Source organism: Botryllus schlosseri, chromosome 2 (assembly GCF_051294905.1).
Source record: "Botryllus schlosseri isolate E-star chromosome 2, Bs_hap1, whole genome shotgun sequence".
Classification (NCBI taxonomy): Eukaryota; Metazoa; Chordata; class Ascidiacea; order Stolidobranchia; family Styelidae; genus Botryllus; species Botryllus schlosseri.
The window spans coordinates 8,228,405-8,448,705 of NC_137237.1; the positions used below are offsets into that span (position 1 = coordinate 8,228,405).

The 220,301-nt window shown below is 40.4% G+C and overlaps 10 protein-coding genes and 2 pseudogenes across 21 annotated transcripts; 9 read left to right on the top strand and 3 right to left on the bottom strand.

Moving 5' to 3' along the window:
* Positions 1-3,394: 3,394 nt before the first annotated feature.
* LOC145433284 (uncharacterized) lies at positions 3,395-19,742 on the top strand. Its single transcript, XM_080310333.1, has 6 exons — positions 3,395-4,678; positions 7,191-7,425; positions 16,269-16,393; positions 17,119-17,434; positions 17,970-18,274; positions 19,426-19,742. The coding sequence occupies exons 1-6, from the start codon at positions 4,609-4,611 to the stop codon at positions 19,722-19,724; spliced, it is 1,350 nt and encodes a 449-aa protein (XP_080166459.1). The 5' UTR covers positions 3,395-4,608; the 3' UTR covers positions 19,725-19,742.
* On the bottom strand, positions 7,644-9,516 carry LOC145459705 (uncharacterized; annotated as a pseudogene).
* Positions 19,743-22,842: 3,100 nt separating the features above from the next.
* Positions 22,843-39,321, top strand: LOC145433283 (uncharacterized). The gene is made up of 7 exons (XM_080310332.1): positions 22,843-23,320; positions 26,378-26,612; positions 26,827-26,951; positions 28,185-28,503; positions 29,055-29,356; positions 37,376-37,651; positions 38,864-39,321. The coding sequence occupies exons 1-7, from the start codon at positions 23,266-23,268 to the stop codon at positions 39,160-39,162; spliced, it is 1,611 nt and encodes a 536-aa protein (XP_080166458.1). The 5' UTR covers positions 22,843-23,265; the 3' UTR covers positions 39,163-39,321.
* A 9,691-nt stretch (positions 39,322-49,012) lies between these two features.
* LOC145433286 (uncharacterized) lies at positions 49,013-74,792 on the top strand. 5 transcript variants are annotated; one of them, XM_080310335.1, is made up of 31 exons: positions 49,014-49,214; positions 52,099-52,381; positions 52,546-52,679; positions 52,760-52,970; positions 53,043-53,227; positions 54,535-54,648; positions 54,720-54,836; positions 56,378-56,491; positions 56,562-56,684; positions 56,758-56,874; positions 57,512-57,631; positions 58,869-58,973; positions 59,056-59,175; positions 61,339-61,437; positions 61,531-61,650; positions 63,096-63,194; positions 63,283-63,402; positions 63,898-63,996; positions 64,071-64,190; positions 65,986-66,084; positions 66,149-66,259; positions 67,257-67,379; positions 68,133-68,231; positions 69,335-69,454; positions 70,936-71,082; positions 72,461-72,562; positions 72,633-72,827; positions 72,889-73,038; positions 73,570-73,758; positions 73,823-73,933; positions 74,598-74,792. In XM_080310335.1, the coding sequence occupies exons 1-31, from the start codon at positions 49,160-49,162 to the stop codon at positions 74,705-74,707; spliced, it is 4,011 nt and encodes a 1,336-aa protein (XP_080166461.1). In that variant the 5' UTR covers positions 49,014-49,159; the 3' UTR covers positions 74,708-74,792. The 5 variants fall into 5 exon arrangements, with proteins under 5 accessions (XP_080166463.1, XP_080166461.1, XP_080166462.1 ...); XM_080310336.1 differs by having other exon boundaries at positions 49,015-49,214; positions 58,875-58,973; XM_080310337.1 differs by lacking the exons at positions 61,531-61,650; positions 63,096-63,194 and having other exon boundaries at positions 49,013-49,214.
* Positions 74,793-76,151: 1,359 nt separating this feature from the next.
* LOC145433291 (annexin A4-like) lies at positions 76,152-88,093 on the top strand. Of its 3 annotated transcripts, none has more exons than XM_080310350.1 (7): positions 76,152-76,628; positions 78,714-78,814; positions 78,881-79,015; positions 82,246-82,395; positions 84,466-84,552; positions 87,511-87,702; positions 87,774-88,093. In XM_080310350.1, exons 1-7 carry the CDS (start codon positions 76,541-76,543, stop codon positions 87,894-87,896), a joined length of 876 nt encoding a protein of 291 aa, XP_080166476.1. In that variant the 5' UTR covers positions 76,152-76,540; the 3' UTR covers positions 87,897-88,093. The 3 variants fall into 3 exon arrangements, with proteins under 3 accessions (XP_080166476.1, XP_080166477.1, XP_080166475.1); XM_080310349.1 differs by having other exon boundaries at positions 76,186-76,628; positions 84,466-84,627; XM_080310351.1 differs by lacking the exon at positions 84,466-84,552 and having other exon boundaries at positions 76,155-76,628.
* Positions 88,094-90,651: 2,558 nt separating this feature from the next.
* On the bottom strand, positions 90,652-110,443 carry LOC145433290 (uncharacterized). The gene is made up of 7 exons (XM_080310348.1): positions 110,242-110,443; positions 104,253-104,416; positions 93,905-94,090; positions 93,274-93,516; positions 93,073-93,211; positions 92,012-92,181; positions 90,652-90,964 (listed from the first exon to the last, which is right to left on the bottom strand). The coding sequence occupies exons 1-7, from the start codon at positions 110,370-110,372 to the stop codon at positions 90,852-90,854; spliced, it is 1,146 nt and encodes a 381-aa protein (XP_080166474.1). The 5' UTR covers positions 110,373-110,443; the 3' UTR covers positions 90,652-90,851.
* A 250-nt stretch (positions 110,444-110,693) lies between these two features.
* Positions 110,694-177,435, top strand: LOC145433289 (uncharacterized). 4 transcript variants are annotated; one of them, XM_080310345.1, is made up of 8 exons: positions 110,694-110,814; positions 144,972-145,161; positions 149,090-149,343; positions 149,426-149,512; positions 151,756-151,794; positions 151,866-152,128; positions 174,628-174,697; positions 174,845-177,435. In XM_080310345.1, exons 2-8 carry the CDS (start codon positions 145,013-145,015, stop codon positions 175,144-175,146), a joined length of 1,164 nt encoding a protein of 387 aa, XP_080166471.1. In that variant the 5' UTR covers positions 110,694-110,814; positions 144,972-145,012; the 3' UTR covers positions 175,147-177,435. The 4 variants fall into 4 exon arrangements, with proteins under 4 accessions (XP_080166471.1, XP_080166470.1, XP_080166472.1 ...); XM_080310344.1 differs by lacking the exon at positions 110,694-110,814 and adding an exon at positions 143,757-144,260; XM_080310346.1 differs by lacking the exon at positions 110,694-110,814 and adding an exon at positions 144,581-144,836.
* LOC145433287 (uncharacterized) lies at positions 111,876-142,209 on the bottom strand. Of its 2 annotated transcripts, none has more exons than XM_080310341.1 (40): positions 141,976-142,209; positions 141,732-141,917; positions 141,533-141,663; positions 141,255-141,427; positions 140,202-140,293; positions 139,958-140,129; positions 135,952-136,026; positions 135,612-135,769; positions 133,854-133,978; positions 133,421-133,574; positions 133,232-133,357; positions 133,079-133,172; positions 132,096-132,324; positions 131,258-131,489; positions 131,051-131,197; positions 130,238-130,327; positions 130,062-130,179; positions 128,852-129,058; positions 128,615-128,784; positions 124,589-124,708; positions 123,518-123,736; positions 123,339-123,455; positions 123,158-123,280; positions 122,421-122,476; positions 122,160-122,357; positions 121,141-121,267; positions 120,458-120,591; positions 120,212-120,383; positions 120,021-120,146; positions 119,084-119,265; positions 118,879-119,004; positions 117,319-117,455; positions 117,098-117,259; positions 116,764-117,035; positions 116,092-116,282; positions 114,889-115,006; positions 113,616-113,845; positions 112,950-113,050; positions 112,737-112,864; positions 111,876-112,672 (listed from the first exon to the last, which is right to left on the bottom strand). In XM_080310341.1, the coding sequence occupies exons 1-40, from the start codon at positions 142,031-142,033 to the stop codon at positions 112,647-112,649; spliced, it is 5,802 nt and encodes a 1,933-aa protein (XP_080166467.1). In that variant the 5' UTR covers positions 142,034-142,209; the 3' UTR covers positions 111,876-112,646. The 2 variants fall into 2 exon arrangements, with proteins under 2 accessions (XP_080166467.1, XP_080166466.1); XM_080310340.1 differs by having other exon boundaries at positions 112,737-112,885.
* Positions 152,135-160,880, top strand: LOC145433288 (uncharacterized). The gene has a single exon (XM_080310342.1). It carries the CDS (start codon positions 154,923-154,925, stop codon positions 158,562-158,564), a length of 3,642 nt encoding a protein of 1,213 aa, XP_080166468.1. The 5' UTR covers positions 152,135-154,922; the 3' UTR covers positions 158,565-160,880.
* Positions 177,436-197,705: 20,270 nt separating the features above from the next.
* On the top strand, positions 197,706-203,270 carry LOC145433294 (uncharacterized). Its single transcript, XM_080310356.1, has one exon. It carries the CDS (start codon positions 198,899-198,901, stop codon positions 202,562-202,564), a length of 3,666 nt encoding a protein of 1,221 aa, XP_080166482.1. The 5' UTR covers positions 197,706-198,898; the 3' UTR covers positions 202,565-203,270.
* A 3,483-nt stretch (positions 203,271-206,753) lies between these two features.
* Positions 206,754-210,140, top strand: LOC145433295 (methylcrotonoyl-CoA carboxylase beta chain, mitochondrial pseudogene; annotated as a pseudogene). The gene is made up of 2 exons (XR_013913075.1): positions 206,754-206,801; positions 206,953-210,140. The product of XR_013913075.1 is annotated as a methylcrotonoyl-CoA carboxylase beta chain, mitochondrial pseudogene (transcript).
* Positions 210,141-211,699: 1,559 nt separating this feature from the next.
* On the top strand, positions 211,700-219,265 carry LOC145433303 (neutral amino acid transporter 9-like). The gene is made up of 11 exons (XM_080310367.1): positions 211,700-211,977; positions 212,050-212,296; positions 213,238-213,323; positions 213,872-214,029; positions 214,095-214,256; positions 214,313-214,543; positions 215,162-215,315; positions 216,267-216,417; positions 216,498-216,646; positions 218,608-218,697; positions 218,860-219,265. Exons 1-11 carry the CDS (start codon positions 211,850-211,852, stop codon positions 219,035-219,037), a joined length of 1,734 nt encoding a protein of 577 aa, XP_080166493.1. The 5' UTR covers positions 211,700-211,849; the 3' UTR covers positions 219,038-219,265.
* The last annotated feature ends 1,036 nt before the right edge of the window (positions 219,266-220,301 follow it).

Consider the following 220,301-nt stretch of genomic DNA (forward strand, 5'->3'; position numbering starts at 1 on the left):
TTACAACACACAGCCACATACTCCTGAACCGGATCGTAACCACCTCTAGTCGATAGACAAAGCTTTGCTGGTGTGACGTCATATTGATCGAAATGTGATCATAACTCATTTATAATCCGCTAGTGGGCGCTAAAGAGCGTTCGGAAGTTGGGTCACAAAAATATGGTAACCCTAGTATAGGTGGACCCAAGCATGGTCACTACAGCAGTACAAACCCACCGCAGGTTGTGAATTGTGATACGTCAGTAACGTGAGGTTAGGGGACGTAAGCGAGGCAGTGTCTTAGATATCGTCAGGTATGAGTGAAGGAAAATTGTGAAGCCTTCAATGATTATTACTGTCATTTTCCATCAATGTTCGTGAATGACAAAATTTTGAGCATTTTATTCCCCAAATCACGGAATTTTCATGTTTATTGTTCGAAAATACAGAGCGAAAGGAGAGGTAAGGCACAGATGAGGCACAGACGGGCCAAGCCTCACCTCTGATGGCGCAAATATAGCTTAGCTTAGAATTTATCATCACTGATATTAATCAAATGTAATTGTCGCGCTGATTCCGAAAATTGATCGATTTCTAAAGTATTCGGCGTAACTTAACGTTGCGCTACACACCTACATTTTACGGCGATGCTAATAGAAAGCTACTTACCAATCAAGAACATGGATAGCTTTTCCGTTGTTTTTAATTTGAATTTGTAATTGTCAATGTCACTTCCAAGGCAGTTTTAGTTCTCGGCGTGGATCAGGAAGACAATGTGTATCTGAAAACTGTGTTGTCCTATAAGCGTCGCCATGTCTGCTATTCTCTGTGATCTATCAAGGTATCGTGCAATCCAAGATTTCGAGGCGCGCGATGGTGGGTAGATCGAATTCGCGAGTGGTGTTACGTGTTAGTCGCCGGCGCGGCAGCATCTTAAATTTGGTGATTTTGAAAAGAGAGCGGTACGAGCCCCTAACCCTGGATACCCCACTTTCTTGACATCTCAAAGAATGTTTATGCAGCCGCGAGAATCGTTGTTCTGGCCGTCATATAAATATACTAATAAGTTGTTGCAATATTGATAAATTATAAGTACAAAATTAAAAATTTCTTATGCCCAAAAGAGCAATATATGGCTCGCGGGTCATAGGTTGCCCACCCCTAATACAAGTGTACAGTGTACGTAGACACATGAAATACGTACAGGCGAATTTGGTGTTACATTGCATTGCACTGATACATTGTTAAAGCACTCTCTGCTAAACGTGAGCGTACCAATCATAACATAGGCCTACCTAGCGGTTGGCACATTTTAACCACAATATTCCGCAATTGAGATCGGAATATTCACGCGTTGCGTTAATAGTAATAATTGAGGCATAATTAGTTAATTATAATCAAGAATTCAAGTCCCGTGTCGGGTACAAAGGCGTCATTAAGTTCCTAGTAAATCCCTGTATCCATCAGTATATCTAACTTATTATCTCCAAGGAATGTATGAGAAATTTTTTGTCAACGTCGTGCGTTTCCCAATCGCGGTTTCAACATCTATTTCACGACGAGGCGTCTTCGTTGGTAAACAAACATTCGAGGCATTAACGATGTAGAACTGGATAAATTTGCAGTTGAATGATCACATTTCAATTTGCAACCCAAACAATCGGTTGACCAATAACGGAGTTCCCGCTCACATTCTACTAAGTAACGTCATGTTTTGACGACGGCTTGTCGATAAAGTAAAACACGAAAATTGAAGGATATATACAATTTGAAAATATCACACCCGCATTTACATGGGTGTACCTACACCTTTACACAATTCGAGACATTCTTGTGAAGGCTCTCGATGGGATATCTCAGGACATCGTATCTTATATCAATGATCTCTTACCACAACGGGTAACGACAGACATAATCAGCCTACAGGGCTCTCTTACACTATTGATGAATAGTATAGTTTCAATATGGCATGCATCGAATAATATTATTCTCAGCAAGTGGCGCAGACAGTTCTTGGTCTAGATATTCTTTGATATCACGCTCGTTTGAACTAGGCCAGGGTGTCAAACTCAAATTGCGTGGCGGGCCGGATTCAAACCTTCAAATCGCTCGCGGGCCCACCAGTCAACTGATTCCAAAATCATGCCCTATCTTTTCACTTGAGTACTTTATTATCAAGCATGTACAGATAACAGTATATTGCATTGTACCATGGATCATAGGGGTGTTATTCTAGCAAGTAGCAACGCCTTTATTCGCGAACAATGGCTATTCTGGTTGGTCTGGAGGCCGGACACCTTTTGAGTAAGAAGTGACACAGCAGTGCAACCACGGATATTTGCATTGTATTTTTCTATAACCAGTAACCACTATATTCGACATGTAAACTGCTTATAACGGTTTCGCATGTGCGTTTTTGCTTTTATGAATAACTGCGTTTTTTGTTTCATTTTTCCGTAAAACTCTAAAGTTAGCGTGGACCCCATGCCTTCTCGAAATTGGGTGATAAAGTCAATTTTTTCCCTTTGGTATCTAGAAAGAAACCGCAACGCAACAGACGAGTGGTAATACATTTGCTGTCTTGGGGCATTATTTAATGGAAGGAATTCCAACAAAAAATCTCAACATTTGTTTTCAAATGTGATGGATAATATAAATATATATCAGTCAACTCAGAATTGGTCCGCGGGCCGGATGAAATGGCTTGGCGGGCCGTATGTTTGACACCCCTGAACTGGGCTATACGTAGAGATGACATGCTCAAGTGACAGTGATGGGGGTCGATTGATGATTAGCAAGTTCGGTACGGTATAGCTAAGCTATATAGTCTTACCCTTTCCACTGTGATGGGTTGCGGGTTTCACTGCGACCATGTGTCACTTAAGAGTCCCTACCCAAGCACTCGAGCTTTATTCTATATCAATTTATTATTCTCCTCAGGGTGGAATGCGACTGAGTCTCATTATAGATAACTAACCTACGGATAGATACGCAACCCCCGTCGTCACGCTTGCTTGCCCGGAGGAAATTACTGCTCAGCAATCTGAACGCAACATAATTGCTAATCCCATAGCTGACGACCCGCGAGCTTAAATTCAATAAAGTTGATCTTATTTGAAAGCTACTGCCGCAATCGCACAATCGCAGCGATGCAGCACAATGACCGTAACAATGACCCTTGCGTGGTTGCGATTGTTTAGAACAATGCCGATTTTCAAACTTCGTGGTGTATTTCAAAGGGTTTCCATTGCCCTGATTATATTTTAATGTATATTTTCGGAATCAGTGCGATAGCAGCTTTCAAATAAGATCAAATTTATTGAAATTAAGCACGCGGGTCGTCAGCTATGGGATTAGCAATTATGTTGCGTTCAGATTGCTCAGCAGTAATTTCCTCCGGGTAAGCAAGCGTGACGACGGGGGTTGCGTATCTATCAGTAGGTTAGGTATCTATAGTCTCATATAATAGACATAGCAAACACCATGCAAATGAAACAGACAACCACGATTATTCAAATACGCCTTCTAGCGGATACGTATTTTCCGGGTCCTTCCATTCTGCAAGACCGGAAGTCAGGACAGCACATCGGAGATGAGTATGGATTTAGATTTGGATCTGGAAAAAATGATTCGATGATATTTGCCGGATTTGGATCGGATATGGACTTATCACTATTTGGAATGTCTGATTCGGACTTGGCATGGACTTGGAATCCGTCTATTTCTGCAGAACACGTGGTAATTTCATAGGGTTCGCAATCAAACACTCGACGCCGTGCGCGGCGAATGAGAAGATCTCAGGATAAAGGGTAATCAAAATCAGCCAACAATTAGAGGGAAATACGACGATGTTGGAAACGAGATCCCATCTAGTGTTAACACAGGCGAGCATTTATTTATTCAGTAGCAGCTGCTTGACTTATGTTTAGAATTAGCACAGCAAGAGGCTCTCCGCTATTTGGACATGACTTTAAACATGATAATCACACATCGAATCTTCTGTCACCGCAAAACCGTTATTAATCCGATTGAACCTAGGAAACATCATGACATGTAACGCAAACCCGTGACTAATAATTATTTAACCCCTCAGCAGTGTACTGGGATGAACTCGCCTACGGCCGTAGATGCCGTTCATTTTAACTTGCGCGTTTGCAAAGACTGCCTCCGCGTGAACTCCGCCGTCACATTTTAGGCAAACGGACAAAGTTTTTCCTAGCATTTAATTTGATACTTGCAAAGTTTGCTACTTGCATACTTTAACTGCGTTAACCTACCGTGACGTTCGGTATGCATGTCGCCACAAGATAATGAATGAGTATGACAAGATGATTTTAATAATGTTGAACAGCTTAATTTACCCTGTACCATACTTACACTGTCCGCCTTCAGAACGCCCTTGTCACGTGATGACTAGCACGTACTAATTTTGCCGACCTGTAAATCTGCGCTGGACACAATATAATGACATCGATCACGATTACAAAATTTGCCCTTGTTGTCCATCTTTGGCCTAAATATATCCACATCATCCTCATTTACACCGCTATAGTACATAATTGCTACATGCTCATTCATTCACTTGAGACCGCACAAGTCGGTAGCTGGGAAACGAGTTGACGCAGAATGGGGATATCATGCAATATTTTGTGCTACACGGCAGCTGCGCTGGTACTGTATGTCTCCGTTAGTAACGGTGAGCTTAGACAATGAGTACCAGAAAATATTACCTCATATAATCATAAGAGCGTGTTCAAAATAACTTAAATGAGGGTTTATCGCGCTAATTTCTATTTGGTAGAGAGACGTGGTGAGGCTATCCATGATTCACTGGTATAAACTCAAATGAAAGTTGCAACATTCTACATCTACGCGTTATTTCGATTCGATTTCCCCATCATGTACATTAGAGTTGCTCAAAATTAACTTTTTTCAATTTTTTTCGGCTATTAGCTAGAATTGTTAGTTTGACTAAAAACACGTTGCACACCAAATTTGGCTCTATTTCTACAAGTATCAGTGAAGCTATTAAAGTTGGAAAATTTTGAATTTATTATAAAAAATTGGAAAATTTTCGAACTCTAATCGCTTAATTCGACCATTTTTGGTCCGCTTACTTTTGACTGAATTCAGCGAAGAAACATCTTTATCCGAATTAAACGGAGAATGAATTGTTGGTTTCGTGGTCATTGGTCAATGGTGATGCATAAAGGCATGCACGCAATCCGGTAGAAATACTTTACTGTTGCGTAATAAATGAATTGCAGCTGCGTTATACTGCAGTAATCGGTACTGATCGCATGAAACGTACTAGAGTTATACCTTCAGGATAGTTGTATGTACAATATTTTTATATATAGGAATTCAACAGATACTGTATTACTGTGTAATTAACTCATTTAGGATTATAATATTCCAGTTATTCTTCGAATGTGGTAGTAGCCATGCAGAAACGGCCTAAACGGTATTCTCACTTGAAAAATCCACACCACGAAACAGTGGGAATAAAAATCAAAAAGCTATTAGCGGGGCACAATATTATTATTGGAAATGCTATCAACGCTAATTGAATGCTAAATCCACCAAACCAACGGTCCCGTACGCTTACGTTGCGGCTGCGTCTTGAATTTGGCGTCAAGTGAATTTGAATAACTGCATGATGATGCCACATCCTGTTCTACAAGATGGACGCAATTGTGTCCTTGCATGAGCTCATTGTCGATTGTTACTTCATGGATCGCCTTTGTCTCGCACTAATCACTCATCTTGTATTAAAACGAACGAAGTAGGCCTACTACGTATTTCGTCATAACCAAAGGATAGAAATAGCGAGAATGAGTTCGAATTATCCAAAGTTTTTTACGTGCAATTTTAACTTTTGTTTCGTACCCGAGCATTTTGGTAGAATAAGACGGTTGTGCGGGTTATCCGGTGTTCGAATTAAAGGAGCACTGCACTCTAAAAATGATGTGTTCTCAAATTTAAGGGCAAAATGAAAAAAAAAATTTGGCCACAGCCATTTTCTTTAGAACGCCACCGTAATGGAGCTGCAATTTATTGAAATTTCCATATAGAACCTTCAAGCTCCAGCTGCCACGGCAGCGCGTCATCGTCTCTTGACCCGTTGATAAAATTTATGGCGCGACATCTTCACCGTCGCACTTGCTCGACGCGATTAGGCAATCACTTAGAGAACAAACTTTAGATAGCTGTCAGCCGATATTATGAAGGAATTTTGTCTTACACACCAGGGTGGTTTAGTTACGTTAAGTATAGGCGTAATGTACCGGCGCTCAACGTATGATGTTAAGTAGGGTTACCATACGTGTTCTTTTAAGAGGATTTGTCCTCTTTTTTGACTTTTTTGAAAGTGTCCTCGGAGGACGCCCTTTTGTCCTCTTTTTTGAGATATTGTCCTCTTTTCTGAGAATTTTGGTCATATTTATAGCCCAATTCGACTGAGATGCCGTAAATCAGCACCGAAGTGACGCTCCGGCGGGTATTTCGGGAGCTGAGCGGAAAGTTGACCTTTTTATTTTTTTACTCAACCGACCACAAAGTGGGACAAATTTACCATTTTGTCAGAATTCTCCTCCGGTTTTGCAAGTCTGAAAATTCTGAAAAAGTGTCCTGAGGATTTGTGTCATGACTTTATAATATTTGCCAGTTGCCTGATACTGAGATGCCATTACAGTTGTATATTTATGCAAAGCTATCTATAGAGCTGTAATTTTCAAGCTGTAATTTCAGTCCACAACCTTTAGAGTAGGACATGATCTATTTTTGTCCTAAAGAAATAGAATACACTAGGTCCGATTTAGACATAAATCTCCTGACTGAACTGAACATCGTCCGTTGAACGCCGTATCTAAACCACCTTCGCGTGTAAGACATATTTCCTTCATAACATCGGCTGTAAACTGAGTGACTGCCTAATCGCGTCGAGCAAGTGCGATGGTGAAGACATTCTGTCATGTAACGAGTTAAGAAATGACGCGCAGCCGCGACAGCTGGAGTGTGAAGGTCCTGTGTAAATTTCAATAAATTGCAGCTCCATTACGGTGGCGTTCTGAAGAAAATGGCTGGGGTCAATTTTTTTTCGTTTTGCCCTTCAATTTGAGACCACATCATTTTTAGAGTGTAGTGCCCCTTTAAGCGGAGTTGAATGTATATAATTTCGGATAACTTCAGTAACCCTCAACATGCAGCTTGCCACATCGCGGCGCACACGAAGCCAACCGCCCCGCTGGATTTTAGTGGCAGGAAGAAAAGAAGTGCGGATTGCGCTAACTGTGCGGAGGATGTCGACGAAGAGTTATCCGCATTCTTTACCGAGTGCATGGAGAGGAAACGTCCGCAACAATTCAAATCGTGGCGGGGGGTGGTGAACTTCGTCTTGCGAGACAGTCTGTGGTACACCGCGACTGACAGATCATACTGCAGGTAAGACAATTTGCGATGGTGGCAAATGTATTTCGACGTAGTGCCTGTCAGAGTTGAATCAATTACATTAAATCAGTTTAATTACGATTACAATTACTCCCTTGCATGTTTTAATTACATTACAATAACAATTACTCCATGCCAAAAATATCAAATTACAATTACAATTACAATTACAAGAAAATGTAACCAATTGCATTCAGCTCAATTACAAATTACTAACGTATTGCTTCTTTTTCAACGTCATCTTCAATCCAGCTGTTTTTAAATAGTGGATCAAGAAGAAATGCAAGTCAGTTGTCAGGAGAATTGGTATATGGCAACTATCTTTTAAAAACAGCGTCTTTAAGATTAGCTGTCAGTTTCTGGCAGGAGATTAGAGTTTTTTAGTTGTTCAATTGCTTTCAGTAAGCCAAGCACTACCGAACAAATACAAGAGGATATTACACGGTATTTTCTCCTTCAACTTGGGGCATTGTTTCCTTGAAAGGCAGTAGCACACTCACGAGCTCACTCAATGCCAAATAATCTTGATTTGTTATTTTTTCCCGTGACTGGATCAAGGTGAGAGCCGCGTTGACTTCTTCGTGATCCTTTAAAACACTTTTGTAACATAACAAGCTGCGAATTACATCTTGTCACATTATGTGCTCTTAAAGTTATTTTCTTATGTTGCAAATAAAAGGTAGCATTCACCGATTTTCGTACTGAATTTACAATTTTGGCCATCTTTCCCAGCTGCTTCCCAACGTAAGACCTAGAAAACTCTTCTTCCATTTGCTGAATAACCCTTGGTATAATAAAAGTTGTAAATGTTAAGAGGTTTGGTATTACATATCTTGGTTAAGCAGTCAACAACAGAATTCTGAATGTTTGACTAGCTACAATACTTAATGGTAACTGATCACAAGCTTTTGATTTGAGTAGAGCTTTTGGTTTGCTTTTTGAGTGGCATGATATGAAGCAAATATGCTGGGAAGAAGTTTGAAAAAATGACTCGACAGGTGGTTGACTCTGGTCTATCTTTGTCTTCTTCGTGTATTCCTGGTGTTTTCTTTTGGGGCTTATATATTCAAGATGAAGATCATAAGAATATCTCTTCAAATGCGTGATCAAGTTTGATGAAGCTTTGGTTGAAAAATTGAATTATTTTGGCAATTGTTGCAGCAAGCCTCAATACTGGTCAAAGACTTGAAAAAACTCTGACGGTGGTGTAGTAAATGGTTTAGCACAGGTTTCAGAAGAGTTCATTATTTGCTGTTCATCCATTTTTGAAATATTAAGATTTGGACCAGGGGTCGGGAACCTTTTTCAAAGAAAAGAGCCATATTGACTCTAAATTTTTAATTGTAGTTCCCAAAGAACCACACATCGATGTCAACTATGACGTCAAAATCGAATATGCGTGACGTTACAGAGGCCCTAAATTAAAAGTAACTAGTTGGGATTCGTCGTGTTCGCCATATCTTCTACGTAAATAGGCTACTGATTTGTTATTACAACGCCTCCACTACAGAATGTAAACATGGAACGGCAACGACCGATTTTGCAGCTTCGTTTCGCTTCGCTGAGGCTGTTTTTCACAATAGTTTTGCGTAAGCGACTGTAGGATTTCTGGCAATCCAAAAGTTATCTTCCAGAGCGCAGAATTTACTGAATTTGTTTTTGATCGAAAGCTACGGTTGCACTGATTCCAAAAATATAAATTAGAGTATGGTCAGGCTCCAGACTTAGAAGAAAAATCACCCTGAGCATCTGAAATGTGCATTGTTCAGAACAATCAGATAATCGTAAAACAATGACCATAACAATGACCCGTTGCGGCTCTCCAATTGTTCGGACAATGCCGATATTTCAGACTTGGGGGCGGATTCTAAGTGGATCAGTGCCTGATCATATTTAAATTTATATTTTCGAAATCGGAGCGACAGTAGCTTTCAATCAAGATCAGATTCAGTAAATTTTGCGCTCTGGAAGATAACTTTTGGATTGCCAGAAATCCTACGGTCGCTTACGCAAAACAGTTCTCAATCTCAAATACAGCCTCAGCGAAGCGGAACGAAGCTGCAAAGTCGGTCGTTGCCATTCCATGTTTACATTCTATACCTCCACTAATCATGACGGTTGCGTAACATTTGAGCATTCGACACAGTGCAAAATGACAGTTGAATATGTGACACCATGTGTATTTTGAAGCAAAACCAACATTCGTGGACAACAGTAAACGTGCGATTCAATTGCATATTCTTCGGTAACACGGCTTTACAATAAATCCGAGCAGCACGCGCGAGGGTAGCCAACTAGCCATGCCTCAATTGCTCTTTCTGACAGTGCGATGCTCAATCAGTTGCTCCAAGCCGTTAACCGATATGATTTAGTAAACTTGAATATTATGCACTCAATCCTCAAATGGTTCGGAGTTAACACAAGGATGCGCTACTAGCATGCGTTTTAACGGGCGTTGCGAGCAAGCTACCTAACAATCGGGATTTCGGATGACTATATCTGTAAGTTGAATTTGTAATTGAGAATGTCACTTCCGAGGAAGTCCATTTCTCGGCGATGATTAGAAAGAGAAAGTGGGTTTGAAAACTGCATTGCCATAAAGGCGTCGCCAAGTGAGTAGGGGTTCAACCCGCTCAGAGGCCGAACGCCAGACGCCAAACGCCGAGCGGCGGCCAAATGTCTATACGGCGTTCAGCGTCTGGTTTTCTGAGACGCCAAGCAGCTATACGGCGTTTGGCGTCTGATATGGTGAGACGCCGAGTAGCTAGCTATACGGCGTTTGGCGTCTGGTATGTTGAGACGCCGAGTAGCTATACGGCGTTTGGCGTCTGATATAAACTGAGCAGAGGCTAAATCATTTCATGGCGCGACTATTAAGTTCTCGCAACTATATGATACCTAAGATTGCATATATTGTTACATTTTTGTCATAATAAGCGGTGGCAGAATCCCAAATGATTGAATGTTCAGCTGTTTCAAATTATTGTGTCACCGCCCAGAGTTGCAATGTATCGAGTCATGACTCGACTCACAATTTTTTTGCTGACTTGAGTCATTTTCTTAAAAATAGATTTACTCATTCTATGATTTATTCAAGAATGGTATATCAGGACTTATAAATGAAAAATAGGCCCTAAATCTGCCTTTTATCGGTTACAATGAACATATTAATCATCCGAGGCCTTCGATATCACCCCCGAGAGTTCCACAGAAGTGACCTGAAGCTGAACTAGATGGGAGAACAGTAAACACCATGACTTGGACTCGACCCATTGCTCTCGGACTTGACACGGTGGTGAATTGAAAATGACTCGAGTCAAATGACTCGGCACCTGTTGACTTGGTTACATCCCTGTCACCCCCCATATTTGTACACTCGCAATGAATTTCAGGCCCCAGTCTGCAGATACAGTATGTAATGAAAACACAATAAAAAAACAAGCAACGAAGCCACAGTAAAAGTCATTAAGAAACAAGCAACGAAACCACAGAAAAAGTCTCAAAGAAATAAGCAGTGGAACCACAGTGAAAGTGACTGAGAAATAAGCAATGGAACCACACTAAAAATCATTATGAAACAAGCAACGAAACCACAGTAAAAGCCAATAATAAATAAGCAACGAAACCACAGTAAAATGTCCCCAATAAATATATAAACAAAAGAATTTACATCTTGGTACATAGCATGCAATAAAAATCATCATCAGGATCAGGTATCGGCTGTCGTGGGCGACAGTCCTCGTGCGTCCATCGACCACAGCCGTCACACGCAACCTGGAAACAAGTTAGAATCAATATTCCGGTACCTGACAAATGTAATCTCGTAATTGCGTACCCATTTCATGTCTTTTTTTTTTGGGGGGGGGGGGGGGGGGAGGTTGGACCAGTGTTGGGATTGACTCGAATCACCTTCGTATGACTTGACTTGACTCGAGTCACTTAGCTAAAATGACTTGACTTGGCGTATCAGAAATGTGGATTGACTCGCGACTCGGAGCAAACGAGACAATTTCAAGTCATCAAGTAATCGGTGTCGATAAAAATCACTGTATCTTGCATATATTCGGATTGTTCGTGAACCGCTAGTGCAGGGCTGGTCAACCTTTTCAGCCAAAGGGCCGCATTGGATTGACGAACTGTTGCGCGGGCCACTAGCCGCGCCAAGCGCGAAAATTTTTTGAAGATCACAGGTCAATAATATTGTCACCTGACTATATTGCGGGCCTGCTGTATATCGCTGGGCTCAGTTTGCAAGGACTAGGTAATCGGCGTCTGGACATATCGATATCGAAAGTTTCGACCGACATGCGTCAATCATTTTGTGCCTAGGTTTCATAGTCGACGGTCTTTCTGCGAGTGCAATTGCAGCAAAGTCGCATATGTTGAACGACACTCTGTCTCGTAATCGCGAATATAGTTAGATTCAATCTGATACATAGGCGCTCTTTCATTTTCACAGGGGCAACAATATTAAAATCAAGAAATCGAGTGACAACATGTTGCGCGAAGCGTGTAGAAAATTTTTACTTTTGATAAATCCATCGCAAATCATTCTGCTTTATTGTAGTGTACGAAGATTTACCAATATGTGACGGAACTTTACCAATACGTCGGAACTGATATCTTAGTCATCACCTCAAGTATTGCGGCCAGACTAATCAAAGTTTTGGTTGGCCTCACAAGTTTACAATCTGTGCAATCCATTTTTGATAACATTCCAAATTTCGGAAATTACCTCGCGGGCCACTCAAAACCTTCTCGCGGGCCACGGGTTGGCCGGCCCTGCGCTATAGTGTAACCCATGAGAGCGACCAATTATTCAATGATCGTGCGTTTTACTGAGTCTCCATTGTTCTCTCACAAATAAATTGACCACAAACGAGGCGATCGAAGCTTACAGCTTACGTTATCGTAAACTAGTAGTAAAGTAATTTAATATCAAAATATCTATTTCTGTTCGCTGTTCTTACCTTAACCAAACCTCTTGTTTTATTGAAATTGAAATCGAAAATAGTTTATAATATACTCCTCAACCATTGGCGCAGACTCGAATTGTATCATATCAATATGTATAAATGATACTGCATCTTATCAATTCGTTTCTCCATTCTCTATGCTCTATTTGGATGGTAACTATAAACTGAGGCTATGCAATTACTTACGCAACTGTGCTACGCATATGTGAGCGATACAGCGCCTTCTTGCGTCTATGTATATTTAACTCTATATTCGTTCATCGGTTCAGAATCAATGACCACTCAATCTGTATTTCAGACAGCTAGCAAAATGCAATGACGTAATCGTGCCACATACTTCGAAAAGGCAGCTTGAATTGAATTGTGACTTGACTCGAGTCACCTTTGAAAATCGATTGACTTGACCCGAGTCAAAATGTGCAATGACTCGAAATGACTCGTGACTCGAAGGTAGTGACTTGATCCCAACACTGGTTTGGACTAGGTACTGTATTGAATGCAATAATCTCCCAATTCTTTCTTATCTGCGTGAAAAACATGCTAAGTATTTAAAAATGGTCTTAATCTGACATGGACTAACATACCCGTCGCATCCAGCAAGATTTGACCAAACTGCTGGCGGAAGCTTTCGCAAGCTCGTCGAGAATGATCACAATCCAGGTTTGCATCAGGGATTGATGATCCAGTGGTCAAGTAGAGTTCGGCGGTCTATTACGTGAAAGTAGATTGCAAATCGGATCCCGAGACCCCGACCCGTGATTTAGACTATATTGTAATTTACCAAGTTTTCTGTTGCTACTGAAGTATGGTAAACAGTTTAGCATGGCTGAATTATCTAGTTAACGAGGCACGCATAGCACACCTATATAAATATACTTAATTATTTTATGTAGTGCTTGTCAGGTCTCAGTAACAACGTATTGTAATTCAAATCGTAATTAGGCAAAAATTTCATCAAATTACAATTACAATTACAATTACAATTACATGAAAAAATCTGATAATTACATTCAGGTCAATTACAAATTACAATTGATCATCCTCTGGTACCTGTGTATTGTGTAACTGTAGATAACAATGACACCATGTAACAAAAATTTAGTTGAGCCGATTTTTTGATATTTCCTATACCATATTCCTTGATAAAACATGTTCCGGCATTTTCTTGCCACAAGTGTCGTTTAAAAATGTCATTTTAAGGTTTTTAAACTTCCTGCACCGTGTATTTCAAGCTCTCTTATTGAATTTTCTATTAACTATGACGTCACATTGATCCATCATTCAATTCATAATAGTTGGTTGTTAGTTAGTAACGATCATCTTCTCAGTCTCAGTTAGTCAGTATTGGCCACAGAAAGCAATCTCAAATTCCTTTTCGTTTTGTTCTGTTAATGCGCTGATTGTGGACCTAATTAGTATAATCTCATTATAAATGTCAACATCACAAATGAAATCTACCAGCTTGCTGTTTTTGCCATATCTGTGGCCTGCATATCAGTTTGACAAGTTAAGTACAAAATATAGTTAGAACTATAAGTTTTTTTTTTATGCTTAACTGTACTTTGGCATGAAAATTGGAGACAAAGATAAAAACTGGGCATTCCATGTAATCTGTGAAACATGCCGATGAAATGTGGATGGATGGCTAGGGGAAGATCGACATTCAATGTCATTTGCTATTGAAGAATCTGAAGGGAATTTCGAAACCTTATATGTGACTACAATTTCTGCATGCACTCCAAGATTCAGAATAACTAAACAATGACTTGACATTGCATATCCTTCTATGCCATCTCCTCTTAAGCACCTGCTCCGTATTGCAGTAAGTTTTCACTGCCCAAACTATGAGGCAAAAAAGCTCCAGAAGAGTCGACAGGGCTTAAAGATACAGAAAACGACTCCAAAGACGACTTCAACATATCTCATATAGCTATTAATCCAGAACCACGCGAAATTGATGATTTAGTTGGGATTCAAAAATCTAATGCGGAAATTCGGACTCCAAGGTTGAACTAGGGAACTTGTTGCGTTCATCGTGTCGATGTCCTTCGTCGAGAAAAGTGCATGAACGATTTTCAGGGTATTTTTCTGTGGCAGGTTCTCCTTGCCTATGCGGCAATGTGGGCAATCTTTTGTAAAGCACTTGACAATAAAATGACTGCGGGAAAAGCAGGAGCATTCAAGGCATTTCGAGATGTAATTGTGCATATTCTTTCTTTTTGTTAGTGCATTCATATTACAGGGCAATTTTTGAGTAAAACGCGAAATCAGAAAAAGTGACATTTCTCAAAGTCTAGGGACAGTTCAGAAGAAAATTTTGTATTTTAGTGATTGGTTTGGAATAGCAAAACACAATACATAAAAATTTTTACTCAACTGAAATTTTGCAAAATTTTATTACATGGTGTTATTTGTGGTCCATAGGGAGAGAAGATTTCTCATTTCACAGAAGCAAGTCACGCAAACAAAACTACTTCTGACAATTTTTAAAGTGTTGCATTGTTACATGATGCATGAGTAAGCTATATTTGTTCATATTATCCTTTTCATTAACGTTTTCTTTCGTCCAATAAAGAATTATTGTGATCAATATCGAGCAATTATGAGTAAAATCAAAAATTAGAGAAATTGACATTTCTTCAAAATTTGGGACACTTCAGAAAAAATTATGGTATTTTGGTAATTAGTTTGGAATACTAAAACACAATACATCAATAATTTTGCAAAATTTTGTTACATGGTGTGATCTATTCATTACGACGAGCAAATTACATTGGGTGTGTGTGGCGAGATAGCGTAGTGGTTTAATCCACAGCTGCAACACAAATGCGCTGCGGGTTCGAGTTCAACCGAGGTCGACTCCAGCATTCCTTCGTACGTGTTGGAGGTTTATCTATAGGCTCCTCCTCGCCATATCATCCAGGAAAGCGGTGTCTTGAAAAAGTCTAGAAGTGGGCCGTGCGACAAGTCGGCAGCTACGGAATAAAAATGAAGAAAATTGGCTTGCTGAAAAGGACCATAGTAGTCGACAAACACCGTGAATACCAAAAACAAAACATTGGTTGTTTGTGTTATAAAATAATAAACAGAGCTTTGGCAGGAATTGAATCGGCGTCTCGGGTCTATTAAGATGCTTGGAATCACTGCACTGGATTCTAATCTCTGAACGGAAGTGTATTCAGTCCATTTCTATCGTAGTGTGCAAATCAGGTCAATAACACTTTCTGGTACGAAATCTTGCTCCCACACCTGTTCCAGATGGAGAAAATGAGACAAATACACCAATTCATATAGGGGTATGGAAATTCTAGAGTAGGTTCTGTTTGCGTGTACCACGTTTTAGGATAGTATAATGCAAGCTTTAGTCGTTAAGGGTGTCACTGTATATAAATAACCGGGCAGTGATAAGTTGTATTACATAAATAATATTTAATTATGATATTTATTATTTACTCGCTATAGCGACCCCTAATGATTCATCCGAATTTGGCGAACATTGCAAGCGATGTTATACCTGCATGTTATGGACAACTTTCGGCAGGCTTATTTCCAAATCCCGCAGTTCACAGACAAAGAGTTTCTATGAGTTTAGTAAGTAGGCTATAGATATCACAATTGAATGTTCGGTTTCCAATTTCGATGCTATTACAAGACATTATCTAAAGAATTATCGACTGGTTCTCGATAAGCAAAGAGGAAGTCATCGGTTTTCGAATCGAGAGACAGAATCGCATGCCGGGTTCGGGGGATCAAGACTGTTAAAATCAATCAAACCGGATCGGATCCAAAAAATACTGCAATCCTCAACACATTCAACTCTTTGTACTCCTGCGCGCACAAATTCTCTCTCTTTCGCAACAGTGGCAGGAAGGACAGTGCTAAATGCTGGCAAAGACGGGTGATGTATTTGCTGCGATATGACTCGATGATTGTGGAGCCGACGAAATCGTGCATCAGCGAATACGACAGATCAATAAAAGATCTATGTAAGCGCTCATGGCACTTGTATTAGGTAGCCTATAGAAGGAACGGTTTATTTATGGTTGGTTCTCAACTGTGATGCGTAAAGGAAATAGTATTTTCTACTGGAACCTTCCGCTCAAAATGCGTAAACTGAATTGCGTTTCATCCAGACATGGATGCGACCTCTGTTCTCAGTATCTCGAAAAGAAAACATTATCGTTTAATTATTGGGGGTAAACAGAATCGGTTCACAGTTGATTCGAATGACAAACCAATATTCATGCCAGTATCGAATCACTCTCTTAAAATTATGTTCAATAACTGGAATAAAATGCCAATAATACTTCCAAAATACCGGTGTCTTGAATGAGCGAGTGTCTAGCAAGCACCCAATTCTCCACGTTTTAAGGGGACGTTGACCGCGCAATTGATTCGAGCAAGTCAGTGGTGAGATAGGGTTGCTACTCAAGCAGAAGTATAGAAGAATCTATTTCCAAGACATGTCAAAACTACAACAAGTAGAAGTAGAAATGAAGATGTGAAAGTACTCAACTGAGTAGTTTCGAAAACTAGATTTGGCCAAGGGATCGCATACTTTTCGCAATTAATCGGAGGTGGTTACATATATACTTTCAAAATTGCAAGATTTATCTTGACGACTAACCCGACTACATAACAATACAAATATAGGTTCAAGCGCCTGTCGCCCCATTGGACACTCCACTGACTCATACCTGAAAATTTGCAGACGGCACCGAATTTGAAGAATTCTACGTTAACAATTTCGACTCGTACGACTCATCTTCATCCATGGGAGAATTTCACCAGCTGATGAAGACCGCACAGCATACCATAGACTCGGCCATGGACCTTATCCGTGAGAAAGGGGCCACTATAAAAAAGCGGCTTTGTCCTTCCAAGTTCAACAAAGGATTCTACCAGAAATGCGCCGCGTCTTCTTTCAATTCCAAGACGCACTCTATCTCTGATCAGTTTTCGCCATCGCAGCTCTTCGACCGCACGTCCGTCTTTGACTTCCTCAATACCGACTTTACAAGCTGCAGGTGAGAAGTTGATGCTGGTCGTTCCCGATTTGTTTCGGAAATTTCTGATATCGGTGTATACATTTTGTTTCATCGCTGGCGAACGATAGATTCTCATACACGCAGAAAGTCTGGTGTAGAAGTTGAAAAGATATACTACGAGAAACCGAGCCATATCAAATCCAAATAGTGTTGATGGAACTGCAATGAGCGCCTCCAATATTTACAATACGGATAGGGATACTATATTCATTTTGTTTTTCTAATCAAGTACAAATACAAGTCCACGGACTCGAAATCGCGATCATTTACATGGAAATTTATGGTCATCACATCTCATGTCAATAATTGGAAGTTCATGCCCATGTAGACTATGCGACATAATATCCCATTATGACTATATAATAATCAACTACCTCAAGGCTGTAGAACGTAATTTGGCGTATAGTTTCCAACATAAATGCATTTAACATATCTTCTCGAGAAATCGTGACTCAAGTCATTGAAATACGTAACGATTATGTTTTAAGACATACCCTTGCTACATTGTTCACAGGATATCTACTAAAGATCAAAACGGGACAACTCTATACCAAGAGGATTGCCCCCTATCAGAAACAGCTACTGAAAGCACTTCGCTCGTCCATTCTGATATAGCGATTGTAACGCCTTGTCTTGTTTACGATTATCGATCTATCGTGAGGTCCAATTCGCCGGGATATTCTTTAATTACGAGTTGCTATGAAAATGAAGGGTCCACTCTCACTCAATCTGAGACAGCGACTAGCCCCGAAGCGCCGTTAACGGTACCGACGCCGATTTTGGAAAACTCCATACTACACAAAAATTTCAAGAATAAAAGTACGTACATTCGCAATTACATTGTATATATACAGCAACGACGTGTTATAATCGGATCAGATTCAATATGCGGTGTCATGTGATGTTAACACAAAACAATATGCGAAATATTAAAGCAAAGGGAATGGAGTCGAGACCGCAGAGGTGCCATTGGATGGAAAGTAGATCCCAACGAAAACTCAGCAAATATACGAATAATCCACATACTCGACTGGGACTAACGCTTAGCTCACGTATGCTCAGCAGTGTTGGGATCAAGTTACTACCTTTGAGTTATAAGTAATCTCGAGTCATTGCAAATTTTGACTCGAGGCAAGTCAAGTCATTCTATTATCGCAATCAGGGCATGTCACACAGGGCATGTCAGCGAGTACCTTGTACAGGTACAGCGACTTCGTTGACACCGATTACTTGATCAATTGAAATTGACTTGAAAATTTTGCTTCGAGTCACGGGCCAATCCATATTTTTGAAACGCCGAGTTAAGTTCAACTCAATACATTTTTGCCAAGTGACTCGAGTCAAGTGAAGTCATCTAAAAAGTTTACTCGAGTCGTTCCAACACTGATCCGCAGTGGAGATAAGAATTAGTTGATGACCAATGCTCTGAACTTTCAGTGACTTGACTTTGAATATCCCCGTTGGCAATGTCTTAGTATATTTTTAAAATGTTATATTCTATTCTATTTATCATTATATCAGTCAATGGATGGCGTTTATCGGCCCTTGTCTGCTTCACAAACTACGAGTGATTAATAGACTATATGACAAGCTAATCAGATTTTTTACTGGTAACAACGAATTCGGCCATGATGATAAATTAACTAGGAGCATGGTCATTGGTCAAAAATCAGTTGTACCGGCAGATGTCTTCAGTGATCGGCTGAAAAATTCTTTCACCGCGGCCGTTCGTCACGATTATAGATAGCCTATACGAGCAACTTATAAGGGCAAGGAATCGCAGGTATTACAAGCTATTTAAACGCGTGCGAATATTCTCATCAGTCGTTTATTGTGCAATAAGAGCGATCACTCAGCACCATATTCTTGCAATTGAAAAGTATCAGATCCAAGCCAACAACTGTAGATCGGCATTTCAATCGTTGAAAACAGTGAAATGACCGTAAGCACCACCGTTTTCATTTTATCAGAAAGGATCGGCTCATGCGGTATGCTTAGCAAATGGACAAGTTATCACAACCTGGGCCCCCCAGACGAAATTGGAGACACGGAAACGCTGGAGGGACTGTTGAAATTCTATCCGGGCGCCGCATGCGAAAATCCAACGGCCGTGGAGGCGCGCACAGTCACAGATAACTCGAGCGGCGATGACGTATTTCTGTCGCTCACTGATGGCTTACGATGTCTACACGTGATGCAGAAAGGAAGATCATGCTCGGATTATAAAATACGATTTTGTTGCCGAATAATAAACTTTTGGGCAAAGTAAAGCTATATATCACACGGACGAGAGGATTTGATGTGTCCGTGTCGTCAGGGCCCAGACTGCTATAGCAGGGTTACTTAAAGTATGGGTCGCGAGAGTATGAATTAGGGTCCCGACCAGCCTAGAGAAATTGCTAAATTTCTAACCACAATAACAATTTTTCGCGCTTTGCGCGATCTCATGCGCATGGTTTATTCCAGTGGTGGCTCTTGACAATATCGAGTGATCTGGCAGGAGGTGCACGCGATGTATGTTGTCTAAATGACGTCATAATAGTGTATTCCGACGTGAAAATGTGACTTCATGGTGGTCACACACAGTTTCTACGGGGTATAGACATTAGGTATGGTTACCTAGGCTTACGTATTTCAAATTATTCTGAAGAAAATATGAAGTACAGTAGTCCATACCTGCATATTTTAATGTTTGTACCAGCAGGCCTATTGTGCGCGGCGTGATTTCATTGTTGCAAAATGTTCAATGACGATTTCATTGAAATCTGGAATACCCAGAATGACAGCGTTGAAAATCGAGAGAACGCAGCTAAAGCATCGAGCCTCTCTTTGCACATCCCGATCCTAAGAAAGGACCAAGTCTCTTTCTATACTTCTAATTTTTGCTCGAAAGCAGGGGTTCCCTACCTTTTTCGACTCAGCACCGCCTTATCAATTTTGACTTGAATTTTCACCCCCTCTCCGATCCGAAAAAGAGGACATGTAATCGGGAAATTTATTCACTTAACTCTGTTCGCTGGTGAATTTACGAAAAAGGTCTTTTCCGAGGTGATGAGCTCGGAAAACCAATTTCCGCGTCTACTTTCTGTTGAGTTGATCTTTTTTTGCATCATATACAGAATAAGCCGCTTTCACTTGCATATTTTGGCCGTGTTAATTAAATATACCGCACTGGACGCTCTAACATTTTCGCCCCAAATCCCCCCCCCCCCAGTCGCCCACTTTGGTGTTTTCGCTCCCTCTTAATCAAAATAGCCCACTGTTGGGCGATATCGCTCATGTTGGGAACCCATGCTTCAAAGAAAACTGTATAAACGGCGTACGGAGCGCAAAGATTCAACACGATTCATGTTCGCACTTGACCTGACTAACAATCTGCAGATATGACTCTGACTTGACTTATTGTGTATTCCTTACAGGAATGGTCATCGAGTTCAGACAGATACGCCATTGTTATCTCATAGATTGGCCCTGTCATATTCAATTCAACGCATCATTTTGAATGGTCTTTGAAGAACGATAGCGATAGATAACGATCGATATCGGGAATGAAATTAGGTCTGGGGACAACATAGGAGATTTAGATTTTGGCCTTGAACTGGAGACTGTGATACAACATATACGGCTTACTGACGATACTGCTGCGAAACCGACATAGGGAAATATATTACCGACTAATTACGTGAATAAAAACCGTAAACTTGTACAATATTATACATGACATCATCGATAAGTAGCATATACGCAATCTCATGACCCATTTCGGTATGGTGCACTGTCAAAATCAATACAGACAGACCAACGTCGAGCATATTGAGGAATGGGCTTATCGAGTGCTCATCTGTTAGCCGACATCGAAAACGATATAATTAGCGCACATTCGCACTTGACAGGGGATTGTAAGCAAATGGCTTGAAGGTCACAATTTCACGGTGGAATGGACATTAGAGAACATAAAATTAAGTAAATATTTGAATGCAAACCGAGAATCTTGGTAAACTGATTCATGAGATCATCGATATGATACCATGTGAAATCTCGTTACCTATCTCAGTGTGGAACTCAGTTAAAATTAGCACAGACCAACACCGGCTTTTGCGTAAAATCCGCAATACAGTGGTAAATGCCAGATCAGCGAACACCTCTACCACACTCGAACTCGATAACGAAATTACTGCCCTTACCATTGAGACTTGGCAACCTTGAGACTTGGCACAGCGTTCTAAACTAAAGTCAAGACATATACCGTGTCAAATCTCATGACCGATATTGGCATTGAACATCGTTAAAATCACTAGAGACTAATACCGGCTTTTGAGTGAAATCTATTTGCGATACATTACGGATCAGCACACACTCGACTTTGGAAACGAAAATACTACCCTAAACCAAGCGAAGCGACTCTGAAAGTTGGAACAGTGTTAGATATCACCATCAAAACATACCATACCAAATTTCAAGACTTATCATGATACGGAACACCGTGCAAATCGACATGGTGCAGCAGCGGCCGATTCAACGCACAAGTAGCGGAGTTCAGATACTGACACATTGCTACATCACACATGCAGGGCAAATCGGGGCAAAGTTCTAACTTGCACTTGTGATACCATGGCAGTAGGGCTGTTCAAAAATAACTTTTTTTCCCGGATTCCAGCCATTCACTGATTAAATTGTCAAGTTACCCTAAAAAACGCTGCGCACCAAATTTGGTTCAATTATAACAAGTAGAGGACTCCGCAGATCCAATTAAAATTTTTAATTTATTAGGTGAAATTGAAAAAAAAAATTCAAATTTTCTGCCAACTCCATGAAATTGTTGAGCTGTCTTTAAAGACGATGCAAAACAAATTTGACTCAATTCCAACCAGTAGAAACGGAGTTATTTCAGTTTTTCTTTGATAATCCTCGGATTATCCTTGATCATTCGTCTTCCATACTTTCGCAGCGTCGTGGAAAGCCCGATTCGCTATACGTTATTCTCGGTATCATATCCATTGCGCAACACCCGACGGCTATATGTATTCAAAGCTTCTGCAGAGATTAATGAATAATATGCGCAGGCATGCAGCGCTTTCACGAGATCTATCCATATTGCCCATTAATTATTATTTGCCAGTCTTTCTTTCCAGTGGTGGCAAAGGAATTGAATTTATATTTCTACGATGTTTTTAATCTTTTAATGTTCAACATTTGCTGTAATTAACGAGTGGCGCGGATCGTAAGATACCAACGCTACGGCGCCAATGGGATTTTAGGTGCGAGCCTTAGTTATTCTACTTGTCGAGGTTTCTCTGCGGGTTCCACATCAGCGACATTACTGCAATTGGAGTCTCGAATTGCCTTGAGAAGGCCATAAATGAAAGTTAGATGAGCTACAAGTCGGCAGCAACGATCCGCTTAATGAAGCATGGTTCAGAGGTAGAAAGCATCATAGAATAGGGAGAGAGAGAGAGAGAGAGAGAGAGAGAGCAAGAATAGGACGTCCGAGAATGTATTGAACATTCATTACTGATGTCATTGTCATGTTATAAAAAGCGTAAAATACCAATTCTTTATCATTACAAGTTTTATCACTATCCTATATTCCACCGAACGCCTGAAGGCAGCTGAAGACAATATCGTGCAAGACAGGTTACTAAGGTTTCAAGAAGTTAGCATAACGGAATTCAAGTTGATTTAGGTTTACGAAAGAACTGTCGTATCGATATAAGTGACGAGGCTTATCAGGTGCAAGCGGGCTGTAGCGTGTAGCCGAGCTAGGATCGTGATCTGGATTACCACAGCAAGTCTGCCAGCAGCATCTCCCGATGTACCTGGTTGCTCCGTTTTGCCTTCTTGTCGTTTTCAGCTTCGACGTTGAAGGTAAATATTGTAAACTTTAGGATTTACTACACGGAAATTCGGTTTCAGAGTAAAAGTACCCTATAAGTCCACGAGTTTTTGAAGAAAACATTGTCGTAAACACAAGCAGGCACTCAAATCACGGTGTGTTGGGCTGAATTGTCTCAACAAAGCGGGTCCCTTCAAACTGGACCACGGGTGCGGACTGGGCAAACTGGTGTACATGGGTGATTCGATTCTCAATCGAGTATTAGGCTTCGAGTCGAGTCCAGTATTCGAGTATTAGTCATTATGACTCCGTGACAGTGTGAATGAAGAAAATCTTTTCAAAAGTTTGGCGTTGTGACGCGACAATGTCGTCTGGAAAAACAATGCCACAGCTCAGGAGCAAGTGAGCATCGCCGCAAACCACAACACACAATTCGAGGCTGAATTTTTTGTGTCTGTTTTCTAGGGCCACGGGCAGAGTAGAATTTACATTTTCGTAATCAGTACTGATGAAGCTTTCGATTGATATCTGTTTTATCGAATTTCGCGCCCGGCCAGTCTAAATATTGCTGTAAATGCCCATGATAGTCAAATGCAGAAAATGACGCAGTGAGGACGAATTGCCAAAAAGGAGGACATTTAGGCGTCATCGGAGGACATTTTCAATTTCCTGAAAAAGGAGGACAAATCCTCCTAGAGGTGGACGTATGGTAACCAATGTCTCCTCCAATTTTTGACGCGTCTGCGCACACCAGTGTTGGGATCAAGTCACTACCTTCGAGTCACGAGTCATTTCGAGTCATTGCACATTTTGACTCGAGTCAAGTCAAGTCAATCGATTTTCTAAAGTGACTCGAGTCAAGTCAAGTCACCCAATTCTCGGAGGTGACTCGAGTCAAGTCGAGTCAAGTCAAGTCAAGTCAAGTCAAGTCAAGTCAAGTCAAGTCCAGTCACGAGTCAAGTCATAATTCAAGTCAAGTTGCCTTTTTGAAGTATGAGACATGATTACGTCATTGCATTTTGCTAGCTGGCTGAAATATAGATTGAGTGGTCATTGATTCTGAACCGATGGACGAATACAGAGATAAACATACACGCAAGAAGGCCCTGTATCGCTCACATATAGCCTACGTGGCATAGCCCCGTTTTATAGGTACTAGCCAAAATAGAGAATAGATAATAGAAAATCGAATTGATATAGATGCAATACATTACCCATTTACAAATTGATATGATACAATTCGAGCCTGCGCCAATGGTTGAGGAATAGATAAACTATATTCGAATTCAATTTCAATAAAACAGGAGGTTTCGTTAGGGTAAGTACAGAGAACAGAAATAGACATCTTGCTATTAAATTATTTTACTATAATTTATGGCAGCATAAGCTGTAAGCTTCGATCACTTCGTTTGCGGAAAATTTATTTGTGAGAGAGCAATGGAGGCTCAGTAAAACGCAGGATCATTGAATGATTGGTCGCTCTCACGGCGTTTCACACCAGCGTTTCGCGAACAATCCGACCATATGCTAGATACAGTGATTTTTACCGACACCGATTACTTCATGACTTGAAATTGACTCGTGAATTTTGCTCCGAGTCACGAGTCAATCCACATTTCTGATACGCCGAGTCAAGTCAAGTCAAGTCATTCTAGCAAGGTGACTCGAGTCAAGTCAAGTCATTCGAAAAAAGTGAATCGAGTCTGACTCGAGTCAAGTCATGACTCGAGTCATCCCAACACTGGTGCACACTCACCAACTCACTGCGCAGACCCTTGGACAACAGTGCGTAACGACTAAATTAAAGGTCCTCATTTCGGATTTTTTATGCAGAACTTAGATTTTCTGTGCGCAGAAACCGTCTGAGCACTGCGCATTTGCGCACGTGCGCATCTTAGAGGGGGCATTGATGGTAACCCTACTATTAAAGGACATTATGAAGTGCCTGATTTGAGGACGTCTAATGCTTTGGTCTGGCTTGAACCGGTTGTTGTACTGTTGTGCTCTGCAGTCGTTGCAATGGATCCGTCGTGTGTGTTAAGTTTGATCCAGTGGAACCTATGGCGAGTGTAGCCATCCACTAACAGTTAGACGGGTCAACGACCGAATGGCTACACATGTAATATCTCTGTATTGACGATGGATGGTAGCAGAGACTTGGTGTCACGTATATATCCGGGCATTTTTTCACAAATGAAGGTTCTACAATTTAGATCAGGCGTGTCAAACTCAATAAGGGTCGCGGACAAGATTGAAACCTTATGATCTCCCGCGGGCTGCACAGTCAAATGAAGCCAAATGGTACCGGTTATCCCCCAAATCCAGACCTTTGTGCTTCACTGGATTTATTCATTATGAAGCCTATGCATAATATATATTATTACGGATGATTTGGGGCTCTAGCCTCTGTATTCTGGCAACATATGTATTCGGAAACAACGGAATTGGCGACAATTACGATTTGAAACCGATTGCATATACAATACATCTATAAACCGCTAAAATAGTGGCTTTAACCTGCTAGTCACAACAATATAAATTGATATCTTTCTATGCACCCGTTGTTTTAGTCGCGTCGCGCGAATTGGCCGAGCGTGTATTTTGTGAGGAAGACCAGAGTTTAACTGTAAACGCGGTCACCAAAATTTGCCGCGAGATGGTTACAACGTGGCATACGAACAATGAACACGTTAAACATTTCCTGTCTTGAGGAATTATTTACATGAAAGTTGATATTATTAAGAATCTCAACTTTTCTTATAAATGTGATAGAATTGAATAGTATGAAAACATATTGAAATGAGCCCGAAAATTTTCGACTGACACTCGTCAGGGTAATCGTCAGCAATTAGTAGAGAATTGGGTTCATTTCAATATGAATATACTATTCAATTGCATATTGAAGTTCTGCACCTGCAAGAAGCTCTTCAAAAATGATAGATAATACAAGTATTTTTCCATTTATTCAGAACTGGATAAAATCGTCTGTTGGGCAGTATACGTTTGACACCCCCGATTTAGATGATTAAATTGAAGTCAATTTTGATTGAAATGTTTCGTAGAACCTAAATGCTGTTGAAATTCCACAGGCTGTCACAATGCTCAACACACACAGCCGACTGCGGCTTTAACGTTCTCCGGACGAAAGCGAAGAGAGGTAAGTTGTCCCGACTGCGCAGAAGATGTGGACGAGGACTTGTCTTCATTTTTCACTGATTGCATGATGTCAAAACGTCCGGGAGAGTTTACATCGTGGAGAAGCGTAGTCGATTTCGTTATCAGAGATTCAAAGTGGTTTCAAGCAACTGATGAAGAGTTTTGCAGGTGAGGCTCGAGGATATGTGGGTATCTGGTTTAAGTCCATTCTAAACCGACGGGTATAAATTTGAAAATACGTAATGTCAAAACACGAAGATGCTATAGCGGGACTAACCAAATTTAATGACTGATTCAGCTTCGATAACGGAATTATTAGGGCTACTTTCTTCACTGGAAATGGAAGCACATTATTTTAACCTGACACGTGCATTTGTTTTAGCGGGCGTAAAGACAGCGCCAAATGCTGGCAAAGGCGCACAGAGTACATGTTGAATTTCCAATCTTCTCTGATATCCCCCACAAAGGATTGTATTGCGGAGTACGACAGACACGTGAAGGACTCATGTGAGGATTTTGCTATCTCTATATGAACAGACGACATAGATGCACGGAAACAAAAGCGCTTATGTAATTCTAATAATAATCCAACTCAGTGGTTCTTAAACTGGGGTCCATGTGTCCGGTGTTGACCGTTTATAGTCATCAGGTCGCTGATCTAACTAAACCTAAACAGGGAATAGAGCAATTGCGGATCGGAACCAGGCACGTGAATTTCGATAATACATGATGAATATCCTAAAAATTATTCGAATAATAAGTCTTACAATCTTTCGCAGCCTTGTAGAAAGCCCGATTCACTATATGTTTATCTCGGTAATATATGCATTCGACATTGTTTATCTATGATCTTCGACAAAATTGATTGCAACATATCCCTGCCTTAACACGTTAGTAATAATCAATAATTATTATAGCAATAATATACTTGGGGAATGTTTGCAGTTGCAAAAAAAAACATTTTTTTTATTCAAGAAACAATAATGACGCGTCAAGCGAGTCGAATATCAAGAGAATACATTGCCTCGAGCTACGGGTAATTATAAAGTCTAATAGATAAATACATAGTACACACCTTTCGAAGACCAATACCCATACAACAATCTCAAGGACTCACGGGAATACTGTATTATTCGGTATATTATTCGGTACTATTATATACTTGGCGAAAAAGAAGTTTCGCTACGATTAATTGAAACCAGAGGTTGCAATTATGCGTTCCTTGTCAATATTTAATTATTTCAAGTTCAGGCACGAGTAGGCCTAATGGAAAATAACAAGACTATACCTTATATATATGCGAACAAAATTCATGGAAGGCGGTGGCAACGAAAATTCAAGCCAAATCGTAAGTCCACATGACTACCGAAATTTTTCAAGGAATCATATGGAAATCCTTGAATATGCCCGAACTGCTCTTTCTATAATTTACCATTAATTAGACATTAAGCTTATTACACAACTTTTGGGTTAGTTCGGAAATTTATGAGTATTTTCAATTTTCTTTTCGTCCGGTTACTATGACAATATTATTCGATAAAGAGATAATACAACACTACTTTTTACTTGAAAAAATAAAAAGTGCATAAACGAAGCACTTTCGCTTCAGAACACGCTAAATATAGAAGCTGATCACATCACCATACTTGAGCAATGAGCACGCAGTGCAAGTATAGGCAAAGTATACTGTACTTGCGTGTTCTGATAAAGCATGGGCGTATACATCTGGTATTTCGACAGATGGTGCCGAATTCGAGCAGTATTACATCAAGAACTTCGACATGTACGACTACGAAATTTCTATTGGAGAATTTATGCGACCGAAACGCAACCTAACGGATTCCGACGACGGAGTGAATAAATTTGCTGGCGCAGTTGTGGATGTAGCGAACCAAATCGCACAGAATTGCCACTTATACGACGTACTTCTGTACGGCGAATGCCTAGTGTCTAAATTTGAAGATATATTGGATGCATTTCTCATCACTCACCCATCCCTTACATATTACAACCAGACTGTGAACGACAAGTTCGTGAAAGAACACTACTCAAGTTGCAGGTAACTTTTCGATTTATAACAGAGAAAAAAATGACATTAGCGTCTACGGAATGCGAGATGGAGACAAATGAGAGATAAACGATTTCATTTCGACGATATCACATTACAAATATATGCCACATAAGTACGCTATCCTGGACAATAAAATGACCGCAATAATGGTTATCTCCGAGAAGACAATTTTGACGGAATCTTTTGATTTGTAAACGTTGTAAAAATGAACTGTATGCATAGTTATCGTATAGGTACATTTTCTATCTATTTGAAAAATGGATCTCAAAATTTGATAAAATAGTCATAATAAGCTACTTTGGTTCCAACACGACGATTTCCGCCGCCCATTTCCGTATACCGAACTCCGACAAAACCAAAAAGCAGCCATATACCAAACTGCACATTTGCGACCCGAAAACTATCAGAATCCAAATATACTTTCCCATTTTGACACCTTGCAAATAACTAGTGACATTTACATGGGATACGCACGTCCAAGCAACAAATTGTGCTTACCAAGAAATTATTCAGGTCAATGCGTTCTTATGGTTTTACAGGATATCTGTAGCAGAAGTGAATGGGAAGACGATATACACGGAGCACTGCCCGCTTATCGCCACAGCGGAAGAGAATCCTACCAATTCATTCCGCCATGCGGATGTGGCACCCAGAAACTCCTGCCTCATATCTGATTACCTGCAGATTGTTAAACCAACTTCGCCCGTCTATTCGATGTACTCAAGTTGCGCTTCCGAGTCCAGAGAACGGTTGGGCTTTACTACCCAGGAACCAGCTATAACTCGCGCCATCGTAACGGAAAAGCCTGAACCTTTAGAGATCAGGAAGTTCGGGAAGAAACGTAAGTATTAACCAGGGCTTTGGAGCAGCGGTAAATTTGAAACTGCCCCAGCTCCAGCTTCGGCGCTCTCTATTATCATAAATTATCTGCGGCTCCGCATTCGAGATCTATCTAATGCAGGGGCGGGCAACATACGGCCAGCGGGCCGGATCCGGCCCGCGAAGGGATTTTGTCCGGCCCGCGGACAGTTTTCCGTCTTACATGATAATGTGGCCCGCAGCCCCAGTCTGCCAAGATTCCCATTACTTGCTTACTACGTCAAATTTTAGTGACTCTATGTTAGTATATGCGTGTATCCAAAGCGTGCGAGAGTATGGAGCTTACGCGTAAGTTCGTCGAAGCGAGAAGCAGACTTGCATTATCGGCATTTACGATGTACTCAGCCCTAATGTCGTTTGTGGTAATCATGGTGTTTGTCGACTATAATGATCATTTACACCAGGCTGATATATCTTATTTTTAATCCGTAACCGCCGACTTGTAGCACGGCACACTTCTAGGCTTTCGTAAGACACCGCTTATACCAGGCGTCGCCAACTCAAGACGGGTCGCGGGCCACTTTTCAAATTTCGTGGAGTACGCGTGCCGCAAGAATTCAACATCGATATTAATTACGCCACACAGTTGAACAACGACGCTATCTCGTCACCTGATATCCTGGTAAATTTGAGGTACCTGGCTCATCGAACGCCTTGAAATCTTAATTAAGAATTGCACCGTGTGTTCATTGATAAGCTGGAAGCACCATTGACGGCGCCTGTGTGACGATGCTATTCTCAAATCCACATTGTCTTCGTCATTATCGGCGAGAAATGGCTTTGAAGTGACATTGCTGTCGTTGAAGTTCATTCATTAAATAAGATTTATTCCTTGTATACGTGGCGTGGATAAATGGGCGAATAATGTATCGATTCAGCAATCCGACCCGCCAAGTACTTAAAATTCCTATATCCGGCCCGCTAACTGGAGAAGTTGCCAGCCCCTGATCTAATGGTTCAGTCAGTAATCGGTAACAACGGTTGCAGCCGTCCCAGAGAACCGTCAATTTGTGTGGTTATTCGAAGTCATGTGACGTGATAATTACTGTGTGTCGTCTGCTGATGAAATTACCGCCGCACGAGAATGCACTTAAAGGGGCACTGCGCTCTAAAAATGATGTGGTCTCAAATTGAAGGGCAGCAAAACGAGAATTTTTTTCTGGCCGCAGCCATTTCCTTCAGAACGCCACCGTAATGGAGCTGCAATTTATTGAAATTTCCACAGGACCTTCACGCTCCAGGTGTCGCGGCTGCGCGTCATTCCTTAACCCGTTACATGCACGATGTCTTCACCGTCGCACTTGCTCGACGCGATTAGGCAGTCACGCAGAGAACGAACTTTAGATAGTTGTTGACATATTTCCTTCATAACATCGGCTGATGTCCGTCCGTCGATCAAGTTTACTGGAATGTAGAAGGTTCCCCTTCACACGAATCGATTGATCTATGAATTAGCGCCACTGAGAATCTGGTGTTGCATCAAAATTTGACAACCTAATTCAACGCCGTGCACTGTACTGTACACGTACACAATGCAACGTGTTAGGAACGAAGTAAACTACATGCGCGACAATATTAAAAAAATACGAGTGTATGAAGCAGATAAGAATGAATACAGAAAACTTTGGATTACTAACCGGAAATTGCGCACCGAATCTCTAATTGCAATCTTATATCCAACACCAGGGGGTTCGGATATTGCACTGACTAGCTTACTTCGCGAGAATCGTGACAATTATATTCGGACTATAGAATGCCATTCTGGGCTGCTTTGATGCATTTCCCTATTTACGTTCGCAAATATTTACTGGAGTAAACGATCATGCGCTGGCATGAATCTCCATTCGTGGACAACTAGGCATACACAATAACACACTGTCCAATTTTGAGCTATCACAAAACTATTACCAAAGTACACGTGTATTTGCTGGTATATGTTTCTCGGTGTGCGACGTACGCGCCCCCAAATCGACATGTGAAGCATCATGTCATGTTTTTATTCTCTTGCGTCGCTTGTATAAATTATTCGTCTGATTACTAATTAGTTGAATTACTCAGCTAACATTATCATCAGCACATGTAACCGTTACAATGGAATCAATCACTGCATTATCTATGAGTAGAGTGATCGTCAGCTCATAATCGGGCTGCTATGTGTCGAAGATTCGTTTCATGCTTCTAATCAAGCAGCTTTTAAACAAAATTACTCCGCAAAACCTGAGCCCACTGCCTGTATTTCAACTTGCATTACAATATTACTTCTCAGGACTTGTTGTTCACAACTTTAGTTTATCCATTTGGAAGCAACGAATCAAGCAAGCAATCTTTTTGCAGAAAAAAACAGCTCATCGATATACGAAACGCGTTTTTTAATACGCTGTATTCACAAAAATGGATGAGTTATGGCTGTCACATTTCAAATCCTATGTTATGACTGGTGCAAAAGCATTCATAGTTTTATTGCCATTTGTATCTTAATGACTATGACCTATGTCAACATAGCTTCTTTGTTTTGACCAAAATTAAAAGATGTTCTCGAGAGAGACTGCTTGGAATTGACGACGAAATGCGGGTATGCTGATACAATGCAAAATAACCTCGATTCGTATTACCACATTAATCATTTTTTCAAAAAGCATAATACTTCCGAAATTTCAAGATGGCTATAACTGACTAACGCTAAATGGATAAGGACTCTACAAATAGGGGAACACTTTCAAATACATTCAGTTACCGCAATACATGGGCTATTTCACGCGGTTCTTATGATAATTTGTTAAAGTGATGCGAAGTTATACCCAGAACTAGTTTATACTTTTCAAAGCCAAAAGTACTTGCCTTTGTAAAACTGCTGAAGGGAAAGTGAAAGTATTCTAAAACATTATTACCCGAGTAAGTAGTGAAAGTAGCCGGATCCTATTACTTGAATACTGCAAAGCAGTAGAAGTATTTGTAGGATCTTCATTTCAATTGTTATGATGTATAGATATATAGATATATATAGAAAATACAGCTACAACCAACTAAACATGTTTTAAACAAGGGCCTCGTCTATAAACATGTGTTTTACATTCGCTTCCATTTTCCGAATTTCACTCAAACACAATCTTTGTTGTAACACTAAAGTCATCATTATGGCAAGTTTTTGCAATTTTTGCAACTTTTCTTTTACAGCTTCCGACAGCTTACTAGATACTCAGAATATATGTACTATAATGTTTTAAGTAGAGCCCGACCGATATTGAATTTTTGGGCCGATACCGATAAAACCGATATCTAACACCTTCACCGATAAGACCGATATATTCAGCCGATATTAAAAAAAGGTGGAATCTGCCTCAAAAGGTGCATTTTCAAAAATTCAGAGCATTTATTTCAACAGCTTCACAGCATGAAATAAACTACAACATGAAATAAACAAGATAGGCTGCATCTGGACACCTTGAAAGTTAAAGATATATGAAATATAGCAATATTCTTAGTCTAGAGGTCAAGAATTATAGTTTTCTGACTTGATACCATCATGTTGTGACGTCACAAAAATATCCGATATTTTTTGACCTCCAATGGCCGATACCGATAATTCTTTCAAAGTCTAATATCGACTCGATATTATCGGCGAACCGATAATCGGTCGGGCTCTAGTTTTAAGGTGTTTGGTGGGATTTTATAGTGCAACTTTTTGCAACTTTTCTCTGTTTTTCATGCCAACTTTTACTGCAACTTTGATCAATTATTGCGTAAAATATAAAGGATTGACTTAAAACATGCTATAAACTATTTCTAGTATGGTTCTATTCTCTTTGATTTGCATAACAAAGAGCTATATGATGGGTTAGCTGCATCTCAATGTTATCTATTACACAATGGCTTGCAAGCAAGAAGTGTAACTACCCTTGCCAAGCACGACCGTGCCCGAACAATATGTAGAGAGTCGCTTTATCAATTCTGTCCTTCAAATTTGAGACAGTATCCCATTTCATGAACGCCCAGGTGAGACCGCCGAAAATAACATTTTCACTGGGTCACCTTTTTCAGGCTATTGATTCTGTTAAAGTCGCCGATCTAGGGGGGGGGGGTCTGGGGTGTTTCATTTGACTTGTTTTTTGGGGAGAGGGGGTTATCACAATGCTGTTTGGCGTTTGGTGTGAAAATTTCTCCCGCATTGCCTAATTTTCTTGCTATATGCCGGAAAAAAATTGTAATTTTTAGCGGTTTCGCCAGACCGTCCATTAAATGGCGAAGTAACAAATTTGACAGGTCTGCAAGAACTAGGTTATACAACGGATCCTTTAGAAGATTATCTCACATCCTAATAATTCAACAAAAATTATAAATGCAACTTTTTACTGCAACTTTTGTTAAAATTAAGTGCAAATTTCTCGCGATTTGAGTGCAACAAAAACTTGCCCTAGTCATCATTATTAAAATTAGCGAATCTGACTCATCCTACTCTGAGACGTAGGCCTAGTTATTTATAATCCAGAAACCAGTAATGTGCCACTCGCAGGGTAATTTCATCATCAGCCATGGCCTACTACTACTAGGCCATGCATCAGCACAACCTTGTTGGCCAATTGTACGGTTCGAAAATAATGATCGCTATGTATTACGCCAGGGCTCGCCAACCGTGGCCCGCGAGAAGGTTTTGAGTGACCCGCGAGGTAATTTCCGAAATTAGTAGTATTATCAAAAATGGATTGCACAGATTGGGAACTTGCAAGACCAACCAAAAATTTGATTAGTCTGGCCGCAACACTTTAGATGTGATAACTCAAATATCAGTTCCGACGCATTGGCAGATCCACGAGCCAGTCACATTTTGGTAGATCTTCGTACACTACAATAAAGCGGAATAATTTGCGATAGCTTTATCAAAAGTAAAAATTTTCTACACGCTTCGCGCAACATGTTGTCACTCGATTTCTTGCTTTTAATATTGCTACCCCTTTGTGAAAATGAAAGAACGCCTAATGTATCAGATTGAAACTAACTATATTCGCGATTACGAAACAAAGTGTCATTCAACATTTGCGACCTTGCGTTTGCGCTCGCAGAAAGACCGTCGACTATGAAACCTACGCACAAAAGGATTGACGCATGTTGGTCGAAGATTTCGATAGCGATATGTCCAGACGCCGATTACCTAGTCCTTGCAAACTGAGCCCAGCGATATACAGCAGGCCCGCAATATAGTCAAGTGACAATATTATTGACCTATGAACTTCGAAAAATTTTCACGCCACGCGAGGCTAGTGGCTCGCGTAATAGTTCGTCAATCAAATGTGGCCCTTTGGCTGAAAAGGTTGGCCGCCCTGTATTACGCGAAATGGGAGAGAGGATAAAAACGTGATTTCGTTGCACATGTTGATATGACGAGCTATGAATCGGATGAGGAAATACTCGTTCTTTCGTGATAGTTCAGGCCGCGAAATGGAACAGTGTTATTGAGTATGCAATTATGCATGCTAATTGGAATTCATTACTACGCATGATCGTCATTCACTCCAGTAAGGATTTTCGAGCGTAAATAGGGGATGGCAGAAGAGTAGCCCAAAACGCCGTTACATTCAGCAAACAATTGTCGCGCTGCGAGCTACTCAATGCGATGTCAGGACCCCATGGTATTTTATGTTGGAGACAAATTACTGATTTGATACGCGATTTCCAATTTGTAATCATCTGTTTCGTAAATTCATTCTTGATGTCTGCTTGATACTCTAGTATTCCCGGATTATCGCGCACTATATGAGTTGTAAATGTGCAATGTGCATACTGCATAGTTCAATTCGTTATGGGTATGGCGCAATGTGCATGGCACAGTGTTTAATTCGATTATTCGATTCGTTTCAACGGGAAAATATTATATTCCGATAAATTTGATCGATACCGGATGGACTGGTAACTAGTGAATAACTATCGAACGTCAAACCATTGGCCATTTGGTACAAATCGAATTTCTATTGATCACGTCGTGATATCCACCAATATTGCTCTTAGGCTACTACAGTTACAGTGGAATAATAATCTCACATTTAAGGATTGAATTGAGCGGTATGGCTTCATGTTAACGAGTACAGTGCCAGTGTTAAAACGCCGCATCGGAATTTTAATGCTGTACACAGCAATGGCACGCAGGAAAGTGCGATCTAGTGCAACTATGATGTTATCGACAATTGACAAGTATTCATGATGACGTCACAAGCCGGCACGGCGGCACTTATGTCTTTGTTGCTGCATCCGATGTTACTGACGGCTGACAGACTCTAGATTACTATAGATAACTAACCTACGGGTAAATTAGTAATCTATATATGGACCAGGGGTGGCCAATCCTTTCGGCTAAAGGGCCACATGATATTGACGAACGAGTGCGCTGCCCACTAGCCGCGCCAGGCGCGTAAAATTTTCAAATGTAATATTATTATTACTTGGGTATATTGCGGGTCGACTGTATACCGCCCGCAGGGCTCAGTTTGCAAGGACAGGACTATTCGGTATCTGGACATATCGATATCGAAGATTTCCGCTATTATAAGAAAATCATTTTGTGCCTACATTTCATCGTCGACGATCTTTCTGCGAGCGCAAACGCGAGAAGACTTTCTCTCATAATTGCGAATATACATACACTCTATCGGCTAAATCATACGTTTTTTCATTTTCAGGTGGGGGTAGGCTACAAAGCCAGAAATCGTGTGACAATTAAACACGCGAAGCGTGAAGAAAAATTTTACTACTATTTTAGTTTATTGTAATGTACGGCGATTTACTAAAAATGTGACTGGACCCTGGATCTGCCAATGCGTCGGAACTGATATTTAAGTCATCAACATCCCAAGTGTCGCGTCTAGACTAATCACATTTTTGGTTGGCCTTGCAAGTTCACAATCTGAGCAATTTAATTTCGATAATATAACAGAATTTCGATAATATAATGGGAAGTTAGCTCGCGGGCTACACAAAACCTTCTCGCGGGTCACATATGGGGCCGCGGGTCACATATGGCCCGCAGGCCGCGGGTTGTCCCCTCCTGATATAGATAGACACCTTCGATAGTATTCAGAGCCGGAGCCGGAGCTGGAGCCGGAGCAGTGGTAATAATGCGGCTCCGGATCTGGAGCCGGAGCTAATGTATGATAGAAGAAAGCACCGGAGCCGGGGCTGGAGCAATGCAAATTTACGGCTGCTCCAAAGCCCTGTGTGCCAGGACAATGGTCATCGAAAGCTCAAATTGGCGTTCAGAGAGTCAAACCATAGTGTCCTATATGGTGTGAGCACAGTCAAATCTCACGGCTCAGTGAAATTGGTCTACGTCACAGTTTCCATTTGGTCAAAGACAAGTTGACAGTAATTTTTCACCGGATCACCGAGCATTAAATTTGATTAAACGGGTAACATCGAAAGCTACAGTGGTACTGATTGCGAAAATATAAAATTTATTCTGCTCGTGGTCCTGGAACCCCCAAAATCAGCCTCGAATGTTTCAATGTAACGGAGTTTGGTATTGTGACGCAACCATGTCGTCTGGGAGCAGGTGCAGCGCAAACCACAAGCGTATTGGCCATTGTTGCGCAACCGATTGGACACTTGGACAGCCACACTATCACTCTCGTGCGCACTTGCTCCTGAGCTGCTCACACAGCATGACTGCGTCACAATACCAAACTCCGTTACAATGCCACATTCGGGGCTGATTTTGGGGGGTCCAGGACCCCGGGCAGAATCAAATTTACATTTTCGGAATCAGTACCATGGTTGCTTTCGATGGATGCCCGTTTAATTAAATTTAATGCTCGGAAAGCCGGTCAAAAATTACCGTCAATTTGCCTTTGACCAAATGGAAAGTGTGATGTAGATCAATTTCACTGAGCCGTGAGATTTGCTTGTGTCCACACCATATAGGACACTATCATCAAACGGTCTGATCTACTTGCAACGTTGCTTTTTCCACCTAAGACAAATTCATATCATGACGCAGGTAGATTGGGCAGATGCCTAGCCGGGAGCTACTGGACAAAGTTTTACAACCTGGATTCACCAGAGGGATTGGGGGATCTGGAAACTCTTGAAAGTTTACGAAATGCTTATCGGTTTGCGGAGATTTGTCAACATCCGGTCGCAGTTCATGCTCGGATAGCCAAGGGTTCCTCGGGAGATCACGTGCTCATGTCATTGGACGATGGGTTGCGCTGCTTCAACAATATGCAGTCGGGAAAACTATGCTCGGATTACGAAGTTCGATTCTGCTGCAGAGGTATGTTTTTCTTCGACTAATCTTAACTTCGACCCGCGACCTTCTTAGAAGCCACGAGAACAATTGGAAATGAAGTTACATGTTATCAAGTGTCTATAGAAAATGAAGGCGGTGATAAAAAATTGTAGTAGGCTAGGCTACTTCGAAAGTGGGCCATAGACTGCACGCAGTTCAGAAACCGCTGCTTAACGAAAAGTCATGCATGGTTCGGATTCAAAAGCAGATTTATAAATCCCTACTGCGCCTGGTAGGCCATATATGACTAAGTGCCAAATGGAGTAGTGGGGAGGTATAGAATGTCCATGCAAGCGTATATATAATCTTGCAATAATATGCGACGGCAAGTGTAAAGAGATTTTACCAGTTTTCAGACCTTGGACATGACTGTGTCAAGTGACGAAAAATCCTAGAATAATTGAGAAATCGCCATGGTTTTATAGCCATAATAGTAAAACATCGTGATATATTAATTACATATCGCATTCATCCAGCCCTCGGGATAACTCCGAGAGTCAATGAATAAAACATTACAACCATTCCAGCAATGACGTGAGGAAATGTCGTTGAATTGTAAGAAATTATCGCCACGAAAATCCGATGGCGCTGTCGGTACTTAGTCTAGGTGACAGTACGGGGTGCGGAACTTGATTTTTAAAAATACGAACCCGTCTGACAGCTTGAATTTATGAGGAACAATCAATCCGCCCGAATCCAAAGAAATTTCTTCCAAAAACCCGTGTCCAATAAAGACTGAGGCTAGTGTTGGCTGATTTATATTTGTTCGGAACCTTGACATAACAATTTTACACTTCTAGCAGTCCTATCACGAGCTGTCCACTGTCCCAGTGTCCGTGTTCGTTTTTCGAGCAGATGATTTTTTGTGGTCTGCAATGAAAACTTCTGGTTGCAACTAACCGAAAATGTCCGAAATAAGATTTGAGAAGTAATCCATATTCAGTATATGATCGGACTGTACAAAGTTTTAAGAAATCCAGTTTGAATCTGAATGATGTCCATCTCTGCTATGCTAGATGAGACTGGAGACCTATAATTGAGAACCTACACAGCTTTTACCTTTAACAACCTGGAAAGAGCTCTCTAAAACAATAGGAACATATACTTTCTCCAGAATGACGCCCGAGTCTGTTGTTAACAATTCAAATGTACAGTACATTATAACACAGTTCAATACCAGTTTTAAATGTTTTACAGAGGTAGTCCCGGAATGTAGCGACGGCTATGCATGGACACCGTGGTTAGACAGGGATCGTCCGAAGCGTGGCGAAGACGAATCTCTTGCGAAGCATCTTTCCGATGGCAACGCCTGCGACGAACCGACTAATATTCGAGCGCGAATAAGGAACTCGAAGCATTGGTACTGGAAGGGAAACAATGTACTCGACATATCCCCTTCGCACGGATTGACGTGCAAAAGAAGGGACCAGTTAAAGCTTATCATGTGCAAAAACTATGAAGTCTCATTTTGTTGCCCCGACCTTTCGAATGTTTAAAGCTACGAATCGGGAATATTGAGATATGTCTTACCTTGATGTAGCGTGTTTTTCCCACACTTGAAACAATTTATATATCATATAAGCTCTGAATTAGGATAATAAAAATGTCACGGTGTACGGTACTGGGTATAACGAATAGATAATGCAAAACTAAAACGAAGAGCATTTTACCACGAGGTATATGGCAATGGTGAGTAATTGAGCATGGAGTTGAACTTGAAAAAAAAAACGAAAGGTCTTCTTGAGTGACCATTCAAGCTATCCAGCATGAGGAATTTAAAAATTTGTTAGCAGTAACTGAACTATTAATCGACGCTTTTGTGCCGCATATCTAGCCAATGGATGGATGCGTTTAAGTTCATAATGGCATGACTCTTTACTGCGCTATAGTGGTAGCTGTTGAAGCAGCGAACAGCAAAGGTTCAATGCAGCTTTATCATATGAATATTTTGACGATAACCCGTACCAATTGATTCAATCTAGGAATGCAAGAGGAACCCAAAAGAAAGAACGCGTAAAAGAAAATTTCTGATCTTAATTTAATGCGGCACATGCAGCCGATCGCACGAGCTTTCAAGTTCTTCGATGTTCCCTTAAACCAGTGGCTCTTACTCAAACCTGCGGAACTCTTACGCTAATCTGCAAGCCTTCGCGGAACGAAAATATTCTCTGAATCATAAAAACAGAAGTCGGTCACACAATACACATCTAGTAGCCGACATTGTTGTAGATTATTGGTGCACAAAATGAACGAAGCATTAAAGAGTGTTAAAAGAAAACAAACATTAAAATATAATTTTTCACACAAAACGAAAACATAATGAATATATATTGCAAATCGGCGTGACTTCTCCTGTTCCCTTCAGATAACAGTTCGGAAATGTTAGGCTTCACCTTGGAAAGTGTTATCTTATTGTTCGGTCGAAACGGATCAGCGTGATACCAATGGTCCTAATTACAAATGAGCTTATAAATATCGGAGGAGAATTGGTATTTCAGAAGAGCGGGTCTCGAATTCGTACCCCAACCTTCTCTTCACTCGCGGCTCGTCACTGCCCACGGCGTACCACCACACTCGTCACAATTTTGGGCCTAATTACCTACTACCAATAATGGCCAAGAGCAGCGCTTTTAAACCTTTTTGAGCACCATTTGCAATTTTTTGACGAAAAAAAAATTCATTCGCATAAACCAACCGAAAATTGTTATACACAAGCAAAATGAAGATACTAATCAATATTTTGTTCGGATGTTCAACAAGTAGGCTACCGGTTTATAAGAACCATCCAATACTCCTTCTATCCTAAATACACCGAATTTTCCAAGAGTGGCAAATGCTTTCTTGCAGATACAAAGGATTAGTGCAGTGGTTCTCAACCGGGGGCCGCTTATCCGTAGGGGTCCGTGAAGCAATTTCAGGGGGTCCGCGAAGTCTCTAAATTTGAAAAATGATTGATAACGTAATTTGTATGTTTTTTTTTAAATTATAGGGAAATCACGATGCAATTTTGTTTCACACCTGCTAAAACTTCAAGACCCACATCAACAGCATGGCCGTCTGAGATGACACATCCTACTTTGCTAACTCATTTTAATTGCCAAAGTCTCAATAGCTTACTGGTACAAACATATTGTCGTTTAGAGGTGTTTTGATGGAGTTTGTGGAAATAATAACAAGTGTGAGTAGTAGGGTCAATCAAGGTGACTTCGAAAGGTTTTCAAATCATCTTGGATTTGAAGTCCCCAGTCTCAGCAAATTAGTGAACAGTAGTTTGAAATAGAAATTCCTGAAGTTTTTTCCTAACATATCCCAGTAACAGGATTGAAACCTCCTCACGGAATCTATTTTCATCTGTAATATGCATTACCACTCTTACAGCGGATTTCCAAGACACGACTACATACTGATACCGAATTTCTACACATAGCATGATGTTATTTCCACGAATAGTAATTATCTTGCTGTTCATTACTAGCCTATAGTTAATATTTGTACAAGACAGATTGCGGTTAGATGATAATTGAGCTAAATTTGAGTGAAACTTGAGGGGGTTCGTGGCGGTCCATGACGGTGTAAAAGGGGTGCGCGAAGGCAAAAAGGTCGAGAAGGTCGAAGTTTTAGTGGCATATCGCGACCCAAGCCTCACACATCAAAAAGAATGGATTTTTTACATTATTATGCTACGATTTTACGGGCATGTATGACATAGAGAACGCCCAGACAACAACCGTACGCAACACAGCTCAGCGAAGCATGTTTGACGCACGCGATTTGAAATTGGGGGAATTATCTTCCTCTGAGCGTCGCATTTGTACTACTACTATACTGTCTACTCCAGGGGTTCTCAAAGGGTGGGCCACAGGAGTAATTTGAAATGGGCCACAGAGCTATTTGGAAAATTGAAGAGATAGTGAATGTTTAGTTACATTTTTATATTCATATATTCGCAAATGTATTCATATTATCGAATTATACGTAAGCTAAACTTCAAGCTTTTCATCCGACTCTGATGAGATGTATACTGCTGGTGGCACGTATGGAGTCACAATGTGGAAATCGAAAATGGGAGGGGAAACGGCGGCTGTTGTCCCCGCCTATGACAATCTACGTCCAACAGCAACGACAATAATATCGGTTATAGAATAACTGGAAGTTAATGCTGAAGTAACCAAGGATTCCTGCAGTGACATACGTCGTATGCCTTTTGAAATGGTACTCTGACTGAGATATAGGCTACTTGATGTAGATCTATGGTAGGCCCAATTCGTCAGTTCGTATTATTGTAACATGAAAATAGCCACAATTGCAATTGATTATCATTTATAAACTTCCTATGGAATTATATACTGTTCCACCGCAACGAATCATAAAGGATTGAGGATTTAGTACAGCACATTTATCTTTGAAGTCGGTCTAAAAATGTCCGGCCTTCAAGTCATTGTACATGATGTAAGAGGTGCATGAATTATTGTATCATTGGATTTATTGTTCTCACATTGTAACTTCAATAGGTAGGCCTACAAGACACACTATGTAGGCTACATTCTAGCTAGCATATAAAAATTCTGTTGTATCCCATTCACCAAAGAATTGTTTGAAGCGGGCCCAGAATGATAATAATATTCCCCACCATAGTGAAACTAGAACCCCAATCGCACAGTGGACGGGGGTATTGGATCATTGGGTCTCACGACTTGATTGGAACAGCGGAAGTTGACCTACACAAGAGTTGTATACGATCCGCGAGGCCCGTAACTGTCGCACCCCAAACCCCCAATCGACGGGAGCTCGAAGGGGCCCAAAATTATTTCGTTGGTTGTTTGTAGGCGGATATTTATTGAACTTGGAAATTTTCGTCGCGCTTCACTCGATTTCACGTCCCGTAAAGCCTATATCTAAATCTGATTAGTAGGAGATTTGTAGATTTTAGACAAACAAATATAGCGACGGCACCGATAGCTACAAATTGTACAGAATATGACTCTAGGTGAGCCACAGAGCATTTTCAAACCCGAAAAGGGGCCACGGCCAAAATAAGGTTGAGAACCCCTGGTCTACTCAGACTGCGAGGAAGGGACTATTCCGTGGCGACCAGGGCTGTGGAGTCGGCAAATTTTTGCACCGACTCCGACTCCGACTATTTTCTTCACAGAACTGCGACTTCGACTCCGGCTCCAACTGTGTTACAAATTTACTTAAATATATGCCACAGTGACGGTTGAATGACTTTCATATAACCATTAAACATATGCAAACATATTGCTGACGATGGCATGAAAAATTGTTTCATTGTGGCACATCTCGAAATATGCGCAGTCATTCAAACTTGATATATATCGCGACCTGTAAAATTAAAATGTGGATAATACATTAGAAGTGTAGCTATAGGCAGGACCGAAACAACACTTCGTCACCCCACAAAAACATTGATGATCTTAGGCCCCCATATACTTTTGCCTACCACTTATCAGCGAGATTTGTTGTACTGCTCAGTGAGACACCTTCTATCGTCTAACCGCGCAAAGCGCGAAAAAATTCTATAATTCATGATCGAATCGGTCAATTTTATCGGCAATTGCATATAGATTGCTATCAATATTTTATCCTCTCTCTTCTCACGTGATCTCCTGTCTGCTATGTCAAAAGCTATTGAAATAGCCCAAACGTACTAAACTAAAATACGCACACGATTTCAAATTTGTATTTCTTCACTGGCAAATAATAATTTTTCTGAGCGGGATGGCATTTGTCTTGTGGGGTTTAGATTGCCAGGACACGAACTTTCGGCGCCAGCCATTTAGGCGGCTATGGACAATTAAACATATATTTATATATATCGAAGTGTACGGTCACGGTCAGCATAAGGGCAGTCCTTTTCGGCCAAGGTTTTCTCGCTGCCGATCGTTCTGGCACACTTCCCGAAGTCGCATGTTACATGGCCTAAAACTTCATATATCCTGGTCCGTCGTAGTGCGGTAATGGCCTATACGCCGAAATGCCCATTTTTATAAATCATGCGTATTATTTCTTGCGGGACGGGTACTCAATAATCAAGATATTTGGTAACGTTAGGGGTTTGAGGTGCGACCATTACGGTCCTGGTTCCAGGCAGTCTAGCCAGTGTATGAGTCAACAACTTATACAGAGATGTACAAATTCTCTCACAACACACTATACCGATGACAAGCACACGCTCTCTCACTACTAATAAACGGTGATCAGAAAGGAAATTTAGGGAATAGTCAAACAGCATGTAGAATACTTGCACTCTTTCTTAAACATATGTTCGACTCAAGCGGCTGAGCTACTTACTAGAAATATTTTTGATTTTGTCAAGTGGGATGCAGCGTTTGGTTATATTTTACATCAATTTTGCAAGTGAATTTGTCACTTACAAAACCAGACGATGTATTTACTCTTTCATAATAACATGGTATAATTCCAAAAATTGCACCAATTTGTCACTCCATCAGTAATTTAGTGTTGATCGCGATTTGGTGGAAATTTTCTTCCTGTAATGCAATTTGCTATAAATGTCCAATTTTATGAATATCGTTACTAATAACAGTGATTGTTGATACATACAAATCCCATTTTATTTATTATTAGTAATTTTAAGAGATGTTGGAAAGCAATTGTTTTCATATTAAAGGAGTTGGAGTCGGAGTCAGAGTCAGGAGCATTTTCACAAACTTCGACTCCGACTTCAGCCAGCAGTATCTGTTTCACGACTCCGACTCCGACTCCAAGGCGTTCTAAAAAGAGTCACCGACTCCGCTAAGGGAAAATGAGCGAAACTCCGACTCCGATTCCACCGACTCCGACTCCACAGCCCTGGTGACGACTGCCGACCATTTCAACGACCGAGCATTTCAATATAGAAAATTGTGGCCAATCAGCGACGATCATTGTTGGCTACGGTTGTGTCGCTACCCATCTTTTTGACACCTCACTTTCCTAGCGGTATGTAGGCCAAAGCTTGACGTATTCATGTGTCTCCACGCAGAAGGAGTTGACCACGAAAATAATGTGTCTCGTAGGCCCGCACCCGTTAGTGGCACACCGCTACGCTAAAGCATCCCAACGGTCTTCGACGGTGATTTCTAGAGAAACCAGCCGGACAAATCTTGTCATGAATTCAAACCAATTTGCGTAATAGAAAGGTCGGCATATTTACATGATCAAACCATCTTTTCTGATTGTCTCGCTTATCTTATTAGTTATACGACCCATCACCGCGACTTTGGATGCGGAAACCCTTCTCCCTGAAAACCGCGCGAAGCGCTAAGAATTACATACTAACTACTAATACATATTAACTGCTCGATCTGGTGACCAAAAATTCTACCCTTGTGACCCATACTTTATAACGGGGCTTCTTGAAGCATAAGTTGCGATTCGGTTATAAATTTGGGTCGCAACCGCACTAGAGCGATCTTTTAATATCCATGTAATATTTGTTGAATATCTTGCAACATAATAATATTTCTTCGCGCTTCTCGCGTTCCATCGCGGATAGTTAGTGCATTTCCAAGGTCACTGTGTTGGGTACTAAAAAGCACATTTAAGTGTGACGTCATAGTGGATCGATATTCACAATTGAAAATATAGGGTAAATATAGCTCCGTTTACGAAATAGGCTTCCAACCCCTGTCATATACGGACCAAAAATATCTTCAACTATAGGACTACATCGCCTTGCAGTATTTTTACCGTCGGTGGTCATCATCATCAGAACATTCGTGTCGTATTGATGATCTATATCTATACGTACTATAGCCGACTATTTCGTGGGTTCCAACCATCCCACAATTATGGCATGATTTTGCAACTAAAAAAACACAATTTTTTAACAGGCCTTTGTTTAAAACATTGTTTAAAGCATGTTTCAAACAAAGTGTTTTAAACAACCATTTGTTTTGAATGCAGCCCTAGTTGTCTGCGCGTTCTCCATGTCATGCATGCCCGTAAAAACGAAGCATACTGAGATTAAAATTGCATCCGTTTTGAATTGTGAAGCTTGGGTCACGAGATTCAAATAAAACTCTGATTTGGGTCGCGGTATAGAAAGTTCAAGAACCACTGCTTAAATAGCCCTAAAACGGAAAAATTAGCATTTACAATAACTTGCCAATGTGAGTCTACTCTAAAGCATCATAACGATGCCCGATTGTGTTTTTCAGGGAAAGCAAGGTCGGGTAATAAATTCTGCCCTGAAATGTAACCAGCAGCAGTTTATGTAATACAAAAGCTGGCACATTTTTATGATCAAGCCAAGTTGTTGTAATGACTTTTCCACGTATCTCGCTTATTGGCCGATAGCACCCAAAACAGTGTGCTCGGAAATCTAAAAACGATCCAAGGTTTATACGACCTTCTCTTTTCGTTTACAATGTTCTTCACCGTTGTGCAAAGGGCCGCCATGCGATAAGTGCTAAACCTTTATGTTTAATAAACAACAACAAACGATCCACCGGAAATCGCCCTACGCGCGAAGACTTTTTGTTGAAACTCAAATATTACATACTTGAAAGATCGTTCTGATGCCATCGCGGTCAAAAATTATACCCTTCGCGACCCATACTTTCAGAACTCCTGATATAAGGTTAACTGAAGACTTAGAGATAATACGTATTTATATTAAAACAATTTTAATGTTGATTTGATGATAACGCTCATGCGTCAGAAACATTAACGAGATTTTATATACTGGCCATCCTGAATCAATTCGTAAAAATAGGTGATGAAAGTAGTCGTGGCGATTCTTAGGATGGGATGGAAATTTGAACATGTGAACAAAGATCGGCTTATAGATATGTTGATTCCGCGTTTGGTCAAGCATCAGAACACACAATGCTGATACCAGCATGTTACCTTCAAATGTGTATCAGCAAAGGGCTTACTGTATTAAACTTGCCCATTTCACGTTCTTTTGTGGGGACGACATCAATGTAATTTACTATTGTCTCAAATATTTTAATAATTTGGTGATTTATTTTGCACCTCATAATTTGATAAATTGTGCCTATAAATAGGATGTTTGGATTTAAATGGTGATGTGAATTGCATCAACAAATTCATTGTATTAATTTCATATTATGACAAGTAATACATTTTGCCTTACCATCGACGCCGGGACAGAAGTATCTGTTGATTCTGTATTGATTACAGCATTCATAGCATTCATCTTCAGCTTTCCGCTTTTTGTATTACTTCGGACAACTCATTATGAATGAGTTAAGACCGAAGTTCAAAATGATTTGCAACTAACTTCGCATATAGAGGAAGAATCTATCAAAAACACGAACCAATCGGTTTTTCCAAGTGCAACTCTGAGACTTCTAATCTAAACTAAACTCATAATTGTGATCTGAACTACCGAAGCGTTTCAAAATGCGTAAGCCCGGAGGTCAAGCTATCGTGCAAACAATAAAATCAAAAAGTGCAATATTGAGATCATTACTTACTAAATACCATGATAAAATATATTAAGAAAAAGTTTAATCAATTCGCTCTGGGAATTTGATTCTTTCATGAAAACGTTTATTAAGATTTGTATCACCTCGGTGCCTTCGCGGGCCGCACAAAATGTTGGGCCGTAGTTTGCCCAACCCTGGCCTACAGACACTCGATAAAGCCGACGTATACGACGTTGCTCTACCAAGTATGCCGGACCCCAATTGTGGAACAGCATCTCGCCGGCTATCCGACAGTCGTCGAGCATGTCCGCGTTCAAGTCGAAATATACACCAGGCCGATATTCTTCTTATTTTCCGTAACTGCCTCTAGCACGGCCCACCTCTAGGCTTTTTGTAAGACACCGCTGACGCGGATGAGGTGGCGAGGAGGAGCCTAGGTAAACCCCCAACACTTAGGTGTCGGAATTCGGAAGTCGACCTCGGTCGGACTCGAACCCGCACCCATTGGTGTTGCAGCCGCGGATTATACCACTGCGCTATCTCGCCACCCGCAGCAATTTCTTCTAAATGAATACTAGCCAGTCTTCAGGATTACCGGATCACGACCTAACATCGACCTCGCCCTCCGCCACATACCACCTCATTTTGTCGCTTGCGCCTTATATTCTCTGCATTACTTTTCATTCAGTGTGCATGCCTCTTATTTACTTCGCCTAGGCTAAGGTGGGTGTCTGATCTTAAAGGCTACTCCAAGTTGTTTCGACACCTTCCTATCTTTTCATTGTTTCGCAGTCTTGTGATGTTTCTGAAACGATGAAAATATTAATAAACCTGATTGATTGATTGATTGATTGATGGGATGGTTGGAACCCTCAAAGTCGTCGGTTTCAATAGCAATAGTACAGAGATTTTGCCAAAGGAGCTATATTTTCCCTAACTTTTCAGTGGTCAATGTCAATCCCCTATGACATCACAATTGAATATTCGTGACGTCATGGCTTAAAAAAAAGCAATAAAAAGCATGCTTTAAAGGCCTTGTTTTAAACATGTTTGTTTTAAATTGATTTTTGTTTTAATTGCAACCCTAGTTCCATGGAACACGGGTTAAGAACCACTGGCTTAAACAATACCTCTTGTATTTCAGTTAAAAATTACTTCACGTTCATTCGCCGTTGAATACTCAGCTATCATCAACTTCCTTTCGTCTTTTGTATGAATGCTGTACAGGGATATCACGATAGCTGGAGTTCTAGATATCTCTGATTCGGCATTAAGAACATTGATATAACAGAAGTTCGTGTTTCGAAGGGTTACGCTACCAATATATCCAGGCGATGGCGCACTCGGCAGAGAGAGGGAGAGAGAGAGAGAGAGAGAGAGAAAGAGAGAGAGAGAGAGAGAGAGAGAAATAGAGAGAGAGAGAGAGATAGAGAGAGAGAGAGAGGGACAGAGAGAGAGAGAGAGAGTGTGAACCACTACTTTTCAAAGTATTTGAGTGCGAAACTCCCACATTATCTCCACATAGTACGTTGTTACATATTTAGGTCAGATATTATATATAATATAACCTTGATACAATATACATTGTGATAAATCATTATATTGATTAGCATACACTCAAGTTTTGAGTTACATGGTTACCAGCATGTACATTACTTACAGAACACGCGGTTGTGCTATGTTATAGCTAATATATTATTAGATAATCAGAGCCATGACGCATTTCTTCACGAACGAATTCAACTGAACTAGTACGATATTTTTTTTAATAACTGATAAGTTACCCCCTTCGTGCAAAATAAGTTTAGATTACGTCATGTTTACGAGACTGTATGTTGATTTATGAAGGTTGAAGTAAACGCAAAATGTGACGGGGATCTATATTATTGTGACGCTTCTGAACAGGAATGTCCCCGTTACAAAACGAGAATCGAGTCTGCTTAATTATACGTGACAGCCTCAAGGTATCGAAAATTGGCAGACGGTAAGCTGGTTCAGCTTCAGATCCAGAATTTTATAACTTGTTACTGCAGTATAGGATAAAGTTTCTCAGGTTGTACAAAGACTGCGCTAGATGAATTTACGGATAACTGCATTGCTACTCGCTTTTGCGATTTCCAGCATTGAAGGTAAAGATATCAAGTATATTACATGGAGTGCTCGCTTTACAGTCAAATATTGCTACAACGGCATATAATTTGAAAAGACACATTCTGAAATAGATATCAATAGGAAGATGCCTGATTTTCATACTGGCATATAATTTGAGTGTTTACAATTTTTGTTGCAATGTAATATGTCGAATATGATAACGAAATCATTAAATTGTATGCATGGAAAAGTAACTTTTCATCTCCCAAAACATACCGATTACTTTCTTTCGCATTCGAAATTAGGTTTTATATCCAGCATTACTGATATCCAGCATTGCCCCATTGTGGTTCTCTCAGTAGTAGGGTTGGGAAAATTTGTAATTCGATTCCGAGCATTCATCTTCGAGTCAAGTACAGAGTATTCGAGCAACCCCATTTTATGATGTTATAGCAGCAATAATGATTTGAAAATATCAAATACTTACGTTTTTGCGACTGCAGGGAAAATGATGCCTGCAGTTACACGCCATCCGAAATAATTTCGTATTCCTTATTAAAAACTATTTGGTAAATACCATTGTGAGAGCCGATCATCCCTTGATAGAAATATCGTACCCATGAATAATCGTAGCATGTTGTAACTTGTTTCACCGTACCGAGTTAGGACCAAGCGGGGTTTCGAGGCTATGATGGTGGGGATAAAGCATTGGAAGTATATTATTTACTGATGCAGTATTACCATTGGATTATTTTCGTTATTGGAATAAAAGGACTCTCACTACTCTACTGGAATCACTAAAATCAATGCTCGACAAAGATTCTAGTAATCGAATCGTTGTGCCTGCTGCCCTATATACGCAGTTAACACTATGTCACTTGGAATGTTACACCTCGACATGCATACTTCCGGGATAGTATAAGGTAACGATCAATTTACACCAAAATGGGACTCCATCTGACCCAAATATTTCTGCGAGAGGAGGTTGCACCACACTTGGTCCCCCTGAAGGGTATGTCTACTTACATATGAGCTGGGATAATTTGTTCATACCTAATAGTAGGAACGATGGACACCATCCATGTCAAGCGAAACTAGCTCAATTATCTATTTAGCACTTCACCCAATCGTTAGGTGAAAGTATCTCTGGAAACTAGAAAATGAAATCACGAATATTTATCATCTATAACACGAAAATGCGATAACGACTTTCGTATGTGCTTGTAACCTTTCAGTATCAAAACGGGGCTTTTACTCAGATTCGCCGCCGGCATTTGAAACTCGAACACAGCGAACAGTTAATAACAAGTCTTTACTATAGAGATGTGCTCAAAATTTATTTGTGCTGTGTAGTTAGTTTTGAAATAACCTACAGTGCGTTCTGCAAGTCGCATTGACGTCATTATGACAGCGATTATATGACTTTTAACTCCTCGAAATTTTCAAAAGGTTACAAGTTATGAACTAAATAGCGACTCGAATTTGAAGCTTTGTCGGCACCCACGATCTATCTGAAACGTAACTTTGCGCGTAGGGTTGCATTTAAAACAAGCATTGTTTTAAAACACTTTGTTTAAAACGTGTTTTATGCAGTGTTTTAAACAAATGCCTTTAAAGATTTTTTTTCAAACGTCCAATTATGCCATACTTGTGTAAATAGTAAATACCTTCCAAAAACAAACAAAAAATGTATGAGCTTACGGACGATTTGCACCCAATAAAGTCGACGTATACGATGTGGGTGGTTGGAACCCTCGAAATCGTCGTCGGTTCAACAGTCATATCATGTAGATATAGGTCATTGGTACGGAACGGGTGTTCTGGTGATGAACACTACCTACCGTAAAAATGCTGCATAACGATTTAGTCCTGGTCAAAGATATTTTTGGTCTGTGTATGACAGTGGTCCAAAGACCCATTCGTCGAAGGAGTTATATTTACCCTATATTTTTTATTGTAAATGTTAATCCTCTGTGACGCCACAATTATAGATTCGTGACGTCATGGCTAAAAAAAAACAATAAAAAACATGTCGTAAACAAGGGTCCTGTTTTAAACATGTTTTTTTTTAAACTGATTTTTGTTTTAAATGCAACCCTATTTGCGCGCAACTTGGCTCCTACACAACGGAATAAACTATACATTCAGTTAGCGGTGAATTCATGTTTACAGATTGTGATGTAAAACACACCCAAATCGTGACTTCCTAATTCCAAATCCGAATAACATAATTCACTAATTTCACCAGCGATCTGGGTTAGATGAATAAATTTCCTGTATATATGTCCTCTTTTGTGGATCCGTAAATATTGGGGGGGGGGGGGGAGAAAATTTGTGTCGAGTTTGAGAAGTGGGCGTTTATTCGAAAAAGGTTGGGAGCCTCTGCTTTAGAGTCTTGGAGCACAAAATCAACTGTTATTCAAAATAACAAAAGCTTTAAAACATGATTTTCCCACAAAACAAAATGTTCGCAAAAATATTGTAGGCTATTTCCGTGTGACTTCTGCTGTTTCCTTTCAGAGATTTCACAAATGAGAGCATCGTCGTATTCTTCAGTCGAAACGCAACAGCGTGGTATATTCTATAGTGATACCAATTACTTCATCGATAATGAGCTGATAGAGATAGAGATAGAATTTCAAAAGGACAGGGTTTCGATTTTGAACTCCAACCCCCTTCACGACTTACCACCTGAACAGTCACAATTTGACAAACAATCGAATTTAATTAAGAACCACCGAGTAGAGTAATCAAACTAGTGGAGGATATTGATCGATTTTACAGTCCGCAATTATGCTGCATCTCCCTATCTGCTGAATTTCTACCGTGTCTTGACACATAGCTATGTATGTAATGGCTATACGCACGGTGATTCAGTTCAGTTTAGTCCTATAATTTCGTACATTACTCTACACTCTACAGCATGTCATCATCGGCAAGCTACATTTCCACCGGATAGGTTTCCAGAAGAAGATTTTCGTCGCCGTCGCAAAAGAGGTCTTGCTGGCGGTGATGATGACATCATATACACTATTTATCCGACAAGTCAACCGACAGCCGTTGACGCAAACCCAGAGCTGAGTAGATTTTTTACCCAATGCATGTTGGAGAAGACTGGCAGCGTATTCAGATCGTGGAAAAGTGTAATTGACTTTGTATTCCGAGACACTCGATGGTACAGCGCAACAGAGGAACAGTATTGCCCGTAAGTATCGAGCGAGTTACATATAAGATACTATCGTGTTCTCAAAGGAAGTTGTTGGTGCTAGCTAAAGAAATCATTCATATGTGCCAAATTAAATCTACAGTAATTGAGGAATTGCAATTAGTACTGTCGGCACCGGCAATGCGATAATTTGTTACTGACAGGGAAAATAGCGACACTGATCGACTAAGCACAAGCTGCTGGCAAGGACGTATCAATTTTCTTCTCAAGGAAAACTCACAACTTAAATCAAAGGCAAAAGAGTGTATCCAAGAATACGCGTGGTCGCAGGAACGCGGTATGACATATTTGTGGATATTCATCGAATACATCGCCGACATACGAGAGTATCCGTCCATGTATATTCTATATATTCAGGCTCTTCAACACTGATACGAGGCAAGCGACAAGTTTCCACCGGCTTTTCGTCAACAAGAGATCCATGTTTAGGAGTCACGATTGTCGCGTACGATAATTGTATTCGTGGCGGCCTCGTGACCCCTGCAAATTTACGCGAATACCCATCGTTACGGAGTTGGGATGCGGTATCGGTCGATAAGTTTGTGAAAGAACACGTATCAAACTGCAGGTACGCCATAAAACATGCATGCTGCTAAATGCAACTTGCCGTGAAACCGGGATTGACAGAATTTCATTTCAGGATCACATCTCGTCCCGTTGGTGGCAGGAACAGATACAATGAGGTGTGCCCACTGGTACCCAGCGGGCTACCGAGCTTTCTGCAACCTACCACGTCGCCCTGCCTGTCTGAAATCTACAATGAAATCGTCAGAACATCGTCGCCATTGTTTCCTGTTCAGAAATCGTGCACTGAAACGTTATCAGGTTCGTATTCGCCGAGACGCAACGTGAATTGTTTTTTTTTGTACGCTTCTCTGCTCTGCACTGTTGCTAGGATAGCAAACGTCACTGTTTTTAATGTGTGTCATCACAATGTCGTAAACTTCGTACGAACGAACGGTAATTCTCATCATAATTCTTTTTGTAAGGCATTACAAGTTCCAATAAGACGTCGCATAGGTCTTTGGAATTGGACGTTGCATATTTTTGTACTTGATGCATCAGTTAGCTTCAGTAATTATTGTTGCTCATCAGCCGATGGCTTTCATATTTTCATCCGCTCAAGACACGCGATGCACAATGCGATAGAAAAGACTCAACGCGTGCTGCCGCTTATGAGGACATCTTCTCTAGATTGGCAACGGGTTGTAATTTATTCCATTTGTCTGTTATTGAGTACACCGTCATCACTATGCGTTAGTAATCATCACACATTAACTTATTTTGTTTTGTTCCGTCCGTGACTGCGCTGAGGGCTCTCTCGTATTTTGAATTTCGTATTTTCCTCTGTGTGACGTTACAACTAGAGATACTGATTGTTGATAAACATAGTTTCAATTCAATCCAATTCAATCAGTTTATTAATATTTTCATCATTTCAAAACATCACAAGACTATGATACAATAAAAAGATAGGAAGGTGTCGAAACAACTTGGAGTAGCCTTTAAGATCAGACACCCACCTTAGCCTAGACGAGACAAAATGAGGTGGCATGTGGCGGAGGGCGAGGTCGATGTTAGGTCGTGGTCCTTTAATCCTGAAGGCTGGCTAGTATTCATTTTTTGGAGTGCTGCTTGCATTATAGCTGACGGTAACCCTGATGAGTGTCAGCTCGAAAAGCTTCGGGAATAATATGAATAGATTGTTCTAACAAGACACAATGCAAAGTAAAAAAACAGATCGATCTTGATCATGCTGTCTTTTCATGCTCTTTTTAATTGCGTCCTTTAATACGTCCTTCCTCGGGTCATTTTTCTTGGCCTTTTATCCATAATTGCTACTTCATATATATATTATTATATATGATCTGATCATAACCATAAGTGGAATTAATTATTACACACGAAAACATGAAATAAATGTCCGTGCTCCACCCCGGACAACCCCATAACCTTATTGTATACATCTCAGTCCAATTCGTTGTGACGACATCACAATGGACCGGTGGTATTGATTTCGATTCATACCATTGCGTCTCCACACATGCAGTATTTTACAATATGCAATTGGTGTCTTCGTTGAATTTCTGTATTTCCGTCCTTATTCTGATAATATTTCACCCTGATAACAGGTAACCAGAAGTGCAGGAATGTGGTTTGCGGAAATCACGCGACCTGCGATGTAACCACCGGGCTCTGCAAGTGCGACAGCAGCTACGTGGAAAATAGTCTAGGACTTTGCGTCCGTGAGTATCACTAAATCTCTCCGCGAAGTCCGCGACGGACCGCAATAGATGCAGACATATATTGTTTTCAGTTGAGAACAAATGCGCACTAGTTTTCTGTGGATCTCCTTTGGAAACTTGTAACCCAAGTAACGGACTTTGCGTGTGCATAACCGGATATGAGAGGGACTCGACTGGTGTATGCAGAGGTAAAGGTTTAAATTGTCTAGCCTTTACTAAAACTGTAAAGCACTTCCTAGATTTCCGAATTAAATGACTCGAAATATTACTCGCAGGCCGCATTGATAACTTCCCGGTAACATTTACGCCAAAATGAGCAATAGCCGGAAATCGTCCCGATTAAGGACAGAAAATCCTTATTACGATCATTCCATCTAATATTTTCACTATCTCGAAGCCAGAAGCGTAATACACGAAGTGTGCCAACGATTCTCTAATCTCTATCGTGTAAATATGAGGGTACATGTACTTGCACATAGGGTGATGCGCCGTACTGAAATCAGGTATTATGTATAAATGTGATGACTATAGAAATGGTGCGAACATTCTGTTCACGTTCCTGTTCGGTATGCGCACCGTGATAATACTTTACGTGCGGAAATAAACGTTTATAGGTTTTACCCTGTAAAACTTTTTGAGAAATATCATTGTATCACAATAATCGTGTCATTTTCTATGTATAATTTGTTTGAATTTCGTCCTCGTATCACTCGAAAAACTAAGATAAGCTGTGTATGGTCAAATTTGCGTGAAATATCGCATTGTTCGGTCGTAAATATTGAATCGACTTTATTCCGTCACTGTTACCTGTTTGACCTGAAGACTGTCTATCCTAGCTATATGAAGAGTGAGATCATGAGCTGAGGTTTTCTGTAACGAAGTTCAGGTAGCCTACATCTGATTTTCGGAGAACTCAAACTAAATTTGTACTACTTGCACTGCTTCCGCAACCGGCTTCAAGGCATTACTACGTTTTTCTTAGACTTTTAATTTTCCTAGGTAAAAAGTAGTTTTGTAGTATGTTTGCATCACGTTTACGAGTGAAATTATCATAGCAACTGGGGGGAAATAGCTTCTGTATCACGGTAACTGAATATATTTTGACAATTGTTATTTTACATCAGCCGCCAAGAGTAGTTTCGATTTCCCTTCCAAATTTCTACTTGTACTGAGTACAGATTTATTACCTTACCTCCAATTCTACTTGTGAACCAACTATGACTACTTGGCAATCTCTGATCATGAGCTTGTATCTCCCCGCACAGTAGCAGAGTTATCAACGTCCGATGCAACCACAAATGATACCTGGTCCAAAACCGTTTCCTCTTTGGGTTCGAAGATTCTCATCATAACTGAACACAACTGTGAGAAAATTTGCGTCCCTTGCGGGTTGCAAAACTAAGCCCCGAACTATTACAATTTTATCAGCAAGTTGTTTAACATTATGATGGGATATTTCGATCGATACACTAACACATAGCGACCGAGCACACTCTAATTGTAGGAAATATATTACTGCGGTAACAGACAGGGGATTAATAGACAGAATGGGGAAATTTGAATTTCGATTGCAGTAGTATTGAAGTATCACGTGGCTTCATAGGAATAGGACGTCCGAACAAACGGTCTGTTAGATTTGAAGTATAGCAATTTCGAGAACCTAGAAAAACATGTTTTATTCACGTTGCGGATTATATTTTGAAATAATTCATAGCGCAATGTATTTTAGATATAAATCCGTGCAGAAATGTCGTGTGTCGGGACCGGAACCAAGTATGCAACCCAAGAACAGGAAATTGTGAATGTCCCCCTGGGTACAGCACAGTCGGTGGGCTTTGCGTCAGTAAGTGATATCGGACTATCCCTAATGCAGAGGAAAGATGACATTATAAAACGCACGCGCGTTTCTTCAGTCCAACCAGCCGACCCGTGCCGAGGCGTAACTTGCGGAGCAAATCAAAAGTGCATTAACTTTGGTGGAAGAGGGTACTGCATCTGCGAAAGTGGATTCAGATTTGTTAACAGAGAATGTGTCGGTAAATATCATTCCTATCGATTTACCGAATGAAAGACTATCAGCTCCACTTCAATCCTTAATGACTTATTCAGGTGATGATATATGCAGCAGGATTGATTGCGGAGCCAACGCGGAATGTTCTAACATCAACGGCAGAGCTATGTGCAGTTGCGTAACTGGATACGTGCGAATAAATGACGCCTGCATAAGTAAGTTTATCTTGTGTCATTTATTTTTACCACTGGTACTTCGGCCTGTACATTTTCGCTAATTATGCCCATTTCAACCGTAATTTAATAGACGTTAATTGGCCGATGATTTCGTAATCATTAGACTATATTCGTCCAGAGCGACGAGAACTAGATTATATTCATTAATTCACCGATTTAATTTGTCTGAATATAAAAACGTAGGGCAGCATAATCTTATTCTTGTGATTTCCTATGGTTACAATTATATTTGAAGACTTCCCACAACAATGACCATTTTTCTGTATGCAAGTGGGTCTACGGGAAGAATTTCGATCCTGGTCTCGATAAATATACTTGTACATGCTGTGTACAAAACTTGTATCCAATTTCTGCTGTCCGCGAAAAGGTTTCTATTCTGGTACGCTTGAGATAAGCTCCAATGGGCTGCGAGAACGGAAAAAATCACCAAATTATACACATGATAACTTTGCATGCACATGAATATTGACAAAGTTTACTTAAAAACTGACATTTTAGATTTGTGTTGAGTACGTTGCAGACTTAAGCGTTTCGAGTGCTTCTCAAATTTGACGTTGCTCTAGGGAGTCTAGGCATTTCATTGCGGTACGAATTCAAACCCTTTATGAACTCACAGGACGCAACCCGTGCGCTGGAGTTCGCTGCGACCCCAACATGAGATGCGTCAGTGGGAATTGCGTGTGTCGTAATGGGTTTGTCCCGGCACCAAATAACAGACCAGGATGCGTTCCACAAGGTTTGAGCTTTCGAAGTCTTCAGAATATTATTGGTTCAGCTAATCGACCACGCGTTTGAGCACACTTGTTGTTATGTCGTATCCGTGCTGTCTCTACATCTTGGCAGAAGTATGGTCGAAGTAGTCAACGTTTGTAGTCAAGTTGTCGTATAGAGGTGACGCCGTAAAATTCTACTCAATTGCAAGTAGCAGTCGAAAGTTTCACGGCATTTCAAAACTACATTAGGTAGAAAATATCGGAATTAAAAGTTCTGAATAAGTTTCCAGAAGTAGATTTGGTCGAGATGTGTCATACTCTTCGCAATTAATTGTAGGTGCCGTCTTTTCAATCGTAGCGCTTAGTTTGGCGACTGATGCGAAGTGACTAATGACCCAATGAATAGGGGCAATTTTCGAGAACATATTCAAATACCCGGGTACTAGGGGGGGGGGGGATATTCAGTCCACTTGTTATGACAATCCCGCTCCGAAAAGTGATGCAAACTTAATTCAAACTACTTTCTACTTAACAAAATCAAAAGTGTAAAAAGCAAGTTGTTTTGAATAAAAAAAAAACAATTAAGTGAAAATGGACGAAATCTGAAGACATAATAATCATTCGTGTAAGCAGTGCAAGCAGGTGAAAACCTACTTGAGCACTCCGAAAGAGTAGTAGTATTTGGTTACTGGCCACTTCTAGGTCATTATTCACCATACCGATATATCTTATATATATATATGTTATGTATATCAGGGCTATGCAACCTGCGGGCCGCCGAACAACGGTCCGAGAAGTGCCAACATTGAACGGCGATTGGCCCGCAAAATAGTTTACTAAGTCAGCTTGTGGTCATGTACGTTTGAGCTAAGCTCAAATGGATCAAGAGAGTGGACGAATAAACACAACTAACTATGCATATGGTGAATTTGAACAATACAGATGAATATTTTTCCCGTGCCATCGCCGTTACCAATTTCTAATGAAATAGCTGAGATCGGCCTTACAACTAGGCTACCAGGGAGCCTATTTGCGGCCCACGGCCCCCCGCCATATTTCTGACTGGCCCACTTATATAAAATCTTGCGCATGCAAGATGATTCCTGAGTTGTCTACTTATCGCACAGTTTACTTTTGTTTCTGTTGCGGCGGTGGTGCGATGCGTAGCACTATACGTACGCTATTCGCCACCTCTCGCGCACATAGTTCGTCCGCCTTATAATGTCAGGCATACTCACCTTATAAAATGTATTTCGTCAATTTCAGATCCGTGCGCTTCTGTGCGATGTCCAGCAAACAGCAATTGTGTTAACGGCGACTGCGTATGCGATGTTGGATTCGAGCTCGTCGATGGGCGTTGCAGAAGTAAGCGTTTCGAGTGCTCCTCAAATTTTACCTTTAAGGCATTTCAATATGGTATGAATTCAAAACATTTATGAACTCACAGGACGCAACCCGTGTGCTGGAGTTCGCTGCGGCCCCAACATGAGATGCGTCAGTGGGAATTGTGTGTGTCGTAGTGGATTTGTCCGGGCACCGAATAACAGACCAGGATGCGTTCGACCAGGTTTGACATTTGGTCATCTTCAGATTACTACTGGTTCCGCCAATCAACCAACTATCAACTCCACCTTCGCACCAAACAATTTTTGTTCATAATCATGGTGTCTCGACATCTTGACAGAGGTGGTCAAAGTAGTTAACGTTGGTATACTCAATCAGAAGTAGTGGTAACGCCGTAAATTTCAAATCAATTCCAAGAAGCAGTATAAAGTTCCAAGGAATGTCAAAGTTACTTCAAGTGGATGTAGTAAATAAATACAGGTCTCAAATGTTCTCAAGTGTAGGGAGTTTCCAAAAGTAGATATGGTCAAGAGGTGTCATTCTTTTAGGAATTAATTAGAATTGGCTTTTTCAAATCGCAGGTTGCATTTGGGTGACGGACTGAAAAATACTAATGACTCCATGAATAGCTGCACTTTTCGGAAATATATTCAGTTACCTTGATACGAGCTGGTAATTCACCCAGTTGTTACTACAATCCCGCTCATAAAAAGTGATGCAAACGTCCAAACTACTGTCTGTTTTGCGAAATCAAAAGTGTAAAAGTAACTATAACTTTGCCCAATAAACTGTTAAGTGGAAGTAATTTATAGAGTCGAGTAGTGCAAATAGGCAAAAACCTATACTTACCTACTTATTCCGTTACTGCTGGCCACCCTGCATCTATGGGTCCTGTATCTTTCACCGAACCGATAGATCTTATATGTATAAGAGGTATGCAACTTGCGGCTCGCCGATACAAATTTTACGGCCCGAGAAGTACCAATATTGAACGGCGTGTGGCCCGCGAAATAGTTTTCTAAGTCAACTTGTGGTATGGTACGTAATAAATCCTGCGCAATATACATTATGAGTGTGTCTATTAGTTTATTGTAAGCTAATAGGTAATAACCCCAATCACACTATACGATCTTAAATGATAAAGAAATGTACAAAAAACGGTAAGCTCCAGCGCGCGGCGTGAAGCCTGGCGTCAAGAGTTGCCAACTGCGGGAAGGCTCTGATAGCCGAATTTCTTGTAAAATAGCGCCAAACTGACTGAAAAAGTGCTGAATTATGTTAAGTAATAGAAATGACCATATATATATATAAAGAGAAATGAGCTCCAACGGTTCAATTAATTAATTAATTAATTAAAATATGTAAAACTTTAAAATTCTAAAACAAAAGCGCCACGAAGAAAAACTATGCAAACTTTCGCATGGATTAGCCCGCTTAGTGGCATCACGAATTATATATATGCCCAACGATCTAATCGTGGCCGTTGTTCAACTGCATATATCCAAGAAAGGGAGAGCATGTCTGTAGTACCTATAACTGCTGAATGATATAGTTAGGATTACAAACTGGATGTTGCCATGGACCGCAGATTGAATGACCTACTAATATTTCGATGTACGGTAATCCAAGATAATGATTCATAGGATGTAAGTCACCTACCAACTTTAATTTCATATTTCTCTTACTCTAACATCAAATGCTTCCTAAGATGCACGAGTAGACAGCACTTGATACTGATCTAATGTGCTGTTAACAAATTTTCATTGGGATAGTTGAGTAAAGTCGAAAGTGCCAAAATAGTGTCAACGTGCCAAACACCAATTTCCAGTGCCAACCAACGTGAAAATGGCCAAAGCTCCCAAATGCGCCAATTGGCAACACTGCTGGCGACTGCAAGCAAAGCGTCACGTCTGTCGCGGTCGATTAATGCTCAATTATAATTAGCCATAATTGAAGAGGGAAACATATTACAGCATAATGACCGTTGAGATATATCAGCACGTTTGAGCTAAGCTCAAATGGGCTAAGAGAAAGGACAAAAACGCACATATGCATGTGACAACTTATACGCACATGAATATTTCAGACAAAAATCGTACATTAATACACATACAGACCTTGATGACCAGATAAGCCTTGCAACTATTAGAGAGCCTCTTTGCGTTTCACGAAATCACGGCTCCCCTGTACTATTTCTAACTGGTCTGCTTATCAAAAATCGTGCATACACAAACCTGAGCTCCTGAGTTGTCTACTTATCGTTCGGCTCAAATCCGTTTGTGTTGCACTTGTACTACCTACTTTATTCGCCACCATTCATCCACAGTTTGCCTGCCTTATAATGTCAGGCATACTCACCATATACAATGTATTTCGTCCATTTCAGATCCGTGCGCTTCGGTGCGATGTCCAGCAAACAGCAAGTGTGTTAACGGCGACTGCGTATGCGATGCCGGATTCGAGCTCGTCGATGGACGTTGCAGAAGTATGCGTTTCGAGTGCTTCTCAAATTTTGCCTTTACTCTAGCTAGTCATTTCAATATGATGGTATGAATTCAAAATATTTATGAACTCACAGGACTCAACCCGTGTGCGGGTGTTCGCTGCGGCCCCAACATGAGATGCGTCAGTGGGAACTGTGTGTGTCGCAGTGGATTTGTCCGGGCACCTAATAACAGACCAGGATGCGTTAGGCCAGGTTTGATATTTTGAAGTCTTCAGACTAATATTGGTTCTGCTAATCAACCAAATATCGACCGCGCCTTTGCGCACACTTGTTGTTTCATCGTTATGTTGTCTAGACATGTTGGCAGATCTCGTCAAAGTACAGCCGTTGGTACTTAAGTAGAAGTAAACTATAGTAAATTCCTAGGCATGTCAAAACTACTTGAAGTGGAAGTCGAAAATAAAGGTTTTGAAGTCTCAAGCAAGTAGTTTCCAAAATTACATTTGACCGAGGGATGGCATATATCTTTAGCAGTTAATCGGAGGTGGTTTCTTTCAAAATAGCAGGATGCATTTCTGTTGCTGACGGAAAATGACTAATCAGCAATCCCCCTGCAAGGCGCAAATTTTGAAAATATATTCGTTCCCGCGACACGGGGCCTATTTTGCCCGGCTGTCATGACAACCTTCCTCCTTAATGGGACGCAAACTTATCCCAAACTACAAAACATACAAAACGTAAAAATCATGTAGTTTTTCCCACAAAACTGGTAAATGGAAGTGGAGAAAAGAAAGCAGTCTGAAACTTCAGCACTTGAGTAAGTACTAAGTAGTGCAACAACGCAAAAACCTATTTGAGTAATCCGAAAAAGTAGGAGTATTTCATTACTGACCACTTGTGCGACCAGGTCATCACACAGCAAACCGATATATTGTAGGCTATATATATCGGGGGTGCGCAACGTAAGGCTCGCAGAGAACAATTGTGCGGCTATAGGGTTGCATTTAAAACAAATGGTTGTTTAAAACATGTTTTTTAAACAAGAACCTTTTTTTTAATTTCAAGTTGTAAAATGATGCCATAATTGTGTAAATACTTTCTAAAAAAAAAGTTGTATGAGCCTGCGGACAATTACCACCCGATATAGCCAACGTATACGATATGGGATGGTTGGAACCCTCAAAATAGTCGGTTGTTTTAAACATGTTTGTTTTAAATGCAACCCTATGTGAGACCCAAGAAGTGCGAATTTTGAATGCTGTTTGGCCTTTGAACTAGTTTCGAATTCAACTTTATTCCAGGTAGCAGTGGTACGTTTGAGCTAAAGAGGGCAAAATGAAGATACAAAAGCACTAAAATAAGCATATACCAGTAAATAGCTTTTCCCGTGATTATTTTTGACAAAATGGATTAAATGACCAGACAATTTTTACCGCGTCATCGCCGTTACCAAAGTTAATGAAAGGGTAGGGATATTGTTCTTGCAACTAGCAGAAAGTATATGTGCGGCTCGCTGCTCTCTCGTCACTTCTAACTAGCCAGCTCATCTAAAACGTTTAGCATGTAACCCTACTTATGGTTCCTGAGATGGCGACTTATCGCGCGGCTCACTTTATTTGGTTTTGCAGCGGTGTTCATTTCGACTGTCTTACTATGTCAGTCATTTTCTCCATATACGATGTATTTCTTAATTTCAGACCCGTGCGCTTCGGTGCGATGTCCAGCAAACAGCAATTGTGTTAACGGCGACTGCGTATGCGATGTTGGATTTGAGCTCGTGGATGGAAGTTGCAGAAGTAAGCGTTCCGAATCCTTCTTAACTTTTTTCTTTGCTGGATAGGAATTTCATTGTGGTTTAAATTCGAACCATTTATGAACTCGCAGGACGCAACCCGTGTTCTGGAGTTCGCTGTGGCCCCAACATGAGATGCGTCGGTGGGAATTGTGTGTGTCGTAATGGATTTGTACCTGCTCCAAATAACAGACCAGGATGCGTTACGCCAGGTTTGAAATTTTGAAGTCTTCAGATTATTGGTTTTCTTCGCGAAATATCGACGATAAGCACTATGGTAGCGCAGTGGTCATGCTAATTTTTACGTGCTTTATATGCTCTCTCTCTTTTTGATCGAACAGTCGCGCTTAAGGCATTAACTGAGTTTAATCGCGCTAAATAGGGGATTATTCAACAAAAAGTTTCAAACGGGTATTGCGTGTCCAAACCTGGGAAAGTGCGCCCCTATAGAAGAGTGAAAGCACTTGATAGAGTACAATCTGCAGCTTTCTGGCAAAAATGATAAACTATTGAGCCCGTAGAGCTGTTTTAATCCGAGGTTGTGTTAGAACGATTTGGTGTTATACGGCCCCGTAAGTCAGACCGCGATGAGTTTCATCCGATAGCCGACAAAGGCCATTGATGATGATGATATAACGCGAATTTATAGCATACACTTCCAACTTCCCCATATTTAACTTGTTATATTTGCATTTTTTCTTCTATAGACCCTTGCGATTCCGTGCAATGTCCGACAAATAGTGAGTGCAGAAACGGAAACTGCGAATGCGTGACTGGATTTGTGCTCATAGACGGATCTTGCAGAAGTATGTGTGAATTATACATCTAAAAGTTCGGAATTCAATGTACCAATGCCTTTCAACGAATAATGACTTCACAGGACCCAACCCATGCAGTGGAGTCAGCTGCGCGACCAACATGAGATGCGTCAACGGGAATTGTGTGTGCAGGAATGGGTTCGTTCCGGCGCCAAACAGCGGACAGGGTTGCGTGAGACCTGGTATGTTATCACTCAAATGTATGCGGAGGCGAATTGTCAAGATTTGGTCACCCGCCCTCTCAGACAAGCATACAGCGTACGATTTACGCGAATCACCGTATTTATGATCCGCCATGTTTACAGATGGTACGAATATGTCGAATCTAGAGACGGACCACTACAAAATCTTCAGCTTTCCCAAATTAGATTCGAATTTAGCTACATAGTTTCTTTCCAAATTAGATTAGAATTTGAGTTATATCTACACATTTTCTTGCAAATTGAATTATTATTAGTAGAATTACTTAATTCACGAAAAATCAAGAAATTCACGAAATTGAATCAAGCTCAGCTTGTATCAAGTCAAACCAGAGTTCATTATCAAAAGCACGAGAATGGCAAATATCTGTAGAGCAGTCTTGGATCGTTTCGCACTGTACATTTCTCCAGAAGCATTTTCAAGAATACCGGAAATAAGATTAAAAATAAAATTAGAGCATACTAAAATTTCGCGACCGAGATTAGAATTAGAATTAGAGCTGAGGAAACATTTCCCCCGGGGCCGAAAGGGGCGCCAGCTACGAAATGGGCGAATGGGGGAAGGGGACTGAGAGCAAACTTTAGCGCTATGGACTATGGGAAACCGTTTGGGAAAATCCGTAAATTAATAGCTCCCTCTGTGCACCAAAGTCAGATCTATGTATTGTGGTCACGTCGTTCGCGATCGTGCAAGGTGCATTCAATTGAAAATCGTCACCAACGCTCTCCGTTGATGGTAACTGCTATGTAACATTTACTTAACCAACCAACCAAACAATCACTCAAACAACGAGTAGACTAATTATTCAGTGACATGCACTTGTCGAGCGCAAGTTATGAGCACACATTCAAACGCATGTACAACGAGAACGATGAAGTTTTAAGCTTATATCGCACCAAAAAGAAGTAAGATGATTTGGAAGAGAAATTGCTTTGGAAGATTGTTTTCACTGATTGTGTGCGTCCTAGAATTTTTGAAAAAAAATGTGACTCTGACATATCATATATCGGGCTGCCAGTAATTTAGATGGAGACAGAAATTCTACGCCGGGATGCCAAACTTAACTTGTATCACGCGCCGGATTCAAAACTTTTGGTCGCCCGCGGGTCGGACTATAGTCAAATGATTCCGAAATGTCACCTTCAAATCCACTCCTTCGTTCTTCACTGGTTTGCTTTATCATGCAAGATATACTTCATAGTATGCAATATATTACAGATCATATGGCTCTATGCTAGCAACCATGTTATTCGCAAACAACCGAGTTGGCAAAATACGATGATTGACTTATTAAATGCAGTTATAAACCACAAAAGAAGTTGCTCCAGCAACATGTTGGCATATTTGTATCCTCCCCCCCCCTTTAGTCGTGATGCGGCGTTACCCCTGCGCATTTGTTGTGAGGCATACAAGTGATTTGACTGTAAACGCGGACGATGGAATTTGATTCAATATTTTAAAACTCAACACTGTCGGCCGATGCATATAATGTGGACTATGAACATGCTAGAGATTTGCGGTCTTGGGGGATTACTTACGTTCAAGTATTTCTTACTTAAATTCTCAACTTTTGTTAGAAATGTGCAATGGACCAAACAACTTTTTGTCGGGCGTAGGGGACGTTGCGAAAAAAAGTTTGGGAAACTCTCTAATTAAACAATGTTGTCGAATCTCTGGTCTGGTTAAATATCTCTAATTAACTGCGTGGACACAGTTGTACAAACATGCATTTGCACTTCTGGATGGCATATTGTATCTATTCTACCCTCTTTATAGATCCATGTAGCTCGGTGAATTGCGATGTAAACAGCACCTGCGTGAATGGGAATTGCTTATGCAGGCCTGGCTTCGTGCGTGTGGACGGGAATTGCCGAAGTATGATCTTTTTTATTCTTCATTTTACACGCTAAGGTGCGAGATACGACTGCGCTTTATTTAGGTCCATGCGATTCATTCTGCTCGGAAAATGAAGAATGTACTGTCGTGGGATCGAGACCCAGTTGCAGCTGTAAGGCCGGGTTTACATTGAATTCGATTGGGGAGTGCGTAGGTAAAGTGTCTTACATTTATTTGGTGTTTTTGTGCTAACAATTTACACGTGATGTATGTCTATTCATTTGCCCCAAGTTCTCAGATTAATCAAATTTGTAAGACCAGTGAATAAGAAAATCGGTACTAGGATTATGATTATAATTATGATTATGATAAGAATATAATTTTCTTAGCCTGATATGAGCTGCATTGTACAGTAGGGTTGTTAAAAAATGATTTTTTGGCAAATTTTTGCGGCTAATAGCTAAAATTATTAGGTTAGCTAAAATAGCATTGCGCACCAAATTCGGCTCAATTCCAACGAGTAGAAGTGAAGCTACCAGAGTTGGAAAATTTTGAATTTATTATAAAAAAAAGTTATCATTTTTTCCAAATTTTACTGTCTACCCCATGGTATTGTCAAGTTGTCCAAAAACACAATACACAGAAAATCTGGCTCAATTCCAACAGGTAGAAGCGAAGTTATTGGAATTGAACGTCTTTGATTTGAAAAATTAGTACTTTCTGCATGTGATTAATCCAAGAAATATTGATGAGAAACTCGAAAACCTTCACTTCTACCGGCTGGAATTGAGTCAAATTTGTTTTGCATGCAATGGGTTGGCCAATAAAATTTGAAAAAAGTCAAAATTTCTGTATAATAAATTCGATAAACAATAATACAATATAATAAAATTTCCAACTCCATTAGCTACAGTTCTACTCGTTGGAATTCAGACAAATTTTGTGTGCAATGATTTTAGCCAACCTAACAATATAGCTAAGCCGTAAATATTCTAAAAATAAGACATGGAAAGGCACGACTTATATTAACCCTGTATTTATTCTATGTCTCCATATGTAAATCTGAATAACTGTGTGGGATAGCCAGAGGGGGTATAAAGATACTTTAAGAAATCATTTATCATTCGTCACGTCACTTCATTCTCGTTTAGCGATTGCGTCCAAGCTATGCGCTGTTACTGTTTTCTCATGTTGCTTTGCGTCTGTATTAGGAAGTGATCCTTGCGCCGGAGTGTCATGCGGGCGAAACATGGTATGTAATAATGGCGCTTGCGTATGTCGCCAAGGATTCACACCGGCACCAAATGGTGTAGGATGCGTCACACCACCTCCAGGTGAGAGCCAATAGAATGGTCGCAGCAGAGTCTCTATCTGGGCACCGGAAATTTGTGATATCGGTAGCTACTCATTGCTAACAAGTCGTAACGCAAAGAATATTCAATATGCCGGATAAGTAAGGTACACGACTTACTTCGACGTTGGGCTCCTAATCAGTTGCGTGATCTACCCAACGTCATTTATGGAATACACCAACATATACATGCAGATGTCGTCAAAGTAGTCTGCGTTCGTACTCAAGTAGAAGTAACGCTGTAAATTTCCACTCAATTGCAAGTAGAAGTAGTGAATTCCAAGACATGTCAAAATAACTTGATTGGAAGTAGAAGAGCAATGTACGAAAAGCACGTATGTAAGTAGTTTCAAAAAGTACATTTGGTCGAGGAGGTCACACAGTCTGGCAGTTAATCGAAGCGGGCTGTTTCCGGAATTTGCGGGGTGCTGCCAAAGGTGTTGCCAAAGTATCCGAAATCTACTTTGTACAATACAAAATCCACGGTTTCAAAGTATATATTTTGCCGCAAAAATGGGAAATAGAAGCACGGAAGAAGTCGTAGAACATAACCAATTGAATAAGTCGTGCAAGTAGGCCACATCTACTTTGAGCAATCGGAATAAGTAGAAGTACTTCGTTACTTGGCGAGTCAATGTGTGGAATAGATTGATCAATATAAAAACATGATCTACTAGTTATAGCAAAAAAAAAATGAGCGCAACAACCACTATATGGTCCTGTCCGATATACTCAGATCCCTGCCGAAATGTTAACTGTCCGGCGAACAGTAACTGTGTTCTTGGGGACTGCGTCTGCAACGCTGGATTCGTAAAGAGAGGAGAGTTTTGTCTACGTGAGTACATGTTTGAAATGGTAGTACTGTTGTGTGGCATGAGTCATGACAAGTATCAATAATGACTTTATAAAACTAATAATTTAATGCTACTATATTGTATTGGGGTGGGTTCAACCATTAATGTGGGTAAAGAACGACACTTTGGTGGTGCGAAATATATTGTAGTTGGAATAATGTCACTCAACTCAACTCCAGTAAATTAACTGAACAATATCGAAAAGTCGAATAATCCTGAACTATGATAATGCGTTAAAACAGGGTTGTGCTTAAAGCGAAGCTAGAATGTGTCAAATAAGGTCTTTATCCAAAACGTGTTACTAATAACACTGGTCAACACAATTTTTGCTGCAAATTGTCATGGTGTCTTGGGCCGAAGTATGGGATGGATCGAAGTAACCCTGTTGGTTGCACAAAGTGAAACAGAAGTTTTCAAAATGGAAATTCACGAACCCACCGGCATGCGAACCCATCAGCTATGATTGTTTTGTTAGCAACCCGATATGCTACACGACGGCCGAATGCGGTCTATGGTTATATTTCTAAACTAATATGTCTTCTGGAGCAGATTCTATTCATCAAATTCCTTCGCGCTTCGCGCGACTTAGTATCTCGAGATTGCTTGATTCTATTATGGGTGCATTAATATATTTAATATGCATAATTTACAGTAATGAGTTCAGCCGCGCAAGCAATTATGAGAGAATTACATCCTAATATCCTATCCCGGGAACAGGACTGTTAGGAACCGGCATATTCTTTGCAAGAAATTAAGCAAATATTGCGTGCATTGAAAGATCGTTGTAGCAACCCAAATTTATACCCTTCGCGTCCCCTACTTCAAGAACCGCTGGCGTAACCGATTCCATTGGCAGTTTTAGATAGGCGGTTGGTGGAATTCCTTTCTTTGACATTTAAGACAAAACTAAACCTGTTCGGCACGCCAGTTGGTAATATGTTAACATTGACACGCTGCATACGAAAGGTTGCCGACCCCCAACCTGCATGATTCAGATGGCATGCTACCGGTCATTATTCATTGCTTCATATCCTCCCCAGATATCCGCGCGTAAATAAATACATTCGAAGGGTGATTTTTGCAGGTCCGACCTCGTGTACCGGAGTGCAATGTGGCGCAAATCAGAGATGCGTGAGGGGGACATGCGAATGCTTGCCGAACTTTGTACCGGTTCCCGAAGGCGTCGAATGTATTCGCGAAAGAGGTCTGAATCATATTCAAGATTTGGACTTCAGTATCAGTTTATAAATATTTTCATCATTTCAAAACACCACAAAACTGCGATACAATGAAAAGATAGGAAGGTGTCGAAACGACTTGGAGTAGTCTTTGAAATCAGACACCCACATGGCCTAGGCGAAGTAGAGAAAAACATGCACACTGAACGAAGAGTAAAGCAGAGAATATAAAAGGCAAGCGACAAAATGAGGTGGCATGTGGCGGAAGGCGAGATCAATATGCTAGGTCGTGGTCCGGTAATCCTGAAGGCTGACTAGTAGTCATTTAGAAGAAACTGCTTTTATTTCGACTTCAATGTGGACATGCTCGACGATTGTCGGGTGGCCGGCGAGATGCTGTTCCACAATTGGGGTCCGGCATACTTGATGGAGCGATGGGTTTGTTTGTATTCCGTCCCGATCATATGATAGTTGTTCATAGTTGACGCGCGTGTCGTACTTATGCGCTTTTGACTCCGAGGTGAAGTATAGTCGTTGAAATCTGAGGGGCAGTGACCACAATGGAACTGATACATAAATTGGTTGGTTGTAGCTTTGTTATATCTTCTGTTTAGAACACCAAATCTTTTGAATAGCGATTTATCAATTGCACATCCAGGCCCCCTCCGGGCCCCCTCTTCCTGGCATATGGATGATCAGATGTTGTAGTTTTTGCAGTGGGTCATATCCATGACATCGTTATTATGAGTATAGGGTTCCTGGGCACAATTATTTGACCAATCTTATCTGAATCGGGTATTATTAATTCTAACAACTCTTGCCAATAACAGTTATTTTATCTACGACCATTATAGTTTGGATAGTATGTGTTCGACTCTGGAATCCTTGAAACCTCAATTGGTCGTATTACAGCGTGCGAACTATTTTGTGCAAAGCTACCCACGTTAGTGCAAATGACATTTCTATCAAGTCGTGATCCACCGAGAGCATTGTCCGAAAATGCGATGAAATGGACATGGTCGTAAAATATCAAATTATATCTAATGTGTTGTAGAACTCGCATATATTTTTATAGCATAGTATAGTTACATACATGAAGAACTTTTCACATCTTCCATACTGTCATGGCGTGATAATGAGTGATATTCGAATATTCGACTCGAATCGACGCTTTATACTCCGTTCAGAATCGCATCACTCAGGAACTCGATTTTTGCCGGTCCTAATGATGAGTATTTCATACATATTAGTGTCTCACGTCGTCTCTTACCATTCATCTAACATCTGGTAGTGGTAGTGTGTTCTCGAAACGCAACACTCCTCTCTTGAAACCACTTTCCGATTATTCAAAACACATAGATTACACGTCACATCTCATTCAAAATACTGAGCACATTTTAAATCACCTGACTCGCTACGCACACACATATGGAACTATATACGAGCCCGTCGCAGTAACCACCAGTCCAGTATTCGGCAATAACTATTTTAACCTCGCTCCTTTCAGGACAATGGAAAGAGTGGGGAGAGTGGCAGGAATGCTCTCGAACCTGTGATGGGGGCTCCCAGGTCCGATTCCGAGAGTGCGACGGAAATAATTGCAACGGTGACCCGCTCGAAAGCAGACCGTGCGGAACGCAGGCGTGCGCGAGTGGTGAGTAAGAGGACTCTGTATGCCTCAGTACCTATATACGTATCGACAAGTGGTTCGCGCACTTCACTCGATAATGCGATTTTTCTCATGAAGGCCGTTACGCAGTTTTTACAAATACCTCCAAGATCACTCGGCAGCATATCGAGTGAGGATGTTTGATATTATTTTTTTACGGGTCGCGCCGATAATATTGAGGATCACGTTGATAGCAATTAGCACTGGTTATGTCCAAAAATGTGTTGTTGCTGGCCTGGATTTGTAAATCAGGTTCCCAATTAAAGATACAATAGTGATGTTAAGCTTTGAATCAAGTATGCTTACGGCATTGGTATTCTCTTCGTGGCATACTTAATTGTTTCTTCACGTGCCGTGCATTCTGCAAAACCAATCACCAGACCAGACCGGGGCAACTAGATAATTCTGGTTGTCTAATTTGACCAGTTAGAGCAAAATGTCAGTAATCCAATTATGATCTGCTTTGTGAAATGCATATGCCTAAATTTTAATTCTAATCTATCTTTGGTTTTCCTGAAGATGTCTTGGAAAACTGTATAGCGCAAAACAAGCCTAGCTTGGTGTACAATTGTACATTAGGGCTGCTCAAAAATAACTTTTTGTCCGGATTCCAGCCATTCACCGATTAAATTGTCAGGTTACCCTAAAACGATGCACACAAAATTTAGTGCCAACTAGTAGAAGTGGAGCTATTTGAGTTTTTCGTTGATAATTCTCGGATTATCCTTGATTGGTGGACAAAGAAAAAACTCAAATAACTCCGCTTCTACCTGTTGGAATTGAGTCAAATTTGTTTTGCATCGTCTTTGAAGACAGGTCAACAATTTCATGGGTTTGACAGACAAAATTGATTTTTTTGTAATTTTCCCTAATAAATTAAAAAAATTAATTGGATCTGCGGAGTCTTATACTTGTTAAAATTGAATCAATTTTGGTGCGCAGTGTTTTTATGGGGCAACTTGACAATTTAATTAGTGAATGGCTGGAATCCGGGACAAAAAGTTATTTTAAACAGCCCTATTGTACGTACAGTCATTTGACATGCTGACGATTATGAGGATGGACTCTAATTTGATGTGTGAACTTGACTCGTCTTGTGCTGTAGTTCTCTCTAATTTGGAATTTCATTGAATTTCCGAGTTTTTACGAATTCAGTAATTCGAATTTCAACCTATAATTTGAACAAATAAAACTATTTATCTATAATTATAGTTCTAGTCAAATCTGGAAAAGCTGAAAATTTGCTAGTTGCCCAACTCAGCGCCATCAATCATAAGCTGTTCGAAGTATATATTCCAAAGTTGATTGATCAATTATTGTGAACCCAGTCAGAACACATTCTTATTGACTCACTTTTATTTAGATCTATGCGCTGGGATAACGTGCCCAGGAGAACTGTCATGTACAGCTGGTCGATGCGAATGTCCATCAGGTGCTACAAGAACATCCGACAACAGATGCGTTCGTAAGAGAGCAATAAAAAGAGAGTATTGTACCGAAACCCTGTAGCCAATACGATATTTCATTCCTTTCAGAGTGTACGGGCGGAAAGCAGTACGCTCAATGCGCTCCCTTATGTTACGATATATGTGGAGGGACGGCTACACCTGTCGACATTACCAGTTGCTTCGGCGCCGGCTGCCGGCAGGGAGTAAATTGCGTGTGTCCGCCTGGTCAGGTGGAGCGTAGTTCTACCGACTCCACTTGCGTGCAGGCTAACGCGTGTCCAGGTTTGTCCGCTTTATATTTGTAATTTGGCATGGTGTTACCGCCAATTTTGTTGCTCGCCAGGCGAATGGAGGCCATGGGGCGGATGGGATACATGCTCCCGTACCTGCGGAGGTGGGACGCAAACTCGTGAAAGAACTTGTCGCGGTACCAATTGTGATGGAAATGGAAGCGAAACTCGCCCGTGCCAGACTAACGCGTGCCCAGGGTCAGGTCCGTGTATACAGGTTTTAGCGGTGTCGTTACGAATAGAATATGAAGCTTTGTTGGCGTTGTAATTGAGCTGAAATGTCTCGAGGTCAAGCCAACTGACAGATGAGACCAGACCAGCCATTAATGTGACTTCGTGCATCTTACTGCATTCGGTTCGGTCTCTTTTCCCAGCATATTTAATTCGAGATTTTTAGAATTTATCTCCGATATATCCAGACCAAGCCGTACAACCGAAGAATCGCGTTGATCTTTTTGAGTATAGAATTTAAGTCACACTCCCACAGCAACATCACAATTAAGGGTGGGCACCGGGCACCTTGATTCAAGTGCTCGAATCCGAATGGAGTATTAGTTACAGTGACTCGATTCGAGTAGTGAGAGACGGTATTTTCGCGTACTGAAATTATACACCCCTATAGGAGTAATAGCGTTTCCAGACAACTTAGTAATTTGTCAATAAATGAAGAAACTGCATCAGAGATAGCAATATGACCAAACTCTTCGCCTTCTATGTCTTCATTTATGTTCCAGGAAATTGTCAAGCCCCAAAGATCTTCAACGCGTGTCCAACTAGATGCCCGAAAAATTGCTTGAATCACGCTATAGAAATACAGTGCGAGTCGGGTTGTCGGCAGAACAACGTCCAATGTGTTTGCCCCGCTGGTATGGTGGAGAGAAGTTCCACTGATAGCACGTGCGTGAGCACGAATCAATGCCAAGGTGAGTTTTTTAAGTAATTCAAACACAAATCCAGGTCACTCAAGATCATTATTCTTTCACGCAGCCGGCGGACCGTGTTTCCCGAACCCATGCCGGAACAGCGGTACGTGTATTCCGATCGGGTCAAGATATATGTGCGACTGTCTTGACGGCTACTCGGGGAGACATTGTGAAAGTAAGCTAATGAATACTGTAAATATACATGGATGGAGAATATAGGTTTATGGAGTGCCCGTGGAGACTTTTGATAACCCAATTCTGCTTTTGCACTCATTGAAATGAGAGAAAACGATTCAAATGCACCAATGCTTATGCGTTGTAGTGATTTCTGTTTACCATATGTACCAGATTTTGGCGCCACCTTGGGCTGATGCACAAAAACAAAAACATCTCCCCGATTTTCATGTACAGTGAATGGTTGAGGATTCACATATTCAACGTTTCCAGAAGCCCATAAAAACTCTGTGCGAAATGGAAATCTAAAATACCTCTGTATAAGTTGAAAACGCTAGTTTCTGTTTTTGTGGTATATATCATTCAAACGATGCGAACTGCCCTGCCACAGCAGCTTTAGTAGTTGCATACATTGTATCACAGTGGACTATAGTCATGGTCAATACGCGCCTTTAAGATCCGATTTACCCCATTTCTTACGAAACTCTGGCGTTCGTTGCTTCGGAGTCGCATTTTAATCCTTTTCAGAGGACAAGAGGACAATTTCCCAAAAAAGGGGACATTTAGGCGTCCTCCGAGGACACTTTCAATTTATTGAAAAAAAGAGAGGATAAATCCTCTTATAAGAGGACGTATGGTAACCCTATTTCACCCCAATCTTTCAGTCGGATGCACAGCAGCGGTATGCTCCCCCGGTGGACGTTGCGTCAGAGGAAAGTGCGAATGTAGCGTCGGATTCCAACTCAACGGAAATGGATCTTGCTCGCGCATCTGATTTTTCATTTTCATTTACATTTTGCGACGACAGAGTGGTTTATCGTTAAAACCGTAATGAAATTGTGACGAAATCTCTCTCGGAACACCGTTCTGGTGATTATTTGAGTATAGACATGAGGAAAACGATTGAAAGAAATTATGATGCGCCGTATGGAGGCTCGCAGTTCGAGTGTAGACATATTTCAGCAGATTGGCATAGGAACGTGAAATGGTCACTGGAAATGTTCCCTCTAAGCTGCGCGCGTGCGCAAATGCACAGTGCTAACACGGTGAGTGTGACTTGGTGAGTGACTTGGTGAGTGTGCGCAGACTCGTCAAAAATTAGAGGGAACATTGGTCACTGGCCAGAGGCATCAAGAAAGTATCGTGCGAGGACAAAATAGACGTGATCATCATTATTATTTGTGGTGGTACTAATAGTATTGTAAAAGAAATGTATCACATATAAAGGTCTGATGCGTCACTGTCTGTAATGCCATGTGTCACAAAATACATTGGAATTTAATTGATCGATGCACAATACGGATAATTATCGCACGAATCTATTACATGAGATGTATGTATAGCAATGTATAGGACCCTCAATGTCACAGGTGCGCCAAGCCGGCGTCTGCCGGCATGTACACTGCACCATGGTATAGGCTATGACTGCACGAGTGCACGTATACACGAACTAGGCGACAGGGCTTGATAGTTCGGGCAAAACTAAGATATCATATCGTCACGATATCTAATTTATAGTATTTTATGTTATGCTCCCAAGGCGCGGATTTACACCCGAAAATTCGGAAGCTGTCAAAATCGACTATAACAAACTTTTGAGCGACGTATAGTATTATTAGTATTATTATGGAAAATTGAAAAAAATTCAAATTTTTCCGTCAACCACATGAAATTGTTGAGTTGTCTGCCAAGACGATGCAAAACAATGTGACTCAATGCCAACAAGTAGAAGCGTTATTTGAGTTATTCGTTGATAATTCTCGGACTATCCTTGATTGGTGGAGGCTTTGCGAAGGCTTTAATTGAACCAAATTTGGTGTGCAGCGTCTTTTAAGGTAACCTGACAATTTAATCAGTGAATGGTTGTAACCCGGGAAAAAAGGTATTTTTGAACAGGCCTAGTTCAATGCCTATAGCTATTGAAACTGTTCTTCTTCGTCACTTCGTCACTTTCCAATACCTCCCTTTCAATTAGTTTCCTGCCAAGTCCGAGTGTTCACAACATTTAATTGTATTTGGCTAACGATAATCTCTTAACTACGTGTCAAATTTAGTCTGCGATAGTTATAGCACGAATACAAGATGAGGTAACTTTCGTATTGGATGATTGACAAAACACTATTATTCCTGTCATGATGTCAGACTTGAATAAAATACATCGTTATTGACGTGCAAGCTGCGAGAGGCAACCTGAAGTGGTTTTGTGTTTGAGATAATTATGGTTCAATAGCGGGGCTATAATACAAAACACATCTTATTACCTATAGCCTATAATAAAATTGATGTAACCAAAATTCGGAAGTCATTTCATTGAAATGCGGCTAAGATTAATCCAATTGTGATAACACATTCACGATTAATCCATCACACAAAAGATAGGCGATATGTTTTTCAATACAACGCACGTCTATATAAGCAGTTTGACAAGAATAAGCACCCTTCGTCACGTTGTAAAGATGTGCTATTATTGATATCTGCATAGTCGACGTGTCAGAAACAGTTATATTTCATCTACAAAGCATATATCCTGATGTCATGGCCTACCTGTGGCAATAGACGTTAACTAGATACGGTTGAAGAATCTTTTGCCTATAATTCACAAATTATTATGGGTGAACAGGGAACAGTGAAACCGTGCAAGCACTTTAATCCGGAAAGGGATGCTGGGTTATTATATGGTAATCTTCGTGGACTTGGTAAGTACGTGTTTATAGCCATCATTATTACTGTGATTACTGTGTGGTGGTGTTCGCAGGACGCGGTGACATTACTTCCTAGTGTCCACGTCCAGTCGTCCACTCATACTAATGGCGGTAATAGGCGCATGCGACTTTTTGATGATTACTGTTATTCATGGTGTTTCGACATCTATGATCAACTATCATTGATCAATTTAGACCAGGCATAGATATTCTTTATTACGATCTCTAAGTTGGTGAATGAGAATCGCGACCTACGTCCGTTCTAGGCTCTAATTATCAAGACAGCCTAGGATGTGGTGGAGCCTAGATAACCCTCCGATACTTAGGAAGGGTTCAGGAGTCGATTTCGGTCGGACTCGAGCCTGCAACCAATTAGTGTTGCAAGCACTGGATCATATAATGGAGCATGTGCTTGTCGTTACATTAAAATATGTTGCTAGCGGATTTCATTTAGTTCAGGGGCGGCCAACCCGTGGCCCGCGAGAAGGTTTTGAGTGGCCATCGTGGTAATTTTCGAAATTGGTTACATTATCACAAAATAAATTGCCCACGTGATTCATTGTGAACTCGCAAGGTCAACCAAAACTGTGATTAGACTGAAATTTGGGATGTCTATGACTAAAAAAGCAATGGTTTCAACTAATTGGCCACCTTCCATATTTTCGTATATCTTTGTAAATTAGCATAAGGTATAGAATATTCCGCGGATGAATAATTTAACATGCTTTTGGTAACCCTAATACGCCTAATATACAGAATTGGGTCTTTTTGTATTCGCAATTATTAGATCACGGAGTATTCCCATTATTACTTGTGTGGAGTTGTGGTGCTTCAGTCACACTAAATAAATGTCAGCGATTTTGGTGCGTAATCAGATATACTCCTTGAGTTCACCTTTACGTTGTCATAGTTCTAGACCAGGGGTGGCCAACCTTTTCGGTCAAAGGGCCACATGTGATTTACAAACCATTGCGCGGGTCACTTGGATGTTGATGACCTTTCTTTAGTTGTCAGATAGGAGTGATCCAGATTAGGTAACGTTGAAAACAAGACTTATCTTGGTACCCATCAAAATCAATAACAATGATGTCATGAAAACTCCTAACCGCGCCAAGCTCGAACATTTTTCAAAGTTAATGAATGAATTCGCCCAATAATATTGTTACTTGCATCTATTGCGAGTCGCCTCAATATTCGGCTGGGCTCATTTGGCAAGGAGAGATCAATTTGGCGTATGGACATATCAACACCGAAGACTTCGGCGTACATACATCTATCATTTTGTGCAAAGGTTTCATCGCCGACGATCTTTCTGCGAGTGCAGACCCGACGTTGCATGTTGTAGGTCACGTTCTCTTAAAATTGTGAATATAGTTCGACTAATTTCTGTAAATTGAGCATATCTTTAATTTTCAATTTTTAGGAGCAGTACCAATGCTAAAAGTAAGAAATCGAGTAACAATAAATCGCGCGAAATGCTAAGAAAATTTTCAAGTAAAATAACTCTTTCACGAAATATGCTAGTTTATGGTAATATACGAAGATCTACGAAAAATGTGGCCGGCCCCTGGCTACGCATATGAGTCGGAACTGATATTTTAGTCATCAAAATCCCAAATTTCGTGGTCAGGCTATATTATCAAATTTTTGGCTGGCCTTTCAAGTTCATAAATAAATCACTTGGATAATTAGATTTTAAATAATATATCCAATTTAAAAATGACCTCGCGGGCCATGTGTGGCCCGCGGGACACGGATTGGCCGCCCTTGTTCAGTGGGCATGCCTCTTCTTTCCTTCGCCTAGGCCAAGGTGGGTGTCTGATCTTAAAGGCTACTCCAAGTTGTTTCGACACCTTCCTATTTTTCCATTGTATCGCAGACTTGTGATGTTTTGAAATGATGAAAATATTAATAAAAACTGATTGATACAAGGTCATCAATGCTCAATTGACCTGCGCAATGGTTTCGAAACCGCTTGTGGCCTTTTAGCCATAAAGGTAGGCCACCCCTGATCTAGATATTCCCAACCAGAAGAATCCTCTCAAATAGGCACATATCTCGTGTTTTATGTACTTCCAGCTAGTGATTCAAGCTATTCGGCTATCATCAATATCTTATCCAAACGATCGAGTGCGCAACGCGTTGAAATTCTATTCGGATACCATGCAATGTACGGAAGGGTGAGTCTGACTATGAAGGCTGAATCTTGTTTTAAATTGATTGCAATATTTCTGCTGTTGCGGAAGGACCTTATACAAGATATCAAGTCGGGATTGTCAGGGGACTTTCAACAAACTGCGGCGTCTATGTTATTAACACCTGCCGAGTATGATGCGACATCTCTTTATAAGGCACTGAAAGGCCTAAAAATCGAAGCAAGGGTAAGAAGATCCTATTCAACTATACCAATCGCTGGAATATAGAATTTGGATAATTCTCGATTTACGAATTCTCGAAGTACTGTCGAGATAGATATGATTGCGTTACCATATATTCTTACGATTAAGCTATATTGAGAAATCGTGAATGCAATCGGAACTAACATGTGATTGATGTTTGCGATTCGTGCGACGTTACATTAAGCTAGTTGAGTAATGAGTCAGATCAATTAATGCATGTATAACTGACTCGATATCAGTGTTGGGATGACTCGAGTCAGACTCGAGTCAAATTTTTCGTATGACTTGACTTGACTCGAGTCACTTTGCAAAAATGACTTGACTTGACTTGACTCGGCGCTTCAGAATTGCGGATTGACTCGTGATTCGGAGCAAAATTTACGAGTCAATTTCAAGTCATCAATAAGTAAACGGTATCGACCAAATCCCTGTATCATGTGTATTGTGTATACTCGGATTATTAGCTAGGGATGGTGTGAACGCGAGGTTCACGTTCGCGTTCTGTCTGTGAACCTCGGAAATTGAAAGGTTCACGTTCACAAACGAACCTTGGTAGGTTCCGCACTGTGAACCTTTTTCATATATTACCATTTTACCGTCATCATAACATATTTGGCTGAACTTTGCCATTTCATCTGCGTGCCACTCTATGAATGGCGCTGGCACTGGCAGCATAAACAAAATAAACACTGAACGAGCATGCACCTTGACAATCTCAAAAATTTTACCTGCTTTGTTACAAAAGTCTGCTCGAAATATCCAGCTTTCTGTTCGTGAATATTTAGTGACTCTCTGGCGTGAGCTTGACCCGCAATCACACAACATCAAGAGCAAAATACGCTACATCTCGATTTCATATGTTTATTGTATCATAAAATCTAAATCCGTACGATTGGGGTGTTAGCTACTGCTGCATAACTTGTTAATGTGGTGAAACCCGTTTTACATTATGCTCAACATCAATGTAGCAACACTTAGACGCCGAATAAATTGTCCGGTCTGGCCTAAACCGTTAAGACGTAGGCTTACCCTTGCAAGTCCTCGTCAAAACTGTTGGCAAAGCGACGGAGGATATTGATTTTATGGGATTATTGTATCATTTGATTGCTGCAGTTGATACATTTGGCCATGTTTAAAAAGTCAGTATGTACTTCAGCACTCTGCCATTATGTAGCCCGAGCCGTCGCTAGGTATCTAGTACATTAAGGTATATCACTTCCTTGAAATGTAGGGTTGGAATTAGCAATATGACGTCACGTGACGTCATGAGGTTCGCGTTCACACAGAACCTTTCAAAAAGGTTCGCGTTCACACGAACCTGAACCTTTCAGAGGTTCACACCATCCCTATTAATATTAGCGATAAGCCGGTGACACTTGTGAGAGCATCCAGTCATTCACTTATTGTACGTTTCACTGGTCCTCCATTGTTACATCACAAATATATTGGCCGCAAACGAAATGATCACGGCCTACGTTGCCGTAGTAGTAAGTAGATTAATAGCAACGTATCTCTGTTTCTTAGACGGCTCAGTGCTTACATTGCGCAGTGCTCACCTTTACCAACCATCTTGTATGATTTAAATACAATGAATATAGTTCATGCATTTGTATTCTCACGGATGTATAGCTGGGTAGGGTAGTGTACCATATCAATCTGTTTGAACTTCTCGACGCTTCGTATTCGAATATCTATATTGGCGGATAATAACATTAATAACAGACTGTAGCATGTTACTATACAGTTACTCACGTATTTTATTAGTAGTTCTACGTGTGCGTGTGCGATACAATGCAATTTTGCATGTATATTCAACTTTATATTCGTTATTTGATTCAAGATAGAGGGCTAATTATTTTGTCTTTCACACTGCTCGCAAAATGTTATGACTAGGGCAATTTTTTTTTTGACCTAAAAAACGGAAGATTTTGACCTAAAAAATTTAAATTTTGACCTTTTTTGACCTAAAAAAACTGAAATTTGACCAAATTTTGACCTCACGTATGCAAATTAGGTGTTTTCGCATATAATGTTAAAATTGTACTACTTATCTTCATTTCTGGTTGGAACTGTCTGTCCTTACAAAGTAGATTGGCCTGAAAAAACGTTTTTGGCTTAAAAACTGACAGATTTTTACATGAAAATCTAGTATTTTAACGAAATCTGGCCCTATGAAGAATTCCAGTAGTTACATTACGTATTCTGGTGGAAATAATTAAAATTTGTTGTAATACAACGAAAGATCCTTTCCTACATTCTCGGGTAGAAAGTGTCTGTCCTTACTACGTAGCTTGCCAAGAACGGACAAAGAACGTTCAACAGCAGCATTTGTTGGCTGACAACACTCAAGTTGTGTGCACACTGCTGGTGACAAACCGTGTTGCTTCATTCTGACAATGTTGTCTATATCACAATTTTTCAGCTTGCGCTTCTTGATATAAGAACCATGCAATGTCCAAGCAGTCTTGCTTCAGCTAGGATATTGCGGTACGTTGACCATAAAACCATGTCACTATTTGTTTCATTTGACCATTTATGATTCACAATGAGCAGACGATGGTCCGTTTACAACGGTAGGCCTATAAAGTAGGCTACAAGCTGTAAAATATCAAATGATAAGTTCACCGACAGCGCAAAATCTACGATACAAACGAAATGCAGAGGTCAAAAAATGTTTGACTTTGCAAACAATTTTGACAAATTTTGACCTAACGCTACAATTTTGACCTAATTTTGACTTTTTTTGACATGTCAAAAAAAAATTGCCCTAGTTATGACTTTGAATCATCACTCCTACTTCGAAAATTCAATTTGACTTGAATTGTGACTTGACTCGTGACTTGACTTGACTTGACTCGACTTGACTCGAGTCACCTCCAAAAATCGAGTGACTTGACTTGACTCGAGTCACCTTCGAAAATCGATTGACTTGACTTGACTCGAGTCATAATCTGCAATGACTCGAGATGACTCGTGACTCGAAGGTAGTGACTTGATCCCAACACTGCTCGATATAGCATATTATATTAACCTCTATCAAGTAGCCTACCTAATATTCCTAAAGTGACCGAACGACCAGTATATACATAAGCCTTACAGACCTTAATTAAAAGCACTTCGTTTGTGTTTCGTTTGCAACAATATTTTGATGCAATAAGTTGGGTGTTGTCTTGGAATGATAATTTCCTACTTAATGTTTGTGATATCTTCAGGTTCTTGTGGAAATACTTCTGACACGAAGCGCCGAAGAGATAAAATGTATGAAGGAAAGTTATTCCGTTAAATATCACCGTAGTCTTGAAACCGACATTGAGCAGAGCTGCTCCGGAAATTTGAAAACATTCCTTCTGAAAATTGTTGCGGTAAGTATGGCGTCTCTCAATCAGAATTGCTGCAGCCTTAAAATAGTGAGTGTAAAATGTCGAAATCTCTAGGACAGTGGTTCTCAATCTTTTTGTTTTTGCGGACCCCACGAACCTCCGTGGATTCCCTTGAGTTTTCGTTCAAAATTATACCAATTATCGTGCAACTATCATCTCTCTTGTGCAAATATTAACTGTAGGCTTGTGAGAAACAGCTACAAAATGACTTTGTTTTTTGAAAAGAACATCATACCATATGTAGAAATTGGGTAAACTTTTATTATTTGGAAGCGAATTTTACAGCTGTATTTATTGTCTTAAAAATTCCAGTCTTCGATTTGATATGAACGAGTGCCGAAAATAATTCAACAAAGATAGGTGCTGGGGAATGTAATAGTAACGCGCAACGCTTCCGACGACACCTTTTGGTATGATCGCAACATATATGGCACCAAAGTTGAAAAACAGAGTATTTAATGAACTTATAAAGTCCAGCCTTGTCATTTATATCTAGCATCTCATCTTGAAGTTATTCTGGAATGGTGGTTGCGTATGTCACAGGAGAAAATGGATTTCGTGACGTGGTTTCAATCCTTTCATTTGGGACAGATTAGGAAAACAATTCAGAAATTTCAGTAGCTATTGGCAATTTGTGTATTAAAATGAGTTTGTATAGTAGGATATTTTATCTCAGACGACTATTGTAATGATGTTAGTCCTTAAGTTTTAGCAATTAGGAAGCAAAACTGTCTCATGATTTCCCTAATTAAACAAACACAAATCAGGTTATCAACCATTTTACAAATTCAGAGGTTTCGCGGACCCCCTGAAAACGCTTCGCGGAACGCCGGTTGAGAACCACTGCTCTTGGACTCATAATTAGCGTTGGCCAAAATAGAGTTCCTGAGTGATTCAATTCTGAATCGAGTATTTGGTTTCGAGTCGAATCGAGCATGCATCCTTTATGCTACCACAAAGACAATAATGCCCGTTCTGCACCACGTTGAAGATAGTTTGGTATTTACTCGACCATGCAATTTCATTGCACTTTATGACAATGCTGTGGGGTGATCATGACTTCACAGATTTGTCCTTTTCACTAAGGTGCGTAGCCTTGCACTATATACGATTCGTTCGCTGCGATACGAGATACGACCAATCGAGGTTTCAAGGGTTTCACTATTGAATAATAACATGGGATAGTAACGAGCGATTTTGCAGCTTTGTTCCGCTTCGCTGAGGCTGTTTCGGAATTGTTTTACGGCAGCGACTATAGGACTTCTGGCTATCCAAAAGTTATCTTCAAGATCGGAGAAGATACTGAATCTGGTTTTGATCGAAAGCTACTGTCGCACCGATCCCGAAAATATAAATTAATACATGATCAGGCGATGAACCCCCCGGAATTCGCCCTCCAAGTCTGCATTATCGGCATTGTCCGAGCAATCGGAGAGCCGCAACGGTCCATTGTTATGGTCATTGTTTTGCAGTCATCCTATAGCTCTGAACAATGAAGATTTTAGAAGTAGATGGTAGTTTACATTCGGTACTTCCACGGTGGAAAATACTAGCAAAACTATAATTTCCGCCCCTCTCAAGGAATTTCACTACTTGAAAGATTCTTTTCTCACGACTAGATACGAATGATTAGAATTAATAAATCGATTCAGATTCGAGTACACGAATCATTGTGCCCAGCCCTACTCATAATCTGTCACTTGTAACCTATATCTTGACACATGCCGGGTCGCCATTAGCGCGATTTGCTACAGCGCTTATACTAATCAGTTAAACAAACTTGGCATGTATAAGTGGATATTGAGGTTACGAATAAACGGTTCGCCACAACCCCAGTCATCAATCCCATGCTCATATAACCTATCGCAAGATACACAATTACACATCGCTTTCCGACCAGTCGATAATAGCCAGTAAAGTTCGTCTCCTCACGACTTTCGTTACCAAACTAGCTGTTTTTGTCCCTCGCTATTCTGTCCGGATTCCATGTCTCACAGCTTAGTCAATTCGGATCAAGTAGCAAGGTTCGCTTATATAACCTTCAATTCGCAGGAGGTTCGAGATGGTGACGAAACGCGTACTTCGGCTGATATCTCGAAAAGAGACGCGACCGTTTTGAAAGAGATCAGCCATGCAAATGTAGATAATCTGCTCGACATACTGTGCAAGAGGAGTTACTCACAACTAAATGCGATTTTGGAATGTTACCACGCAGTAATATTATTGATATATTGAAGAAATTATTGATGGAACATTTCAGATGTGATTAATATATGCAGGACCGTAACTGCCGCACTCCAAACCCGCAAATGGGGGTTGAAGGGGGGTGGGGGCGAGCTCGAAGAGGGGCCCAAAATTATTTCGTAAATTAGCATAAATGATAAAGTTTTTTTGGAAATTTTGCAGCTTTTGCAACTTTTTATGTTGCCAAATATCTAGGTTATTGGGTGCTGTACCTCCCCCCTCCTAAGAAAATATACGCATGATTTATACAAATGGGCATTTCGGCGTCACCCATTACCGCGCCACGACGCCCCAAGACATATACAGTTTTGAGCCATGTAACATGCGACTCCAAGAAGTGTGCCAGAACTATCGTCGGCGAGAAAGCTTGTGCCGAAAAGGACTGCCCTTATGCTGACCGAAAACCTCAATATGTATACATTATACATAAGCCTACATATATAATTGTCCATAGGCACCTAAATGGCAGACACCAAATGTTACTGCCCTGGCAATCTGAAACTTACAAGACAAATACCTACCCACGAGGAAAATATAATAGCCAGTGAAGAAATCTCAATTTGAAATCGAGTGCGTATTTTAGTTTAGCACGTTTGGGTGTTATCAATATGTTTTGACGTAACATACAGGAGGTCACGAAACAACATCATATAACGAAGTCATTATACCGCCGGAATATGCTTAATTATTATTCACGGGCCCTATATACAGTTTCCAAGACACCTCATTCAGCTCGACCGGAAAATCTGATTACTAGGACATGTTTTTGCAACTTTTGCAACATTTTTTACCGCTTCCGGCTGCTTCTTAAATACACGGAACTTATGTAGTATGGTGTTTTAAGCTGTTGAAGGAATCGTATGTTGCAACTTTTTTGCAGCTTTTTCGATTTTTCATGGGATCTTTTTGCAACTTTTTTCGATTTTTCATGAAACTTTTTGCAAGTTTCTTCTGTTTTTCATGCAACTAACTTTTTACTGGAAAAATTTGGCACTTCATACAAATAGATCACTTTATTATTTCAGTGTCGTTTAAATTTGAGGTCCTTTCTGATTTGACGTACAGTCATGCGAGACCGCCGAAAATAATATTTTCACTGGGTCAATTTTTTCAGGCTATTGATTTTATTGAAGTCGCCAACACTGGATTTTGCTACGGTGTCTTGGATACAGATCGATTCCAATATCTCATACCCTAATAATTTCAAGGAACTTGTCTAAAAATGCAACGTTTTACTGCAACTTTTGTGAAAAGTAAATGCAACTTTCCAGGGATTTGACTACAACAAAAACTTGCCCTACCGATTACGTGAGCCGGGGGGATGAAAATTGATAGCAACATATATGCAATTTCCGATCATATTGACCGATTTAATCATGAATTGTTGAAAATTTTCGTGCTACGCGGGGTTCGGTGTTAATACGCGGCTCACTAAACAGTACAATAAATGGCGTTTATATGTCGCGACAAACACGACTAACCTGATGAGGATATGGGGGGCGGAGTCCCCCAGAATTTTGATTTAACACCCCATCAAGGGCCCAAGACCCACGTTTTTAGGGGGGGGCTGGCGAAGTGCTGTTACGGTCCTGAATATATGGAATTTACGTTTCATCTTGTTACTTTCCGCGGAATCATTTTGAATTCGAGTCGATGGATGTTTGAATGATTCAAACTTACTTCACTAAGCGGAAATAATTACTAAGGTTTAGTAAACGGCGTAAACGCTGTAAATAACAGCTGTTAATGTTACCACAGCCCGTTCATGAATATCAGCTAGACTCGGAATAACTTGCGCGAGTCCATATGTTATTATACGCTCATCCAAATTACACTACGGATTACAGGCAAACACCAAGGTCATCAATTAAAGTAAATATGTAGTATAATATCCAGTTTTATCATAATGCTATATACAAATCGGCAACACTACAGTATTCGAAATCAGTAATTTTACGTGTCGAGCTGTATTTCCGGGTGTGGAATTATGCTCCTGTGATCAGTTATCACTAGTGCGATTTTTTTGACCTAAAACGAAAGATTTGGACCTAACAAATCAAAATTTTGACTTTTTTACCTTAAAAACTTAACTTTTTACCTAATTTTGACCTTACGTATGTAAATTAGGTGTTTTCCCACAAAATCTTAGAATTGTACTACTTATTTTAATTTCTGGTTTGAACTATTTGCCATTACGAATTAGTTAGGCATGAGCAAACTAATTGAAATTTGCTGTATAGTACAACGAAAGATACTTTCCCACATTCTCGGGTAGTAAGTGTCTGTCCTTACGAAGTAGCTTGAACTTGTTGGCTGGCAACACTAAAGCTGTGTGTACAGTAAACGGCTGGTGACACACCGTGTTGCTTCATTCTAACAATTTTGTCTACATCACAATTTTTGACTATGCGCTTCTTGATATAAGAACCATGCAATGCCCAAGCAGACTTGCTTCCGTTAGGTCATTGCGGTACGTCGATCATAACACCGTGCCAACTTCTTTGTTTGATTTGGCCGTTTATGATTCACAATGAGAAGACAATGGGCCGTCTACAACGGTAGGCCGATAAATTGAGCTACAAGTTGTAAAATATGAATGATAAGTTCACCCACAGTGCAAACATCTACGATACAAACAAAATGTAGGTTGCAAAATAATTTTGACATTGTAAATAATTTTGACATTTTTTGACCTAACGCTGCAATTTTGAAAAATGTTTGACTTTTTTGACAAAAAATCGTCCTATAGTTATTAGATACGATGCTTTCTATTGTCTAATCCGTCAATATGACGTGTTTTTGAAATATATGATATCTACATACCATTTCAGCCTATATCATACCTTTTCGCAGCTCTCACCGGATTGCGATATACAGAAAAAGATTTCATCGGAATTTCATGGAGAATTCAAAGACGCACTAAAAAGTCAACTCAAAGTCATTGAAAGCAAGCCGCAGTTTTTCGTTGAGAAACTCTACAGATCGATGAAAGGAGTAGGGACAGATGATGAGACACTGATGAGGATCATTATCACCAGATGTGAAGTGAGCTGAATGTCAACTGGCTTCGAACTATACTGATCACCAGTAAATGTGTTTTCAATGATTTATCCCAGGTTGACCTGCGCGATATTAAGACCAGCTTTCAGGCCACGCATGGGAAAAGTTTGTCCAAGTTTATCGAAGGCGACACCAGTGGATCATACAGAAAGCTGTTGCTTGCGATTGTGGACCAATGAATTCGAAAATGGCGTTTTTGCCACAACACTGGTACATTTCGTAATGTGGTCGAGGACCGTAACTTGCTGAAGAAAGCAAATTTTCAAGACAGTTGGGACACAAAACCGGTTCCTGTAGCTACGTCAATTGAAACGCGTGCAACTGTCTGTACAGTGTAAATCTATTGTGACATGTCAATATAATTTCATGTAGGATATATTCTGATGGCATTATTATGTAGTCCGCAAGTGTCTTTTTCGCCGAGCGCCTTTAGAAAGCTCTCGCTCAGTCGTCTAGCCGGTGAGACTTACAGCTCAATAGGTCTCTTAGTGATGATATTGTCCCCGTGGCGTCTTTCTCATTTGTTCTTCAATTTGTATGTTGATCCCTGGCGTTAATGATTTACATTCAGCCCGGAGTTGTCAAAGTAGTTGGCATTGATACTAAAATATATGTAAGCCTAACGCTGTATATTTGTACTCAATTACAAGTAGAAGTAGCAATATATTGGATAATCCAATATAAAACGAAATGTATGAAAAGTACTCGAGCCAGTAGCTTAGAAATAGATTTGGTTTGGGCGTTGCATACTTTTAGTGGCCAGTCGGGGTAAGATACTTCCGTGATTGAAAGGTCATAATATTCACGGCGAGCCCAAATCACTAAGTGATATCAGGAATTGGTACAGCGTTCGAGAAAGTACACTGTTACCGTGGAATGGGGTATTTCGCACGGTTGTCACGGTAGTTTCACTCATAATACCCTATCCAATATAATGCTAACTTCACAAAATGTAAGTATCTGATCATTTCGGGATAGCGTGCGGTGGAGACGAAATATAAATATTTTCAACCCCACTATCAAAGCACCTCAATATTGCTGGCGAACATAAACTCACCTTCTTACTGACTGGAAGAGATATTTGGAGACCCACCAGCCGTGACTGAAAAGTTCCTGAAACTGTTCATTGTTTTGTGGCATGGAGATATATGAGAATGGTAGAAAATTGAATTGGAGCATCTATAACAGCGCCCCCCCCCCCCCCCCATCCAATATCGTCATATCACTAAATGCAACCAGAATGCTAGTAATCCCAACGGATATTTTGATCATTGAGTCCTACACAAGCAAATCTCCCGGTTCAGTGAAATTGGTTTACGTCATACTTTCCATTCGGTCAAAGGGAATTTGACGGTAGTTTTTGACAGGCTTGCCGAGCATTAAATTTGATGAAACGGGTATCAATCGAAAGATACCGCGGTACTAATTGGAAAATATCAATTTTATTCTGCTCGTGGTCCCGGAACCCCCAAAATCAGCCTCAAATGTTGCCTCGTAACAGAATTTGAAATTACGACGCAACAATGCCGTCTGGGAGCAGGAGAGCAGCAGTGCAAACCGCAAGCTAATTCTGATATAATATATATCAGTGGTTCGAAGACTGGGGCGCGTGAAAGCATCTGAAGGGGAGCGGCCATTGTTCTGTAACCGATTGAGCATTCACACTCTCACTCTCGTGCGCACTAGCTCCTGAGCTTCTCAGTAGGGCTCTTCAAAAATGACTTTTTTTCTCAAATCGTACTGGCTACTTGATAAAATTGTTAGGTTACCTAATTTAAGCCTACACACAAAATTTGGTCCAATTCCAGCCAGTAACCGCTTTGCTACAGGAGAAGAAAGTTTCTATTTATTATATAAAAATAAATAATAAAAAATTTGAAAATTTTCTGTTCACCCCATGAAAGTGCTAGGCTGTCTATAGAAACGATGCTCACCAAATTTGGTTCAATTCCAACCGGTGGAAGCGGAGTTATTGCCGTCGAAAAATTTAGATTTGAATAAAATAGTATTTACGGTGACCGATTCTTTGTTTATTTATTATAATTGTGCTCACCGTAAATACTATTTTATTCAAATCCAAATTTTTCGACGGCAATAACTCCGCTTCCACTGGTTGGAATTAAACCAAATTTGGTGAGCATCGTTTCTATAGACAGCCTAACACTCTCATGGGGTGAACAGAGAATTTTCAAATTTTTTATCATTTATTTTTATATAATAAATAGAAACTTACTTCTCCTGTAGCAAAGCGGTTACTGGCTGGAATTGAACCAAACTTTGTGTGTAGGCTTAAATTAGGTAACCTAACAATTTCATCAAGTAGCCAGTACGATTTGGGAAAAAAGTCATTTTTGAAGAGCCCTACTGCTCAGTCGGCATCGCTGCGTCATTATACCAAACTCCGTTACAATGCAACATTCGCGACTAGTTTTGAGGGGTTCCAGGACCATAATTTATATTTTCGCAATCAGTACCGCGGTAGCTTTCGATTGATATCCGTTTTATCAAATTTAATGCTCGGCAAGTCCGTCAAAGTGCATTTGACCACATGGAAAGTGTGACGCAGACCAATTACACTGAGCCGTGGGATTTGCTTGTGTCCACACCATATTGGACACCATGGATTGATCGCATGGGAGGTAATGGATGTTGATGAGAGAATTCTCACGTATGAAATTCGGACAAAACACAGAGCAAAAACCAGGAGTTCAAGTTAAATCGCGCCGAGCGTGAAAAATATTTTTCAGTTGACCGCAGCTTCGCGCTCCCCTTCAGACGCTTTCACGCGTCCCAGTCTTCGAACCACTGATCTATATTATATCAGAATTTTTCCGGATACGATTTTGAGCCCGAAATGAAATATATTATATATAATTGCACAGTGCACACCCTCGCCTACTCTTGCATCACTTTCAGTAAAACCTGAACCCAACATTTAATAATGCTATATGCGGTATTTTATTGATGATAGTAAATTGAAATCGCTATCAGACAGGATCTATATATGTAAAGCAATAAAGTAACACACGCGTTGCGATAATTATATCCGGAGTGCTAGGTCTCCTAAATTGAATACAGCGAAAGTATGGTGCTGGATGCGGTAAATTTCTTCGTATAGCTGAACATTTGCTTGCTTATCGAAGTCCGCAAGCACTGACACACTTTCCCTTCGCTCTTTGGTATATCTCGAAGTATGTGTGGTATTTTGCGTAGTTAACTTTCCATGCGGCCATCAGTTGACTTGGGTCTGGAAATAGATAGATATAGCGATGAAGGTACATCTATATAGTTGCAGGTAAAGGTAAATTACAGATAGTGTAATATTCAGCTTAATTGTTAGTTGTTACAACGGTATTCTTTTGGGGGTGTGTTGCAGTATAGAAACAGAGGTGTTCAAATTAGTCAACGTTGCTACTCGTGTAGAGAAGCTATCAGGGTTGTAATGACTCGAGTCATGACTCGACTCGACTCGAGTCCGACTCGAGTCACGATTTTCTGATGACTCGAGACTCAAACGGCCAAGACAGACATTTCATTGTAATTTCGAACAATAGTTAAGTGACCAGTGTGACTACACTATTGGGATATCGTCTATTGGTACTGGTACTTGAAAATGCGACCAGAAACTACTAAAAGTGAGGAAATTAGTGCATTATCAATGCGAACCATTCGATATCACCAAGCAGAGTTATAAAAAGTGGGTTTAACGAGACTTCAACTGGAAACTGAGCAGTCAACACAATGACTTGGACTCGGACTCGAGTCCTAATATCATGACTCGGACACGACCCTCTGCCCGATGACTTGGACTCGGACATGACTCGGTGGTGAATTGAAAATGACTCGACTTGACTCGAGTCAAAACTATAAAAGTGAGATTGACTTGTGACTCAGAGCCTTGTGCCTTCGTTACAACCCTGGAAGCTATACCATAAATTGCTACTCAATTACAAGTAGAATTAGCAATTTCAAGGACATTTAAAACTACTCCAAGTCACAGATGCCGAAAATGATGATCAGAATAAAAAGTAACTAGCCTTGTCTGAAAAACTGTCAGATAGAAGTGTAAGTAGTCTAAATACATAACCACTTGAACAGTAGCCTACAAGTGGACGAAACATACTTCTGTATACCAGGACTAAGCAGACGTTCTTCGATACTGACCACCTATATAATATACACGAGAAATCCATGCGTACCGCCTAGGTCACGTTTAAAACATGCGTATGCACATTATCGCAGTGTCAATCTGTAAAATGAGGAGAATACTCATCTTATACGAATATATTTCTACCTTCGTATCGTCCGTCCGCACACTCGCAAACGTGACATCCGAACGCGTCAGTGCTGCATCGCGCCGCGTCGGAATCCTTGCATCTTATAAGCGGGTTTGAGTCGCAAGTGTTTTTTAAGTCCTCCCACAGATCGTCCATATCTTCGCGTCTGCTATTGCAACTTTCGACCCTGCGGGATAGAAGGAACGTGATTGAAATTACTGTCTGCTTCATGCGGAGAGTAGGCTAGTCTACGCTGTAGCAATACTCAGGGAGATAGCCTTCTGAACAAAAAGAATGTTACTCGTAAACCCATCAAATTCATAGAGGAATTTCCTGAGGTTAATGTCCACAATAATCGGTGTAGCACATATAGCCATGGGTCAAAAAGTGCTTCTGTTTCCTTTCGATCCATATGGGACACAGTCATCATAATGTCAATGTCATTTTGAGTCATTGCAGGAATTCGTCAGTCCGTTCAGAGTTCTGAATTCCTTAGCAGATATTCATAGATAGCATGGGCACACTAAGTGAGAACGTGAACGATATTCGTTTGTAACTAAAACGTATAGTTAAAACAAATCATTCAGCGTGAACGATACGATTTTAACTGAAACGCATTTACAACAAATTATTGGAATTATTCAGCAAAATGTTATTGTTGATAGTAGACCTGTGCTAATAAAAATATCCGTCAAGGGTTTCAGAACGTTTGTATTGTTCATGAACCTAAGTAGGGTCCAAGACACATAGGGCGTGGCGATCTTGAGAACGTACGTTGAATATCACGCCAGGTATCTGCGATACAATGAACATCCGGTTCTCTTAAAGATCTGATGGGGAAGACCACAGTAAATGTCCGCTTATCCAACCGCAAAGACGCCCACGGGGCTATGATTCATGGCGACTGGTTTTGAATGCCTATATAAATGCCTGCTATTTTCTTTTCCCGTTCTGATAAACATAGAACAGTCAATTTCATCTTCCTGTATACAATGCTTATCATACGCAACATAAACACAGCTATGGTGCTGCTCTTATATGGATTTATTATTCGTATTTAGCAATGTGGAGCACTCACCACCACTTCGTCATCCCCATTTTCCATTTATACGTCGTGCACTTCCACTGCGACAAATAGCAGGACCACGACCGCAAAAGTTCAGTTGGCGACCCTCTGATGTCTAGCTCAGGGCAGTCTCTCTCGCAAAATTCAAAATCTGCGGCAAAGTATTCCGGTAATCGAAGTCTATACTTCAAAAACGAGGTGTGAAATGCCAACCTGCGCACTCGTAGTCGCGAATGCAACGCCTATCAGTCAAACTCCTCAGCATAAACCCTTGTGGACACACACACGGGTCGAGTGCGCAATTCCTGGTGCAAAGAAACGGGAATGGATTCCCGCACGTTGCTGGGCATGCAGTTGCACATTCGCTAAAGATCTTCGGAAAGTCACATGTTGTTGTTGTTGAGGTCGGAAGAGGTGGAGGAGTAGCAGGAGTGGTCGTAACAGGATCAGTCGAAGCTGTCAATATAACCATCGTTATTCTTCCATTCGGCTGCCATAGCCTTCACTACCTCAGCGAAATGAATTGTCGTTGTAATAGTTTTACCAAACTCAATACCAGAAGATATGGAACGGTCGCGGTACGGGGACAAATACCAGAACGTATTGTAGGGGCAGAACTTATAGCAGCAAATACAGCCAGAAACAAAATGTTGATCACGTCTTATTGAATTAACCGTGGGATTGCACCATATATCGCAACGAATGTGCGGCGATAATTGAGTGTCACAATATTGGGAAACTAATATCCAATCCTAATGTCCACTTTTCGCATTTTGAATGCGGATTTCTTTCATTATTCATCGACTGTCCAATCTACTCATAGCTTCGAACACCAAACACTTACGGCTTTCGCATTCAGTTTCGGGAACGCACGTCCTATTGGTGAGACTCTTTCTGATGAACCCGGGCCCACACACGCAATTATCTGCCACGCATTGTTGAGTACATACGACCGGTTCAAGTGGCTGATTACAATAGTCCTGACACGCACTCGCGCACTCTCTGAAGATTTTCGGGAAGGAGCAGATATCTGGAAAAATATAAAGGCGTATGTGCGCTTGGTTTGACTTGTACAGCAGTTTGAAAATGTTGTTTGTTCAATATTTGTGTTGTATATACTAAAATCCAATTATGAATGATGGAAATCTGACATGGAAGTTACCTATAACTTTGTTGTAAGTTCACTCGTCTTATACACTGCACCTGCACCGAGAGGCACACCGTCCGATTCTAACCAAGCTGAAGATTTACGATACTCGCTCTACTGAACGCGTGCGCAACCAGATTAGGTATATCTTGGGCTGCATTTAAGACAAAAATCAAACACTGTTTTTTATTGTGTTTTTTTAAGTTTTTTTTATCCATGACACCACGAATCGTGAATTGGGACGTCACAGTGGATTAGCATTGATAACTCTGGTCAACAAAATAAAAAAAATTTTTTTAGGCAGAACATCTGAGAGCCGTTTCCGGGGTTTTTGAGGTTGCTGATTACGAATATCACATTAGTTTTGTCAGACCGGCTCTCTGTCAGAAGATATTTATACCCCTAAAAAAGCCCAAAATTACTGTATTTACCCTCAAATATTTCACTTGGTAGGAAGAAAATCGTAGTTTTTTCTCATTTTATACTGCGCATAAATGGCCAATTGACTATGAAGAACCCTCATGTCATTCTCAGTCGTTCTATCAATATTCACATGGCATGATGCGAAATATTTGTTTGTTAAAAAAGCAATTTGTCAAGCCTAAAAATTGTACTTTTGCACAACGGAAATTCATATTTTTCTGTATCAATTGGTCATTCTACCAAGATTAAAGAGGAGTATAAAACCATAAAATTTGTCCTTGAAAGGCTTGACTACAATACTCATATGTGTCTCATTTCTTTTGACTGGTAAATGGATAATTTTCCACTGATTTAACAAAGTGGTATACCTAGTAACCCTATCAAACGAGAAGCTTAAATCTGGTGTCTGGTATATTCGAATACCGATGAAAGATTCCAATTTCACATTAGGAAGGAGTTCACAGCAATGTTCCCTCTAATTTTTCGCGAGTCTGCGCAAACATGCCAACTCACTGCGCAGGCCCTTGGACAACAGTTCGCAACCAGGCCCCCATATGGTGATAAGCCGAACTTCTGGGGGGCTTCGCCCCCCAGACCCCCTCAGACATGGGGTGATTACTTCATGAATGTAATCGATTGCGATTACGATTACAGTAAAATCAGGAAGTAGTCGATTACGATTACATTGGAAAAGTAATCACGATTACTCACGATTACATTTATTTTGCATCTTAGAAGCTATGCTGGAAGACAATATATGGATTGCGCCGAAAAGGCCTAATGAGATAACAAACTCATTTTAAAAAAGATGCGTCATTTGCTTGTTACGTCATAATGTACCCATTTCCCATTTTTATAGAGGTCAATTTATCGCGCCCAACGATTTGCGTTCTTGTCAGGGCCATAACTGCCGCACCCCAAATTTCCCAATAGGGTGGAGAGCGAGATCGAAGGGGACTCAAAAAGTATTTCGTAAACAAACCTAAGTTATAGAGTATTTTCGAGAGATCTAATTAGCTTGAAAATCCTGTCTAGATCAGTGATTCCCAACCGCGGCTCCCAGCTAGCCTACTTGCGGCTACCATTGACGTTGGAAAATCCAACAAAAATAATAAAAAATCAATCTATAACAAAAAAAAAATGATATTCAAAAATTACACTTGCTTGGCTTAATCTGGAGTTTATAATTGGTGGAGACCAATTCCTTGGCTGTCGAGTAGCGATTCTCTACTCAGCAACGATTTCGTTATTCAACTCACGTCAAAAAGTATCCTCACACTCAAATACGTTTGGATCGGCACTCAAATCTAAGTCTGCGCAGTTACAGATTTAATTAAGTCTAGGTGGTGTTACAACACGTTTTACAACGCTATATGACCATCAAACCAATGGATCATTTGACTTGATTGTTAAGTTCAACGGCCGCATTGACGGAATAAATGCTTTTTTGCCCATGGATGAAATTGTTTTCATGTCCTATTGTAGGTAATGAGGCGACTGACCCTAGTAATTTAGAACTTGAGTTGCTAGACATGCAGTCAGATAGAAGAAATTACGATTAGTTCGTGCGTCTCACGAAAGTTTTTCTTTTAGTCTGCTGCGTTTGAGCCACTACAATATCTTTTGATTATATAACAAACCGAAGGTCACGAATTAACAACATACACTAAAGTAATTATGACAAGATACCAGCGATAATAATTATGAATTACGTGCTCCCAGCTCTGCAGGTAGGTGTAGTTGTGTGACGAGATAGCGTAGTGGTATAATCCACGGCTGCAACACCGATGGGTTGCGGGTTCGAGTCCGACCGAGGTCGACATCAGAATTCCTACCAAAGTGCTGGAGGTTTATCTATGCTCATCCTCGCCGCCTCATCCGCGTAAGCGGTGTCTTACAAAAAGCCTAGAAGTGGGCCGTGCTACAAGTCGGCAGATACGGAATCAAAAATGTAGAAAATCGGCCTGCTGTAAATGACAAACTAGGGATGGTGTGAACCTCTGAAAGGTTCAGGTTCGTGTGAACGCGAACCTTTTTGAAAGGTTCTGTGTGAACGCGAACGTAAACCTCATGACGTCACGTGACGTCACGTGACGTCATGTTGCTAATTCCGACTCTGCATTTCAGTGAAGTGATAGCCTTGCTATACCTAACGACGACTCGGGCCACAATGCTGAAGTACAAATTGACATTTTAAACGTGTACAGATGTATCAACTGGGGCAATCAATTGATATAATCATTCTAGAAAATCAATATCTTCCGTCGCTTTGCCAACAATTTCGACGAGGACTTGCAAGGGAATATAAGCTTACGCCCCAACGGTCTAGGCCAGACCGGACAATGTATTCGGCGTCCGAGTATTGCTATAGGTTGATATTGAGCAGAGTGTAAAATGAGTTTCTATTTGCTACCGATATTATAGCATTAAGAAGTTATACAGCAGTAGCCAATACTCGAATCGCACGGATTTGGTTTTTATGATAAAATATTCATATGAAATCAAGATTGACCCCGGACGCCTGCTAGAATTTTTACATCAGACATCGATATCAATTTCATTGATTGGTTGAATAAGCATCATGCGCTGACTATGACTACCTAGGTAGGTACCTACATGTAGTGTATTTCGCTCTCGATGTTGTGTGATTGCGGGTCAAGCTTACAGTCGAGAGTCACTAGATATTAACAAACGAAAAGCTGGATATTTCGAGCAAACTTTTGTAACAAAGCAACTAAAATTTGTGAGATGGTCAAGGTGCATGCTCGTTTAGTGTTGATTTTTTATGCTGCCAGCGCCATGCACGGAGTGGCCCGCAGTTGAAATGCAATAAATTTCAACCAAAGATGTTATAATGAAGTGAAAATTGTAATATATGAAAAAGGTTCACATTGCAGAACCTATCAAGGTTCGTTTGTGAACGTGAACCTCTAAATTTATGAGGTTCACACACAGAACGCGAACGTGAACCTCTCGTTCACACCATCCCTATGACAAACACCATGATTACGTCAGACGAACAACCTCTACAGGTAAATCTGACCATCGGGGGCTGAGAGAGGATTAAAAATTATTGCAATTACTAATATTATTGACGAAATTCAACTTGGGATTACCACCAACGTCTGGACTGGGGGACGAATTGCTGTTTTGGTCCTGATTCCAGCTACAACCCACGCTAACATGATATATAAGCGGCAGGTCCAAATGTTGAGAAAATAATTGTGAAATAACGATTGACGCCCGTTTCAAGTAGAGTCATATGAGAATATGACGAAGCGAACATAAAATTCTGCCTTCAACTTAATACAGATATTGTACTGCAAGCTGCAGTTACGAGAAACGGCAAAAACGGCTCGGTTATGATATATATATTATACATCACCAGCTGTTGATTTTTACTGATTCGTTGTGGAAACCGCAATGTTTTATTTGACTAGTACAAAATTTAAAATCATTGTCCGGTGTACGTACGTACTAGATAGGCCTACTGCTCGCCAAGCAGCAACGGTTAAACTGCGGTTAAATGAGCATAACCAGACATCAACACATAAGTTACTATTTTAAACTATAGGCAGAGCGGTGACAAATTATACTGCTGCGAGGTAGTGGCGTGTGGAACGTGTTGATAACCTGATACACAGCACGGCGGGTGTTCTTACAATCACGCTAATGTACGACGTACGTACAATCGTACATCGAATATCTATGTACTGTGGATACTTCGTATGCAATGACGCGCAAAGCTAATAGGCTGCTTCTGGCGTAATCATGAGCAGTGGCGTTTGAAAATCAGACGTTTGTGCTATCACGAACCTGGTATAATATCTCTTCCTTGTTCACGAATGTTCATATGTCATAGTCCTTGTACAAACAAAAAGTCATCGTTCTTTCACAGAGAAATCGATTAGATATGGGAAGTAGTCGATTACGATTACGATTACTTCGTAATTTTTTCGAATGTAATCGATTGCGATTACGATTACTTGAAAATGCTGTAATCGTCGTAATCGATTACGATTACTAATCGCGATTACCCCATGTCTGGACCCCCTCAAGCTGTACGCTGTTAACCGCTACTTATCTGCCTCATTAGGTCTACGTTTACTGAGGCACCTTTTCTCGGCTAAACGCACGAAGCGCGAGAAATTTTTATAATTCATGACTGAATCGGTCAATATGATCGGGAATTGCGTATATATTACTATCAATGTCTATATTCTCTCTGCTCACGTAATCTGATTTACCGGTAGAGCTGAGGGAGGTGTGTTTGAAAAGGAAGGACCCCTCAATAATAATTTAACATCTCCCGGTGTACATACCCGTTGGCAGGAACGAAACAGCACTTCGTTAGCCCCCCTCCCCCCAAAAAACTCCCCCTGCCCCAAAAAAACTTGAGTCTTGGGCTCCCATACGGTGATAAAATGGCCCCTCCCCATTACATTGTTCGCTTTTGCCACGAAATTATAGTGGTACTGTATAGTGAGTCAGCGTGAGGCGCGAAACTTTTTGATAATTCATGATAAAATCGGTCAATAAGATCGGGAAATGCATATTTTTTGCTATCAATACCTTGTCCTCTCTGGTCACGTATAATCAGATTTACAGGTAGAGCTGGGTAAGGTGTCTTTGAACTGCAGAGCCCGTAAAAATAATTGGACATCTTTGGGCGGGCGGACCCGTTGGTATCACTTCGTTACATGATGTTATTTCGTGAACTCCTGTCTGCTATATGAAAAAAATATAGAATTGTGAGGTTCAGATTGCCAAGACAGGAACATTCGGCGCCAGTCATTTAAGCGCCTATATGGACGATTAAACCTATATGTATTTTGTATATATAACGAAGTTTTCGGTCAGCATAGGGCAGTCCTTTACGGCCAAGGTTTTCTCGCTGCCGATCGTTCTGGCACACTTCTTGCAGTCGCATGTTACATGGCCTAAAACTTTATATGTCTTAGTGCGTCATGGCGCGGTAATGGCTAACGCCGATATGCCCATTTCTATAAATCTAGCGTATTTTTTATTGGGGAAAGAGTTCCCAATATTCAAAATATTTGGCGACTGGAAATCGCGCGCAGTGCGAAAAATCTTTGAAAAAGTTGCATAAATTTTTGGAACATACCCTGTAATTTATGCTAATTCACGAAATAATTTTGGGCCCCCTTCGAGCTCGCCCCCTCCCAATTGGGGGGTGTGGGGTGCGGCAGTTACGGCCCCGCGACTACGAAGTGGGAACAATTCACCATTTTTCAGTATTTCCCTCCGGTATTGCAAAAGTGTCCTCTTTTCAGATTTCCAAAATATGGTAATCCTAGGTATTACCTTATCGACAGAAAACTCCCGTTCAAACGAATTGAATGTAATCAAAATTTTTGCTGCTGAGAAGCTGATGTAATTCAACGCCCTACAGTGCACAGTTGCAGCGTTTCCCGATCAACGTTTGCAAGGGGATGGATTTTTCAACAACGTTAGTGCTTGGTACTTGCATTCTGCATATTTTCCTATCTCATCATACATGATCACTGATCAGATTTGCCTGATGAAAGTGATGACTTCGAAAATCCACGGCATGTAATTGTACAGTAAATCTTACGCATTCGTTGGTTTCTCGCTGATTAAATTCGCGCTAGCCCATTGTTATTTAGTTAAACCATGTTATTTCGCCATTTCCAGAAAAGATTGTGCTACTGAAATGATATCAGTATCGCTCACGCGTACGAGACCATACTAAAAGAAATATATTTTTCGTGAGGCGCACGTCATTGCAAATTATCATTTCTTCACAGAGCGCAATATTTACCTTTACTGGCCGCACTTGTACCTCGGTTTCAGACTTCACCGATAACACTATTGGCCCCTGGCAATGTTCTCTCTGATTTTTTCACGATTCTGCGCGCTTGCGCGGTCCCTTGGAGAACAACAATTAAAAAAAAAAGTCATCCCTACAGATTTTTTGTGCGCAGCTAAGATTTTCTGTGCGCAGAGACCGGTTCAGCACTGCGCATTTGCGCACGTGCGCAGCTTAGAGGGAACATTGGTTCACAGCATGTAATTTATCCTAAGATGTAGTAAATAAAACTTTTTAGATGGTCACAAAGCACCCAACTACAAACAGTTGGTCCGAAAATTCGTATCTGCATATCGAACACTCGAGCACAAACACGAGCATAAAAGCTCACTTCCTGTCCAGTCATCTTGATATATATCCTTATCATTTTGTTGATTAGCAAGGGAAGAGGTTCTACCAAGACATCAGAACAACAAACGAAAGATTCCAGAGCAGATGAGATGAACCATTGCACATATTATATCAGACCATTTCCGGAACCTTTCGAGAAACTGCACTAAATAGCTTACAGGCGAAAATCGTACAAAAAACAATTTCGATTTAAAATATATCAGTAATATTGTATTCCAACTGATTATTTCAAATTTACAATAGGTGGTTGACGTATAACTGATTGAATTAATGCCACGCTACTTGAGTATCTCGGTAAATACTTATATACATGACTGGAGTTTATTTATGTACATGATATCCGTGAAAGTCAGTAACTATGATAAATCCATTACCCCTAAATATAGTGCTGTTGCTGTATTTTGATTTAAAATGGTCTTCTGTGTGTAAAAATAACAAGTAGATCGAATTTCTAAACTATATAGTACGACTAAGCCTATTTTTTATCTAGTCAATACCGCGAAAATGGGAGATTTTGGTCGAAATAGCCCCATGGGTTATCTCCACAACAAGAGCCAATTTGAAAAAACTTAGGTCATATTCGGAATCAGTGCCCTTCAGAACCCCCAAATCCACTCTTACTTTGTCTGCCTAAAAATATGTGTTGACTAGTGTAATAGAAGATATAGGGTAAATATGATCCCTTTGACGAAAAAGGTTTTCGACCACTGTCATAAACAGACGAAAATATCTTTAACAGGGACTGCATCGTTTTGCAGCATTTTCACGGTCGGCGGCCACCATCATCAAAACATCCATTCTGTACCAATGATATATAACAGGGGTGGGCCGACCTGCTTCATGCGCGAGACGCAGATAAAAAATTTTGGCTTTAAATGAGCCACAACACAAAAATTCAAAAATTCGGATTTATTACGTCACAATGAAATATAGGCTATCGAATGAAGTTTATTATTGTGTGGTGATACGGTGCGTCTACACCTGGGCTGCAAGGTGTCTGAAATCAGGCTAATATGACGTGGAAGCAGTGCGGAGCAGCTTCTTCAAGTGCTAATGAGCAATTAAGGAAGATTTCAGCTCGGTAATCTTATTAGTCCGTAAATCTGTCTTCGATGGGCAACTCGTGGCAGAGTTTTGGTGTTTGGTTTCGTAATGACGTTTGAAGTTACTGTCCTATTTTCCTGTTTATACTTTCTTTTCTTGCAATTATCGCTCGACGACATTTTCATGGCCAAACTCCGGAGTTATTCCTAGCTTTTACAGTACAAATGGAAGTCCTCTATTCCCCGTTGCTAGCCCGGAAAGGATTGTGGCCTGAGCTGGCGTGATCAATTATCAAGTTCATTGTTGAACACAGTGATTTATCATTGATTGGTAACCAGGCACCCTTATTGCGGGTGGAACGTTTATGAAAACTCGATTCGAGAGGTCAATTGCAAAGTTCTAACCTTGTAGTGCCACCTTCCCCAAAATTTTACAAGTCTTGCGTAAACCATAAGGAAAGAAACAACACGAAAACAATGTGCATATTGTTAATACGCGATAGAATGCATCAATTTCTAATCGGGTTAAACCTCATTAGAAAAATGGCGAAGCGCAAGTGCAATCATTAAAGAGCCGCAATCGAAGGCTGAAAGAGCCGCATGCGGCTCGCGGGGCGCAGTTTGCCCACCCCTGATATATACCCATTATGCCTTCATGCTAATGATGCTATATCTGTTGAACTGACGACGATTACGAGGGTCCCAGCCATTCCACATCGTATACGTCGACTATATCGGGTGCAAATCGTCCGTAGGCTCATACTACATGTTTTTCCGAAAGTATTTACACGAATATTTTTTTAAAAACACCAGTTGTGTCAAATGCAACCTCAAGTATATCTGCATCTAGCCTGTATACCGGAAGATGGAAGTATCGAATGTGACATGTATAATGGAAATAACGCTTGTAGGGCTAGAACTTGATTAGAGATTAATGGAACCAGATACGCATATATCTATATCAGGGGGGGGCAATTATATTCCTCCGCGGGCCAAATGAGAAGTTGAAAATACGTTGGTGGGCCGAGTAAAACTTTCTAGCCATATTCTCCAGCGTATTTTAATTTTATTTCTAAATGACATTGTTAATAAATGCTGCTCACTAATGTGTTCATATCATGAGAAAGTGGCGGTTAATTTAAAAATTATCTATTTGCCGTCATGATCCGAAACAAATGATAAACATATACATTTTAACTCTCTTCAAACCCATATCCAAGTTCTTCTATTAAGACTCTAAATCAGTGGTTCTCCGACTTTTTTAGGCACGCTACCCTTTAGGATAGTGAAAACTTACCCGCTCCCCTTATCATGATATCAAAAAATATTAAAAAGTGTAACCAGAATGCTAGCAATCCCTACGGATAGTTTGATGGCATGGAAGATTATGGCTGTTGATGAGTGAATTCTGAAATATCAAAGTAGGACGATACACAGAGCAACCTGTAAGCTAGCGGTATATCGCGCGGAGCGCGAAAAAAAAATTTCAATAAACTTCGGCTTCGCGCCCCCTTCTGATGCTTTGTCCCCCCCCCCCCACAGTTCGAGAACCAATGCACTGAAATGTATATGCAATAGCACAAAGCTTATTTTCTTCGTCGCTGCCTTCCGAGCCGTGTGTAGCTCAAATAGACTTGTTGTTGGGTGAAGCTTGCAATTTTTCTGAACCTCTTGACTGAGTGTATCGTGTTTTTGTCATAAGACCGACATTAATTAAAATCCGTAATCTCGGCGACATGGCCGGCAAAAACTAAGAGGACGGGTTTACCCTTGACTTCCATATACAAATATTTAGTGCCAAGTCCACACCTTCTTTGAACGTCAGTTTTCGGCTTTCATTTTGGCATGCCCGTTAATCCATTATGGGTGATAGAAATAGATATAATACAGTAATCCCGAGCACTGATTGACTTGTTTTACGAATTAGGGATTTGAAAACGTATCACGTAACAATTTGAAACACAAACCGTATAATGTGTAATGTGACAATGACAACAAAGAAGGTTCGAACTGAACTATATGGAAAGACTGATTTCTTGTGACTTCAATTGCTACTCATACTTTGCTACATTGCCTTTATTTTGAATCTGGATTGCGCATGCGAGGTACGTAGGCACTTTCATCGTGGCATATCAATGAACGAATTTCCTGTTTAGTTGATACATCCTATGGTTTCAGTCATTCGAAAAGCAAGTTTTATGTTTTGAATTCTAAGCAACCTTTCTCGGGCCACACAGAATAGCTTCGCGGGCCCACTTTGCCCAGGCCTGATCTATATAGATACGGGTATCAATTTCCGTACATTTTTAATATTAGCTCATTCTACTTACCACTGTAGACTTTTCAAACTCTCTTTAGTTTTGAACGTATTTTTTACCTTGAGTACCGTTCCGTACGCATCTTCCGCCGGAGTTAAATGCTATGTCGCCGGGAGCTACGAATCTGTCGCACACCAGACCTTGTTCCTCATCACAGAGACCTTCGATGTCCCATGGTCCTCCGCACTGTTCTCCAAGTCCTTTGGAACATTCGTCGCAGCAACTATATACGAAAAGAAAACAGAAATCGTGTTTTATGGTTCTTTTGATAATACGAAAATGACCAAAAGACCCCGCTACATTAGAGTCACCGTGAAAATTATTTCGGTGGTGGCTATTTGTTTGTATATAGCAGGGTTCGGGAAACAGTTTTCGCCAAAAGAGCCATTTGGCCCAACATTTTCCTTTGTAATTCCCAAAGAGCAATGCAACGATTTCGATCAACTTCTATGTCACAATTGAAGATTAGTCACGTCACTGGAACACGGAATCGAAGTTCACTACATGAGATTCATCATATATGATGTTTGATTACATTTCATTGATTTTCCCGTAGCCTATTCGCTGTTAGTCGCTCAAACTTTTAGTTGTTAACAGTAGCTTGAAACAATTTTCTGTGTTTGTAGTTTTCAGTACTCATGATTAGGAATAGTTCGAATACGTTCGAGTTTTTTTTTTAATTAAAGGGTATTCTACGTATCATGAATGGAACATGAATAGGTTGAGATTGTAGCTAATTACGTCGCTACGGTTGTCAAAGAGCACCTCTCTACCGAATCAGTTACATGTTTAACAGTAATTGTAATTGTAATTGTAATTTAATTGATTACATGTTTAACAGTAATTGTAATTTGATATTTTTAGCATTGAGTAATTGTAATTGTAATTGAACTGAATTATTGTAATTCATCCAACTATGGCAGTGGTTCCCAAACGGTGGGGAATTACCCACTGGTGGGGAATAGACGCATTTGTTCAAAATTCTGTACAGGACAGTCTATATTCACGCAAACACATGCGCAATTACCGTTACCAGAAATCTGCTCTGGAATGTAGGCCCATGTATCGAAAATTATATTGCGTGTTGTTCGCAAAACCTCATTTTTAACACTGGATGGCCAATGATCGCGTCACAAATGCATCCAGCACGACTAGTTTGACGTGAAATAACACTTTCGCGAAATTTTGAGCGTTACTGGTATCGGCTCAAAATACGTTTTATGTTGCAGTTATAGGCGATTGTCTTGCGTGCTGGTGTGGTTGTATGTCTTGTGTAGTCAAACCAGCAAATAGCAACTCTGTGATGACAAAAGTGCTGGGTAGGTGGGAACAGGACCGCAATTGCCGGGTGCGTCATTTATTATTGCCTAATATCTGATTATTGGGTACCTTTCCCCAGGGTTGTAACCAAGTCACAAGGCTCCGAGTCACAAGTCAATCTCACTTTTATAGTTTTGAATCGAGTCAAGTCGAGTCATTTCAATTCACCACCGAGTCAAGTCCGAGTCCAAGTCAGCGAGCAGAGTGCCGAGTCCGAGTCGTGGAATTATGACTCGAGTCAGATTCCAAGTCATTGTGTTGACTGCTCGGTTTCCAGTTTAAGTCTTGGTAAACCCACTTTTTATAACTCTGTTTGGTGATATCGAATGGTTAGCATTTATAATATACCAATTTTTCTCACTTTTAGCAGCTTATGGTCGCATTTTCAATTACCAGTGACAACAGACGAAATCCCAATAGTGTGCTGGCTTCGGAATTACAATGAAATGTCGGTCTTGGCTGTCTGAGTCTCGAGTCAATGACTTGGTTCGAGTCATGCACAACGACTCGAGTCCAAGTCGTGTCAATAAACAGATTGACTCGAGTTGAGTCGAGTCACTTCCGTATTTTGAATAAATGACTCGAGTCAAGTCGAGTCATCAGAAAATCGTGACTCGAGTCGGACTTGAGTTGAGTCACGACTCGATTCATTACAACCATGCCCTTCCCCCACGAAAATACGTAGAATTTATAGAACTGGAGACTTCGTCGTCGGCCATTACTGCGCCACGACACACCAAGGCATATGAAGTTATAGGCCATGTAACATACAACTCCGAGAAGTGTACCAGACCGATCAGCAGCGAGAAGATCTTGGCCGAGAAGGAATGCCCTTGTGGTGACCCAAAACTTCGATATATATAGGCCTACCATATACATATATGTTTAATTGGCTAAATGGCTGGCGCCGAATGTTCCTGTCCTGGCGATCTGAACCCACATGACAAATGCCATCCCGCAGGGAAAAATTATTTGCCAGTAAAGCAATACCAATTTGAAATCATGCGTGGCTTTTAGTTTTGGCGATTTCCATATCTTTTGACATAGAAGATATAGGAGGTCACCAAATAGCATAATGTAACGAGGTCAATATACCAACGGGGCCGCCGAAGATGGTCAATTCTTATTTAGGGTTCCTACCTTTTCCAACGCACCTCACTCAGCACTACCGGTAAATCTGATTACGTGAGCAGAGAGGGGATAAAAATTGATAGCAAAATATATGCACTTCCCGATCATATTAGCCGATTCAAACACGAATTATATAATTTTTTCGCTCTTCGCGCGTTTGGTCGAAATAAGGCGACGTACTAAACAGTAGACCCTATGTAGCTGATAAGTTGCGTACAGGCTCTGGGGGCCCAAGACCAACGTTTTTTTGGCGGGGCTAACAAAGTGCTGTCACGGTCCTGGTGGGGAATTAAGGCTCGGAATAAATCTGAAGTGGGGAATGAAGACAAAGAGGTTGGGAACCACTGAACTATATGGTAACATCAGGCTACTTAACAACCAGCACTGCAGATGGCTATGTTGGTAGTTTTGAATGTGCTTTTCTCTCTGATTAATCAATACTTATGCAATCCAAGATTTCAAGGATTGCGATGTGGGGTAAAGCGATTTCGTTGATGGTATGGGTTGACGGCGTTACAGCAATTATTCAGCAGACAATATTTAATATAAATTTTATGATTTTGAAAAGGGGATTCTGAGCACTTGAAAACCTTCAAAGAGCTTCTTGGAGGTACAGAACTTCAATATACAATTGAATAGTATATTCATATTGAAATGAACCCGAATATTTTAGGCTGGCACTCGTCAGCAACTAGTGGAGAATTGGAAAGAACATTGTATCAATCAATCAATCAGGTTTATTAATATTTTCATCGTTTCAAAACATCACAAGACTGCGATACAATGTATATCAACAATCGTATCGCGAAACATGACGTCACCAGCATGAAATAAGAGAGCGTTCAATGCACTGTTTTAAGATGGTACACGAACTCCTTTTGTTGACAAAGCTTGGCTGATGTATTTTGATAAAGGTCGACTCCAGGGCCATCTTAAAATAGTACATTGAACGCTCTGTTATCTCATGCTGGTCCTATAACATGTCTAAAGCTAAAAATAAGTCAGATTCAACTTTTCCAGATTAGGACACGCCATGGACGCTAGATTACGATATGATAAGTAAATGCTATATTGTGAAACATCAGTTTGAAACGTTATGATGAGCCATATATACTGTGATAAAGTAGAGAAAAGTAAGTAAGTGGATCACAAAATATTACGCAGTAGAAGCAGCGGGAAATTAGATCTACTTAAGTAAGCACCCAAGTAGCGGAAAACTACTTCAGTACTTCAAAAAAGTAGAAGTACTTCATTACTGACCACATCTGGCTGGTGCATGTGTCTTGATCAGATGACAATATAATCTGACGATTATTGATTGAAAATAAATAAATAAAAATACTAATCAGCCCTCAAGATTACCTGACCACAGTCTGACTTATCAACCGCGCCTACAGACACATGCTTCATTCATTTTTGTCGATTCCTTTTATGTTATCCGTTCTTAAATCCAGTGTACAGTGCATGCCTTTTATTTACATGCTGTAGGCCAAGGTGGGTATCTGATTAAAAGACTGCTCCAAGTCTTCCTGGCACCCTCCTATCTTCTCATTATATCGCAAGCTTGTGGTGATTTGATAAACATTTTTACAAAATTATGATGATGATGAAAAACGAAAAGAACAACAAAACACACAGCATCATGGAACTATTAGAAATGAAATAGAGCAATTGCAAATGCAATGTAGTGGTAGTTAGAGATCAGATAATGAAGACATTTTTTAGCTCAGAAGATTTGGTGGTAGCTTATTCCAAGTATTTACACCAATAAAACGGATTGAATTTTACACCGGACTGGTAGCTTTGTCCGCAGAAGGAGTTCGTGTACCTTAATACATTGGGGACGCTCTCTTATTTGAGATTTCATTCCATGGCGGTGACGTCATATTTCGTGATACGATTGTTGATATCCAATGTTGTTTCCAATTCTCTACTAGTCGCTGACGATTACCCCTGACGAGTGCCAGCCGAAAATATCCGAGTTCATTTCAATATGAATATACTATTCAATTAAAAACCTTATATACTTCACTTTCTCGACCTACCATAGACTTGTCTCAGCTACCATAATGATAATGATTCTGGGCGTCATGAATAGGCCTATTTACTAGGGATGGTGAGAACGTGAGGTTCACGTTCGCGTTCTGTGTGTGAACCTCGGAATTTTGGAGGTTCGCGTTCACAACAGAACCTTGGTAGGTTCTACACTGTGAACCTTTTCATATATTACAATTTTCACTTCATTATAACATCTTTCGTTCAAATTTATTGCATTTCAACTGCGGGCCACTCAAATACATTGCGCTGGCAGTATAGAAAATCAACACTTGACGAGCATGCACCTTGACAATCTCAAAAGTTTTACTTGCTTTGTTACAATAGTTTGCTCGAAATATCCAGCTTACCGTTTGTGAATATTTAGTGACTCTCTGCAGTGAGCTAGACCCGCAATCACACAACATCACGAGCAAAATGCGTAGTCAGCGAATGATGCTTATTCAACCAATCAATGAGATTGATATCGTTCTCTGATTTAAAAAAAATCTAGCAGGCGTACGGGGTCAATCTTAACTTTATATGTTTATTGTATCATAAAAATCAAATCCGTGCGATTGAGGTGTTGGCTACTGCTGTATAACTTGTTATCGGCAGCAAGTATAGAAACCCGTTTTACAATCAGCTCAATATCAATGTAGCAATACTCAGACGCTGAATACATTGTCCGGTCTGGGCTAGACCGTTAAGGCGTAAGCTTATATTCCCTGGTAAGTCCTCGTCGAAATTGTCGGCTAAGCGACGGAATATATTGATTTTATTGGATTATTATATGCTTTGATTGCCTCAGTCATGGCCTACTAGGCCATGTCTCAGTTGATACATTTAACGACGTTTAAAACGCCAATATGTACTTCAGCATTGTGGCATGTGGCCCGAGTCGTCGCTAGGTATCGTGTACAGTGTATACACTGTGTCACATTAATATAGGCTATCACTTCATTGAAAGATAGGATTGAAATTAGCAATATGACGTCACGTGACGTCATGAGGTTCACGTTCGCGTTCACACAGAACCTTTCAAAAAGGTTCGAGTTCACACGAACCTGAACCTTTCAGAGGTTCACACCATCCCTACTATTTACCAAGTTGCAGCAGTGTTGAAACATGATAAGGGAATTCAGTGCCACATTGAAAATCTATCGGAGAACCATATCATATAAAAAGCATGGTTTTCGACCCCTGGTGTATTTGCTGCATAAGTGTTCGGCAAAAGGGTTAATTCGACCCTCAACAACTAAGACTTTGTACACCACATATAGAAATAGTATGGCGGAATCGAAATATATTGTTTAAGAATTGTCCAAACCCCCGCCAATATCTGAGATTCCGAATATGCAACCGCCTACCCAGCTTCACAGGCTAACACCTATGATCCGACGCATTCTTCGAGAAGCTACGCAAACAACAAGATAGCCCCTCAAAAATCCGAGTAAATTGTAAGACAGCCCATCTTGTAACAATTTACTTCCCCCGACGAAATGATACAAGCGTTAGATTATATTCTAAATAGACGAGTAACAACTTAACGAAGAAACTTACAAACACGGGTCTTTCACGACCGTAGTTTCGCAGGTTACGTTTGCGCACTCCGTTTCGTCACATGGCAAGCAGCTCAAAGCGTGGGCAGACGAAGCGAATGCTACCACCCCAAGAAATATCAACCATTTCATAGCTATCAGTTATTTTATTTACTGGCCGCAGATAACGACTGTATCTTCCGTAAAAAGGATCATATAGTTGGTTAATAGATAAAGACACTGTCCGGTCGATACGCTTTCTGCGTCAGAATAACCTGTCACGGCTGCACGCTTCTGAACGAATGAAAGGCGTGTTGTAAGGGATTGGTCTTAACCTCAGATAAAACTCTCGCAATTTACCCACCGCTCAGTAAATAGTTTTTCGTAAGGGTTACGTCACAGCAGTCGACAGAAGAGTAAAAAGTATCGCGGCGTTGCTAACGGTAAACAAAATATTTCACGAAATAATAGCGATGTTATGATACCCCGAAATATAGCTAACGTGATCGAGACACGTAAGCAAGGCAAGATCTTTCTAGATACCTTCCGAAATCATCGCTTTGGCAGCGGATCTTTTGTCTCGACGCAAGTACCGGTGTGTGAGTACAATCTAGTACAGTGGTCGGGAACCTTTTTCGACCGAAGAGCCATATTGGTCTATTATTTTCAATTGTAACTCCCAAAGAGCCATACGTGCGAATCAACTGTTACGTCACAATTGAACATCTGTGACGTATTGGTAGCACTTATATATGGGAAACGTAGTGTTTGCCATGTTTTATCTGCCCACAACAGCAGTACATGCCCACCGTGTGAAACGTCAGTGACGTAGGGTTAGGGGAGGCAAGTGATAGTGAGGCAGCACCTCAGATGTCGTCAGTGATGAGTGAAGGAATATTGTGAAGCCTTCAATGGTTAGTGGCATCTTCTATCGATGTTTATGAATGACTAGATTCTGAACATTTTAATTCCCAAAATCAAGGAATCTTCATATTTATTGTTTGAGAAGCGCGAAAGGAGAGGTAAGACTCAGATGATGCGCGGACGGGCCAAGACTCACCTGTGACAGCGAAACTCATCGTAAATTGCTTGGAAATTATAATTACTGATATTAATCAAATATAATTGTCGCCCTGATTCTGAAAATCCAAGCATTAATCGACTCCGAATATATTCGGCGTAACGTAACGTTACGAACTGACATCTTTACGGCTATGTCAAAAATGGCATGAAAATTTACTAACAAGTTGCTGCAATATTGATAAATTACATAAAAAATTGAAAATTTCTTAAAGAACCATATCTTATACCCAAAAGAGCCATATATGGCTCGCGAGCCATAGGTTCCCGACCACTGATCTAGTAGTAGTTCAATAGTCAGGTATTGATATATTTTCAAAACTGGAATGTCAAAATCACGCATTCTTATCAAGCCATATTTACGATGTTCCCGAAGCCGTAATTATGTAAAGAGTATAAAGACAAGCCGGACTTATATTTCCAAATCCCTGATTCTTTTTTATCGTCTTCGAATCCATACCGATACCCGCCACTCTCTGAAACTGGTCGGAAGTTACGCGAAATTTTAAAATCCATTGGATTTTCGTGCGTATATACTCCATGTCTTAATCTGGTTTTAGAAAAACACTGCTCCGGTTTCTAATCTGCCCCACATTTGGCCAAAATATTCAAATTTACAGTTTCAAACACACGAGCATTTGCGGAATTGTGAAATAATGATGGAGCGTTTTCTCAAGTGCAATGCGTTTAATATTCGTTACCATTTCCAGAGATTAAATGACTTTGCAATGACTCGAAAGTATACAATCACGTGGTGGATAACGAATATTGAACTGCATTTTATTATATAGGTAAAAAATACGACCGTGACAATCTTCTATGTCTGACTGAAAATAAATCAAAACCAGAAAATACCAGTACAAGACACGCTAAAATCTTAGTGGCCATTTTCGGACTGAGACTTTCAATTCTATTCGGAATGTCAATCAATGTCAACATAAAAACGAGTGACAAAAACCTGACTGGGGATCAAAATCACGCAAGTTCAATACGAGGACATGCATCACGCGTAAACAGATAAGTAATATCATAGAACGGCAAAAAATGAATCACTAGTATAAAAGGATAAATAACAAACCAAGGAGTGTTGGAATTCGTCAAATTCAATGGCTTAATTACATATCAATGTATAGGTAATAAAAACATAAATCGCTAATAAAACAGTCCCCAGAGCGGATTAATTTCTTCATAAACATATCCGTGTTGCACAGAAAGGGGTCGGGTTCGCTATCGTCAAGAAGAAACCTGACATTCGATTGCAGTAGGAGCTGGACAATGGCAGATTCCAAGCCCTATACATTGCCAATGACTTGAATCAGCGTCGATCTTAGCGACCCCGTAATTCCATTATGTCGATTTCGGCTCTGTTATACCTTTGCAAGAATGTTGATTTAGACTTGGATAGCAAAACGTACCGACGACGGAGCATTTATTCACCTATCGTCGCCGAGTCGTTTTCCGTGCCATTGTTGGTATAAGCCACTGATAGGGGATTCGTGTATCCCAGTTCAGCCGTTGTCACCGTCGTAGGCGACATGAGCTGAGTCGAGTACGTCCCACGCTTTCTGAAATGCATGCACGCGTCGCTGAAAATAATCGGTAACGTATATGTTAAATTAGTCGCGAAAAATGTGCGATCGCAAATCTTACTTTTTTCTGATCCACCAAATCGATAAAATCAACACAATCGTGACTACCAAGGCGATGATGACGATCAGTGGAATGATGCGGTGGTTTGAATCTACTGCCTCCTGTGAAATGAAATGATGAAGAGATAGGATAGGGTTTTATCGGTAAAGAAAGATTCGTTTCCCGAGTGCGGTATATATTTTCGGACTCGAACTACAAGTACAGACAAATGATCATTCAGCAACGGGGCTTAACGAAAGGAATCAATGTAAATGTACGTAGGTACAATTGTACATGTACAGTCATAGATCGGGCCTATCCGAAAAGAACCAAGAGAATACGATATCTAGCCTATATACTTGATGTAATCGTATGAACAAAATGCGAGTTAGTCAGATTCGATTTAATGTCTGTAGCGCTATATATACGTCTCTTCCCTAATGAATTCGTTTCTAAACGGGGGTTTCCAATAGAAAAGGATATCTGCGATCACGCCGCCTATTGCTACACTCATAATACGCCATGTATATATGATGCCGAAGCTAATCGTGTACTGCACACACTACACACGCATCCATAAAAGACATACGGCGAATAAATCTCGTGTGCTTCTTGCTCATTACGTGTGGTCTACATTTTACAATATATGTACGTACACTTGTTCATGTTAGCGTGGTAATATTTAACCTTGATAATTTTAATTTTGTCGCAGTCCGGGATTGGTTTATTCCATCTTCCGTCTCTTCCGCACTTCAACGTCATATTATCCTGCCCGGTTCTGATTCGAAATCCCTCGACGCATGTGACATGAACACGCGCGCCCTCCCAGTATGCGTGTAACGTCGTGATGGCGTTCGGATTTGACAGAACCGAGACTGTTCCGTTCCCAAAGTTGGGGGAAGAGCAAGCCCTGTAGTCTGCGTGAGAAAAGGCGCAGTTTCTACGATGTGCAGTCCAGTTTCATCGTAGTATTGTCACATGTTACGGATGCACGCGATAATACAGAGGTATTATTATGATCCCACATCGGCCACAAAACATAATAGTTTGACGGAATCCAGCGTTAGCCAAGATCTGTGGTTCTTCTCAACCGCCAGCCCGCCAAGTATATTACAATTTCATATCTCAATTGCGAAATGCAAGCAGTTGGACGCCTGACCATAAATAATAGAAATGATACGTGGTATTTTAAATTGAGTTGGTAATTTGGAACGTGCTGTTTATTGTTTTGCATTATGGCCTATATACTTTGGACTATGCGTATACGTCACAATGCAACAAATAGCATTCCAAACTGTTTAAAGTAGCCTACAAATCTTTTAATACCGGTTATATGAGAAAGGTGAAAAGTATTTTAAATTATTAGTTACATTTTGACAGTCAGTCGGATTTTGCGACATTTCGCAATATGATAGAGGCTATCAAATTTGAAGTTATTTCACAAGAAGCCGAACAATCGAAATAGCGGTTTTCGATAGGACTTCACTTTGTAGAAACTTCAATAGAACCACTTAAAACAGATGTAATATCAAAAAGTCATCTGAAAATTTCTCATTACGCTGGAATTCCAAAATTTGCGTTCAAGTTGCATGCATTTGTCGTAATCATGTTGGATTCATTTGCATTTTCAAAGATTCAGCGATCCGCGAAATTTGTTTTGAAAGCTAAAGGGTAAGAACCGCTGGCCTATTTAGATGCATGTGCATCGCACAATTGTACATATGCGCAAGCGCACATTAAATCAAACGACTTAGACTTGTAATTGTCTTGCAATCGACTCGAGTAATTTCGAATATTTGCGAAACTTGACTAGAGAGGTAACCTGAAAAATGTAGAGACGTGACTTGAGTCAAAATTTGCATGGGCCCAAATGACCTGCCACTAGGTTGACTCGACTTGATCCCAACTCTGGTGGACAAATCACGAATACCAAACAACAACAATAGCCTTGTTATTTTACCCTTTTGGCACCGTGGTGCCTCGCTCCACGCCCCGTCCGCTTTGCAAATCAACTGATGCACGCGTTCTTGATCGTCGCACATCACCATTGCCTCACCCCCAGCTCTAGCATTCATAGACTTAAAAGATATTGTACCGCGTGTAAGGTTTAGGAGAAAATACGCATACAACATTCGGATTTCAGCGAACAATGCATGACAGACATATCACAATTGATTACTAGGGCGTGGCGAGATAGCGTATAGTGGTACGTTCCACAGCTGCGACACCAATGGGTTGCGGGTTCGAGTCCGACCGAGACTCCAGGATTCCTACCTAATAGGGTTTATCTAGGTTCTAGGCTCCTCCTCGCTACGTGATCCTCGTAAGCCTAGAAGGGGACCGTGCTACAATCGGTAAATACGGAAACATAATAAAGAATATTGGCCCGGTGTAAAATGCCCAATGTAGTCAAAACACCATGAATATCAAACAATAACAATACTAGCATAGTGATGGTGCGAACGTTCGGTTAAGCTCGTGTTCTGTATTCGAGTCCTGATAATTCAGAAGTTCGCCTTCGCAAACGAACCTTGGATGGTTCTACCCTGCTAACATTTTGTGATTTACCGCTATTTTCCAGTAATATTAACATCACCGATCAACATTTCTTGCATTTAAACTGTATCACAGCAAGGGAAGTTCAATACAAAACTAAGAGGGACTTTGGATCCGTGACAGATCGCCTGTCTTGGCCATCATCGGCTGCAGTGAATTAAGCGCAATCAGTTGTCGAATTGTCATGGTTATGATGGTATATGTCGTGCGCAGTGGCGTACTGAAGGGAAGGTTTGAGTTCGAGCCCGAAGTGCCGAGTCTATCTTCTATATTTGTTAGCTCATTTGCAATTATGCAATTAGTATCACGCTGCTGCGTTTCGACCGAACAATACGATGGCGCTTCGCGTTTCTGAAAGAGAACAGCAGATGTCACAGTGATTTGCAATACATATGCATTATAATATTTTCGCTTTGTGTTAAAATCATGTTTAATGCCTTTAAACATTAAACACTTTTAGCACAGTAATAGAAATAAATTTGATGAGTAATGTAACAGACTTTTGTTTTTGTGACTTGGTGAAAATCGAGGGTTCGCTGGAGGCTTACAAATTAGCGTAAGGGTTCGCCAAGCTTAAGAACCACTGCTCCAAACATGTCGAACATACTTGTATCCGTAACGGCGTCATTCTTTGTGACAACGGCGGAGTCGGACAAGTGTCGAGAAGTTGGCAGAAGCGATATCGATGCCCCGGAGTAGTGGTCATGCTGTGCAATTTTTTGCTCGGGCACGTACAGAAATTCGCGGACTGACTCCAGCAGAAGAAAGTGCAGGGGAACAATTCGCAAAGGTTCGACTCTTGGTGGCGAGAAACATACGAAAACATTAGATATGCGAGGAATATATTGGGTGGTAGATACCGCACAGCCATAACCTACAAGAGGTGTCACTGGTCACTGTCGATCTTAGAATTCGTAACCAGGATGCAAATTTAGCAGGTGGCAAATGATATTAACCACACGACGCCGTGTACTTTTTATGACGTGAAGAACTAAACAACGAGAAAATATAGTGGACAGGCAAGAGCAGCTTTACACGGTATGGATATAGGCAGGTGGTTGCCACCACTAAAGTTCCATATACTCGTTCCAAAGACATACGCAAAAAACAACCTTTACCCTGCAATTTTAAAGTTACCAGTTTCAGACAATATTTGATGTTTCAACTAGTATGTTTTTCATTTGAAGATTAATGACATCAGGGCGCTTGTATCTCGTTACGACAATCAATTGACGCTGTGACTGGCTGAGTGGTAGGGCCTACAGTGAATTTTACCTACCTATAGGAGGCTGAAACCACTTTTGCAACACTCCCAATTGTGCGGAAACGGGTATCTGTCTCATTGCTAAGCGGGAGAAAACCTCATGATCATTTTCCCGCCGATAATAAACAGTCGACAGTCGGTCGTTAGCCCTTTGAGCTTTGATTTGAATCGATCCACCACCATCGACGTCGTCCCGCGATAGATCCGATTCAATCCACGACACTCGGTATTCAAACACCGATAATCCGGTAATTATTTTCGCGCCTTTGTACTGGTAGACTACTTTCCTTTGAAGATATTCTTGCTTGAATATTGACATTGCGGCAGCACGAAACCGGGAATGTCTTACCTTTTGTATTCTAAGAGGGGCGACTTTTCGATTTTGTTGTCGCGGTGAGACACCCAGTATAAGGTGTTTTCGACGTAGTCGATAGTGAGTGTTCGGAAAATGTCATCGGTTTTCTCGGCAAATACTCGACATTTTTTCCCATCGAGACCGCATATATTTAGCCTGGGAGATAATCCTGCGCTTATCTTACTCGTTTTACTCGCTATGTATGAGTTACATACTTCCCCGTTCCATTTACAGACACGGACGAAAACACCAACGTAGACTGTAATGGGTTTAATACCAATCCGTTAATCTTGTCGCCATGTGACACGATAGCTCTTGAAAATTGCCCGTCCTTTGTCACAATCTCTATGCTCTGAACGAATTAACGTAGCTTGGGTTAAGGCCAGGAGCGGGCAACATACGGCCCGCGGGCCGGGTCTGGCCAGCGACGGGATTTTGAGCGACCCGTTGACACTTTCCGGTGTTACATGATAATGTGACCCAAGGGTCTGCACTACATACATGTGCGAGCAAACATTTTCGACCATGAATATTAAAAAGACAAAGCTGCGTTACAATATAACTGGTGTTCTCATAGGCAGTCTTAACTAAGGGTTTCTATACGTCCGACACACGGCTATAGTTCAAAGAACTTGTTGAAAACTTTGATCGACCACAGATGTCTCGTTGGAGCTATTGAATATATTATAATAATAAATTCATTGAATACTGGTCTTTGTCTCTATGCTTTAAACTTTAAGTTTACATAAAATACGATTTATTTGTTGTATAGGCGGATGAATCCGCAAATAATGTATCGATCTAGAAACCCGGCCCGCCAAATACTTCATTTTCCCATATTCGGCTCGCCGACTGGAGAAGATGCTCATCACAGGTTTAGGTCTTAGGGAGTATAGGGTACCGCGTGAATTGTGACTTTTCGCGTTAATTGGTGGCGCATTCGGCTCAACCGAAACGGCGGGCATATACGTTCAGCGTAATGGGCAATGTTATGCAATAGGCGACGGGTGAGCTATCGCGCTACACGAATTCCTAAGGATCAAGATGTCTTCAAGTAACTCCGCGCCATTGGCTTATCAGTCAAGCGCATGAACCAAATGTCTGAAAATGTGGTTCCTCTCGTACTGAGCAGAGTTACTATCGCAAAAACACTTCATCAGTAGGATTCAAAACTTTCACCTTACCCTCATCGAATAGGCCAATATATTCAGAGGTGGTCTGCGTTGTTTTTGTTACTGCACTAGAAGTAGAGGAGTAAGTGTGACGCCGCAAATAATACGTCAATTACAAGCAGAAGTATACCGATTTCCAAGATCAGTAAAAATACGTCAATCGGAAGTAGAAAATGAAAGGTCTGACAAGTACCTAAGTAAGTAGTTAAGTAAGTAGTATCGCAAGCGTTTTGGAGTTAATCAGAGGTGACTATTTTTGAAATTGCAATATGTATCTTTGTGACAACCGCAAATCGACTAATTATACTACAAAAGGCGACGGTTTTTATTACAATTATACTCATTAAAGTAACGGAAACTCCAAACTACTTTGTACTCTTAAAATTTCAAATTGTCAAAATTAAATAATTTTGCGTAAAATGTGTTCAAATATAGGAGTGGAAATATTCTAAAAACAAAACCACTAAAGTACGTGGTGCAGGTGTGCAAAACCTATGCTTTATTACCCCAGAACAGTAGATTATGTCGGATAATGCGTCATGCCTATATGCAAATCTTCATTGATTCGGGCGACGTTTTGCACATGCCAAATAGCATACACACCTTTTTGTCTGTCACCCAATAGATCTTTTTTCCGCCCCAATCCCAGCGCAATGCCAAGATAGTAGGAATGCTGTGAGTCAGTAACGTAGTATTACCGGATTCCGTATTCGTCACGTACAAACGATGCTGTCAAGGAGAGAACATATCATGAAAACAATGCAGTGAAGATTGGAGGACCGTTGCAAAGCTTAAAGAATTTACGTACCGACTGATTGTCGACCCAATAGAATTGATGGTCTCCTCGCACCGCGAAATATGTCGGTCGAATGATTTTCGGTGTTTTCGTGTTGATAAACGTCAACGGCACTACGTCATAATGTTGGATTTGGCGGTATGTAAATACGCGAAAGTCGTTCCGGGTGGCAACGATGTATGCTGGCGGTTTCCCTGCGGATGAGCGCGATAATGTTTTTAGAGTGCCTGATATTGTGGGTAGATTATGTTAAGAGATTTCTCCTGCTACGTTTCTGTAAGGTTTTCCAAAATCAAAGTGGAAGAGACTTGTTCCGCTCTCCAGCTTGACGCTGTTATAAATAACTGATCTCAATGTGTGATTGGGAAAATATATAAAAGTGGTCGTCAAACTGGCAAACATCGCTACTCTAGTAAAAGAAGCAGTAGCGATTCCCATGATGTTTGAAAACTACTTCAAGCGTAAGAAAACTTCGCCTGTAGTTGATCAGATCACTCACGATTCAACAACTGCTGCGCCCGTCCGCCCAAGCGGATGGATACAAAAGAGGCAGATACAACACTATTGTAACTGTCACAGGGAGCAGTATAGAGCACGGCTGCTACACAAGTAGAAGTATAAATTAACAGCTCTAAAAGTAGGTAGTCTCATTAGATTCGGTCAAGGCGTCCTGAAGGTGGCTACTTATTAAATTCAAAGATGCACAAATTGCACAATCACGGCTAACGCAAAACACAAGTGACAATGTAAACAGGTTTACTTGGACGAAGTTAATCGAAGCTGTTGTTGTTTAATAAGCAACAACTTCAAAAGTCGTAAAATAGAAGTTGAAGTTAATCAAAGCCTACTTGACTGCTCAGAAAAACTAGAAGCAGTTTGTTGCTGATTACCTCTGATATATAGGCTATTCGTGTGGGATCAGTAAATAATATACATGAGTATAGCTTGCCTTCTGCTTTACATTTGTACTTCTGTTCCAAAACGTATCCTTCGTTACATCCGCAGTCGTAGGAGCCGTCGGTGTTCACGCACGACTGCTCGCATTGATTGACACCCGATTGACATTCATTGATGTCTTGGAAGCGAAAGTGCACGAGTTACTACTCGAAACTTATCTTGTCCTCAGAAAATCGTTCTAACCACTGCAAATGCGTTGCACCAATTCGTATCCAGACGGACACAAACATTCCGGTCCTCGTGGTGATTTGTAACATAGGCTTGTGCACTGTCGCTTCAACTCTGGACTGCACGCGATCGCGCAATCTCCACCTTCGTCAGATGAGTCGGAGCAATCTTTGGCACCGTCGCATATCTGCGTAAATTACTTTGATTTTGTCAACTAAGGCTACAGATTTTAACAGTACTACAGTCGAACGGTTTACTTGCCGATGATATATTTATACATTGGCCGTTGTCACAGATATAATGATCGATATGTGGGCAGGAATAAATGGAAGAAGTCGGCGTTGGATGAATGGTGTCGGGAAGTCGATCAGTGGAATTTGGTGGTTCGGCTTCCCCTGTCGAAAAGGCACATCCAAGGTCGAGTTTTAAATTAGAATTTGTTTAAAACGCACATACGTTGAAACATGCTTTAAAAGATAATCGACATATATGAATACCATCTAAATTGCTATACTATAGCTCACTACGTGAGCACTACGCAGAATGATATTAAGGTATAGCCTGTAGTCAGCGTTGCTACTCACGGAAGTAGAAGTTCAAGTAACGACAATTACTTTATATACAAGTACAAGTAGAAATAACCATTTCCTGGGCATATGTCAAAATTACCTCAAAGGAAAGTAGAGAAATGAAAGGTCTGAAAGGTACTCATTCTACTCAAGGAAGTAGGTTCAGAAAGTGATTTAGTCGAGGGTTCGAACACTCTTAACGGATCTGAGGTGTCTATATACTTCCGAAACCGCGAGATGTATATCTTCGCGACTAACGCAAAATGACTCTTAATGACACTACAAATATATATAATCTTCAAAAACATATTCAGTTACAAAGATTTCACGTTCAGTATAGTTCCCGATTACCTTAGTATCAGTTAAATCGGTCACCTGTACAGTTCACAAATTCGTCGCTGCCATCGTGGCAATCGTAAAAGTCGTCGCACACCAGCGATGAGGATATGCATTCTGCGGGGTCCTCGCATTTGAATTCTTGCTCGCCGCATTCCAGGTTGCTCTATAACGTCAAAACATGATTTGCACAGTAAGCATCTCAACTTGGATGGCCATAAGCATATGAACCGTCCCTCAACATATGAGTTTACTAGCAACACAGTAGGGTACAGGATCAAGCGCCTGAGTAGGCAGTCCAGGGGTCACCAACACGCGGCCCGCGAGGTCATATTTTGCGACCTGCGATCTGATTTGAGATTTTGGAAGAACGCTGAGTAAATTATTTTGAAATGCTGTATTTGATTTCAGTTTCAAAATATTGTTGTTGTTTAAAAATAAGCAACTCGCCTGTGCTCAACAGCACTATTATGCAACAGCTGAAACGGCTTCGGCAATAGCAATATCATTCCATCTAGGGAAAATCAGCTGATATGAATTGGCATATTGCCTAGGCATGCAGTACCCCAGACACTACCAAGACCGAGACGCTCAGAACACGGGACTAGGTGCGTCCTCACTAGATCAAGCTTTACGAGGAGATAGTCCGTCAGCTAGTAACGTGTCTCGCAAGCCCCAATATCGATTTCTTGGTCGCTAAAATGCGTTGTCAGGTATCGTGCGCAGCTCATAGTCCACTATTAAATGAAGTTTATAATCATGATTTTTGTTGTTGTATTTGCACATATTTAATAAAATATCGCTTCTTTTATGGTAACTATATGGTCAACGCCCACTGTGAGGCCTATTTTGTCTCGATATTGCATTCCTGCGGCCCGCGGCCTCAACGAAATTTGAAAAGTGGCCCGCGACCCGTTTTGAGTTGTCGATCCCTGGTATATAGGCCTATATCAGACTGGATGCGCTGTGAGACAGAAGCATTGCTAAGCTAGAAGATACTGATGTCAAATTGAAAGTTGGATAACATGATATAGATTTGAAATAGTTAATCTACAAACCTCATCTTCGCCACCCGCGCAGTCTGCGACACCGTCGTCAACCCAGATAATCGGTATGCAATTCGGGCGCGCATCAGTATCAATCGGGGGACATTTAAATTCCGTTACTGGATCGCAGGAGCAATTTATTTCATCCGCTCCGTTCACACACTCCACAAAGCCGTTGCAAAATAAATCAGAATCCAAGCATTGACGATTCTGTATAACATAGAATAGTAACTGAAAATTCAAGTAGAAATGACAAGATGTAGACCAGCTCACAGCAGTTGTGTTGTCTCCTGGTAATCGGCATTCTTTAAACATCGGCTCTTGACATCCTGAATATGATTGGTTTCCGTTTTCAAGACAGTATATAATTTTAGATGAAGAGAATCGTACTGCCGCATGCCTATATACATCAATTGGCGCACATGATACACAGATCCTCGCGTCGGTCAACGTTAAAGTAATCTAGACTTCACAGCATCATCGGGCAGGAATGTATGTCGTATAACGCTTGTACATTTTTATGAAGGATATCAAAGAGTGTCAGTTGTCACTTACCCGATAAGACTAGGTAGCGGTTTTCACTTCAAGCTTGAATTGCTGAGTCAGCATAATTTTTTTAAGTGTCGCGAATTTGGTTACAACCATTTTCGACCCAGGAACTACGGTTAAAATGTTGATGAAACGTTTAATTGGCGGCAAGCAAGTTCCTACCGTAATTACCACACCCCATAGTCATTCATACCGAGAACTGGAGATACAAATTACCAAGAACTGTTATTTTGCGGATCAAACTCGAAAAGCATCTTTTTGCATGCCCCCAAGTGTCGATTGCTATGGTGTCGCTTGATGATATCTCCTGGACAAACAAAAACGCGTAACAATGTTCTAGTGGTATCGCCATTTCGCCAATTCCATTTTAGAGAATTAAAATGAGATGATATCAATTACAGACGAATGTTTTAAGTCAGCGTTATAGTTATATAATTTATCACAAAGTTCTGGCTTCTAACCGCATAACTCCACAGACTCGTCGCTTCCGTCGTTACAGTCCGCGTTACGGCGATCACACGCAAAATTAAGACTGACACAATCGGAAAACAGATGATCCCATCGGTGGAAATGTTCGTCCCTTTCTAAAACGTCAGGAATATTTGTAACGAAGCCGATCTTAGTTTCTATCGCTGTCCTCACCGCCCGTGACGTTATATTGGTAGCAGTATAATTCGTCCTTCTTACAAGGCGTCGCGAAACACGAAAAACCGTCTGCAGCCAGGACATAGCCATCTTGACATCCACAAGTGTACTGTTCTGTGTTGAAACGTTTTTTATTTTTTATTTTCCGAATACTTTCACACTAGTAACATGCTAACCAGGATGCGTTGTTGACGGGAAACAAAATTGTGCGCATGACGCTTGAGCTGCAGAATATGGCGAGCATGGATTGCTCGCGTTTCGAAAGGTGTGACTAGCGTCCACAAGGGTCATACCCCCTCGATTTTGCATGTTCACTTCTGTATTCCACGCTTCCAAGGGTATGTCGGCACGCTGAACAGCACCGACTCTACTTTTTGTTTGGGTGATCAACCTTCCTGGAATAGGGTATTATAGACTATAGATTGACAAGATTGCAAGATTATATAGTACTGTAGTAATTTATTCCGAGTAAGATATGGTATGCCAAGGTATTGCTTTAGTCGATTGTTGGCCTAATTTATCGTATATTTAAAGGGGGAGGAGAATATGGTAAATATTTATGACATTGTCGTGCTTGGCCTGTGTGTATGAGAGACCGCAACTATATGGTCGTTACAACCTATCTGTTCATTACATCGCATTGTGTCTGATCGAATTGTACATTGTGCGTGTCTTCTTTAGATGAAAATATAATCTGACGATTATTTTTATTATTGCATTGTGTATTTCCAACCTTTTTAATCGTAAGCGTACATTATCTTTTCGTAATATAAATAACATTAATCGTATACTCTTAATCCGTCGATGGAAAGCCCCTCTCACAAGTTTATTTGGTGAAATATCAGTGAGTTATGACAGTTGCCAGACGTAATCATAGTCAATTGTTATTACGAATTGTCACATAATTAAATCATGATGCTGGTTGATGATGTAGTGTAGAAAGTCAACCCGATTGCATTGTTGACATTATGAAAAGTTGCGCTGCTTCAATCCGATTGATCTTATCCAAGGGTTGCATCAGCGATTCAGCTATTGCTAAATCTCTGAGCAGAAACTGGGGACTATTCGTTGTTATATGGGCTTATATAACTCCATAATTGCACAGGCTACATCTCCCATTTAAATAAATCCTTCCTGACAAGTTCGATGACACCAGAAAAAGCGGGGCTGTGGGATATGGTTCTTCTCGGCAATATTGTAAGAATCGTCAATGAGATGATCAGATCATGAGGATTTATCAGACTCACCTTTCGTTGGCTCGAAAACTGCGACCCTATTCGAAGTGACAGCTATAGTGGTTGCATCTTTAGTAAAAGCTACACTTACGAAGAACGAATTTGAATTCAACTCCACAGTCTCGATGTAATCTGTACAAATAAAGTAACGTTGCTAATTACAGGCCAAGAAATCACTTTGTTGGGGAATGCATAGTTCTATAGTGTCTACACTTAAACTATAAAATTTGGTCCGTGGATATTAGGGGTGTTAAAAATGACTTTTTTCTCAAATTGTACTGGCTACTTGATAAAATTATTAGATTACCTAATTTAAGCCTACACACCAAATTTGGTTCAATTCCAGCCAGTTGCCGCATTGCTACAGCAGAAGAAAGTTTCTATATATTATATAAAAACAAATAAATTAAAAATTTTCTGTTCACCCCATGTAACTGTTAGGTTGTGTACAGAAACGATATTCACCAAATTTGGCTTCATTCCAACCAGCGGAAGCGGTGTTATTGCCGTCGAAAAATTTGGATTTGAATAAAATAGTATTTACGGTGGGCACACTTACAATAAATAATTAAAGAGTTGGTCACCGTAAATACTATTTTGTTGATAATCCAACTTTTTGTACGGCAATAACTCCGCTACTACTGGTTGGAATTGAACCAAATTTGGTGAACATCGTTTCTGTAGACAACCTAACACTTTCATGGGGTGAACAGAAAATTTTTAATTTTTTTTTTTAATTTATTTTTATATAATAAATAGAAACTTTCTTCTCCTGTAGCAATGCGGTTACTGGCTGGAATTGAACAAAATTTGGTGTGTAGGCTTAGATTAGGTAACCTAACAATTTTATCAAATAGCCAGTACAATTTGAGAAAAAAGTCATTTTTGAACACCCCTAGTAGACAATACACATATGAGAAATATACTATATAGTGAGGCAGGGGTAATGTTCCTATCATATGAATTGACCGGGATAAGGCGTTGTTACTGATAGCAAACCGTTGGTGTTGTTGTTTATTAGTCCGAAAACATAAATGGTGCTTATCGCCTGTTGGTCTTTAGCCCAACTGTTTATGAAGTAGCTTACAAAAGACAGAAATATAAAGAAAACTAATATCTTCTTTCATACGATTTCTACGTATATACAGCAGGTGTGCAAACCAACTTCGAAACGAAACCTACATCACATAGGCGCCGAGCTGACTTTTATTTTTTACGAGGTTGCGAAGTCTTGTGACGTCATATTTGTTCCATATCGATGACGTCATCGTCGCACGAAAACGCACTTTACTGCAGGCCGCTGGTGTACGTGCAGAGTTACACCATTTGCGTGACGTTTTAATATCGGCCTTGCACTCATTAATATCATACCATGCAGTCGAGTTATTAAATGGAATCTTAAAACGGTTAGATCATTTGAAGTGTAACTGCGGCCTGCGCTACCAGTCCGTCCGACGGAATCCGCAGTTGCATCAATGTTATTCACGCGCAACGCCCAGTGTTACTAACGACACTACGCACTGGCCTTGCAAGTAACGCACGTCAACTCTCGAATACTTCAAGCAGACAATAATGATGATTAAAAACGCGAAATCGCGCAGCCAATCAGTAATTGCCTCATGCGGCTTCTTGCTTCTCGTTGACCAACTGGCATCGCGGCAATTGTTTGATGATTAAAACATTGGTGCATTTACCGATTTAAGTTCGCGAAGCATTTCGGGAGTACATCGGTCAATTCGTAAATTCAATCGGCATGTCGACGGCCGCCAACGCATACTAATTGAATTACGTGTTGACGGCCGCACTAATTTCGTTCTACGGCCGCGGGTTGGCCACCCCTAGGCTAGAATTAATTCCACTTCCGGACGCATGCCGCGATCTTACCAATATAAATCCACTGCCTATCTAATGCCTTATAGTTTAATATTCGATAGTGTTGTTCTCGATACGAGTAGTGTACATCCAGCAATCAAGTTTATCGGAATGTAGAAGGTTCCCTGTTCAAACGAATCGAATAAAATCAGAATTTGTGCCACCCATAATCTTGTGATGCATCACGATAATAATGAAAGGAAGACTGAAAAATGACTTTGTGCGACAATTTCGGAGTACGAATGTATCAAGTAGATAACAAGAAATATGGATGATGGCAAATGAGAAAGCGTGTAATCTAATCAGTATCGCCACGAATCGGTTTTGAGTGTGACACCGTATTGACTAGCTTCCGTCGCGACAATTGTTTTCTCATTATATCGGTGTTTTCTCATTATATCGGTGTTTAAGCTGTATTGCTGCATTTCCCAATTAATGTCATTGGCAAAGCCTTGTTAGAGAAACGAATCTGCGCAGAAATGAAATCCAATTTGCAGGCACACACCAACACACCCTCCAATTTCGCGCTCCGATTACCTATCTCGAAGCTAGCTAGCTCATGAATGGTTTCGTAAACGAATATGGGTGCACATAATTTAGATTTCAGAAAAGCAGAACGTATATTTGGGCGCCTGGTCGGCAGAGGAGATCTAGGATGGTGCTTCTCAGCACACGCTAGGCGCGTAGCCAGTCGGAAAATTAGGGGGATTTGTATTTTTTTTCCAAATTTACCAATATAGCATCAATTCAATTAGGGTCAAGTGCATGTGTAAATGGCGATCATATAATCCCTTCGTATCGACGATTTTAGGCGTATGATAAGCTTGCCAAAAAGAGTCCGGGAATGCTGTCAATTAGCGAGTCACTGATCTCTGGTGAACAATTAAATACGCGCGCGTATTACGCAGTCTCGGCTACAGTTTTCGCAAATCAAAATGTCCGAACTTGATTGCACCGATTTCAAACCTTTGTCGTATTTCAGAACTCGAGACATGACACACATCTTCTGGTCGTTACGTTCAAGTATTAGCGGGAATCAATTTCGCACGTTAAAGTCTGTTTGCAGCGATTTGATGTTATTCAGTTTCGCGATGTCGCTTTTCAATCAATACGACAAAAAACAATCACTAATTAGCGTAAACTCGACCGCATTGTCTCGAAACCAGCGAGAGATAGGAGCCAAAGCATGCTAGGCCCGAGAAGCGATAGTTAGGCCATAGTCCAACAACGATATCTTTCACTTCAGGCCTATTGCAGATGCTATTGTGTACACTGAGGCATTAGGCAAGCGATGATATCGTGCACACCAGGCCAAAGCCGCCAATGCAGATTCGATTGCGCAGTTAAGCGATGATAAAGTGTGAACTGGGCCTATTGCAGATGCGATTGCTGAAGCCTGCGGAACCAGGCTTGATCGAGACGCGATAAATCAGGCTAGCGACGATTGCCATGCGCACGGGAATGAATGACCTAATTTCGCGACCATCTCAGAGGGGGATCATCACAGATTCTTCTCGCTAATTGACCACACGTTTCTCGCAAATCCGCCGCGCGGAACACTGATTACACAATAATTGAATTGCAACTGAATATTAGAGTTAGAATGATCATTTCAAAATGACGGGGTTTCGCGTTTCAAATAAGGAAGTTCGACCCCCGATACCCCCGTGGCTACGCGCCTGACAGACGCGCGTATCGAAATCGAAGACGTCTCTAATGAGGTCGCATCGATTCGCCTTATTACTAATTACTGGTCACAAATAACTTGGGCGTTTCAGCATTTTGTACGAGGTAACCTCGTAAGTCGGCGCCTATGCTACATCATTATGCCATGAATGACTATGGACAAGTGCGATAGTTAAAACAGTGGTTGCCAAGATATCTCGAGGAGAAAATTATTAAAATCATGTTATGGTGCTTATCATAACAAAGATCTTTTGCACCACTACACAAGCAGGCTAATTAGCTTCATCAACAACACATAGTAATTGATCATTTTTGTAACGGACTATATGATATTCACAATATTTGGATCTGATATGTCAATTTGAAATGCCAAGGCTTTCAATGGGACTTGATAGGAAATCCAATTTCAACTTGATACGATTCATTGGTCAATTTATAACGTGCAAAACGCAGAAATTAGATTTAGCTATTGCACATCACCTCTTCCAGTGTATGTCTTTGCTATGTACACCACTCTATCACTATACGGGTCGTAGACCATGTGACTGAGAGTTTGAGTAGCCGCGACACTTCGCAACATACGAAGGTCTGTGCCATCCGCATTCATCGAGTAAAGACTGGCTGATGGTGTGATTATGGTGAAGTGCAACCTGATTTGAAGTTGAAGAATGGTGATTAGAACGTGATATACGTATTTAAGTATACTCCTGCATTTACTTGTGTCGGTGATGATCGAACGCTAGTCCCAACGGACAATCGACATCTTTCATGAAAATTGTAGATTGAATTGTAGAAGAGCGTCCTTCTGCATCTTGAAATGTTTTTGCTGCTATAACAGTACAGTTTGATATCCAATAGAGCGTACCGGTTGTCGGATCAATCGTGATGTATCTTGTTGGCTCGATATTTTCGATGAAGGTCACACTGAATGAAAGATCAGCGATTCAATAATGATATGATAGATTCTAAGTTCAACCGCAACAATTACCAAACGCAAATGATGCTCGACGATGTTAACAAGTTTTCCGTTGAAAAGCCATGTAGGCCTACTATAAAAACGGCGTTGGAGCGAACAGAGGTTGAAGCTCTTTCGATATGAACTTGAAAGATTACGTCACTATGTAGGCCTATACATCAAGGACAAAAATAAAGTACGTCCTTTCCTTATACATTTTATGGAGACGAAATCATTGTGACTTCACGTTGGGCCGCGAGTGTTAACGAGAATTGAGTGTTTTAACCCGCCATTAGAAAATATATGTTATTTCGTGCATGCCTGATTGTCTGTAGCCGTGTTCCCGTCAATTCATACAAGCAGTTCGATATTGTGACTGAAAATTGTTTTCAAATCTCCGAAAAAAACATCATTTTGATTAAAGTACTCGTGTTAACAATTATAGTGAAGCAGCCATAGAGATGATAAATTGAGGAATTATCATTTTACAATTTTTTCACCGCCCCTTGAAAAGGGGCATTGGCAGGTTGGGAATCTTTGACATAAAACGATTGGTTATCAGAATGAATGACGAGAGGGTCGATAGGATACGTTGATATGTCATAGTACATAATTATGTCACTAAATGGTTTCCAGTAAGGCAATGAAACGCACGTTCTGCTTTAAAAGAGTATCAGTATAACATCTTTTAACTTTATATCTAGACGACTATGCAAAAGAATACGAACTTTTCGCATACCAAAAACAAACTCCTCACGGACTGACCACGGGTTACCGATCACTGTGTCATGTGTTATTGCGACCATCGCGCTTTATAATGGTCATGAGCATTGATCATGTATTCAGGTCCCTCGACTTAAAAAAAGCTTTTGTAACAATATATAGACAATATAGAAAGAATATAGATGAATGGTCGGTCCGGCACCTGAACGCAATTTGAAAACTGCCGGTATACAGAACCAAAAAGATTACCTTTTCGGATTCGGAGCATCATACTTGATATATCGGATTGATCTTTTCTCTCTGTCCACGAAATATATTCTTTCTTTATTTGCGTCGTACACTATCGCGTACGCTGACGCAGTACCATCTACGAAACACGGGTGGCTGGGATTCGGCGTGAAACCCGTTTTAAAGGCGAGACTTACCTTCAATACGAACGCGTGATTGCGAGCCATACCCATGCACTGTCCTCAAATATCCGTCGTCGATGATGATAAATTGGTACTTGCCGTGGACTAGAAACGAATGGGCACGACATACAAGTTGCTGTTGGGTGTTTGAAGTCTATTTGTAATGTGACATAACAACCAGAGGCAGTCAAAGTAGTCATTGTCAAAACTCAAGTAAAAGTAGAAGTAACGCCGTGATTTTCTTCTCTATTAGAAATAGTGATTTACAAGGAATTAAAAAGTAACTATTCCCGGCCCAGTTTTGCCTAAGAAACTGAGCACTGTCAAGTAGAAGTAATTTAAAATCGTCACCACTTGAGGAATTAGAGCAAGTAGTCAGAATCTACTTGAAGTACTTCGAAAGGTAGAAGTACTTCGTTACTGACCACGTCTGATGACAAGATGAAGCTATTCAGACTCTTTACTCACATCGACACGAATATTACATATAGATTATAACCTATACCAATGGCATGCAGCCGTAGCCATATATAATATTATCACCTTAATCCTGATTGACCCAATCAACACTTGAAATTGAGGCATTTTCATTAGCATAGACAGGGCGGAAATTTGAGAGGGATGAGTCAAAGTTTGGGGTGATGGAACGGCGCACCTACATTGTGACGTAGTCAAAACATTATATCACAAACCCTGGCCGAATAGTTGAGGAGTGGGTACCCCGTCCCCTATGACTGCGTTATCGAGTATATTGTACTCATATGCCAAAAAAATAGTTTCCGAACGTAAATTAACGGTGTCAGCCCATTTTCATGCTGTATTAAATACCTTTGCACGAAGAAGTGAGACTAAAAAGGTATTTTGTATCAGGGCAAACGCACTGCGGTAGCATAGTTTCGCTCTTTGTCAGCGATTTGACGTCAGGATTGGTCATGACACAAGCGTGATCGCAATTCAGTGTATTACAGATAGTACCTGAAAGAAGAATATCAGTAATTGAATGTATCAGTCTAACAAGCAGGAAAATACACTCACTATATTGTGGGGGTATTCGCTGCAGCATCGGGTGACTTATCACCAAGGATTTAGCCTCGTGAGAGCTCGCGTTTGAACGAGCTAGTTTCGCCAACACCACCGCATTTTTTCCGTCCCAAGCTTCCGCGGATATGATCTCGTCCCGGAGAACATCATACCAACGGATTCGGTTTTCAAAGTAGGCTATGGATGATGAGCTTCGGTAGTAAGGGTGAGATCTTGATAAAACTACCTTAATATAAAAATATATGGATTGTTTGAATTATTGTCCCGTCGTGAATGGACTAGATGTATGGATCTGGAGGTCGTCCGACATTTGAGCTTGTTACACAATGAAAAACGACATAGTTCAAAATCAGACAGTTAAGCATGCGGCTTTATCATCATCCAGGGCTGGGTTGAAATCGAATAGCTGAGCAATTCCAATCGAGTATCCCTCATTATGACGTGATGACAGTTGGAATAAAGTTCAAATAATGTATACCTTTTAGTGACCACAGCGAGATTACACACATCATTGAAGATAATTCGAAATTTTTTCGGCCCGTTACCTATTTCATTTCGTTTTGTGGGAAAGTTGCAGATTCATCACTACTTCCCAGAAATCTCGCTTCCACTAGTAGGTTGCTTTGTGGTACATTTGCTTGATGCTGTGTTACAACCGACCTCTAGATTTCAAAACTTCCATGAGGGAAAGAAAGTATCGAAACTAAAAGTCTCGTTATCATTCTTATTGGTAATGGCCGCAAAGTTTCATTATAGAATGTAAACGTTTACATTCTATAGTTTCATTATCCATAAAAACAGTCTCTCAGTTTCGACTCCTTCCCATTCCCACCTTCTCATTCGCGAGAGTTGCGAGAGTTATGGACCGAACTTCGAAGTCTTGCTCTCTGTTGGCCCAATGCCCTGTTGGTAGTTGTGACCAGTACAGTGTGTCAGTTGTAGTGTCGTAAGTTAGCGCGTTGGGCCACATCAGATGCAATTTCAAATTCTTTAAATCGGACCCGTCGGCGGCGACGGCGAATATGCGACCCAATACATCGTACTCACAGGCGATCACAATCCTGAAAAGACAGAATGTAATCGCATATCATTTACAGCACACCTAACCGTAACTTCTAGTCTGGTCACATAAGCTAGCTTGAAAACAGTGGTGGCCTTACGAACGGGGGGCCCTGGGCGAGACTTACCGGGGGGACCCTATAAGTATCTAACCGTAACTTCTAGGGGGGATCCGCCCCCCAGGCCCCCCTTTCCCGCGGTAAGGTTTAACCAGGTGCTGGATTCGGCTATGTATATTATTGCATGTGTCAAAGGATAGACTACATCAAGACTAAGTAATTCTACCGCATGTAGAGGCGTGTTGATTATCGGGGGACGGAACTTTTCTAACAAATGCAGAGATTTGATGATGATTGACACATCCGTACGGAATCATATTCTTGCTTGGTACACGGATTTCCATGTTTATTCGTTATTATCCTAAAAAAAGCGCATAATCCGAATAGGGGGGCCCCTTCGACCAGGGGGGGGCGGGCGACCGCCCGCCCACCTCGCCCACCCCAAAAGCCACCACTGCTTGAAAACGTCAATCGATTGCGCGGAGCGGAGTAGAAATATAAAGTTTCTAAATCATAATAACTTAATGAGCTGAAATATATTAAAATATACAATATCAGGTCATGGTGCATGAAATCCTCTACAAAACTCGGCAGGTGTCGAGTAAGGATTAGATGTAAGATTGAGGGAGAGGGGGATTGACAGATAATGGTTCTTTGAAAAATATTGATTCAAGTCATACGAAATAGTCTTTCTTACCCAATATCTGAAATAGCAATAATATCTAACACGTTTCCAAGGTTGTCGGCTATACCATGAATTGCCTCGCTTGACGCCGCATTGTCGGAGGAGTCTAAAAAGGATTTTCGTGAACGTCTGAATCTCAAAAGCAGCAGCAAACTATGTAACAACTTGTTATTGGCACGAGACCGATCCTTCCACAGGTGCTACAACCGCTCTTGTCAGTCTCTTTTGGTTTTCCTGTCGCGGTAAAGTACACGTTCCTGCCGATCCAGTCGATTGATATTCTTTGTAATACTGTAAGTATGAGGTATACATGGAATCCTTGATCTTGACACATGAATACTTTCATGTCCTTACCAAGAGAACTGTTGGATTCTACCAGCGTCATAACCTTCCCGCTTTCTGATTTTGACTTGATCATAGTCGTCTTATTCGTTGATTCCAACCAAAACACTGTTTCCGTCTCATATAGGTAATCAACATCAGTCGCTATTGAATCGGGCGTGATGTTCTACATGAAGTGAGTCAAAATTAGCGTGAACGTTTTGGTAGTGCATAACACCGTCACTGCGACCGTACGAAAAAAATTCTTCGCTCAAGATAAAGAGGGAATATAGTTTCACGAGAGACGAGACCATGTTTATGACAAGCGGTGGATAAAAGAAACGTTTTCTTGCATCATGGGTAGCCTATGTGAAAGGGAGTCGTTGAGTTTGACAATATTTAGGACATCTCATCGGACCAACAAGGACGGGCTGGGAAAGGCAAATAACGCTCAACACATTCTTACCACATTCGTTATTGCATCGTAGTGTAGGTACGGTTTGGTGTCGTGAGCTCCTTCTACAAGAGGCAACAACATCATTCGACGTACTTGGTCATGAGTTCCGAAAAATAGATATGTAGAATTGTGCCCTGAAATAAATGCATTCTGTCGCCTGTCAATATTCTCCGCTTCAAATTAGGCTATATGCAATGCGATAATACAGTGATCGCAATGACATATAATTCTTATAACATAGATAGATCCAGTGGCAGGGCTGGGCATAATCGAGTACCTGAGTGATTCGATTCTGAATCACGTATTACGCTTCGAGTTAAGTCGAGTATTCGAGTATCACTCATTATGACGTCACACCAGAATGTAGTATGTCAAAGTTCAAATAGGTACCTTTTATGCCACCACAACGGGCATAATGACTCTTGTCCGTCACATTAAAGATACTTTGGTATTGATTCGATCATACTGATTTCATTGCCCTTCTTGACAATGTTGTGGGATGATGGTAACTTCGGAAACGTGTTATTCCCAGTAACGTTCGTAGCTAGACACCATAGTGTCCTACATGGTGTCGACACAAGCAACTCTCACGGCTCAGTGAAATTGTATTACGTCACAACAATGCTTTCTCGCTCTCTTTCTCTTGAGCTACTCTCTCGTTTCGCCAGACAGCATTGTTGCGTCCCAATGCCAATCTCCATAACAATGAAAAATTCGAGGCTGATTGTGGGAGTTCCAGGGCCACGAGCGGAATAAAATTTATATTTTCGTAATCAGTGCAGAGTCAGCTTTCGATTGATACCCGTTTTACCAAATTTAATGCTCGGCAAGCCGGTCAAAAATGACCGTCAAATTGCCTGTAGCCAAATGGAAATTGTGACGTGATACAATTTCACTGAGCCGTGAGATTTGCTTGTGTCGACACCATATAGGACACTATGGTCTCACTATAGATAACTAACCTACGGATAGATACGCAACACCCGTCGTCACGCTTGCTTGCCCGGAGGAAATTACCGCTCAGCAATCTGAACGCAGCATAATTGCTAATCCCATACCTGACGACCTGAGCGCTTAAATTAATTGAAGTTGATCTTATTTGAAAGTTACTGTCGCGTTGATTCTGAAAATATACATTTAAATGGAATGGAACCAGCTCGAAATAGCCTTCAAAGTCTGAAAATCGGCATTGTTGCTATTGCTAACAAGGGCAGCGACGTAGCACAATGATCATAACAATGGCCCTCGCATGGCTGCGATTGTTTACAACAATGAAGATTTTCAGAGGTTGAAGTGTATTTTGAGTGGGTTCCGCTGCCCTGATCAGATTTTAATGTATATTTTCGGAATCAGTACGACAGTAGCTTTCAAATAAGATCAACTTTATTTAATTTAAGCGCTCAGGTCGTCAGCTATGGGATTAGCAATTATGCTGCATTCAGAGGGCTGAGCAGTAACTGCCTCCGGGCAAGCAAGCGTGACGACGGGTGTTGCGTATCTAACCGTAGGTTAGTTTTCTATAGTCTCACATGCTGTGACACGGCCAATCAAGGTCTCAATGCTTCCTCAGTGGAAAATAGTATCAAAACCCCAATTCTCGTTAGTAAATTAACTTTCAGGAGCGTATAATTTCAGTATTGTATTTGTACCTTAGCCGCCTCTATAACAATTTCCCAGGATCTATAAAATCTGGCAATCATATGGCTTTACATCGAATCGTCTAACATAACAATCCGGATAAAATTTATACTTAAAAAATGTCCTTACCGTAAGGTTTACAACGTTGTTTATCCGAAGTCAACCCATACCCAGCGACGCATTGACATTGGTAACTTCCCACAGTGTTCACACATATCTGCTGGCACTGATTCGAAGGGAGCGAGCATTCGTCCATATCATCGCATGTTTCATTGTCCCCACTTAATCTAACAAGATGAGTTTAAATCATTGCCTAATAAGGTTACACCAATGCCTCTATTTATTTAAGATAAACGTTTGATAATATGCGGTTCGTGTTTGATACATTGCATGGCCCGTGGCCGCGAAAATTGGTGAAAGAATGCACGAATGATCAATGTAGACGCTCTTCATTTCTTAGTAATCCTACCGGTATCCTTCGTTGCATGAGCAGACCGGTCCGCTTGGGGTTTCCTTGCATTTTTGTCCGCAAGTGTTTTCAGTTCTTAATGAGAAACATCAATTGTTATTGTTACATACGTCATCTAGACCCGTGGTTCTCAACCGCCGGTCCGCGGACCGGTGCCGGTCCGCGACGACATTCCTGCCGGTCCGCGAGGAATATTACAATTTTATACATTAATTTCAAGATGCAATGTTGAAGGCTTGTCCTTTGATAAAATAAATAAAACATCTAATTTTAAACTGATTCAAAATTTTGTGAGGTAACGTTAGGGCTAGAAACATGTTCGATTTGACTTAAAGTACAAGACGTTTCATTTGACGACATGCGAGCGACAAATACAGAACAGATACGAGCTCACTCATCGCTAAGCAGCGCAGTTTGATCATTGGTTTTCGATTCATTTATTTTGTGCAGGACCGTAACTGCCGCGCGGCACCCCAAACGGCCCAATTGGAGAGGGCCGAGCTTGAAAAGGGCCCAAAATTATTTCGCAAATGAATATAAATCATAGCGTTTTATTTGAAAGTTTTTCCAACATTTTTCAATTTCTTTTCGGGCTTTGCACGATTTAGTGTCCCTAAATGTCTTGCTTATTAGGTGCCCTTCTCCGATAAATACGCATGATTTATAGGCATTTCGGCGTCAGTCATTGCCGCACCACGACGTATCTACACATAATGAAGTTTAGGTTAACATATGGGACTCCGAAATCTGGGCCTAAAATTCGACCGCAAGAAAAGCGCTTCAGTCGTGAATGATCGAAAATTGTCGCCATTGTCGCGATAAGCTACGTAAACTCTCTGCTTACGCTGAGTAGAATGGATGTAATCACAAGTACAGGTGAAAACATCCACCGAAGTGTAGGGTCTTGGGGCGAAGCCCCCGGAAATTTGGCTTATCGCCCTGTGGGGGCCCCAAGATCAACGTTTTTGGGGGTGGGCTGACGAAGTGCTTTTTCGGCCCGGATTTGCGGATGGCAGTTATAGCTGCTGCAATGTGTTTTCTTGCGGCACGCACTGTATTCGCAGTTGTCGGAGTAGCCTGCGTCTGGTGGCAGTGGGCAATGAGCAAGGTAGCACGACAAGGTGCTTGGTTCGACTCCGATAGGCTTCTTCCCTTGATATTGTCGGTTGGTATTGAGTTGGCGTGGCCGTTTAAACCCACGGCCTTTGGCGCGAAAGACTGTAAACGACTCTCAGCGGTAGCACGTTTATCTGGACAAGGCAATTTTACCTCGACTTGGCAGTCTCACTACCATAAAATCACATGGATGCCATCATGAATATTATTAAATACGATCAAAACCCTCCAAATGTCACTATCTAGCATCATATTATTGCCAAAAACGGTTGCATACTTTACATTTTGGCTTCATTTCAATTTTGACAGTTCACCGGTTCGCCAGACATTTTTTGAAATTTTACCGGTCCGCAAGGCAAAAAAGGTTGAGAACCACTGATCTAGGCCAGTGGTTCTCAACAAATGTTGCGGACCAGTGAACCAACAAAATCAAAATTTAACCTAAATTTATTTATGACAAATGTATGCTACTCAAATGTAATATATCGAAAACTTAATTTAATGCTTTCTTTTAGATGTTAGGTATTTATACGTGGTTCTATTGAAGTTTCTGCAGGACGAAGCTTCTGTTAAAGAGCACTAACTTGATATTGATTGTTCGGTATCCTCTGAGAGAAATGCGACTTTGCTGTTTGCTATTTAGCAGTCTCCGCAGCTTTCATGTAGGCCAAGGGTTCTCAACCTGGGGAGCGCGGGAGGCTCTCAGGGGGGCGCGAGAAATTTTGTCAATTTGTCAATGTTTTTATAAATTGTGACTGAACATGTGTTTCGCAACCATTCTGAAGATACGATTATTGAAGATTAAACTTAATTCGTATTCTAGAAAGTTTGACAAACTCAAACGCCAGCAGTCGCGCTCAACGGAGTATAGGCTGACTTCAACTTCATTAGAGCAATTTTTTTATATTCTTTGAAGATTTAGAGAAATTCCTAAGTGCAAGTCATTCATTACTTTATAGCTTTGGCAGTAGCCTAAATCTCTGTGCGCTAGGTAGCTGTTGTTGACAGACTTAGATGCAATATAGGTTGCCCGGTTTCGCCCTCAATTTGGCTATAAATCAACACAATTTACTTCATTTCCAAAACTGATCAAATTTAGCATGACAGGACAGAACGACGCCGTGCTCTCTGTAGTCACTATACCAGCATCAGGATTAGTCTCAGTGCAACCTACCTTGAAATTAATTGATGTCCTTTTCAATGTTTTTTTGTTATTTTCAAAGAAGTTTGGGGAAATTTGTCAGCACTGTAAAAGACTAAACAACTGTAATGCGGATTCAAAATTGGCGTAAGATATACCTTATGTATACTATTATATCAGGGGTGGGCAGCCAGAACAGCCGTAGACATGCAAATTGCAATTACGAATTCACTCCCGAATTTTCGAGAGATTTTATTTAATCTTGAAATTTTCTTCGCGCTCCGCGCAATTCAACAAGACTTCATTGTTCGATTTTAATGCAGTAGCGCCCTTCTTAATTGGAGCGGGAATGGGAATCCTCAAGAAATAACAATTCATTCGCGGCTCTAAAAAATTTTCGCGGTCCGCGCGACAATATGCACTCCCCTCCCACCAACTATTCATAACATTGCCACTCGCGATTTCGGTGCGTACAATAGGCCGTGGTGAAATGTAGAATAGTCCGGAGTTCAGCGGGAATGGATATGGACAGTTTACCATAGGCATTTTGCGTCCAGATCGTTCATTGCGGCTATGCCCTGGAATGCGGCCTTAGGCTACATAAGTAATCGAAATGCGGCCATGATTAGTAGGATGGTTGCCCACCTCTGTATTAGATGATGTGCTCTTTTTGACATGACGATAAATGTAAGGGAGGTCAGGGGGCGCGATTTTTTTGACAATTGCCAAGGGGGTCGCGTGCCAAAAAAGGTTTAAGAACCGCTGATGTAGGCTATAACTGGTCCGAAACGAGTTTTGTATAGGCTACTAGAAACAGTTCCGCGCAACACATGCACCATTGTGACGTGCGTCAAAAGCAGACTATGAACTCTCTATTATGACAACATGTAGAAAAATACGTTCCAAATTTCTGAATCAATTTAAAATTCCACATAATATTTCTCTAATTAATGGACAAGCGTCCAAAAGCTTGCATTCTGTGATTGGAATATATTTGGCCGGTTGGCTGAGACCTTGCCACGAACCTGCGGTTGAGAACCACTATATCATATAAACAATGTCTTCTCTCATGACTGAAAGTATCAATCGAACATGCGCCACCTACATTATTACACAAAATACACATAGTTCAGTTGTATTCGACTATACGATGTATAACAAATAAACTAAGCGTAGACCAATAACTGCTGTGCATATAATGAGGTTGTTACATTGTTTGAATTCGTTATTGGTGCCAATCTTATTCATACTTAGGGTTACCATACGTCGTCTTTTAAGAGGATTTGTCCTCTTTTTTTACGTTTTTGCATAAATGTCCTTTTTTAGATTTCGTCCTCTTTTTTGAGAATTTTGTTCATATTTATAGCAAAATTCGACTGAGATGCCGTAAATCAGCACCGATGAGACGCTCCGGCGTGTGTTTCGGGAGCTGAGCGGAAGACCTTTTTTTAGTCAACCATCCGACACTGTGAAGGAAAAAACTGTATTTTGGGCGCTGAGCGAGAAAGTTCAACTTTTTTTTAGTCAACCGACCACACAGTGGGAAAAATATTACCATTTTTTGAGAATTCTCCTCCGGTTTTGCAAGTCTGAAAATTCTGAAAAAGTGTCCTCTTTTCAGATTTCCAAAATATGGTAACCCTAATTATACTATAATAAATACTGTGTGTTTGGATAGCAATAACATCAAGGCCCTAGACTCCAAGAGAAAAATTTGAGTAGCCCACAGTATCTACATTCGCATCATACCCGCCTTCGACTTGTTCACACGGTTTCGAGCATTCACCCTCTTCATCCTCGCCATTCAGACAGTCGTAGATACCGTCGCATTGCGAAATTATCGAAACACATTTGTTATGGTTGGATGCGTTTCTGCAAGCAATCTGTCCCACAGAACACGTGTGATTTAGTTCTTCGTCTCCTGTCGAAAAGTATTATGCTTGGAATTACTGTTTAATGCTTTTATATTTAATTTTAAATGCTGAAACCGTACCGTCACATCCGATCTCATCTGAACCGTCTGAGCAATCCTCGCCTCCGTCGCATCTCCATTGGCTTGGTATGCAAGATGTCGGATCAAAGCAACTGAAACAAAACAGAATGTGTCTATATTTGGTACATCGTACGATGTACATTATACAGTATACCAGTATAATTTGCAACTTTACTTAAACAAATACCTACACGACATGGTGCACATGCAGCATGTGCTATATAAGCCTATAATCTCTGTGTACTATACTCAGTATGCACACGATATACTTTGGTTTGCTATTCTCATTCCTACTCAGTCGTCATATAAATCCGCTTTTCTAATTTTATTGCCATTAGACGTGAGCTTTACTGAAACTGAATCAGTGTGGGCTCTTGACGCGAGCACTTTAATTCCTACCCGATCACAGACTACTAAAGATACGATGACAGCCCGGAAGATGTTCACTGTTCAATGTTCACCTATCTTCCGCGGACAGGTTCCCCACCAGATTCAGCGCCGGATAATATTACAATTAGGGCTGGGCGTAATGATCCGACTACTAGAATCTGAATCGAGTATTATTTCTAATGCTTCGAGTCGAGTCGTAAAAGATGATTTTTTCGAGTACTGAAATTATACTCTCCTCGACACTGAAAGTTAATTTATCAATGAGAATTATAATTTTTATAGTAATTTTTACTGATGAAGCTTTGAGACTTTGACTGGCCGTACCGTAACATACAATACATATAGTACAAAGCTACGAACGTTACTGGGAATAACACATTTCCGAAGTCATGATCATTCCACAACATTGTCACTAAGTGCAATGAAATCGGTCAGGTCCAAAAATATCCAAGTATCTTTAATGTAATGGCTAACGGGCATTATATTCTTCGTGGTGGCATAAAAGGTACATATTTGTACTTTGACATATTACGTTCGGTTATGACGTCATAATGAGTGATACTCGATTACTCGACTCGAATTAGAATACGTGATTCAGAATCGAATCACTTGGATACTCGATTTTGCCCACCCCTAATTACAAGTCCTATACTTTTTACTTACGCCATGTAATCACCGAAGCATTGAACAGAATCCTCGCACGTCTCCTTGCTTTCATCCGAGCGATCGGTGCAATCATGCACCCCGTCGCAAAGGGAATACCGATCTATGCACTGCGTACTGTCTGATTTACATTTCCAGGAATCTTCCGAACACGTTACGTCGTAGTCGTAGTACTAGACAACGTACATAAGATAAAGTGAATGAAGAAATTGGAATGGCGTATCAAAAGAACTGTATATGTTTCGTTTGCTACGAGTAGAGAAACCCTGAAATCTCACATCGACATCATCACATTGCATTTCATCCTCTCCGTTCGGACAATCTGTTTCGCCTTCGCAACGCCACGCCGCAAGAATACATATTCCGGATGTACCGCATTCATATTCGTGATCTTCGCACTTGGTTTTATCTGCATGGTGATATAGCAGTTTTAAAAGCCATAGTCCTGGATATATAGTCTATAATCGAGTACTGAACTGCACGTTGATAGATGCTCGTCCATTCCATTCGTACAGTCTGGCTCATTGTCGCAAATCCACCTTTCGTCGATAGTAGTGTTTGCAGAGTCGTTACAATAAAACAGACTGACGGTGGATACGCCGAGAATATCCTGTGTCGCTAGAGTTGAAATGGTGCGAAGATCCCAAAAGTAATCTGTGTCACCTACAGTACCGAAACGATAACATGACATTCATACCTGAGTTTGCTATGCAGTACTTACCAAGGCTGTAACTCACAAAAACATATAATAATATACTATGATATGTACCGCCCACCATATTTCCCTTTTTATCGCTAAATACTCATCTTGCAATGCATCTGCGAACTAATAATTACGAAAAGCAAACGTAATTTTCATCGAAAATCATTCAACGCATTTAGACATGAATGATTGTCTCGACGAAGATATTGATCAGTTTAATTTCGGAGGTGCGCCACTACTGGAACAATCAAAATGGAATATAACAGTCGCTTCAGAGGAATTCTTGTTCGTGAATGCGTTAATACGTGCCGGAAGTGGTAGATCGTGAATCCTGTATGTCTGCACGAATGTTTAGCATCACTATAGTACTACATTGCCTTACATAAGTGAAAGATTTTGCAGAAATTTCTGATATTCTCAGCATGAACATCCCTGGCAATGATAGGGTTTTCTATCGTGAATCAGAATTCGATCGCACAGGACAAATGAATCCAACGTGAAACCCCAAGACTCTGTGTCATAATTTATACAAGTGCAAACTTACTATATAGACCAGTTTAGATTTTTAAGAGTTCAAAAGATCAGAAGATTGCGATGCGGTGCAATGAAAAGATAGGAAGGAGGCAAAACTTCTTGGGATTGTCTTTTAATCAAACAACCCCATGCCAACAGATAGTAATAAATGAATAACATGCATATGGGGATAGACATAAACGCTGTATAATGCATATACTCCAATCGTGTACTATATCCACAACTTGGGGTACGAAACAAGTTTGTGAAGAAGCCGTTGATAAAGCGGAAACTTGAGTATTGGTGCGGTATCTGCGGCATACGCATATATGAGGCATATACAATATACATTTGTACAATTGTAGCCTACACCTAACGAAAAGAAACAGAAGTTATAGCTTAAAATGGACAAGCAATGAAATTGAATTGGCATGTGTCGGGAGGCGATATATGGCTATATATGAAACTATTCTGGCATTAGCTCGCGCACTGGACTTGACATGGAGGTCGACGGCATAGTCATTGAGTCATAAGTAGGGCAAGTTTTTGCAACTTTTGCAACTTGTTTTTACAGCTTCCGGCAGCTTCCTAAATACTCGTAAGATATGTAGAATGCTGTTTTAAGCTGTTTGAAGGAATCTTATAGTGCAACTTTTTGCAATTTTTGTCCATTTTTTTTTCATGCAACTTTTTGCAACTTTTTCGATTTCTCTTGAAAGTATTTTTGATTTTGGTGAAATACACGACCAAATTCGACTGAAATACCGTATAGCACTGAATTAACGCTCTTATATGTATTTCGGAAGCTGAGCCGGAAAGTTGACCTTTTTTTTAGTCAATCAATGGCGAATGCGGATGGAAAACTGCATTTCGGGGGAGGAACTGGGAAATTAACCCTTTTTTTAGTCAACCGAGCAAAATGTGGTCTTTTAGTGCAACTTTTGTGAAAAAATAAATCCAACTTTTTACTGCAAATTTTTTCAAAAATAAATGCAACTTTCCACGGATTTAACTACAACAAAGATTTGCCTTAGTCATAAGTATTTTCGTTGCTATATAATGGGTATTATTGTGCAACCCACGGATAGAGTTGGAATCAGCACTTTCATGTCATCGTTTCCAGGATTTCGATATACAACTTGGGCAACAACTACAACAATGCTGGGGCTACGGTCTCCTCAGAGATAGCTGTCTGTGAAATGACTGATATAATTAGTAATAGGTGTTAATCTAATCTGAATTAGTAATCCCGATAGGGCTCGTACTTCTATGACAACACCTAATTGCACCTGAATGCACCTGAACAGATAGCGCCATTCAGTGACAAGACTGATTTTACAGAACATTGTGATAATTGTCACTGTAAATTGACATCTGCTGATGCGATGTTTCAAATGAAGTTCAGTCCTCACTTTGTAGTGTATTTAGGGCTGCATTTCAACTAAACAAACATGTTTAGAACGTGGGCCTTATTTCAAACGTGTTTTCATTGTTGTTGTTTTTGTATTTTAACGACGACGTCACGTACCTTTAATTATGACGCCACAGTAGACATTGACCCTTGGCTCCTTCGACGAAAATAGCTTTCGACCCTATTCTTAAACGGACCAATCTCTGACTATCAGGTCAACATCGCTATGCAGCATTTTTACAGTCGGCGGTAATTATCACGAAAACGTCCATTCCGTACCAATGATATGCAACTACGTGCCGTAACTGTTCAACCATCGACGATTTCGAATGTTTCAACCATTCCTTATCGTATACGTCAACTATATTGGGCGCATATCGTGTGTAGTTTTTTCGAAAGTTTTTACAAATTTATAGCACAAATATACAAAAAAATTCTCTTTTTCAATGGCCTTTTTTGAAAAACACTGTTTAAAACATGTTTCGAAAAAAACTGTTTTAAAGCACTGATTGTTTTAAATGCAATCCTAATTTTACGCAATCTCGTGGTGTTTTGATCCGATAAAATTTAAATACCATGACGGACTGACTTAATGCATTTTTCGATCATGCAAAATGTAGAAGTAAAACAGGCAATATAGCTCGATCAAAAAAGGACACCTATAATTGTGAATTGATTCTTGAACCGACTTGTGAGTAACGTTCGTTTTTTTGGGGGGGAGGGATAAGCCGCTTCTATCTAAACTCAACAATGTTTTCTAAAGAAACATTGTACATGCGCTCCATCACGCGACTTTACAAACAAATGAAAATACCTGTGAATATGATTACATCAATGAGTGCAATATATATTGAGATTACAACAAATATTTCGCTTCGATCGATGTGTTTTGTTTAGAATTAGAGTCGGAGTTATATGCTAATGGCAGATCGTATGTTTGAATAGTTTTTAGACGGTAGGTACTAATGTAATTTTGTGTCTGCGTTTAAGAACTGCGCTGTACGAGATAGAGCTACATCACTATACCAAAATATCTCGCTCGTGTTGGAAGAATTTCAGAAGCGTGGTAACATTCACGATCTTGATACAGGCACAGAAGGTGGCAACTTCGTCTGGTCGTTGCGTATCTGTATGCGGGACGCTGTATCTGCTATGTCCAGAAGTAACTCGTATTTGGAAGAGAGTGGAGTTTGGTGTCCGGATGAGGAAAGTGGAGACAACCTGTCATCAGTAGTTGTATCGACTTCCACGAGCACAGCACGTGCCAAGGCAAAGCACAGGTACCTTCGTTGCAGAAGCTCTGTTCGTGTATTCATATTTGTGTTGGTGATTCTACGATTATGCGCATTTTTACTCAACATTTTCACGAAAACATTCGGATATAGCATTGCTTTGCTAACAGTCTTGGTGAATATTGATTTACAGGAGACAAATAGAATTTTCAAATGTGAATTATTCAATTAATTAAAAAATTGAATATTAGGTTTATGCGACACCCAATCTTTTGACGCAGCGTAGTAATATACACTACTATATAATAAATGAAGAGCTTCTTGGAGGTACAGAACTTCAATATACAATTGAATAGTATATTCATGTTGAAATAAACCCGAATATTTTCGGCTGACACTCGTCAGGGGTAATCGTCAGCAACTAGTAGAGAGAATTGGAAAGAACATTGTATATCAACAATCGTATAACAAAATATGACGTCATGCTGGTGACGTCATATTTTGTGATACGATTGTTGATATACAATGTTCTTTCCAATTCTCTACATAGTTGCTGACGATTACCCCTGACGAGTGTCAGCCGAAAATATTCGGGTTTATTTCAATATGAATATTCAATTGTATATGATAAATGATTCATGGTACACTACCGTTCTAGATAATAATGGTAGATTTGTAGACATGAATTTCTCTATATTTTTAAAGGTCGACCGCAATGTGGGAAATTGATAACTATATAAGTAGGCCCCTAATCGTACAACATTTTTGTGCAGCCGGCCAGATATATACATAACACCGTGAAACTGCCTCGCACCGTGAAACCTGTAACGGTGATAGCGAGACTAAGTAATGGACTGCAAATTATAATCGTTAATATCTGAATGTGAATCGCGAGCAGCGTGAAAATAAATTTCACGTCATGGAATAAATGTTGCCAAAATATTCATGTATAAATTGAACAATCAATATATGAATACCAAGTCAGATTAAAACACATTTAGCGGGTCACAAGCCACTTAAAATTGGCCCGTCTCTGCTTAGCGGGCCGCAAAGATTTTTTTGCGGACCGCATAAGGATGCAACTCCTGATCTAAGAGACTAAACTAGCACGCTGTTTATATAGTGGAAACTTGTGTCGTGGTGCGTTACGAGGCTTGCCATTACAATCTGTGTTATTGGGGTCGACCCATTAGCAACAATCGACAAACGCATCATCGTATAGCCGTATGAATAGCATGAATAATAAAAGGTTACCATGCAACACTGTAGCAGTGGTGTGGTAGGGTGGTAGGCTATTTGACGGAAGAATAATTGCAGATGCAGAAAGTTCTCTGCGACTCTAATGTCTGCGGGAATATGGATTAGGTGGTTTAATAACCCCATAAGTGCAGTAAATGCCTAAAAGTCTCTAAACGTGAACCGAGTTTGACAATAATAAGTCTAAAATATTATCTCCATGAATGCTATAACTAGGGATGGTGTGAACGTGAGGTTCACGTTCGCGTTCTGTGTGTGACCCTCAGAAATTTAGAGGTTCACGCTTACAAACTAGCATTGGTAGGTTCTGCAGTGTGAACCATTTTCATATATTACAATTTTACTTCATTATAACATCTTTGGTTGAAATTTATTGCATTTCAACTGCGGGCAACTATATGCATAGCGCTGACAGCATAAAAAATCAACACCGAACGAGCATGCACCTTGACGATCTCAAAAATTTCACTTCCTTTGTTACAAAAGTTTGCTCGAAATATCTAGCTTTCCGTTTGTGAATATTTAGTGACTCTCCGCCGTGAGCTTGACCCGAAATAACACAACATCAAGAGCGAAATACACTACATGTAGTCAGCGTCAGCGAATGATGCTTATTCAACCAATCGATGGAGCTGATATCATTGTCTGATGCAAAATATCTAGCAGGTGTACGGGCTCAATCTTGACTTCATATGTTAATTGTATAATAAAACAAAATACGTGCGATTAGGGTGTTGGCTACTGCTGTATAACTTGTCAATAGGGTAATATCGGTAGCAAGTATAGAAACCCGTTTTACACTCTGCTCAGTATCAACGTCGCAATACTCAGATGCCGAATATATTGTCCGGTATGGCCTAGTTCAGTGGCTCTCAACCTTTTTGTCTTCGCGGACCCCTTTCGGACCGTCACGGAACCCGCGGACCCCCACGAAGTTTTAGTTAAAATTTATCTCAATTATCGTGCAATCGTCATCTGTCTTGTGGAAAATGATAACTGTATACCCTTAGTGATAAATATTAACAAAATGACTTTTCTTAAAAATGAGATCATACTATTCATGTAAAAACTGTATTGACTTCTATTATTTCCAAGCGAGGTCTCAAACTGCATTTCTGGAAATTAGTGGTCGTGTCTTGAAAATCCGCGCCTTCGATTTGATATGAACGAGTGCCGTAAATCCATTTCCACAAATATAGATGGTGGCGAATGTAATAATAACGATACATTTTGGACGACGATACATTTGGGTCTCTAAACAGCAAAATGTTTGAATCAGTCGGCTTTAGCAATTAAAATGAGTTTGCACAGTAGGATATTTCATCTCAGACCGCCATTCTGTGTATGTGAGTTCTGAAGTTTTACTAGTAATGAAGCGAAACTGCCTCGTGATTTTCCGAATTAAAAAATACAAATCAGGTTATCAAATATTTTGAGGCTTCGCGGACCCCCTGAAAATGTTTCACGGACCCCCAGAGGTCCGCGGACCCCCGGTTGAGAACCGCTGGCCTAGCTAGACCGTTAAGGCGTAAGCTTATATTCCCTTGCAAGTCCTCGTCGTAATTGTTGGTAAAGCGACGGAAGATATTGATTTTATGGGATTATTATATCATTTGATTTCCTCAGTTTGGCGACGTTTAAAACGTCAATATGTATTTCAGCATTGTGGCATTATGTGGCCCGAGTCGTCGCTAGGTATCGTGTTCATTAATATAGGGGCGATCACTTCACTGAAACGTAGGGTTGGAATTAGCAATATGACGTCACGTAACGTCATGAGGTTCACGTTCGCGTTCTTACAGAACCTTTCAAAAAGGTTCGCGTTCACACTAACCTGAACCTTCCAGAGGTTCACACCATTCCTAGCTATAACACGTCCACGGCGCAGATACGTGTTTTGCAAAATTATAGTAGCAGTCGTAGCTCAGTGGCTGTAGAGCACTAGTCTCGCAATTTGTATACAGGCCCGGGTTCAAATCGAGCATGTGATAGCAACCCTTGCACAGGAGGCGTCAATTACCGAGAAATTGCCATTTTGATATCACAAAGGTGATTCAGCAGTCACTAAACTGACATCTCACAGTGATAGATGTTTTTTTCGTAAAAATTGGCAAATTTCAAGTGGGCCTACACTCAAGCATCGTTTCTCCCGTGCAAGCAAAATTATAAAGCCCGTTGTTTCCTGCATTCAAATTCACATAAAATTAGCAACAGCAAGAGAGGTGGAATTTCGTTCGTACAAATTGGCTTGAAGCATAGCGATTGATTACATAAGCTTCGTTTTGATTGTAACGTGACAATATCAGTCAGGACGTCATGAATCGAAGACGTCCGTCTTCGCAAGACAGGTGGTGAAGTGAAGACTGAAACGATAGGAAACACCGTGCTTCGTTGACGTGATTTACGCCGTCGTGACTATAGTGACAGCAAATATAACCAAACGTGAAAAAGCGTCCGGAATCGATACTGCTGTAACTGGCTCTCGGACTGTCGCACTTTTCGGCGAATAGCATTGGCGAATTACCACCAAGCACCATAAGCATTACTTGGCTGGCAACATTTCGCGCAAGCCTTGTAATCGGGTAATGGCGTCGTGGCGTGATGATAACGATTTTACCATCGCTATGTTCCGTCTGCTAGACATAATATTATTCAATATGAAATGAATATCGCTATAATATGTGATAACTCTTCAAAATCATTCCTTCTGTCATTGCAGCGGTGGATCTGTCGACGCGTCTGGGGATGTTGAAATCGTCGACATAAAAGACTCCGAGTGGCAGAGTTATCATAGTTATTGCTCTACAAGAAGGTCAAAGAAGACTAACAATCGCAGACATAAAGAGGGTGATGAGTGCAAAAAGACAAAGCATTCATCAACAAGTTCTTTCAGGGGGCACTCCTCTACGCCGAAGCGTAGAACGTCTTCTTTTTCCAAAGTGTTCGGTTGCAACGGAAAGTTTCGTTCCGATGGTAGGTGGGACTTGATTTTATGCGTTTTTAACGTCAACATGGTCCGGTGCAATTGACAAATAGTTTTCCTTGCTTCTCATAGTGTTTGGCAGACGCGCGTCCTTCCGAATTAAAAGTATTTCGAAAAGACGAAGTCATCAAGCTGATGATGATGGTATCAGCTGGCCAGGTATAAAGAAGTTAATCACTTTCCAATTTGTTTCGGTTAAGTTAATTAGCGTGTCTCTCTCTGTATTTAGCAATCTATTCAGTGTCAGACTATACACCATTTAATACGTGTACAACTATAGTGCAGCCTACAAAGGGTTGCATTTAAAACAAAAATATATTTAAAACAAACATGTTTAAAACAAGGCTCTTGTTTAAAACATGTTTTCAAATTGTTTTTTTTAAGCCATGACGTCAAGAATATGCAATTATGATGTCATAGTCAATTGACATTGACAATTGAAAATATAGGGTAAATATATTGCTCCTCTGACGAAATAGGTTTCCAAGCCCTGTCATATACGGAACAAAAACATTCTTAACCAGGATGACATCGTCATGCAGCATTTTTACGGCCGGCAGTCATCATCATCATCAGAACATTCATTCCGTACCAATGATATAACGTACTATAGCTGTGGAGCCGACTATGTCGAGAGTTCCAACCATTGCATATCGTACACGTCGGCTATATCGGTTGTAGATCGTTCATAGGCTCATACTGCATTTAAAAAAAGTATTTACACAATATGGCATAATCATACAACAATAAAAAACATACAATTTAAAGGCCTTTGTTTAAAACATGTTTTTAAGCAACCACTTGTTTTAAATGCAACCCTACGTGCAATGGTGTACTGTAAGACTTTACATTTAGGATTTGTGTATAGGCTTCTCGTGAAATCCATTAATAAATCAGTTTGGATATTGTCGAACATATGCATGCAGGGTGCGATTAACTTCCCTGACACCTTATACGTGACTACGGGGGTATAGGCTGCCTATAGTTTATGGATGTGATTCTTAACCGTTACTAACCTGGTGAACACTGGCGCTAATCAACCAGCTTTAGCGGAACCCATTAATAACAAAAATCGACCACAATGTTAAAAGAGCAAAACCAAATAAAATCTGATTTTCACACAAATCGAAAACATAATAATGAATATATATTGCAAATCACTGTGACTTCTGCTGTTCCCTCTTAGATACCAGTTCAGAAATACGTGGCTTAACCTTGTAAAGTGTCATTGTATTGATCGGACGAAACGCGACAGCGTGATGCCGATTGCTTAATTGCAAATGCCTATAAATATTTGAGATAGAATTGGCATTTCAGAAGGACAGGGTTACCATTTCGAACCCCAAGTTCCGTCGCGTACACCACTGCGCATGACGTATACCACCACAACAGCCACAATTCGACTGCTCATTGTATTGGGGCTAATTGCCTGAAACCAATGATGGCCAAGACGGGTGTGACATCACATATCATATGTCTCAGGCCATCCCTGATGTTCCAGGGAAGACCGGATAAGAGCCACTGGTTTATAGTGTATACTGCCTGTAGGATTACTGGAGCTCATCTATCGATTTCATTGATGAATCGTGTGTTGTCACTTGCATCATTAATTCCTATTCAATACTTAAACCGCAATATATGTGTGCTATTGTCGGCACTGAGGTGGTTATTTGATTAATACATTTTACTATTTTTGGCCGATTTTGTATCCAGCATCATTGGCGACCGGTCTACAATAATCTGCTGCCCATTCCAAGCCACTGGTTAAAAACAAATTACGGTCAACAAACAACCCTCTCATAGCAAGTTTTTTAAATGTCTCATGGTGCCTTAAAAAAATCAATGCAAAAAGTGGTTTCTATACTATCAATGTGACCGGCGTACCCGTTTCCCGGTGACCAGTTCTGCTATGATTGGTTCCGTGAATCACATTAAGCCGGTTTGAAGCTTTCGCCTTGATGGCAAGTGGTACCGAAAATGGATATTCACACTAATGTTTATGTCGAGAGTGGAACTAGTATACTTCCAAGGCCATCTTCAAAATCCTATAGGGTAGGTTTGTGCTATTTTTAGTCTGCCTGGAAATTTATGATTTTCACATTTTGTTTTTTTCGGGATTGTGTTAAATATTCTCTTTTGATGGTTCATTGCACTCTCAGTTTCAGAACCGCTGCTCTAATAAGCCATTCTAACGACTTATATATCGTATGCCATTTTTACACGAGCCTCTAAAATTTGCTAGCAATAAACACAGTTGAGTAGCGACAATGTTTTGGCGCCGTCCTGTGACGATGCTATAGGATGCAGAGAATAATAATCGAGATTAATATTTCGAATCAGTTATTTCCGTTGCCTCTCAGAGTAATTACATCCACGACACGATACATTACCGTTCTATTCAGACCCCATCGTCTTCAAGAGAGAACCTAAGCTATCGACAGGTAACGAATGAGCTTATGAATGCATTTCGCTAAAAGTTGAGCAAAACTATACTGTTCTTATCTACTTCCAGATACAGAATCGGAAGGAGTGCGACTTGGGAGTCCCGCGGAAGCTTGCCCCAGCATCTCGAGCAGTCGCAACAACGGCCGGCTCCGTAACCACCACAGAAGAAAGGCCGGGAGCGAAAGAGGCTACTTGAACAACAATACTTTTACACGGTCGACGATCTTTTCGCGCCCGTCCCTGACGTCGTCGACGATCAAGGAATCGGCTATCTATCAGCAATACGGAGATCGATCACGTGACGAGACGTTTGTTTATTTGGGCGAGAAGGTATGTTTTCTATATAGGCGCAACTCAAATCAACTGCAGTTGCGGCAAATTTCCAATAAAATTTGATTCGTTCCACGGACGAAGTTGATCGCGTTACGAAATCTATGGCAAACAATACAAAATAGCACAAGAGGAAAACTATGCAAGTTACTAGCAGACAGATATCGAGACTATATAATATCTATAAGCAGCCGCATTGATCTCCGAGTCGGATATCGAATTTATTTACACGGAGAAGTTTACTATTGTACCCTGCTCTTTCCACGCCTTAGTTGTCTTACTGTATATTAGTGATGAGTGGATCGACAAATTCTCTGGTTCTACTCCGATCCTGTTTTTTAAAGCTCTGGTCCGACTCCTAGGCCGGATTCCAGAAATGACCGTGATCCGGTCCGAAAAACTCTGATAATAATTATCTACTCACAGAATGGTATTTAATATTGATGGAAGAAGTTGCAAACAAGACAATAAAAACCCAACGATCAAATCCAATCATTATCTGATGTAATTACACCAACTTTGACTTGGCATGTGGTATATTTCCATGAACTTTTCACTATAACTATTGATTCGAGGGTAGGAGAGGGCGATATTCTGTCTAATTATTCACGAGGCTGAGCGCACTCACCAATTCACTCCGCGGTCCCTTGGACAACCGTGCGTAAAAACTTCGGCTTTCTTGTGCGTGGAACAGATTTTTCTGTGAGCGGCGACTTTGTCAGCAGTGCGTGGCCGCGAACGCGCGCAGCTTAGAGGGAACATTGGAAGAGGGTAAGGCTGTCATATTCTTAGTAAAAAGAACTGATCCAGCTCCATCCGACTCCGGCCGTATCAGAAAAAGTACTGATCCGGCTCCGAACCTGTTCCGGTCAAAAATGAGAAAATCCGGCCGGATATCTAATCCGGCTCCGGTCCATGCTCCGCCCTAATATGTATGGATAGTGTGGATAAAATAGTGACTGATTTTACTCTTGAATAGTCCTACACCGAGAAGGAACGCTGTAAAATTCCAATCGCGTAGAAGAAAAGTCCATTGTTCAAATGCTTGCAACTCGTTGCTAACATCCTCTGCACCTGACTTCCTCAAACCGGCGAAACCGATGGAGTCTCGTGCCAAGTCTGTAGCAGTCATTATCCTTGACTTTGATTGGTTGTAAAATGCCTGCCGGAACTGACAAACCTATAAGCTGGTCCGAGGCCGACGATGACAGATCATACATATCATTTGAACTTGGAAACCGCCGTTATCTCAAATCACGGAGATACCCAAAATCACGTAATAATAATTGATTCAAACCAGTATTTAGGTGATACGTAGGCCTCATTCAAAGCAATCGGTCAATAGCTTTGTCACTGGATCATTGTTACCAATAGCCACAGTCGTTGGACGGTGCTATTGGTGCCGCTGCAGAGAGTATACCTGGTCATTCCATGTCAACAGCATCATTCATTACTGGCCGGCGACTGTACAGTGTACATCACACATGCCCGAAGCGATTCTTGATTCCAACACGGCTCGTAAAACTGCAAAAATATATTTATAAACGTATTCTTGGTTTCCTATGAAAATTGTCTGATTTTGGAATAACTGTCGCTCTCAATAGGGATGGTGTGAACGTGAGATTCACGTTCGCGTTCTGCGTGTGAACGTCGGAAGTTTCGAGGTCCACGCTCACAAACGATCTTTGGCAGGTTCTGCGCTGTGAACCTTTTCCATATATTACAATTTTTCACGTCATTATAACATATTTGGCTGAAATGCTTTGCTTTTTGCACAACAGTTTGCTCGAAATATCCAGCTTTCCGTTTGTGAATATTTAGTGACTCTATGCTGTGAGCTTGACCCGTAATCACACAACATCAAGAACGAAATAGACTACAAGTGAATGATGCTTATTCAACCGCTCAATGAAATTGATATAAAGAATATATCGTTTCCTAATGCAAAAATCTAGTAGGCGCATACGGTATCCATCTTGATTTGGTATTGTTCATGGTATTATAATAAATTAAATCCGTGCGATTGGCGTTTTGGCTACTGTATAACACGTGGTAATAGCGGTATCAAGTATAGAAACCCGTTTTACACTCTGCTCAATACCAATGTATAGCAATATTCATACGGCGAATACATTGTCCGGTCTCGCTTAGACCATTAAAGCGTAAACTTACATTGCCTTACAAGTCATCGTCGAAATTGTTTGCAAAGCGATGGAAGACATTGATTTTATGAGATTACTTAAGCATTTCATTGCTCCAGTTGATACATTTGGTGACGTTTGAAAAGTCAGCCTGTACAGTTGCATTGTGGAATAATGTGACCTGCGAGTCGTCCGTAGGTATCGTGTCCATTAATCCCTTCACTGCCTGTCTATATACATACGGTAGGAAAGAGTACAGAAATACATTATGTGGCGTCGAAAAGTTTTATTGCATGCTGACAGCTTCATAAGGCCATAGGCCTATAGATTAAGGGTGGGGAACGCACCATTAGTCAAACAAATCGTATAGGCCTGTACCATATATCATAGCGTAATCCTATCACCCATATTGGTATATTCGATATTGCTCTCCAAATATTTTCTCATCGCAACTATAACCTTATCTAGCCAACATAAGTTGTTGGCTACGTACAGACGGCCAGAGCTGAGAATGTTGCCAAGCAAACATTTACTCTGAAACAAGTAATCTCTGCAATGTGAGTTAGACTTCACATCTGCCTCAATGAGATAATACATGCAATGATCGAGGTAGACGCTTTATTATTGTTATTTTTTCCAAGCGCTACAGAAATATGTCAGATCATGGTAAAATTAGAAATATCTATACACAAGTTCAACTGTTCGATGATAGCTTTCATGAACTCATTCGACAAAGCAATGACCTTCTTCGAGATAAAGGAAGATGGGCTCTCCATAGGGACATGGGAGTATCAGAAAATGTTATCGATGCTTTGGATGCAATCAGGTCATTTCCGTACTTTGAATGCATTGAAAGACAGGAAAACGATGATAGAGAAGAATATGACCTGAGAAACGTCCCTTCTTCAACTTCAACCGAGTTTTCCGTAGAGGAGGCAGAAAACAATGATCCCATCAGCTCACACGACGAAGCATTTATGATAATCAGCGAAGAGATTCGACAATTATGTGATGCATTCGGAACAGAGATGCAGTTTAATCTTACTAAAGTGGCAAAATGCCTTTTAAGATTGGGTACTTTGTACACCGAAATGGCCATGAATGAAATTGGTTCCAAAATGGATCAGAAGTTGAATTTCATTCGAGCGGCAGTTTTAATAAATGCTGCCGTAGTGAGATTACGTGTCAGCGGACGAGAGGATGATTTATATTCCTCGATCCAACAATTACGGGATTTCCATCAGAAGATGCTTAGATCCGGTGTTTCGACACATAATGGGAATTTTGTGGAATTCTCAGAGAATATCAAAGAAAAATTGGAGAAACTGCGTGCGAATGAAACGGGAAATTTGAATAAACTGAAGAGAATAAGACTATCATACAAACATACCGAGGATATGAATGAAAATGAAAAGACAGCGATATCCGAAGTCAGACTGCTAACAACTAATAACTCGAGTGATTATAAGGACATGATGGTGGAAGTTATAGAAAAATGCCTCCAAGTAATGGGAGATCCCCCGTGCGAATTCGCCATCGTCGGCCTCGGATCTTTGGCCCGCAAAGAAATCACACTATCGTCTGATTTTGAACACGTCATCATCCTGGAGAATGGTGCTCCTGACACAGAAGAAGTTCGTGAGTACTTCAGATGGTTCACGGTCATTTTTCACGTCATAATCATCGGTCTCGGTGAAACGATCGTTCCAAGTGTCGATATAAAAGGACTCTGCGATCACTACACCGTTGAAGATGAAAGTAACTGGTTCAGAGATGAATACACTCCTTGTGGGTTGTCATTTGACGGCATGATGCCGCATGCTTGTAAATGTCCCCTTGGACGACAAATCCCAACTAGGAATCGTAGTAACGTCGTCGAATTGATTCAGACCGCGCACAAGATGGCGGACTATCTAACGAAAGATGAACAATTGAGGAACGGTTACATGTTGAACGATGTCCTCGGCACTTCGTGTTTCGTGTTCGGCGACAAGAGCGTTTACGACAGTTTTCGTGTTCGATGTTTGGAAATTCAACAGTCTCTTACTGCGGAGGAAATATTTGAAGAAAAGAGAGATTTGCTCACTCAAGCTGCGGTAGCGAGGTATTCAAATCGACTTATACACTCACGGCATTTGGATGTTAAGAAATTGATTTATCGCCCAATCACGGTATTGCTACATTACCTTGCGGCAGATTCTGGAATACGCTTTCAAAACAGTTTTGATATTCTCGATGAATTGAAAGAAAGACAGATTATCAGCGATGAGTCGCATCACACATTATGTCACGCTTTGGGCATTGTACTGGAAATTCGAATTCGTTGCTACCAAACCAGGCACCGTCAAAGGAATATTGTAGCGGATAAAGACCTGGCTGATTTAGTGGGAGACAGGCATACCGGTGATTGCGAAACAGCAATCACATTCCTCTTGTCAGCAGTACACAATATGACCTATCGACGATTCATACTGCACACAGAATACGATCAGATTTCCATCCCATCAAGAGAAAGTGATATTTGGCACTTGCTTTTGGCAGAGGCAATGTTCCGTTACCAGCAGATTGACGCGCATTTCATTGAAAACATTCTTACCTTGGTGAAAGAATTGATCGAACAATACAAGAAACGAGAAATATCACTCGGTCGGGCACATCAATATATGCAGATACATATTGAAAGATTGAAATTTGGGCTGTACCAACACCTTGGTGGCAGCAGAGGAGATCAAATATCATCCAACGAGCTTATAGATATATTTGAATGGTCTTGTGATATCGATGCCGGTCTTACAACCGACATAACTCATCGGCTTCAAACTCTCTACAGTCGAGCGGCTGTTCTTTACAACAAAGGTAATTTCCAGGAAGCCGACAGATATCTCGAAATGTGCCTCGGCATTTTGGCGGATGACTCCAATCAAGTCAGTGAGGGTATGATCAATGGGCTATCGCAATTGGAAACGTCTCTGAAGCGAGAATTACTGAATACAGAAGAATCAATCGAATACTTTAGACATGCTTGTGAGCGACAGAAGAACACACTGTACGCGGAATATCTGTATAAGTGTGAAATCGGGAGGTCTCTCACTCAAAGTGATAAATCAAATGGCTACCAATTCTTGCGGGACATACTCGATGAATTGAAACTCAATACCAAATTGTTTGAGCCTAACAAGTACATTCTCCTAATGCGCCAACTTGGTGCAATGTTCATGGAATTCGGGTATCAGACGGTTGAGTTCAGCTCAGTTCTTGCACAATTAGTTACTGCAAGCGAGTTGAAAGTCCCAGGAGCTATTATAGGCCAAGATGACCAAGGTGTCCGAGTGAATAACTCGCAGCATTTCAAGTACAGCTTTGGAAGACGGCGTAACGTTGGAAGATATGCTAATTTTACGTTTCACAGCTCTCACCGCGAAGAACCCTTGAGAATGTCTATCTGGCAGAATAATTTTTCCCACGCTATGCAGGTGTTTTCATCTGTCACTTATGACGATATGATCACCCTGATTAAATACGTTATGAATGATCCGTTGGATTCGTCAATGCCGGTAGGCCTACTGCCCCATAACGAATACCTTACCACAGCCATGGCGCTGATGACTTTGTGCGAAAATGTGAAAATCCGTGACATTACAGTATTTGAAGATTTGCTGCGATCTACATCGACAAAATGTAGAAAACTCAAAATACTTCAGCCATTTGTCTACGCATCCCTCAAGTATATTTCCGCGTACAGTGCTTCCATGAGTCATATTATGTCTGTGCAGAATTTCTTATTCAAGTTGATATTTAAAATTCCAGTCCACTTGCAAAGTCATCCGTACACACTGGCGGCCTCGCACTTCATGAATTTTGATTTTCTCAAAAGCATAAAGTTAATCTGGACAATTCTTCATTCACCAGACACGTACAGTCATGATATATTTATATTGGAATATTTCTTAACTAATGTTATGACAGTAATGCATTTATCAAAGTGTCGTGAAATATCTTTGAAACAATCGCTATATTATCAAATTTGCGTAACTCAAGGCCAGGATTTTATTGACGATTACTTGTTGCTGTCATACTACTACATCGGTGATACAACTCGCTTTGCTCTGTGTTATAACCTAGCTGTTGATTTCTTGGTTTTTGACCAGCGATCCTGCTGCGCGTTAGTTTGGAAACTCCTAAATTCAAAGCAACTGTGTCCTACATTGTACCAGATGTCAGTATCATTGCTACTCGAATCAGTTGATAGAGTGTGTGAGCTTATTTTTGAATATCCTCTGCTTTCAAGATATTAGTGATTTCGATGTAAGAGTATTTCTGTGCTGTAGGTCGCACCACCGTAACCGGCACCGCCACTATATATAATATATCTAGTTATACGCTTTGAAACAATCAATTTTCTCGCACATTGCATTATGATGTTGGTAATAATAAGCACTAGAATCTGCTTTCATTGGCCGTTTTAAAGACACAATAAATATCGAGTACCATTTTCGAAAGATATCAACAGATCAGGAATTTGAGTGCGCAAATATGGTCAAAAGTCTCTGGAATGTTATCCAAGTAAACCCACATTAAGACGTTGGAAAACAACTGGTGAAAACCGTGGGATTCAACATTATGTTATATTCTTTTACGGAGCTGGCTAATCTTGATAGGTTTGAGAAATTTTAGAACACCTCGCGTCTGACGATTGCTCGATTTTGAGCCAATATTGAAGTAAGCTCTGGCGTTGTCTGGCTTTGGATTTTGAGTGGCTGTGTTGCAGGCCTGCAAGGCTCGAACAAGTCATGACTCGAACCAAGTCATATGACTCGAGACAGGGACATTTCATCGTAACTTTGAAGAATAGTGAAGTGACCACATTATTGGTATTTCGTCTATCTGTCCTGATAGTTAGAAAATATAGGGCCAGAAACTGTTAGGACTGAGAAAAACTACGATATTATAAATGCGGGCCATTTTATATAGCTCGAGCAGAGTTGAAAAAAAGTGGTTTCAACCGGAGTGAGCTCAAAACTAGTGAAGAAAATGACTTGGAGTCGGACTTAAGTCACAACACTATGACTCTGACACGACCCTCTACTCACCGACTTGTACTCGGACTTGACTCGGTGGTGAATTGAAAATGACTCGACTTGACTCGAGTCAAAACTATAAAAGTGAGATTGACTTGTTTCTCGGAACCTTGCGACTTGGTCACAACCGTAGGTTGCTGGTTCGAGTTCGACAGAGGTCGACTCCAGAATAATTGCTTCTAAGTGTTGGAGGTTTATCTCGGCTCCTCCTCACCATGTCATCCACGTAAGCGGTGTCTTATAAAAAGTATATAAGTGGGCCGTGCTGCAAGTCAGCAGCTATATGGAATGAAAGTTAAGAAAAACTGACCCGGTGTAAATTACCACTGTAGTCGACAAACACCATGAACAACACAAACAACAACAACAACAACAACAACAACATATAACTCTTTGTTGAACAAATCAAAGAGAGAACCATACTGAAAATAGTTGTACAGTAGGGCTGTCCAAAAATACCATTTATTCAGATTCCAGCCATTCACTGATTAAATTGTCAGACTACCCTGAAAAGGTCGCACACCAAATTCGGCTCAATTTGAACAAGTATATAAGCCTCCGCTGATCCAATTAAAATTTTTAATTCATTTGGGAATTTTTTTTTAATTTTTCTGTCCACCTCATGAAATTGTTGGGTTGTCTTCAAATACGATGCAAGCTAAATTTGACTAAATTCCAACTAGTAGAGGTTGAGTTTCTTGTTGACAAATCTCGGATTACCCACCAATGTCCTATTCTTATGTGGCCAAATTGTTTTTTTCGTTTTGCCCTTCAATTTGAGACCACGTCATTTTTAGAGAACAGTGCAGTAGTGAGGGTTGAATCGTTTGTTGCAGGCCCTCAGGCTATTTAGAATGTAAACACTCTCATAATATACTTAACGTCGGACTATGGCCGGTCCATGCTTCCGAGAAATAAATAACATTCATTATACGTTAGATGATACTTTCCTTAGATAATATAGTATGTGTATTTAGGACTAATATTCTAATATGTGTATTTAGGACTAATGCGACTACTTCGAAAACGCGTACTGATCTGTTTTTGGGAATATGAATTCTCGCTTATTCTTATGTGAATTTAGAACTTTGTATTTTCGCGGATCAATAATTAATTAATGTTCATTTATAAACGCGTAACAGAAATCAAGCAAAAGTCGATATTACTGTGTAATGATTTTGATGTTGTTCCATACCGATTGGGAAGATAGCACACTCAATTTCGTAACCAACTACATAATCCCTAGTTACGTAGTCAGACGCATAACGGCATTTACGCAAAATCGGTATTGCTTAGCGATAATTTTGATCACTATGTTTTATCGCTCGCCGCCAGACTATTGCCGTTTGTATTTATGAACAAATTTCGAAAACTATGATGTCTACGCAAGACTATATTCGCAAGATATTCTATTATGTGTATTTAGGACTGTGTATTTTCGCGGATAGTATGAGCTCTCAGATAACACTCATCCACGTTGAACTATAGGCGTGGTTATTTGATGATGTATTAAAATTCTACGCACATTTCGCGCGATCAACATAATATTAATACCTAGTAACGATTCAACTTCATGACATTTTCAGTATTAAACAGAAATATAGACCTAGAATACTAACTTTTATTCATTAACGTAGTAAAACGCATAACAGAATTCACGCAAAAGTCGATCGGTATTTGCAATAAAGCCTAAAAATTAGAGTCGCATCTTTTCGCAATTTATGCAGCTATTCGCGCAGACTTTGCCGCATTTGCTGTATCTGAAGTAGAATTTCAGCGTCGTTATTCGCTATAAGCCGAGAAATGCACCTTCGCGCAATTTATATAGCCAAACGCATTAACTTTTCTGCATCTGAAGTAGAATTTCAGCGTCGTTATTTGTTATAAGCCGAGAAATGTACCTTCGCGCAATTTTTACAGGCAGTCTCACCCACTTTGCTGCGTCTGAAGTAGAATTTCAGCGTCGTTGTTTGCTATAAGCCGGGAAATTAGAGTCGCTGCTTCGCGCCATTTTACAGCCAGTCTCACACACTTTGCTGCATCTGAGCTTCATACTAATATATGCATAATTTTTGCATGACGAGAATACGGGTAATACGGTCAATAAACGCCGGAGGCGAGTCATTTAAACCTTGTTGCTAGATAATACCGCTTTCGGCTACAACAAAGTTGCCCTGCAACAAAAAATAGAAGCCCTAATGATCATGCAGAGGAAAGTTCAATTATACATCGGATTATTCGAATAGACTATCTACATTGTATAGGTATGAAGTGAAATAGAACGGAGTTTACGCAAAAGTTGCTATTGATCATAGACCAAGCTTGCTTTCAGAGCTGGAAACTAAATGCACATGAAAATTTAACTAGGTTTTCCCCACACGCATCAAATGTAGGCCTACTCAAGTGTTTATGAGATGGCGAATAGTTCGAAGGTTGTTGGCATGCAAGGACGTCACATAGAATTGTGGAGTTTTCTGTAAACTATAATCCAGTGATCTATTTTCAATCACTATACTTTTAATAATCTAAAGTAAGTAGCCTACTTGAATGTCATTAAAGAAAGCAGATTTGTATGAAAACTCGTTAAATAGAAGTAAAAGTAGCCTAGAAACATGACTACTTACTGAAAAATCGTTATGTAGAAGTGGGATTAGTCTACGAACATAACCACTTACTTACTTTGAAATCTCTACTTGTACTTGTATTCATACTTTACCTTTACACGTCGTTTTTGTATAATGGATACTAATTTTATTAAAAATTAAAAAGTGCGAAAAATTACATTTTATCCCGGAACGTAGCAGGAAAAATCGTATAAATTTTGTAAAGTAGATGGAAAACTACACTATTCCGATGCAGTAAAGACTCTTACACTCTGGATTTTGTGCAGTATATACTAATTTTACATTGCGGAGTATTCCATAAACGTTAATCCAGTGATCCTCCTTCTATTTTCAATCACGATCCGCTTATTATTCTAGGCTTCGAACCCCACACCCAGTACGTTTTATGGGGATTAATATTTTTAGATTAAATATAGCGTATCGAGACTTCGTGAAACTTACTTGGAAATAGTTATTTCTACCCTAATTTAATAGATTTCTCAGATATCGTAGCAACGGAACTGGCTTGAGCGAGCGGTTAAGGCGTTGGACTTGAGTTTCAATGAACAAGTGTTATAAGTTACTCATGTTTACAACACAACCTAAACGCAAAGTGCACGAATTTCCATATTGATCAAATACCACAATATTTGCTGGCTTTCAGAGTTAGTAACTAAGCGCGTAACAGAATTTACCTAAAAAAGTCAGTACTCCAAAATTTTTGTAAAGTATAGCTTTTTGGATTTAAGTTCCAATGAACAAGTGTTCACATATAGGTTCGAATCCCACACCCACTACGTTTTACGAGAATTAATATTTTTAGATTCAAATTTAGCGTATTGAGTACTTTTTCTGCCTTTTTCAGCGCATTAGAGACGTTTACACTATGGATTTCGTGAGCTTTACTTGAGTTTTATAAATTAACGTAAAAGTAGTCATTTCCGAGTAAGTAAAACGTTCGTATTGTAGGTTCATTTCTGCTTAATACTATAATTACCATGGAGTTGAAGCAGTCCAATATCAAAAACACCCGAAAGTATTTGTTGCATATAGCTAAAAACCTAATTGAGTACTCTGAAGAAGTACAAGTTGCACAGTTTGTGGTATTTCTATGACATCGAAATTTAGCTGACCAGAACTTATACTTGAGTACTTCGAAATGTACAAGTACTTTACCTTCACACGACGTTTCTGTAAAATGAATACTGATTTTATTAAAATATAAAAAAGCACGAAAAATTACATTTTATCCCAAACCATCATACGCATATCTGTTTTGCGTGAACATAGCATATACCTAAACATAGTCAATTTTGATAGCAGAATTGCCGTGTTAAACATTGAATTCTCACCATGAAAGTCGGTACGCGGTTATAGGAGAGTATAACAATGCGCCATACCAAATCCCATCACACATTTCATGATGGAACAACTTTAAAACTAACGCGGCTCTACATCGACTTTTTGCGTACATCTGTTTTGTGGGAGCGCATAGCACGTACCCATACATAGCCAACTTTAATAACGGAATTACCATGCTTAACATTGAATCCCAACTCGATACTTGATACGTAGTTGTAGGACATTATGGCAATGCACCATGCTGAATTTCATCACACATCTAATGATGGAACACCTCTGAAACTATCGCAGTCGAATACCGACTTTTACGCATATCTGTTTTTCGTGAACATAGCATATACCCATACATAGTCAATTTTAATAGCAGAATTAGCATGCTAAACATTAAATTCTCACCTTGAACGTTGGTACGCAGTTGTAGGACATAATAACAATGCATCATACCAAATTTCGTCAGACATTTCATGATGTAACACCTTTAAAACCAACGCAGTTCTATACAAACTTTTGGCTAAATCTGTTTTTCCGTAGCGTAGCACGTACCTATACATAGTCAACTTCAATAACGGAATTAGCATGTTAATAATCGACTCCCCACCGTGAAACTCGGTACGCAGTTGTAAGACATTATGACAATGCACCATTTCAAATTTTGTTACGCATTTCATGATTGAACAACTTTAAAACTAACGCAGTTCCATACCGACTTTAGCTAGAGCGTAGCACGTACCGATGCATACTCAACTTTAATAACGGAATTACCGAGCTAAACATTGAATGCGCAACTTGAAGATTGGTTCACAGGTGTAGGACAGTATGATAATGGAACAGATCAAATTTCATCACACATTTCATGATGGAACAGCTTTAAAACTAACGCAGTTCTATACCAACTTCGCAGGAATCTGTTTGCGGGAGCGTAGCACGTACCTATGCGTGATCAACTTTAGTGATGGAATTACAGATGTAATTAAGTTTCAACACTTTTACAACGATTCGTCTTGTTTCCTATAACATCCCACTCGATGCCCTCGTTATTAGGCTGTAATCTCAGCCTGAGCTATGTCTTGAAGCCTACGGGACTCTGCAAATTGTTTCGATTCATTCTCTCCGTTTCAATTCAAGATAAGGAAGCCCATTTCACTCAAAATATCGATGCCTACGGTACTCTACAAAATTTTCTGATTAATTCTTCCTATGCTTATTTATCATAAGAAAGATGATTTGACACCTAAAGTACGAAATACTTGTTCGCTTGAGCTAAGCCGCAGCGCTCGGAGTGGAATTTACTAACGCAGTCGATGGACATGATATTCTTCGATATGATCAACTGAAACCACGGATGTGGTGGGTTAGAGTCTTGTCGTGATGGTCCGTTTCGAAATGCAAGCGGATGAACTAGACCAAAAGTTTCGAAGATGCGTTTTATAATTGCTCTAGGTGTGAAATAGACATCGCACTCTTGCGGGGAAACAACACGAATTCAGTCTTCACACCGCAGAAACACAGCCGCTTGGTTAACATCACAAAACCGCAATTGAACTCAAGATTGCCATACACGGAATCGCTGTTAACGATGTCTGACTGCGGCGTTTCGACGAGTAACGAATTCTCGTATTTAGTATTGATTGTGACACATACTCAAAACAGCGACAGTTTTCACAACCCGGTACATACATTGAACCAACTGATGTAAGGTGAAACACTACGTTCACACCAAAAAAAAGTTTGCAGGGTATGACCACCACCAACATATAGAGTAGTGAGTGAGTAATTAAACTACATACCCCGATTTTACTATATTCCGAGATCCGGATCACGATTCAAGTCTACCTGAGAATCCGAACTACCCTGTGAAGTTGATATATCAAGTTGTGAACCGTGAAAGGGTTGTAATCTCGTTGAAATAGTATGCGACACATTTTTCCACAAGTCGAATGCATGTCGGTTCATACTAAGACCATGTTACGGTCAAATATGTGTGTTTTTCTGTCTCCAAGTCAGCTACCTCCACATTGAATGTACAGAGTCGGTGCATGTATGAGACTTCAGAACATGAATTTGTAATCCATGATGCTTGTAGTGCCGGCCATGATGTTATCCATGATGTATGTAATGTCACACACCTCCTTTACGCGAATACTTGTTATCTATGAACAATCGTGAAGTATACTGGATGTGTAATGTCTTGTTATTTTCATGGAAACACGGGGGGTGTAACATGTTTGAATATTGTTCATTGGTTTGTCGATTCAGAGTTGATATCCGGATCCGGTTAATACTTTCTCGGGTTTCCGATTTCAAACTGAACGGTGGGATATGTATTGACCAATAAAGAGTGACACAATATAGTAAACATGTGTGAGAAAACTCACAAGTAACGCGGATTTGTTAGCGCGACGGGGACATAAATTCAACCATTATCCGTGTACCAAGCAGTTACCAAAGTCATGGAGGTTGCTAATTTCAACATATTGACTCTGTGGGAGGCTAAAGCACGAACCGGGACACACACAGACACACACACCAGGACACACAATATCCGTCGATTTCCAAAGCATACATTTCGATATACAAGAGCATATTGTTATTTCATGTGGTTAACCGTTGATATAAATGCGATGCGATCGACGCGGGTATACTCTGAAACCGGTTGTCCGTTTATATGAGAAAAGATGCTGTGAAGGACTTTAAAAAGCGGCAATTGAGCATAGTTGTGTCGAGTTACCGAATGATTTTTTCCTTACATCAAAACAACTAGAATGTATAAGCATAAAAAACATTCCCGCGCGCGCGTCTTAGGATTAGGTGGTAGGGTTAGGCAGGGTTTAGGAGCGCGCGGGAATGTTTTTTATGCTTATACAACTCAATGAATACCCATCGGCCTGCTTACTACATTTTAAATATTCTCTCCGCTATTGTGTACACAAGAATATACTTTTCTTAGTAACCAATTTCTCGTGAATTCCGAAACACATTGACGTGTGTTAACTTCTGGTATTACGTGATAATATCATTTTCATGTCTGATAATGTCACTTGTCAAGGTGATATAAACGTAAGCTCAAACTACTTTGACATACACAGTCCTAAAAGTAGGTAGTTCCACCTGAAAAACCTCTTGAGTAGAGGGTAAGTTATCTACGGAAATAACCATCTATATTAGTTACTTTTAGATCCCTAATTGTACTTTTGCGCAATATTTGAGTTTTAGGAAGTACCCTTCAAAGTGAGCCTACATCTTGGATATTATCCAAAACCACATAAATTTCGCTTCGAACGAGGTATCCTTTAAAATAAGGTAGAAGTAGTCATTTCCGAGTAAGTAAAACGTTAGTACTCTAGGTCCATTTCTGTTCAATACTCTAGCTATCATGAAGTTGATGTACTCCAATATCATAAGGACTTGAGAGTATTTGGTGCATGTAGGCAAAAAACCTACTTGGGTATTCTCACAAAGTGCGAGTACTATACTTAACAATTCTGAAAGTTAGCGCAGTGGTATGTTCCATTGTCATAATGTCCTACACCTGTGAACCGATCTTCAAGTTGCGCATTCAATGTTAAGCTCGGTAATTCCGTTATTAAAGTTGAGTATGCATAGGTACGTGCTACGCTCCGCAAAAGTCGGCATGGAACTGGATTAGTTTTAAAGTTGTTCAATCATGAAATGCGTAACAAAATTTGACATGGTGCATTGTCATAATGTCTTACAACGGTGTAGCGAGTTTCAAGGTTGGGAGTCGATTATTAACATGGTAATTCCGTTATTAAAGTTGACTATGCATAGGTACGTGCTACGCTACGGAAAAACAGACTTAGCCAAAAGTCTGTATAGAACTGCGTTGGTTTTAAAGGTGTTACATCATGAAATGTGTGACGAAATTTGGTATGGTTCATTCTTATTATGTCCTACAACTGCGTACCAACGTTCAAGGTGAGAATTTGATGTTTAGCATACTAATTCTGTTATTAAAATTGACTATGTATGGGTATATGCTGTGTTCACGAAAAGCAGATATGCGTAAAAGACGGTATTCGACTGCGATAGTTTCAAAGGTGTTCCATCATTAGATGTGTGATGATGAAATCTAGCATGGTGCATTGCCATAATGTCCTACAACTACGTATCAAGTTTAGAGTTGGGATTCAATGTTAAGCATGGTAATTCCGTTATTAAAGTTGGCTATGTATGGGTACGTACTATACGCCCCCACAAAACAGATGTACGCAAAATGTCGATGTAGAGCCGCGTTAGTTTTAAAGTTGTTCCAATATGAAATGCGTGAGGAAATTTCGTATGCTGCATAATCACAATGTCCTACAACTACGTACCAAGTTTCAAGGTGAGGATTCACATATTAGCATGGTAATTCTGGTATTAAAGCTGACTATGTATATGTACATGTACTGTACACGCTAGCGAAACAGATGTAGGCAAAAGTTGCTATAGAACTGCGTTAGTTTTAAAGTTATTCCATCATAAAATGTAAATGTGTGATGCAATTTGGTATGCTGCATAATCACAATGCCCTGGAGCTCATTTAGATACGTGTTTAATGTAGTTACACATTCTAGTTGTTTTGATGTAAGGAAAAAATCATTCGGTAACTCGACACAACTATGCTCAATTGCCGCTTTTTAAAGTCCTTCACAGCATCTTTTCTCATATAAACGGACAACCGGTTTCAGAGTATACCCGCGTCGATCGCATCGCATTTATATCAACGGTTAACCACATGAAATAACAATATGCTCTTGTATATCGAAATGTATGCTTTGGAAATCGACGGATATTGTGTGTCCTGGTGTGTGTGTCTGTGTGTGTCCCGGTTCGTGCTTTAGCCTCCCACAGAGTCAATATGTTGAAATTAGCAACCTCCATGACTTTGGTAACTGCTTGGTACACGGATAATGGTTGAATTTATGTCCCCGTCGCGCTAACAAATCCGGGTTACTTGTGAGTTTTCTCACACATGTTTACTATATTGTGTCACTCTTTATTGGTCAATACATATCCCACCGTTCAGTTTGAAATCGGAAACCCGAGAAAGTATTAAACGGATCCGGATATCAACTCTGAATCGACAAACCAATGAACAATATTCAAACATGTTACATCCCCCGTGTTTCCATGAAAATAACAAGACATTACACATCCAGTATACTTCACGATTGTTCATAGATACCAAGTATTCGCGTAAAGGAGGTGTGTGACATTACATACATCATGGATAACATCATGGCCGGCACTACAAGCATCATGGATTACAAATTCATGTTCTGAAGTCTCATACATGCACCGACTCTGTACATTCAATGTGGAGGTAGCTGACTTGGAGACAGAAAAACACACATATTTGACCGTAACATGGTCTTAGTATGAACCGACATGCATTCGACTTGTGGAAAAATGTGTCGCATACTATTTCAACGAGATTACAACCCTTTCACGGTTCACAACTTGATATATCAACTTCACAGGGTAGTTCGGATTCTCAGGTAGACTTGAATCGTGATCCGGATCTCGGAATATAGTAAAATCGGGGTATGTAGTTTAATTACTCACTCACTACTCTATATGTTGGTGGTGGTCATACCCTGCAAACTTTTTTTTGGTGTGAACGTAGTGTTTCACCTTACATCAGTTGGTTCAATGTATGTACCGGGTTGTGAAAACTGTCGCTGTTTTGAGTATGTGTCACAATCAATACTAAATACGAGAATTCGTTACTCGTCGAAACGCCGCAGTCAGACATCGTTAACAGCGATTCCGTGTATGGCAATCTTGAGTTCAATTGCGGTTTTGTGATGTTAACCAAGCGGCTGTGTTTCTGCGGTGTGAAGACTGAATTCGTGTTGTTTCCCCGCAAGAGTGCGATGTCTATTTCACACCTAGAGCAATTATAAAACGCATATTCGAAACTTTTGGTCTAGTTCATCCGCTTGCATTTCGAAACGGACCATCACGACAAGACTCTAACCCACCACATCCGTGGTTTCAGTTGATCATATCGAAGAATATCATGTCCATCGACTGCGTTAGTAAATTCCACTCCGAGCGCTGCGGCTTAGCTCAAGCGAACAAGTATTTCGTACTTTAGGTGTCAAATCATCTTTCTTATGATAAATAAGCATAGGAAGAATTAATCAGAAAATTTTGTAGAGTACCGTAGGCATCGATATTTTGAGTGAAATGGGCTTCCTTATCTTGAATTGAAACGGAGAGAATAAATCGAAACAATTTGCAGAGTCCCGTAGGCTTCAAGACATAGCTCAGGCTGAGATTACAGCCTAATAACGAGGGCATCGAGTGGGATGTTATAGGAAACAAGACGAATCGTTGTAAAAGTGTTGAAACTTAATTACATCTGTAATTCCATCACTAAAGTTGATCACGCATAGGTACGTGCTACGCTCCCGCAAACAGATTCCTGCGAAGTTGGTATAGAACTGCGTTAGTTTTAAAGGTGTTCCATCATGAAATGTGTGATGAAATTTGATATGTTCCATTATCATACTGTCCTACACCTGTGAACCAATCTTCAAGTTGCGCATTCAATGTTTAGCTCGGTAATTCCGTTATTAAAGTTGAGTATGCATCGGTACGTACTACGCTCCAGCTAAAGTCGGTATGGAACTGTGTTAGTTTTAAAGTTGTTCAATCATGAAATGCGTAACAAAATTTGAAATGGTGCATTGTCATAATGTCTTACAACTGCGTACCGAGTTTCACGGTGGGGAGTCGATTATTAACATGCTAATTCCGTTATTGAAGTTGACTATGTATAGGTACGTGCTACGCTACGGAAAAACAGATTTAGCCAAAAGTTTGTATAGAACTGCGTTGGTTTTAAAGGTGTTACATCATGAAATGTCTGACGAAATTTGGTATGATGTATTGTTATTATGTCCTACAACTGCGTACCAACGTTCAAGGTGAGAATTTAATGTTTAGCATGCTAATTCTGCTATTAAAATTGACTATGTATGGGTATATGCTATGTTCACGAAAAACAGATATGCGTAAAAGTCGGTGTTCGACTGCGATAGTTTCAGAGGTGTTCCATCATTAGATGTGTGATGAAATTCAGCATGGTGCATTGCCATAATGTCCTACAACTACGTATCAAGTATCGAGTTGGGATTCAATGTTAAGCATGGTAATTCCGTTATTAAAGTTGGCTATGTATGGGTACGTGCTATGCGCTCCCACAAAACAGATGTACGCAAAAAGTCGATGTAGAGCCGCGTTAGTTTTAAAGTTGTTCCATCATGAAATGTGTGATGGGATTTGGTATGGCGCATTGTTATACTCTCCTATAACCGCGTACCGACTTTCATGGTGAGAATTCAATGTTTAACACGGCAATTCTGCTATCAAAATTGACTATGTTTAGGTATATGCTATGTTCACGCAAAACAGATATGCGTATGATGGTTTGGGATAAAATGTAATTTTTCGTGCTTTTTTATTTTTTAATAAAATCAGTATTCATTTTACAGAAACGTCGTGTGAAGGTAAAGTACTTGTACATTTCGAAGTACTCAAGTATAAGTTCTGGTCAGCTAAATTTCGATGTCATAGAAATACCACAAACTGTGCAACTTGTACTTCTTCAGAGTACTCAATTAGGTTTTTAGCTATATGCAACAAATACTTTCGGGTGTTTTTGATATTGGACTGCTTCAACTCCATGGTAATTATAGTATTAAGCAGAAATGAACCTACAATACGAACGTTTTACTTACTCGGAAATGACTACTTTTACGTTAATTTATAAAACTCAAGTAAAGCTCACGAAATCCATAGTGTAAACGTCTCTAATGCGCTGAAAAAGGCAGAAAAAGTACTCAATACGCTAAATTTGAATCTAAAAATATTAATTCTCGTAAAACGTAGTGGGTGTGGGATTCGAACCTATATGTGAACACTTGTTCATTGGAACTTAAATCCAAAAAGCTATACTTTACAAAAATTTTGGAGTACTGACTTTTTTAGGTAAATTCTGTTACGCGCTTAGTTACTAACTCTGAAAGCCAGCAAATATTGTGGTATTTGATCAATATGGAAATTCGTGCACTTTGCGTTTAGGTTGTGTTGTAAACATGAGTAACTTATAACACTTGTTCATTGAAACTCAAGTCCAACGCCTTAACCGCTCGCTCAAGCCAGTTCCGTTGCTACGATATCTGAGAAATCTATTAAATTAGGGTAGAAATAACTATTTCCAAGTAAGTTTCACGAAGTCTCGATACGCTATATTTAATCTAAAAATATTAATCCCCATAAAACGTACTGGGTGTGGGGTTCGAAGCCTAGAATAATAAGCGGATCGTGATTGAAAATAGAAGGAGGATCACTGGATTAACGTTTATGGAATACTCCGCAATGTAAAATTAGTATATACTGCACAAAATCCAGAGTGTAAGAGTCTTTACTGCATCGGAATAGTGTAGTTTTCCATCTACTTTACAAAATTTATACGATTTTTCCTGCTACGTTCCGGGATAAAATGTAATTTTTCGCACTTTTTAATTTTTAATAAAATTAGTATCCATTATACAAAAACGACGTGTAAAGGTAAAGTATGAATACAAGTACAAGTAGAGATTTCAAAGTAAGTAAGTGGTTATGTTCGTAGACTAACCCCACTTCTACGTAACGATTTTTCAGTAAGTAGTCATGTTTCTAGGCTACTTTTACTTCTATTTAACGAGTTTTCATACAAATCTGCTTTCTTTAATGACATTCAAGTAGGCTACTTACTTTAGATTATTAAAAGTATAGTGATTGAAAATAGATCACTGGATTATAGTTTACAGAAAACTCCACAATTCTATGTGACGTCCTTGCATGCCAACAACCTTCGAACTATTCGCCATCTCATAAACACTTGAGTAGGCCTACATTTGATGCGTGTGGGGAAAACCTAGTTAAATTTTCATGTGCATTTAGTTTCCAGCTCTGAAAGCAAGCTTGGTCTATGATCAATAGCAACTTTTGCGTAAACTCCGTTCTATTTCACTTCATACCTATACAATGTAGATAGTCTATTCGAATAATCCGATGTATAATTGAACTTTCCTCTGCATGATCATTAGGGCTTCTATTTTTTGTTGCAGGGCAACTTTGTTGTAGCCGAAAGCGGTATTATCTAGCAACAAGGTTTAAATGACTCGCCTCCGGCGTTTATTGACCGTATTACCCGTATTCTCGTCATGCAAAAATTATGCATATATTAGTATGAAGCTCAGATGCAGCAAAGTGTGTGAGACTGGCTGTAAAATGGCGCGAAGCAGCGACTCTAATTTCCCGGCTTATAGCAAACAACGACGCTGAAATTCTACTTCAGACGCAGCAAAGTGGGTGAGACTGCCTGTAAAAATTGCGCGAAGGTACATTTCTCGGCTTATAACAAATAACGACGCTGAAATTCTACTTCAGATGCAGAAAAGTTAATGCGTTTGGCTATATAAATTGCGCGAAGGTGCATTTCTCGGCTTATAGCGAATAACGACGCTGAAATTCTACTTCAGATACAGCAAATGCGGCAAAGTCTGCGCGAATAGCTGCATAAATTGCGAAAAGATGCGACTCTAATTTTTAGGCTTTATTGCAAATACCGATCGACTTTTGCGTGAATTCTGTTATGCGTTTTACTACGTTAATGAATAAAAGTTAGTATTCTAGGTCTATATTTCTGTTTAATACTGAAAATGTCATGAAGTTGAATCGTTACTAGGTATTAATATTATGTTGATCGCGCGAAATGTGCGTAGAATTTTAATACATCATCAAATAACCACGCCTATAGTTCAACGTGGATGAGTGTTATCTGAGAGCTCATACTATCCGCGAAAATACACAGTCCTAAATACACATAATAGAATATCTTGCGAATATAGTCTTGCGTAGACATCATAGTTTTCGAAATTTGTTCATAAATACAAACGGCAATAGTCTGGCGGCGAGCGATAAAACATAGTGATCAAAATTATCGCTAAGCAATACCGATTTTGCGTAAATGCCGTTATGCGTCTGACTACGTAACTAGGGATTATGTAGTTGGTTACGAAATTGAGTGTGCTATCTTCCCAATCGGTATGGAACAACATCAAAATCATTACACAGTAATATCGACTTTTGCTTGATTTCTGTTACGCGTTTATAAATGAACATTAATTAATTATTGATCCGCGAAAATACAAAGTTCTAAATTCACATAAGAATAAGCGAGAATTCATATTCCCAAAAACAGATCAGTACGCGTTTTCGAAGTAGTCGCATTAGTCCTAAATACACATATTAGAATATTAGTCCTAAATACACATACTATATTATCTAAGGAAAGTATCATCTAACGTATAATGAATGTTATTTATTTCTCGGAAGCATGGACCGGCCATAGTCCGACGTTAAGTATATTATGAGAGTGTTTACATTCTAAATAGCCTGAGGGCCTGCAACAAACGATTCAACCCTCACTACTCAGTGCCCCTTCATTGTTCATTATGTTGAGGCGTGACACGTTCTATGGCAATGGTTCTTGCCGTGGGCACTATACCGTCCCCGTGGGTGATTATGACACTGACGTAGGGGAAATACTTCGGGACGCACGGTCAGCATATATCAGTTTGTAGATTTTGACAGCCCACGACAGCGTATTTATGGCTGCTTTTCGCAACTATACTTACTTACTCACTTACTTAAGTAGCGAGTAAATTCTAATTGTACTTGAAGTAGCTTTGAACCGCTTCTAAAAGCATTGCTTCTGCTCGTATTTGAGTAGAATTTTACGTCGCTCCATCTACCTTTATCTGAGTAGCTTTTTTGATTAATTTGACCACCTCTGCATGCATGACCAGAGCATGTTTTACGATTACTCTTAGATCAAATCAAATATCTTTGAGCATTAAGTAAATTATCGTGGCACCGTCCCGCAACTGCATTCTCACAACTCCAGTAAGAATGAGTCTTCCTCGTGATTTGTTGACCAATAACCATGACTCCGCCTGGGGAATATAAATAATTGTGCGCTTGATACAACACCCTTCCAGCGATATATTCCTTGTATATTGGTAGTTGAATGCGGAATAAATCTATACCGAATCATGATAAATATTCAGAGACATACCTAATATATATACATATTGAGCGCAGCGATTGCAGAAATTGCCCGTTCCCGCGGTGAAGAGCAAACATCTTTCTCTGTCGGTAAAACATTCAACATGCAATTCATACGTGTAATTTATCGCCACACTGACATATAGGCCTATGTAGACCTTGCTCTCGATATGTCTATCTTACTTCAGAAATCACACTCCGTAATTCCCGCTGCTCCTGTAAATGAAGAAGGACTAAAGAAGCAGTCACCTTCCATCGGTAAGACGCAAGAGATGCCGCCTTCTCGGGCTTTAAGAATTCTCGATATGGTTATGTCTATCTATTTCTAGACTTCCCGTGCTATATCAATCAGCGATCGGCAATGCGCTTCATGTCCGCTAAATTAATCTGATTGATCTTTTCCAGAGAAAGTAGTCGAAAGTATCAACGTAAGAAACTTCGCGGATAAAAGCGACGAACAGTCTTTAAAGCGGAGAACCTTTCAACTTTTCGCGGTCAACTTACATTGGTATTTCTTCATATCGGTATTCTCCCTTCTGCTCTCCCTCGTGCTGCTGAGCTTGATGATATGGCAAATTCAAAGCGTCGCCCATGCCACGGTTGAGTTACAAGAAATTCGACATCTTATTCCTCGCCGTACAGTTGCCGGCGAGGAAGCAGGCGGAGGATCACCATCTAACGAAAGTTTGGTTGGATTTCTTGTGTGATCACTGCGTTGCTATGGGCTGAGGCTGTATAGTAGGGTTGTCCATAATTTGGAAAATCTCAAAATTTATGCGTATCCATGTCTCATTCTATAGATTATAGTTAAAAAACGTCAATGAACCTGCAATAAGCTCACGGGAAAGTCGTTAACATTTGTCTAAATGCGTTTGAAAGTAGCTGCCGTAGAGTGGGCGTGTTTGCGACCATAGAACGGCAAGCAGACTAGTAATCACGAAATCACGGCGTTTGATTAGCTAATCTGCTACGCTTCAATGATCACGACATTGGCGGCTTGTTGATCAGCTGGTAAAGGAATCGGCTAACGGCGGTGATTCTGTAAGCGCATTGTAGGTTGGTCCGCCAATCATTATTTAGGATTAATTCAGAACATGTTGAGTAACGAAACACATGATGAACAAAGAACAGCTGCTTCACAATATCTTTAAATACATGACATGATGGCTTATTGTGAATGTAACCGTTGTAGCCTGTATGCCTTGATTTCATTGATGGAAAGCACAAAAACAAGCGGAAAAATATTGCAAAGGCGCTTATGCAAGTGGCAAACGAATTTCTAGTTTCAGAGGGGATGTATCGTCATTGAATACAGATAAGCTTGACATTGACACTACTTTGTCTGAACTTATTAGGCTGTTGTCGTGGTGAAGTCTTGAATGCTGTAAGGGCTGGATTAATCTGTCATTTATGCTTGGCACTTGTCAGAATATTGCAGCATAATGAATCATACCCGCAAGTGCTGTCAAAGTCTTCAATGATGCCGCGAAAAGAGGTCTAAAGATGAGCACAGACTATGCTGGTAGGACCAGCAAAAAGACAGTTTGCTTGCATTGCTTAGCATGTCCTTTATGAATCTTAGATCATTACCGGCTGCATGACGACTAATGCTTGAATCAAACCAGACATGGACATAAAAATGATGTATTGAAGCGGTGTGGTAGTTACACTCTTCTTCAGAAATCCAATGTAAGCTACCTGGTCGGCCCACATATCTTCTGAGCATACAGGATTGTGTCCAGAATCCATGTCACATGGTATGCTGCACCAGTTTGGCGATGTCTAATATACCTTACCTGCACCCAGAAAAACAGGATCACTTGGTGTGATCTCAAGCATATCAGATATGTAGGCTATTTCTGGTGTCTATACTTACTTCTATAAGTTCACAATAAATTCGCTGTTTCACCTCTGTCATGCCTGCAATGGGTTATTGTTGCACTAAAGCTATCGGTACTTAGTTTTAACACTAAAACATTCAATGACCAGATGTCTCAGTTTATTATTAAATCACCAACGTACAATGCGCTTACAGAATCATTGTCGTTAGCGAACTTCTTGAACTAGTATAAACACATAATCAGCAAGCCGCTGTGGTCGTGACCATTCAAGCATAGCTGATTAACCAATGAAGAGACATGATTTCGTGATTACTAGTCTTCTCGCCGTTCTATGGTCGCTAACACGCCCACTCTAAGGCAGCTACTTTCAAACTCATTTCCTATGAGCTTATTGCAGGTTCATTGATGTTTTTTTATCAATAATCTACAGAATGAGACATGGATACGCATCTTTTTTGAGATTTTCCAAATTATGGACAACCCTACTGTATAGTCAAACCTTAAAACTATCAATTGCAAAACTCGATGACATTATCAAGGTGACAATACCTCATAAGTAAATGGAAATTGTAAAATATACCCTGGTTATTCAAGGGGATTTTATACATTAGCGCTTCAACTAAAGTTAGTCCTACATCTCGTCAGATCTAGCATACTTCTATTAACCACATTTCCAATCAACACTGTTACCCTCTTCACAAAGTAAGGGAGTTTGGATCGGTTTTGCCGGTTACGAGTTCACTCTGAATCAATCCCAATAAGTTCTGTCGATGCGCGGACCTTGGATGCAGAATAGGCCATTTCGAATATAATTTTCGTCAACCGGGTTTGAACATCTGTAAATCTCCTTTTGAAATTGGATCACACTGATTTGTCACCATGACCATAGTCACGTCACTCCGAAGCCCCATGCGATCGATTATTTCGTTTTATAATCAACATCAACTATTCATCACCAATCCTTAATTGGCTCTGACGATGTTTTTACCGTATTGTGTTGAATAATTTGACCACATTTTGTGCCCTGCGCTGCGTTCGTGCTCACATACACAACGACTTACAACTACAACGACTCGTGACTCAACAGCACCACAATACCATAATGTCATTCATGTTCTTGGTTGATGAAGCAATAAAATTGAACTGAATATGGAATTGTTTTAGTTTCCAGCTGGCAATAATCTACAGCAAATTATCAATTATCCAAAAACGATGCGATGACAAAGCATGAAGCCAAAGGACGTCTGAGATGCGGAGAATTCTGTGTTGTGTTCCTCGAAGATATCCCTTAATCATGTACCCGAAGCAAGATATTCGATATAGCACAAATTGCGACCACATTTACCAACGATACAAAATACTAAAATAGACTGACGCGAACGAAAGCATGAGAAGAATAGGGTGATAGTGGCAAGCGCAAAGTAGCATCGCAATTCACAACGTATTTTTACTCAAATGCCATCGAATTTGGAATCTGGAGTCGTTACATTAATTCAATTTTAGGACAAGAAGTTTTTGATAAGGGAGAGTTTTTGCAATTAAACATAATTTCGACGCACTTCGTATGCTATTACCGGCGGTATGAAATTTGAGATAGGAATATTACCTCTATATTTTTCGCCGCAATCGAATTTAGTGACGACAGAATATTTCATCTATTGGTTATCGCCCTACGTATTTCATTCGTCAAGTTTAATATTTTTATCAGTTCAAAATATTGCAAGATGAAGATAGCGATGAAGAGTGAAATTAGCCGGAAAGACGATCCGCAAAGTGTGAATCAATCTCGCTCAAGCCTTGGCCTACAGGCAGTAATATCTGACGGCCATGGTCGCGAGCCGCAGTTTGGTCATCCCCGCTATATGCCATTGCGTGCGCCCGTATTTTAAGCAACACAGGTTTTGTAGTATGACGTCACAAGTCACATTTCGCTGGGGATCAAGCTCTCGATACCGAGGTCCGAGAATATATAGTCAGTTACCGTGGTGCAGATGTTACTTTGACACGTAACAATCTCGCTCATTAAGGTGATGCTTGCTTTACAAAATCAGACGTAACAGTAACATAAGCACTTGAGTAAGTATATAGTGTACCTGTGCACATAGTATATATATAGCTGGTCGTACGTGTATTGATAAGAGATATCCATACAGAAAACGTAACAGTTCTATGATCACTACTACGCAATGTATCTTGTAATTGGTGAAGCAAGTTCGTGAAAAATCAAGCATGTCTAGTACTGTGTGAAACTCGAACCCACTGCGAACGTCACTGCAGATTGTGTTTAGTGAGTGGAATTAGTGGCGCTTATCACAACTAAAGGCTTTTTGTGCCATGGACAGAGACAATTTAAAGTGACCAAACATTCATATTATATCACGAAAATGTAACGCATACATGTGTACACGTAAAAGGTATAAATAGGTTTTATAACGTTCTTCGTGCCGACCTAACGTATTCAACCACGTGTTGCAATCACTGTACCCTCTAAGCTGCGCGCGTGCGCATGCGCAATTGCGTACTGCTGACACAGTATAGCGCGCACAGAAAATCCGTGCTTCGCACAAGAAATGTCAACATACCCTTCAAAAATGCTTTCACTATATGCGTTTCGCACAACGTACCGATGCTTGTCTGCGTAAACTGGCGACTCATTTAAATGTGCAAATGCACATCACTATAATTCATAATGAAAATTAGTAATCAAACGAAGCGACGCGATCTTGACAGAGACGTCGATTTCGACGCCAGTACGCTGAGAAACACCATCTCCTCTCTCGATCACACCAGCATTATACGAGCAAAATAATTCGGGAGCGAGTGCTAGGGCGGAGATCAGAAAGTGGGATTTTTATCTATTCATCAGGATTCAACAACCCAGGATTAAGGAAATCGGTTGATAGCAGCGCATAAAGTTAGTTATACTATCATGATTTAGCAAACCGTAACAAACTATAGATAATAGTAATCTATGTACGCAGTGTCCGTACATTGCGTAACATTCCTACGCGCAGATATTTCCGATAATGACCGTGATGATTGTCTCCTATGTAATGGCTTCGCTAAACAGTCAGACAAACAACGAACTATGTGATGATGAAAATTCTACCTACTATAGTCGAAGTATCTTTATCGGCGGCCTGCCGTTTCATCCAATAAATTGACAACTCACAGCCAACATCGCGTTTTCGCATTATGATACAATAGATAACACCACCTAATTGAAAACCCGGGACACCTCGAATAATAATATCAACACGCGTAAGGGGCCACTTTATCCAACTTTATGCGTCGCGATTACCAATTTTTAATCACACGATTAGCATTCCTCCAGATCAGCTAACTTTATGATTGCCGCCCAAAATGCGTCCCGATTAGCAGTTTTTAATCACATGATTAGCCTCCCGGATCAGGCAATGTCAGAACTAGGCATGAGGTTCACGTTCGCGTTCTGTGTGAGAAGCTCTGGAATTTTGCTGGAAGGTTGGCGTTCACAAGCGAACCTTGGTAGGTTCTGCAGAGCGAAACTTTTTCAGATAATACAATTTTTCACGTCATTATAACGTATTCGGTTGAAATTCTTTGCATGTCAACTTCGGAACACTATATCTGCATGTCGCTGGCAGCATGAAAAGAAATTCAGCGCTAAGCGAGTATGCACCTTGCCAATTTCACAGATTATTTGCTCAAAAGTTTGCTCGGAATATTCACCTTTCCGTTTGTGAATCTTTACTGACTGACTGCTGTGAGCTGTGACCTCAAGAAAGAAACATGCCGCATAAAGGAAGTCAGTGAATTGTGCTTATTGTTAACAAATCGCATCAACGAAACTCATAGAAGGAGTGCATGGATGCCTAATGAAAAAATGTCTAATAAACAGAAATTATATAGTACTTATTCAAAATTTTCTTCGCACTTCGCGCTTTGGTATAATCAAATGTATAGTTTTTAATATGGGTACCCGCAGCGCACCAAATACTTTTGAAGTTTCGGCCAACATGCGACTTTCCGAAGCGTATGTTACCGAATAAAACCTTGGCCGAAAATTACACCCGCACCTTGGAAGCGACTGGCGCAGCGTGCCAAGCGACATCAATGGTTGTTGGTTCGAATCGGCTCCGCAATGTTTGTATGTGTTTATCCGGGGTTTATCCGGGCTCCTCATCGCCGATCCCGCTGTTAACGCAGCGTCTTGAAAAGAGGAAGAGTGAGAAGAACTCCGAAGTCGGCAGTATAGACCAGAAAGTGGACGCAAGAAAGCGAGAGAGACTGAAGAATGGGAGTGCGCGTGCAAGAGAAAATCGTCCTCGATATCCAAATGGCGCACAAGGCCTGAACAGGCGATAAGCGCCACTGTCGTTGTTGTGTCATGATAATAAATAAATAAATAAATAATATAAAAAATAAATAAATAGCCTATTTTAGGGTTACCATATTTTGGGATCTGGAAAGGAGGACACTTTTCCAAATTGCAAAAGTTAGATTATAACAGTAAAACTTATCTTTCTGTTGATGGTAAAAAGACTCGCTTTTGGTTTGTGATAATGTGGGGGCTCAAGACCAACGTTTTGGAGGGGCTGCCGAATACTGTTTTAACCCTGGCTATGCTTACTGTATCGTAAAAACCAAATCCGTCCGATTTGGGTGTTGGCTATACTGTTTAACTTGCTGTTGAGATAATATCTGGCGCAAGTACAGAAACGAGTGTTTCACTCTTAAGAAGGCATCTGTCCGCGGTCTAGTCAAGCTCTCGTCGAAATTGTTGGCAAAGCGATTTGTGAAATTATTATAGCATTTGATTGTTCTAGTTGATACAGTAGGGGGCGTTTAAGAAGTCAGCATGAACTTCAGCATTGTCGTATAATGTGGCCGAGTCGTCACTAGTTATCACTAGGGCAAGTTTTTGTTGTAGTTAAATCCGTGGAAAGTTGCATTTTTTGTTGCACTAAGTTGCACTAAAAGACCACATTTTGCTCGGTTGACTTCCCAGATTGACTAAAAAAAAAGTCAACTTTCCGGGTCAGCTCCCGAAATACCCGTTAGAGCGTTACTTCAGTGCTGATTTACGGTATATCAGACGAATTTGGCCGTGTATTTCACCAAAATCGAAACTACTTTCATGCAAAATCGAAAAAGTTGCAAAATATTGCAAAAAGTTGCATGAAAAAAAATGGACAAAAGTTGCACTATAAGATTCCTTCACACAGGTAAAAACAGCATTCTACATATCTTCCGAGTATTTAGGAAGCTGTCGTCAGCTGTAAAAAAATAGTTGCAAAAGTTGAAAAAACTTGCCCTCGTTATCACGTATACAACTTTACGGAAATGTAGGGTTAGAATTAGCAAACATTGTTCGAACAATCGGAGAGTTGCAACGGGTCATTGTTATAGCCATTGTGTTGCGGTTACCCGATTGTTCTGAACAATGTCGATATTTCAGACTTGGAGGACAGATTCTAGGTGGATCATTGCCTGATCATTATTTTAATTTATATTTTCGGAATCGGTGCAACAGTAGCTTTCGATCAAGACTAGATTCAGTAATTTCTGCGCTCGGGAAGATAGCTTTTGGATTGCCAGAAATCCTACAGTCGCTTACGCGAAACAACTCTCCACTCCAGCCTCAGCGAAACAGCAAAAGCTGCAAAATCGGTCGTTGCCGTTCCATGTTTAATTTCTATACTCTCACCAAGCGATATTAAAAATAATTGAAATCCGTTTTAGATAGAATAGCTGTCGGAGTATATGCAAATGGACGAAAATACTATGATGCAGGGTGAGATTTTAGTTGATTTTCGAGCGGGAGAAGACTGCTCTGCAAAATATGTTGCAAAGCTAAAACAGGGGAGATAGTGTAGTGGTTACGATAAGCGCCCAGCACGCAGGCGAACCGCGTCCGATTCCCGCCGGAGGTTTATCTGGGCTCCTCTTTCCCTGCCGTTGCCATTCTTACGGCGACAAAAAAGACCCGACGAAAGAAAGGATGAATGGAAAAGAACTAGTAGAAAGGACCACGGCTTCAAAGAGATCAACATCGAAAAAGAACTGTGACATCGGGCACTCTAGGCCGAGGTGGATGTTAGAGTAAAGGATCGCTACTGATGCGTGTCGTTCTACATCCTCCTATCCGTTCATGACATCGCATTGTGTCTTATCGCATTGTACATTGTGTGTGACTTGTTCAGATAAAAATATAACCCAACCATGTTATATGTTATGTTAAGCTAAAATAGCAAGCAACAAAATATTAAGCACAAAAGTCACGAGAAACCGGTGGGGATTGTAAGAAGGTGCAAGATGGTAAGGGAATCCAACCCCGAGAAAGTTAAAGTTCCCATCGACGATATTCTCCTAGCTATGAACAGTCGACGCGCGCGTCCACAATCTTATAGTCCCATTTCCTTGGGTATTTGGTGGAAAACATATGACACGTCACTCACTTTGCTACCACATCATACAACAGCACGGACTCTCCCTGCCAGAAATTTCGCAAAGGCACTATGTCAAGCAATGACGCACTATGTCGAGTTACCTTGCAACCATAGAGATCGCACGTGTGTTATAGTACATATTTTCAAATCTCCTAGTCTCAATTCGAAAACAGTGGCTTTCTGAAGAGAATGGCGCCAATGGCTATTTCAAGTTGAGACCACATCATGTTTAGAGCGCAGGTCCCCTTCGTCACGCCATCTGGTGTCACGTAATAAAACGAAATGTAAATGATGTAATTTGATTCAATCCATAAATCATGTGACTTGAATGGATGGATGCACGCGCGTCTGGTGCTACGCACTTTGTCCAAGGGACCAGACAGTGAGCTGGTGTGTTTGAGCGGACTTGTGAAGAATGATAGGGAACTTTGGTTACCATAGTTGTGGATGAGTCAGCAGACTTCGCATATAGATAGTTGCATTCTTCGCCTCTGCATGTCGTCGTAAGCACTCTCTTTGGCGGTGGTAATTTCTGCAATTCATCAGATAATGTTTAACGGTTTCATCAACACCTGACATACTTCGCACAGTTGTGAGTCGCTGCATATCCGATCTGGTTCAAATGGTAATTTAGTCTGCCATGCATCATTCTTGACCGCAGAACAGTCGAGTTCCCGAACCTTGTATCCACATCAGGTATAGTCTCATTAGTCTGTCTTGAGCTGAGGATCGCAGATAATAAAGTTCGTAGGCCTACATCAAGGGTCGCCAACTCAATACGGCTCGCTGGCCACTTTTCAAATTTCGTAGCGGCCGCGGGCCGCATGAATGCCATATCGATATAAACTAGGCAACCACGTTTTAAAACTCTACGTCAGTACAACGCCGTGCTACCTAACATAGGCAATGGGCATAGTAACCACAAGAGAAAAAATATTATAGTAGTTATATAGATCGGTCGTGAGGTGGCAGGGGCTCTTATGGGCGCGGTGGCACGGTGCCGCGAAAACTCGTGGTGGCACGGTGACCCTTATGTCTTATGGCTGCGGCGGCACGGTGCCATTGTGTCTTATGGTTGTGGTGGCATGGTTACCTTTTCGGGTATAGGCTGCGGTGGCACGGTGACCCTTATCTCTTATGGGTGCGGTCGCACATCGTATGGAAAACTCGTGGTGGCACATCGTACTTTTGGACCCCCCCCCTCTCGGTCGCACATCGTAATGCGTTCTTATGGGTGCGCTCGCATATCGTACTTTCAGGTATACGCATCTGTCGCATATCGTATTGAAAACTCGTGTTGGCACATCGTACTTTTAGGTATAGGCATCTGTCGCACGTCGTACTTTCGCATGTCGTATTTCGCGTATAGGCGGTGGTGGTGACTCGCCATGTGTTCTTATGGGTGCGGCCGTGAATCGCCCTTTCGTGTATAGCCATCTGTCGCACGGTGTTGAATATGTATCAGATAAATAGTCATGTGAATGTACCTTTGTTAATGTGTATATCGTAAATTATTATATATGATGTAGCTCAGTCGTGACAAATGACCGATCGTGTTCTAAGTCTTTCCTCGCTATTGATCGCTAGCTGAATAGTACTTTCAGATCGGATTATTCGCACCTTGTATACCGCTGTTTCGCACCTACAGAATAGTCTGCTGTTGACAGTCGTGACTTCACCGCGATAGCGCAATTTTCGAATCAGTCGCATGGTAATGTTTTGCTATTTAGTTTACCACAGAGCCGGTGTAGACGACGACGATTCGAATACCAACAATAGCCGCGTTCACATACTAACACTCCAAAAAGGTGTGAAATATTTCCTACGACCACTCACAAGATAGCACATCAGAATAGTCATCTCTCGTGGTTTGATGTTACAAAGATAGGGATCACGCACAAGTAATATTTTGGTAATAAGTTTGTCACATAACCGGCGCTTCCAATACCAACAATAGCCGCGTTCACATATTAACACTCCAAATAGGTGTGAAATAGTTTGCAAACCAGGCGATCGCTGACAAGATAATGTCTCAGACATACGCGACTTGATGTTACAGGCATATCGATCGCTCACGCGGTGAAATTTTCGTAAGCAGTTTGTCACAGAACTCGTAAAGATTTAATAAGTAACGAATAACAGACCCCCAGTGTCGGTAACTTGAATAGCGACAAATTGTCACTTATTTCTACTCTAACCCTAATCCTTTGTGAAGTGTACGCTTATTCAAAAAGGTGCGAAATAATTCTAAAATCCTACGATCGCTCACAAGATAACACCTATAAGACATAACCATCTCTCGTGACTTGTGGTTACATACATTGCAATCGCTACAATGTAATATGTTGGTAGTTTGGTGCAGAACTGGATTTCACGAGTCTGATATAATATGAATATTACCTATTAAGTAATAAGCACCGAATAACAGAACCGTCGCAGACGGTGACTTGAATATCCAAGATTTGATACTTTTCGCGATCGCTATATGTTTCACGTTCACTTTAGTTGTATGACAAGAATCATGCGAATATTCAAGCAATGTATCAATTTGACAACTTGAAATGAAACTTACTACACAGCTCAAGTTGATTCGTATCTGAATGTGTTAATCCGGTACAATTCTAATTAATTTGAGAAATCTTTTTAACGTGATCTTTTGATTCGATCGTAACCTGAATATTACTGACGCCGACTTTCAGTCACATTGAATTATTCACACATTCGCGCCGCTGTTTTCACGCCTATAGAATCAATACCAACTATAACTCTACAAGAATCAAGAATCACAAGTATGTGCATTATACAGTTATTGTCGTTGTCAACTTCAAATCAAACTCTTGATACAAACACGCATCTTATCACTTGTCAACTCTATCATGAAAATCCTCGAACCTGTATTATTAAGAATGTTATAGTACGGCGTCGGAATCCACTCGCGAGATGTACTAAAGGTAAATTGAGATCACCCAAAATGAAATATTTGGACTTTGACATAGTCTGAATTGCAATAGATTGACAAACATGACTACCAACTTTCAACCCATACATATTTAGAGATTATGCGCATGTTGATTTGAAACAAGTAATGACCATACAACTCTATTCACGACTGAGTTTTCCGTTTGTCAAATAGAGTTTCAGTAAATAATTTCACTATACTATCATGATATTCAAATGTGTTACCACACACAATACAATCAATCAATGAAATAGCACCTGTTGTAAATATTTCTTACTTGACAACCACTTGTACATACCGCGATCGAGTTGCGACACGATGAGTTAAATCGGAATATTTCCATCTATTTGTCGAAACCTTGTACAAGCTATCTGGTTATTTTTTCGTTGCAATTGAGTTAACGGAAATAGTATTACGTCTCGACATCTTACCATCTTACCATACTCCAAAAAGCCACCAAGGAAAAACCTAGTCAAGTAAATCGTTTGTAACTCACCCAATCAACTCAAACAGTATCAGTATGAAAACAGTCAAGCATACACGAGTCCATACAATCGCCACAATCTAAAATCCATAGCAAGTTCGGTTTTAGGCATATACCGTCAACTCGTCTTTTTTGTTCAACTGTAAAAGTCGTTACTATTCTGCGAGACAAAGAAATTACTATGCGGTATATTTTGTAAGATAAAAGTAATTACTTCTCGGTGCCGGCGACTTGAGATTAACATAATATGTTTGAGTATGCGAGATTTGAAAGTCTGCCCAACATGTTGAGAATTCATTTCTTACAATCGAACGCAGGTGTTATATTGAAAATTATCATGATGTAAACATAAGGATTGACACATTGATTTGACGTATGTAATAGTTGATCACGACTTGATTATTAAATTATTCGCGTTAATTAGACCCGCGTTGTGTTGAAAGTTATGACAGCAACAAACTTTTCGGAAACATTGTTATTAACATATTGATTTGTAAAACTATACTTGTCTGAAATGTTCTTGATTTGGAAGATATTCCGTGTCGGTACAAATCACTCTGCGTATTGCGGATATCAGCAAATATTTTACAAATGTAATTGTTTCCAGTACCCAAGACTAAAGATGAAACAACAATTTAGTTTGCTGATAAACAACCGGTACAATACTTTATCATCATATTCCGCGGTGAGAATTGAAACACTTTCGCGCATTACACGATGTCAAGATATCACACTAGGTGAATTGGCATACCGCCGCTTGAATAATACCTAATCCGTTCGCACCATTTCACATACTTTGATCATTACAAAAGTAAATTGTGATATGTTTGTTAGATGCATCCAATTCAGTTAGAAATGTCTGGTGCACAACAATCGTAATATCAAAAAAGTACTTGCTACACTGTTATTTGCTAAACGTGTTTTGCATTGTTGTTCATTTGTAGTATTGATTGAAATTGTTCTTGAACCCTCAAATAATAATTCCTGACATGAAACCAAGCCGCTGAAAGTCGTTACCATCACGAAGATACAATGTGTACGATGTTTGTCAAATGAGTCCTACCTGGCCAACAGAAAACAATTTTCACTCACTCGAAATGAAACCAATGTGATGGTCTCCAAACGATATTTTGTTTGTGTCAAATACTTTGCAATGAACACATTTGTGTGGTTGAGCTTTACATCATCAAGCTGTTATTTGTAAATCAAGATTTCGGTAAACTTGTAAATGTATCGTTTAACTAACCGACATTTAGTGATTGGGGAACATACCAGACGATACACACCCGTCTCCGAAATACTGCATTGATCTTAATTTCCATCATCGTGATAATCGAAGTACATTTCTTTCGAATTCGTAACAACCGACTATGACATGATAAATTTTTGACAAGTTATGCTTGGAAGATTGGTTGCATATCGCGAAAAAAAAATAATATACCACTCATATTGATACTGTTACTCCATTGATCGATATTTTCAAACGAGTAAAATTTATTACTTGAGTGTCCCCGCTTAATGTAAATGAAAACTCAGCCGTCTTTTAACATCACAAAGACATTGATAAAAAGTAGGCAATCAAACACAACACTTTGTACGACACTAATTATTGTTCCACACATCTCATTTCATACTAAATGTATACGAAAGATATTCATGACACATGAAAATATTCCCATGCTACAAACCTGTACAATGATCGGTGGTGCTTTCAAACTGTTTCGATATCACAAGAACTTTATTGTCTGAATGGGTGTTCATGTATCTTAATAATCAAATAGTTCAACACAGAACTAGTACGAACAGAAACATCAGAGTTGTTTACACAAAAGTTTGTATGTGCACAGTATGCGAATACCATGTGTAAGTCCAGCACAATTGCGGTATCCATCCGAGTTTAGTTAACGCAAATTTATTACAACAAGCCACGTAAACTTTCGTGAAAGAAAAGCATACTCACTTCCAGAGGGTTATGTCAACGCCATAGCAGTAAATCAGCTACTCCAACAAGAAAGTACATATGTTTTCTAGTCACGGTCCTTACATCTTTCACATAGATCAATCTACTTTGCTAACGAAAAGTGCTGAGTCATCACATGATTGCCCTCACAACAAAACAGCTAGAAGATATTATCATACAAAAATATTCCTAACCCTTTGCGCACCAGTGACAAATCATACAACAAACATTTTTTGTGAGTCGAATTGTTGTTCAGTGTCAAGTCTACCTGTTGAAACGTACATTAAAACAACACAGTCACAATTCAATTAAAACCACGAATCTATTTTCATTTCGTCACATACAGAAAAATAAATTTTCTTTCCCCAACACATACTTGTAACCAATCGCTTTCATTAAACACACAACTCCATAAAAGTATGTAATTTCTACAACATAGACATTCCGACGTAGTCAAGAAATATTTTTATTAATCAAAATCATCGACTTCTGTTTACGGTGTTAGTGTGTGCATGTCATACACGTGGGGCCCGTATTAAAATGGACACGACACAACTGAATGTAAGGAGATAGAAGTCTATCGCATAGATTTACATGTGGTCTTCGCTACGGTTTCAAAAAAAAAAAACGAATCATCTCTTTTGCATTGATCTAGACCGAGCAAGTTAGTTAATGACCATGATTGTGTTTGTCATATGCGAATGATAGGGTTACTGTCAAATCTACATACAACAACCTTCAGGCACTCTTAATAGCGATTTCATTCTCTCCCTTCGTAGTCATATACCCCCAACTCGGCTTTTTTGTTCATCGACAGCTGCGTTTAACAAGACCAACGACACTGAACCCACGACGTTTACCTATGTAAAATTACCACTTTCACTTGGCAGTCCGTCGTTTACCTGGATAAACATATCATTTTCACTTGGAAATATATTTTTTCCTTGGCTAACAAACCTTTTTTCACTTGGAAATCTATTTTTTCCTTGGCTAACAAACCTTTTTTCACTTGTAAATATGTTTTTTCCTTGGCTAACAAACCTTTTTTCACTTGGAAATCTATTTTTTCTCTGGTTAACAAACCTTTTTCCCCGGGTAACAAACCTTTTTCCCTGAGCAACAAGCCATTTTCACTTGGTGGTCCGTCGTTTACCTGAGTAAAAATATCATTTTCCTTTGGGGATCTGGCGTTTACCCGGTGTAACAATACATTTTCGCTTGGAAAAATACTTTTACCTAGAGTAACTAATCATTTTCTCCTGGGTAACAATCCCTTTTCGTCTGGAAACTATCATCTAACTGAGTACCAATACCGTTTTCACTTGGAAATACATTTTTTCCCTGGGTAACAATACCATTTTCGTTTTGAAAACTGACAACCACACCGGTCAATTTGATATTTTTGTATATTGTTACAACGAACAGTGACGGAAATATACACAGACTACCGGTTTCAGAGTACACCCCATCGGTCGTATCACGTCAATATCATCGGTTAACCACATACAATATACTCTTGTACACCGAAATGCACGCTTTGGAAAATTGGACAATAGGCTGCGATAGTTCTGTGATGTCCGGGTTCGTGCTTTAGATTTTCCAGAGTCAAAATGTCTGAATAAAACACCTCCTCGACGACGGTTGGTATGTGGATAACGGTGTTCGGAAAACGGTTGGATTTTTGTCGCCCATCGCGATAACAATTCCTGGTCGAGTTTTCCTCCGGCATGTTTGCTATATTGTGTCTTTATTGGTCAATGTATGTCTCGACATTCAGTTTGAAATCGGAAATGATAAAGTATGTAACCGGATCCGGATATCAACTCTGAATCGATAAACCAATGAACAATATTCAAAGTAAACATGTTACACCCTGTGTTTCCACGAAAAAATACCATCCAGACATACGTCGCGCTTGTTTGCCCACATCAGTATACGCGTAAATGGAGGTGTGTGACATTGCATGCAATGTGTTGGTATACAAACATCGATCCACAGACATTATCATAACCGGTAGTTTTGATGTAGATCGAATGTCACCTGATAACAATGTCATACCAATAAGCCACATTGCAATGACTTTGAGTCAATCTGAAGCATGACATACAGACACACAAACATAGAAACCGTAACATGGGTATTCGCACGACTACCTTTGACAGGGAAAGTGAACTGTACAGTACATACCAATATTGTGATCACAGTCAAATATGCGAACCGTGCACAATCATATACCCAGGTTTTTGTTGGATATGTACGAAACCGATAAATCGATACATTTCTTTTCCCTGGACATCAATAATACAATCGCCATTCAAATACATCACTCGAATGTGAGGTTCGTCTGGTGTAAAATCCATATCAAATAACACCAAAGTGTGCCTTCCGTGTTTTATCATTTCCACCGACGCTTCTTGTCTGTGTCGTAACACTATGGTGTGGGGACTTGAAAAACGACAGATTGTAAAACGGATTGACATGACCAACTGAATCGATGTCAATAGCCTTGTGGTGATGACAGTATCAAAATGCTACCGATATGACGAGACCAACCCGATCTCTTGTAGCGATGACCGTTTCGAAATGTCACCGAACGAAATGGACCCTTACGATGATGTATTTTATGATTGTGTGTGAAATAACGAGGCAGTGTTTGTTCTATTGTGGTGTACGATTGCAGTCTTCATTCCACAGAAACACACCTTATTGGATCACAGTATCAGTCCGAGATTTGCAGAATCACTGTTCACGATATTTATCTGGAGTCGTTATGTGGGAGTAGCGACGTCCATACATCGTGACTGAAAGACTGATTGCAATCATTTCGAGCACCCGTGATTCGATAGTTCACCTTGGTCAAACGCTGCAGCAGAAACCTTCGGTGTCGACATCACGCTGGATATTGCCCGATGTATCCAATTGGTCTGGGTGGTCTGTCTGGAGATAGGGTCATGACTATCTTGTAATGTTACAACGCGATAAAACCATCGACTAAATCAGTGAACGATGTCGAAATATCGATGTAATAGCGCGGACTCAGAGTCATTGCAATGTGGCTTATTGGTATGACATTGTTATCAGGTGACATTCGATCTACATCAAAACTACCGGTTATGATAATGTCTGTGGATCGATGTTTGTATACCAACACATTGCATGCAATGTCACACACCTCCATTTACGCGTATACTGATGTGGGCAAACAAGCGCGACGTATGTCTGGATGGTATTTTTTCGTGGAAACACAGGGTGTAACATGTTTACTTTGAATATTGTTCATTGGTTTATCGATTCAGAGTTGATATCCGGATCCGGTTACATACTTTATCATTTCCGATTTCAAACTGAATGTCGAGACATACATTGACCAATAAAGACACAATATAGCAAACATGCCGGAGGAAAACTCGACCAGGAATTGTTATCGCGATGGGCGACAAAAATCCAACCGTTTTCCGAACACCGTTATCCACATACCAACCGTCGTCGAGGAGGTGTTTTATTCAGACATTTTGACTCTGGAAAATCTAAAGCACGAACCCGGACATCACAGAACTATCGCAGCCTATTGTCCAATTTTCCAAAGCGTGCATTTCGGTGTACAAGAGTATATTGTATGTGGTTAACCGATGATATTGACGTGATACGACCGATGGGGTGTACTCTGAAACCGGTAGTCTGTGTATATTTCCGTCACTGTTCGTTGTAACAATATACAAAAATATCAAATTGACCGGTGTGGTTGTCAGTTTTCAAAACGAAAATGGTATTGTTACCCAGGGAAAAAATGTATTTCCAAGTGAAAACGGTATTGGTACTCAGTTAGATGATAGTTTCCAGACGAAAAGGGATTGTTACCCAGGAGAAAATGATTAGTTACTCTAGGTAAAAGTATTTTTCCAAGCGAAAATGTATTGTTACACCGGGTAAACGCCAGATCCCCAAAGGAAAATGATATTTTTACTCAGGTAAACGACGGACCACCAAGTGAAAATGGCTTGTTGCTCAGGGAAAAAGGTTTGTTACCCGGGGAAAAAGGTTTGTTAACCAGAGAAAAAATAGATTTCCAAGTGAAAAAAGGTTTGTTAGCCAAGGAAAAAACATATTTACAAGTGAAAAAAGGTTTGTTAGCCAAGGAAAAAATAGATTTCCAAGTGAAAAAAGGTTTGTTAGCCAAGGAAAAAATATATTTCCAAGTGAAAATGATATGTTTATCCAGGTAAACGACGGACTGCCAAGTGAAAGTGGTAATTTTACATAGGTAAACGTCGTGGGTTCAGTGTCGTTGGTCTTGTTAAACGCAGCTGTCGATGAACAAAAAAGCCGAGTTGGGGGTATATGACTACGAAGGGAGAGAATGAAATCGCTATTAAGAGTGCCTGAAGGTTGTTGTATGTAGATTTGACAGTAACCCTATCATTCGCATATGACAAACACAATCATGGTCATTAACTAACTTGCTCGGTCTAGATCAATGCAAAAGAGATGATTCGTTTTTTTTTTTTGAAACCGTAGCGAAGACCACATGTAAATCTATGCGATAGACTTCTATCTCCTTACATTCAGTTGTGTCGTGTCCATTTTAATACGGGCCCCACGTGTATGACATGCACACACTAACACCGTAAACAGAAGTCGATGATTTTGATTAATAAAAATATTTCTTGACTACGTCGGAATGTCTATGTTGTAGAAATTACATACTTTTATGGAGTTGTGTGTTTAATGAAAGCGATTGGTTACAAGTATGTGTTGGGGAAAGAAAATTTATTTTTCTGTATGTGACGAAATGAAAATAGATTCGTGGTTTTAATTGAATTGTGACTGTGTTGTTTTAATGTACGTTTCAACAGGTAGACTTGACACTGAACAACAATTCGACTCACAAAAAATGTTTGTTGTATGATTTGTCACTGGTGCGCAAAGGGTTAGGAATATTTTTGTATGATAATATCTTCTAGCTGTTTTGTTGTGAGGGCAATCATGTGATGACTCAGCACTTTTCGTTAGCAAAGTAGATTGATCTATGTGAAAGATGTAAGGACCGTGACTAGAAAACATATGTACTTTCTTGTTGGAGTAGCTGATTTACTGCTATGGCGTTGACATAACCCTCTGGAAGTGAGTATGCTTTTCTTTCACGAAAGTTTACGTGGCTTGTTGTAATAAATTTGCGTTAACTAAACTCGGATGGATACCGCAATTGTGCTGGACTTACACATGGTATTCGCATACTGTGCACATACAAACTTTTGTGTAAACAACTCTGATGTTTCTGTTCGTACTAGTTCTGTGTTGAACTATTTGATTATTAAGATACATGAACACCCATTCAGACAATAAAGTTCTTGTGATATCGAAACAGTTTGAAAGCACCACCGATCATTGTACAGGTTTGTAGCATGGGAATATTTTCATGTGTCATGAATATCTTTCGTATACATTTAGTATGAAATGAGATGTGTGGAACAATAATTAGTGTCGTACAAAGTGTTGTGTTTGATTGCCTACTTTTTATCAATGTCTTTGTGATGTTAAAAGACGGCTGAGTTTTCATTTACATTAAGCGGGGACACTCAAGTAATAAATTTTACTCGTTTGAAAATATCGATCAATGGAGTAACAGTATCAATATGAGTGGTATATTATTTTTTTTTCGCGATATGCAACCAATCTTCCAAGCATAACTTGTCAAAAATTTATCATGTCATAGTCGGTTGTTACGAATTCGAAAGAAATGTACTTCGATTATCACGATGATGGAAATTAAGATCAATGCAGTATTTCGGAGATGGGTGTGTATCGTCTGGTATGTTCCCCAATCACTAAATGTCGGTTAGTTAAACGATACATTTACAAGTTTACCGAAATCTTGATTTACAAATAACAGCTTGATGATGTAAAGCTCAACCACACAAATGTGTTCATTGCAAAGTATTTGACACAAACAAAATATCGTTTGGAGACCATCACATTGGTTTCATTTCGAGTGAGTGAAAATTGTTTTCTGTTGGCCAGGTAGGACTCATTTGACAAACATCGTACACATTGTATCTTCGTGATGGTAACGACTTTCAGCGGCTTGGTTTCATGTCAGGAATTATTATTTGAGGGTTCAAGAACAATTTCAATCAATACTACAAATGAACAACAATGCAAAACACGTTTAGCAAATAACAGTGTAGCAAGTACTTTTTTGATATTACGATTGTTGTGCACCAGACATTTCTAACTGAATTGGATGCATCTAACAAACATATCACAATTTACTTTTGTAATGATCAAAGTATGTGAAATGGTGCGAACGGATTAGGTATTATTCAAGCGGCGGTATGCCAATTCACCTAGTGTGATATCTTGACATCGTGTAATGCGCGAAAGTGTTTCAATTCTCACCGCGGAATATGATGATAAAGTATTGTACCGGTTGTTTATCAGCAAACTAAATTGTTGTTTCATCTTTAGTCTTGGGTACTGGAAACAATTACATTTGTAAAATATTTGCTGATATCCGCAATACGCAGAGTGATTTGTACCAACACGGAATATCTTCCAAATCAAGAACATTTCAGACAAGTATAGTTTTACAAATCAATATGTTAATAACAATGTTTCCGAAAAGTTTGTTGCTGTCATAACTTTCAACACAACGCGGGTCTAATTAACGCGAATAATTTAATAATCAAGTCGTGATCAACTATTACATACGTCAAATCAATGTGTCAATCCTTATGTTTACATCATGATAATTTTCAATATAACACCTGCGTTCGATTGTAAGAAATGAATTCTCAACATGTTGGGCAGACTTTCAAATCTCGCATACTCAAACATATTATGTTAATCTCAAGTCGCCGGCACCGAGAAGTAATTACTTTTATCTTACAAAATATACCGCATAGTAATTTCTTTGTCTCGCAGAATAGTAACGACTTTTACAGTTGAACAAAAAAGACGAGTTGACGGTATATGCCTAAAACCGAACTTGCTATGGATTTTAGATTGTGGCGATTGTATGGACTCGTGTATGCTTGACTGTTTTCATACTGATACTGTTTGAGTTGATTGGGTGAGTTACAAACGATTTACTTGACTAGGTTTTTCCTTGGTGGCTTTTTGGAGTATGGTAAGATGGTAAGATGTCGAGACGTAATACTATTTCCGTTAACTCAATTGCAACGAAAAAATAACCAGATAGCTTGTACAAGGTTTCGACAAATAGATGGAAATATTCCGATTTAACTCATCGTGTCGCAACTCGATCGCGGTATGTACAAGTGGTTGTCAAGTAAGAAATATTTACAACAGGTGCTATTTCATTGATTGATTGTATTGTGTGTGGTAACACATTTGAATATCATGATAGTATAGTGAAATTATTTACTGAAACTCTATTTGACAAACGGAAAACTCAGTCGTGAATAGAGTTGTATGGTCATTACTTGTTTCAAATCAACATGCGCATAATCTCTAAATATGTATGGGTTGAAAGTTGGTAGTCATGTTTGTCAATCTATTGCAATTCAGACTATGTCAAAGTCCAAATATTTCATTTTGGGTGATCTCAATTTACCTTTAGTACATCTCGCGAGTGGATTCCGACGCCGTACTATAACATTCTTAATAATACAGGTTCGAGGATTTTCATGATAGAGTTGACAAGTGATAAGATGCGTGTTTGTATCAAGAGTTTGATTTGAAGTTGACAACGACAATAACTGTATAATGCACATACTTGTGATTCTTGATTCTTGTAGAGTTATAGTTGGTATTGATTCTATAGGCGTGAAAACAGCGGCGCGAATGTGTGAATAATTCAATGTGACTGAAAGTCGGCGTCAGTAATATTCAGGTTACGATCGAATCAAAAGATCACGTTAAAAAGATTTCTCAAATTAATTAGAATTGTACCGGATTAACACATTCAGATACGAATCAACTTGAGCTGTGTAGTAAGTTTCATTTCAAGTTGTCAAATTGATACATTGCTTGAATATTCGCATGATTCTTGTCATACAACTAAAGTGAACGTGAAACATATAGCGATCGCGAAAAGTATCAAATCTTGGATATTCAAGTCACCGTCTGCGACGGTTCTGTTATTCGGTGCTTATTACTTAATAGGTAATATTCATATTATATCAGACTCGTGAAATCCAGTTCTGCACCAAACTACCAACATATTACATTGTAGCGATTGCAATGTATGTAACCACAAGTCACGAGAGATGGTTATGTCTTATAGGTGTTATCTTGTGAGCGATCGTAGGATTTTAGAATTATTTCGCACCTTTTTGAATAAGCGTACACTTCACAAAGGATTAGGGTTAGAGTAGAAATAAGTGACAATTTGTCGCTATTCAAGTTACCGACACTGGGGGTCTGTTATTCGTTACTTATTAAATCTTTACGAGTTCTGTGACAAACTGCTTACGAAAATTTCACCGCGTGAGCGATCGATATGCCTGTAACATCAAGTCGCGTATGTCTGAGACATTATCTTGTCAGCGATCGCCTGGTTTGCAAACTATTTCACACCTATTTGGAGTGTTAATATGTGAACGCGGCTATTGTTGGTATTGGAAGCGCCGGTTATGTGACAAACTTATTACCAAAATATTACTTGTGCGTGATCCCTATCTTTGTAACATCAAACCACGAGAGATGACTATTCTGATGTGCTATCTTGTGAGTGGTCGTAGGAAATATTTCACACCTTTTTGGAGTGTTAGTATGTGAACGCGGCTATTGTTGGTATTCGAATCGTCGTCGTCTACACCGGCTCTGTGGTAAACTAAATAGCAAAACATTACCATGCGACTGATTCGAAAATTGCGCTATCGCGGTGAAGTCACGACTGTCAACAGCAGACTATTCTGTAGGTGCGAAACAGCGGTATACAAGGTGCGAATAATCCGATCTGAAAGTACTATTCAGCTAGCGATCAATAGCGAGGAAAGACTTAGAACACGATCGGTCATTTGTCACGACTGAGCTACATCATATATAATAATTTACGATATACACATTAACAAAGGTACATTCACATGACTATTTATCTGATACATATTCAACACCGTGCGACAGATGGCTATACACGAAAGGGCGATTCACGGCCGCACCCATAAGAACACATGGCGAGTCACCACCACCGCCTATACGCGAAATACGACATGCGAAAGTACGACGTGCGACAGATGCCTATACCTAAAAGTACGATGTGCCAACACGAGTTTTCAATACGATATGCGACAGATGCGTATACCTGAAAGTACGATATGCGAGCGCACCCATAAGAACGCATTACGATGTGCGACCGAGAGGGGGGGGGGTCCAAAAGTACGATGTGCCACCACGAGTTTTCCATACGATGTGCGACCGCACCCATAAGAGATAAGGGTCACCGTGCCACCGCAGCCTATACCCGAAAAGGTAACCATGCCACCACAACCATAAGACACAATGGCACCGTGCCGCCGCAGCCATAAGACATAAGGGTCACCGTGCCACCACGAGTTTTCGCGGCACCGTGCCACCGCGCCCATAAGAGCCCCTGCCACCTCACGACCGATCTATATAACTACTTATTATATTAAAGAAATACAAATACAACAATAAATCATTATAATTATCACCAATTACATTTTATATGGAACTCCAAGCTGCGCAGTGCGCACGATACCTGGAAACGCTCTTCAGCGACTAAGGAATCAATATTGGGGCTAGCGAGATACGTTACTAGCTGAAAGACCATCTCTACGTTTAGCTTGATCGTGTGGGGAAGCCATAAGCCAGTGGTTCTCAAACTTTTTTAGACGCGCCCCCTTTATGATACTGAAAAATTTCGCACCCCCTTATCGTCACTTCACAAAATGAAACCAGAATGCTAGCAATCCCAACGGATCGTTTGATGGCATGGAAGGTTATGACTGTTGATTAGAGAATTCTATAATATGAATTCCGGACTATACACAAAATTTGAATCTGATATAAATCGCGCGGAGCGCAAACGAATTTTCAGTTGACCGCAGCTCCGTGCCCCCTTCGGATGCTGCTGTCACGCCCCCACAAGAGCGGCGCTCCCCCCAGTTTGAGAACCACTGCCCTATCCCGTTTTCTAATTGTCTCGGTCTTGGCAGTGTTTGGGCCATTGTACGTTAAGGCAATATGCCCAGCCCATTCATATCAGCTGATTATTCTCTCTCGATAGAATGCTCTTGCCATCGCGAAAGCCAAAGCTATAGTGACGAATAGTGATGTCGGGCACAAGAGAATAGCTTATTTTGAAACAGCAACAACGATATGTTGAAACTGTAGTCAATTTCAGCATTTCAAGATGTCTTTCTTAGCTTTCTTCCGAAATCTCAAATCAAGTCGCGGGCCGCAAATATGACCTCGCGGGCCGCGTGTTGGTGACCCCTGGCCTTCATAGATATATACGCGTACTGATAAGTGCTTCGCGTAGAAAAACACTGTAGCAGTCTATGGCTACGACAACGAGAGATAGTGTCGTTTATGTGAAGCGTGCTTGTGAACAATAGATCAGGCTTCACATTAGATACCCCTATCCGATTGGGCGAAAGCCTACAATGAGCGTATCTCAATACATTTGTGTTAAGTAAACTATGTATTGAGACTTAACCAACCTTGGCATATCAGGACGCAAAGTTAAGTAGGCTATTGGTACAGCTATAGCTGTATACGTTATTATGTCAGGCACAGTCTAATGAAGTAGAGTAGACTGTACTTGAGTATTGTTATTCTTTCCAAACGTTACCAGAAACATGTCAGATCATATCAAAATAAGAAGTATATATACAGAAATTCGACTTTACGATGATAGTTTTCTGGAGCTCATTCGACAAAGCAATGAACTGCTTCGAGATAAAGGAAGATGGGCTCTCCATAGGGACATGGGAGTATCAGAAAATGTTATCGATGCTTTAGAGGCAATCAGGTCATTTCCGTACTTTGACTGCACTGACGGTGACGAGAATGACGACGAAGGAAAAGAAGAAGCTGAGCTGAAAAATAGCCCTATTACTTCAACCGAATTTTCAGTAGAGGAGTCAGACTACAGCAAACGCACTAGCTCAAACCACGAACCATTCGTAACGGTCAGCCAAGAGATTCGACAGTTCTGCGATGCATTCGGAATAGAGATGCAATTTAATCTTACTAAATCGGCCAAATGCATGCTGAAATTGAGTACTTTGTACACCGGTATGGCGATAAATGAAAATGGATCTAAAATGGATCAGAAGTTGAATTTCATTCGTGCAGCAGTTCTACAAAATGCTGCAGTGATTAGATATGGTCTCAGTGGACGAGAAGAGGATTTGAATTCCTCGATCCAACAATTACAGGATCTCCATCAGAAGATGCTCAGAGTCAGTGCTTCTATACATGATGGAGATTTTGTGGAATTCTCACAGACAATTAAAGAAAAACTGAAGGAACTTCGTATGAATGAAAAGGGAAGTTTAAATAACGTGAAAAGAATTAGACTTCACGACGAACATGCCAAGGATAGGAAGGAAAATGAAAAGGCAGCGATTTCCGAAATCAGACTACTAACAACCAATAACGCGAGTGATTATATGAAACTGATGGTGGAAGTTATGAACAAATGTCTCCAAGTAATTGGGGATCCCCCGTGCGAATTCGCGGTTGTCGGTCTCGGATCTCTGGCCCGCAAAGAAATCACACTATCCTCTGATTTCGAACACGTCATCATCCTGGATAATGGTGCTCCTGACACAGAAGAAGTTCGCGAGTACTTTAGATGGATGACGGTCATTTTCCACGTCATAATCATCGGTATCGGCGAAACGATCGTTCCCAGTGTCGATATAAAAGGACTCTGCGATCACTACTCGATTGACGATGAAAGTAACTGGTTCAGAGATGAATACACCCCTTGTGGGTTGTCATTTGATGGCATGATGCCGCATGCATGTAAATGTCCACTTGGACGACAAATCCCGACTACGAATCGGGGTAACATCGTCGAATTGATTCAGACCGCGCACAAGATGGCAGACTATCTAACGAATGATGAACAATTAAAGAACGGTTATATGCTGAATGATGTCCTCGGCACTTCATGTTTCGTGTTTGGAAACAAAGAAGTTTACGACAGTTTTCGTGTTCGATGTTTGGAAATTCAACAATCTCTTACCGCAGAGGAAATATTTGAAGACAAAAGAGATATGCTCAAACAAGCTGCGATAGCGAGGTATTCAAATCGACTTTTAAACTCACGCCATTTAGATGTTAAGAAATTGATTTATCGCCCAATCACAGTACTGCTGCATTACCTCGCGGCGTATTCTGGAATACGCTCTGAAAACAGTTTTGATATTCTCGATGAGTTGAATGAAAGAAATATTATCAGCGACGAGTCGCATCACACATTATGCCACGCTTTAGGAATCGCATTGGAAATCCGAATCCGTTGCTACCAAACGAGGCATCGACAAAGGAATATTGTAGCGGATAAAGAGCTGGCAAATTTAGTGGGAGAAAAGTATGTCGGTGATTGTGAAACGGCAATCACACTCCTCATGGCAACAGTACAAAATCTGACCTATCGTCGCTTCATATTGCAGACGGAATGTGATCATATTTTCATCCCATCTAGAGAAAGCGACATTTGGCACCTGCTTTTGACAGAGGCACTGTTCCGCTATCAACAGATCGACGCAGATTTCATCCAAAACATACTGGTCTTGGTGAAAGTATTGATTGAACAATATAAAAAAGGAGAAATAACACTTGGCCGGACACATCAATACATGCAAATACATATCGAGAGATTGAGATTGGGGCTATACCAACACCTTGGTTACAACAGAGGAGGTAATATATCATCCAATGATCTTATAGATATATACGAATGGTCTTGTGAGATCGATTCCGGTCTTGCATTCGACATAACGCAGAGGCTTCAGGCTGTCTACAACCAAGCGTCTGTTCTGTACAACGGCGGTGATTTCAAGGAAGCCGACAGATGTCTCGAAATGTGCCTCGTTATTTGTACGGATGACTGCATGGCAATCAGTGACGATACGATCGACAATGTATCTCAATTGGAAATGGCTCTGAAACGAGAATTGCTGGATAAAGAAGAATCGCTCGAATACTTCAGCAGTGCTTGTGAACGACAAAGCAACACACTGTACGGGAAATACCTGTATAAGTGTGAAATCGGGAGATCTCTCATTCAAATTGACGAATCAAAAGGCTATGAATACTTGCGGGACATATTCGATGAATTGAAACTCAATTCCAAATTGTTTCAGCCGAACAGGTACACTCGTCTTATGCGCCAACTCGGTGCAGTATTCATGGAATTTGGCTATCCATTGGATGACGTTGACGTCTACACGCAATTAGTTACCACGAGCGAGTTGAAAATCCCAGGAACCAAGGTGAATCAATTTGATCAAGGCTATCGATTGAATGAGTCACAACACTACAAGTACATCTTTGGAATGCGGCATAGCATTGGGAGACATGCTAATTTCACGTTCAACAGCGCTTACTACGAACTGCCTTTGGTGACATACATGCAGCGAGTTAGTTTTTTTCACGCTCTGAAGGTATTTTCATCTGTCACTTATGACGATATGATCACCCTGATCAAATTTGTTATGAACGATCCCTTGGGTTCATCAATGCCAGTACTCCTCGGTTACGAATTCATTACTACAGCAACAGCGCTGATGGCTTTGTGCGAAAATGTGAAAATCCGCGACATTGCTATATTTGAAGATTTGCTCCGATCTACATCGATCGGATGCAGGAAAATCAAAATTCTTCAGCCATTTCTCTACGCGTCCCTGAAAGATGTTGCCATGTACAGTGATTCCATGATTCCTATTATTTCCATGCAAAATGACTTATTCAAGATTATATTTGAAATCCCAGTTGGCTCACAAAGTCACCCGTACACACTGGCGGCCTCGAAGTTCTTGAATTTCGATTTTCTCAAAAGCGCAAAGTTTATCTGGAAAATTCTCCATTCACCTTACACGTACAGTCATGATTCAATCATATTGGAATATTTCTTGACTAATGTGTTGACCTTAATGATCTCTAGAAAGAGAGAGTGTCCTCTCGTGCATTTATCAAAGTGTCGTGAAATATCTCTGAAACAATCGCTATATTATCAAATTTGCGTAACTCAAGGTCAGGATTTTGTTGACGATTACTTGTTACTGTCATACTACTATATCGGTGATACTACCCACTATGCTCTGTGTTATAACCTAGCTGTTGATTTCTTGGTTTTTGACCAGCGGTCCTGCTGCGCATTAGTTTGGAAACTTTTACATTCAGAGCAACTGTGTCCTACATTGTACCAGATGTCAGTATCATTGCTTCTCGAATCAGTTGACAGAGAGTGCGAACTTATTTTTGAATATCCTCTGCTTTCAAGATATTAGTGATTACGATATAAGAGTATATTTGCGTGTTGTAGAAACCCGTCACTAATATAGTCGCCTATACCTGTTATCTATTTTTCAAAATAATCAATTTTCTTGAATAATGTGGTCGAATATGTAGGGTTGCATTTAAAACAAATGGTTGTTTAAAAAACAGTGTTCTAAACAGGGGCCTTTTTAAAAAAATGTGTTTTTTTTTCGAGTGTATAAAGTTATGCTATATTTGTGTAAATGCTTTCCAAAAAACATGTTGTATGACCCTACGGATAATTACCAGTCGATATAGCCGACGTACAGGATATGGGATGGTTAAAACCCTCCAAATAGTCCGTTCAACAGCTAATCAGCTATAGTACGTAGATATTTGTCAAAGGAGCTATATTTACCCTGCATTTTCAATTGTCAATGTCAATCCACTATGGCGTCACAATTGAATATTCGTGACGTCATGGCTTTTAAAAAACAAAATAAACAATAAAAAAACACGTTTTAAACAAGGGCCTCGTTTTAAACATGTTTGTTGTAAATTGATTTTTGTTTTAAATGCAACACTACGAATAAGTTGTCGCGAATGATCTTGCTTTAGAAGATTGTCATCATGCTGGGACTAGGGTAAATTTAAAACATTTTTTTCATATCGATGTGACTATGGTTAGCAATTGTTCATATACGTATATACAACAATACAAAAATGCGTTAGTTAGTATCAGATATAGTAGGAAATAACACATAAACCGTTCTCATAACGTCCCCGTGCGTGCCTTCAATATGCACGATTTCTACATACATTACGAACGTCAGCTGGTCCACGCAGACGCAAGTCACGATCGAGGCACAACCATCATTTCCCCGAATCCACGGACTCCGACCGCAAAACTGTGGTATTAGCTCGCCAGGAACAGCATCACCAAATATGCTGCTTTTAGATTGCTCAGCAAGAAGAATAATTCGTTGAACCGACAGCAGGATAGGCCAACCTGCGGCCATACAAGGAAATTGGTGCAGCCGTACGTGTAATTCAATTAGTACGTTTCGGCGGCTGTCGACATGCAAGTTTAATTTACGAATTGACTCCCGAATTTATTAGAGATTTAAATTAAGCTTGTAATTTTCTTCGCGCTGGGCGCGATTCAATGCTAATTTATTTTTCGATTTTATCATGGTAGCGCCCTTTGTAACCAGAGCCCCACAGCGCAAATGCGAACAGCGGCGGAAAATGACGCGTCCCATATAGAAATACCAACTCGGAATTGTGTGCTCCTTACGAAATAAATTTGTTTCTGGTACGTTTCATGGGCGGTTCCAATATCTCTCCACTATAACGATAATACGGATTGGAGGTCAAGGATTATCAGCATGAATCAAAGTGACTAATACCAATTGGCTCACCCAAAGATGCATCATCATATCTAACTTTCTCTAAATTTTCGAAAACACCTCCTCCATCAACTCTACTGGCGAATCTGATCTGCGATGAGAAAGTATATCAATGTTTAATAGTAATATGTGAAACTACTATGACGAGATTCATTCGTGAACCTGAAAATATTTTCGCGCTTTGCGCGACCATGACCAGTCTCATATGTCCAGTCGAGATTCCTTTGCGTATATGGTAAGTCGAAACGAATAAGTAGATTAGTCCGGAATTCACAGGAAATGGACATTGGACATGGACAGTTTAACATGGATATTTGGCGTCCAGCTAGCTCATTGCGACCATGCCCTGGAATGAGGGTATACATGAGTTATCGAAATGCGGCCGTGGCCACTCTTGACCAACAGCAATAAGAGACGGAAATTGAAAACAGTTGATTTTGACATATTTACTGGGGGGGGGGGGCGAGCTCGAAGGGGGCCCCAAATTATTTCGTGAATTAGCATAAATTATAGAGTGTTTTTTGAAAATTTATGCAATTTTTTCCAAAATTTTTCGCGCTGGGCGCGATTTAAAGTTGCCAAATATCTTGATTATTTGGTACTCTTCCCCCAAGAAAAAACACGCAAGATTTATAGAAATGGACATATCGGCGTTGGCCATTAACACGCCACTACGCAGCAAGATATATAACGATTTAGGACTTATTACATACGACTCCAAGAAGTGTGCCAGAACGATCGGCAGCTCGGAAGCTTGGCCGAAACGGACTGCCCCTCCGAAGACCGAAAACTTCGTTATATATACAAAATAATAGGTTTAATTGTCCATAGGCGCCTAAATGACTGGCGCCATATGTTCCTGTCTTGGCAATCTGAACCTCAGAAGACAAATACCATCCAGCAGGAAAAAAATATATGCCAGTGAAGAAATACCAATTTGAAATCGTGTGCGTCTTTTAGTTTAGTACGTTTGAGCGATTCTATATTTTTGATATAGCAGACAGGAGGTCACGAAATAAAATCATGTAACGAAGTCATACCAACGGGTCCGCCCGCCCGAAGATGTTTAATTATTATTTACAGGCCCTACAGTTTCCGGTAAATCTGATAACGTGAGCAGAGAGGACAAGATATTGATAGCAATATATATATCTATGCAATTCCCGATCTTATTGGCCGATTGTATCATGAATTATCGAAAATTTTCGCGCTTCCGAGCTGGCTCACTAAACAGTGCAGCTAATTTCGTGGAAAAAGCGAACACTGTGATGAGGGGTCGGTTTATCACCCTATGAGAACCCCAAACCCAAGTTTTTGTGGGGGGCGGGGCTGACGAAGTGCTGTTTCGTTCCTGCCAACGGGTATACGCTCGAAGATGTCTAATTATTATTGGGTGGTCCTACGTTTTAAAACAGACCTCGCTCAGCTCTACCGGTAACTCTGATTACGTGAGCAGAGAGAGAGGATAAAATTAATGGCAATATATATGTAATTCCCGATCATATTGCCCGATTACATTCTTGAATTACTGAAATTTTTCGCGCTTCGCGCGTCTAGGCGGGAAAAGCTGTCTCACCAAACGGACACCCAATGCAGATGTCAAATCTCGTCAAAAAGCGGATAGCCAAAGGGGGGTCTGGGGGGCAAGGCCCCCCATAAGTTAGGTTTATCACCCCATGGGGGGCCCAGGGCCAACGTTTTGGGGGGGGCTGACGAAGTGCTGTTACGGCCCTGGATCCCTGCTCTGTAGTTTAACTATAGATTACTAACCTACGGAGCCTGCCATATTTTAATTTATATTTTCGGAATCAGTGAGACGGTAGCTTTCGATCAAAACCAGATTCAGTAAATTCTGCGCTCTGGAAGATAACTGTTGATTTGCCACAAATCCTACAGTCGCTGCCGCAAAAGAATTATGAGAATGGCCTCAGCGAAGCGGAACGAAGTTGCAAAAGCGGTCATTGCCATTCCATGTTTACATTCGAGATTCGATACTCTGTAAGGATTTCGATACTTTGCAGGGATATCAAATGGATATGCCGAGTTGCCGACTCGACAGTGATATTACAGAATGAAAATGTTTACATTCTATAGTAATATGATCCTCATTTCATTTCCTGGTTCCTGCTGATGGAGCATTACTGAGACTGACATTTAGGCCTACACAGTAGACTTCTGCTTAGCAAACTTAGGTACCGCGTTATCGATTACTATACATGCGGAACTGGGGTGCATGATGCCTGTCAGCTGACACGGCTGTCGCCCTGTCGGCTGTCAGTATTTGCACCAGACAATCAGTACTGTTCAGATGCATTGCAGACATATTTAATTGATTCATTTGGTATTTGGCACAGTGCTGTGTCATCGGTGACCGGTGAACTCGGCCCATGACGAACTCGGCCTATTGAACTCGGCCCATGACGAACTCGGCCTATGACCAACTCGACGAACTCGGCCTATGACCAACTCGGCCCATGGTGAATTTGTTAATAAAAATTATTATAAATGTCGTGAATTGTATTAATTGTGTGGAGACAATGGTGAATTGGTGGTGATGGACATGTCGTATGAATGTTATTACCAATGGGGGCAGTATCGTCAAGGAATAGGGCCTAGACAGAAAAAAACCTCCTTGCACCAACTCAACTATTAATGTGAATTATATTACATAATTATTTTATTATCAAGTGATTAGGTTAGGGTTATGATTAGGGTTAGGTTAGGGTTAGGATTAGGGTTAGGTTAGGGTTATGATTAGGTTAGGTTAGGGTTAGGTTAGGATTAGGGTTATGATTAGGTTAGGACTAGGGTTAGGTTAGGGTTAGGATTAGGTTAGGGTTAGGATTAGGGTTAGGTTAGGGTCATGATTAGGTTAGCATTAGGGTTAGGTTAGGTTAGGATTATGATTAGGTTAGGATTAGGGTTAGGATTAGGTTAGGGTTATGATTAGGTTAGGGTTAGGTTAGGATTAGGGTTAGGTTAGGTTAGGGTTAGGATTATGATTAGGTTAGGGTTAGGTTAGGATTAGGGTTAGGGGTTAGGGTCCAACACTCCCAAATTAACCATTTTCTCCGACAAATAATACAATTTACGACGTTTATGATCATTCATACTAAGAAATTCCCCACGGGCCGAGTTGGTCATAGGCCGAGTTTGTCATGGGCCGAGTTCGTCATAGGCTGCGCTCGCCATGGGCCGAGTTCGTCATGGGCCGAGTTTGTCATGGGCCGAGTTCACTGGCAATCCCCACGTGTTATGACGGCGGCAAGTAAAACTTCAAATTCTGAGAACTGCAATACTGCCCTCCCCCAGCATTCGTACGACATGTCCATCACTCCCAAATTAACAATTTTCTCCGACAAATACTACAATTTACGACGTTTATAATCATTAATATCAAGAAATTCCCCACGGGCCGAGTTGGTCATAGGCCGAGTTCGTCATGGGCCGAGTTCAATAGGCCGAATTCGTCATGGGCCGAGTTCACTGGCAACCGTGTCATCACTTGGCCAGTTGGCAGTTGGCCTATTATGGTACATGTCCTGCTCACACTCAGTCTCCGTTATTTTAAGGTTATTTAACAATATCATTGATTATAAATGTTTAGACATCATATGTTGCCTTCTTCCTTATAAGTTATATTGAGGTATGATGAGACTCTCCATTTTGTCAAAACTCCGCATCTCGTCGCGCCAGCGCTGGATCGGAGCATCCTTTGTAAGAAGAAATTCATCATTGACACCAATCTCACATTGTGAAAACGCCGCCTACAATCACGTCTATGAAAGGAATAAGCAAAATACCAATAAATTGGCTGTCCAGTATCAAAGAATTGTTGAAAAAGCAATGGAAGGAGGGGGGCAGAGAAATATAAAGCGGCACGTTGAAAGAAATAAAAAAATGCTTGTGAGAAACCGCATACAACAGGTGCTGGACCCTGATTCTCCAGTCATTGAAGTTGGTAAAATTGCAGGTCATGACATGACATACGGGAGCATTGCATCTGCCGGGGCAGTTGGTATTATTGGCAAAGTGCACGGGACATGGTGCATGTTGTTCGGCTCGGATGCGACAGTTAAAGGCGGGTCGGTTTATCCAATCACTTTGAAGAAGCAATTGCGGTGTCAAGATATAGCACGCGAGAATCACCTCCCGTGCATCTACCTTATCGACAGTGGCGGTGCTTTTCTTCCGTTACAGTCCGAAATTTTCAATCCGGGCGGTAAAATGTTCTACAACCAGGCTGTGATGTCATCCGAAGGGATACCGCAAATCGCTTACATTTGCGGATCATGCACAGCCGGCGCTGCATACATCCCAACAATGGCGCAAGAGTCTGTAATTTTGGAAAAAATCGGAACCATATTCTTAGGCGGTCCACCTCTCGTGAAAGCTGCTACTGGGGAGGTTGTCACTCCTGAAGAACTCGGAGGTGCTGATTTACATTGCAGACTCAGTGGGTGTACCGATCATTTCGTTACCGATGAACAGCAGGGTTTTGATACACTTCGAAATATCATACTTACGAGCAAGCTACAGAAAGTTCCTATGACCACTATGGATGACAAAAAGAATTTGGAAATCCGTAAATTAGCACCTGCACACATCGAATGTACCGTTAATGTTCGTGAGATCTTGAGATACCTAGCGGATTCAAATGGATTTCATGAATATAAGCGGCTGTACGGCAACACGTTGGTGACAGGATTTATGTTTGTAAACGGCAGTTTGCTTGCCGTGGTCGCGAATGATGGGTACTTGACAGAGCAGGCTTCGAAAAAGGGATGCAATTTCGTTCAACTATGTACCGACCGGGAAATTCCTATTTTGTTTTTACAAAACATATGCCACGATGAAAACGCGGAATCCGCAGATTTGAAAGCCGACGTTATCAAAACGCGTGGCGCATTCATGCAAGCTGTTGCGTCGTCACCATGTCCGAAAATTGTTGTTAGCATCGGTGGATTAGTCGGTTCGCCCCATCAACATTCGATGTGTTCCTTGTCCATGGGGGCCAGGTTTCATTTTGTTTGGCCAAACGTTCAAGTGGCAGCGGAATTTCCGTGGACTTCAAAAACAAAAATGACTGTGTCAGAGTATTCTGATTTTAAACGGAAAACATCTGCTCTTCACGGTGCCTCTCAATTCTGGTACGATGGTATTGTCTTACCGGAAGACACTAAGGACTTGTTGTATTTATTTCTGAACGTTTTTGAGCAAGAGGAAGCTATGCGACAGCAGAAGAATTCTAAATTTGGTAGTAGAAAAACATTTATAAGGATGTGAAACTTTAATTTATGTCCCGATATTCGGCATTGCCCTTTAGGCAAAGCATGGGAATAGGGCACTGCTCACAAAATATGACGTGGTCTCAAATTACGATTAAAGGTGTGAAAATTTTTTGTCGACAACTGATTTCCTCAGAAAGCCACTGTATTCAAACTTGCAACTAAAAGATTTTCACACCGTGCGAGATAGTGTAATACTGATGCGTCTGGCTTCTCGATCGGTAGGTTGTGGGTTCGATCCCTGGCAGGGTCAGACTAAAGACTCTAAAACGGGTATTCGCAGACCACAGCTGTCCAGCAAGGCGCTCAGCATCCACGGATAGCATGGAGGAGAAAAATAAACGGTGCACACTAGGTGACCTTACGGTCGTATCGCATCTCCCTCGTCAAAGCATCTCGAAAGTGCAGGCGAACAAGAATATCGTATCTCTCTCTCTCAGTAGTGGTCCTGCTGCACTTCATTAGTCTCTGTGGTATTAAGGTCATGTGTCATTGCTTCTTGACTCTGCAAAATTTCTGGATAGTATTGACTGATCACAAACTAAAATTTCCTCAACGTCAACCGTCATGAAATGCGTGCAAGGCATTTAAGAAGCGATGACGCGTAACGTCGATGCCACCAGAGATTGACAAAGCGCAATCAGACTACTGGCGAAAATATTATAGCTGCCGTTCGAATACGATGGCTTTTAGAGGAAAATGACTGCTGCCAAAAACTGAGAGACCACATATTTAGGACAAGGTGCGACTTTTATGCTATGATTTATTCAAATACAAAATATCTATTATGCAAATCATACTGTATAAGTCTACGCAATACCGCAATTTTTTTAATTTGATTTTCATGTTGATATTTATTGTTTATACATATATTAGGGATTTGAAAATAAATGATTTCTCAGTTATGCTCATCTTGGATTTGGATGTATGGAAGTAATTAATTTTTATGTATATGTTCGTTGTTCATCTAATTGATGTGTTCGTAGGTTTAAAACACCTCAGGATTACGACATGGGGAAAACATATGCAGCAAACAATGATTTCATATTATGATATATTCACTGAAAGCTTTTTCACCGGCCCCCGTCAGTAGGTAACATTAGTAAAGGTGGACAAACAGAGTACAGGTCACGGGACGAGTTAAGTAGGAAGATGGCTGAAAGGGAAGACTGAGCATGATAAAAAAGTGATGTGGATAAAAGTGTCAAAACGCCATACGCATTAGTCGTCCGCGCATACTTCAACTATCATCTAAAGAGGAGACTAGGGGGGGGCACGTTGAGTAGGGTTACCATACGTCCTCCTTTTTCAGGTTTATGAAAATGTCCTCCGAGGACGCCTAAATGCCCTCCTTTTTGGCAATTCGTCATCTTTTAGAGCTAAGATAGTGGATAGATTCGAGTGAAAAGGGGCATAAATGACGCTAAATAGGAAATTCGTGGTTCGAACGAAAGTGACGACCTTTTTTTTAGTCAACCAACGCAAAGTGTGAAAGAAAAATTGTATTTCTAGAGTTGGGCTGGAAAGATGACCTCTTTTTCCGACCACGGAGTGGGAAAAATTAACCATTTTTTTCAGGGTTTTCCTCCGGTTTCGCAAGTCTGTAAATTTTGAAAAAGTGTCCTCTTTTCAGATTTCCAAAATATAGTAACCCTACTTTTGATACTTCGAAGTGATATAGTTCGTCAACTCGCAAAATTCGATGCTTACTCTAGTAAGGTGATAATTTGGTACGTAAAGGTACAGATAAGATCAGTGTAGGAAAGAATGCCCCCTGCTTCCGTTTTATGACGTCACGTAATATCTCAAAGAATATGGAACTAAAATTCTACATTCCGGCAAGGCATTCGACCAAGGATATATAACTGAGTGTATATAATATAGAATGTAAACGTGGAATGGCAGCGAGCGATTTTGCAGCTTCGTTCCGCTTCGCTGAAGCTTTACTCAGACTTATTTTACGGCAGCTACTGTAGGATTTCTGGCAATCCAAAAGTTGTCTTCCAGAGCTCAGAATTTCATGAATCTGGTCTTGATCGAAAGCTACTGTCGCACTGATTCCGAAAATGTAAATAAAAATATGATCAGGCACTGAACCGCTTAGAATTCGCCCTCCAAGTCTGAATTATCGGCATTGTCCGAACAATCGAAGGGCCGCAATGGGTCATTGTTATGGTCATTGTTTTGCGGTCATCCGATTGTTCTGAACAATGCAGATTTTAGATGTTGAGGGTGGTTTTTCATCTCACTACGGCGCTTCACCATATTTTGATTAATATTTTCGAAATCAGTGTCTATTAGACGATTTCCAGCGCTCTGGCGCCAGTAGTGTATGACTGGCCAAGATTAGAATCAGCCACATTTTGCTCCCCTGACGAGGTTATTCGGTCGGAAGGTGTCTCTAGCGGGCTGCGCGGTGATTTCACAGCTGCATAGTGCATACACGCTAGATAGCGCTGTGTATTTGTTTCCGAACGAGTGATTTGATAACAAAAGCGCACATTCTGCACAAAAGCATAACCACCCTCGAAGTTGTTGGACTCGGGTTCTGCTGTATTTCAGAGCTGAGGCGGTGGCAGATTTCCGTGGGGTATAAAGTGGAATAGCTTATGCAAATATAATGGACCAGCACCGGGATGTCTCCGAAAATGTTGATGTCGCGGAACCACAAGATCCCGTTTCAGAGTCCTATTCGATCAGTGGGTCGATGGGAGTGGTGGGCTTGACTCCTACAGATTCTAGGCTGAGGTGAAGTATTCCGTGATTTTCCTAGCGTTCATTGTGTATTTGAAGTCTACTATAACCATGAATCGTTTTCAGAAATACTGGCTCACCGTCAAGCTATCCAAGAAGCACAAAACGGCCGAGTATCGCGCGCAGGCCACTGCTCCATCCCATGATCTACAACCGGTCAATCAACGGAAATGACAGCAACGCGGAGCCATGCGAATCTTGTCAATCTGCGCAGAATCACCCTGTCCTTCTTGATGAAAATTTGACACACAGTGGGATGTTTTTCAGGCAAAAACTGTACAGCCGACTGGTAGAGCCTGGCGACTCGAGAATGGTATGTAATGTCTTGTGCATCAAATGACATTATATCAGGCTTTACATAGTTCTGCAGGCTTTCACTTTCTTGCTCCAAACCTATAAAACTAGATCTTTGTTAAGACCTACAATTGTTTAATATGTACGTCTGCATTTTGTTATTACCGGATGAAATTTTTTGACACAGGGACATCGCCTATACCTTGTGCTACAACATGCATCATCGTTTTCATTGCACTTTCCAATTGTGCTATCGATTTGTCACTCATTCAGTGTGCACTACTCTGTCCTTGTATCGCAATTTTGTTGAGTTTTGAATTGATAAAATTGGAGTACAGCTAAATGCAACTCCAGACCTCCTTCAGTAAATCAAATGCTTCCGATTCAATATATTGATTAGTAGTAAAATGGATGATTCACTAGATTGATTTTACAACACTTCTTGATTTTACGACACATTTATAGACAAATCTTAACTATATCTTGGTAACAAAATTAGAAGCAGGCCTACCGTTTTCAAACATCAATAGTTATTTTGCCTAAATTAGAAATCCATGATTCAATTGCGATATATTATTGAAAAATCATGAACTTTTAATACGGTACGTAAGAGCAAAGATAAGAGTAGATTTTCTTTCAAATTTCCAGAAATGACTTAAGCCTAAGGGATCATTAGTATTTCAATGAAATTATAAACATGTTTGTTGGTATGCGAAATTACCATGGGCCTTCCGTATGTAAGTAGTTGAACTTTGCACTGGATTGAGCAGCATTAGTGTTTCTTCATAGTGAATACATGGCTTGTCAGCATTTTCCAAAGGGTATTGTCGTGGAGTTCTCATTTGCCATAAACATATTGATTCTACCCTACCATTAATGCGGTGTTGTATACACTTTCATTGGCTTGTTCTTGCATTATTTAGTACGGTATGAAGTTGTTTAATATTTAATTACTTTCAGATCATTCCTGACCATGTTCTACCTTCGTCGATGTTTTCCATTCTTCCGGCCGAGGCAGAAGCCAGTCAGAGTAGCATCGTTACCATGTAAAACTGTTTTTCTTATACCTTTGATTTCCACTATATCCTCAGCATAATTAGACCTTTGGACTCCCACTTCTTAACGTCTATCTTACTGATGCAGCAATTACAATAGTCTTCCTCCCCGACATATGTTGGAAGACAACTTGGGACTGCTTTTTAAACTGCGGCAGCTGTATCAATGTATCTGGTCTTTCGAATTTTCTAAATTCACTGTTAACCATGCTGTCTTTGCTTTTATGTTTGGTTGAATGCAGGATTAATTTTCCCTAACTACAGTCACAACATTGCCAACTATTCATGCTGCTTTGAAGTCTATGTTCATTGTGGACTAGATATAGTTTTCCAAATGAAAACTTGGTGACGTAATGGATTTCATTTAAGAATATTACATTGTTTATAGGAGGCACATAAAACCGATGATGGTGGTAGAAGTAATGGTGAGGGTGGTGAAAAAAATATTGTCTACTGGGAATGAATGTTACAGATAACCGATTTAACTAATCAATACCAGCCACTTGGTGTTGTTCATATGTTTCCTACTGCTGACCTAGATTTGCCATATGGAATACAATGATGGGCACCTCATTGTTATCAATGCCTTGGGGAATTGGGCAGTCTGGATTCATGTTTGGCATCATTCTCATTGTTCTGACGGGACTGCTCGCATTTTACACTGCATACAGGGTGCTCGACTCCAAGAGATATTTGGGTACAGCCACTTTGCCGTGGTGCGCTATTTCCACATTTGCTGAAATGCGCAATTCTGCTTTATAGAGACTCCCGTCTTTGAGTTCAGCGAGGTCGTAAAATATTATTTTGGTGCAATCGGAGAGTGGGCCGCTCTCATTTTTGGTTTGTTAGCGTTTCTCGGAGGAATGCTTGTGTACTGGGTGCTTATGACGAATTTCCTGTACACGACCGGCGTCTTTGCGCATGGTAAGCCGTTGAGCCAGTTATCTTTTCCTACTTCTGAGACTATTGCTTGTTTTCAGATAAGATTCATCATATCAGCTCCGACAATGTCAGCAAGGTGCTGTGCCCAAACGGCGCGCACATGAAAAATGGTTCTTATTTGGAAGCATTATCTGAGCAAAATTCCACCGGCGACAGCTTCAATAAATACTGGAATGTCACAAAAACGGCGCCATTATACCTCGTTGTGATCGTTTTTCCGCTCATGAATTTTAAGTCACCGACATTTTTCACGAAATTCAACTGTTTAGGTATGTTGTCAGAGGTGTTCACTGGTCAGTAACGAAGTGCTTCTACTTTTTAAGAATACTGGTAGGTTTTGTCTAATCGCAATACTTGATCAAGTGATTATGTATTCAAACTTGTTCCACCTCTACTTTAGGTAGAACTATTTACTTTAAGGCTCTGGATTTTGTGAAGTAGAGATTAGTGTTGAGATTTATTCCCATCAACTTCACAACAAAACTGTTATAAGGACAAGGTAAAATGTCCCTTATGTCACGATGCATGAATATACTTTCAAAAATTCCTCCAATTTGCAGTGTTATTCTTCGTGAAGAAGCACCCTGCATTGGCTACTAAAAGAATGCATTATCTCCAGCAAACCGTCATATGTTCAAACTAGATCCTAGATTACTTTTCAAATATTCTTTTTACGCCTCGAGTAGTTTTGACTTGTCTTGGATATCACTACGACTTGGAAATGAGTAGGAATTTATGGCATTACTTCAACTTCTACCTGATTTCCAGTGTTGGCTATTTTGATCACCCCCGTATGTCGGCCTGTTGTTGTTGTTGCGGCCCTATGTGTGTTATGACATACTGCACAACAGACAGATACATTTACAGGCAGACATATTTTGTATCAGGTACTGCGTCTGTTCTCTACTTGTGGGTGATGATCGTCGTCAAAGCAGTGCAATGGGGTATCAACATGGATCCGGCTGTTGTGGGATCTCTGGATGTCAAGATGACGTTCCCGGCATTGACTGGAATGCTATCCCTTGCTTTCTTTCTGCATAAGTGAGTGCATTGTTTGGTTTCTTTAAGGTTGGTGTCGTTGTTTGGCAGATTTCTTACAATAATGAATCGATATCCTTGCAGGTTGCTCTTCATTTTAGCATGCGTCATAATGAAGAATGACATTTGAACGTGTGACTTTATAACCCCGAAACTAACTCACCCTTACCGTAATGGCGTAACCCCATCCAGAACCTACACCTAACTCAAGCAGCATGCTGAAGTTTCGCATGCTCATAATTATGTCAATGAACCATATATTCCGCCCAAAATTGTTTTGGGATAGGAATAAGATGAGTTAGTCACTATTTGATGATGTCTTCTACTCATCCGTACGTAGCATCTATATTTTACTTAGTGGTATTGCAGTGCAACTTCCTGCTTGGGTTTATCAAAATTATGTCAAGTTAATGTAACGGGAAATTTGTTACCTGTTTCCTGTTAATATGTCCTGTCGATTGGATTGAATGTCCTTTCGTGTTATATCGCGCACATTTTAGATTAGCTCTTGCACGTGACACAATAGGACGTGACTTTCAAGACAAGTCGCCGCAGATCCTAATTGCATATCTCGTGATGACCATCATCATTAGATGGTGTCCTTGCGGTATAAACGGAACGCAGAGAATATGGTATTGCATAGTGCCTTTGAACAAATTGCAAGATGGTAACGGTTACGATAGCTGGGGGATACTGGAAGTGCAATGCATACTTTCCAATTGTTCATATAATTATAGTAATGTGTTTACAGACGTTGCGATGCTCGTCATGCGATTCAATCCGCAGTAGGATCATGTGTAATTAAAATACGTTCGTCTCAATTGACAGCATCGTTCACTCTTCATCTGAGTGCACTTTACCGTCCGACCCAATTTAAAGTCTTTGTTTGCCTGTTAATAAATTCCGAATGGTGGCTGCGACATAGATTTGCCTGAAGACTTTGTATTCTTCCAGCGCCGTGATCACAATTCTGCGAAACAATAAGCACCAGGAGAATAATGTGCGCGACTTATCGATCGGTTACCTCCTCGTGATGGTAACGTACATGTTCGTCGGTATTCTGTTTTTCGCGTCGTTTCCACTGCCCAAAGATTGCATTTCTTCCGTGAGTATTTCGTCGAAGACCTTACCAGCATCTTCGAGCGATGGCGTTCTGTTATTTGTTGATCGATATTGCATTTTCAGAATTTGTTGAATAACTTGCCTTCCGACGACCTGCTCGCTGTCGTGGCCAGAGCGTTCCTGCTTTTTCAAATGATCACCGTCTTCCCGCTGCTAGCGTATATATTACGTGTTCAGTTCCTGCACGCGCTGTTTGGGTGTATATGGCCTGGGTATGATTTTTATTCATCTTATTCGACGCGTTTTTAATTTTTGTTGCATATTTAGTAACTGTGATTCTGCAGATTTTACCATGCTTTACTAGATTTGGATTGAAATTGCATTTTGAAATATACTAGGGTCAAACACTGTTGAGACTAAAACTACCGATTATACAATAATAATGTTCGATGCAACGGTAATTTGGAATGAAGTTGTGATTTGAGCACATTATCCGTGACAAACACGGCGATCTTATTTCCAGCCCGTCATGTTGTATAATGTTCACGTCGAAAGGAGCGGGCTAAATTCCGTCTCAGCTGATTCGAATCACGCCTCAAATTTGGATTGAAACGAAATACAAAGCGATTTGTACAGCGAGAACCGCCGAACTACTGCTTAACGAAATCATAAAATAATAATCACTGGTCGTAACTCGCAAGTCACGAACGGCGCCACAGTCACATCGTTCCCGGTCTGGGAATCCCAGCTGCGCCTTAGTTCCATTGAACAGGTAGAGGCTGCTACAGCTTATTGATAGGATTTGAAAGCCAAACGAATGTGTCTTTATTCACGATTCCCGGTGCCCGAGATCGTCACTTGAACTGTGCAGGCGGGAATTCACTGTTATTAGATGCTGGAAATCGAAACCGTTTTTTCCAATCACAAACTATAAAGTGCTGAAATGTAATTTCCTAGTTGATGCCATTGCAATTCCAGGATTCGAATCATGGAGACTGGAGAGTGATTCGAATCGGCGATTCACTTGGCCTATCCCTAGTAGTCGATGTAATGAGTAATTTAAGGCGTAGAAACAGCGATTCGCGTAGTTGGAATCGATTCAAGTCTTGATGACGTACTCCTTCCATTCTTTCAAGTGCCGATTTCATCTCCTTTGTGACTACAGAATGGTCTCTCAAATTAATCTGAATTAATTGTATATTATTATTTCTCGAACCAGGAGTAATAGCCGTATGGAGGATTTGTTAAAGCACCCGAGAATTGGCATTAATTGTGCAATGACATGTTGTAAGCAGTAAAAATGTAGGGTTGGGCATTTCAGAGTAACCTTCGAACTAGGGTTGGATTATAACGGTTAACCGGTTAACCGCAGGTTTTTTGTTATCTGATATCCGGATATATTTCTGCCGGCTAACCGGATAAAATAGTATCGTTGATAATGCGTTTTACACGTTTTAGTAAGCTTCAATAAGTCGTATTATCAGTGTTGCGCGCGGCCAATTAGCGAGAAGCGTGTTGCCAATTAACGAGATACGTCTGTGCATAATGTAACGCGATGCAATCTCCGGCTGAAGAGATCGCCAAATTAGGTCATTGATTGCCGCGCGCCCGGCTATCGTTGCTGGCCTGTTTTATCGAGTCTTTAGCAAGCCTATGGTTCTGCCGGCGGAATCGCATCTGCAATAGGCCCTGTGGACACTATAACATCACTGGCCTGCACAATCGCATCTGCATTGACTTTGTGCTCACGATATTATCGCTGGCCTACACAACCGCATCAGCAATAGGCATGGCACGAAAGATATCATCGTTTCATCGCTGGCCTAATAATCGCGTCTCGGGCCTGGCATGCGTTCAATTTGCGTGATTTTTCTCGTATTCGCTCGTACTGCGCGTGTACGTGTAGATCTACAATACACTGTGTAATGATTTTGCGATCCATTTTTCATGCAGACCTCGTGAAATCGATTGTCTCACTTAGCAGTTATTATCCGGTTAACCGGTTAGCTAAATGCCAAATATACGGATATATCCGTTATCCGGATAGTGAAAATTGTTGACATCCGAACTAACCCTACTTCGAACGTGTCCAACATTTATCAACGAGCTACCTATTGTTATATCAATGGTTCAAAATTTGACTGCATGACGCTGTGGTGGTACTCGGCTACAGAAATCTAATCCCCGATTTTGCCTGTGCCGGGCAACGAGATTATATATAGATACTTGACAGGTTTCTTCACGTCCTCGTACTCAACGTGTTCTTGGTGGCGGTTTGCGTATTGGTCGCAGTTTTTTACCCCCACATAGGAGATATTATCAGGTGAGCTATAGCTATTGTTAATGTTTTAATACCTCAGGTCTGACGCGTCGCCGGCGTGAGACGACGCTTTTTCGATTTTAACCTTTAAACACTGTGATATCATTTTCATCACTGGCGTCACAATATCTTCTTTTTTCACGCTGTACCATTGATGCATTTCAGGTATAGCGGATCCCTGTGCGGTCTGGTTTATATCTTCATTCTCCCGGTGTCCGTGTACATGATGGCGACTTACCGCGAAGGATCGCTGAAGCCCATTTCTATCGTAGTGCACTCGTTAATCATTTGCGTCGGTGTGGCTAATTTTATTGCTCAGTTCTTAATCACCCCTTCGAAATGAAGTGCTTTGACTCTTACTACCTCAACGCTGCACTTGATCGTGTGTGATATTTTCATATCGTTTCATTGCACTGTGCCCGCTCTCTCTAATAGTGGTTCCAGGATTTTACTGCAATGGCGTGTCTGAAGGTATTCCAGTGTCGTCTCTCTTTACCGTTTGTCTCGTCGCTTTTATTGTGTCGGTTAATTTGTTGATTTTTTACGAATATGACTTTACTGATTGATGGGATTTCTGCGTGGCAGTGAAACTACGAGAAAGGAATGTGTTTCGAAGGTTGTGTCCGGGTTGGAACCAGGTCACAAGTCCATTTGAGTCAAATAATTTGACTGCTTTAGTTTTGACTGGACCAAGTCTAGTTATTCTGAATTCACCACCGAGTTCAATAAGTCAATGAGCAACGGCCCGAGTGTTAGTGCCTAAGACCCAAGTCTTAGTGTATACTTTTCATTATCGAGTTCAAGTCAGGTTCAAACTCAATTGTGTGAAACTCCTCGGTGATATCGAAGACATCGCATCCGCAATATACTCATTTTCGCACTCTGAATGAACATTTTCATTCAAACAGATAAAAGGCAGTTTCTGGGCCAATTACCGGTCCTGATATACGACACTTCAATAAAGTCATGTAGAATGTGTCCAGTCATGCGCAATAAATCCAGTCAATAAACAAACCACAAACTATACTCAGCAGCTATCACTATTCGACTCCGCCTCCAAACCCTGGTTGTGCCGCAAGATTTACGGTGATTAGGCAGAAGAGGTTGATTGCTGGGGCGGACGTAACCAAGGAGCCCTTTCGAGCTAATGCAAACTATCGAAACGAAAATAAATCAGTGTGCATGCCTCCTATTCACATCGCCCAGTTCGGTGTCTGATCTCAAAGACAATAACTCCAAGTCGTTTCGGCACCTCAGTATCTTTCATTTTATTGCAGTCCTGTGAAATGAAATTCTATGAATAAAGTTGAACTGAACTCTTCGAAGTCGTTCCGACTAAATTATATCTTAATCAATCAATCGACAGATTATATTTGCATCTGCCCAAGACACACACACAATGTAGAATGCGATATAGACACACAATGCGGTGTAATGAACAGATAGGGGGATACCGAACGACCAACCAGTTGGGGTCTCTTGAACTGGCACCCATATCTTTCAATTATATTACACTACTTTTGATGCTGCTCTCTCGGGATCTTAACAAAAAAGCCAAAAGAAATACACGATGAAGGACGAGTGCACGGAAGAAAATGAAAAATAGC

Coding starts and splice junctions, on each gene's coding strand:
- LOC145433290 (XM_080310348.1), bottom strand. CDS start 110,372: ATGAAATGGTTGATATTTCTTGGGGTGGTAGCATTCGCTTCGTCTGCC. Junction 94,091..104,252: donor CGTACGGAACGGTACTCAAG/GTAAAAAATACG, acceptor ATATTTTTCCAG/ATATCTGCTCCTTCCCGAAA. Junction 90,965..92,011: donor TGCGGACGGACGATACGAAG/GTAGAAATATAT, acceptor ATCTATTTCCAG/ACCCAAGTCAACTGATGGCC.
- LOC145433303 (XM_080310367.1), top strand. CDS start 211,850: ATGGACCAGCACCGGGATGTCTCCGAAAATGTTGATGTCGCGGAACCA. Junction 214,544..215,161: donor CACGAAATTCAACTGTTTAG/GTATGTTGTCAG, acceptor ATTTTGTATCAG/GTACTGCGTCTGTTCTCTAC. Junction 216,647..218,607: donor TTTGGGTGTATATGGCCTGG/GTATGATTTTTA, acceptor GATACTTGACAG/GTTTCTTCACGTCCTCGTAC.
- LOC145433283 (XM_080310332.1), top strand. CDS start 23,266: ATGTACCTGGTTGCTCCGTTTTGCCTTCTTGTCGTTTTCAGCTTCGAC. Junction 23,321..26,377: donor TTTCAGCTTCGACGTTGAAG/GTAAATATTGTA, acceptor GAAATTCCACAG/GCTGTCACAATGCTCAACAC. Junction 26,613..26,826: donor ACTGATGAAGAGTTTTGCAG/GTGAGGCTCGAG, acceptor CATTTGTTTTAG/CGGGCGTAAAGACAGCGCCA.
- LOC145433288 (XM_080310342.1), top strand. CDS start 154,923: ATGTCAGATCATGGTAAAATTAGAAATATCTATACACAAGTTCAACTG.
- LOC145433294 (XM_080310356.1), top strand. CDS start 198,899: ATGTCAGATCATATCAAAATAAGAAGTATATATACAGAAATTCGACTT.
- LOC145433286 (XM_080310335.1), top strand. CDS start 49,160: ATGAATTTACGGATAACTGCATTGCTACTCGCTTTTGCGATTTCCAGC. Junction 54,649..54,719: donor TAGTCTAGGACTTTGCGTCC/GTGAGTATCACT, acceptor TATTGTTTTCAG/TTGAGAACAAATGCGCACTA. Junction 73,039..73,569: donor TAACGCGTGCCCAGGGTCAG/GTCCGTGTATAC, acceptor TTTATGTTCCAG/GAAATTGTCAAGCCCCAAAG.
- LOC145433284 (XM_080310333.1), top strand. CDS start 4,609: ATGGGGATATCATGCAATATTTTGTGCTACACGGCAGCTGCGCTGGTA. Junction 4,679..7,190: donor GTATGTCTCCGTTAGTAACG/GTGAGCTTAGAC, acceptor CTCAACATGCAG/CTTGCCACATCGCGGCGCAC. Junction 7,426..16,268: donor ACTGACAGATCATACTGCAG/GTAAGACAATTT, acceptor CTTTCGCAACAG/TGGCAGGAAGGACAGTGCTA.
- LOC145433289 (XM_080310345.1), top strand. CDS start 145,013: ATGCGGGACGCTGTATCTGCTATGTCCAGAAGTAACTCGTATTTGGAA. Junction 145,162..149,089: donor CGTGCCAAGGCAAAGCACAG/GTACCTTCGTTG, acceptor CTGTCATTGCAG/CGGTGGATCTGTCGACGCGT. Junction 174,698..174,844: donor GAAGCAGTCACCTTCCATCG/GTAAGACGCAAG, acceptor GATCTTTTCCAG/AGAAAGTAGTCGAAAGTATC.
- LOC145433287 (XM_080310340.1), bottom strand. CDS start 142,033: ATGGTGGGCGGTACATATCATAGTATATTATTATATGTTTTTGTGAGT. Junction 135,770..135,951: donor TCATGCAACGAAGGATACCG/GTAGGATTACTA, acceptor TCATCTTGTTAG/ATTAAGTGGGGACAATGAAA. Junction 128,785..128,851: donor TTCGATCATCACCGACACAA/GTAAATGCAGGA, acceptor ACTTCAAATCAG/GTTGCACTTCACCATAATCA.
- LOC145433291 (XM_080310349.1), top strand. CDS start 76,541: ATGGGTGAACAGGGAACAGTGAAACCGTGCAAGCACTTTAATCCGGAA. Junction 76,629..78,713: donor TGGTAATCTTCGTGGACTTG/GTAAGTACGTGT, acceptor ATGTACTTCCAG/CTAGTGATTCAAGCTATTCG. Junction 78,815..78,880: donor ACCATGCAATGTACGGAAGG/GTGAGTCTGACT, acceptor CTGTTGCGGAAG/GACCTTATACAAGATATCAA.